The 264,707-nt window shown below is 36.1% G+C and overlaps 2 protein-coding genes across 6 annotated transcripts; one reads left to right on the forward strand and one right to left on the reverse strand.

The window, feature by feature from the left end:
• The first annotated feature begins 38,637 nt into the window (after positions 1 to 38,637).
• Eps8 (EGFR pathway substrate 8, signaling adaptor) lies at positions 38,638 to 200,579 on the forward strand. 5 transcript variants are annotated; one of them, XM_071610118.1, is made up of 22 exons: positions 38,638 to 38,815; positions 73,357 to 73,536; positions 140,260 to 140,339; positions 141,799 to 141,875; positions 151,111 to 151,178; positions 152,430 to 152,591; positions 152,719 to 152,868; positions 156,073 to 156,155; positions 156,713 to 156,849; positions 158,395 to 158,468; positions 159,864 to 159,990; positions 161,725 to 161,813; positions 162,155 to 162,229; positions 165,672 to 165,820; positions 168,495 to 168,678; positions 171,910 to 172,043; positions 177,050 to 177,158; positions 178,027 to 178,170; positions 188,234 to 188,456; positions 195,945 to 196,125; positions 197,067 to 197,196; positions 199,394 to 200,579. In XM_071610118.1, exons 3-22 carry the CDS (start codon positions 140,281 to 140,283, stop codon positions 199,505 to 199,507), a joined length of 2,469 nt encoding a protein of 822 aa, XP_071466219.1. In that variant the 5' UTR covers positions 38,638 to 38,815; positions 73,357 to 73,536; positions 140,260 to 140,280; the 3' UTR covers positions 199,508 to 200,579. The 5 variants fall into 5 exon arrangements, with proteins under 5 accessions (XP_071466219.1, XP_071466218.1, XP_027811733.1 ...); XM_071610117.1 differs by lacking the exon at positions 73,357 to 73,536 and adding an exon at positions 92,175 to 92,239; XM_027955932.2 differs by lacking the exon at positions 73,357 to 73,536.
• A 15,786-nt stretch (positions 200,580 to 216,365) lies between these two features.
• Positions 216,366 to 263,303, reverse strand: Ptpro (protein tyrosine phosphatase receptor type O). The gene is made up of 15 exons (XM_027955922.2): positions 263,136 to 263,303; positions 260,375 to 260,507; positions 258,122 to 258,242; positions 253,915 to 253,983; positions 251,159 to 251,242; positions 245,084 to 245,119; positions 242,238 to 242,319; positions 233,376 to 233,466; positions 231,147 to 231,223; positions 230,439 to 230,573; positions 230,095 to 230,217; positions 225,659 to 225,813; positions 223,476 to 223,611; positions 218,677 to 218,797; positions 216,366 to 217,685 (listed from the first exon to the last, which is right to left on the reverse strand). Exons 2-14 carry the CDS (start codon positions 260,376 to 260,378, stop codon positions 218,693 to 218,695), a joined length of 1,218 nt encoding a protein of 405 aa, XP_027811723.2. The 5' UTR covers positions 260,379 to 260,507; positions 263,136 to 263,303; the 3' UTR covers positions 216,366 to 217,685; positions 218,677 to 218,692.
• Between the last annotated feature and the right edge of the window lie 1,404 nt (positions 263,304 to 264,707).

Consider the following 264,707-nt stretch of genomic DNA (forward strand, 5'->3'; position numbering starts at 1 on the left):
GAAGAATGAGGAGGTGACAGAAGCCATATAAGGCTTATACTATATCCTCAAGTAAAAGAACATTATATAAAAATAAATAAATACTTTGTACTGTTCTCTGGATTCTGGTTGTGTTCATTATGGTAAACAAGTGTATCTGCATGCGGTTCCAGACAGTCTTGGGCACACTAACCAGTTAACCAGCATGCCACCATCTTGATGGTGATGAATATAATTAAGAAGTAGAAGATAGAAAGTTTGGGAGAAAATAGAACTGTAAGAGATTGTGGTTATATGGCCTCCATTAGCTCATAGATATGACCATGTATGTAAAAGAGTCTGTATGTAACATATGGTTTAGAGGTGGTTATGTTATTGTATGGGAAGATATGGATAATTACATATATTTGATGGGAATAACTAGCTCACAGTACTTTAGATCTAAGATACTATTGTGGTTTTCAAAAACTGAAAGTCCTTTCCTTACTCATTTAATAATGTCACATAGAAATATATGATCTGTGTGGGAAAGAAAAATGTTGAATAGACAAAGGAATTTGTCTGAGAAAGATACATAATATTTGAAAAAGACTTAAAATGTATGACTCAATGAGAGAAATGAATGGCATTGCTAATACAATGCTCTTGTCAGGTTACATTAGAGAACGTTTATATCACTGACAAGCCAAAAAAAGGAGGCATTCATATGTGTGACAGTTGGTACAATATGTGTGTGGAAATAAATCTAAGTGTGGGGAAAAAAAGAAAAAACTGGAAGAGAGAAAACTATATATAGAGAATAACAAATAGAAAAAATTAAATGTTTAGCTACATATAACAATTCTTAAAAATTATTGTGTTACATTCTCAAGGATGGGTATGTGCTGACATAGTGTCTAGGACTTCAGACCAAGTACATAGGTTCACTTTGGATTAAAATTGTTACCTAGACTTGAGCTAAGAGCTCACATCCATCATGACAACTCAGCTGTTAGCATCATAAAGCATACAGCATAAGTTGACCATACAGAAATCCTTCTGTTTTCAGAATACATGGCAAATTCTGAAGCCCATGTAGAGATAATGTTCTAGTGAGAATTGCAAATATTGGCTGAATAGATGGTTTGGACAGAGAGTTTGAAGCAAAGAACTCAACTAGGTACTATTGTGAATTAACTAAGGGAATTAAAAATTTCTTGAGAGGTTTGAGGATAGAATTAACTTTTATACTACCTCCTTTGGATGCCCAGTTTCTTAGGAAGTTGCCCCTCTTTTTGGAAAATGGGGTCTTGAATTTATTCAAGGTCTCTGCCTTGCCCGATGGGCTGAAGCTGACTGCCCTGACCAATGGTCTGTGATTGTACAGCTTGCAACAAAGTAGACTTTGGACCACTGGCAGGAGGAACTCCCTCCCAGAAAACAGAGAAATTCAAGAGGGATTGGAGAACTATGAGTCATGTTTGGCAAAGTGCTGGTAGGGAGGTGGCTTAAAAGGCCAGGAAATTAGGGAGATTAAGTAAAAGTCTACATGGTCCAATACTGGGGAATACTTTGACTAACACACACTGAGCTCAAGGAGGCTTTTAATAAATATGTGATTAATGATCTCATAGATGAAATCTTCATTAAGTATTTCATATCCTCATGAATGGTGAAGGTTAAAACTGGATTTGGTATGTTAATGTCCTTATTATTTATGTATTACAACACTGAACAGACAAGTAACTTACGTTGGTAAGACGAAAGCTTTTCCAAATGATGGGGGATAAAAAGAAACATCAGAAATAAGGTTGTTAAGGGCTCATGCCTTGGGGGACAAAATATAACCATAATGGAGAAATAATAATGCAAGTTGTGCCAGATGGGTTCTGAGCACAATTGTGTCCCTACTTCCTCCAGAGTCTTGAAAGGCTTTATTCCTCTCCTATCATCCCTTTACTATCCTTAATCCTAAGTGTTGGAAAACTTAGATAATGTGTAGGTACTCATTATAATTTAGTTTGAGAAACAAAGTGAAGACAGATTGCAAGGGAGAAGCAAACACAGGGAAAGGTAGGTTGCTGAGCCGCTTGCAGAAAATGTGGGGATCTGATAACTCTACAGAAGTGGGATGGATGTTATAGGAAGGAGGAAGAGCCAGAGCAGTCCAAGTTGGAAGAATGAATTTTTTAGGCCTGTTTTGCTGAAATGAGGAGGAAATACTGGAAAAGAAAAAAACTTTGCAGAGATGCAAGGTATGGCAGTTTAAAAAAGTCTTTTTCTAAGCAATTAAAGTCAATGCAAGTTTCTAATTAAAAGTCAAATTTCTACTAAGTTAAATTTAAGAATAATTCTGATTTTATGTATAGGATGAATTGATGTCATAAGGAAGAAGCAGACAGACTACACAATGACCCTATCAAGAGAGAAATTTAATAATCATCTTGTTCAATTTACTCCACTTCTGAGTGTGTGTGTGTGTGTGTCCATGTGCACACGCATTCCGGGTGAAGAATGACAAAGCTTGACATACAGATTTCCTGAGGTCATAGGTTATTTAATGGCAGGGGCATACTAGAACCCAGGACTCCAGTCTGTATTCATTGTATCACTGTTAGGAATCCATTACAGTTTCTCAGAGCTAACACATACAGACCTGAATCAGATTACTGTCATTTGAAATTGAGATGAAAAAAGCATTTGAAAGGTAGTATAAAACATGAATCAATGAAGATATGATTAGTGATTGGAATGGATCTTAGCTTCCTATTGCTACTCTCACAAATTACCACAAACCTGATGGCTTAGAACGGTGCACATGTATTTATTATCTTCTGTTGTGGAAGGTCAGAAGTCTAAAATGAGCTCCCTCCATCAGGTGAAAATCAAGGTATTGCCCATAGGTGCCTTCTTTGGGGAAGTTCTGGGGAAGGATCATTTTTCCAGCTTCTTCAGGCTGCACCACTCCTTGGTTCATGAATGTCTCCCTTCTTCATAGCCAGAACTATCTGGTTGAGTCTTTCTGAAGCCAAATCACTTTCACACAGACTCATTACTTTTTTTTCTTTTTCTTGGTAGTAAGGTGCCAGGGGCACTTGGCATTACAGGTGTGTACCACTGCTCCCAGTGATGACTCACTCTTTTGTATCTGTCTTCTGCACATGAAGGATCCTTGTGATTATGATTAACTCACCCATAAATCTAAAAATATTTTCTTATTTTAAGATCAGTTGATGGGCTGGGGATATAACTCAGTTGGTAGAGTGCTTGCCTCACATGCACAAGGCCCTGGGTTCAATCCCCAGCACCACTACCAACATCAAAAAAAAAAAAATCAGTTGATTAGCAACCATAATTTCCCTTGCCATGTAACACAGCATATTTATAGGTTCCAGGGATTAAGACATGGATGTCTTTGGGGTAGGGGATCATTACACTACGGTTAGAGTGTACAGAGTTAAAATAAATCAAGGATTGTGCCAACCTTTTGAAACTGAGCAACTATAAAGACAATGGTACAAATAACAGAAATAAGAAAGCTGAGAGGGGCAAATCATTTGACAAATGCTGAGCTTACTTACTCATGTGATATTCAAATGAAATTTCCCCTTAGACAATTCAAGTACTGAGGGGTAAAATCATTGTGATTTAGCTGATGCTAATTACTACTATGATAAGATCTTTTCAATGTTCTTAACTTTTCTATTTATATATTTAAATATATTCAGTAAGTTTTTGGAGTAACCCTTAAGAGTGGCTTTAGATGATTGCTATACATCATAGATATTCATATTATGATTAATATGTCTTTCTATTACAGAACTTTAATTTTGCCTTTAAAAATTTTCCCCCATGGTCACAATCATGAAAGACAGTGGAATAGAAGAATCCAGCACTCATCAGCTCCTCCATGTGATGGAACCAAAGCAACAGGTGTGTGGCTGCATATTGAGGTGAGTGACGACGGGAGAACTCTGGAACTCAACAGAAATACAGAAACCTGGTGACGTCAAGACACCTGGGAGAGCAACATAACAAGAGAAAGAAAATATCCGAGCACCAACTACCAGCCTCCACTGAGGCATAGGGAGTCTCCCTTCTTGGTGGGAAGGGGATAAGATAAAAGAGAATCCCAGCAAGCTCTATCAGCATGAAGCTGGCAATGTTTAGGCTTAATATAAGAAGCTTGGGGCTGTACAGTGGGTGGCCTTTGGAGAAGGAATTTACTATATTTCCCGGGGAACTTCCAGGATACTGTAGCTGGGATTCATCTTGAGAAGGGGCCTATTGTCTGAGTTAAGACTGTCCTGGGGGAGCAAAACTCTCTGTATGTCCCCATCTTTGGGACCCCCATATTCATTCCACTGCACTAATTCAGGGGGTAATAGCTTCATGAGACAGATTTGGTTTGGTGCATGCCTTGGACGCAGACCCTCTGAGAGTTCTGCATAGTGGGGACCGAGAGCTGTGATGCAGAGGGGAGTGGAAGGTTCCACTTTCTAAAACTGGGACTCTGTGCAACCACCCTCTGAGAGGAGGGCATGAGGGCACCGGGATGGAGGGCAGTTGTCCACACAGTTTCTGCTGTCTCTCCCCTCATGCAGAACTCTGTGGTTAGGTTACCCCCCAACATCCTGACCTGGCAGCCATCCTAAGGGAGTAAGAAGCAAGTTTCAGCAGCAGAATACAAAACTGACATACAATGATCAGCAGTTCTCCCATACACCAATAATAAATTTGCTGAGAAAGAAATCATGAAAGCAATCCCCCTCACAAATAGCCACAAAATAAATAAGTAAATAAAATACCTAGCAATAAAGTAGGGAAGTGAAAGACCTGCATAATTACAATCACAATATACTGAAGAAAAGAGACACTAAAAGATGGAAAGACTTCCCACGTTCATGGATTAGAAGAATAAATATTGTTAAAATGTCCATGCAAACCCAATTAATAGATCAATTACATTATTCACAGACTTAGAACAAACAATCTTAAAATTCACATGGAAGCAGAAAAGACCGCAAATAGCCGAAATAATCTTGAGTGAGAGAGAACAAAGATGAAAGCATCATTACCTGTTTTCAGACATATGACAGAGAAGTAGTAACCAACACATCATGGTATTGACATCAAAATAGACACAGATCAATAGAACAGAAAAGAGAACCCAGAGATAAATCCATGTGTCAAAGGTACCCAACACATACATTACAGAAAGGATAGCCTCTTTAACAAATGGTACTAGGAAAACTGGGTCACCAGATGCAGAAGATTGAAACTTGACTCTTATCTCTTACCATGTGCAAAATTCAACTCAGAATGGGTCAAGAACCTTAACATAAGACCAGAAACTATGAAACTACTAGAAGAAAACATAGGGAAATGCTTGGAGGGAGATATTGGTATAGGCAAGGATTTTCTAAAAACACAGGAAACAAAAGCAAAAATTAACAAATGAGGCTATATCAAAATGAAAAATCTCACAGCAAAGGAAACATTTAAGAGACAAGAGGCAACCTACAGAATGGGGAAAAGTATTTGCCAGCTATTCATCAGGCAGAGGGGTGATATCCAGAATGTATTTTAGAAAAGCAACAACAAAAATGAGTAAACCAGTTAAAAAATAGGCAAATGATATGAATAAACTATTCTCAAAAGAAGAAATGCACCCAACTGCTATGTACAACCATTAAACTGATAAAAAAAGAAGAAATACAAATGACTGATAAATATTTTAAAAGTTCACCATCTTTAGGCATTAGGGAAATGCAAATCAAAATTACAAGATTATATCTCACCCGCATTAGAATGGCTATTATTTTTTAAAAAATGCTGAAAAGTATGTGGGGGCGGGAAAGGTACCCAAATACAATATTGGTGGGGAAAAAAACATAAAATTAGAACTACCATATGGTCTAGCAGGACCGCTCCTGGGTATATATCCAAAGGAAATTAGGTCAACACACAAAAAAGATATCTTCAGGGCTGGGGTTGTAGCTCAGTGGAAGAGGACTTGCCTTGCACGCATGAGACCCTGGGTTCAATCCTCAGCAAAATAAACAAATAAAGATATTGTGTCCATCTTTAACTAAAAAAAGTATTTTAAAAAGATACTTCATGCCCATCTTTATTGAAGCACTTTTCATGATAGCTAAGATATGAAATCAGCCTATGTGGCCATCAACAGGTGAATGGATAAAGAAAATATACTATATGCAATGGAGTATTATTCAAACATAAAGAAGAATGAAATCCTGTCATTTGCCCCAAATTGGATGGAACTGGAGGATATCAAATAAGCCAGACACAGAAGACAAGTATGGAATGTTCTTTGTCATTTGTGGAAAGTAAAAAAGAAAAATAAATAAATAAAAAAGTAGACATGAAAGTAGAAGAGGGATGAGTAGGGACTAGGAAGGATACAGGGGTGAGTAGATGAAGGTAGAGAGTGAATGGACCTGCTCAATTCGTTCTGTTGGCACATATAGAAGTATCACAGTAAATCACATTAATCTGTGCAATAAAAATAGAAATTTATTTTCCCATTGACACACCAGTTCATATTATAATATAAAAAATGGGAGGGAGGGGAGTATAGAGGGATGGAACTATACGTGTTTCTCATAGTATCAGTATTTTTAAGGAGTTCTAGGCAACTTCTGATAAAACATCCTTCTACCTAGTAGATACAGTTAAGTTCAAAATCATTTTTTTTTGTAAACTAAAATCTTTGCAGTTGACTATGATTCAAAACATTTTAAGATAGTTGCACATTTCACTAACAGGTACCACTGTGAATGATCCCAAATAATGTTCCAGAGCCAATGCCAACATCTTATAATTTTGAGAAATTATTTTCTCAAGCACTCTGTTTCACAGGTTTATTCAATGATTGGTTGTAAGGTACAAAAAAATCACAAGATAGCAAGACTCATATGACCAAGCAATTAAAGCAGTATATTAGTGCAAGAAACGGCAAATAGACTAAGGGTAAAGGATAATGATTCCAGAAACAGACAAAAATCTATACAAGGAAATTTATAATATAATTGTTATCAATCATTAGGGAAAGTTTTCCGGGGCAAGTGACTATCTGAAGAAAAGGAGAAAAGAATTTCTCTATTTCACACAAAACAAAAATAAATTTCAGGAGAATTAAGAGCCTTACATGATAATTAAACCTTAAATGTTTATAAAAATATTACTGAGTATGTTCATGTCACAAAGAAACCACCGACCATTGAATTTAATGTTATAAAAATTTAAAGTCTGCATCTGACAAAGATGTTATTTTAAGACTTAAAATGCAAACCAAAATTAGAAAAGACATTTCAAATAAGTATAACTAGATTATCACTGGAATATATGAAGATTTCTTACAAAGGATAGGTGAGAAAATCTATAGAAAGAATACCCAAAGGCAATAAACATGATGAAATGCTCAATCTCACTTGAATTCAAGAAAACAAAGTTAAAATGTTATTAGATATTATTCTACTACCCTCAGACTGACAATTTGAAATGATGGTGATGGTCAGAGGAGTAGTGTTTTCAAACACTGCCATCAAGAACATAACTTGGCACTAATATTTTGGAAATAATTTTACACTTACTTAGATTGATCATAACCTCCAACCAAAAGACTTTCAATTTCATCTGTGTAGTTCCAGATAGATACTTGTAGATGTGCCCACCAAAACATGTGCAAGGAATTTTTTTCCCCAGTATTTTTGGTATCATTCAAAGCTTGGAAACAGCATCAATTTTCACCACTAAGCCAATAAGATATTCTGTTATTTTAACAGTGGAATACAACACATAATGTAAATAGATGAACTAAATCTGCATGTTTACATGGACACATTTAAAAATTTTTAAACACCAGGCAAAGTGTAAAATGTAAGCTATGAAAGCTATTTTTCATTTACCATTTATGTAAAAAAACATTCAAAATAGACTCATGTTTTGCTTAAAAATATACACATAAATAGTAAAAAAGAAAACTATGCATGAGAATGATGTGTACCAATTTCATACAGTGGTTATTTTTAGGCAAAGTGGGCAATGTGAAGATCAGAGGTTTCATTTTATTTTGTAATTTCTTGTTTCTTAAAAAAACTCATGAAAAATTGGCAAAATAACGTATTTTTAAAACTTAGAGATATTTTAATGGTGTCTGCTACATATTCTTTGTACAATATGTCAGGTTTCTAAATTTTTTTCTCATTTTAATTATTTTTTTGAGAGTTTATGGAAATACAGTTCATATACCATATAAATTTCCCAATTTAAAATTATAAAATTCAATAGGTTTTAATATATTTAGAATTGTGCATCTAGCTGGGTATGGTGGCACATGCCTGTTATCCCAGTGACTCCGGAAGCTAAGGCAGGAGGATCTTGAGCTCAAAGCCAGCCTCAGCAAAAATGAGGCTCTAAGCAACTCAGTGAGACCCTGTCTCTAAATAAAATACAAAATAGGGCTGGGGATGTGGCTCAGTGGTTGAGTGCCCCTGAGTTCAATCCCTGTTACATGCCCCTACCCCCAAAGAATTGTGCATCTACTACCACAATCAATTTAGAACATTTTAATTCCCCGCCCCCCCAAAACCACATACCCATTAACAGTCACACCCCAATTTCTCCCAACATTCCACAGCCCTAGGAAACTACTAATTTACTTTCTATGTCTATAAATTTGCCTTATGCTGGCTATTTCATATTAATGCAATTGTACCATTTGTGGTCTTGTGTGATGGCTTCTTTCATTTAATGAAATGTCTTCCAGGTTCAGCCATATTATAGCATGCATCTGTACTGCATACCTTTGTTATGGCCAAAGAATATCATACTCATTTGAGTATATCACATTTTCTTTATTCATTCATGTGTTCATGGATATTTGGATTGTTCTGATTTTGTAACCTGCTGCTATTGTCAGGGGAGAGGAGAAGTCTCTGGAGAAGGATCAGAGGAGTTCCCAGAGGAGAAGAGGAACTCAACTTAGGAGCAGCGGGGTTCTTGACATACAGGATGGAAAAGAATTTCAGCAAGAACAAGCCAAAGGCATAGACAGAGGTTTATTTAGGAAGGTAGATAAACATTTAAGGGAGAATGCAGGCTACCTCAAGAGAAAGAAGCCCCGACTTGGGCTTGAGGTCCAATGTTTATAGAAGGGCTGTAGGGGGTTGGACTGGAGCCAAGGTGGAGCTGCACGATTTTGTGTTAGTTTTCCCTGCACTGGTGTGTGTCCCCCCTCCCCCGGTTTTACAAGGGCATGGGCCAAGGGCATGTTGCTCAAGATTTACAATTGTGCTTTCTGCATCTCGATGACTTGTGGGCATTTCCTTTAGGATTCGGCATTCTCTTTTTCCTAAATTCCTATCTCACTATGAACAATTGTGTACAAGTTTGTAGGTGAACATATGTTTACATTGCCTAGGAGTGGAATAGCTAGATCATGTGGTAGAGTTATAGCTAGATCATGTGGTAACTGTGTGTATCATTTTGAGGCCCTGCCAAACTGTTTTCCAGGGCAGAAACATCATTTTAAATTCCCACAAGTAATATGGGAGGGGTCTACATTCTTCACATCCTCATCCACACACATTATTTTCTGTCTTTTTGATTACAGCCTTCCTATTGAGTAGGAAGTGATAATTCATTGTGGTTTTGAGTTTCATTTCTCTGATGACTAATGATGTGCATCTTTTCATGTGCTAATTGCCTCTGTGCCTATTAGAATGTATGGAATATTTTATAATTAAAAGAAAAAAGACTCGAAACAACCCTTGCAAATTCAATATTGGTATGGAGTCTGACGGCATAAAGAGTCTGTTAACATTGATGTGTATGAATGCTGAAAAAAAGAATAATGTTTGAAATTCCTTTTTTAGATACATATTTGGAACAAAGCTGCATAGAACATATAGAAAGAATATTTATTCAATTATTGGAAAAGAGAAAAACAGCATAAAAATATAAAACATCCATTTTGCAATTAGAAGGAACAGGCATTACAAGGTTGTAATGTCATTGATGAGTCACCCACAACCATTATTATGCACTGAAGTACTAGCAGAACAGTAGAATTGGAAACAGTGAGACAAAGAGGCGAGTGATGTTCTCTTTTGACAATTTGAAAATGGAGAGATTGTAAAATCTTGGACAGAACTTGTAAAAATGTTAAGTTTACAATGCAAATCTGATCTCTATTATAGACTGCTATAATTCAAATCTGTTTAAAAAGTTTGATGAAATTTTATTATTAGGTCAAGGATCAGATCAATATATTATTTTACTCCATGAATGGAATAACAGTGCCAGAAAATTACATGATTGTGAAAGGAGGTCACCGTTGGTATGAGTTGGAAGAATTAATAAAAGCTGTTTTTAAAGTACTTTCATTTCTTTCAAATACTATACTTTGTTTAAAGGGAAAGTATACATTTTTTTTGAGCATGAGCTCAGTAATAACTTTGATGAAAGTAACTAAAGAAGGAAAATAAAATATTATCAATTTTTTCTTCTTAAGTCCTTTTTGCCAGTTTCACTAGTTAGTCAGATTAATTTGCAAATTAATGGAAGAACAAACTTCTGGCCTATGGGCCTTCTCACAAAACAAAACAAAACATCAACAATAAAAACAACAAAAAACCCACAAGCAAATCTCTGAGGATCAGATCAGTTTCTTTTCATGGTGACCAAGAGGCTCACTGGTTCTTCACTCAAAACATACTATTACATTCGCCCAGGGAGCATATGATGTGGAAAGAAATTTAGTCACGAAAGCCTTTTTGGAAGAGGCAATTAAAAAAAATTTTTGTGTAACTGATGTGATTCTGCAATCTGTGTATGGGGTGAAGGTGGGAGTTCATAACCCACTTGAATCAAAGTGTGGAATATGATATGTCAAGAAATTTGTAATGTTTTGAACAACCAACAATAAAAAATTAAAAAAAAATTTTTTTTTAGTTATTAATAGACTTTTTTTTTTTTTTTTTTTTTACACATGGTGCTGAGATATGAACCCAGTGCCTCACATGTGCCAGGTGAGTGCACTACCTCTGAGCCACAGACCCAGCCCCTCTGGAAGAGGCACTTTTTGAGCCACATCTCAAAGAATGAGTTTCAAAGCCAGAGTCACATGAAGAGATTATTAATTACACACAGACAAAGCATTATGTATCCAAAAGCAAACAAGGACAAAAACAAATTTGGAAAAATTCTCATGAATTTTTGAACTTGATGACCTGTGTGTAGCAGCAGAGGTAACAGAGGACATTAGCTATGGGGCTTTTTCAGCCTTGTTGGTGATAGGCTAAAAAAATTTGAACTTCCTTTTGAAGACATCAGGGAGGTACTAAAGATCTTAGAGCACATTAATATGATTAATGTGATTTAGTGGTCTAAGTGCAACCACCTGGGATGAAAAATAAGATCATATTTACTCACAATGATCAACTTATACTGATCATAATGATGCATTTATAAGCCATTATTTATGTGGCAGCTGTGTTCTCATACATATCATTTTTTAATTTGCTGAATCTGATATTCTCTACTCTCTCTTCAGGGCTGCTGTGTTGTCACTGACTCTTGTGACACCTGCCTTGCTGGGCACAGTTGCCTTCCCTGATCACTCTGTTTACCACCTCTACTCTGCTTCCTCTTCTTTTGCTTTGCCTTAAGTTAGGCCACAGGTTTAGTTCCAATTTAACTCTTTACAATTCAGGTTAGATCAGTCTAGAACTTTCCCTGGGATCTCACTGAAATTTGCATAACTAGAGAAAGGGTTTACAACTCTGAGAATTAATAACAACTTCTCTAAAAATCCCTATTCTCATCCCCCTTCTTTGATCACGCAGACACCTGGACTAAATCTATGTGCCAGGGACAAGCTCATCAATTCCCACCAAAACTATGTTGTGTATGTCCTTTATTGGGCAACTACAACAACAATAACATTTTCCTAGTCCAAAACAGAGGAAATCCTCTCTCCTCTCTTCTCTACCTATTACCTGCTAACCAATTTTTAGTTGTGGACCTGAGGTTTATGTAGTGCTTTAATGATTGACCGCAGAAGCATATATTCCCTCCAGGGGAAATACTACTCCCAACTGTTGGTTTCATGATCCCAAGAGTATAAATACAAGAGTATAAATACAATATTTATTTCATCCAACTGCTACAGTTTTTATGGAGTTTATCTCCTATGTGATTTCTAATTTGTTATCACTAAGAAACTGGAGAAACAATGTCATACGTGAGTAAGGAATTGTCTATTTTTGTCTAACAAATAAAAGTTTGGCCTCCCAAGTCATGTTTTAAGGCCTGGTTCTGTCACTTAAAAAGATCTTGTAAATGACCTTGTGACCTTGCCAATTTAACTTAAAGAGCTCTTTTTAAGTCATAGATTCATCATCTATAAAATAGGACACATAACTATTCAAGGTTATTGTGAGGATTGAATGAAGTAAGATATACAGAGGTCCAGTACAGTGCTTGACATGTAATGAGCAATAAATAGTAGTGACTATTATTATTGTTATTATCACTATTATTATAATTTATAATTTTGGTTCTTCCTTTTCCACTGCATTATTTTATTTTCTTCACTTAGATCTGCATTATTACTCTACAAATATCAAAACTTTTATACAATTGCAAAATTTTTTTAGTCTCTTTTGCCTCTACAGTTGGTTGGAATACCAATTATTTTAGTTTGCCTTTTTCTGATGCATGTTTTCTGCAAATTTCTAGCTTTCATCATTACATAGGAAAGCAACTGATACTAATCATTAAAACCTGACTCTCTCTCTCTCTCTCTCTCTCTCTATATATATATATATATATATATATATATATATTACTGTGAATGGATTTCAAGTTGTTACTTCTAGAGGTTTGACGTTTAAGCCTTTTCTCTGTCAAAAAAATGCAATTCTTATTCTCTCAACATAACTCCAGAAATTAATAAGCATTTTGTATATAATGTCATAGGGTTTTAGATTTTCTTCCATTCATTTTACACAGCTTAGGCGGTAGGTTTTTGTGGAGGGTAACACAACTATAGGGTGCTAGTAGATAGGTCATTGCTTTTACTTTTAAAGGACTCATGCGTTTCTACAGAAGATACACATGCAAAAGATAATAGAAATACAGTCTCATAAGTACAATAACAAAAATTTTTGTTTTATTTAAGCACAATTTGTAGCATAATACAGGAGGTAATAAACCATCTGGCAGCAAAGGATTAAGGGTGAGAGAAAGCTTCAGAGAGTAGTTTATGTTTACCCTAGGTCTTGGCAAACTACCAGATGAAAGAGGGGAGGCATTTGACTTAGGTTTGTGTGTGTGTGTGTGTGTGTGTGTCAGGGTGGGGGATGGGGGGTGTGTGTACACGCGCGTTAGCGTGCACGCATAAAGCATCATTAAACAAAGTGTGGACTCTTTTAGGAACTCTTCAGAGCTGTAAGGAATCAATGGAGGAAGATGACAACAGAAAGGAAAGCACGAGTCATATCACGGACAGGCAGTTTATTATAGCTGATGATAAAGACTGGGTTCTGCAAGGTAAGCAATGAAGGGTAGTGTTTGTATTTTGGTTCATTGAGGCAGGCAGCAGTTTGACTTGGAGGTGATTTGACCCATCAGGAGACATTTGTAACAACCTTGGGAGAAAATTCAGAGGAGACCTGGATGAAACAAGTGTGGGTCAAGATGGAATTTAGGACCTAATGACTGGGAGCATTCATTAACCATTTAGGAAGAACAACAATTCTAATTTGGGATTGACTTTGTGGTTCCTGTAGGAGATGCAAACAGATCCTGTGGGACATGTAGGTAGTATGTTGAATCATAGGTATGGAACTCATAGAGAAATGTTTTTTGGTACCAGGGATTGAACCCAGGGAACCTTAACCACCAAGCCACAACCTCAGCCCTTTTTTATATTTTATTAGAGACAGGGTCTTGCTGAGTTGCTTAGGGCCTCGCTAAGTTGCTGAGACTGGCTTTGAACTCATGATTCTCCTGCCTTAGCCTCTAAGTGTGCACCACTGAGCCCAGCAGTAGATAAGTTTTGACTAGAGATACAAATATTGAGGACAATGATTAAAAAATATAGAATTATAACAGAAAAGGGACAAGAGCAACACTACAAAACACTAATACTCCCTGGTTAGAAAGAAGATATAAGAGTTTGAGAGACTGGGTAGAAAAAATAGAAGCCTAGGTGAAAAAAATTTTGCAGTGTCATCAAAACATTCAAGGAGGAAGTGGTCCTCTGACTGATAGCCCTGGCAACTCTGAATGGCTTATCCTTGGAAGGAAAGAGACCACCAGATGATCATTTTTAATTCTCTCACTCCATTGCCTTGACTGCTCATGCCTAGCTTTGCACATTGTTGCTGAACAATAACTGACAAACAATATTAATGATGCCTATAAAACTAGAGAACAAAGAGTTTTCTCACAAATCAAAGAAATAAACTGGTATCCTCATTTTCAGCAGCTTAATAGTAGAGGGAGAAAACACTATAAGATTTGTCATTTACTGTATCATGAAATCTTTCAGTTTCTATAAAGTCCAAGCACATCATCCTCATAAAAATAAAAGTTAATTGAAAACTACTTCAGTGTACCTCACATTGAGTTAGTACCAGTGTCTCACTATGTAATAAAATTTTTCATTTGTTTGTCGTCAGAAGTTACCTTGCTATGTTCCATTTAACTCTATAAAAAAGTTCTAACTTACTTTTAAATTGAATTATCGAAGTACAATTTAAGAATATGTAATAATTTCTGCTTTTTAAAGGGGAAAAAGTACCATAAGTCATGTGAATTAAGAATACAAAGAAATACAACAAGAAATACCTCTTAATTAGTCTTTGATACTGTATCAAACAGCACATCAGTATTGCTTCTTGGTGAAAATTTGTTTTGACCAGCATCTGGGTAGAAAAGTATTAGTTGGATACTAAACTTTAGTCCTGATTTTGTTACTAATATTTTAATAGTTTTGAAAATTTTTTTCAACATACCTAGGCTTCAATTTTTGTCTGTAAAAAATCATAAAAATATCTCTCGTGATGTATGTTATAAGGGTAAAATAACATCACATAAAAAGATTCAGAAAAAAAATTGGGGTTTTATAATTAGAGGTTACTATTAATCTTGGTTCCAAAGTACCAACATTTTCCACATAACTTTGAAATCAGTCAAGTTTTGACTTCCTAATACTTCAAACCCAAACTAAACAAATATGTAAAATAATATTCAACATTAGCACAATGCAACATTAGCATATAAAATATAAAGTATGCAATTTAATTTTAGAGAATACTGATGTCTCCAGTTAAGGCTTATAAGGTCCCCAAACTAGAGTAAAACCTATCATTAAACTCTGATATATTTTCATTATGATTTTTACTTACAAAATTGGTAATCTTTCAAGGCCAATATCATTCTAAATGGAGAAAATTGAAAGCATCTCATCTAAAAACTGGAACAAGACAGGGATGCCTTCTTTCACCACTTCTATTCAACATAGTTCTTGAAACTCTAGCAAGAGCAATTAGACACATAAAAGAAAATAAAGAGATACCCATAGGAAATAAGAACTCAAACTATCACTATTTGCCTATGAAATAATTCTATATCAAGAAGATTGAAAAAATTACACATGAAAACTACTAGAACTAATGAATTAATTCAGCAAAGTAGCAGGATATAAAATCAAAACCCATAAATCAAATGCATTTCTATACATGAGTGATGAATCCACTGCAAGAGAAATTAGGAAAACCACCCCATTCACAATCACCTAAAAAAAAATACTAACAAAAGAGGTGAAAGACCTCTATAATGAAAACTATAGAACACTAAAGAAAGAAATTGAAGAATATCTTAGAAGATGGAAAGATCTCCCATGTTCTTGGATAGAAAGAATTAATATAGTCAAAATGGCCATCTACCAAAACTGTTATACAGATTTAATGCAATTCCTATTAAAATCCCAATGACATTCTTCATAGAACTAGAAAAAGCAATCATGAAATTCATTTGGAAAAATAAGAGACCCAGAATAGCCAAAGCAGGGCTGGGGAGATATAACTGAATTGGCAGAACGTTTGCCTCACATGCACAAGGCCTTGGGTTCAATTCCCAACACCACACACACACACAAAAGAATAGCCAAAGCAATCCTCAGCTAGAAGAATGAAGCAGGAGGCATCACAACCCCAGACCTTAAACTATACTACAGAGCTATAGTAACAAAAGTGGCATTGTATTGGCACCAAAATAGACCATTGGCACCATTGTAGACCAATGGTACAGAATGGAAGACACAGAGACAAATCCACATAAATATGGTTATTTCATACTAGACAAAGGTGCCAAAAAACAAACATTGGAGAAAAGATAGCCTGTTCAACAAATGGTGCTGGGAAAACTGGAAATCCATACATAGCAAAATGAAATTAAACCTCTATCTCTCACCCTGCACAAAAATTAACTCAAAGTGGATCAAAACTTAGACACTAGAACAGAGACCCTGAGCTTAATAGAAGAAAAAGTAGGCCCAAATCTTCATCAAGTAGGCTTAGGACCTGACTTCCTTAGCAGGACTCCTAAAGTGCAAGAAGTAAAATTAAAAATCAATAAATGGGATGGATTCAAACTAAAAAGCTTCTTCTCAGAAAAGAAAACAATCAATAATGTGATGAGAGAGTCTACAGAATGTGAAAAAATCTTTACCACACACATCTCAGGCCACTAATCTCCAGGATATACAAAGAACTCAAAAAACTTAACACCAAAAAAACCAAACAACCCAATAAGTGGGCTAAGGAACTGAACAGACACTTCACAGAAGAAGAAATACAATTGATCAACAAACATACAAAACTTCTCTAAGATTTCATCTCACTTCAGTCAGAATGGCAATTATCAAGAATACAAACAATAATAAGTGTTGGTGACGATGTGGGGAAGAAGGTACACTCACACATTGCAGCTGGCATTGCAAATTGGTGTGACTACTATGGAGAGAAGAACGGAGATACCTCAGAAAACTTGGAATGGAACCACCATTTGACCCAGCTATCCCACTCCTTGGTCTGTACCCAAAGGATTTAAAATCAGCATACTACAGGTATGCAGCCACATTAATGTTAATAGCAGCTCAATTCACAATATCTAAACTATATCAGCCTAGAGGCCCTTCAATAGATGAATGGATACAGAGAATATGGTACACATACACAATGTAATATTACTCAGCCTTAAAGAAGAATGAAATTATGGCATTTGCAGGTAAATGGATGGAACCAGAGAATATCATTCTAAGTGAAAAAAGTGAATCCAAAAAACCAAAAGCTGAATGTTTTCTCTGATAAGCAGATGCTGATCCATAGTCCGGTAGGAAGGGTAGAGAAGAATGAAGGAATTTTGGTTTGTGTAGAGGGGAGTGAGGGCAGGGATGCGGCTCTGAGGATTGGAAGGACGGTAGAAAGAGACAGACATTATTACGCTATATACAAGTATGATTATATTACTGGAGTGACTCTGCACCATGTACAGCCTGAGGAATGAAAAGTTGTGCTCCATTTGTGTACAATATGTCAAAATGCATTCTACTGTAAATAATAATAATAATAATAATAATAATAATAATAATAAATCGGTAATCTTTGGGTTCAACTGTACTATATTATAAAGAATAAAGAATTTTCATGGGGATAACCTTGAAAATAGACTCAAGTATTTTTTCTATCTCTGGAGATTAAATATGGCCACAACTGGGGCTGGGATTGTGGCTTGGAGGTAGAGCGCTCGTCTCACACGGGCGGGACCTGGGTTCGATCCTCAGCACCACATAAAAATAAAGGTATTGTGTTGTGTCTATCTACACCTAAAAAATAAATATTAAAAAAAGATGGCCACAACTTTTTTTTTACACTACTCTCATACAAACTAGAAATGTATTTCTACTTTTTTTTTTTTTTTTTTTTTTGTCTAGGCAGGGTCTGCATGAGTGTTTAACTAATGAAATAAAACAGGATTGATTTTGTGACAGTGTCTGGGCCAAGCTTAAGAAACTTACAATTTCAACCTCCTGTTAGAATATTCACTTATGGAACCCAACTGTCATGCTGTGAGGAAGCCTGAGGAGCAGGGAGAAGCTCATGTGCAAAGGAACCAACTTCCCAGCCCATACCCTGGTAGAGTTTGCAGCATAGGTACTACAACTTGCTAGCTGCTACGGACTGAAACTTTTTGTCCCCTCCCTCAATTCCTTTGTGAAATTCTAATCACCAATATGATGGTGTTTGGGGACAGAGTCTTTGAAATATTAGGTCATGAGCATGGAGCCCTAATGATGGGGTCAGGGCCCTTATAAGAGAAAAGAATTTATTGTCTCTCTCTCTCCTACTCCCTTTCCTGTCCCTCTCCCTCCAGCATGTGAAGATATAAGAAAACAGTCATCTGTTAATTAGGAAGAGGGCCTTCATCAAGAACCCAATCATTCTGGCACACAGACCTCACCCAGTCTGTGATGTTTTCATCATAGTAGTCCCAAGTGAGTAAGACATTAGCTATGCAAGTGAACCATCTTGGAAGTGCATTCTGCCACAATCAGGCTACCTCAACTGATGCCATGGGAGATTTGCGGCTTTTCATCCCTACCAACCCCTGTCCAGATTTATGGAGGCATTTGGAAACTATTTCATTCCTAGATAAGAGAGACCATTGAAGAGAATAGCTCTTTTGAAGTTTTTGTGTAAATAATGGATTCTAGAAAAAGTGCTCTAGCCATCTTGTAATCACAAAACTGTTGTAGGGAAACAATTTCCCTGATGACATTGTTGAACACCTTCTCTTATTCTTGAAATGTCTGCCTCCAAACTTCTTTTTGAGTGAAATAACCATGTCTCAATAACCACATTTAATAATAACCATGTTTAAATAAGTAGTAATAGAGTATTTTGATATGTTCGAAAGCAATCTTACCTGATTTAATTATGCTATAAACTGCCTACCCAGTGCCTGAAAAATAGCATGTGTTTGATTATTATTCTTGGCAAAATATAAGGTAAAATATAAAAATTTGTATGTCAATATCACCACGGATCCCCCTACTTATTCACACTTCTCACTTGGGTATCTTCAGATATTTTTATCCTTTTTTTTTTGACAATAATCTCATATGCTTTAACTTTTAATCATTTGTGTACATGATTCATATTGTCTACTGGATTGTAATCTCTTTTTTGTACTGCAAATAGCCTTCTATTCTGTAGATAATAACAATTCATTGAATGAATTAATGATTAAGTCCATGTATTTAAATTACACAACTATACGAAATGCAGCCATAATCATTTCAAATCATTTAGCTTTGTAAATAAATACTTTACAGACTTCTACCTCTGTAAAATTTTCTAAATTACTTCTCTACTTCTCTGAGTTTCTGTTTTGTCAATTGTAACATGGAGAAAATAATTTCGCACAGATTTCTTGAGGAAAATTTCCAAGGAAGACTGTACCTTTGTGGTGTGTGTGAAAATACATTAACTAATTTGCTGGTAGTTTTATTACTTTTTTCACTTTTGGATCCTACCATCGAATACATTTCTGATTCTGATGTTAACACAGAAATTTATATAAGAAATTGAAAAAGGCCATTTGTGTATCTCAACTAAGATACCTCTTAGGAAATAGAATAGAGGCTGGTGTAGTGCAGGGAAGTCTGACTGGAGACAAATGATCAGGCTCCTGACAATATGCTGCCCTAAGTGTCTATTCAGCCCAATTTAAATTTGGGCCTTTAAATTTTTTTTTAATTGTAGTTGGACACAATACCTTTATTTTATTTATTTATTTTTATGTGGTGCTGAGGATCGAACACCGATGTTTTGCCCATAAAATTATGACCCGATAACTCTTTAAACTCTTCTAGCTATTCAAAGTTAGGGAAGAAAATCAGCTATAAAGCAAGTTTCCAAAGTCAAAAATTCAAATATTTTGAAGCAACAGGACATAATATTTGATGGAGGGAGAATAAGAACTTTTAAATATTTTTTGTAGTTGTAGATGGACAGCATAACTTTATTTTTTCATTTTTTTTAATGTGGTACTGAGGATGGAACCCAGTGTCTCACACATGCTGGGCAAGCACTCTGCCACTGAGTTATAGCCCCAGCTCCAAGAATAAGAATATGGTATAACTGAGGATAGCTTCAAATGAATCCTAGATGAGGGAGGTGGCCATAGTAGAAGCTTCTGGGGTTGGTTGGGATGGATAAGTCAAAGGGTGGGGCACCCAAAGTTAGGTTTTTGAGGGAGAAGGAGAAATTTAGCAAATATCAATTCTATTTCAAAGTTTCCCTTAGTCCTAGCCACAATAGAGAAAAATGAGAGAGAAAAGAGTTTGGGTGGCTCATGTTTATCTTTCATGTTACCCATTTATTTATCTTTGTAGATAAATAATTTACACACTTCTACTTGTGTACATTTGTGTAAATTACTTCTCTACCTCTCTGAGTTTCTGTTTTATCAGTTGTAAAATGGAAATAATAATACTGTATAATTTCTTGAGATTACATAAAATAAACATAAATATCTACCTATTTTATGTATACCGATACATTAGCTTAGCACAGTCTCTGGGGTATAACACCACCCTGCAAACAAATATTAGATTTATTCAAAAATGGATATTTGAATGCATACCAGTTTCTCTGCTTTAGACACTGTTAATACAAAGGTAAACATGATGTATCCTACATTCTAGGGGAAAAATGAAACAAGTGTGTTTATTAGAAAGGACAAACCAACTTTAGCATCTAAAACAACAGATTAACAGATTCTTAAAGTTTGGAAACTTATGTGAAATGAAAAAAGATACACAAAAGGTTGGCAAATATTTACAAGGGAAAAATACATCTGAACTTCAATACACAATAGGTTTGCTTTGTTCAGTTCAGAATTTCCTTTTCAAACATTTGCCTTTCTGGACCAGAGTGGATCTGGGAACATGATCTGCTAAACGACTCTGTAAAAAAATAAATAAAGAGGAAAAATTTGAGTAGATAACATGGGGTCAGGTATGTAGCTCAGTGGCAGAATACTTGTCTAGCATGTGCAAGGTCCTAGGTTCTGTCTTCAGCAAAAAGGAAAACAGAAAAATAAAATATAAATGAAACAAAAAACATAGGTTTTGATCTGAACGCGATTAGAATAAGTGCAATCCGTAGCTTTAGTGAGGCAGAAAAAAGAAATACTACGTTGTTTGGCAGTTGAACAAAATAAAAAAAAAAGAATTTCTAAATTATAAATAAACAATAACAAAAACAAAACAGCGACAAAAGCTAGCTGGGAATAGCTCTAATCAAAGCTAAAAATGCCAACATGAATGGAAAAAAATGTGTAATATACTTTTTGTGCTGTTTTGGAATCCTTAAAGAGGATCTAATATGGACTGGACATTCTTATATAGGTGTTTTTTTGTTTGTTTTTTTTTTTTAACTGGGGATTGAATCCAGCCCTTTTAATATTTTAGAGACAGGGTCTCCCTAAGTTGCTTAGGGTCTTGTTAAATTGCTGAGGCTGGCTTTGAACTCATGATCTTCTTGCCATAGCCTCCCGAGCCACTGGGATTACAGGTGTGTGCCACCATGCCAAGCTTGGGGGAATCATTTAATTTAAGCCACTGAAAAAGCTGGGCAGGGGCTGGGGATATAGCTCAGTTGGTAGAGTGCTTACTTCGCATGCACAAGGCCCTGGGTTCAATCCCCAGCACCATAAAAATAAATAAATAAATAGATAGATAGAAAAGAAAAAGAAAAAGCTGGGGAAATGACAAGGAGCATGAAGTGTCTACCGGTAGCAGTTATTTACATTGAGAAGATTGGGAATAATTTTCTACTCACACTATTATCCCACCCAAGAAACTATGTGTATACATGTCTGTATGCATATTTTAGAAAGAAAAACAACCTTCGGAATGGCATTAATTCAAGGCCATGTCTAAAATATTTAGATATTATGGACATGTTAAGATAAATAGTATTGTTTTTATTTATGTCACAGACTTACGTGTTTTCTTAGCAAATCAACTTTTGAGCCAGAGCAGATCAGAAAGGATTCAGTTGTTTAGAGCTTTCAAAACATCTGGAAAGTTATTCTGGCAAGTAGAACCCAATCCATTAGCAAAACAGATGTTTTCCACTGTGGCGGGAAAACATGTATTGCATATGGTCCAAATCCTTTTCAGAAATAACACTCCACCTCTTCACCGGCCTTGGGACCACAGTGCTCTTGGGGACTCTGCCAGTAAAAGCATGGCAGAGGCCATGAAGGTGTTTGAAAGTCAATATTTTATAATAATCTTTTTATCTTCTGTTTTATAAAGCAAGAAAGAAAAATTTTAAAAGTCTAGGTTGCCCTTACAAGCCCTCACTTAAAAAGTTGGAGTTGGATAAAACCAATCAGTAATCTTTGGCAAGATTCCTGAGAGCTAAGAGTGGGGAAGAACAGGAGGTCAGGAGTGGGTAGAGCAGCCTGAGAGTCTTTCTAGCTTTATTGTTCAGAATAAGTAAACGGAATATTCTTGCTCCTGATGATTTGGAAAGGGGCTCAGAAGGTCTAGGAAACAAGTCTTGTCAAAAAACTATTGTGCCCCAGGATTATAGAAAATAGAGCCATTCAAAATTCGTTTAGTGAAAAATTTCCTTTTACAGATGGATTATTCTCGAATGCAGACAAATTTAACTTTTAAATAGGAAAAATCACATATTTCAGAGTCTTTTTTGTCTCTGTAAAAACAGAGAAATTTTGTTGCTGCTATTAAGACAGGGTCTTGCTGTATAGCCCAGGCTGGTCTGGAACTCCTGGGCTCAGTGATCTTCCTGCAGTAGCTGGTACAATAGGCACACACTCCAGTGCCTGGCTTAAATACACAATTTTAAGAAATGAAAAGTGTTTACATTGGACATTTGTTAATTAATTTTTTTTTGGTACTAGTGATCGAACCCAGGGTACTTAACCACTGTCACATCCCAACCCCTTTCTTTTTTTTTTTTAAGACAGGGTCTCACTAAAGTTACTTAGCGCCTGCTAAGTTGCTGAGGCTGACTTTGAACTTGCGATCTTCCTACCTCAGCCTCCCAAGGCCCTCAGGTTACAGATGAGTGCCACCATGCCCAGCTTAATTGTTTTAATTTATAGTCTAAATTATCCCATATTTGACAGAACAAATTTCCTGGAAATTGGAAACTTTTCCAATGGAACATTTTCCTGGTTTAAAAATTAGAATTTCAGCATTTTTAAACCAAGAAAAAAAAATAGAAATAAGGGGGGGAAAAAACATGAGAATGGCTTTTTTAAAACAATTAACATAAAAATATTTTTTTTTTACCAAGAGTGTGAAATGGAGGGACACTTACTTGATTATGTTGATTAATTTGGTTTAGAATCATCAACGTTGTCAGTATTTGAGAATGTTGCTCAACTAAATAGAAAAGTAGTTAGGTTGTTCCAAATCACTGCTGAAAAATAGTTTACAGTTTCAGAAGCACAACCTGTAAAGATAAAGGGTGCAATCCTTATTTGGATTTAAAGATATTGAGACTTCTTCTATTTCTAGATAAGTGTTGCCTGCTGGCACATGATGTTTTAGTTCTCTTAATAATGAGGTGCTATCCTGGTATAGACTACAGCATTGACAGATTCTCTATTTGTGCTCTGTTCATCTCAGCTTGGTACATATGCCTGCCAAAATAACTACCAATATGAATCTGGGGTTTGGATTCACATGTGTCAGGGAAAATGTGAATAGAGTCAATTATTGATACTAAACAGATGATACATCTTATTTTCAACTTCTTATTAGCTTTATAACCTGATCCAATTATGATATCATTGCCACTTCTGTTTACTCTTATTCTTGTCTAAAACTAGCTCATCAGGAATTTTAGAGAGAATGCCTTTGAACCTGAAACACTTTAATTATCACCCTGCTCCAGGGAATTGTGAGAAAGAAAGATAGCATACTTTAGAGAGGAAAATAAAGATCTCTCTATGAAGATTATTTGCATTTGTCTAAGAGATAATGCTATTCATCCATTGCATGGAGAACTGCCCAGAATAGAAATGAGCAAGGAGCAAAGATTTGCTAAGTGGATAGCTTTCTAATTCCTTTTGAGACATGACTATAACTTTATTTTCAAGTGTTGTGAATTTCCAAAATTGGGTATATACCAGTTTTGGTAAGTATGAAAATAAATCCTCAACTCGGGAAAAAAAATGAATTCTACATTTTGCAGCCCATCTTGCCCCATTTTTCAGCCCTACTAAAGAATAGTGGCAAACTGACATTATGCAGATAGGAAAAGGAACAGCTGGAAATATAAAAGGGCAAAAGAATACCCCCAAAATAGGAATAGATGTAACTGAAGAAAGTGTGCTGGGAGAAAATTTTGTGTTGTGGTGTAGAGGTAAAACAAAGTCGTGGTATAATTTCTGGGACTGATATACATCCATTTCACATGCTTCCAGAAGGAAGAGGAAAGAAGTTTGGCATAACAAAAAGATTCCAGGTTGGAAGAAAAGCTAATGTATTTCAAGAGACAGTAGAGAGAGAATTGTAAGAAACACTAGTGATTATATTAGTGTAGGACACTTTGTGAGAGTTGAAACCTTATGGCTTTTCTTTTAATGTCTGTACTGCTTCTCTGACCCCTCCTTGAGGAAGGTGGAGCAGAGTACAAATGGGAAAAGACAATGGAGAAAAAGAATATAAGTCCAGATGCCTTCCTTCTTTACTGACTTTGGAAAGTAATTAGGCCAAATCTAAAGACATTAAACTTTAGATTTTTTTTGTTCTTTTGGTGATGCTGAGGATTGAAACCAGGGCCTTGTGCGAGTGAGGCAAGCACTCTACCAACTGAGTTATATCCCCAGCCCTAGATTTTAAAAAAAAAAATTTAAATTTATTTATTTATTCTAATTTGTTATACAGGACAGAAGAATGAATTTCAATTCATAGTACACATATACAGCACAATTTTTCACTTCTCTGGTTGTACACAAAGTAGAGTCACACCATTCGTGTCTTCATATACGTACTTAGGGTAATGATGTCCATCTCATTTCACCATCTTTCCTAGCCCCCATTTTGGAGCATCATGGCTGAACTTGGAGTCTTGCTTCTCTCATTGACTTCCTGGGTAACTGTGGAGGTGGGAGGAGCCGCCTCCTTTTCCCCTCCCTCCCCTTTGTCCTATCTAAAGTTCCTCCATTCCTCCCATGCTCCCCCCAACCTCCATTATGGATCATCATCCACTAATCAGAGAAAACATTCAGCCTTTGGTTTTTTGGGATTGGCTTACTTCACTTAGCATTCCAACTCTATCCATTTATCTGAAAATGCCATGATTTCATTCTCTTTTAATGCTGAGTAACATTCCATTGTGTATATATACCACAGTTTCTTTATCCATTCATCTACTGAAGGGCATTTAGGTTGGTTTCACAATTAACTATTGTGAATTGTGCTACTATAAACATTGATGTGATTGCGTCACTATAGTTTGCTATTTGCTGTTTTAAGTCCTTTGGGTATAAACCAGGGAGTGGGATAGCTGGGTCAAATGATGGTTCCATTCCAGGTTTTCCAAGGAATCTCTATACTGTTTTCCAGATTGGTTGCACCAGTTTGCAGTCCCACCAGCAAAAAAAGACCTTAGAATATGGAAAGATCTCCCTTGTTCTTGGATAGGCAGAATTAATATTGTCAGAATGACCAGACTAGATTTTTTTTTTTAAGGATTAAAAAATGCTGCCAGACGCAGTGGTGCATCTGTAATCCCAGCGGCTCAAGAGGTTGAGGCAGGAGGATTGTGAGTTCAAAGCCAGCCTCAGCAATGGTGAGGTGCTAAGCAACTCAGTGAGACCCTGTCTCTAAATAAAATACAAAGAATATAGGGCTGGGGATGTGGCTCAGTAGTCGAATGCCCCTGAGTTCAATTCCCAGTAACTTGCCCCCAAAATGCCACAAACAAAAATGGTAAATCATTAAAAGTTCATGAGCTATAGGAAATTAGAATCGATAGGCTCTTAGGTTTCTATTTAAATGCCTTTTTGAAAGTGTATTAAATAATTTTTTTCAACTCATTTTATCAGGCAAAATCTTCCATCTGGCTTCACTGAGAAAAAAATTCAAAGTTGTGGAATACTAGAATCAGAGCTGGAAGGAACCCACATGTCTTTTTATCCAACCCCCTCGTTTTTTCCTTAGCAATTCTAGAGTGTGATGTAAACAGAACCTATGAGTCCACATGCTCCAGACTTGCTCATTAGAAACACAAACGGCTTCTGTCACTGCTCTGCTCCCTTCCAGCTACTACTCCTTTCTTCTCTTCCAGCCACACTTTCTGTGTCTACAGCCTGCCTTGCGCCTCTGTACTTCCTTACCTTCCTTGTATCTTCCCAGGCCACAGAGCTGCCACTCCTGCCCATTACCCTCCCTGTAGTCCCTGGCAAAGTGGCTCTTCCTTCTGTGCACACATGGTTTGGGAACATCATGGCTGGACTTTGATTCTTGCTTCTCTCATTGACTTCCTGGGTAACTGTGGGCAAAATCCCTTTCTGTGCCTCATTTTGTCATTTTTAAAGTGAGAATGGTAATAAGCATCCCTACTTTACAGGGCTATTTTTTGAATTTAGTAAGTTAAGCCATGTAAACAGCTTCTAACAGTGTCTGATGTGTTATAATTCCCCAATAAAATACATTTTGAATTCTTAGCTATTATTATCTTTCTTGATGCGTTGTAGTATTACTGTTGACCACTTCCAACCTTTCTTCGATCCCTCTCTTTCCTTCTTCCCTTAGGTTTTGTCCCCAACCCCTGCAAAATTTGAGTCTCTACTACGAGCTATCAGGACACTGGTGTTACCATAGCAAGCAAGATAGCACAGACATGTTATCATGGGTTCTTACACTTTGTTTTCCTCTTATCAACCTTTCAGTTGATTCTCAGTTTTCCATGTAGACTCCTGCTGATAGTAGGCCCGCCCTGGCCCCTGGGGACTCAACCCCCAGTTCTTTGTTATGCATGTCAATGTGGCCAGCTCATAAGGCCATGACGCAGGCTTGCGGTTCCCTGTTTATCTGCCTCGCACATATGTGTCTCGGGAACATCTTGACCTGTTCGAGCCTCCTGATAGGGGACGGTGACGTGACGGTAACCCAAGGACACAGTTATTACTCTCCCCTCCTCACTTTTGAGTAATTTCCCGCAGCTGTTAAAAAGATATATAAGGGGAACAAATTTGGCAATAAAGCGCGCGCGCACATGCCCCCTCCTGGATGAAGAACCTTGGTGTCCTGTGTATTTTTTAACCCCGACGTCCCTCGCCGGACTCGGCTCCGTTAGCCGGACGCGGCAGACTCCTCTTCCTCTCTCTGCCTCTTGGTCTCTTAAATAGTTCTTATATTTTGTCTTCTTATTTTACCGTCTAATCCTGAAGATGAAGGCATCTGTGTGATTCTGGCAGTTCTGAGTTTTGTCTTGACTGTACTCCTAGGTCTATACTTCTGACTATCTATAAATTGTCTCCAGTTATTACAAACTTCCATCCCCAAATGTCCCACATGGGTAGATTATCTCCCCACTGCAGCCTCCAGTCACCAAACCTGATCTGACTCTGCAGTCCATGGCACTGCCATCCACCCAGGATCCCTGATCAGAATCTCTTCCCTCATCAACTGCTGCACATTCCACAATTGGCAATTCTGCTTCTTCTTTACAGGTGCTTTCTCTATTCCCACCTTCCCAGGTCATGCCTTGGTAGTTTTTCTCTTTATAGAAGACCAGCCTTCAAAGTTGTCTCCACTCTATCTTCCATTCCTTCAGTCTATCTTCATACACTTTCTCAAGAACAACCCTGATCATTAATTCAATCATTTCTTTCACTTGCTTATCTACTTAATAACACTTAATGTAAATCAGCCATGGGCCAGGCACAGATCATTTTATTTCTCTCTCTAAATTCCTTCCAAGGTACCTTGACTCCCTTTGATTATCCTGGTGCCTAGTTATCTTCTGTGTCCGTCCCTACCCACTCCCCACTCCTTTGACAAACTGCTACGTGTTTTTATAACTCAGCTCAAATTTCTACTCATTCATTACTTCTTTCATTCAATTCTGCTCAACAATGTAGATATAGCAATAAACAAAACTGAAAAATCCTTATTCTCACAGAAAACAGATAATAAATTATTAAACCAGATGTTCAGATTGTGATAAGTGTTGTGGGAAAAAAAGACAATGTGATATAATAGGGAGATAGAAAGGCAGAGAGTGGGGGAAGAGAGAGAGAGAGAGAGAGAGAGAGAGAGAGAGAGAGAGAATGTAGGTGGATGGAAATACAGTTTAAATAGGGCAGTTTGTCAGAGAAATCTTTTCAGATGATGTAGTGTTACATCTGAAATCTGAATGAAATGAGGGAATGAGCTCTAGCTCTCTGGAAGAGGAAGGGCAAACCAAGAAAGGGAGCTTCAGGTGCTAACGCTGTGCTGTAGAAGGTACCAGAGAACTCTAGAAACAGCATGGAAGTTGGAAGGCACTCAGTTGGAAGGTAGCAGAGTGAGTCCCTGTGAGGTCACTCCTGGTTTTGCACAGCAGAGTCGGGTACCTATTTCTTAGTGCTCAAATGGTGCCTGATGTTACACAGTACTGTTGCAACATGGTATATGGTTGCCATTGTTTATGTCTAATTGCGAAACTCAAGCCCTGAAGGGTGAGGATCATCTTGTTCTCTTTTTTGTATCCTTAAGGTCTATCCCTGCGCTTGGCAGGTGCCTGGACCTTTGCTGAATGGGTGAGTCAGAGGCCTTAAGATGCATAAGAAAATACTTGTGTCAACTGATTGGGTCACTGAGTTCTCACTGCTCTCAGAATTCCGGGTTAGGCCTTCCTTGTGTTGCACTCAGCACTGTGTATTCATGTTTTACCAGCTTTGGCTACTGCCATTGGATCAATGGACACACCTGTGCTGACTTCCCGTCCTGACTCTCTATTCCTTTCAGATTTCTTCCGTGTGGCACTGATCAATGTGACCTGTGTGAGCAGTGCCACCCAAGGGTGCTACATATTGGAGCTCTGGGAAGGTTCATGCTGAGAGCACAAATAAGTGGGGACAAATGCAAGTGTGGAGTCAGAACTTGCAGGTTGAGCAGAGAAGAAAAATATTGTCAATTGACCATGTGTGTTTACAAATGCCACCCTGAGATTGAACTTTTAAAGTTTTATAAATACTTCCTTATTGACGTAACCCCTTTTTGTGTAAGGATGAATAAACTTTAGATCTTAGTTTATTTTCATATGACCAAATGTCATATGTGCATATATTAAAACAACATGGCTTCAATTCCTTGAAATTAGCAGGCATTAGTAAAACAATGTATTTCTCTCTCTCTCTCTTTTAGAGCAGAAAGTTGGAGCTATTTTTTTCAAAGAATCTCAGAACTGTGAATACAGGCTAGAGTCATTAGCAAACAAACAGAAAGACTCTGAAGTTGTTGAATAATATATTATCATGAATGTGAGCAGAATTTACATAGCTTAACATATAAAACTTTGGGGCTCTTTATGTAAACCCTACATATTCTAACTTCATACATGATTATGATGATTTTGTCATCTCTTTTTTAAGCCACAGAAGATTAGAAGTAATAAGTTATCAGCGCAGAAAAGTTGATAAAGGAATTCTTGGCAACAAAATGGATGGAAGGGTTCCTGATGGCACCAAAGAAGCAGAAAGATTTCAAGAAGCAGATGTTGAACATTTTAAAAGTGACAGAGTTGAGGGCTTCTAGATCCAGGCAAACAATTAAATTGTCCACTTAGATTCTACTATGCAGCGTCATTTGACATTTTCTGCAATGTCAAATCAAAAGACTCATAAGTTTTTAAAATGTTATTGTTGTTTTGTTTGTTTACTTTCAAATTCCATCTGATGGCAAAACTAATTTCACTTGCACTAGTTTGTCAGCAAATCTGATCTGAACTGATGTGAGGCTGCCTGTGAACTTCATTCTAATTTGTGGGGATGTGTTTTGCTGTAGAAATAATGTGTTCATTACAGACCCTGCTGGAGATGTGATGAATATATGGTTTAAGCAACACATTGCCTTTACAAAATTAAAAAAATTGATTGGGAGCAGTTTGGATGGGAAGTCTGTGTACCTATGCAGTACAGTCATGAATGCCCCAAACATGAATGTGGTTAAGAAGATAAGTAAGTCTGGAAAATGCTTTAAAAGTGTTGCATTTTAAAAGTGCTTATTAAAGGGGCTGGAGTTGTGGCTCAGTGGTAGAACACTTGCCTGGCATGTGTGAGGCCCTGGGTTTGATCCTCAGTACCGCACATAAATAAATTAAATAAAAGATCCATTTACAACTAAAAAGAAAAAGTGCTCATTAAAGGGATGAGAAATGTTTAGTATATTTGGAAAGTCAACAAGTGTTTTCAGTATCCTTTGGAGATTTGGGGTGTCTGTGTGTATGATATATATGCTTTTGCCCTGCCAAAATTTAGGCTTCTACACTTTGATCAGGAAAATTACTGTTAAGGTTGTTGAAGCTACCTGAGTGAGGTAGCTACTCAAAGATTGAATTTACATTTTAAAATGTTCCAAATTTGTAATAGAAGTTTCATTTTGTTTTATTTCCTCCCCTTGAGGATTCTGCTGTCAAGAAGAAGAAAGTTTGGGTGCCAACTAAAGGAAGCAGAGTTTGTGTTTGCAATACCAATGCGTGTTACCCAAGGGGAATTGTTAAATAGCTTAAAAGTTACTCTAGCTTAGCAAACCTAAAGATACAAAAAAAAAAAAAACCCACAAAAAACAATTTTAGGTATTAGGAATATAAGTTTTAAGAATCTAGAAACCAGCAGGAGTAAAGAATGAAATACGCAGAATGCACAATGGTTAATAAAATATTACTATGCTAAATTTTCTCTGCTACAAAAAATTGTCGGTTATAGTTGCAAACTCAAATATTATAGAAATATATTAACTGAAATAATGAAAGTAGCTCCCAATTTACACTTGCATCCTTTCCCCACCAAAAAGTACTTCTAAAATGTTGGCTTATGTTTTTCTAGCTGTTACTCTTTTTAACATAAGTAATTTATGCCACACATGTTATTGCAACATGCCTATATTTTCCTCACTTCACAACTATATATCTTGCTCTTCATCCAAATAGGCAGTTAATGGTTCCATGTCATTCTTTTAAATCGTGAGGTAGATTTCCATTTTATGGTCATACTATCACTTAAAATACAAAAATGTTTTAAGTTCCTTTCTTCACTGTTACTATTATTATTTCATCTTGATGCTCACCTGCTTTCTTGCTCAGAGACAAGGTGGATCTAGATTTGATTAGAAAAAGATATAAATAATGAGATAAGTGCTGTTTTCAAGTGGTAACTTTGCAGTTCTGTGGATTAAGCAGCACCTTTATCTCAAAAAGATAAAACAGATGCTGTCTCTTTTGCATTTTAAAGAACATTCTGATATTGCTATTTTGTGAATCAATGACTCTTAGATTAAAAAATTAAATTTCCTTCAATTATACAGAAGCATTCAAATTTCCAGTGGAAATAAACCTTGTCATAAAAGTAAGCTTCCACATTTAGGTTAGAAACAGATTACCTGTGGTCCAGTTGAGAGAGCCTGGAGGATATATTTTATCTTATCAGTTATTCAAAGGTCACAGATAAGGCAAAGAGGCATTCTGATGACCCCAGTCCAGATAAATAAGAGGATATAATGGATCACTTTCACACAAATCAGAGCAGCAATTACCTGTCTGTGTTCTGTAATTTGTCTCATTTTTTCCATCCCTTCCCTAGCAAGTAGTTGTCTCCCTGCATTATGTTCCTCCCTACTGTATGCAATTTCACAACCTTTTCCTCTGCAGGAACAAGGATAGTAATTAAGATGAACACCCCACAAATAACTTCGACTCACCTTACACTATAACTACAAATTATACATGTTTGTCTCCTTATTCCACCCCTCTTTGCAACACAGAAGTAACCACTACTCTCAGTTTTATGATAAACATTCTTTTATTTACAAGCAAATTATTAACAAATATTCATGCTCCTAAATAACATGCCATTTAGTTTTGAGCTTTGTAAAAGGCATATCTGATTGTACATAATCTTCTGCGACTTTTCTCATATAAGAGTAATTTATGCAGACGAACAGAGTCGTTGCTACCTTGTGTTCACTGCAATAGAATATTTCATTATCTGAATATGCCAAAATATATTTCTCTTTCTTGAAATTCTAAGTATTATTTAAATTTTAATTATGTTTTATTTTTTGATTCATGATTTATTTGAAGGTCTTTGTAGATCCCTATTTAAATTAATCTTTAGAAATGTACTGTCATTTAAAATTTAAGCTAATTTTAAACTTAAACCTTTAAAAAATATTCTGCTATTGATTTCTAACTCTATTGCCTTGTAAACAGAGATGAGTCTAAATTAGAGGTCAGTGAACTACTTACTGCCTATGAACTGAACTCAGCCTACTACCTGGTTTTTCATAGCTGGCAAGCTAAGAATAGTTGGCACATTATAAATGGATGAAAAGCACAAAAGAAGTATAATACTTTTAGGTGTGTGGGAATTATGTAAAATTCAAATTTGCACATCTAAACAAAGTTTTATTGGACCACAGCCATGGTGTTTGCTTTTGCATTGTCTGTATGTGCTTTTGAGCTATAGAGTGACAGCATTGAAGGTTGCAATGGAGACCATTGACCTGCAAAGCTATTTACTATTTGGCCCTTTACAGAAGAAGTTTCTTAACCTCTGGTCCAGATGACATAAATTCTTTGAAATGTGTTAAAATATACTTATTTTATAAATATTTCTCATGGGTTTGATGAAAAATGTATATTCTATAATTGCTATATACCTTATCTTCACACATTAAATATACATACATACATACATACATACTTACATATACATGTGGAGACAGGGATATATATATATACTTATTTAGAGACAGGGTCTTGCTGAGTTGCTTAGGGCCTCACTGAGTTGCTGACATTGGCTTTGAACTCCTGTCTCAGCCTCCTGAGTCACTGGGATTATAGGTGTTCCCTACCATGCTGGCTCTACATTCTTTTATTAATAAATGTTGTATATTGTATTATGTTTGCATCTGAATGCTTTTCCCTTCAATTATTATTTTTAATCTTTTTATATGCCCCCCTCACATTTCTATACTTTTTTACTTTCTTTTTTCTGGTTGTTTTTATTTTTGCACAGGATGGAAAGAAGGATTGACTGTTTTTGCTTTTTTTTTTTTTAATAGTTTTTAAATTTTTTTTTTTAGTTGTTGAAGGAACTTTATTGTTTATTTATTTATTTGTGATGCTGAGAATGGAACCCAGTACATACGCTAGACAAGTACTTTACCATGAGCCACAACCCTGGCCCTGTTTTGCTTTTTTATTTTTTGGTGCTGGGTTTTGAACCCAGGACAGCACACACTCTACCACTGAGCTATACTTGTCAGTGTTTGTTCATTCATTTCTTCCTCCCTTTCCCTCCCTCTATAGTTTTGGAATTTCTATGTACTGTTTCTATTCTTTTAGAGTCTTTAGGATACTGTAGAGCATATTGGTCAAAATCATGGCCTTTGAAACCAAGCTTCTTCAAGTCACATCTCAATTTCATCATATTTTAGCTCCATGAGTTATGGTGTGCGTATGTGTGTACCTATGAGTGTTTTTTAACCTAAGAAGTGGAGTTTATTAAAATTATTTTGAGAATTTAAATGAGTTAATTAAGCATTTAGATACTGTAAGTACCTTATGGTTAGTTTTATTGTGACTGTTTTGCTTGAGGACATTTGAAATTAGTATCTTAGCCTCCTTAGAACAATAGAAGAGTCTCAGAAGTTTAACTCTGACCATCTTTCTCCTGATTTATATGTAAATTAAATTATGTGTATTATTTTTTATATGTAAATTACTTATATGTATTATTTATATGTAAATTTAAAAACTAAAATATGTATTTTAGTTGTGTCCTTTTTTAACTCCACAAAGTTCATATTATTTATTATTATTTTATACAGACTAAGTTTCTTTAGATTAACCCAAATGTTTATCAATTTTTTTGCACAAATTGCACAATTTGTTTGCACAATTTGTTTCTTGCCTTCCAGTATTTCCTACTGGGTCACTTTTCTGCCTTTGCAAATGTGCTTTTGAAGTTCATCTAGTGAAAGTGGTAAGAAGGACAGATTTGCTTATCTAAAAATGTCCTAATTCCGTTTTTGTTTTAGAAATACAACTTTCCTGAACATATTTTTTTTCCCCTAGGACTTTTATAGGCTAACAGTTACTTTCATTCAACATTGGTGGATATATTCCTTTGTCTTCTGGATGCCATTAGTATTGTTGAGAATTCCTCACATGGTTTTTCCTTTGTAGATAGTTTTATTTTCCTTTCTCAATGCTTTTAAAATTGCATTTCCTCTGGTGTTTGCTAGTTCCACTTATTGTATATTTGTTTGCTTTTGTTTTCACATGTCTTATGTGATATCTATGTTGTGCTTCCTCTATCTGGTTTTTCCAGGTATCCTATGTGATACAAGTATATACTAGTCCTTCCTCTTTGTAGAGGTCGTATCTTACATTAACCTTGGAACATTACTATCTGTTGTTTCTTCACCTCTGGCCTCTATTGCATTCTTTCTACTGTCTCATTTCAGGATTCTGAGTAGCTATATAACATATCTACCATATCTCTTAATCTTCATTTTTCATCTCTTTTTACCCACTTCATGCTGCATGCTGGAAAAAATTTTCATATCTAGCTTACATTGTTCTTTTTGACTATATTTAATGTACTTTAACTCATGCATCCTAACTCATTCATGGAGTGTCAGATTTCAACAATTATTACTTTTGCCTTCCAAAAGTTCTGCTGCATTCTTTTTCATGTATGCCTAGTCCATTTTTATCAGTCTTTTATTTATGCTTTTATTTTTTATTTCTTCTGGCAGCTAGATAAATGCTAATTAGGTTTTTTGTCTCATATATCTAATTATCTTTGTTTATTCTGCTGACACTCATGGTGACTAATTTTCTTATATATCTTGTGATCTTTGATTATGAAATACACTTGGTTGATGTTAATTCATGAGAAATTCTGGGATGTTAACTTGATCTTATCATTTTTCTCTAGAGAGGATTTGTGTATAGCATTGTTGGATTTTCATCTTTTTTTGTGGCAAATTAACTCTTTTTAAAAAAATATTTATGTTTTAGTTGTAGTTGGACACACTACCTTTGTTTTGTTTATTTATTTTTATGTGGGCTGAGGATTGAACCCAGGGCCTGCATGTGCTAGGCAAGTGCTCTACCACTGAGCCACAATCCCAGCCCTGCAAAATAACTCTTGATTATTAAAAAAAAAAGATAAATGCAAATGGTTTCATCCATTGTAAGCAGTTGTGTATATTCATTTATTTATTTTTAACTAGTAAAGTTTCTTGTAGGTGAAATAGAGGTTACCTATGGAAAAAAACTTTTTGTTAGTGGTATTTCACTTCCTATCATGCTTTGCAATTTCCACACATTTGTATTCATATGGTGTATAATAAAGCATTTTAAAGTTCTAGCTTTAAAGCATTTGAAGGCTAAACAAAACTGAGTTTATTAACCCAAATGAATGTAAAGAACCATAACAAAGGAGAAATATAAACATCAATTACAAAGTAGGAAGCAAGTCCAAGCACCTTATGAAGTGAGAGCATATGAAATAATCCAAGCAATTTGGTTTGTTCTTTCAAATGAGAAATAACAATGATGGTGGCAATCAAAGAGAAATTACTAGTCTACCAAGTTATATGTAGAATACTGAGATTGGTTTACAACAATTATAATATACTATACTACAGTATACCTTTTCTACACTTACCTATATGTCTGTTTTGCATTATATGGCTTTAAGACTGCAAGTCCTTAAATGACATTCATATATCTGATTGTAGGTGAGAGTAAAGAGGGATGTTTGAGAAATACATCCCTTTGGGTAGTATTTGGGGAGTTTCTAAACGCCACAAATATAATTCTGCCATTATAATTTATCCACATTTAAAAATTCTCTGCTTTTTATATTATTTCATTTTTTTATGTCTTTTAAAAATTTTCAGGGTGTCTGTGATGTTTGATACATGTATACAAAATGAAATAATCAAATCAGGGTATTTAACATATTTGTAATCTCATACACCTATCATTTCTTTGTGAGAAGATTCAAAATCCTTTCTTCTAGTTATTTTGAAATATTCAATACTATTTTCTGTGTGTAGCCTTTATATTCAGCTGTAGACTCTGTCCATTCCTGAGTTTTGCTACTTGAATCCACATTTTGGATGCCTTATTCTTTCCATGTCCCCCATCTATTCAATTCATTCTGTCCTACATCATTTTTGTCCCACATGTCAAAATTAACAAATGAGATTTTTGAAAGGGAAAAACTTGCATACTTGTATAATGGTGATGAAAAACTTGTATAATGATGATGCTGTAGATAGGTAAGCTTAACATGTATTTCTAGCAAAAGCATAAGCAAAATTGCAATGTTATTAAGAACTTTTTATAGTACTTAAATGGAGACAAAGATGGCATATTCATTAAACTGAAGTGATCACTAATATTTCTTTATCTGAAATGGTGTCTGAAAACAAATATGTTTAATAAGGATAAAAGGGGAAAGCTTTGAACATGCAGAATTTAGAAATATAGATGATGGAAAGTGAGAGATACAGCTTAATTTTAATTGGGTGTTCTATTTGACTCTAAGTAGTATGTTTGCTAACAGAAACACCCAAAACAGTTTAGGATGCTTTACTGGAAGGGCAGCTTGGATGAAAGGGGCCAGTGATCTCTTCCTGACTCAGTTATCTATTTGAAAGTAGTGTTCCAAAGCAGGGTAAGGATTGTAGTTAGGGCTCACTATGTCTCCTAAGGAAAGGGAAAGGAAAAGAATTTTGAAGAAAAGTGTTAGATGTTCTGGCTGTTAATTAATAGTTTTGTTCTACTATTTCATGGCTTGTAATGCCTAATGGAATAAAAATAATTTTGTATGAATTTTAAGGGTAGAACCAGGACTAGTGGTATTATTTAAGGAAAGTTGATTAGGGTTCATAAATCAAATGACACAGGATTTGGAATAAGCAGACCTAAATTTTAATTCTGATGTCAGAATTGGCTTTGGCCAAAAGAAAGAAATTTCTGCTCTTCATTTGCCTAATGTGCTAAATAGGTATAATAAGGCTTATTTTAAGGGTTAGAGTTAATGCATGTAAATTGCTTAGCTCCTGGCATAGGTAAATATTAAACAGATAATCATGGTTATGCATAATATTGGTAAAAATAGAGGGTTTTAACACTGGAAATGTTCAAGTGGATGGTGACCTAGTGGAATTATTGGAGGATTCACGACTAAGGTAGGAACAGGGGACCTGACAGTGCTTTTGCAACTTTCTTTACTTCCTTGGCCTGACATCTCAGTTCCCCCTGACTGTGCTTTCATATGCTTCACAAAGCAGGCAAGTTCAGGCTATTTTAACCAAGTTTAATTTAGAGTCTTTCGTTGACTATTGGAAGTCAATTGAGTTGGAAGTTAGAACACCAGGGTGTGTGGGGGCGTAGCTATGTCAACTAAGATGCTATAACAGTAAGAAAGCACAATGTTCACAAGACTTCTCATTTTGTGGATCTACCTCAGCGAGGAGGTGAAGTTTATGAAGGTTGGTTAAGGTACAAGAGACAAAAAGTAAAAAGTAAAAAAAAAAAAAAAAAAGTCTTCACTACTTCAAACTACATCAGGCTCTTGGCAAGAGCTACAATGAAAAATGGGATCGGAGGCAGCGCTGCGGGAGGCGGGTTTGGGCTTGTTGGATGAAGCACAGGACAGGCAGTTTGGAGATCTCAGGAACCCCTGGAGGACCCTGGGTACCACCGGTTTACTGCATAGGGAGACGAAAAACAGGAAAGCGACAAAAAGGGGGAAATAGGCCAGGGGTCCAGAGAAGGAAGACAAAAGGCTGTTTTGGTCACTGGGTGCGGCAGGTTTACTGCCACAGGAGAATGGCCACGATCTGTGCAGCAGGACCCGAGGCGCTGCAACTGAAGAGCTCCCTCTGCCCGGGCCATCTACTCTTGCCCAGGTCGAACCTCTCCACAAGCTCTACTGCCCATCCCGTGTCTTCCTACTGCTAGTCGGTCTCGCTGGGGCACTTCTGGAAACCCGCCAGCGGCTCGGAACCCCGGTCTGACTTTGATCGCGGCCTTGATAACTTGGCGCGGCGCCCCGCCTCCTTCCCTCCGGCCGCCCGGCCCCTTAGTCTCGGGCACTGGGGTGGACCGGAGACTCCGCACCTCGGCTGCAGTCAAGACCCGGAGAGCGGAGCCAGCTCCCGGCCACGCGCGCGCTCGCCCGCTCGTTCCTCGCGCGGGCACTGGGCATGCGCGGCGCGGCAGGCTCTGGCCGCGAGCGGGCGGGCAGCTCCAGACTTCACAGGCAGCGGCAAGCAAGGCGGTCTCGCCTGGCGCGAGGCGGGCGCGGTGCTCGCCCTGAGAGCCTTTCTTTTCAGCCGGGCGCGGAAGGCGACTCTGCGGCTCAAGAGGGATCGGGAGGGCGCTCTCCAGGTTAGGGTCTTTCTCCCGTCCGCCTCCCACCTCGTCTGGGTTCGTGGAGCCTCGGGAAGAGCCGTGGCTTCGAGGGCGGTTCCGAGGTAAGAGCCCCTCGGCAAAAGGCGCCCGCCCGGGGACTCGGCGGCTTTGACTTCCCGTTGACTTTAAAAACCCGCCTTTATGTGCTTGGATCTGAGCGGTGCCAGGCATCGTGTCCGCCCTCATTCACTTTGACTGCTTTCAACTGGTGTTGGCAGCCAGGTGTGCGCGGACGCTGCCGCTGGAGCGCGTCCGCGCGCCTCATCGTGGCGCGCCATGGAGTGGGTGCCCACCCGAGTCCCCCCACTCGCGGCTACCTGGTTTTGGGAAGGCAGGGAAGGGAAGATTCCGTGTAATACTCCTTGTAACGTGGGCTTCTGCAGATACACCTGCGCTTATCTGCTAGGTGGGTCAGCTACTGACTGAGTATTCCCATTAGGGCTTTCAAAACTACTCTCCCCCACCCCAAGTTGGGAGGGTCTTTTCAAAGCTATCCGTAGGGATAGGGTCGCACCCTTTCAAATTAAGATAGCTCATTGTTTTGGGATGGTTGTCAATTTCTGATTGTTGTTGACTTTCCTTTCTCAGCTTGTTCCACTTTACTTGCACCATTTTACTTTGGGGATGATGGCCTTCTGTTGTTGTCAGTTAAAGCTTTTGGGGTAGATTTCCCACCCATAAAGACCCTGCTCTCTCCTTTTTAATTTCAGTAGACCTGTATGGACAATCTTTGTACCAATTGTTTTCATGCTGTTTCTTAAATCCTACTCACACAGGATTGCCGGATTCTTCCTGGGGACAGGTCTCTTTGGTAGTAGGATTTGAATCGGTAGGTAGACATCTAGAATAGTAAAGCATATATTGGAATCCTTCTTTACTAAATATGTTTCAGTGAAATATGTGATTGTTTTTGTTTAAAAGGTTTCAGTTTTTACCTCTAATTATAATGGGAGTAGGTAAAATAGCTAATATCTTAGGATGAATTCAGATAAAACTTGGTTTCACATGTGTGTGAACAGTTTGATATTTGGCTTTGTCATCTCTGGAGGGCAGAATTGGGATTCCTGGAAGGCTTCCTTATGTTAAAAACAAAACAAACCCGGAAAGCTTGAAATATCTGTGTTGTGTATTGCTCCTACTTTATTGCCATTGGAAAGATGCCATTCTATAGCTCTAGTGAATTTTGGAAAGTGTGTACAAATGTAGATAACGTGGCAGTGAGTCTATTGAAGTTAAAATCATTTTCATTCTCTCTCGCCTAGTGTATATTTTCTTTTTGGAAGTGGAGCTTTCTGAACATGTTGCTGTAGTTCTTAAGTTGCTGGTGTGGAAATTTTTTTTTGTCACGGATTCACATTTAAAAATTGAAAGTTAAAACACTTTATAGACTTGCCAATATATCACAAATGTAATGTGTTCATAGAATGCTTATAGTGCAGAATACATAGATTAAGACTTAGTAAAATTCCAGAAATCATTAATTTCACAGGAGGGAAAAGAAAGAAAATTTGTGTTTAATTCTTACTCTGAGAAAACCATAGTTCACAATACTTGGTGCATTCACTCTATAATTTATTTTCACTTGCTAATATTACTGAGTGTCATTATATAGCAGTTTTAATGGGGAATTAATAGTGGAGAGTACTTTAAGTCAAATTATATTTAATATGTTTCTTTTGTTAATTTTGAACAATTTGTGACTAAAGACGTCATTTTTTTTTTGTCTCTAGCTTCTTCCTCGTTTCAAGTTTTTGACCTATGCTAATTCTTTGGAGGTATCTTTTCTGTCATGACATAGGCTTGCTACTCTCTCTGCTTCTACTGTTCTTATTTGATCCATTTCAAACCTAGTCTTTTTCTTATGTTATACTACACACCATCTCCCCCACTGCTTTTTATTTCCTCTTTTCTTCATTTATCTGTTTTCTGCAGCAACTCATTTCAATCAGGTTTAAAATAATAATAATAATAATAATAATAATAATAATAATAATAATAAAAAAAAAATAGTATCCAGAAGAGAAAATGATACTTTTTAAAAAGTTCTTTTTGCTTGCTTAAAGTTTTAGTGGAATGAGTATTTTAGCATTAATCTGATTTATTTAAAATTTAGGTTAGCTTTTCTGAGTCATATTAAACATATTTGGTAGGTATTTGGATCAGAACAAAACAACATAAGTTAATAATAGGTTACAAACTCTCAGACATCTGCAGAGGTGTGTAAGGGGAAAAGTGGAACTTTAAAGTACTCTGGCTATAGTACATCCCTGCTGGGAATTACTGCATGAAATTGTTTGCAGCTGTTAGTGATTGAAAATATTTTCTTTAGAAAAATTCTGTAGTGGGGCAGTATTAAACATTTTAAGTTAAATATATATAAGAAAGTGGAAAGTTCTTCAGTGCTGCAATAAAACCTCTTCAGTGTTTTCCAGACACATTCCTAAATGAGATCTAAAAAATGCATTTTTTAAAGAACAGTTTTATGGAAAAAGTACAGAAATAGTACAGTTAATTCCTATATAAGCCCATACCAGTTTCCCCTCTCATTAACAACTTATATTGATATTTGTTACAATTAACAAACTAGTATCAGTTTGTTATTACTAATTGCACTTCATACTTTATATTCTGTGTGTGTGTGTGTGTGTGTGTTGTGTGTTGTGTGTGTTAGAGATTAGACCCAGGGCCTCCTGCATGCTAGGCAGGTGCTCTACTGCTGAGTATACTCTCAACCCTCCTTAGTTTTTATCTAATGTCTTCTATTACAGGATCTTATTGTCCAGGATGTTACATTACATTTAGTAATCAAATGTTTTAGGTGCTTCTTGGTTTGGGTGGTTTCTCAGCCTTCTCTCTCTCTTTTTTTTTTAATTGATTTTATTTTTTTTAAATACACGACAGCGGAATGCATTACAATTCTTATTACACATATAGACCACAGTTTTTCATATCTTTGTATATAAAAAATGTTCACCCTAATTCATGTCTTTATACGTGTGCTTCTCTTGTTTTTGATGATGTTGACAGTTTTGAGGAGTACTGGTCAGGTATTTTGTAGAATTCCCCTCCTTTGGAATTTGTCTAATGTTTTTCTCACAATTAGACTGTGAGCATGGGTTTTGGGAAGGAATATGACAGAGGTAAATTGCCATTTTTATCACATCGTATTCAAGGGTACATATTGTCAGTGTGATTTATCATGGTTGATACTTATCTTGATCGCCTGACTGAGGCAGTATAAGGTTTATCCACTGTGAAATTCCTCATTTTTCCCCCTTTTTATCCTGTACTCTTGGAAGGAAGTCGCTGTGTACAGCTCATACTTAAGAACTAGAGAGTTATGCTCATGCCTTACCCCCAGCCTCATGGTTAGAGTATCTGTGTTCATTATTTGGAATTCTCCTTCATGGGGAATTTTCTTTTTTTCTCCACTTTATTTACTCATTGTTTACTCTTATTGGTCATCATTTACTTATGTTATCATGGATGTATGTTTTATACTTTGGGTTATAATCCAGTCTATTTTATTACCCCAATTCTTATAGTTTGGCCCTGGTGTCCCTTTGACATACCACCATCAATGTGAGTTTTTTTCTTTTTGGAAGCATTTTTCTTTACTTTCTGGTACTATAAGGTATTACATGCTCTTCTTGTATATAGATCCTGTACCAGTTTGAGAATTAGCCATTTATCCAAGGAATCTGGTTCCTTTTGTTTGGAAATTGTATTAGAAATCAAGGTTGGGTGCCAGGTGTACTTATTGCTACTGGGATATCACTGCTTCCAGGCTTTTTTCATGTGAAAAAGGCAGGGAGTATATGTATGTATGCAAACCTGTGTATAGGAACGTGACTATACATATTTGTACATATGTGTATATGTATGCATATATATTTCTGTGTGACTCTCTAGCTATATTAAGCTAAATATGAATTCATATATATCTTTAACTGTAATCTATTCACTATGTATCATTCTGGTCTTAACCCATTTATCTATAAATGTACTCCCAACAGTTGGAAGAAACCTGGCTCCTACCATCTGCCTAATTGTTCATTTCCATTATACAAAGATAGCAATATTGGAATTGCTAACCTGTGCTCTCATGGGAAACAACTTTATCAACTATAGTACAGTGCTTATGTGTAGTTCCTTTTGCATTTACTTATCTATTTATTTATTCTGGGGATTGAACCTTGGAGCACTTTATCACTGAGCTACATTCCCATTCTTTTTTAAAATTATTTTTGAGAAATTGAGGACTCAAAGTTGGGTTTCACTATTGTTGCTGAGGCTGGCCTCAAACTTGTGATCCTCTTGCCTCAGTCTCCTGAGTGTTTGGGATTTCGGGTGTGTGTGGTAGCACCTGGCTTCGTTTTGCATTTTAGTCTTTTTGTCTTCACTCATTTCCAGAGTTATCTAAACACTTTTTTTCTTGTGTGCACTTTAGTGAGATTGTTGCACACATTTATAATACAGTTAACTGTCTTTTTGTCACAATCTGCATTCTATCTTGGAATCCTTTGACCTCACAATGATTTTCTTACATTTGCATATGCTAAAGTTCACTCTTTGTCCTATAAAGTTCTATGTTTTGATATCTCTATCATCATAATGTCACAGTATCAGGAATAATTCCAACACATTAATATTCTCCGTGCTTCACCTATCACCCTCTACCCCAATGGTCACTGATCTTTTTGCTGTATCTGTAGGTTTGTCTTTTCCAGAATTCATACAATTAGAATCATGCAGCCTTACCACATTGGCTTCTTCTACTTAACAATATATATTTAAGGTTAATCCATGCCTTCTGAAGTTTAATAGCTCATTTCTTTTTATTGCTTAACAGTATCACATAGAATCTTGGTTGCTTCCAGGTTTTCGCAACTATGAATAAAGCTATTATGAGCCTTTATATGCAGGATTTTGTGTGGACACAAGTTTTGAAATAACTTGGATACATACCTAGGAGTATGATAACCAGATCATATGGTAAGATTATAGTTTGCTTTGTAAGACATTGCCAGACTGCTTTCCAAAATGACTACCATTTTACCTTCACACTAGCAATGCATGAGAGTCCCTATTGCTCTACATCCTTGGTAGCATTTAATTCTGTAAATTTGGGGGGTTTTATTTATTCTTATGGGTGCATAGTAATGTCTCATTGTTGCTTTAACTTGCCATTCCCTAATGACATAGGATGTTACATCTTTTGCTTGCTGTTTTCTATCCACATATGTTTTGTGGTGAGGTATGTGTTCAGGCTTTTTGCTTACTTTTTAATGGGGTTTGTTTTCTTACTGTTGAGTTTCAAAAATTACATGTTTTTTTCTTTTGTAATTCTGGAGATTGAACTTAGGGCCTTGTGCATACAAATAAAATGTGCTCTACCACTGAAGTTTACCCCCACCTCTCAGAATTTAAAAAAAAAATATATATGTATATGTATATATATCATATTTATATCTTTATACATATATATGTATATATATATATATACATATATATAGTATATAAGCATATTTTAAGATATGTGTTAAAAAAGACTGGCTTGTCTTTTTATTCTCTTATCAGTGTCATTGTCAGAGCAGATACTTTTAATTTTAATAAAGCCAATTTCATCATGGTTTGGTGTCATTTTAAGAACTCACTGCTAAGCCCAAGGCCACCTGTATTTTATACTGGTTTTTATTTTTGATTTTTTGATTTTTCAGTTAAGACAATAGAAGATATGATTCATTGTACACATAGCATACTCTGCCACTCTGAGAACAACTAGTCCAGAATGCCACAGGTCCAAGGCAAAGTGTTAACAGGGACTATTTTGACACGAGCAAGGTGGATGTCTCAGAGGTGGTCTTGATGATTGGATAGTCTAGATGTATTGAGAGACAAACTCTAGTCTGTAACATACAGTCCAACACTTGTGCCACTGTCCCCGGCCTCCAGCATTCTTTATTTCTGTTCTTCTGACCTCCATGATGCAGAAGCTAGAAGTTAACTAGAATTTCTCCTTTATTCTTTTGTGCTTTCACTTCTTTCTCCCCTTTCTTTGTCATGGTGCAGAGGTTTCTAAGAGAATGGTGCTAATGTCCAGAGCCATTTTTTCCCCCTTAAAGTTTAATAGTTTTGCATTTTACATTTAGGTCTGTAATCCATCTTGAGGCTTAAGATATGTGATTAACTTCTTTTTGCATATGAATGTTCAGTTGTACTAACACCAGTAAATGTGTTATTTAAGTCAATAGATTATAAATTAGATTTAGAATATACAGGAAACTTTTTATGTGTTCTGCAAAATTGCTTAATAGAAATAGTTGAGAAATGACTTGGAAAGTAATACCACGTATGCTCTGTGCTGAGATTGGTTCCTGGGCACTATACATGATTTATTTCTCTCTTCTTTACTCCAAGATTTGTTGTGAAAATGGTTTTCTTAGTACAGAGTAACATCTTTCTGCTCTTTTAGATCTTAACATAGAAAATAATTACTAAGTTTGATTTTTCCATGCAGAGAATCTGGAATAAGGGATTTGCAGAATATGTGTTGGGAAGAGGCAAATGATCTAGAAACCTGAGGCTTAACTACATTTTATGGGTCTTGAATATTAACCAAGACACCTTTTCCTATCACAAGTAGCTTTTTTTCAAGTACCTCTCTTTTGATAAACATTGTGTGTTATTGACATTGGAGCAGAAGTACTTATATTGTTACGTGAAAGTTAGAACCAATACCTTTCAAGATGCATCAAGAGAGACTGACACGAGTGGCTCTTTATAAGAGGTCTTTCTAGAAGGTCTTTATCTCCATATTATTATTATTATTATTTTTTTGTGGTGCTGGGGATTGAACCCAGGGGTCTTGAACATGCAAGGCAAGCACTCTACCAACTGAGCTATATCCCCATCCCCTCAATCTCCATATTATATAAATTAAGAATAGATTAAAAAAAAACAGGGACTTATGTCTGGTTCACATGGGGAGAATAGGACAGAGTTGGAATGGGAATCCTGATCTTCAAAACCCATGCTCTTTCCACTTGGCTATGCTGCCTCTCACAAAAGAAAAAGCAAGGGTAGTTGCAGAGTATCCTTGATTTTATTATCTTCTTTAATAATATATTCTACTTAAATGACCATTGAGCTAAGTGAGAATGGTTCAAGAGATTGTATATTTAAGATCCATAGAAATTGTTTAAACTGTTTTTTTTTCCTGTTGATTGATCTATATCTCAACAACCCAGAAGTGTGTAGTGTTGGAACAAATTTATGAAGAATGAGATTCTTTTATCTTTTAAAGAGGCAGTTGTGGGGATTAAGAAAAAATAAAACAAGTACAGGTAGCATTATCTAGCATTTACCCCTTTTCCCCACTGAATTTTAAGTTTCTTGAGGACAGTTATCTTTAAATTCCCTGTGGTATTTAAACACAACACATCACAAAGGGTACACACTCACAAAATACTTGTTGAGTGAAATTTGCACTTGTGATCATACTTTTTGCAGAATAAGAGTTTAGAAGGGGGACTGGGGCTGTAGCTCAGTGGTAGAGCACTTACCTAGCATGTGTGAGGCACGGGTCTGATCCTCAGCATGACATATAAATTAATAAAATAAATGTATTGTGTCCATCTACAGCTTAAACAAATTTAAAAGAAAGTTTAGAAGGGAATGAGTTTTTCCTCACAGAGGAAGTTGAACATTACTGAATTTCATTTGTTTATTCATTCCTCACTTGTTGAGCATTTGTTGAGTGTCTGCTCTGTGCCAGGCACGAGGAATACAAAGGTGGAGACAGGGTCTCTTCCATCTTCAGGAGACCCAGAGAACAGAGGCAGGTAGAGGACCATTTCAGTGCTGCAGAGCTGAAGGAAGTGTGTATTAAAAGACAGACAATGGACTCTGAAATCAGAGAAACCTTATCCACCTTAGTTTTCCTATTTAAGAAATTGAAAGAATAGTAGTACTCACTGGTCACAGTTGTAGGTGAAAGGGAGGTTAAATGAAGAAAAAAGAAGTGTATGTGAATGTGTGTGTGTGTGTAAATACACACAAATAAATACTTGTTTATATTCTAGAACATAGTAAAGGAGAGGCTCATTGTTGTTGAGGAAGCCAGAAAAGTATTGGGGGAATCTCAGGATGAATTTTTGAAGCTGAGAAGGAGAGAATGAGGTGAGACATGAAGGCATTCCAGGCAAGGAGATGGGTGTGTATGACAAGTGTGAAATGGATCCTCAGGATGGGAGTGGTGGGAAATCTGCACATTCCCACATTCAGAGCTCATGGAGAATTGAATAACCAGTAATTTTTCATTTTTATAAGTAACAGTACAGTATACTATTCGTTGCATAGTGATAGAATAAAGATACCAAACCTGAGAATTGTGTGAATTTCTGCTTGTAATCATATGGCTTTCTGAATATAGCCTTTTATGTGTTCTTTTTCAGTCCTGTCATACTCAAGTGATTATATACGACTTAAGAAAGGCGACTTGCATGTCTTTGGGTGAAATCAGAGGTCCTGTGTTAAACCATTCTTCTATTTTGTGGCATAGCAATTTACGAATGTAATATTCTTTGCAGACAGTCTGGTCCTGTTTGAGCTATCTACAATTCTAAGCCATAAACAGTTTCTAAACAGAACCTCAATCATAGAACTTAAGAATATGCTAAAATTGTTTGTTAAATAAATTTTGTGTTTGATAAGAGGAAAGTTGAAAACTCGTGTTCATAATATAGGGGAGATTAAAAAGAAAAGGGGAAAATAGTAAAAAAAAATCAATAGAAGAAGGGAAGTTTGTACTTAAAAATATTTTTAAAAGTCCATTATTGAAGGCTTTTGATTTCATTTTATTTGGAAAATCTTATATTAATATCATAAGATTATTACCTAAGTTAATCCTTATTCTCCAAGTTCATGTATGTTATTGGGATATTTACTAGTCACATGCTCTTTTCCTACTAATTATAATGTTCGTAATATAATTTTTAAGAATAATTTTCATTAGAAATTTAAAAGTTGAATAAAGTACAAGTGGCAAAATAAAGCATAAAGAAAAATAAGTATGAAATTCATCCTTTTTGAATATGTCAAATACTATTTATCTAATTTTCTACAATTTTGACAATTGAGATTAATGGTGATTTTAGACATGAATGAACAATGAGACAGTTTTTGGCATGCTGACTTTCAAAATATAAAGAAAGATATACTTGTGAGGGTAGAGAAGATTCACTAAACAGCTAGTGGAAGTCAGTCACATTTAAAAATCTTGCTTTGCTTTGTTTTTGAGGGGGCCTAGATTTCTTGAAATTCAGTCTGTAAGTAACTTAGAATATTAATGACTTGTTTTCTGTCAGAACATGCAAATTGCACTTGATCATTTCTTTGATATACAGAAGAAAATAGAATATTACTATGTCTATGTGGATTTTTTTCCTCTAACAAAATATTCTCAGCTTATTTGTATGTGTGTATAAGTAACCTCTAATTTCTCTTTCCAGTGTATTTTAAAAATTTTAACTGTTTTTTTGACAACATATATGTATTTGGGAGTTTAAAATATATTTTGTTAATCTAAGGACATTTATTTTGAAACCAGATCTTAGATTGAGTTTTGTTATTTTACTGCGTTTCTCTGTTATTAGAACTTCTCCCGTATAGCCTCTTTTTGGTACCAAAAATTACAGTGTTATATATATATTTTTTATACATCAAGATCCTTTTAGTCAAGAGAGAACATTTATTTTATTGGTAGTTCTTTCATTCAGCTCTTTTGTGGAGCCTTGTTGGATTTTGAATAATTTAAAAGCAATGGAATTCTTTCTGTGATAAAAATCTGGTCATTGGGCCAATTCTTGTAACATTATTGCCATCTTGTAACATGATACTCACCTATATAAAGGTGTGGGATTAATGTGTATGACCGAAAGAATATGTGTTAGATTGTTATAAAGGTGTGGGATTAATGTGTATGACCGAAAGAATATGTGTTAGATTGTTTTTAATAATTTAGAAAAAATAATTCCCTAATGACGTTAATGTGCATTAATTCATAGATTTAATTAAAGTATTATCACTTGAGTTTTAAAATGAATAGTCTGTGATGGCCAAACCTAAACAGTAATTTGTAAAGAGTAATAAAAAATCATTTTACTTAAATTTAGGAATAATTTTATATATTCGTGTATTTGTTATTTTTATAGAATTGCAGAATCAATTGTTTAAAGCATCAGCTTTTTGTTTTACTATTTTAATTTTCATATTTTTCTTTCTCAAACTGTTGCAACAAAAAGTCTTAGCACCAGTTACTACAGCATTCATGTGCTTGGCTACATTTCACATTTTTCAACTTTATCTTAAGACTTGCTACTTTCCATGGTTTCATGAAGAAAACAGTCCTATAAAGATCTTGAAGCAGATAAATGACCCTGTGGGTTTTTCCCTCACCGCCCCTTCTCCAATCTGCTTCCCTCCTCCCTGCTTTTCCCCATCCTTTAGCCCCAATATCTGGGAGCCTTTTTCAACCCTCATATGACATTAGTTAAAAAGTATACTTTTTTATAACTTTGATATCTTTCCATTTAGTATTCTAACTCACTGTCTGGTGAGAGCTCAGTCATGGAGAGGGAAGTCAGAATAAGAGAGACATTCACAGTGGTTAGGACAGTAAAGGTCCAGTTTAGGCGGCTAGAGGGTTTGAAACAAAGGAATGTTTGAAGCCCTCATCACCTTCCCACTTATTTGGGTAGTAAGTAAATTGTTTTGAAAATAGTAAAATTTCATTATGAAGAGACTGAAATATTGTCCAGATAAGATTAAATATGTTAACAGTGCTTTACTTTAGCCAGAATGCATCTTAATAATATTGAGTTTTTATACTAATTAGAAAGATAGTGTCCATGGGCTGGGATTGTGGCTCAGCGGTAGAGCTCTCGCCTAGGATGTGTGAAGCCCTAGGTTCGATCCACATAAAATAAAATAAGGATACTGTGCCCACCTACAACTAAAAAATAATAAATATTAAAAAAGAAAGATAGTTTCAATAGTTTTATTTATATATTAAAATACATATATGCTACTGATTTTCTTTTATATTTTGTAGAAGTCCCTTAGCAGTATAACTAATTTCAGAATTTGATTTAAACTATATCTCAAGTGAAGTTACATAAAAATTTTAATTTTTGTATAGGACATGCCATTGCATTTTCTTTTTCTTGTCTTTCTTTAAAAAAAAAAAATTGGTGGGGGGTACCAGGGATTGAATCCAGAGGCACTTAACCTCTGAGCCTCATCCCCAACCCTTTTTATTTTTTACTTTGAGACACAATCTCTTTAAGTTGTTTCAGACTTCACTGGCTTTGAACTCGTGATCCTCCTGTTTCACCCTGTAAGCCTCTGGGATTACAGGTGTGCACCACCATGCCCAGCCATGCCATAGCATTTAATGGGTCTTCAAACAGTAATAAAAGTCTTCCAGAGCTTTCCTCCTCCACCTATATGTATTAATTATACAGTATAGAAGACCAAAGGAGGCAAATTACATTTTGGGTAATATTTGTGGTTTTCAGAGGTGCTGGTATCATTAAGCTATTGTTATCTAGAAATATGAAAAATTTAAATGAGATTCTAAACTAATCAGTAAGTGCTTAAAATTATTGGGAAAGCAAGTGGTGGTAGAATTTGGTAGATGTAGAAATAGTTCGGTGGTAGTAAAAATGGAAACTAAAATTTCTCAAGAACCAATGAACCATTACTGACACTATGTTGTTCATGTGCATTGTCTAAGGCACTATGATTATATGTTGTTAAGAAACAATATATTATTTGATGTAAGAATATAATAAATATGTATTCACTAGGCTATGAGTTCCTAATGTGGGAATTCCTATTTTTGCAAGATTTAACAGCTAAGTGTTTCTTGATGACCTTGACTTTATTAGGCTAATGTGAACATTAACTGTATTTTGGGCATTAGGTGTGACAGGATCCTTGCTGATCTGTAGAGGGAACTACTTCTCTGTTAGTTCCTGAGAGAGAGAGTAGATGTGAATCTGGATTGTTTTTCAGATTAGGCAGCTAATCCAAGCCTGTCAGCTTTTTCTTTCTTCCAAAGAAGTTTAAGAATCTGTAGAGTTTTTCAGGGATTGATCTGAGAACATGGCTTAACTTTGACAGTCAGAGCAACTAATTCAGCCAGAAGTATGTTTTTCCCCAAAAAAGATTTTTTTAAAGCTTCTAGCTGTGATCATTTCAGCTTCCTCTTCCTCCTCCTTTACTCTCTCGCTGTTTTTGATTTCTTATTCATATATATATATATATATATATATATATATATATATATATATATATATATATATATATATATTAGCTGTAGATGAACACAATACCTTTATTTTATTTGTTTTTATTTTTATGTGGTGCTGGGTATTGAACCCAGTGCCTCACGCATGCTAGGCAAGCACTCTACCACTGAGCCACCTGGCCCTTACTCTTCCTGTTTTTATTACTTCTGTCAACTATAACAGTCGTTGGAGAGGGACAAAACTTTTGGGACACAAAAAGGACAAAACTTTATTTTAGAGGAAAAAGTGTAAAAGGTAATTATGTACACAAATGCATAATGAAAGGAGATTCACAGTGAGCATTCCTTTATGAAGCTGTTTTGTTTTTCTTGGTGTTAGATCTTGTTCGATCTGTTTCAGCTTTCTCCAGTGGTCCTTCTTGTTATGTGCTTAGATATGAGATAGTCATGCAAGATTAAGGTTTGGGTAAGTTATTAGTAGGCCCATTGGCTAATATAACCCAGTTTACTTTCTTGATCTTACAGTCCTGGACATGTGCAACTTTATTGAATAGGAAATAAATTTTTTTTTCAGATAGTGAAATTTATCTGTCAGTAAATAAATATTAAATTCTTATTAAGTGCTTGTTATGTTACTAAATAATGAAGATACTGTAATTGACAAGACAGACTTGATTCTTGTCCTTTCTGAGTGACAATTGTTAGATGTTTAAATTAAAAGAAGCAATAAAATTCTAGGTAAATGTTCAAAAATATGGAAAATAAAGGATAACCTTTGTGGCTTTTCTCTTTCTCTTGAATTGTTCCCATGTTTCTGTTCAAATATTTAAACTTTACACTTTCCTATTCAAATGTAGGAGATCACATTTCAGATTATGTTTTTATATGTAATGATATTGTGGGTTATAAAATAAGTCTATGTATAAATTACATATTATTTTACAATAATTCCACAGTGGAACATTTGTTATTTATGAGCTTTGGGGAAAATGACAGTATACCAGTACTCCCTTTGCAGGATTTTTAACTATTAAGGTCAATTTCAGATCAGATTAGACAAGTATGGTTTGTGTTATTTTATATGTACTATTCAATATTTTTTCCTTGGAAATTCTGGGAATGAAGAAACCATTATTCATAAAATGAAGTCATACCAAAGATTTCAGCCTTAAGTGTTAAACACTAGAGATAGGAAAAAAAAATCTATTATCTTGAACTTAATTGTTGGCAGCTTTAAGATCACCATATGAATTGCAAAGTTGTAAAATTGCTTCTGCATTTCACTTGAAAGAAAGAAAGATGTGGACTCCTCCTCCTTTAGTGGAGCCAAGTCTTTCTAACATACCTCTCAAATTACACATCATTGAACTGATCCTCACAATGTGTTTGGCTCATGTGTTTCTTGTTAGCTACTATGAATGAAAGATTCATAACTATCTGTTTCAAAAACTTCTTTATTTGCATTGCAGAGGGCTTAATTGGTAGCAGAATCAAAAATTTCTTTTAAATTCTGTCAATTTATATAGGTTGGACCATAATTGGTACTAAATTTAAAATAAATGATTTTTGTTTACAAAGAAAATTCTAGATAAATAGTCATAAAATCATTGATTATTTTGTTGGCTGTGGAAGGATTGAGGTACCTAAATTTGACCACAATCTAGGAGATTGGATGAAAATGTTTTTGTCTCTGTTATAGAAAGTGCTGCTAACCTTTTCCTTATCTTGCCTACTGGGCATTGTACCACAGGATCACAGGGAGGAGGAAGTCATACACACTTGCCAGACAGATGGTTGGAGTCCCTGTAGCAACCTCATGACCTAATTTTCCAAGCTTTGTCTACCTAACTGGAGAGTTATAATTGTACGCTGTTAGGTTCAGTAACATGAGATTTGTACGGAGTTGAGGGTGGAGTGGGGAGAAGAAGGAAGGGGTACATATATAAATCTATCTCTGCACTTTTGCCGAGTTCATAACATATGAGCACTTTTGTTCTGAAAGAAAACTTAATTATTTTCTCATTCCAGTTAGTCTTTCTGTTTGTGTCTCAAACAAATCATTACTAGAGGATCTTTTTCCATTTTTTTCCAAAAGTTGATAGTATACTAAAATGTTGTTATTTTTGAAGACTTTTTTAAAAAAAGAAATGCAGTGTTTGAATGTATTGGGAGGAGATGGTGGAATCATTTCTGTGCTTTTCTTCTATAGTAAATTATTTTGACAATTGTTCAACTATCCAAATAACATCTTTCATTTAATAAACATTCGTGAGTACATGCAATTGATTATTTTATTAAAGTCATGTAAGGTTTCCAGGCTTTGTTATAACTTTTATAAATGATAACTGCAAAAATAAAGTTGAATTATTGACATCAATATGAATTACTATCTTTGTTTGGTTAGATATTGACTTCTCCTAATTGCCTCCTTGACTCTCAATAGCCTGGTTAGAGATAGATAGGAATTTTTTTCTTCTTCCCATGTATATGGTTATGTCCTATGTTACATCAGAATAATATCATACTGAGATTATTTGCTGGAGTAATGAAATGGATGCAGACTCTGTCAAACTAATTTAAATCATATTGTCCTTAAGTACTTAGAGTACTTGTTTGCTTCTGTCACTTTGTGTCTCTCTTCCCATCATGTCTTTCTTATCCCTCTCCAGCATCTTTTGAAGGAGCTAGTAAACCCAGTTCTAAAATGTTTCATGTATTTCTCTTTAACAGGGAGCTGGTCGCATGCCTATCTTTAATACCAACTACATTCGGGTATCGCCATTCATTTTCCTCTTCCTCTAAGGGTAACTGAATTTTGTGACCTCAGGATTGCCTTCTAATTTTCAACTTGACTTAGACCCAAGGGTAGTAAGAGCATCATTAATAATTAAAATTAATAACGTTGGATTGTAATTTTAATAATTCAGGCCTCTGTCTATTGTAAAATGACAGTGGGTTTAAAATGTTGTTGTTCTCTGTCATATGTGTGTATTTAACTGCTTATGTTGTAGGTTCCTGGAGCTTAGATGTCTCTTGCTGTGATATCATGCACATCTGTAAAATATTCTCTTAACTGCCTCTTGTTGCTGCCTTATTTCTGTCTCTTCCCAGCTGAGATCCTTACAGAGAAGCTTGTACCTATTGTTCCCTCGTCTCACGATTAGTCAGCACATGGAGGTCTGGTGCCTGAGCTCAGTCTCTGGGTCATCTGCAATCTTCAAAGAGCCAAACCAAGAGGAACATGTTTAGTTTTTTTCTTACTTGAGTTTGCTCTAATTTTACCCATCACCTCTTCAAGGACATGCATTGTGTTTTGTTCACTGTGAATGTTTATCACCTGGAGTTTCTTGTGCTTCATTGATTTGTCTGTTTGCTGAGTGAATGTGTGTTTGTAATGGTCTTTTCCTTGATTCAAGAAGGCCCTCTTCCTTTGGCTGCCTTGGTGCTGTTGGTTGGTGGTGTGCACCTTCCTCTCCTCTGTTATCCGTCTGCACTTAGATGTTATTTCAGAAGCTCTACTCCTTGGATGGAATAGTAATCTAAAAGCTGTTTGAGGTATAAGGCTGCTCAAGTAAGTTCCAGACCAACAGATGATGGTAGTGAGACACCCCCTCACCCCCCGCCTCCCGTCTTTTTTTGGACTCAGTTCATAGTTTTGTTCATTATCTGAACACTCAAAAGTTGGAAAGTTTCTGAGTTTTCTGGAATTGTTTTCTCGGCCCTCATCTCATTTCGTGTTATAATCTTTGTCTCAGTACCCTTTAAGGTGACCTCAGTTGCTTACATTATTTTAGTTAGAACATGACTCTCAGTTCTTTTTCTTCAGCCCATGCCTTTCCCCTGAGCTCTGACCCTTCCTTCCTGACTGTACTAGAATGTCACACAGGCCTCTTAGACTTCTCATTTCCCCAAATAAATTTGTTGCCTTTTACCCAACCTCATTCTTTGCCCCTCTTTTCTTGTCCCACTAAGTCTCCATTTTTCTAGACTCTTCTCCTGTGCCATACTCATCCTTCTGCCCCACCTTTAAGTGAGCAGTCACTAAATCCTATTGATTTTTATTCAAAATGGCCCACAGAGTATCACGTTCTCCTAGTCTCACTGCTAATCTTTACCAACTTGCTTGACATTCTTTAGTGGTTTTCCATTTATGATATGCTCATTATAAAGTCCAGCTCCTCTTTATAACAGTTCCCCCAACACATAGTCCCTTATGTAACATGAGATTACTTTCAAGCCTTATTTTTCACTATTTATTCCACAAATGCCATCATAATTGCAATATATATTTTTTTCTACTGGGGATTGAACCCAGGGGCACATAACCACAGAGCCACACTCCCCTTTTTATATTTATTTAGAGACAGGGTCTTGCTAAATTGCTTCGGGCCTAGCTAAGTTGCTGAGGCTGGCCTTAAACTTGTGATCCTCTTGCCTCTGCTTCCCAAGCTGCTGGCATTGCGGGCATGGGCCACGACTTCTGGCATAATTGCAATTTCTTGAACATGCTTAGCTTCACTTCTTATTACTACACGTGCCGTTCCCTCTACCTTGAATTTTTTTCTTTGTCAATTTCATCATCTGATGTGCATGGAAAACTACTCATAATTGTTAGAATCTGCTTAAAGATCACTTTCCAAAGGGGGAAAATGCCATTTCTTTTTTTGTGCCCAAATGGTATCTCATTACTTACTTTTCATTAGTAACTATGCTCCAATTTATGGATTATTTGCTTATTTTTCTCTCTAATCAGTCTGTGAATAAGTGCCAGTGTCTGAATAATCTTTTGTCTCTGCTGTGCCTTAGCACAATGTTTCTGATGTACCATATGCATTCTGTTTTTGTTTGAATGTATGTTCAATGAATGAATGCTAAAAATGTTTTTTGAAGCTAGTGATTCTACTCCCTGCTTTTCATGTAAACAAAAATATGGAAGATAAGCTGAGCAGATGTCACTTGTTCCCCGTTTGACTATTTCACCTGCTTTCTTTCCTAGAATATCTGGAGGTGAGATTGTGAGGAGATAGAGTTTGTATACAGTGTCCTTCATTCCCCTATTTCTTGTCATCCATGGATTGAACTTTACTTTTGGGCAAAGCTTACTCTTACATTCAGTGCTTAATGCCTGGAGTTCAAAAGGCAAGTTATGATCAGATGACACTTGAGTTTCATGTTTCCTTTCTCACTTGGCTGATTTCCAGCCATGTTTTTGCCAACTCATTTTGAAAGGTAAAAACAAAATGGGGAAAAAAAAAAAAAGATAAAAGAGTGAAGGAAATGTGGGGTAATCTTTCTAGGTGTCTCATTTGAATTCAGGATTAGATTATACAGAATATTTTCCCCCTTTTTTATTTTGAAATTAGCTCTCAGTTTGCCCTCAAATAATCCCATTTAATTATGAGTTAGCTTTAGAATAATTCAGTTTTAAGGAAACTTTCTAGCCCATTAGGCTAATATATCTTTGACCCTTTTCTTTACCTGCTGCATTCAGTTGGCTGCCAAATCTGCTCCTTTCACCTTTGCCTCTTCTCAATTTTTCACTATTTTAGGGCCCTGTGACCATTTTCTTAAACTATTGTCCCCTTAAAGATCACTTTCTCACACTTATCTCTAGATCAGCTTCAGTCTGTTTCAATTAATTTTAATTCCTACTTTCAGGTCAGTTCTGCTAAAGTTAAGTTCAGATGGTGTCAGTCCTGAATCACTGTACACTTCTCCCTGTATACTTCATTTTTTCCATTTTTTTTTCCCTTAGAGTCTCTTTTGTCTTTACTTGGGACGTCTTTTTTACTTTATTAGCATATATAAATCTAATCTGTCATTTGAGGTCTGGATTATATGGCATTGCAGAATAATCTTCATCTTCTTTCATACCCAATATGAATCCTCAGGATATTGTAGGCACCTATTTCTTTATCATGTATTATAATTTATGTGTCTTACCTGCTGCTTAGCATCAAGCTTCTCCATGGTAGTTTCCACATATGATTTGTACTTTTAGAGAAATCACAAAGCATAGAGGGCTGCTTTGGTTGATGGTAGAAGCTCAACACTTCTGTTAAATGATGAAGTAAATGATATTTTGTCTCACGTATTCCATCATGAGATTTTTGCCAGGAACTCCCCAACTCTCAATCTGAAAAGGAAAACATAATTCTGAGCACAATTTTTACTGAGACTAAATTGATATACTTTGCAAAATCTTCATCCTGGTGACAGTCAGAATGCACTGTGATATTTAGAACACAACCTTCTGGCAAGCATGCCTGTTTTTCAAGTTCTCATTATTTTAAATGTGGGCTACGATTATTCTCTTGTGCATTTCACAGAGTTTATAAGTAAAGCATTGTTTTAAAGTGTGTTATAACTTATTCCTTGAAGAAACTGAACTCTTGATAAAAAGCCAACAAAGATGAAGTATTTCAGTCTCACACTTGCCTTTTCTGTTCATTCCTGTCATTAGAGGACAATTTTCAGGTGTGTATTTAAAACAAAACAAAAACTAAAATGGACAATGAGCCATTCTGATTCTCTCTTTAACCAACTCTTGTGACAAGGGCCTTAAAAGCCATGCTTTGGTACTTTATTTCTTACCAAGTTTCACTGTGATTATGAATAGTTTTAATAGTATGAATAATGTTATCTATTCTGTTCCCAGCTTTATGAAACCTATTTTGCACTATTTTCTTTGATAAAGTGACTTGAGTTCACCCTTATTTCCTTGAGAATTATTTATTAGGTAATTCTTAATCCTGGTTTTTATAATGAATAAAAATCAATTAAATATGAAAATTATAAGTAACTATGGCATTGGAACTATTTTGGGTATTATTCAGTTGCTAAAAATAAAATAAGCATAATGGCAAAGAACTGACAAATAGGGAAACATGTCTTTGGTCAGAAAGTCCAGGACATTTTTATACTGTGTTCAGTTTATTTTGCTCTGTAATCATATTCTTGGGGATGCTAGTATTAGACAATGGACTGAAAATGTGGTTACTATTTAGAGATGTTTATTGTTTGGGGAGAAATTCATTGGAATCTTGAGTATTCTCATGACATATGGAATAATTTTATAGCAATGATTATAAATCATAAATATATCTTACACTTTACTGTCTTAAAATATGTTTTGCTTTTTAGATATGATACTTGAAATATTTCTATGAAATGTTTTATCCTAACATATGCCAGTATCATTGTCTTATTCCATATTTGTGTAACCTTTTGAAAGTTAATTAATTATCCTAATGCTAGTTTGCTTATTTTACTTAAAACTCAAAAAAGATTCTTCTAAAAAGTCTCCTTAAATGCATTTTTTAATTTCTTTCTTTATTTTTCTTGTTATATTATTTATCAAATGTGGCATTTGTTTTAATGAGAATCTGTTGATAAAATTGACAGAAGTACTACTTTGTAGTAAGAATGGAGAAAAGACAACATTTGCCTGATTGTGTCGCTTTTTGTGTGTGCTTTTGGTTAAACACACATCAATTTATTTTGCCAAGATTATTCTATGGAAAGAGAACTCCTGTCCTTTCCTTTGGGGTTGATTTCATGCAATCTTGAGTAATAGAACAATAAAGTGAGATTGTATAGGTGGCTGGGAGAGAGATTAGGTTTGACTTGAAGGCACATGAAAAGGGAAGGGGAATATTTCTACGGAGAATTTAAATATTTTTTTAAGAGAACTGTTTGCCTATGCAATTATAAACAACTGTGGCTATGCATAATTTTTATTTTATATTTTACATGCCCATGTGATTTCAATTTCATTTATAAATTGTTGAAAGTAGAGTCTGATTAAAATAGTCTATGTTTAGGAAATGGTTTTGGATCTTTTAGTTTTTTTCTTTTCCTTTTCTGACTGAATCGAAAGATATGTAAACCTGGAAAATCTTGAGAGTGCCAGAACCTCTCCATTGACTTTTCACTCCCGTGTCACATTTTCCCTGATAACATTGTTAAGATGACTGCTGAGACAAATATCAGTAGGGCTTACCATTAGCTATCTGCCTGTATCAGCGAGGAATAAAAGGTTTTTCTATGCATAAGTTTGTAGATAGCCAAATCATTACTATAATGAAAAGAGATTTTATTTGCTAGATGTTAATATTGAAAAACTCATTTTTTCCTCCCTTTAGAAAAATGGTTTCTGGAAATATATGACAAAGTATTTTGAACTCAAATTTAAGGTGGTATTCTCAGTAATTAATAATTTGTAACTAATACATATCAAAATTTGTGAAACTTGTTAGGCAAGTCTCATTATTTCTGCTTTTAATGTTCTTAAATCTCAATTATCTTTGTCTTTTCCTAGGATTTTTATTCAGTAGTTAATTATATAATTCAAGATAGTTTTTTTTAATTGAATATCTTCAAAACTCTTTACAACTCCAGTAGTCTATAAGACCTTGATTTTCATTTAGGTCAGTCATCAGCTACAATGGAAGGGTAGCATGATTCTAATTTCTAAGGTAAAAATTACTATTTCTTTACATTGCCCTAAATTGAGTAGAAAATTTATTAGTAAAGTAGCAACCAAAAAAATACCTTGCTTTTGTTCTCTTTTTTTATAATAAAAAATTATTATAATTTTTTTCCCACATGAATTGTTTCTACTTTGGGAAATCCTAGTGTAAAAACATATTTCCGGATAGCTTAAAACTGAGAAATGAGTATTTTGACAGTTTCTCACGGAAGGAGAGCTGTGCCTACAACTATTTCAGTCTCCTTGTTGTAGCACCCACATGTACAGAGGAGGAGATATCACAGTTTGAAGCAAGTGCTTGGTGTTGGAGGAGGTGGATGACTATGAACCTTTTTAAATGTATTGGAAAATAGGGCATTTAGTTCACTATTATGGAGAACAGAATAACAGTGTTGGTAATAAAGTACTTTTTTATGGCTTGAGAGTGACCTGATACTGGGAACTTTTGTGTCTTTCATCCAGTAAGAATATTCCTAGAGGATTTCATTTTGTACCATTCTGTCATTTAATGTCTTTGTTCTGGTGCAAGTTATTGTGTCTTTAGAACAGAAAGCTTCAAAGTAAATTTTATAGCAGAAACAATATTTTTTGGGCATAAAATGAAATTGGTGAGCAGTATTCATCAGACTTCAGTAGAACTAGCCTATTGCTCTAAAATTTAATTTCTGAAAAAGGTAGGGGCTGAACTTTAAGGTTCTCCAATATCTGATTCTCCTCCCATTTTATGCATTTCTTGTTAGCATGAATTTATTTAAAAAATTCCTTAATTTCTCCATAGCCATATAAACAGTTATTTTTTGAATAGAATATTGGAAGAAATCATGCATCCTCCTGTTCTTCACCGTGTTTGTAAGGGCCGTTAGCTATGGTCATCATTTTTCTCCATTATCATCGTTGTTACCACCACCATTGCCATTATCATCAGTATGTGTTTAAGCTCCAGAGATGCTATACTGGTTTGTAGAATTTGTGAGAAATATACAACTGAGATTCTTAAAATGTTAGACCTGGTGTTTAAGGTGAACAAATGTTATACATAGTTATGGAATTTAAGACCGATTCCTTTTGGTAGTAATGACTGAATGATTTTGGTTCATTTCAGAGAATCAAGTCAGATGTTCAAATGATCCCATCTTACATGCTGAAGCTTGAATGAAAAGCAGTTTCATTTATTTAGCTTTATAAGGGGTGTGTGTGTGTGTGTGTGTGTGTATTTTATTTAGATCAGTCATCAGCTGATTATATATATAATTTTTTTTCTTGAGCTGTTTTTTAACACTGAAATAAATCACGGTGAAGAGTGTTCATTTCTCTATTAGAATTGTATCTAAAACCAAAATACTGTTGCCAAAATACTTCAACTTTCTACAGATGATTTGAAAATCATTCTTTGGTAATATCAATTTACTACCCAATTTACTTTTCTGAAGAAGGGTTTTTACAGTTTTCATTGGATTTTTGCTATCCTTCTCCTCCCAGTAATTTCATTGTCTCATACTTTTGTTCTAAAAATTAAAAACAGAACATCTTTTTTTTCCTTACTGAAAGCTCCAGAAGAGAGCAGTTTATTAATCCTTTCTTCTTTCTTTTTTTGGGGACTTTTGTTTTATTTTTACTTATTTATTTTTTTTTCTTATTGCACTTCACTCTATAACACTTCATAGATATGGCATTTTTTCCCAAATTGAAGGTCTGTGGCAATCATGTGTCATGCAAGCCTATAGGCATCATTTTTCCAACAGCTCAGATGATCCTTAGCATTTCTTCACAGTAATTTTTAAATTAAAGTATGTGCTTTTTTAAACACAATTTTATTACATGCTTAATAGAGTACAGTATAGCGTAAATATAAATTTTATGTCCACAGAAACAAAAAAATTCCTGTGACTCCTTTTATTGTGATACTTGCTTTATTGCAACCCTCTGGAACCAAAAACCCTCTATATCTCCAAGGTACGCATGTACTCAACTTTTATCACCTTTTGACAAAATGATGACGTCAAATATAAGTTGAAGAAGAAAATCAAACAGCAACATCCTTGAAGGCAGAGGGTGGACGACCCATTTTCAGGAACCTGAAAAATAAAATTTTCTTCTCCTCCACCATGCAGTTACCAGCCTGCACTAGGTTGCCAGATAAGGATCTTTTTTTAAAAAATTTTTTTAAATTTTTTTATTAGTTGCTCAAGACAATACAATGAACTTGACATATTATACATTTGATTCCAATAGGGGAAGGGAAGAAAAAAAAAAGAGAGAGAGATAAGTTTCCATTTTGTTTTTGTCCCCCTAGCAAGGGACTTCTTTTCAAATTCCTTTTAACGCCTGACTGCACTGAGATCTGTTTGAGCAGCATGTGAAGATCACCAGCTAATATGGGGTTGAGCGCAAGTGTGGAATCACCCACCCATGTCCCTTGATGTGTGTATGAATGAGGCTTTCACTTGTAGTTCTGTTTATTGTGTTCCAGTCACTTAGAATGAAGCAACACCTCACGAGGCATTAATCTTTGGGAGAAATGCTTGTTCTATTCATCAAGATGCTCTTTCCAGATTCTTCTGATAAAGAAAGTCTAGAACACAAAGTTTTAATTTGCGAGTTAAAAATGCTTCAGAATGCTAAATATTGGCTGTTTCTTTCTTTCTGATTTCTAAGTTGATTGTGACCCTATAACTTGAAGTGCTTGTAAGTTTAATTATAACCTGGTGGGTATCATTAAATGTAGCTTAACTTCAGTTTGTAGAAAAGGATGTTTCCTGACTTATGATATAATTTAGGGCTGGAGATGTAGAGTACTTGCCTAGCATGTGTGAGGCACTGGGGATTGAATTAAATAAAATATGATTTAATGAAAAATGATTAATGGTTTACTGTTTTTAGAGACTGACATCATACTTGATATCTGTGGTGCTTAATTATAATGGTTGTAGCTATTACTTGATTTTTATTGATTTGATTATGTTAGTACCTCATTTCTCCAGTAAATGTGAGATCTTATGTTCTTACCTCAAGATGAGAGCTTAAAGGAAGAAAAGGTCAGGTTTTTAGTCAGATTATCTAAACCGAACCCCTTCTTCCAGAATTTAGCTCCACATAAGCGCTGTCATCAAACACAGACTTGACTTAGGAGATAAATTGACAAAGTACAGTTTCTCACTTCTGAGGTTTGAGTATTGCTTTATCTCACTGAAGTTCTACCAACTCCAGGATTTATAGTTACAAATCCAGAGGGAAAAAGGTCTTAAGAGGACTGTTTAACAGTTTACATAAAATCAGTCTTTGGTTCTGATAGCTTGAATCTGATATTTTGCCCTCTCCTGTTGATCCTGGGCTATTTTTAAATTTGCTTTTGCCTGGATACTTTTGAACTGTAACAGATTGTCTCTTCTAACTTTTCTGATATAATATTTTTGTATTCCAGGTTTGTATAGGTATTGTGCTGAGCAGGCTATAAATAAAAAGTACATTATGGTTTTCACAGTAGCAAGAAATCTCCTTGGGAGATAATTATTTTTTGTAGATATTTATAAAAAGTTATGAGAGCAAAAATGAGTGGAAGAGGGATGGGATGGAATTTCCTGTGTACAAAGTGATTCCAGAATTTTTTACCTTGATCTCTAAACGAGAACACTGGCTTATAGTATAGAAGAGTTTCATGAAATTTTCATACCAGGTTGAAATGGGACAGAGAAAGGAAAGTAGCCATGTAGCATGTGCATACAGACCTGTGAGGTTTTTTTTTCCCCCCTAATTTATCATCTAGTTGAAGCAACCTCATTCCCTTTATAAATGCCATTTAAAGTTGAGAATCTCTGAGTCCTTTATTTCTAGGAATAGAAGCCCCTGTTGTGAAGCCAGCATAGTCACTGTGGTGCAGGACTCCGCTCTTCTCCTGCCCCAAAGATCTATGTTGGAAGACTGAGTAATGGTGAGACTATTTCTGCATTCTGTAGTCTCCATTTAGTTTGGAATTGACCTAGATGTATCATTCTTGACTATTATATTTCTTTGCTTTTTTTTTTTTTTGATGCCAACTTGGAAAGTTAAGTGTTTGAACCTAGTTAGATATCACTAATAATCATTAGCATTACATATATGCTTTCTCTTCTATTCAGGTTTGATTATGAACTGTCTTAGAAAAAAAGAAAAAACCCTTTTCTGTATCTATAGGTCTATATATGAGAGAGATGACTTTGCATGTATGTATGTATATGGTTTCTTTTCTTTTTTTTTTGTGGTGCTGGGAATCAAATCTGGGTCCTGGCCACTGAAATATTCTCCCATCCTTAACCAAAATTTTATAAAAAGACATATTTGGAAATCTGTTTTCTCACCTAAAATTTAAAGACGACTTTAATTATAGTTTTTAGTATATAAAAATTTAATTTGTAGATGCTGGTATCTTTATTAAGGGAAAGTATTAAACACAATAGAAGGAAATTGTAGAATATCTTTATTTTACAAAATAAGTTGTGTTGAATTAGATAAAAATTTATATAAACTTTATTTGACCAGAAGTAGTTCTGCTTCCCAGTGGAATTAACAGATGTTCCTTTTAAAATTAACCAGTTAATATGTGTTTATGAGACTTACATGTTTTATCCAAATTAAATAATTATTAGCATTTTCTCACATTTGTGTTTGTCCCCCCAATAAGCATGTATACGTTTCTTTTCCCCTCTCATCATTTGATAGTAAATTGCAGACAATAAGGTACTTCACTGATATATATATCTTGTAAGAACAAGGACATAAGCACTGTTAAACTTTCACACTTGAAAATTTTAACACTGTTCAATACTATCATCCATCATGTAGGCCATTTAATCATATGAAAACTTATAACTTTTTTTGTTTGAGCCAGAATCTAATCAAGGCGAATGCATTTGCATTTGATTATCATATCTCTTTAGGACAGGCATCCTTTAATCTGTACTAGGAAATGTGGTAGCCACCAGCCAAATCTGACTCTTTAATGGAAATATGATAAAACATTATTTTCAGCAGTCACATTAGCCACATTTCAAGTGCTCACTGGCCCTTTATGACTAATGGCTACTCTGTTGGATAGCACAAACATAATATTTCCATTATCACAGAAAATTATTATTTTCTTTTTTGGTACTGAGGATTGAACCCAGGGGTGCTCAACCACTGAGCCACATCCCCAGCCCTTTTAAATATTTTATTTAGAGACAGGGTCTTGCTGAGTTATTAAGTGCCTCGCTAAGTTGCAGAGGCTGGCTTTGAACTTGCAATCCTCCTGCCTCAGCCTCCTGAGCCACTGGGATTACAAGCGTGTGCCACTGTGCCTGGCTATCACAGAAAATTCTTTTGGACAGATCTAGAATATTTTCCACTTCTTTTTGTCTTTCCTGAAATTGATGTTTTGAAGAGTTCAGGCCAGTTGTCTTGTTGAATGTTCCTCATATAGATTTGTCTTGTTTTTTCATGATTAGATTCAGGTTGTGACAGATTGTTCTTCCAAAAGATAGCTGCATTAATGTATTTAGTTTATCTCACTTTCTTTTAAAAATGTGACTGGCACTTCCTCACCTAAAAGGAGAGGTCATTGTTCCCTCCTTCTGCATGTAGGCAAGGACTTATGAAAGATGACCAATGAAGTAAGGAGGTCATGTGATGTAATGTCATGTAATGGAACCTAGCCATTATGTAGTGAGGCAAGTTCAGTGATATAAAGATACTACCCAGCACCAGTGAGGGTCTCTGCTGCCAGGCAGACATGTAAGTGCTTCCAGTTTAGGCCTAAGATACAATATAACAGATTAATGGTACCTGGTGAGGGCTGTCTGAATTCCTGACACATGGAAACTAAGAGAGCTAATAAATTATTGTTCTTCTAAACTTGTAAATTTTGGGGAATTTGTTATGCAGCAGTAAATAATTATTAGACAGGTTAAATGCTTGTGGCAAGAGTGCTATGTAAGTGATGGTGTGCATTTTCCATTGTATCATGATAGGAGGTATGCAATGTCACTATAACTGTTATTGGTGAAATTTATATACTTGGTTAAGGTGGTGGCACCTGAAGGAATGTTTGATTTTGTATAGGACAATATTCTGCCAAGTTACTTGTCAACATTTCACTCCACACAATTAAAAAAATGTTTTGTTGTTTTTCATTGATATATAGTAACTGTACTTGTTTAAGGTGTATGGGTTGATATCTCAGTACATGTGTACTATGTGTAATGATTAGATCATATAATTGGCATATCTATCTCCTAGATTTCTTTGCATTGGGAACATTCAAAATATTCTTTCCTAGCTATTTTGATATATACAGTTAATTGTTGTCAACCATAGTTATCATACTGTGCTGCATTAGAGGTTATTTCGTTTACCCATCTGTGCCCCTGTACCTATTAACCATTCTCTCTCTATCCCTCCTCCCCATATCCTTCCCAGGCTTCTATATCATTGTCTTGAGTGAATTTAAAAATGGAAACAATCATAGAAATAATTTTATTAATCTCTTCATATTGTAGCCTGATTTAATAAACATTGCTAGTTTTCCATTATGGTTACTGCTTTGAAACTGGGAATATAGAAATACATAAGGGCACTGTCTTCAAGTTATTGATTGTTTCCTTTGCTGAGAAGAAGCTTTTTAGTTTGAATCTATCCCACTTATTGATTCTTGATTAATAAATAAAAATATATATACATATACGTGTGTATGTGTATGTATATATGTATGTATATGTATGTGTATGTATATTTATTTAATTATTTTTTTGCAGTACTGGGGACATTCTAGTTGTAGTTTATGGATGGAGACTGTTAATGTGACTAGAATTCAAAGGGGTTGATTGGGTCATATATAATTTGTGTTTCAACATGATTTTGCTGAGATCTGTATTTTCTAAATGTGCCTTTGAGGTTTATATTTTTTTCCATGGTAAATGTAGACTCTTGTCTTTCTAAGACTGATTAGCACTACTTTCTGAATTATGTTTTTATACAGAATTAAAAGATAAAGATATTTTTTAAAAGCATACTTCTGTGTTAGAAGTTCTATTGGTCCTGTGTTTTAGGGATTAAAATGTATCTTTTTTTGAGTATATAAATTTATATATTTTAAAATATACCTCTGCCAAGTCCAAAGTTTCTTTTTATATAAATAAGATATACTTTGAGCTAAATGAATGTTTATGAATTAAAGATTTTATGGATACCATTTGTTGATTTTTAAAAAAAGAATACAGGGTACATTTGATATAGACTATGTTGCACCTTATATAGTTAGCACCCTAAATAGTTGTTGATTGGGTAAGTTCTATAGCAATGTGCTTTATAATTCCTGTTACTTTATTAATAAGATGTATTAACTAGTGCTTTTAAAGTTTGTTCTTCCAATAAAAACCCATAGTTTTCTTCTTGTTTGTTTATTTGGTCTGGGATAAAAAAGTAAGGAAGCATTTGTTTGTTTGTTTTATTTTCATAGTGGAAAATTTACTTAGCCTTTTCTATACCAAATGGCAGATGTATATTCTAAGTTCTCGGTAAAATGTATAATTTAAAACAAACAAGAAGGAATTAGTCCCCTGCGTATTTATTTGTTTTCTCTTTGTGGTGAAACCCTGTTGGTTAGACCAATTTGCTAATGTTACCAGGCTCCTGATATTTAATTCCTTTGTGGGGTATACAGTTTCCCTTGTTACTTTCTCTCTGATTGAATATTTAGGAACACTTTCTTCCAAGTAAGTTGTTTATAGGAAGAATCTCAGGACAGAATGAATGGATCAATTAACAATTTAGTAAAACAAATCAGAATACAACTCTTGCTAAGTACAACAATGTTACATTTTTATACCTGGGAAGTATGTTCAGTACTGCTTCATAATTTTGGGAAGATAGAGGAGTAGAGCCCTGTAGCTGGGGAAAGCACAGACCAACTATAAGTGAGTTCTGGAAAGCGTCAGATTCTAAGAGGCATGTAGGAATAGGAAGACTTGTTTCACTCTGGGAGGGTGAGGTAAATGTGAAGGAATGTGGAACCACAGTCATCCATTCCCCTTGGTATCCGTGGGGGATTGCTGTAGGAGCCCCTGCAGATACCACAGTCCACAAAGGTCAGGTTTCTTATATAAAATGATATACACACAATCTTTGTATCTTTAAATCAATCTAGATTACTTATAATATCCACCCCCTCCATTATGGGTCAGCATCCACTGTATAAAAGTTGTTATGCTATATTGTTTAGGGAATAATGATAAGAAAAAATTCAGTAATGTTCAGTATACATACAGCATTTTCTCAAAATGTATCTATATATACATGCACATATATATTTGAGTACATACATGTACATACATATGTACACATATATGTGTGTATGTATATATAGGTATAGATGTATGTATATTCCTTTTTGTTATTTATTCTAATTAGTTATAAATGATAGAAAAATGCATTTTAATTCATTGTACACAAACAGAGCACAACTTTTCATTTCTCTAGTTGTACACGATGTAGGGTCACACGACATGTGCAGTCATACGTGTAACTATGATGTTCATCTGATTCTACCATCTTTCCTATCCCCATGCTCCTCCTCCCCCTTCCCTCCCCTCCTTCTCCTCCCTCCCCTTTGTTCAATCAAAGTTCCTCCATTCTCCCCAAGTGCGTCCCCCCCCTCCATTATGGGTCAGCACCCACTTATCAGAGAGAAACATTTGGCCTTTGGCTTTTTGGGATTGGCTAAATTCACTTAGCATGATATTCTCCAACTCCATCCATTTACCGGCAAATGCCATAATTTCATTCTTTTTTAAGGCGGAGTAATATTCCATTGTGTGTATATACCAAAGTTTCTTTATCCATTCATCTGTTGAAGGGCATCTTCTGTGAACATTGATATGGCTATGTCACTACAGTATGCTGATTTTAAGTTCTTTGGGTATAGACCCGAGAAGTGGGATAGCTGGGTCAAATGGTGGTTCCAGTCCAAGTTTCCTAAGGAATCTCCATACTGCTTCCCGTAGTGGTTGCACCAATTTGCCATGCCACCAGCAGTGTACCTTTTCTTCCACATCCTCGCCAACACTTATTATTGCATGATTCTTAATAATTGCCATTCTGACTGAAGTGAGATGAAATCTTAGAGTAGTTTTGATTTACATTTCTCTAATTACTAAACAAGTGGAACATTTTTTCATATATTTTTTGATCGATTGTATATCTTCTGAGAAGTGTGTGTTCAGTTCCTTAGCTCATTTATTGGCTGGGTTATTTATTTTTTTGGTGTTAAGTTTTTTGAGTTCCTTATAGATCCTGAAGATGAGTGCTCTATCTGATGAATGTGTAGTAAAGATGTTCTCCTACTCTATGGGTACTCTCTTCAAGTTATTATTTGTTTCCTTTGCTGAGAAGAAGCTTTTTAGTTTGAATCCATCCACTTATTAATTCTTGATTAATAAATAAATAAATAAATACACACACATATACATATATATACGTGTGTATGTATATATATGTATACATGTGTATATATATTTCTTTATTTTTTGCAGTACTGGGGATTTATCCCAGGAACGTTCTACCACTGAACTACATCTCCAGCCTGTTTTATTTTTTATTTCAAGACAGGATCTCGTTAAGTTACCCAAGGTTGGCCTTGAACTTTCCGTCCTCCTGCCTCAGCCTCCCAAATCGCTGGGATTACATGTTTGTGCTGTTGTTCCTGGCTTCCCCAAATATTTTTGATCTAAGTTTGGTTGAATCTGTACATGTGGAACCTGTGGATAAATAGGGCTGACTGCCTAAGAAATGGAATAACATTGCAGAGTAAAGAGTTGAGAGAGACAGGAAGGGATCAATGGGGAAGACATCAGTGCTGGCAGACAGGAAAGAAGGGGAGGAGAGTAGGTTTGTGTTATGGTTTAAAATCGAGGTGTATCCCAAAAGCTCATGCATGAGACAACACAAGAATCTTCAACACTGAAGTGATTGGATTATGGGAGGCGTAACATAATCAGTGGGTTAATTCACTGATGTGGATTGGTAGGTAGGGTGTGACTGGAGGAAGTAGGTTACCGGGGGTGTGCCTTTGAGGTTTATATTTTTTCCATGGTGAATAGAGCTCTCTCTGCTTCCTGGTTGCCATGTCCTGAGCTTCTTTCCTTTTCCACGCCCTTCTGCCATGATGTTCTGCCTCACCTCAGGCCCAGAGCTGTGGAGTCAGTGGACCACAGGCTGATCCTCTGAAATCATGAACCAAAATAAGCTTTTCTTCTCTTAAATTCTTCTTGTCAGGTCTTTTAGTCCCAGGAATATAGAGCTAATTAAAATAGCTTGTTAAATTTTGGAGTGGAGTTGTGGATTTGGATGCTTAGGAAAGAGAGACCAGTTTATGGATTTGCTGAGCAGGGAACCCAGCAGAATCAATGTCATTGCAGGTGGTTTCTAGATGACTACTGCCAAGTGTCAAGGAGGAAGGCCTGATTTCTCAGAAACCTGAAAACAAAAGAAATGGGCAGTTAGTCTCTGAAAATTCTCTGAAAGTGTGCATCCATGTGAATGTTATCAACTATATATACCTTTGATAAATGTAATTTTTTTTTTTCTTTTGAGACAGGATCTCACCAAATTGCCCAGGCTGGCCTTGAACTTGCAATTCTTCTCTCTCAGACTTTCAAGTAACTGGGATTCCAGGCTCATGCCAAAGTTCCCAGTGATGGATGTAATTTTGATACAGCTTCTCTCCTGACATTCTTCACAGAAGATCAAGTTGACCTGACCTCTGCATGGCTTTCTGAGTGTGGGTTCATCAGGCCAGGGTGATATTGTGGTGGAGAGTAGTGATAGGGAGGAACTGTAGTTCCAAGGGCTTAGTCTTCAGAGACGGAACATCATTCCTTCCCTTTGTGCCTTGAAGAGGTGGACGAGAATATACCCAAGTGGCAGAACCGCCCAGGGAGCTTTATGATCGCTTTGGCCTTGTCATATCACATCACATCACGTCACATCACATGTGACTCAACCAGCTTACAACCCTGTTTCCAACACTTCAGAAAAAAAAAAAAAAAAGCTAATATTGTTGGAATTTCTGGTTTCTTTCATTTATTTCACTTAACATTTTTAGCTAGATTGTGTAGGCAGTTTGCTTAGAAAACACAGAGTTGGGTGTTACGGGAAAGGAGAAAAAACTCCCATTACAGAAAAAGGGTTTGAGCTATTTGGATGTCTTTATGCTGGCAGTATATGTGACTATTAGTATTTTCCTAGGATCTAAGGATGAATGAATGTCTGTTCACTTACTCCTCATTTACTACCAAGCCATGTCAACTAGCATGTCCTTAGATCAGAGCTGAATAAAACCAGAGTATGTTATTATGTGACTCACCTTCTTGAGTTTCCCCCTGTATTTCAGATTTATAATGATGTGGTATGAAGAAATTCAGGATTTCCATCCCAGCTCTTCCCTTCCCTGCCAAGCTTCTGACTTCTGCCAACTTAATCTTTCCCTTCATCTGTCTACAGTTTGGGTTTAGCTCCTTGGGCTCTCTGGGAGTTTATAGAATAGGAGTCATTTAAACTCCTTTTTTTCCCAAATGGAACAAGTGTCTTAATTGAGGTCAGGCAAACACCTAGTGTGACAGAATCTTCCCCCTCATCCTCCCTGGCACAGAGAGAGCATTCACACAGTAGAAGAATGGTGTGAAACTGTGTACCCAAACAGTGTCCACAGGGATAAAGCTAATGTCCAGTTGGATGCACAAAACAGTGACTCATTTGCCAAGCTCTGTTCTTCGGTTTGGTTCCACGCCAGATGGCAACCTAGCAGGTGACCCTTGGCTCTAGCCTTTCTTCAGCCTCCTCAGGTCTAGGATAAAATGCCCAGCTGTCCCTTACCTTGCAGGAGTGAGCCTGTGGAAACAGTAATTGCCCTCACTGTTACTTAATATTTACATAGTTTTGTTTAAGTTTGTAGCTGTAGTACTATCAGTATGATTTTACTGGTATTATGAAGCTATAAGTTACTTGGTGAAATTCAGGAATGAAATCTATTTAACACCAACTCGTCAAGAGTAAGAGCTTCTGGACTGAACACAGAGAAGAAGTGGGAAGATTTGAATTAGACTGAACTAGTGTAGTCCATGTAGTGTATATATTTTGGTTGCTAAAGGACTTTCATTGAGATTTGCATGAATTAAATAGATTAGTACCTTTTACCTTTTGGCTACTTCTTGACATCTATAGAGACAGAAATGAACATCCAAGGTCTCCTTCAGGTGGAAGTATAGCCATTTGATGATTGTTGTGCTTTTGCACCTGGATTATACTATGATGTTAGGTATGCCTCATCTAAATAATGGTCATAGTATTTATAGTTGATGTGATTTGTTTCACAGTCTCAAATATAGCTGGAGATACATGAAGAAATCAAGGAGGAATTTGGAAAAGGAAAAAAAGACCTCGTCATTTCCTAGGGCTTCCTGTGGGCAGATCTATTTCAACACTGACTTTGCCGTCTATGATTATGATACATAATTATTAATTAATTAATTAATTACTCATACAATTGCATTTTATTTAATTTTGCTTAAACATTTTTTTTTTTTGGGTAAAGTAACAGGAAAAGACCAACAACTTTATTGAGAATGTTTCTGAAACACATAAATGTTTCTAAACAAAGCTAAATTACTTTGGCATTTTGAGGGGAAATCATATTTCTGGTATGGCCTAGACTGGGTCCTTGTATACCACTGGATTTGTAGCTCAAGGATGTATTCTGATTTCTTAAGGATCTAGTTTCTGCCTGAGTCATATATCTGCAAGATGTAGTGCTATAAATAAATGAGGTTTAGCATACAAATGCCTCTTTTTCCATAATGTAACTAAAATGATGCAACTAGTATTATGAATGTCATTGGAAAAATAATGATTGTTGTTTATGGCAGTGAAATGAGATGGTGGATTCAAAAGTATTTTAAAGGTGTTAAGTAATCAATAATTAGAAAGGGGCAATACAATTATAAATTTTAACAATTAACTTTCTTATTAATCACTATCAGCATCACCATTGTTAACATCCTCACTGTTGGAGTTTAACTTCTCAGACCTATCTCTTCTATCTTCTGACCACAAAAGAGAAAGAAAATTCAAAGGAAAATCATACTCAATGGTTTTTTTGGGGAGGGAGTGGGTATTGGGGATTGAACTCAGGGGGCACTTGACCACTGAGCCACATCCCTAGCTCTGTTTTGTATTTTATTTAGAGAAGGGTCTCACTGAGTTGGCTTAGCGCCTCACTTTTGCTGAGGCTGGCTTTGACTTCAGGATCCTCCTTGTCAGCCTCCTGTCATGCTGGGATTACAGGCATGCACCACAGCGCCTGGCCCCCAATGGTTGTTTTTAATTAGAGACTTTTTTTTTTCCCCCTCAGAGAATCTGTGGCCTCAGCATGATAGCATCTCTGACTGTGGGCTTCTGACTTTCTTTCAACTCATTGTTAGGAATACTTGACTCATACTAGAAGTTCAGACCTGCTGGAGGGGCCAGCTCTGCCTGTGGGGAAAATAAGAACCTTGATTAGGAGCTTCTGTCTTGATGCCAAGGACCATTACTGCTGATTCTGTATTAATTTTGTGTCCCCGTCTGGTGGACTGGGTGTCTGTTTTGCTTGTACAATGAAATCCTCAACTGTACTGTAGATCCAGATATTGATTTCTTGTGTTGACTCTGTCTTAGCCTTAAAAACCTGCCCAGAATCCCTTAAATCTCTTTGATTTCCTAAACTTTATTGGCCTCTTGCTTCTTCCTTTCCCCAGATTTCAGCCGTGCTTGAGTCTTGGGTTTTTCATCAGCAGTCAGCTTCATATCTCTGAGTTATCGGAAGTATGGTGTATGAAGAATTTGGTAAGGACTGACACTAAGGAGAAAGAAAAGTATGGAGGAGTTGTGGAGGAGAGAGGAAGTGACATGTGAAGCATAAAAATATAAAGGGACTGGTAGGTATCTTTATTCACAAGGAATCTTGTCCTACATAACTAGTGTGGGAAATGGTTCCTGCATTTAGCTTGTCTAGCAAATACCTGTCGAATGTGTGTTTGGGGACACAGTGAATTGACTAGTTTTACTGGAGATCACTTTAACTTGAGCTTTTAAAGACTGGGGTCATTGCAAACTCATTTTTTGCTGTAGTTTTGTATATATATATTTTTTTCTGAATAAATGAATAAGTTTTGGGATTAGTGGAATTGATGCTAGAGTGCTGAAATTGATAAAGTGAAATTTTCAGTGCTGAGGTGAGCATTGTCTTTCATTGTGACAAGGAGAGAAGCAAAGGTCTGTACCTTCTCATTTATTGTCAAATGAGAGTTTTGTACTCAGTGTACTCCCGTTTAAATTGAAGGATTCAGAGAGACTGTTATTTTGATACTAAAAAGGAAGGGAAATTTTTTGTATATAAGATGCTTTTAAAAAAATTGTTCTAATTAGTTATACATGATAGTAGAATGCATTTTGACACATTGTACACAGATGGAGCACAGCCTCTCATTCTTCTGGCTGTTTGTGGTGCAGAGTCACAGACTGGTCGTATAATCATAATGTATATAGGGTCATAATGTCCATCTCATTCCACCATCCCTCCCACCCCATCACTCTCTCCCCTCCCCTCACTCCCCTCTGCCCAATCCAAAGTACCTCATTCCGCCTCCCATTATGGATCTGCTTATCAGAGAAAACATTTGGCCTTTGTTTTTTTTTTTTTTTTCATTTGGCTTGTTTCTTTTAGCATGATATTCTCTTGTTTCTAAGAGTCTCCTTTTTGAGTTAAATTCAGCATCTAAATTGGTGGATATGTTTCTGAAACATTCTTTAAAAATTGCTTATGTTAGTCAACAAGTTTATATCAGCAACATCAGAAGAATTTTTTAAATTCAAAATCCCGTAAATAAAAGCTATGAACAAAGTGATAAAAGGCAACCACAGTTAAGCAATTAGTCACTGGAGTCAGTGTTTCTAGGTGTCAGATTCACTTCTTTATGTACTCATACCTCTGGACTTCAGGTGGTCCATTTTAGACCATAATGATATACACTTTTCAAACACGACTACTTTTGTCTAGAGTATAATCCAAATAATCAAATTTGGTGATGGTAGGGAGTAATCTTGATAGATACAAGTAAAGAAATTTTTTCATTAGTTTTTATCTTCATCGAGTACATTATGGTATCAAATCACCTCAAACTGCAGTAAACATTGTTTCATATGAAAATATAACATTTTTTGTGCATGTGCATATATGTCTGTCATAGGACAGAGTGTATAGCCAGTTTTGCCAATTAGGGACTTTGCTTCTGCTAGCTTTGAACTGTAACTGGAGTTAGAATTAGGGCAGGACCATGACAAATGCACACAGAGCACCGAAGTGGCAGGTGTATCCTCTACAGGGTGGGAGATCATTGTCACTCTCAGCTCCCTGCTTTCTCTTTATCTTCATCCAAATACCCTGCAGGTTCAGAAAGAGCCTACTTCTCAAAGCAGTTGTCCTGCATCAGGAAGAAATAGAGGAAAGTTATCTGAAATCTTAGACCTAGGGGACAAAAGACAGGAGGTTTGAGGTTTCCAAAAGGTAAATATCTTAAGGAAGGAGATTCACTATATTACTATAGTCTACTAGATTTTGTTTACAAAAGGAACTAAGTGGTTGTTTTTTTTAGCTCAAAACTAAGAAACTAACCCATATTGAAAAACAGAAAAGAAGAAAATAGTCATAATCTCAAGATGTAATCACTTAATAATTTGTTTGATTTTGAAGATGAACAATATGCTGTATATTGTTTTGATGAGATTAATTTATCTTCTTTACTCCTACCACTACCATCCTCATCATTATTGACATCATCAAATGTTTATTGAGTCCTTGCTATTAGCAAGGCACAATTCCAGGAAGTGTAAAGAAGATAAATAAGTGGAAGATGTGGTTTCTTCTTTTAAGAAGATTATTTTCTATTTAGGACTGAACATATGTCCTGGAAGAAATTATAGTAAATGATTTATTCATTCAACAAATGATTATTGAGCTCTATTATGTGCCAGGAACTATGCTCAACATTTCAGAAATAACACTGAACAAGATGTAGTTTTTGCTCTTGAAGTTCCTGCCCAGGGGAAGTGATAGACAAACAAATAAAAATTTCATTAAATTATAATGTGTGAATTGTCATTGAAATGCCACAAACAGTAAGTGCAGTAGGAAGATATTACATTAAAAATATATTGAAAAACATGTTGGATGTTGTTGGAACCCCAAACAAAAATACTCTTTTTAAGTACTCATTTCTTAAGTTGATCTTCAATGAGAGCCTAAGGCATAATCTTTTTTGTTGTTGTTGTGGTGGTGGTGGCTTTGCTGGGAATTGAACCCACAGCCTTGTGCAGGCAATACAAGCACTCTACCAACTGAGCTATATCTCCAGCCCCTAAGGTATAATCTTTAATAGTCAAGTAATCAATACATTCTGTGAGCAATGAAAGTAATATTGTTCAGTTATATTAAATTCAGTTCTTCTAAGAGAGAACACTGTTATAGATCTTGAAAAATTTACATGGGCCTTAGGATTTCTTTCTTTTTTTTTTTTTAATTAGTTGCTCAAAACATTACAATGATCTTGACATATCATACATTTGATTCAAATGGGGCATGAATTCTTATTTTTCCATGTGTACAGATTGCAGGATCACATTGGTTATACAGCCACGTTTATACTTACAACCATACTAGTGTCTGTTGTATTCTGCTGCCCTTCCTATCCCCTTCCTATCCCCCCTCCCCTCCCATCACCTCTCTCTACCCCATCTACCATAACTCATTTCTCTTTCTCTCTTTTTCCCTCTTTCCCCTCACATCCTCTTATATGTAATTTTGTATAACAATGAGGGTCTCCTTCCATCTTCCGTGCAATTCCCCTTCTCTCTCCCATTCCCTCCCACCTCTCGTCCTTGTCTAATGGTAATCTTCTTAGGTTTTCTTTCTTGCGTACTTTATCTGAAATGCCTGGGCCAGAAGTGTTTCAGATTTCAGAATTTTTAGACTTTGAAATATTTGCATAAACTTTACAGGTAAAGCATCCCAGTCTGAAAATCTGAATTCTAAAATGTACTCAAATCTGAAGCTGCTCTCATCTATCAACTGTCTTAGTATTTGCTTTTGTCAAGAGTTGAAACATAACAGTGCTATTGGAACTAATCTGCTCCTCATAAAATAATGTGTTTTGACATTTAAAAATAAGCTGAGCCTTTAGGAAATGGGGAATGAGGTTGTTAACATACTAAGATACTTATTTTGTATTTGTAAGTGCATGAGGTGCTGATCTTTTGTGGTATGGAAGGAAGAGAAGAACATATCTTTTCTGGATTAGCGCGTGTCAAGGTTAGCATTCCATTATGAAAACTGGGAAAACTGGATTAGGTTTTTTTTTGGTGGGGGGTGGGTGAGGCAATGGATGTTCTCACTTCTACAAGGAGGAAATGTAAATGAAAGAGAAAAAGCATAGGTCAACTGGATTAGGGAAAATTGGATTAGGTTTTTTTTTTTTGGTGGGGGGGTGGGTGAGGCAATTGATGCTCTCACTTCTACAAGGAGGAAATGTAAATGAAAGAGAAAAAGCATAGGTCATTTATTCCTTGGATATTTTGTTATTTTTTTCCCTGCCATAAAACTTGTTATAGAATTGTATATCTAGTGTTTTAACCCAAATGGGTGTGTGTGTATATATATATATATATATATATATATATATATATATATATATATATATATATAAATATATATATTTTACTTTTATCAGATGAAAGAAGTGAGAACTTACTTGTTTATTCCTTATTGGAATTGTTCAGTTCCAGAGTGAAAAATACTAAGGGATGGGTGGAATTTCTCTGCCTGGAGATCTTTAAGAAAAGGTGTTCAGACACTTAACTACCTGAAATTGTTTGTATAGAGCTTTGCATGTCCTACTTAAAAAAAAAAAGCAAGATGTATAGAAACCCAGATTTAGAAAATGGATGTTATTGAGGATAATTCTTCCCTGTTTAATCCTATTCACTTTAATCTTCCCACTAGGTGGATTTATTTGATAATAGACAATTACTTAACATTTTGTGACTTAGGAATATTTCCTACAGACTGTCTTAATTTATATTTTTGAAACATTTTGCAGTTTTCAAACACTTACATGTTGTTATATCATTTGATCCTTGCTGGTATTATGATAGCCTCCATTTTCCTGGTAAGGCATTTGATGATTAGAAGAAATGAGATTTGACTGTAACAATAAGTTATTAGGTGGTAGGATTTGGAACAGTCCCTTTGATAAAAATTTTGTGCTTTCTTTAGTTTGTATGAGACACTTTTTTTTTTTTTTTGTGGGAGGGTACTGGGGATTGAACTCAGGGGCACTTTACCACTGAGCCACATCCCCAGCCTTATTTTGTATTTTATTTAGAGATAGGGTCTCATTGAGTTGCTTAGCATCTCGCTTTTGCTGACGCTGGCTTTGAACTCACAGTCCTTCTGTATCAACCTCCCAAGTGGCTGGGATTACAGGCAAGCCCGGCATAAGACACTATTTTTGTTCTTAAATATAACTATTTGTCCTTCTTAATATCAAAGTTACTGCAGATTCTGGAGAGATGGATGTTATCTATATACTACTGATTTTTCTTCTTGTAAGCTGATTGACCTCTGGGGAGGAGGAAAATGTCTTGGGAGCTCCTCCTGAGTTCTTATTTCTTGCCACTTTCTTACTAATACAGCTTTGAAAATGTTGACTGGGGGGTTCTTAGAGCAGTTCACAAAAATAATTTAACATAAAATTACTGCATTGGTGCTATTGGAACTAATCTGCTCCTCATAAAATAATGTGTTTTGACATTTAAAAATAAGCTGAGCCTTTAGGAAATGGGGAATGAGGTTGTTAACATACTAAGATTAAGTACTTTTGCATAACCACATTAACTATATACAATATCCACTTCAATCAGGCATTAACAAATTAGACTGCACACTTCAGAGAACCAAAATAAAATCAGTCCATTAGCTACTGAGTTCTTACTTTGGAGCCACTGCTTACACAGGTTAAGCTTTAAAGTTAATGGGGCCAAATATGCATAGCAAATAAAATCTCTAGGAAGAAAGAGGATATGTTATTGAAGTTTACTAGGTTAGGCATTGTTTATTGAGATAAGTTTGCTTTGTAGTTCTCATTTGGGAAATTTCATTTTTTCCCCCCTGAATTGCATTCGATTATGGAGAGTTTGAAAATGCCAGAAAAGGATGAAGAAGACTTTCCCTTGTTTACTCTTCTGTTGGAGGACTTTTCAGTTAAGAGGGGTGGGTTAAATCATTTTAGAAGGAGGAATTAGTGAGACAAACAGTAGCTGAGAGTAGGAAAATATGCTTTGGGGGATGATTTTAGGTGACTTTCACTAGACAGATCTTGAAGGACCATGAATTCCAGATAGGAGACGTATTGTTCATTAAGTAGGAGATTCCCAGAGCTCTGGTAATGCAGGACTCTTGTTTTCCAGGAAGCTAAATTGAGTTGCTTAGATTTGTTAGGGGAGTAATTGGGCCTGGAATTCAGTAAGCTAATGCTGCTTCTGATTATGTGACCTCCTACGTTGCCATTATCGATTCCCAGAGAGGCAGCAAGGGAAAAGTTGGGCCTCAGAAAAAGAGGATTGGTTAGAAGTGGAAGTTATTTGAAGTAGGAAGATCTGATGTACTTATTTTAACAATCCAGGCATGAGGTGATGGGGAGTGAGATAAGGAGGAGGGGGAGGCAATGCTAGAATGACAAGGAGAAAGGAAGCCTCATGAGAAACTTTGAAGGGTCAACTTGTGGGGAAGATCAGGTTCTATTTGGAATAAACTAGAACATCAAAAAGAAATGTTTTTTTTAGGCAGATAGCAGCCTGGGTCTGACATTCTACTTGTTCACTTATACATGTGGTTGGGATAGACTAGAAGGAAAGCAAGCAGTAAAGGACCAATCCCTCCACCTGCTATTATTGAGGGCAGCTGAACTCCAGAGAATCTCTGCACAGCTGCTGCTTCAAGAAAGAATTAATTATTTATTATATGTGTCACCAAATGAGACATCTGGTTAAGAGACTGGTGTAGACAGGTTCACTTCAAAAAGACCTTTACTGACCCTATTGTATAACTGTGTGATGCTTCTTTTTCTCCAATAAAAAGTATTAGTTGAAGGTGAAACATCAGGTAAAACATATGTGTTACAGTAAATGGTGTCACCCTTGAGTCATTGCCACAGTGGCTTGGTGAGGCTTTATGGCATGACAGCATTTATTGCATGATGGTAATTCAACTTAATAATGAAACCAGTTTATGTATTTGCCCTGGTCATTCATCATTTGTTGTTTTAAACTTCTATGTATGGGGGAAACCAAATATAAAAGCTGTGGATGTTTCTATCAGAGGTGGAGAACCTAAGCTATTCTCTTTATGGTCTATGACAATTCAAAAATTGGGGACCGTGATGTTACTTACCCTCTCTTTGTGTATTTGTAAAAATTTGAAGGAGGATAATGAGAGCTTTGTATTTTGCTAGCTCACCTGATAGAAGTGATCTCTTTTTCTATGGGTTACAGGATCTTTTTGGGGGGTGAGATACATAGAGCTTTTCTAATGCAGAGGTAATACATGGTTTCCACGTCAAAGCCCACTTTATAAATTAGTAGTTGCTGTTTGGAGCACTGTTGAGGATTTCCACACTTGAGGTTCAGCATTAAAGAGTGTAACAATCAGTATTGATGTTCTTTATGGCTCTTGGAATGGGGAGTGGCCCTGCAAATGCCAGGTATTTGATGACCTGACCTGATCTATTCTGTCCTTTTGTTTCTCAGATGAGGAAACTGAAGTTTGTTGAATGATTAACTTAGCTTGTAATGAGCAGTGAGGTGGGTTTAAAGCTGTTCATTTAAAACCAGTTCTCTGAAACAGGAAGAGTTTTCCCTCTATAAATAATGTTGGAAACAGTGGATAGTTGAGTGTTCAGTTGAGTCCACAAAAGAATTTTTAAAATATTTACTTATACTCTCCATTACTGCCCAGTGTACTTATATGTGTGGTTGTTGACCTTCCCCTATCCTAAATATCTCTATTTACAAATGGAGTATGACAACAGCATTTGTCATACTGTTGTAATTATCTTCTCCAATTTGAAAACAGCCTTCATCACTGAGTAGCCATATGCGAATTAGCAAGTGGTTAAAATCCCCATGTTTCAATTTTCTCACCTCTAATATAAGATGGTATTATTATTAACCTCCAAGAATTTGTTGTAAGAACTAAATTATTAAGCATGTAAAACACTTAAAAAAAGAGCCTCTCATTTAAGAGTCTACCACTTAAAACGAGACAAGTGAACCCTTTTGAACATGCGAACCCTTTTGAACAGCATTCTAAGCAGCAAATATCTGCTACCAACTTGTCAAATATTAGCTGTTGTTGTTCTGGTCAGTTTTACTCACTAGTCTATTTCTGGTTTGTCATAGTATGCATGCACCTAGAACAGTGTCTGCACTCAATTGATTACTTTCAGGACTAGTTAAATGAGGAGGAAGCAGAAGAATTTATTTATTTATTTATTTTTATGTGGTGTTAAGGATCGAACCCGGTGCCTCACACATGCTATGCAAGCACTCTACCACATCCCCAGCTCCATCATCTTTTTTTTTTTTTTTAAACACAATACCTTTATTTATTTATTTTTTTTATGTGGTGCTGAGGATTGAACTCGGTGCCTCGTGCATACTAGGCGAGCACTCTACCACTGAGCCATAACTCCAGCCCCCCACACCATGTTAACTTTTCCTTTTTTGTTACCGGTCCACATTAATGTGTTTTACCTAATGCTTGTGGACAAAATGATGCACGAACTGTGAATCTTTTAATTTTCCTTCAGGGGAGGTATTATTATTTTTATTTTACAGACATGGAAATTGAAGTTCAGAATAGTTAATAAGTACCTTTCTTAAAGTCACGAAGTAATCTACAGAGCTGAGATTTAATGGGGAAAACCAATTTTATTCCTTAGCTCATCCTGTTTCCACCGGCATTAATGAAAATTTCAGTGTCATGACATCTGTGTTTTGGTAGCAGCTTTGTACTTCAGGAACTTCCCATTCAGTGTATTTAGCACGTGTACTTCTGTGTGTTCTGTAGTTTTTAAGCTTTCTATAAATTTTAGCCATAGGCTGTAGTCTTATCCTTTATGCAATAACATTGTGTATCTACCAGTTTGAAATTTTTCTGAGTCTTTGTTCATAAGTTTTTTAAACTGCTCAGGTTTCTTTCTTTGAGCATGATTTTCATCCTCAACTTTGTCTGTTGCCATATCAGAGTAACTTCTCTTAGTTACTGTTCTCTGTGTATCAGAGAACAGAAGAGGAAAAACTGATGAACTCCCATAAGGATACCAACATTACTTTTTAAAAGCTCATTAAAACATCTAAAGTGACCTCAAGGGACCTTTAAAGCCTTCTTTGAAAAGCTTTGTTTACTAGTAGCCTTCTATATTAGGGAAAGAGAGGGAGAGGTGGAGGGGGAGAGAACCAACAAGATGTACAGAGAAAGAGATAGATGAAAGGGAATTTATGTGGGGAATTGGTTCAAGAGATTATGGAGGCTGACCAGTCTCTATTTACAAATGGAGATCCAAAGTTCAGTCCAATCCAGAAACCTCAGGACCAGCGAAGCCAACAGTCTGAGGATAAAGGCCCAAGAGAAAGCAGCCTTGAGAGCTGCTGGTGCAAGGCCACTGGCCAAGAGCAAGAGAACCTGGAGTTCCGACATCCAAGGCAGGAGAAAATGGGTGTTGTGGCTCTGCAAGAGATAGCAAGAAATTTGCTTTTCCTCCATCTTTTTGTTCCATGTGGGTTCCCAGATGATTGGATGGTGCCCACCCACAGGCAGGGTAGGATTTCCTCATCCAGTCCACTAACTCACATACCTTTCTCTTCTGGAAATACCCTCACAGACACACCCAGAAATAGTGCTTTACTAACTCTCTAGATAGTCCCTAGGACAGTACAATTTGACACCTAGAATTAATAATGATACCTTCTGTTCAAGAGACTTGGTGATGGAGTGGACTCTACAGTCAGTCAGACCTGACTCAACTGCTGTTTTTTCTCTATGAATTGAGACTTTGAACATGTTTCATTACCTCCTTAAACCTCAGCATCTTCACTTGTAAAAAGGGAATAATGTATACTCACAGGTTATTGTAAAGATCACATGAACTAAGATATATAATGTGTTTAGTATAGTACCTGTCATGTAAAGTGCTCTCTGTAGTGTTAGCTATTGTCGATGGAAGGTTCTAGGCTTTGAAGAGTAATCCAGGGATATAGCCTGTGCTAAGTAAGAGTGATCTGCAGAAGATGTGTCTTATATGGAGTAAGGGAAAATGATAAGACCAAATTATAAGTCTCTTCAGATTTTAGTCCCAGATTTGTTAGAACTAGATCCATCACTGAGTGTTTAACTATGGAATACTTAATTTTGTATGACTCCATTTTCTAGTACTGTAACCAAGAACCTGAGGCTGGATACTTTATAAAATATACTGGTTTATTTATCTCATAATTTTGGAAGCTGAAATTTCAATACCAGGCAGCACTTAGAGTCAGCCTCTGGAGAGGGCCTCAAGGTAGATGATATCACAATGATGATAGTACCTGCATAAGTGATCATTTGATGAGACAGGAAACCTGAGATTCAGGGGACAAACTTATTCTTTTAGAACAGCTCAATTTCTTGAGAACAACCAACTCATTCCATGAACCCAGCGTTAATCCTCTAAGGGCGGTATCCCCAGTGACCTAATTACTTTTCAATGAACTCCACCTTTTAAAGGTACACCACTTCTCAGAACCATCACACTAGGGATCAAATTTCCAATACATGAACTTCTGTGGGACACACTCAAACCATGACCAAATAGCTGACTTGATTCAGAAGTCCTTGGAATAAAGGTGTATGCTCTACCTGGGTTCAGCAAAGTCCCACCATCTGCCACTTTGCAGGTGTTGATATTATTATTATTACTATTATTATTATTATTATTGTTAGAAAGAAAGAAAGAAAGGAAGGAAGGAAAGAAAAAAAGTCTTTCTCTTTTTGGAGTTTATATTCCAACTGTGAGACAAATATGTAAACAAATGACTGATACAACATGATAAATGCTTTAAGATACATACAAAATGCCCTTGAGCATCAGGTGAGTTGGAAGGAAGCCTCTGGAGAGGGCTCATGGTAGATGATATCACAATGATGATATCACTTTGGGTATTTAACTGAAAGAAGCTGAGTTTTAAATTTTTCTTATGGTATTTATCTGCAAGATTTACAACTTAGGTGAATAGGAGTTACAAGCAGAAACCTTGGTGATTATATAAACACTACTTGCTGAAATGCTCAGAAGGCCTTATTAACCATGAGAGTGGATGTGTTTCTGAATGACAATTTACATACTCAGGAAGTGTTGGCATTTGAGAAGCAAGTCTAATATTGGCAAGCATAAAAATAATGCTAACTACCAGAGCAATGATTGGATGTTGACAATGAGAACGTTTAATATTATGTACTAAACATTACCAGGAGCAATGTTGGGAAATATGTATTTATATACATATATATATATATAAACATTTATATATGTAATATATATAACTATAATTTATATAAAGGATTAAAACATGAAATTTACTGTTAATTATCCACATTTAAGTATTTACAACATTGGATGGAAGCAGTTATTTTCATTATTTTGCAGATGAGGAAGAAAAACTTTTCTTGAAATAATATTAAGTAATAAGTGGTAGAGTCAAAATTGAACTTCAGACCTTTGTTCTTTTTGCCCTTTTATGCTGTATTCAATTTTCTCACTTAGCAGGCTTCATAATGTAATAAATTATAAATGGCGTTTTCCAAACTTGAGGAATATAAGGTATAATTTACCATTTAACTCATCATAATGTGTTTTTGACGTTAGTAGCAATGAATAAAATACTTTGTAAGTTAAAAACAACCCTAAAGTCTAGCAATTTGCTAATAGTTTTAAACAGTACTTTTCAAACAAATTGCTGTTTTCACTGTACTAGCATTATTTAATAAAGAGATCTGCTATTACTTAAAAAATATAACAGTTTAGGTAAGCTACTGAGAAAAATAATCAAGTTGAAACTTTGGTTAGTATTATTATTTAGTTAAAATATTTTTTCCTTATGGGAACATGATGTTATATTTTAAATTGTTCTTTAAAAACATTTCTATTATAATACTTGAGGTACCATTTTTATGTTGTATCATATTTCTTAGTTTTTTAAAAAATTTATTATGTGGAAAATTTTACATATATAAAGTAAACAGAACCAGGTGTGGTGGTATACTCATGTAATCCCAGAAGCTCAGAAAGCTGAGGCAGGAAGATCATAAATTCAAAACCAGCCTCATCAACTTAGTGAGGCCCTAAGCAACTTAGTGAGACGCCATCTCTAAATAAAAAATAAAAAGGGCTGGAGATGTGGCTCAGTGGCTGAGCAGCTTGGGTTCAATTCTTAGTATATATTATGAATGAATAAGTAAGTAAGTAAATAAAGAAATCAGAAAAAAACCAATATAACAAATCTTTATGTAGCCATATCTAGCTTCAACAGATGTTAATTCTTGACTAAATTTTTTCATCATATTTCCCCATTTTCTTTCTTGTGAAGCCAAGCAAATCTCAGACATACTATTTCCTTATAATATATCAGTTTGTTATTCTAAAGATAAAAAATACTTTTAAAAGACTTAATTTCATTGTTATACCCCAAACTAAAAGTTAATAATTCTTTAATATTATTGAACATTTAGTAAATGTTCAGTTTGCCAGTAGTTTCATAAAAGTCTTCTTTTCACATTTTGTTTAAATCAAGGTCCAGAAAATACTCTTTATGATTCACTAATATGTTTTTTAATGACTCTTAACATATAAGTATTCCTCTTTAGTCAGCTTTTCACATATTTACAGTTACAACTTAGAGGAGGAAAGATTCATTTTGGCTCCTGGTTTCAGAGGATTTCATTCCTGGTAGGCTGGCCTTGCGGAAGACACATACATCATGGTGGAAGAGTATTGAAGAGGAAAGCTTCTCAGCTCATGGCAGCTGGACAGATATAGTCCCCAAGGCCAGACCCCCCAGGAGGCTGCATCCTTCAGGCATGCTCTATATGCCCACAGTGACCACCCTGTAGGCCATTCAAAGTATTAATCTATCAAATGAATTAATCCACTGATAATACTACAATTCTCAAGATCAAGTCATTTCCTGAAAGCCCCACCTCTGACCCTTGTGGCATTTGATGGCTGTGTTTTCAACATCTGAGCTTTGGGGGCATTCCACATCCAAACTGTAACACCTTTATATTCTTGAGGTTTATTTATTGAAGAAACTGGTTTGGCCTGTGGAATTTCCTACAGCAAGGTCATGCTGATCACCTCTGTAGTAATTTAACATGTCCTTCTGTCCTGTGTTTTGTGTGTATGTGTGTCTGTGTGTCTCTGTGTGTGTGTGTGTGTGTCTGTGTGTTTGAAACAAAGTTAGAAAGATGTAGAGGTGTAACCAAATTCGGGTACATCTTCTTCCTTTTTCTTTCTTCCCTCTCCCTGCCCCTTTCTTCCTCTTATTTCTTTTGTTTCATTCTTCGCTTCCCTTCTCCTTACTTCCTGCCACAGGGTGGTATTTCTTCTTCACAGAGGAGACATACAATATGTAGTTGTTTTTCTTTGTTTGATGCTAGTTGTTAAGCCTAGATACCTTCATTCATTAGGATTGCAAACTATGATATGTTGTTAATTTTATCTCTGGTTATTTTCTGAAATATTTTCATGAAAACCTACTTTCTTTTAATGTTTGTTTACAAAATTGTGTGGTTTGCAAAAGAGAAAATTGGGTGTCCTTGATTCTTTTGCAGATTCTGAGTTGTTGTTGTTGTTGTTCTTCTTCTTCTTCTTCATGTATGGGTGGAATGCATTACAATTCTTATTACACATCTAGAGCACAATTTTTTATATCTCTGGTTGTGTACAAAGTATATTCACAACAATTTGTGTCTTCATACATGTTCTTTGGGTAAAAATGACCATCACATTCCATCATCATTTCTAACCCTTTGCCCCCTCCCTTTCCCTCCAACCCCTCTGCCCTATCTAGAGTTAAATTCTGAGTTTTTAATGGCAGGAGACATTGGAAAATTTTTGATATATTTATGAAAAGTATTTGTAGACTATAGAGGAATTTTTATGGGGCCAAATCCTAAATATGAGTGAAATTTGAAAATAACTGGTTTTGAAGGAATAAGAAACATTTTAAATAATAGCTTAAAAATTATGTGATGTGCTTTGAGAAATACTATAAAGACAATGACATCATTAGTTATTTGGTTAATCCTTAGGAACAAGGATTAACTTACAAGTAAGTTAAGAACGTGAACTCTGGAGCCAAACTTCCTGTTTTTTTGTTTTGGTTTTCACTTACCATTGCCACTTTGGACAAGTTACTTAATATCTGTGTGCCTTAATTCTCTTATCTGTTATTATTTATTTATTTATATATGACAGGTATTAATGGAGGGTATTAATCAGGGTATTAATGGAGCCTGGTTTACAAGGTTGTTGGGATGGAGTGAGTTCACACATCAGGTACCTGGAGCAGAATCCTGCATAGTAAGCTCTCTGTGTTTGTTGACAGGGAAGCGGGTACCTCTGATGTTTATTTTCATCCATGTTACAGAGCTTTGCCTTTGTTATACATGTTATTGCTTCTGTTTCATATGTTCTTGCCTCCTTTAAAATTTTTTTAAATATATATTTTTAGTGGACCTTTATTTTATTTTTAGATGGACCTTTATTTTATTCAATTATTTATATGTGGTGCTGAGAATCAAACCCAGTGCCTCAGACATGCCAGGCAAACACTGTACCACTGAGCCACAACCCCAGTCCTATTTTGTATTTTATTTAGAGACAGGGTCTCACTGAGTTGCTTAGCACCTCACCATTGCTGAAGTTGGCTTTGAACTCAAGATCCTCCTGCCTCAGCCTCCTAAACCATTTTTCCAGCCTTCTTAATGTCACATTTTATAACTTCACTGAATTAAAGTATCTAGGCATTGTGTATCAATAGCTTGTAATGTAACGAGAGAGAGACAACCAAACATCTAATGTCTCTCACTGATTCCTCTGTTATAGAACAAAATGACATTAACATTTATTTTTGTATATAGTAGTGTTTTCTGTTAAGCTGCAAACTTTTGGAGGGAAGAGACTTACTTTATACTGTCATGTTTAATACTTTCTTGATATTAGTTGAGGGACCTAAGCCTTTAAAATTTTAGCTCCATTAACTACATTAGCTATATTAGTATTATGAACTGTCATAGTAAATTAAATAGAAATTAGCACTTACATGCAAAAAGTCTTTATAAACATGAAAATTTTGCAGGTTATTATAGTCTAGTTCCGCTGGGACAGGGCTGTCTTAGGTGTTGTTTCTTAATAAAGTGGTAAATACAAAGAAGAAGAAGAAGAAGAAGATGAGGAAGAGGGAGAAGCAGCAGCAGAAGAAAAAATCCAAATCAATTGTGTAATTTTGAAAGCATTGTTACTTTTAGAATTACACATTATTTACTAGAAAATATTTGAAGAGAATTTAATCTATGGATTTTTAAAAATGAGCTGTTAAAAACCTGCTTGCATAATTTTCAGTGCTTTTGCATTCCTAACTGTGGAAAAAAAAAAAACTGTTTCTGATTTTTCCCTTCTCTAGTGTTTGAGCCATTCATCTGGACACCTTAATGTATGTGGAATGATGCTTTAGTAAAATGGAAAGGATGCTGGGCATGGCAGTGCATGCCTATAATCCCAGTGATTTAGAAGGCTGAGTTGGGAGGATTTCAAGTCAAAACCTTGGCAATTTAGTAAGACCTTGTCACAAAGTAAGAAATAAAAAGGTCTGGGGATGTAGCTTAGTGGTAGAGTACCCCTGGGTTCAATTCCTAGTACAAACCAATCAACCTAAGAAACAAACAACATCAAAAACAAAAACAAAAGCAACAAACAAAACAAAAACCAAAACCATGAAATGGGTGTTGGGTATTTCTTCTATCTTCATCAATATTTTTGTTTGTTTGGTTTTCTTTTGAACTTCCTTTGTTTTTGTTATCGTATTCGTCTTCTATCCACCCACTAAGCAAATCTGTTTAGGCTGAGGTTTTTTTCATATATTCTCTTCTAAGGTGCCAGGATACTATTTAGTGAAAGGGATTCACCCATTGGACCCAATTATCCAATATATGAAAACTGTAGGAGGATGGAATATAATGGGTTAGTGTATTTTTCTCCAGTATCTGTGTTTTGGGAGTAAATACTGGTTAGCTGCTAGTGAAATTATCATTATGTACTATGCTATTTGGTTATCTTCAATTCTATATGGAAGTCATTACTTTGTAGCTAGATGGTTTGGTTATTTTTTTTTCTAATACTGCAGCTGCTATTTCTGTTTTTTAATCTGGAAGAGAATGTTACATTTTTCTTATATAGTTTACTTAGTGTTATTCTTAGTTGGGGTGGGGGGGGGGGCGGCGAGGTTGTGTTTAGACCTGTTAACAGTGACTGACAACATGTACTTTAATCTTTAGAACCAGATCAGCTGTTTTCATTTTGTGGCCACTTGAACTTCTAAATTGTTGCTTGGCTGCTTCATCTGATAACTTTTGTGTTCTTATATTGTTGCAAATTAGATACCTTTGTACCTTTAAGAAATGTTTTTTGGAAGTAATTTTTTTTTTGACTTCCTGAAAAAGCAACTCTATCAGCCCAGAAAGACAGTTCTAGGGAACATTCACCATTATTTTTATTTATTTATTTATTTAGTTAAATTTAGGTAGTATAGGAAGTAGGAGAAATGTTTGATTTTATAGTATTCATCATCTAATACTTGTGAAATTTTAGTCATGCACCTTTTTGAGCCTCCATCTTCATAGTTGTAAGATGGCATAGTGTTACTTATATATAAAATTGTTAGGCTTAAATGAGAAAGCAAGAGAAGTGCATCCTACAGAACCCAGTTCAAGTGCCCAGGGGATTATGTCATTGTTGAGCTCCCTCCCTTCTCATTATCATCATCCCCATGATTATGTGGGAAGGCCCTGAAGGGCGCTCTGTACAGATGGCCTGGATCAGAATGGATTCTGGTATTGATAAAGATCTCTTGTTACAGTAGATCAGCTTGAGAAGTTGTAGGTATTTATAGGTTCTATGATACTTCATTCATATTCATTAAGATGAGAAAGTCCAGGCCTAGAGATGTGTCAGTTCATCTGACTGAGATTACTATGGACTTAGAAATGGGTTAATTGGTTACTAATGAGCTGCATTTTGGGGAATAGTGTTAAAATATTATGAAATATATACAATTTAATTTTAGATTTACCTCCTGTCAGGAGCTGACAGTTATATTTAAACCATTTACCTTTGGGGAAAAAAAAGAGTAATTATCAAGTTAAAAGACAAAAATCTGTTCTTTCAGTTTGTGTTTCCTCTTTATTGGCAAGATAAAAATTTCCACCATAAAATCAGATTTTAAAAACCAGACATTGGGCTGAGGATGTTTCATGGTGGAACATTTTTCTTAGCATGTGTGATGCCTTGAGTTCAAACTCCAGCAACTCTAAAAAGCAAAACTAAAACAAAAAATTCATACATATATAGTAATTAATTATCCAACTTCCTTTTGCTTAAACACACACACACACACACACACACACACATTAATCTTCTTTCATTTCAGAGTATGAGTGTACAAGCCTAGGGTTAAATAATAGTACACAGAATAGCTTTTGCAGCCAGTTTGAGGGATAATTGAAATTCCTAATGCTTACATGAAAATTAAAAGAAATCTTTTAATGAAAGAATACTGAAAAATATACTTTATCTATTCAGAAAATATGTTACTCTTTGAATCTTTAGTATGGAATTCATGGGAAGTGAAAAATCCCTGTATCACTTAAGAACAGCATACTACAGGGACACAGCCACATCAATGTTTATAGCTGCACAATAGCTAAACTGTGGAACCAACCTAGATGCCCTTCAATAGATGAAGGGATTTAAAAAAATGTGGCATATATACACAATGGAATATTACTCAGCAATAAAAGAGAATAAAATCATGGCATTTGCAGGTAAATGGATGGAGTTAGAGAAGATAATGCTAAGTGAAATTAGCCAATCCCAAAAAACCAAATGCTGAATGTTTTCTTTGATATAAGGAGGCTGTTTCATAGTGGGGTTGGGAGGGAGAGCATGGCAGGAATAGATGAACTCTAAATAGGGCAGAGGGGTGGGAGGGGAATGGAGTGGGTGTGGGGTTAGAAATGATGGTGGAATGTGATGATCATTATTATCCAAAGTACATGTATGAAGACATGAATTGGTGTGAATATACTTTGTATACAACCAGAGATATGAAAAATTGCGCTCTAGATGTGTAATAAGAATTGTAAAGCATTCCACTGTTATATATAAATAAAAATTTAAAAAAAGAAAAGAAAAATCCCCATATTTGTGAAATGTTTTTAATGATGGAAAACTGAAAGTTTCACATCCCGAATTTAACTCTTTCAAATTCTTTGAAAAGAAAATAGTTATTTCAATTTAAAGGGTTCTGTTTTGGGGGTTTGGTTTATAAACACAGCTAAAAAGTCTGTGAAATAGTTTTCTGGAACATTTTGATTATTCTAGCCAAGATGGGTTAGTTTCCATGTCACATAAGGACAAGCCTTCACGTTCTTGTAATATATTTTGTTAATTTTATTTTTTGACTGAGATTCATTTCTGAAATGACTAAATGGAATATTTTAAGTGTCATAAGGAAGGATATTATTACTCAGTTCATTTTTTAAAGCAACATTCAATACCTAATAGATCTTTTGGTCTGTTGGAGATTTTCTTATTATATATAGATAAAGGAGGTCATGCAGTTTGTCTCCATTGTTTTAGGTATAGGGGAGGGGATAAAGCGGGGTATAAAGGATAAGCGAAACTGTATTATAGCTTGAATACATGGTTAATATGGGGAATATATTATGGAACTAACAAGAAATGAAGTATTAATGAGTAGCAGCCAGGAACCAGTGGGTGCTGATGTAAAGTTATATATAGTGTGTCTGATTGCCAAGTCTGTAATTCTCTTTAGTGACACAGGAAGCAAATATAGAGAAGAAGGAGTTGTAATATGCTAGAGCATAGGTAAGGTTCTTGCCTTCGAAGTATTCATAGTTTTGTTTACAAATTAGAATAGCATTATCGAATTTAAAGCCCTTCAGTTTTTAAGCTGCTCCAAGCTAGGAATCGTCTAATTTCAGTGTAACTTGTTGAATTTTTATTTTTCAAATTGTCTTAAAGTACCTAGCTCGTGCTTGTAATATATTCTGAAATACAGGTTAAATTAAACTGGTAGAATGGAATCAAGTGCCAAAAGAAAAAAACTGTTGCTTTTATTTTCCTCATAGGGTGAAGAGCAGAAATTTTAGAGTTACCAAGATCTGAATTTGAAAGTTAAGTTAGGCGACCTCAGGCAAGTGCTCAGGCTTTCTGAGCTTTTATTTCCTCAGTTTATTTATCTCATAAGGTTGTGAAATGGATAAATGACAATGTGTATGCATTATGAAAGTATTAAATGATAACTATTGTTAGTATGATTAACAATAGAAAACAACAGCCGAGATGACCAGAAAATCTTTAATTATCTCATGAATACACCACAATATTAAAGATGGGCTTTTACTTTAAAAATCTAACATATGTTAGCTTATGCATTCTTTTGTATTCAGAGTAAAGCCACAAAGCATAAACACTGGATGGAATGTAAATAGCAAAATAAAAATAACAGTGCCGGCTGGGGAGTGTGTTCCACAAATTGCTGTTGCTTTGTGAATAACACCCTCTAAGACTCTTTTGTAGTGAGAAGCAGATTGCACTTCAATGTATACCCAGTATGGATAAAGGGCACTGCTGTAGTTTCTTTAAGCTTCCTCTCTTGAATTGTTATGAGTTTGGCACAGGACACTGTGTAAATTATACACATGCATCCCCCACCCACCACTCACCCCCTGGTTTCAAGGTGTTATCTGTGAATTTGCCTGTATCTGTTTTGAGCGTTAATACCATGGTGATGAATAATAGTCTGCTTAGTTTAGGATTGGAGTGATTCTTCTGCCTCTAGTCACCTGTGTTTTCTTATTATCAGTTGACCATACTTTGGGCAACAGGTAAATTTCCATCCCTGAAAAGCAAATAGGTAGTATACAAACCTAGGGAATTTACTAGAATTAGCTACATCAATGCTTTTAATTTGTTTATTTTTTTCCTTTCAGTGTTAACTAGCAGGAGCTTAGTCATTTCATATGGCTTTAAACCTTTCCATTGCAATCAGAGCTGGTAGGGAATTACTATCCTATGCTACAGTTATAAATTTGTCATTATTTGTTAAAGAATTATGGGGGAGGCAGAAGCAAACTGACAAAAGCATCTTTATAAAGGAAATTAGACTTATCCATTCTTTATTTTAATGAGTCAGTACTTGAAATATTTTGCTTAATTGTATTTACATAAGCTGTAAGAATGGTGAGTTTCCTTAAAGTTAAATCTGCTAATATCTACAAACATTAAAAGAAATGTTAAAATGTTTCATTTGGGTTTAAAATTTAACACAAGAAAGAGCAAAGATGAACACAAGTAAAACTAAGAGTTTGCAGGAATAAAGTTGAGTTACTGACAGGGGTATGTAGATTCTTGTTGCCAGATGTTGAAACTGGATGTAGTGAGTGACCTACCATGTAGTCATTGCTCCTAAAGCAAATCTAGCTGAGTAAAATTCCTAGATCTTCGGGTAGATACAAGTCTGCTTGACAGTGAATTAGAACCCTAGGTGCCACAGGCATTGTGAGAAACTTAAAATAGTAAAACTACAGTACTTTGTGTGTAACTTATATTTTTTTTTATAAAATTAATAAGATTTCTTAGTGGAATGATGATTTAAGAGAACAAATTGTACACCCTGAAAAAAGTACTGCTGACTGAATTTCAATCATTCTTGTTTAACTGTAGCAATCAAATCTTAATTAGCCACACACAACAGAATTTGGTCCAGGTCTGGTTACCAGGACCAGGTTTGGTCCAGATCTTTGAAAGTGGTTTTCCAGTTTTAGGATGAATTATGGAGATTTCCCTGCCCCCCTCTTCTTTGCATCTTTGGTAAAACTGGAGCCATCATTTCTGCTTCTAGGATGACTGTATGATTTCAGTTATATGTAATAGTACACAGCACAGAGTGGGCTGTTATTAAATATTTCTTCATTTTTTTTTCTTCAGGAGGTGAAGAAGGTGGGTCTAATAACTAATTACCAATTCACATTAAATTAAAAAAAAAGATCAAAAGATCGTCACTTCAAAATTTGCCTCTTCACGCTATCGTATTTTGAGGAATGCCTACTAAATTTTGCTTGTATCTCTGGGAAGAAATCATTCTGTTTGTGTGCATGTTATATTTTCATTTGGTGTTGTTACCATGTAGACTCCTCGCCCCTCCCTTTTGACCAATTTTATTAACTCAACTTTTGTCTGAGTTCTTGTACTTGAACTTTGGCACATATTTGAACTCCACTGAGTCATTGCTACCTATTCCAGGCATTTGGTTTTTAGATTTTCTTCCTTGACAACTACGGGGACTGCATTTTGTAGCCACAGAGGATCCTCCGTACCCTCCCCAGATCCCATCACCTAGTCATTCTGGACAGTTGTCCCACTGGTTTATTGCTGTCTTCCTGCTTTATTCCTCAACCCACCCTTCATATGAAATAAGCTCCCAATCCTTCTTGCTTTATCAGCCTTTTAGTTTCTATTGTGAAATAATCCTCCGTTGTCAGCCCTCGACAAAGCCTTTTTGACCTACTGCCACAGAAGTGACATTTTGCTTCCTGAAACCTCCTGTGTATTCAGTTTTTATGACTGGCTGCTCACTGGCCTTCATATTAATATCTTTTGATTTTTCATTTACTCTTAAATATGATTTTATTAGATTTATGCTTTGTTCACTGTTTATGATGTTCAGAATATCTGTGCTACTTTCATGATTTTAATATGTGCATTTCAATCTGTATTTATAATACAGATTAACCTTTTAGTGAAGATTCTATATCTTATTTGTAAAGCAATCAACCTGCTAATATGAGACAAATTTTAACAAATGATTAAGACACACATACAGCATATAGATAATAAGTACTTATTTATTGACAGAGCTTGTGAATTTGAAAAATTCCCTTTTTCCCCTTAATCATTTATTTTTCCTCATGCATCTCTCTTTTGTTTGGTGGTGAATCAGGGCTGTTGTAATAAAATCTTTACAGGTCTGATGTCCAGAGTGGTACTGTAAGTGAATGAATCACCCACTGTATGACTAAGAGTCATTGCCTGACCTTCTTTTGTAACCTTTGATAAGGTAACAAAAGTATGAGAATTAAGAATAATGTAAGTCAGTATGCTGTATACACTACAAAATGTGTGCACACACAGTTTTCCTTGATAAATGTGAGAGTGGTTTCAGATAATGCAAAGTTCATGGTATGTGTATTTCAGTATAAAGTATAAAGTAATTCACTGCTAAAATTCCTGACAGTCTCCATAAGTGAGTAGAAGTTGGTTTAGATATCTGTTGACTTTTTGTAACTTATTGGCATGGATCCGTGGACTAAGGGTATCCTAATGGAATACATGATAATATTTTCTTAAAGTTAATTAAAAAAACAGTGTTTCTGAACAGAACACCTGGGAGTGAATAATCCTCCAAGGATGTTGAATTTTATTTCATTGTCAAATTAATCAAGATGACAGAAAGTGAATTGAAGACTCATTTTAATGCATTGTGTGCTATTTTAAACTTTTGAGGAAAAGTTTGAAGATTGATAGGTTTTTAAAAATAAAACATATCTATACTTGCAGATATTGAGATGTCTGTAAACATACCTCTTACAAAATGGATTATTGTCAGGAGAATTTGTGGGGGAGTTATGAATATGTATGTCTTTTTAAAAGACTCATGTAAAAAAATCTGCCAAAAATCCACACACAGTATCTGTTTAATAAATACTTATACTACAGCAGTCGGCAACCAAATTTTAAAATAGAAATGTAACCAATTTAAATTAATTTGTATACTATTATTTAAGATACAGAAAATTTAATATCAGTTTATTCATATTCTGAAACACTTATTCTTTATGAATCGAGGGGTTTTTGTTTTTATTTTTTTATCTAAGTCTTTAAAAAATTATTTTTTAGTTGTTGATGGACCTTTATTTTATTCATTTATTTATATGCAGTGCTGAGAATCAAACCCACTGCCTCACACATGTGAGGCAAGTGTTCTGCCCCTGAGCCCCAGCCCCAGCCCCTGATCTAAGTCTAATATTTACCTAACTAAGGAGATTTTTTGGGTGGATAGAATTTGAAATATACCATTTACATAACGTATACTGTTTATCTTGGTAGTCTGAGATGAAGAGTGAATATTGACATCAAACCATGTAATTTCATAGACCTTAGGATTGACTTACTGTCTCATTAGTGATATTTTTATATTGTCTTAATAAGCCATAGAACTTTTTACTTAAGCCAGAAGACCAGAATACTATAAGTTAATGAGAAATAAAGACATTAACAGGCATCCTTATAGAAATAAAGTATTGCTTTAGTATAGGTTATTTTAAAACTTAATTCTGGGGCTGGGATTGTGGCTCAGCGGTAGAGTGCTTGCCTACCATGTGTGAGGCACTGGGTTTGATCCTCGACATCACATAAAAATAAATAAAAAAAAATAAAGGTATTGTGTCCAACTACAACTAAAAAAAATATATTAAAAAGCCCCAAAAACTTAATTCTGTGTTTGCAGTAAAAATGAAGGTGTAACCTCTTTGGGATTGGAGTGATAGCATTAACTTAATGTGCAAAACTTCATTTCCTTATACATAAAATGATCTTAATTGGGAATTGATCAAAAAGGAAATTTCGTTTTGTATTTAACATAGTTAGAATAATCTGAGGAGATATATAGAAAAGATGGACCACTTAAACTGAATTTTTAAAAAGGTAAATAGATATAGTTTTAAATTTGGGTGTTTGATCTTGTTACTGAGTTTACAGAAGGATCTATCTATGCTTTTAAAAAATGTAGATGTAGAATAAGTTTATATTATATTTTTTAAGGTGAAACTTAACACTAAATACATAAATCCAAGATGTGTGTTTATTTTGGTCTAGAGGGAAAAAAAATTATGCCTTGGACATATATAATGAAAAGTCCATGCAGATAACTGATAGAATGTTTCCTGTAGATCCAACAGAAAAAGCAAAGGTGAAAAAAAGTTGGAAAGAAAGCATTGAAACAATTAGGGAAAATGGTTTTAAAGAGAGATTTAACAATCACAAATAAACCAAGAAATGTATACTTTCCCCACCCAGATTGGAAAAAAATATTTTAAATATTTTTTTTAGTTGTAGATGGACGCAATATCTTTATTTATTTATGTTTCTGTGGTGCTAAGATTCAAACCCAGTGCCTCACACATGCAAGGTAAGTGATCTACCACTGAGCTACAATCCCAGTCCCTGGAAAAGATTTTTAAAAGAAGTGATATCTAATGTTTGGGTCAGAGCGTAAGATAACAGAAATAAATCTCATAAACTAAGAGTGAAAATATGCTATGGTCTGAATATGACTACTCAAAATTTATAAGTTGGAATCTAGTCACCAATGTAATAGTATAAAGAGGTGGGGACTTTAAGAGGGGATTAAATAGGATTTGTGCTCTTAAAAAGAAGTTAAAGAGAGCTATTCATCTCTTTGGCCGTGATTGATACAGCTAGAGGACTCCATCCATCACTGAAGCAGAGAGCCCTTATCAGGCACCAAATCTGCCAGTGCTTCCATACTGTGGATAAAAAGTTTCTGTTGTTTATAAATTATTTTTGTTATAGCAGCCCAAATGGACTAAGACAGTGCAAGGTGGTATAACATCTTTGGAGGGCAATTTTGACTGTGTAGAAATAATTTCAGAGATGGACATATATATTCCTTCACATAGCATTTCCTTCTCTAGAATTCTATTCTAAGAAAACAAGCTTATGTATAAAGATTTTGGTGCAAGGATGATAGTTACAGATTTTCATGACAAAGAAATATACACTTTTTAAAAGTAACCTTTTAAATTAATACTAAGAAGACTTTAAAGAGAAATCATTCAATTCATGAATTTGAATTCATCATAGCAGTAAAAATTTGCTTTTTTAAATTTTGGGGAAAATCCTTTTATATTGATGCATATACAAATACAGCCCTCTCCCATTATTATGCATAAAAGGAAAGTTCCAAAAGTGGAAAACCAGTAGGCTAGTGTTTGAAGCATCATGCCTCAGACTAGAGAGACTGTTTTGGGTTTGTAGTTGAAATTTTATGTTCATTGGTTCACAGAACTGGCTGCTTCCAAGTAATTACTTTTTTGTTGAGCACCACAAACTTTGTTTTTTCTGTTGGGTTTTATATAGTTTTTAAAAATATTGGTTTGTTTCTATCTAGAAAAACAGTTTGGAGAAAACTGTTTTTTTGTCTAACTAGAAAAACTACTGGAGTTAAAAATTCATTTGGTTTTGTTAGTTAAAAATAATACCTGTTTGGTTTGTGGTGGGTTTAAATTGTGAGTGTGGGGAATAACAGACTGCTGTCTGATTGCAGATATGTAGTTGGGTGAGTTTTGTAAGGGAAGAATATGAGTTCTGCTCTGGCATATAAGTTGTATCATTTTCTTGCATTCTTCTCACTCTGAGTGAATATTGGTTCCCTTTACCTGCTGGAGCCAGCCATTGTGCCCAGTGCTGGGGTTATGTGGTAAATAACAAAGGCTAGTCCTCGCCCTCAAAAAGCACATGTCCTATTGGAAAACACAGGCCAAAACTAAGTAATGTACAGAATCACCAATTGCATTAAGTAATAGGAAGAAAATGAGAGTATCTTCCTATAGAGAATAATGCAGTGGGGTGGGTTAGGTAGGGGGATGGATAAGTGTGCATCCTTCTCTGAGCAAGTGATAAGCTGAAGCTTAGAGGATGAGAAGTACTAAGAGATGGATAGATTTACTTCTAGGCAAAGAGAGCATCTTGCCCAAGGAGGCCTAGGCTGGGCAAAGTAGGTGAGGGGGCAATGGAAAGACACAAATTTGGAAAATGTGACAGGCATCTGATTCTAATCTATCTATCTATTTTGTTTCTTTCTCTTTCTGCATTCAGACAGGATGGAAAGGTTCTAACTAGGTAAATGATATGATCAGATTTGCTTTAAGGAGTGGCCAATTTTAGGAGCATTATGAGTATGACTGTTGGTCACAATTTCTAGAATTTGACTGCCAATGTACAACTTTTACAATATAATCTGGTTATGTCATAGTATGACCAATATGTTCTCTGTCACCCTGGAGTAATGAAGCATTATAATTTATGTTACCTCATTTGAACCTACGCATCTCCTAGCAAGGAGAAAATATTTGAATTATTCAGAGGAGGAAACTCCGAGGAGTTGTTATGTTTTGAAATCTGCTGCTTGTTTTGTACAGTTACTCAGGCACGGCTGTGCCCTTTAGGTGCATTATTCCAATCAGTCTCTGTGAAAAAGACACTATTTCCATTTCACAGACCCAGAGTTAGTGAGATAATGTGGCCAAAGTCATATAGCTATAAATGACAGAGTTGGGATTTGATCTGTTTTGTGTCTGAGTCCAAGTTCTTACACCTGCTTTTTGCCTATTTTTATCATCTATTTAAAGTCATGTAACACTAAAATTGTTAGCCATGGGAAATAGTAAGGTTTAGATTTCAAATCCATGGCTTCTTTGACAATAACATGCGGCCTTTTGATAATGTTTGTTTTCTGTAGCTCCATGTCAGGAATAGGAGGGAATTAGGTACTGCAGTCTGAATTAGCATTACAAATCTCAAATCTGCAAACTAAACACAATTGGGAATTGGGTTGGAGAATCAACATTTTATCACCTGAAGATAAACTTGAAAGTAACCTTTTAGTATTTTACCCAACCAGGATAAACCTTCACTATGGTAAAAATTTTCAGCCAAAGGCAATAATTGAATTTTTTCTACCTTGGTAGACTATGGTCCAGTGATATTAACAGAAGTTAAAGCACTTTTAAAATGGTGTGTCTCCTGGCAGCTTAGTATCAGCACCTCAATGGCATCAGCCTCAGGACGTGTTTGAAGTGATGCTGTGGTGTTTTCTTTTATGTAACTCCTGTTCCATGTGCCACTTACAGGGCTTGTCTGATTTAAGCCCCCTCTGTTGTCCCTATTTATTGGTAACATACAAGCTTCAAGGATCATTTGATGTGCAAATTTAATTGCAGGTTTTATTTTCAAAGGATGACATAGGCTATATCATGCTAGCAAAGATTTATACAGCTTTTTCTAAACGGCTCTTCAGAAAGCCGACATTTCATTCTGTTTATTGTAATGCTTCCTGATTTAATTTTTCCAAGGCTGCTTGCTTGTTATTAGCTGGTGATACCTAACAGTATTTTGAGATTCAGAATCCAAGTTGGGCACTTCACCTGATTTTTTGCTTAGATGATATCTTATCAGCAGGTACAGTTCTTTTTTTCTATTTGCTGGTTGGCCTCTCCCTTTATTCTTCTCTCACTTCCTGTACAGTACTATAGCTCATGATTATGGATAGGAGAGGGTAAGCCTCATTATCTAGCCAATGTGATAACTTCCTGACTGTATTACAGAGTTGAGGTAAAAATACTCTAGGAAGGATTGATACTTCTGTATGAAATGCCATTTGCTTGCCAAATGGCACTTGAGAACTCCAGTGCACTCATGATTTTAATAAGCTGAAATAGTTCTATCATCATTATTATTGTTGTTCTTATTATTTGTATTTATATTTAGAGCTTAACTTTTTGTGGAAAGGACAGATTTAGAGGATGACATTAAAAGTTTCAAAATGCTACCTGATAAGGAACATTCTGCAAGTTCTTTTGATATGCATTCTCTACCATGTGGACCAGGTGAAATGAGGAAATTTTAAGAGACATCTTAATGATGGGAAATATTGGCACTACCTTCCTCTCAGAAATTCTTTGTATATATTGTGTTTCAGTACAGGCTATTTAAATGGGATTTTTAAAAAGCAGAAATGGGAGATTCTGCAAAAAGTGTTATTTGATCATTTGTCAAGAGAATTTACAGATATCCTCATAGCATCTCATTCATCTCTAGGTTTTCTGAATATTGGGTTATTTCAGTTTTCTGAAATTTATCATTGTAGGTTGAAAAGGCTAAAACTGCTACTTACTGTGTTTTAGCCAAAATCTAATTTAGCAAATATTTCTCCTTTTAAATTTGTATTAGGAAAATGTTCTAGCAATTAGATCTGAATGAGGCCTTACAAACTGGTCTCATTTTATAGGTGAGCAAGTGAAAGGTAAGAGGTTACCTTACTTATGAATGTTACAGAGCTCCTAAGTGGCATATATGGTACATAAACCTAAACCTGTGGTTTTTCTAGTGCTGAGGGCTTTATGTTTTATACCTTGTCTTTGGTTATAGGGATGAATGGGCATGAGAAATCACTTTTCCCCCTTTGGTTTTCACTTTTTTCCCCCCAAAAAATTTGTTGAAATTTTTAATTGACATTGCCAAATAAGATCTTGATTTATTGGAACTGTACAGTGATTTTCAGATTAAAGATATTTAAATCCTTAATCAGATAATTTTTATATGGTGTTGCCTTTAGTTTCTTTCTAAATTTAGCAAGTTTAAGGTAAAACTATCATTTTGTTCACTTACATACTCTTGTTACATGATTTTGTAGTTTGTCCTTTTCAAATCAGTATTTCACTAACTTAAAAAAGACTCATGCCATCTGTATACTTGAAGATTTAATCATGATTTCATTCTTCTAAATAGCTGATGGGAAGAAGGAATTATATTGGTGCTGCTGTTTGTATTTAGTTACCTAACCAAGTGTTTATTTATATATACTTTTCTGTTTTCTACCTTTAATCTAGGTTTTATGACCAAACAATAACTCCAAACCCATAGTGAACCATTTAGTCTTTTTTCTTTGTATGAATAAATTGGTTTTTCCTCTCACTTACATACTATGCATGTTTGTCCTTTTACCTGTGGTATGTTAGTAGTTAGATATGATTCTCTCCAAATGTAAATTACATTTCCTATACCTTCTTCAGATATATTGTTAAAGCATTTAAATGGTCATTCTACCCATAAGAATTTAGATAGCTTGTTTATAATTGAAATTTGAGGATGTATTTTAGACTTTTCCCTAGAAAAAAATCTCTTTTAGATTATATCATTATTAATACATTAGTTTCTTACTCTCTTCAAGAAAGTTAGAAGAAGAAGAAGTGTTGGTTTTGGGAAGACAAAGCATATTGTCTTAGGAGAGAAAGGAATGAAGGACAGATGATGAGCTGGGGCTAACCTATACAGGAACTGGGATTCTGCTTATACTTCCAAGATGAAAGGGGTTGTGACATTGTTGATCCATTCTGCTTGACTCTTCTAACCTGTATGTAAGTGACCCTTTATCATTTCAAGATGTGATGATCTTAGTTGACAGGTTATTGCTATTGCCTATCATGTCTGCCTCTATGTGTGGTTACAAGGTATGGGACGTTGGACAAGGTTACCAGTGAAGAGGTATATATGCAATTTCCAGCATCCTGAAAAAGCTATGGAAAAATGCATAGTAACCAATTTTGTCATATTTCAATATATGATATTTTATCTAATCCCTTCTGGTAAACTGCCTTATGCTAAGGGAATAAGCCATTACCCAAGGATTTGCATCCTTGTTTAGGTCCATGGGTAATGGCTTATTCCCTTAGGCATAGCATCCTAAGTGCACATATGCATGGATATAGATGATTTTATTTTTTTTGTTTTATTCTGGACAATGATTTGTCATACACCATCCTGTATTGGATTAGCCTTTCTTAAAACTTTATTAGCATCTTTACCAATGATTCAGAAGCAAAATGTACATCAAAATATTGTTACTTTATTAGCACTATTAACTTATTACTGGAAAACTCTTTCCAAGTGATAATGTTGTTTTTCTTGGGGAGGAGCCGGGGAGGGGGGGGGAAGGCGGCGGGGAACTTGTGGGTGTATGAGACATTATCTTAAGAATGACAGGGGTTAGAATTGGGACACCCTCTCAGATCTCTTTTAGATCTCAACTACAGGAATACCTTAAAATGTTAGTTTGGAATTTTATGATTGTATTGTTACTTTTGATTATATTATTCATTTTAAAGTCTCTCCTTTATGCTACATTTAATATTGATCTTCACACTGAAGAGATTGTTTGTGCTTTCTACTGTTCTCCCTATTGGTTTCAAGAAATCAGTATTCCTTTATTCTCATTCTCTTGAGTATCTGAACTCTGCCATTTTTTCCTGATGCCGTTCTGCCCAGTTTGGGTCCCCTAGGAAGCAGACTTTGAAATGGATATTATTAATATATCCATTGTGGATATACTAATAGTAGCAAGTGGCAAGTACACTAAAAAGTACTCTTGGCATCAAACCCTGTGGAAAGGAAGGAAAGAACTGGTATTGGGCAGAGTGATAATTTGGGCTGCTAATGCAGTCTCAGGAAGATCTGACCCATGGGGAACTCCAAAGCTGGAATGGCTTCTCACTGTCCTCCTCAGTTGGGGAGAGGGAACCAACTTTTTATATTCTACATGCCAACCAGTCTTTGGATGTCTGAAAAACCATCCTGGGAGGAAGGTATGATGTTGGGTGAGGAGCACAGGAGCAATTGGGGAATAACCCATCAGTTCTGAAGGGAGATCTGGGTGCACATTAGTTTTCACTTCACCTGGCTGCTGGAGATGGTAAAGAACAGCATGGGGATGGGTCAGAAATTCCAGGAATAAGGAAACGCAGAGCAGAGTGGTCAGGAGCTTAAGAGATGGCAGAAAACGAAAGTTGGAGAGAAATTGGTCCTGCTAGACTGTTGAATATCGGTGTTGACTTTTAAAAATAAATCTTAAACATTCTATCCGCAGTGCTGCTATTCCTTTTTCAAGTTATAAGAAATCTGGAGGAAAACCTGGGTGCTCTGTGTACAATATATTTGCATATATTTATATATGCATATATTTGAATTGGGTTTGGTAAAACCTACCTAATCTTTTGGTTTTCTATTCTATTTTTTTCTTTATTTACACTTTATTAAATTAAATATACTCTTTTTTGAGTCTTCATATTAAAAACTCAAAGGAGTTCTAAATTTTCTGTTTAGTATTTATGTTAACAATCATTGAATAATTTTCTCACATATTTTGCAATATAATTATAAATTCACTTTTAATGGCTATATTTTGTTTGGTTTGTTTTTTCTGTCTGCCAATGTTACCTTGTTTATGGAGTATTACTTTAAAGTGGTTTTATGTTTGCTTCTTCTAGATGCTCTAGGGGTATCACTGGCCCATGATTAAATTTCTTAGCTTGGATAGTCTCACACAAATAAGATTCAAACTTTAAGTTCGTTCGTCCCTTCCCTTCCCCCTTCCCTTTCCTTCTTCCTTTCTTCCTTCCTTTCCTTTTTTGATAGAGTCTCACCAAGTTGCTCAGGCACAACTTGAACTTGTGATCTTCCTGCCTCAGATCACAACTTGAACTTGTGATCTTCCTGCCTCAGCCTCCTAAATTGCTGGGATTACAGGTGTGAGGCATCATGCCTGGTAGGATTCTAAGTTTTTATTGCAATATTTTCCCTACCTTCTCCCCCATATTCTCAGAGACAAGCTCCCTTAAAATATTACTAAGGTAATGGATGAATTTCATCTGTGCCCCCAGCACTTTTTAACTGCAATGGCAGCACTTTGAAAATGGCTCTGGTTTTATGGAAGGGCCTTTCTACAACTTTATACCTTATGTACCCAAGACTTCTTCTGTCCAAATGTGGACATCAGGACTGCTATATAGAACTGTGCAGATTTTATTCTGTTTTGAGGAATAGTGGGGCTGAAATCTACCACAGTTCTGCTTTCTTGAGCAAATGCTTTTCCTCTGGTCTTGTCTGCTTAGGGGGACATGCTATCAATTTGAATCTAGACTGAAGCACTCAGGAGATTCCAGTGAGCATTCTTCAGGGCCTCCGCTTGCTGTATTTGTATTTGCGCTTGCCACTTTGGCCTCTGGATCTAGCTTTGGTTTGGCATCAGGGGATTTTCTTTATTGCGAGTAAAGCTATATATTTGATTTCATTCCGCTCATTTTTTGTCTTTTCAAGGCATTTTTAGTGATGTCTTCTCCATTAGTTCTTTGAAACATATTGCTGTGCCCACAATTCCCTGAAGTTATTTATTAACACTCTATTTCTCAGATTCTGCCTCTTCAGCATGTAAGTAATGAGTTATAGTAACTATCCTTATAGTGTTAATTTAGAGCACATAGTAAGTTCTCAATCAATGTTAGCCATTGTTTTTGACCATTTAACCACCCCCCCCCCCAACTTTTTTTTTACCACCTTAGGCAAGAATTGGAAGCTCTTAATAGTAACTGTGTTTACTCACTTAACAAGAAGAGGAAGTCTTAGTTAACGCCCTAGAGAAGCCAAAGGAGAAACTTTGTTCAGTCTGGTACAATACCGAAACTTAAGCTTGAAGTTCCACCCTTTCTGTGGATGTGCCAAAGGTCACTTGGCACATAAGTGAGCCGAGAGGAATGCCCTCTCAGTATTACCTTGAGGATTGCTTGGAGGAGTTTTGCCTGAATTGTGTGGGTAGGTAAGTTTGAGCTTGTGAATATTTTCTTTGCTAAGGAGGGCTCTCAAAGGCATAATTATTAGAGAAGGTGTTTGTGGACCTTGAAACTTGCAGTAATATTTTTAGTCCAAGTAAGCCATTTGACAATTTTTTAAATTCCCTTTTGATATTCTAAGTGGATTTTGAACTTGGTGAAATTGGTGTTACCCCAGGCTTTACAGAATCGTGCCTCCTGTCTTCTTGCTTACAGTGATGGGGATTTAAAGGACTTTCTTCCTTTGGGTCATGGTGGTTAAGAGAATAATTTCCCCCTCATTTTAGAGCTAAAAGAGATCTGTTGACAATTAACAATTGGAAATACACAGACACAAGACATCAATTTTTCTTAAAATTACTTTGAACTTATATACAAAACACTGTGATTATCCTATAAATATTAACTGCTTTGAATTGTTTATACAATGTTAGTTGTATTATGAGAATTTGCTTATTAACCAGGTTTAGCCTTCTTAGGTTGTTATTGGCTTTGAGTCCCACAGACTTGACCTTGCCAGATTTCTGGGTAAACATTTTCACTTGGGACCTAAAATGTAGTTGAATATGTGTATTTCAAGTTTTCTTTTAAAAAATCTATGTGTATTAATGGAACTTGTAAATGTTTAATTAATGGAATCTTTTAAAGAACATCTGTTTCAAAAATCCAAGTTTATAATTATGTGTTTTAAACATCAAATTTGAGTTTAGTTACAAACATGATTCTTAATATATAGAGGTCTCTAGATGTTTTATTTTCCAGGTTCTTATTGGTTTCTTACATTTAATCATATTCAGAAGCAACCTTTTTGTTATTGTTCTGTTACTAGTAACTACATTCAAGGCTAAGATTGATACTATTTAAAACCAATCAGGAACTGATAACATTGTGTCTGAACATATAGAAAACAAAAGTAAATAACTGGTTAAGTCACTGTTTTGGTGCTGGGAGATGTGTATTTTTCAGTTCAAATACCATGATTTATGGTTTATTGAACCTTTTTGAAATATATTCTCATATATGTTGATTTTCCTGTAATGTGTCTCTTATTTTTAAAGATTTTTCTATACCATAAGGGACATTATCAATGCACACAAAATTTACCCATATGAGTTATGCAGCTTTTAGTAGAATAGATAGTTGAGCGTCCTTGAGATGTTTATAGTTCAATTTATTCTTACCTTGCCAATAAAGTTTCAGTGAGCTTTACTGGTCAAATTCCAAGGCAAATGTCAGTATCATGTGGAATATAAACTTCATGTATTCTCTGGGAATTGTATGTAAAATAGTTTGTTCTTTGACCCAGCTGTCCCCACTTTAAGGGTGCCTTTGTATATACTGTACCTGGAATGGTTTAAAAGAGGTTTTGACTTCTCAACAGCTAGACTTGAAAACTTTTTTCAATTTAACTTAAGTAAATTGTATATAAGAAGAGACGACTAGAGAGAGGATACGTGTTTAGTCTTCTTTCTATATAAATAATTCTGAAATAAATTGTATAGAGAAGTCTGCTTTTTAGTTTGTTTTTCAGGGACATCATTTGCCATTAATTCACAAAAGTAGGTATGAAGTTTAATGGAAGGAACTGTCTGGAGTTTTAAGGTACATAGTTAGCTCATTGAATTTTAGGCTTAATAATTGTTAGTTGAAATCATAAAATTTTTGTGCAGAGGGGCTGGGGATGTGGCTCAAGCGGTAGCGTGCTCGCCTGGCAAAGAAAACTACAGACCAATATCTCTAATGAACCTAGATGCAAAAATCCTCAATAAAATTCTGGCGAATCGGATACAAAAACATATCAAAAAAATTGTGCACCATGATCAAGTAGGATTCATCCCTGGGATGCAAGGCTGGTTCAATATACGGAAATCAATAAATGTTATTCACCACATCAATAGACTTAAAAATAAGAACCATATGATCATCTCGATAGATGCGGAAAAAGCATTCGACAAAGTACAGCATCCCTTTATGTTCAAAACTCTAGAAAAACTAGGGATAACAGGAACATACCTCAATATTGTAAAAGCAATCTATGCTAAGCCTCAGGCTAGCATCATTCTGAATGGAGAAAAATTGAAGGCATTCCCTCTAAAATCTGGAACAAGACAGGGATGCCCTCTCTCACCACTTCTGTTCAACATAGTTCTTGAAACGCTGGCCAGAGCAATTAGACAGACGAAAGAAATTAAAGGCATCAAAATAGGAAAAGAAGAACTTAAATTATCACTATTTGCAGATGACATGATTCTATACCTAGCAGACCCAAAAGGGTCTACAAAGCAACTATTAGAGCTAATAAATGAATTCAGCAAAGTGGCAGGATATAAAATCAACACGCATAAATCAAAGGCATTCCTGTATATCAGCGACAAATCCTCTGAAATGGAAATGAGGACAACCACTCCATTCACAATATCTTCAAAAAAAATAAAATACTTGGGAATCAACCTAACAAAAGAGGTGAAAGACTTATACAATGAAAACTACAGAACCCTAAAGAGAGAAATAGAAGAAGATCTTAGAAGATGGAAAAATATACCCTGTTCATGGATAGGCAGAACTAACATCATCAAAATGGCGATATTACCAAAAGTTCTCTATAGGTTTAATGCAATGCCAATCAAAATCCCAACGGCATTTCTTGTAGAAATAGAGAAAGCAATCATGAAATTCATATGGAAAAATAAAAGACCCAGAATAGCAAAAACAATGCTAAGCAGGAAGTGTGAATCAGGCGGTATAGAGATACCAGACTTCAAACTATACTACAGAGCAATAGTAACAAAAACAGCATGGTACTGGTACCAAAATAGGCGGGTGGACCAATGGTACAGAATAGAGGACACAAACCAATCCACAAAACTACAACTACCTTATATTTGATAAAGGGGCTAAAAGCATGCAATGGAGGAAGGATAGCATCTTCAACAAATGGTGCTGGGAAAACTGGAAATCCATATGCAACAAAATGAAACTGAATCCCTTTCTCTCGCCATGCACAAAAGTGAATTCAAAATGGATCAAGGAGCTTGATATCAAATCAGAGACACGCCGTCTGATAGAAGAAAAAGTTGGCTGCGATCTACATACTGTGGGGTTGGGCTCCAAATTCCTCAGTAGGACACCCATAGCACAAAAGTTAATAACTAGAATCAACAAATGGGACTTACTCAAACTAAAAAGTTTTTTCTCAGCTAAAGAAACAATAAGAGAGGTAAATAGGGAGCCTACATCCTGGGAACAAATCTTTACTCCTCACACTTCAGATAGAGCCCTAATATCCAGAGTATACAAAGAACTCCAAAAATTAGACAATAAGATAACAAACAACCCAATCAACAAATGGGCCAAGGACCTGAACAGACACTTCTCAGAGGAGGACATACAATCAATCAACAAGTACATGAAAAAATGCTCACCATCTCTAGCAGTCAGAGAAATGCAAATCAAAACCACCCTAAGATACCATCTCACTCCAGTTAGATTGGCAGCCATTATGAAGTCAAACAACAACAAGTGCTGGCGAGGATGTGGGGAAAAGGGTACACTTGTACATTGCTGGTGGGACTGCAAATTGGTGCGGCCAATTTGGAAAGCAGTATGGAGATTCTTGGAAAGCTGGGAATGGAGCCACCATTTGACCCAGCTATTCCCCTTCTTGGTCTATTCCCTAAAGACCTAAAAAGAGCATGCTACAGGGACACTGCTACATCGATGTTCATAGCAGCTCAATTCACAATAGCAAGACTGTGGAACCAACCCAGATGCCCTTCAATAGACGAATGGATTAAAAAAATGTGGCATTTATACACAATGGAGTATTACGCTGCATTAAAAAATGACAAAATCATAGAATTTGCAGGGAAATGGATGGCATTAGAGCAGATTATGCTAAGTGAAGCTAGCCAATCCCTAAAAAACAAATGCCAAATGTCTTCTTTGATATAAGGAGAGTAACTAAGAACAGAGTAGGGATGAAGAGCATGAGAAGAAGATTAACATTAAACAGAGATGAGAGGTGGGAGGGAAAGGGAGAGAAAAGGGAAATTGCATGGAAATGGAAGGAGACCCTCAGGGTTATACAAAAGAACATACAAGAGGAAATGAGGGGAAAGGGAAAAATAATACAAGGGGGAGAAATGAATGACAGTAGAGGGGGTAGAGAGAGAAGAGGGGAGGGGAGGGGAGGGGAGGGGGGATAGTAGAGGATAGGAAAGGTAGCAGAACACAACAGACACTAGTATGGCAATATGTAAATCAATTGATGTGTAATTGATGTGATTCTGCAATCTGTATATGGGCTAAAAATGGGAGTTCATAACCCACTTGAAGCAAAGTGTGAAATATGATATATCAAGAACTATGTAATGTTTTGAACAACCAACAATAAAAAAATAAAATAAAATAAAAAATAATTTGACACGTAAATACTTAAAAATTGACTTGTCAATTATTTGAAGAACTTATAATTCTTATTTTGGCTAAAATTTGTAGCATTTGCATATAGGAACTTGTATTAACTAGATTTAAGAATTATATTAGAAGAAACTTTTATTCTTAATTATTAAATTATTTTCTCAAATGTTAAAACAATTTGTGAAGTAGTGTACTTGGTAATGTAAGATCCCAGCAAAGTGGTATGTGTTTCTTAAGCTTGCCTTGGATCACATATCACTCTTCTGCAGGAAGGCTTTGGTTTTAAGAACGTTGTTGTTTTCTCAGTTAAAAAATACATTGTGTCAGATATTTAGATATAATTCAGAATAGTACTATTTAACTTTGTTAAGTACATAATCCAAACCACCAGATTTAAAGCTCTGGTAACAATTTCCTACTCTTTTCTTCAATTTTTCTAAAAAAAAAAAAAAAAGCTTTTCCTCATTATGCAGGTAACTTTTCTTTAGTTTACCATTTCATACAATTTGCCAGACCAAATGACACAGTTAGTATCCATTAAATAGAGCCATGAATATCAATCTTGGACACAAAGCCCAGAATTGTGGTAGGGGAAAGCTGTCCTGCTGCTCTGGGCTGGCATTCCAAAGACTGTGAATAAATTCTCTTTACTTATTCAAAGCCTAGCCTCCTGAAAGCCAGCTCCCTTTTGCCCATTCTTAACCCATGCCACATTCTTCTGGCTAGAAGTTGTCAGTGTTCTTCTCATTTCCCATCATATAAAAACCATTGTCTAGTGTGTAATTTATCACCTGTAATCCTGTATTTTAGTTTACAGGCTAAGTTTCTGAATGTTCTATATATATTGTAGTTCCCATTTCCTCCCTATTTTTCTTTACTCATACTTTAACTGGAAAGCCTCTCTTTATAACTAAAATTTACCTCTCTCCTAAGGTTCACTGACCAGCGCCATTAAATTTCTCCTGGTCCTCTCTCCCAACCGTAAAAATAATGTTTTGTTTTCTGCATTTTCTTATGGTGCTTCACATTCTATCTTTTATTTCTTTTTATGTGCTGTGATATTTTAACTCTTCCTGTGATGTTGACTGAGTTTAAATGATTGACTAAGTCACTCTGAGCTTACAGTAATTTTGTCTAGTTTCTCCTGTGTTGTATTACATTCAGTAGATGCTCAGTACAAATATTTGAGGACTTAATAAATGGAATGACATGGCAGTGAATTCACCAGAAGGCATTTTACTCCTCTGTTAAAATGCACATTGAGGGACAAGTCTAAAGAAATAAGGCCTTATTTCTGAATTAGAGCTGTTTCTAGAAGGGAAAGCTGAAGAAATGATCAAAGTTGAAGTTTATAAACACTAGATCGTGTTGTGTGGTGGCTCGATACTGGTAGAGTTAGAACAACTCTTCCTAGGTAAAGATTGAGGCTGATAGGAAATGGAAGACAAACTGGCTTTGTAGATACTGACTACAGTTCTGTCTTAAGAGAATAAATAGTTTTGCTCTAATGCTGGTTTTGAAAATGGGAATTTGTTACTAAGTGGTTGACGTTAGGGAACAATTTGAGCACAATTAAAATTTCACATCCCTTATGCTTGATTGCATCTAAGAAATATTTTCTTTACCTTCCTTCATTGTCTCTTTAAAACAATGAGCTGCATGGAGACACTCAGAATGCAAATGTACACACCTTAGATACCCTGATACCTTACTTCACATGTATCATGAACCACACCCACACACATTTTATGTTATAACTTTCCGTCTGATTTCAGGTAACCCTTCTTTTACCACTTTCCAATCACAGGCTGCAGCCTTTGACAGCCAATTCCACACACTAGCTTCAGATCTTTTACAAGGTGAAGTGCCATATTATTGCAGTGTTGTTGTTTTTAAAATAACCATTTAACAAATGTAAGACTGTGGTATGGTCTTATGGTCTTCAGTAGATTCTTATGTTTTCTTTTTTAAAAAAAATGTTATTAAAAATGTTTTTGATATTTACCTCTAACTTTATTTTTCCCATAAGCTCTGTGGTTTTAATTAAGTGTCTTTGCATACATGCTTTTATGTATATAGATTTTACATTAAAACAGCACTTAACTGTGCTAATTGGCAACCTACAGAGTGTGAACTGATTCTTTTTTCCACGCCCCCGACCCCCCACAGTGGTGAAAGACACTAACTGGTCCCTGTAAGAAAGAAGACCATGCAACAGAGAAAGCCTGAGAACTTGTTTCACCAATATACTGTTTGAAAAGGCGGGAGGAGGCATAAACTTACTGGTGGGACTAAATGAATTGTCTTAAAAGTGAATAGGAACTCAAAAGTAAACATGCAATGCTGTGGCCCCCTGTAGTAAAAATATATTTTATCCTTAAGTAATAAGAATTATGTTCAACATTTTTAAGCCTCTATTATGTGCTAGCCTTACTGTGATCAGTGCTTGACACAGATTATGTCGTGTAATCTTCACAAAAACCTAGCAATAGCTATTATACTGTCTTCATTTTATAGACGAAGAAAATGAAGGCTTCCAAGGGTTAATTAACTTGCTTAAGGTCAATAACTCATAAATGGTAGAAATGAATTGAATTTGATTTCTGTGCTTTAGATCTCAGTGGTCCCTTAGAATACATTGTAGATTATAAACTAATAACTACCACATGTGTTATTTCCTTTGCACTTAATAACTGTCATTGGCATCACAGGCTGTTTTGATTCCTGTGATGGATGAAGAAACAAAGGTACTTAGGCTAAGAACGCACAGACCATCAGAGGCAGACAACAGCTGAAACTGATTCTGTCTTTCCTGGCACTTATACATAAAGAGTAGTGGGGAAAAAATAGAGAATAGGGATAAGATGGTGAGCTGAACTGTAAAAAAAAGTAAGAAATGATTGTGTTGGAAATTAGGTGGAGGGAGAAGGTGAGTTTGCAACAGTACCTTCACATGGAAAGGATAGAGCCAGGTGGAGGTGGAGCCGCAGGACCTCCAGTGCGTCCAAAGCCCAACTAGTTCTCACAGAGGGACTGACAGCACCAATTTCAATACAAGACTATGGCAAGAGAAATATAAGGGTCACAAGCATAAACTGTTTGTGCTATAAATGCTGATTATTAGTAGAAGCAGAAAAATCGGAGGTGGCACTAGAGGAAGCCCTCAAAAGGCTTTATTTGTGTAGTCAGGCTCTGCAAACAGGACAGTGGTCCCATGAAATGTAATGGAGCTGCGAAATGCCTCCTGTCTAGAACACCATGGTGTGGTGCTCTCTCACATGATGATGCTGGTCTAAACAAACCTGCTGTGCTGCCAGCCGAGTGGAAGTGTAGCGCCTATGATTGTGTATAACGCATAGTACTTGATAATAAATATGTTAACTGGTTTATGTATCTACTACACTATACCTTTTATCATCCTTTTAGAGTTTACGTGTGTGTGAAAGCCAGCTATAAAACAGCCTCGTAAGTCCCTCAGGAGTGGTTCCAGAAGGCACTGTGTCATAGGAAATGGTGGCTCCATGCATGTTACTGCCTTGGAGATCTGCCAGTGGGACAGGATGTGGAGATGGAAGATAGTGATGGTGACCTTTCTGACCCTGTGTGGGCCTAGGCTAATGTGTGCACTTGTGCTTCAGTTTTTAACAAAAAGTTTAAAAAGCGAAAACAATAAAATTATAAAGTGGAAAAAGGCTTATAATGAAAGAATGTTTTTATGCAACTCTACGATGTGTTAGTGTTTTAAGCTAAAGCTAAATATTATTAACAAGTCGGAAAGCTTTATAAAAAGCTTTAAGAATAGGCTAAGATTAATTTATTGAAGAAATGTGTGTGTGTGTGTGTATACACACACACACACATATATACATATATTTTTTAACAAATGTCGCGTAACCTGAGTATAGAGTTACTTAGTCAGTCAGGTGCAGTAATGTCCATTCCATACTCACTCACTGACTCACCCAGAGCCACTCCCACCCTGCATGCTGCCTTCGTGCTAAGTGTCCTTTCCAGGTGTACCCTTTGAATAATCTTTTATGTAAGATTTCATTGTATGATTTCTATGTTTAAATACACAAATACTATTTTGTTACAGTTGCCCATAGTGGTCAGTACAGTAACATGCTATCTAGGTTTGAACCCTGGAAGCAACAGGTTGTCAACCATACCATTCAGCTCAGGAGTGGTAAGTGTGTTCTGTGATCCCACAGTGACAAAATCGAGGTACCACATTTGTCAGAGCATACCCCTCTGCTTAGGCAATGCATGGCTGGACTTCTTTTGTAGTGTGTGAAATGTCTTTTTCCCCTTAGGTAGTGAGTTACCTCACAAGGCCTTTACATAAGACCAAGCATTTAATTACTGTTTGTCAAACTAGAAGTTCAATAGTGTTCAGCTGGGCATTGATCAAGATGAAGTCATAGGGTAAGCCAGGGTAGAAATAATGAGTATGTGTGAACTTAAAGCAAACTACAGCCAGAGGCCTGTTTTCTTTCTATGAGCCAAGGATAATGTTTACGTTTTTAGTAGGTTATTAAGTACAAAAACAAAAATGAAGAATATTGATAAAGATACAGTGTGACCTACAAAGCCTAAAATATTTTGAACCTGGGCTTTTTCAGAAAGTTTGTTGTCTGACCTGTTGTGTAGCTTGTGAAGCAAAAAGACTTTAGGCTTGTTCTTGTTAGGAAATCAGATTAGGTGTGTAAAGTGTTGTTATATTTTGTAAGGGGCTACATTTTTAAACATGTGACCCTTTTTCCAAATGTAGGAAAGAATTGATATTTATTTAGCATGATATTTTGCTGGGGGCTTTTTATCTTTTTTACTTTTCATATCCTTGAGAGATTTTATAACCATTTTACAAATGAAGAAACTAGATTCATGGAGTTTAAGAAAGCCTCAACTTTGACTTTTAACAAGTAGCAGGATTCCATGTGTATCTGGCTTGTTCCAGATAACAGAGTGGTAAAGAAAACTTGTAACAGTGAGCATAGACTTCATAATTCTGACTTGAAAATAAGTAGATATTAGGCTGGGGATGTGCTTTAGTGGTTGAACCCTTCTGGGTTCAATCCTTACTACCAAAAAAAAAAAAAAAAAAAAAAAAGAAAGAAAGAAAATAAGTAGATATCAAATATGGACATTGTAGTTAAGTTTAGCTAGTGACTCAAAAAACCCAAGGTGTGTAATCATAAAACAAGATAGGTTTGAGAATTGTCAAATTTATTATAAAATTTGTACATTAGGGAATATCTTTGGGTGCATTTATAAAGAGTTTTAAAGAAAGTCTAAAGGACAGAAAATTCAAGTTTCATACTTAAAAATAATAATATAGTATTCACCCAGAAGAAAGATGAAACTTAAATATTTTTAATATAAAGTACAAAATAGGAAAATGTGTTCTGCTTCAAAAGAAAGTGTAGAGGGTAGTAGTTTATTTTTGCAAAGCAGATATAAAACATATATCAGACACTCCATTCATGGTAAGTGTCCTTTCCAGCTGAACCCTTTTAGAAAAATCTGTTCATGTATGAGGCATCTGAGACAAATTGGTCAGTCATGGAATGACTTCCTGACAGGGCCCATTTTTAGGCAGAGTTGCAGGAGTTAGGCAAAAACAAAGAGGATAATTATTCCAGACAGAGTGTGTTAGGCAAGAAAGGGCTTGGCATACAGATCCAAGGAAGTATCAAAGAAGGCCATTGTATCTCCTAACAAGTCTGAGGACAGAAATTATACCTGTTTTGCATATATAGTACCTGCTGGCAGGTAGTATACCTTCAGCAAGATTTATTGAATGGATAAATAATAAATGGATATTTTGCTGGGAAATTACTGGTGTAATTGTGAGCCCAGGGATTGCTTGGTGAAGACCACTACCCTCCTCTCTGAAGTCAATCTGATTACTTGAAGATACTGAGGTTGTTAGTAATCCCAAAGGTTGCTTAGGCTACTACCTGCCCAGCTTTCTCAAATCTTAACTGCTGTTTGAGAGTCTGAATGGAACTTAACCTGAAGTCATGCTGCCCAGAAAAGAGGAAAAAAATGAATGTAGATTGCTCCAATTGGATCTGCATATGAGCATGAAAAGTAAGTTTGCATTATTAAAATGTCAAGAATGAATTTGAGATAGGATGCATGTAGCCTGTTTTCTAAAACAACCAATTGAGGAAGGATGTTCTGTACTAGAATCTGGAGAGGGAGGGGTTGAAGTGATCCCTAGCAACCAAATAACACATGATAATCATACTTAGGGATTTAATAAGGAAGTTAAATACTCAACTACTTCCTATTAATAGAACTTATTTCTTCATAAGCAAATTGGAATTCTTAATTGAGATACTCTCATTTATAGGTTTGAGTTTGCTGAGGAATTCATCAAGTAGAAAGAGAAAAAGGAGAGGGTTGCCCATTTCCTGAATATATGAGATAAAATTGCAGTAACCACGGCGGGGGGGGGGGGGGCTTTTTTTGTAAGATATTTGCCATAAAATGGAGATGAAATATGGATTTGCAGAATTAAAAAAAGAGAGAGGTAATCTTAGGTAAGAAGTTGAATGGGAACTGGAGACAGAAAATGTATTCATGGTTATTTGTGGATGTTAGACTTTTTGGTTAAAAAATAGCTATGGTAGTAACAGCATATTATGTTTCATTATACAAGATTTTAATGATACTTGTGTATATTTTATTTAAGTTTAAACTTCAGTGTAATGATATCAGACTGTTGGGGTTTAATGTGAAGTTTGAAGATGTTTTATTAGATATCATAAGTCTGTTTTCTTACAAAAAAATAATATTGGCTAGCAGATGTAGTAAGTGCTAAGAGTTGAAATTTTGTTTTGATCAGCAAGAAAAAAGATACCCATCTACCCAAATAGTGAGATAAGTTACTCATATTAATCATATTTCTAATTTTTCCTCCCCTTTGGTACTGGGATTGAACCCAGAGGTGCTTAACCAATGAGTCACATACCCAGCCCTTTTTATTTTTTTATTTTGAGGCAGGGTCTTACTAAGTTGTTTAGGGCCTTGCTAAATTGCTGAGGCTAGTGTCAAACTTGTCATATGATCCTCTTGCCTCTGCCTCCAGAGTTGCTGGGATTATGGTCGTGTGCCACCATGCCCAAATTCATATTTCTGATGTTTAAGAGAATAACTACAGGGCTATTTTCCAGTTTTGTTTTGTTTTGATACTGGGGATTGAACCCAGGGGCACTTTACCACTGAGCTACATTCCCAGGCCTCTTTATTTTTTATACTGAGACAGGGTCTAGCTAAGTTGCTGAGAGTCTCTAAATTGTCGAGGCTTCAGAAACATAAAATACTTGAGAATCAATCTAACAAAAGAGATAATAGACCTCTACAATAAAAACTATAGAACACTAAAGAGAGAAATTGAAGAAGACCTTAGAAGACCACCCATGTTCCTGGATTGGAAGAATCAGTATTGTGAAAATAGTCATACTACCAAAAGTGCTATACAGATTCAATGCAGTTCCCATCAAAATTCCAATGATGTTCTTCACAGAACTAGAGAATGCAGTTATGAAATTGATTTAAAAAAACAAGAGACCCAGAATAGCCAAATCAATCCTTAGTGAGGAAAGCAAAGCAGGAGGCGTCATAATACCAGACCTTAAATTGTATTACAGAGCCATATTAATAAAAAAAAGCCTGGTATAGGCACCAAAATAGGCATGAAGACCAATGGAATAGAATAGAAGACACAGAGATCAAACCACATAGATATGGTTATCTCAGACAAAGGTGCCAAAAACATACACTGGAGAAGAGCTAGACTTCATAACAAATGGTGTTGAGAAAACTGGAAATCCATATGTAGTAGAATGAAATTTAATCCTTATCTCTCACCCTGAACAATATTTACAGTGGATCAAAGACCTAGGAGTTAGATAGAAACACCTGCATCAGCTAGAAGAAAATGTAGGCCCAACACTCCAACATGTTGGCCCAGGAACTGACATCCTTAATAAGACGCCTAAAGTATGAGAAGTAAAATGAAAAATCAATAAATGAGATAGCCTCAAATTTAAAGCTTCTTCACAGCAAAGGAAACAATCAGAAGTGTGAAGAGAGAGCCTACAGAATGGGAGAAAATCTTTGTCCTCTGCTCCTCAGGGCATTAATATTTAGGATATGCAAAGAACTAAAAAAACTTAACACCAAATAATAATAACAACAACAACAACAACTACTACTACTACTCAATCCATAAATGGGCAAAAGAACTAAATATCAACTTCTCCAAAGAAGAAATACAAATGGTCAACAAATATATGAAAAAAGTTCATCATCTCTAGCAATTAGAGAAATGCAAATTAAAACTATACTGAGAGTTCATTTCACTCCACTCAGAATGGCAATTATCAAAAATACAAGTAACAATAAATGTTGGTGAGGAGTGGAGAAAGGGGTTCACTTATACATTGTTGGTGAGCTGAAAATTAGTGCAACCACTCTGGAAAGCAGTATGGAGATTTCTGAAAAAAATAGAAATGGAACTACCATTTGACCCAGTTATCTCACTCCTTAGCATATATCCAAAGAATTTAAAATCAGCTTACTACAGTGATGCAGCCACATCAATGTTTATAATAGCACAGTTCAAAATAGCTAAGCTGTGGAGCCAACCTAGATACCCTTAAACAGATGAATGGATAAAAAATGTGATATATATACACCATGGAATATTACTCAACCGTAAAGAAGAATGGCTTTATGGATTTGCTGGCAAATGGATGAAACTAGAGACTATCATGCTAAGTAAAATAAGCCAGTTCTAGGAAAAGGCTGAATCCTTTCTATGATATGTGGAAGCTAATCCAAAATAAGGGGGAGGGGTGATTAAAAAATAGAAGATCAGTGGAGTAGACAAAGGAGAATGAAGGGAAGGGAGGAGGAATGGGATAGGAAAAAGACAGCAGAATGAATCTGACTTAACTTTCCTGTGTAGTACAGTAGAGGAAAGAGAACAGGGACTGGAAGGAAGGGAGGGGAAGGGGAAGTACTGGGGACTGAATTAGAATAAATTATATTCTATGCTTTTAATTATGTCAAAATGAACCCTGTTGTCATGTGTAACTAAAAATAACCACCACTACCACCAACAAAAGATTAAATTATTTCATTTGAAAAAAAATTGCTGAGGCTGGCCTTCAACTTGATCCTCCCACCTTAGCCTCTGAGTTGCTATAATTACAGACATGTACCACCACACTCAACTTCTGAATAGAACTTTTAAAGTACCCCCTTTTGAGTACTAATGTATACTATTTTGTTCAATTGACATTTTCTTCAAAGTTTGCATGTTTTTAACATGGTTTAAAGTCTTAATTAAAAAGTGGAATGTAGAAACCTTAAAAAATTCTTCAACCATTTTATAAGTAATGATCTACATGTATAATAACACATCTATTTTAAATCATTGTCTACATTTAAAATAGCTTTGCATTTACATTATTTCATAACTTCTATATAGATTTGTGTGCAAGGGGGGCCCTACTCCATCTGACTAAAGTGAAAATTAAGGTTCAGGATCAGTGAGACAATTTGCATTTGTAAAAGGCACAGTGGGATAATCTTAGAGCAGAACCAGGAGTTGATCGAACTGGTCCAGTGGCCCCCCCTCCCCACTAAGACAGTTTAGTTTGTAGATCTCATAATTTAGAGATTTTTATTAAGGTGCTGTATAATGATAATATAGTTTGTTTAAATTAAAATCTATACATTCCTGTGCATTCTAAAATAGGATGAATATAATAGTTTCATATGTAACTAAAAACTCTAAAAAATATGGGCTGTGTTCTTTTAGCTTATTTAAGTACATTTTACATGAGTTAAAATATTTGTTTCTCTTTGAAGAACTATGGAATTTGAAGAAATTGTGGGAATGATATAAGCAAGTCTTAGTTTTTTTTTAAATACATAGAATGCAATTAAGGGTATTCTCATAGGAATGAAAGAAACGGACAAAATTATATCAAAATCAGTAAACTTTGCTTCCTGTTCTAGTCTGCCTTCTAAAGTTCCCCCGTAAGGGATGGGGATATAGCTAGTAGTGATATAGCATGTGCTTAATATGCATGAGGCTGGGTTCAATCTCCAGCACCAAAACTAAAACAAAACTAGAAAAATGCTGCATAGTTATATTCCTAAACACTGGTAGTATGATTAACATGAATAGCATATCTAACTATCCTGTGGAACTCATGTTCTTTTTTTTTGGTACTGGGGATTGAACCCGGGGTGCTTAACCACTGAGCCATATTCCACCCTCTCCACCTTTTTAATTTTTGATTTTGAGACAGCGTCTCGCTAAGTATCTTAGGGCCTTGCTAAAATGATGAATTGGCTTTGAACTTGCGATCCTCCTGCCTCAGCCTCCTGTGCATTAGGATTAAAGGCATGTGCTACCACACCCAGCTCATGCCTTTGGTATACCATGTTTTTTTTTTGGGGGGGGGTACTGGGGATTGAACTCAGAGGCACTCAATCACTGAGCCACATTCCCAGCCCTATTTTGTATTTTATTTAGAGATAGGGTCTCAGTGAATTGCTTAGAGGCTTGCCGTTGCTGAGGCTGGCTTTGAACTCGTGATCCTCCTGCCTCAGCCTCCAGAGAGACTGGGATTACAGGTGTGCATCACTATACCCATCTGCACCTTGTTTTGCATGTATCTGGGATGCCCTCTAACTCCCTATTCATATACAATTGATATATTCTCTTATCTTTCAACACCTGGTTCTATGGTCTCCTCCTACATAAAACCTACCAACAGTTGCCCTAGGTAGACGCTTTCATAGTACATTGTTCATACTATGATAATAGCATTTAGTAAAATGTATTCTAATGATCCATTTGCTTGTCTGCCTTGCTAATGAAGAGGCCCCAGATATCAACCACATTTATGCAAAGCACATCTTATAGGTAATAAATTTCCCCCAAATAATGAATTTGTTACATGCTTTTGCTCACCCTATAGGATGTTTGCCCCTAATAAATAATTATTCCATGCATAGGCTGGAATTCCCTTCACAATTTCAGTGATTATTAATATATTGGATGTAGGCATTGAATATAGGTGAATGTGTCAAGCAGGCAAATTTCTCCAGTAACTTGCTATTGCTCCAGTTCTATGCAGATTTCTTACATTTCTGGGTAAAGAATTTTATGACTCCATAGGCATTTTCACATCACTGAAAGTCCTCCTGTTGTAGGAGAAAAGTACCTGGAAATTCATTCATCAATGTTCATGGCATAACGAGTTTCTGCTTTCAGATGTGTTTATACTTTGAATGGTTCCTAGGGGGTGAAAATGGTTAACTCAAAGGAATAAATTAATTTCCAGTGGTGGATTTTCATTCACTGCATGACGTGGATAAATGGTATATTTTAAGGAAACAGCAAGGTTCTGTGGTCCTAGAACCTTTGGCATACAGGCCTCCAAGAGCACCTCCAATGGGAATATTCTGTTTCCTTAGGCTGTAGCTCTGAGGGCTATCCCTCCCTGGGATAAATCTGTGCTATTCCACTGCTCCCTTGTAATCTGCAGATCAGAGTGGTCTGGTTTATTTCAGAGTGCTTAGTCGGCCTCACTAGCTACGAAGGAATTTCTTTTTCACATGTTTAAAACTAGAAATGTGTAATCATTTAATATTCAAGTCAGTTCCCATGAACCAGTAATAGATACGAGTGAATTCTTATTAGCTTACTTGACATGCAAAAAGATGGTTTTCCTACTGAAAGCAAAATACTGCAGGAGTCAGATGTTTGAACTCTTTCCAGGCTAGATTACTCAAGAGGAAACAAACAGCCAGATTCCGTTTAATTGCTTGTTATTTTGAAGAAGGAAATGTTATATGTATTTTTCTCCCCTGAGGGCTGTGTTGAGGGCAGTATCATTTTGGTGTTTTTTAGAGGTCTGTGAGATACTTCCAGCGTTTTAGAAAACAAGTGAGACTTGACATAAATGTAGTGGGACAGTAGAATGATTCAAGCTTATCTAAGTGGTTGTTGTTCTAGAAGAAGACTTGCTATTAATTGTACCCAAATCCTATAAGTATCATATTTACATCAGAATTTGTAGATTAACGAAGGACAAGGACAATCCTGAATTTAGGCACAGATTATATAAATGTGACATGTTAATACATATCTGTGTATGTGGATTGTACGTGTGTTTATATATTAACAAATCTTCTGAAGCAGGGAGGGTTCACATCCATGACAGAGTGTAGAAACTGAGAGATTGGGCTTTTGCACTGGCCTCCAGTGTTGGAGGCTTTACCATGCACTCGCTGTGGGAGAGATGCTTTCTTGTCCGGTGCCTCAGTTTCCTCATCTGTAAGATATACCTGCTTCTTAGAGGAGTTTTGTTTGTCCATCAAATTAATGCAGGCAAAGAGTTTATAAAAATGTTTGGCACATATATGGACATAATAATTGTTTGTATAAATTATTCAACATTGACTACACAGTTAATTCAAGGAGGGGAAAAATTACCTTGAAAATAAAAGTGACTGAAGCTAAAGACAGTTAAATTTCATAGATTCAAATTAGGAAGTTGTTTATCATTAAGATATTATAGTATAAAGAGGAATATGCAAAGTTAGTGGCTGATCATCTATAATATACTTTGTATTATCAAATTTGACTATTTTTAAAGTCTTCCTCTTATGATCCCATATATTTATGGAAAGCTCTCTCATTTGAAACCTGGGTAACTTTGGAAAATGTTTCTTTTTGTCCATTTTGTGTTAAAGTTCAATTTTGCCTAATCAGTGTTCTAGAGAAATGGCATTTGTATGGACTTCCTTCCAAGAAAAATACTGGGTGTTTCAGGAAGTGGTCTTGGTGAGTCAGAGGATAATACTTTTTCCTCTGAGTCAGTTTGAACCTCCTTGATGTAAATAGGCAAACTTTACTGAAAGTTCTGCTTTCCAGCTCAGATGTTACAATCATGGTTGACAGATGACTGCACTAACAATAGCGCCTCATTAGTATTTCCACTCAGTTAATGTGGAGGGTTTTATATTATTGTGACTACAGAAAGTCTGATCTTTAATTTTCTTTATAAAAATTTAATTCTCTACTTCTAAATTAGTTTCATACCAGTTTTGCTTCTGACAGGAGTGGTGTTAGGTGGTCATTGGTGTAAATTTTAAAGGATTTTTTTCTTTTTTAAGCTTAGGGTCCCACTAAATTGCTGAGGCTGGCCTCAAACTTGTTATGCTCCTGCTTCAGCCTTCCGAATTGCTGGTATTACAGGTATACACCACTGTACTTGGCAAGCAATTTGTATTGGCAGTAATGCTCACCTTGGACACTAAGATTCTCTGACTCTTATTTTATATCCATATTATACTTCCTAACACAACTCTAGTACAGGGATTATTTTGCAAAAGTCTATACAAGTTTGCCCCACCAAGAGTTGTATAAGGAGATAGAAAAGAATAGAGTGCATCTTCATAGCCTCATTTGAAAATGTTAACATGATAAATAATTACTAAAAACTGTGTATCATTATTGTTGAGTCAGGAAAGACTTGAAAACAGGGATGGGAATTGAGGGATTGATAAATTGCTAGATGGGTGGTATAAGGGATTGGAAACTATATTTGGGGTAAGAGCAGGTACCTGAAAGTAATTTAGTGCAAACATATATTGAGGATAGAGCCTGGTGGTAGTGAGGGTTTATACATGGGAAAGAATAAGGATGACTGGAGAAGAAAGGCAAATTTTGATAGACTGTAAATGATTAGTGAAAGTTTTTTTTTTTCTTTTTTAGGTATAACTGCAACTGGTAACATTGTTTACTCTATCATATACTTTTTCCAAGTAGTATTTGCTTGAATCAACTGCTTTTTACTTCAGTGAATTTGATTTTAGAAGTAGTATTTAAAGGAAATGGCTTTATTTCTATTTCTCTCTAATGTTTAACTCTTCAAGAAAATAAAGGCATTGATAAGGTAGTTATTGAAATATATCTGAAGTGTTCTATGTATCCTTTTACATGTAGTCCTCACAACAAAGTATCCTCATTTTAAAGATGAGTAAATTGAGGCCCAGAGAGGATAATGACTTGTCTGAAGTTGTAGCAAGATATTTGAGTCAGGATTTACATTCAGGGATGAGGATCTTCATAGTATGTTCTTCTCACTCTAGCACAATGCCACAATGAAAACATTGGAATATATTCTGTAAGTGGATTTTTTTTTTTTCTTCCAGTAGTTCTGAAAAAGCAAACCGTAAGTATTGTCCTTATTTTCTGTTAGGAATAAGAAAGTGGGCTTTGAATGCAGGGGACTGCTGTGTGTGTGAGCTTGTTTCCTCTATGGGAGGAGCTTGCTCATTCCTCCTCTCAGGAAGCAACAGCAGGGCCATATTTGTCTTCTGAGAGTGAATTACTGTTATTTGAGCCTTTGCAGTTAGATAGGTTTGGGGGTTATTTACAGATACTGTCTATGTGACAGTTAGTCTGTCAAGGCAGGTGTGTCCTGTTCTTAACTCATTTCACTTATATTGTTAGATGATTAGTGGATTGATAGTTTGTCATTTTTTCTTGTGTTTTTTTAATTCTTCTTTTTAAATCTAAGTCATTTGGGCTTTGATAGGTTGGGATCATTGCTTTCTGTGTGGCTCACCGAGTTCTTACAAGAATATGCTGTTTTGTCTTATCCGATTTCCTTCATGGCAGGGAAGCAGCTGTGTGGCTTTTGGCAAAACTGGCCTTCCCTGACGTTCAGCAGTTGCAGCTGAGATTGAACACTGTTCTTGTAAACACTGATTCTTGTATCTCATGAAATTCAAACACTTGTTTCCTAAAAAATTTCTGTTTCATCATTGTGGAATGGAGCATCTCAGTTCTTAAGAGAGCAGGAAAGTCTTCCCACCTAGCTAGTTTGAGGGTGCTACTGTGTGCTGCTATGTGCCATTCCCAAAACTGCTTAGCAGGGGTGGGGGCTGGCAGGTGGTGGTGGGGGGCATGAGAGAGCAAAAATCAGTCCTCATGTTACACACTTTTCTTTGTAGGCAAGCTTGGAGTTCGTTGGGGGTAGAGAACAGTCATTTATATAATACCCCCATCCATACACAAGTAAGATAACAGCATATTCATTTTTTTCCCCTCTGCTTTGCTCTCTCAGGTGGTCTCTATAGGCAATTTCATATGCAAAAAGCAGGTTGCCAAGCTAAGGTGCTGGCTTTTGTCCCCGACATCACTGGACTAATGCACTGGATTTTGCAGCTGCAAAAATCACAAGTTTTCCAGCTTAATTCGTACCAATTGGGAATCTATGAGTTTAAGTGACACATCCAAGAGCACAGTGCTAGGAACAGTATTGGAAAACCAGATTGGTATTGGCTTTGGAATTCAGTGTTTTGTTTTTTTTCTAATCTCATTACGAACCTACATAAAATTGACATCTGAGATGTTCACCATGACAAGTTCAAAAATGGTATTTACTTCCACTCACAGAAAAATGGTTGGATTCTGGGAGGACCGATGCACATCATCAGAGAGTGGGCACAACTGAGGAGGCAAGAAGACTCAGATTTGCTTTTCCACTCCATTTGGAGAAAAGAAGGAAAACGGCAATAAAAATGATAGGGTTGGAGAGGCAGGAGGGCAGTGATGCCATTTACTGTGTGGATGAGGATGAGCTAGAGAAGGGGATGGGGAGCACAGTTGATAGCACTCATTGCTTGTGTGGTTTTTGTTAAGCTAGAGAGAGGCCAACTATTTTCTGTTTTTAGCTCAGCTAATTTAATATTTTCCACTATTCTTTTTTTTGTTTGTTTTTAGAACGTTGTTTCATTCCATCTTTTCTTACAAGAAGATTTGAAATAAACATCTTCATTCAGTTAAGTAGTGAGATATTCATAGGAATAATTTTTTTAAAAAGGCTTTTTGAAACTGCAAAGCTACACCATGTTGTCTCATTTATACAGTTTCATAAAGTTCTTAAAGCACATATTATTCATGATCATTCATGTGACCCCATGCTTTGTATAATGTGTTGCCTTAAAGGTGGGTATGAGTCAACTCTAGTTTTATTGATAGCTGTTATACAATTAGAAATATGTTCCTGTAGAGAAGTGTCTGTAATAGGCATGAACTTTGTTCAACAAGGCAATATGACACCATGTCCTTTTGAAACTCTGGGTCTGTTGTCTTTGCCCTGGTGCCACTTTAGCCTTTATCTTGATTGTTTCTAGTCATCCTGGATGTCTCTTGCCTTTACTTCATAAACTTCCAGAGTCCAGTTTTTTTTGTTTATTTGTTTATCAGTGAAGCTAGATCATCAGTTCTTTCTATGCAAATGTGTGGGCTATCATTTGCAATTAAAGTGTAGGAAAAGAGAAACATCCTTTTAGTTGATTCTAGATGTTATGTGACAATGTGCTTTTGTTAATCCAAAACAAGGTAAAATTATGTAGCAAAGTGGTTGAATTTTATTCTATATTTAATACTTATTATCAGCTCTCTGATATGGGATGTGTTGTTAAATTTTGTACCTGTCTTATCTCTGAAAGGGGAGATAACGATGCTCCTACTTCATGAGGTCATTGTGACAGATAGTCTGTCAAAGCAGGTAGCATTGTGCCTGGCTCAGCAGCCACCAATCCCCTTCTCAACTCCCACCACTTCCTCCAGCAGTAGTAGTCTAGTTCTCTTAATGCATCGATTTTATATACTCATTTGGCTTAAAATAGAGACCACAGTTATGCTAGTTAAATGATAACCAGATTATTTAACAAAGAGCTAGAGTTAATTTGGGGTGTTATTTGTAAAGTTAAAATAAACCTCTTTTTATGAGCATCACATTTTCATTAAATCAGATTTTGCTTCTCCCCAGGTTTTTCCTTTTTCAGTCTAAAGCCATTTATTTTACCAGTTGCTTAGAGATGGGAACTTTGGGAATAAAAAGAAAGAAATGCAAATGTGGCATTACCAGCCCTAGTGATAATTCCCTTTTCAAATTTCCTTTTCCTTTTGACCTCAAATAGCCCATTTTCCCAAACAAATTCATCTTAAATTCCAAAACAAAAATCCACAATATAATCCAGGAGCATGAAATTTTTGCTGATTTCCCTTCACCTGCAGATCCAAATGCTTTTTTCCCCCGACACTTATTAATCCACTCTAAACGGTTGTATTTTTGTTCTGTTTCAATTCCAGGTGCTCAATGTGTAATTCCTAGCAAACATTTTTGGGGGGTTTATAAATTGACACTGGCTCTTAAAAGGACATGTACTATAAAAAAAAGTCCCATTTCTGCCCAAGAGGAACAGTAGTTTAGTTGTTTTTCCCTGACTTCCCAGCTCAGCGGATTCAGGCTCTTAAAACTCAAAGTACCCAAAGTACTGTGAATGTTTTCTGCTTTTTTTTTTTTTTTTTTGTGCTGCTTCATTTCTTCAACTTTACTGTGGTGTTTATTTAGAATTTTAACCTGACGTACAATGACCAACAGCATTTTTGTTCACAATTAGTTTTGCATACATTTCCTTATCAAGAAAGTGCTGTTTCTGTGCACCAGCACTTTTAGCAAATGCATACATTTTTTATTTCAATGGTTTGCTAATTGTCCTGGATTTTATATGGGGAATCCTGAGATAGCATTTTCAGAATCAGTCAGTCAGTCCCATACATTTTAGAACTCATAGCTAGGTTTGGCACAGTCTGAGTTTATAGCCTTATGAATACAGTTTTTTCTATGTTTTTTTTTTCCTAAGCAATGAACACAATTTGTAATTTTCTTTGTGAGTTTACTTATCTCATGCTGCTCTCCCACTAGAGCTTAAGCTCTGTTAAGATAGGAACTGTGTTAGTGAGTTTTCCATCACTATAACAAAATACATGAGATAAACAAATTATCAGGTTTATAGATTCAGAGTTCAGTTCATGATTGGTTGGCTCCATTGCTTTTGGGCCTGTGGGAGCATGTGGCAGGGGAAACAGCTCACGTCATGGCAGCTAGGGGGCAAAGAGAGAGGAAGAGGTTGGGGTCCTGATTAACCCCAGTGACCTTTCTTTAACTAGGCTTTACCCCACCTAGAGGTTTTTCCACCTCCCACTAGTACCATAGGCTGGCAACCAAGCCTGTAATGTGGACCTTTGGGGACCACTTATCCAAATCATGACAGGAACTCTGCCTGTTTTTTGAACTGTGTATTCAATATCTTGAACTGTGCTGTCCAGGAGGGTAGTTGTTAGCCATATGTGACTACTTAGATTTAAATGTAAACTAATTTAAATTTAGCAAAATTTAAAATTCATTTTTTCCTTGACAATAGCCACATCTCAAGTGCCTGGCACTTGTGCTGAGCTGTGTTGAGCAGTGCTGATACAACACATTGATGTCATTGAAGTTGTACTAGACAGTGCTCCTGTAGAGTGCTGGTGGGCATATAGTGCTTAAGTGAGTGAGTGGATGACTGAGTTAGTACTCAGATTGGCTGGTGTCAATTGATGTTGAATCAATTTTGTTTGAATAATGATTTATAAAGGTCATTTTGACTTTGAATTTTTCACTGTTGACATTTCTTCAGTCAACATCAAAATACTGGATTTATCATTAGCAAAAAGAAAATATTTATATATAAGAGCATTTAAAAGCATGACTTGGGGTCAAGGCTTAGTCATGGTATATCTTAGCCATTGATGTCATGGCCACCTTTACCTTCACTTATAACTTTTGTAAGCCTCAGGTTCCTCATGAAAACAGAAATAAGAGGTTCCGGTTACCTCTTATAAGTGGTAAGAATTAAGTAAAATGAGCATTATTGTTTTTGTAATAGTGAAATGGTGAGATATGTGCACATTTTTTTTTTAAAGAACTTCCATTTTTATAATTAAGCAGAGATTCTTCAGAGGTAGTACTATCCACAATCAAAGTGTGTATTTACTGCCTTTTAAATCTGAATTTAGAGACCTTAGTTAATTTTTTCCCATTGAATTTAACTTTTTTTTCTTTAATTTTTTGACTACATAGAACTCAAGAAAAGAAATTTTCATGCTACCTTTTAGGCAGTGTGGATCTTCAGAGTAATATACAACTATTTTTGCCTTTCCTTGGGGGTAGATCAGAAAGAATTTGTTCCCACCTCTACTCATTTAATGGGCCTCTCTTTTTAAAAATCTGATTATAACTCAATAAAGCCATTTTAAAACTTTCTAAACAATAACAACAACAAACCTAAAAAACCACCTTCCCCCAACTCCAAACTATTTGTGCATTCAAAGCTATGATCTAATCCCTAGAAAAGCACTTAAGGCCTGAGTTTCTCATAAACAGCAATGCCTGGTTGGGTTGTGGATATTGCCTCGTTTTCATGCATTATCATGTCATTTCTTTTCTGGGATTCAGAATCAGCATTTGTTGTTATACTAACAAAAGGTAGTTAAGCATATACTACCAAAATATCAGCTGACTTTATCTAAAGTAAATTTTCCTCCTTTTGGTGTGTTATATTCACTCTGGCTAGTAGGGTACCTTTATTTTTAGTATAAACTTGGGCTCATATTTCATAGTTCACCTGAAGCTCTCAAGTTCATATTAGAGGTGGCTTGGATATTCCTTCTGATTGTTCATTAACAGGTAGTTATTAATGTTTAGACAATCAAAATATGTTACAGAAAAATGACAAACTAAGCATGTATGTATTTATTCCTAAAATAACAGTAAAGAATCTTAAAAACCCAGTGAGAAAAAGGGACTCTGGAAAGCCTATGGGTAACTGTGACTAACCTAGAAATCCCAGGAGGCTGAAACCCAAGCTGCTAGTGAGAGATACCAAGAAGCAACCCGATTCTCACTTTAGAACCTCCCAGAGGCTCAACAGTGAGGGTGAGGCTGAAATTAGAAGGGTTAAGTAGGAAGAGTTAGGTTTGAAGAACTGAGAGCCCAGCTGCCTCCCCACACCCAGTAAGAATGGCCCTTTACTTCCAGAAGAATGTGAACTGGAGAACTCAGCTGGGGATATCAAGGCACAGATGGAGGATGAAGTGACATACTGAGCAGTGTGACATCCCCCTCCCCTGCCCACTTCTTTCACTTACTGTTGAAAAATTTTCAGTCAGCTTTATAATCTCCAGGAGAGAAATTGGGAGGCATTTCTTTGAAGAATCTGATCAATCTGTGGGGAAGACTCATGGATACTTACAGTTGGGATCTCCCTGCAGGAGGCCTCTGCAGCCAAGACTACCTGATCACAAGCCTTACCCGTGGACACTGAGTTTTTTTTCAGCTTTTTAGGGCTCTAATTTTGATAAGAATAGTGACTGTTCAAAACCAGATACTTGAAACAATTCAGAAACTAAAAGAAGGGCTGGGGTTGTGGCTCAGTTGGTAGAGTGCTTGCCTAACACATGTGAGGTACTGGGTTTGAGTCTCAGCACCACATTAAAAAATTAATAAATAAAATAAAGGTATCATATCTATATATAACTAAAAATGTTAAACTAAAAGATACCTGGGAAAAAGAAGGAAATTGGCAAAAACTGAGACAGTGAAGGGAGAAGAAAACTTCAAAATATTATTATTGATGGGCAATATGCTACAATCATGAAATAGGAACAGGTATTAATAATAGAAGGAACATTTAGAGACTAAAAGTATATTCCCAGAAATTGAAGACTGACAGGAGAAATGAAAAACTTAAAATGTTTTTGAGGATAAAGTAAAGGAAGCCATCTAGAAAGTAGAACAAAAATACTAGGAAATGAAAAACCAAAGAGAAAAGACAAGAGAAATAGAGATAGTCTAGAAGTTCCTATTCTTTTTTTTTAATTTTAATTTACTTTTAGTAATTAAAAGTTATATATGCCAGTAGAATGTATTTTGACATATCATACATGCATGGAGTATAACTTTCCATTTTTGTGGTTGTACATGTTAGGGAGTTCCACTGGTCATGTATTCATATATGAACATAGAAAAGTTATGTCTGATTCATTCTACTGTCTTTCATATTCCCATTCTCCACCATTCCCTTCATTCTCCTTTATCTAACCCAGTGAATTTCTGTTTTTCCCCCACCCCCATACCCATGCTTATTGTGAGTTAGCATCTGTATATCAGAGAGAACATTTGTTTTTTGGGATTGGCTTATTTCACTTATCATGATCGTTTCAGTTCCATCCACTTACCAGCAAATGCCATAAAGCCATTCTTTATGGCTGAGTAATGTTCCATACATACATATATATGTGTACAATATTTATACAATTTTTTATCCATTCATCTGTTGAAGGGTACCTAGGTTGGTTGGTGTTTAGCTATTGTGAATTGAGCTGCTGTAAACATTGATGTGTCATTATAGTATACTGATTTTAAGTCCTTTGGGTATATGCTGAGGAGTGGGAAAACTGGGTCAGATGATAGTTCCATTCCAAGTTTTCTGAGGAATCTCCACACTGCTTTCTAGAGTGGTTGTACCAATTTGTAGTTCCACCAGCAATGTATGAGTGTGGGAGTTTCTATTCTGAACAACTGAAATTTTTAGATAAAGGGAAAAAAATTTAATGAGGAAGGTGTCAAAGAAATAAGGCAAGAAAATTTTCCATATTTTAAGGACAATGATTTTTAAGTTTGAAAAGACCTCACGAATTACCAATATATTGAAGTGTATATATTAAAAGAGCACCTGTACTGATCTGTATCACCATGAAATGTTAAGGATTTCAGGAGAAAAACAATAAAGTTCACAAAACTTCAGAAAGAAGAAGCTACCCTGTACAAAATTGAGAATCACAGCAGCACCTGACATTTAGCAGCAACACTGGCCACAGAAGAACACGGGCTTCAAAATTGTGTGGCAAAAATAATTTCCAGTCTACGGTTTGAAACCAAGCAAATTATTGATCATGTATAAAGGCAGAACAAACACATTTTTAGTCATGTAAAACTTCAGAAGTCTGCCATTCTTACATTCTTCCTCAGGAAGTTCTAGAAGTACTTGATATATCAAAATAAGAACAAGTACAGGCATGAACGAGGGAGACTTGAGATCCTGGAAGCAAGGGTTCAAGGCAGTGAAAGACAAGGGGATGATGGTGGGTCTGGATCCCTCAGCGAGAACTTGCAGGAGGCCTCAGAGCAGTCAGTTAAGCTGCAGCAGGAATGTGTGGGGGTCTGGGAGAGGTCTGCAGCAGCGAAAAAAATGATAGACCAGTGGTAGAACAGGTAGGGTGTGAGAGCATGAAAGGGGTCGTCCAGGTCTGGTGGAGAGTAAAAGTACAAAAGTAAGGGGACATAGAACTAGAGCTGGGGAGGACATGATCGATACAGACAGAAGGCTGTACATAGACGGAAAGGTATTCTTAGTGGGTTGTGAATGACATTTCCACATCATAAGTAAACTGAATTTTGGTGTAACAAAAGTTTGACATTAGGGAGCTGGGATTGTGGCTCAGTGGTAGAGTGCTAGCCTCCCATGCATGAGGCACTGGGTTCAATCCTCAGCACCACATAAATGTAAAATAAAGTTATTGTGTCTGCCTATAACTAAAAAATAAAAAAAGAAATTTAAAAAAGTTTGACTTTAGAATTTGCCCTCTGGTAAGGATTCTCACTTGGTCTCCGTCTTCATCACCCCTCCTTACTTCCCAGAGCTTCACGTGGTTCCTCAGTAACTCCACGCTGGGGGTGGGCTCCTTAACCTCCAGGCCCTGGCTTGCCTTTGCCCGTCTCCTTTCTCTACGGCCTCAGCTCTGGCCCCAGCCTGTAAAGGGAGGCTTTGGTGGCCAGGATGCCCTCCCTACCCATCCCGAGGTGCCACCTGGCACTCCGCCTTCTCCTTGCCTGCGCTGTAAGCGATCCCTCTCATACTGTATCTCTCCCCACTGTATCGTATTTTCTAAAAAGCTTCTTCTTGCCTTCTTCGGTTCAGTCATTTTTTGAGGGGGATTTTGTTTTCTCTAGTTCCACTCTTACTGCTTCCCTGGAGCTTTGTGTTCTGCTGTCCCTGCATTGCTTACAATGTGGTCTTTTCTTAAATGAGCTTCCTCTCCCCACCCCCCAAAAAAGTTTCTTCATAAGAGTAGGAAAATTTTCAAGGAAGGTTTTTCTTTGTCCTAGGTTCTTCTGTGAGTTGGATAAGGTACCAGAGATTTGTCTTCTTAATTGTGTTACCTATTGATAATCTGGATTATTTTTATATTCAGGTAATTAAAGGAATTGATTTCTTGTTTTGTCTTGTCTTTAACACATCACTTTCTAATAGCATATTAGAATTGCCTTGTTTCTTGAAGAGAAACAAAAAATTGTATTTTGAAAGGAGAGTATTTCTATGTTTCTATGGAACATGTTCTGTATTTATATGTGATTGAAATATTAAAAGGTACAGAGCAATATGAATAAGCAGTTAAGATTGATTTGGGTGTTTAACTTATCTACCCAATCATGAATGTCTCGTAGATTTATTTATTTATTTTTAAAAATATTTTCTTAGTCGTAGATGGACATAGTACTTTTGTTTTATTTATTTATTTTATGTGGTGCCAAGGATTGAACCTAGTGCCTTACACGTGCTAGGCAAGCATTCTGCTACTGAGCTATAGTCCTAACCCCTGTCCTATAGATTTATAAAGGCATACTTGTTGAACTTGATACACTCTTGATACTTAAAGAAGTACATAAAGCAAATACCTGTCCCCATATAACCATTATGCTGGTGATCGGATCCGTAAAGACTTGCAAAAATAGAACCAACAGATTGTAACAGTAAAAAATCCTTTGATGAGCTGTGAGGCTTCCTTGTTCTTCTACCAAAATAATCAATATTTGAGTAGTAGGGCAGGCAGAAAAGATGACATTGAGATACTAAATAGCATCTTTTTATACAGTATATGAGAGGTAATTTTGGGGACATATAAGCATCTACATTATAGTATACTAGGAAGCTCTATTTAACCTTTTAAAAACTAACAATCCATTACTTTAAAAAAAATCATCTGCAGTTAAATAGTTAAGTTAACCTTAGAGAGACGTTTGTATGATTTAGAAAAGTGAAAAAGAATCCAGTTACTTAAGGGTGACTCTTCCCACTTTCTAGATTGTAACCATTTCCAAACATGTTTATTTTGTAAAACATTGATCTTCTTAAGGACCTGTGCTGAAAACGCAAAGTAAATCACCTGTAGTATTTTGTTTATTGTTAATGTCCTTTGCTCTAAGTAATACAAGGGACATGATCATGTGGTAACAGGTGGTTAAATATTAAAATATCTCATCTGTGAGTGAGAACTCTTCCCACTGTACCTGTAATGTTTTATGATATACTATTTTTAGAGGCCATTTAATATATCACAATGAAAGTTGAATTCAGAAGTTTTAATCTCATTAAAGATAGTTATAGCATGTTTTTCTGTCTTCCCACCCAGCTGGGTAACATCAGGCCCTGGTAGCTCTTTATTTGTTTGCCTTGGTTGAGCAAATATGTTGAACTCTCCTAATTTAGCATATGGCACCACCATGTGAAAAGGATATCCAGCAATAAAATGTATCTCATGTGATCTTCATTTTTCCCCCAGTGGCTTTTGTTGTACACTGCTCAATGGCACAGAGTTTAATTTAGGAGACTTTTAAGGATCGTAGAATATCAGAGATTACTAGCACTTGAGGCCGATTTTTGAAAAGCAGAGACTTGAAAAATGTGAGTGGATGGATTTCTCTACTTCTCACTCCAAAGTGTTACTCCCTGAAATGTGGTCAACTAAAAATGGAATTGGAGGAAATGTTCTAGTTTTACTCTTTTCCTGGGAGAAAATGCCCACAGTGATAATTCTGCCTCTTCTGAGAATCCATACTCAACCACTTTGGACTTCTGAGAAGATCTGAACTTGTTAGATGATGTTCTAAATTTTGACACTCTTTGGGTAGTGTTAGCCAAAGGTTTTCATTAAGGTTGGGTCTCGCTCCTGTCCCCATTTCCCTTGCTGCTGATCCCGCCACCCCACCCCACCCCCCGAACTGAAATGTAGCTCAATTCTTTTCTGAATTACCTGAAATAGGAAATTTATAGAAAACACTTGAGAGTTGCTACTGGATACATCTAAACCCTTTTAATGCTTTCTCATCATTTCAGTTTAATTTTTAAAATGCAGAATAAATAAGTAAATGGGGGGAAACAGTCAGATTTCCTATACTGAAGAATTCCAAATAACTCTGTAGCACTCCCTCCTCAAGCAGCTAGAGTTCTTGGGCCCTGAAGTGTGGCTGTGGGGAGTGACTCCTGAAGAGTGCTGTGTGGGGGGAGTGAGGGGCCCCTGACAGTGGGAACACCAGACACCGCAGGCAGCACTGAGGTGAGCATGACCGGTGACAAGCCATGCTCAAAGTATGGAATCTTGGTAACTATGTGATGAGAGGGACACATGCCTCTGTGGTTCTCCTCCTTGGACTGAGTTGGACCCCTAATTCAGTGGCTATTGCCCTTAAAAGAGGACGGCAATTTGTACATAGACACACCCATGGCAGTAGGCCAAATGAAGATGGAGGCAGAGACGTCTACAAGCCAAGGGCTTTCAGACGTCTATCTTCCAGAGTGGCGAGAGAATAAATTTCTGTTGTTTTAAGCCAGCTTGTCATAAGTTGTTATGGCAGCCTAGGAAACTAATACAGTCACAAAAAGCAAGGTGAGTCTGAGAAATGCCCACAGCCTGGAGGAGCATAGTGAGATGTAAGGACTAAATATAATAGAGCCTTGTGGACCCTGGAACAGAAAAAGGCTTCAGGTTAAAAAAAAATAGAGTATCAACTGCAGTGAATAATACCATATTGATGTTGGTTCATTAGATGTCTCAAAACACTACTGATAAGATATATACAATAAGGAAATGGGGGATATAGGACCTCTCAGTGCTAGCATCATAAATTCTGTAAATCTAAAATTATTAAAAAATTTAAAAGTTTTGAAAATAAGAAAACAATTTAGCTAAACATTTAATTGGATCTCAAATGCATTTGATAGGCTAACAAAAACAGTGACGTCTTTATTGAAATTGCTTACAAAAGGTATTGAAAAGCACTTAATCTAAAACATTTGTAGGAGGTAGAATGTATAATGATTTTGGAAGTTTAAAGTGTTTTTTTTAAATGTATTAGGCAAAATTACTGGGAGATTATTTTACAAAGTTTTCTTAGAAATTAAGTTTCAGTGGTCTTTTAGCCAAAATCTAAATGCTAATAATCTCCCTTCTTAATTATAACTTCTTAGATTGAGACATAAACTGAAGTCTAGATATAGATACTTAAAGATACTCTGCCAAACCCAACAAGTCCATCAGTGAACAAAACAAGTCGATGGCATGTTCTGAGAGAACAGGCATTTGAAGGACAGCTTAGTATGCTGAGAGCTATGAGCTGTGTGGTAACAAGACTAGATAGGTATTCTCATTCATCAGTTTAAAAACTAATACCAGATGCAAGTAAGAATAAAGAAAAGGGAATCTAAAACTTCATTTATTTATATTTGGTAATCTTAGAACTTTCTGATACAAATTTAATTTGCTATTTAGCTTCATTTATTCTTCCAGTGATCTTTATATATTCTATTTACTTCTTTTTTTATTGCAGGGTTTAATATTTTTGGTGTTATTAATTTAGATCTTAAATTTTATCATTTTTTATTTTGGTAATTGCCAAAGAATGTTATTTTATGTGCAGAATAATAAAAATTATAGTAACTGTGACTTATAAAAAAGTATTTTCATAAGGAAGTTGAGACTCTAAATCAAATAGTTGGAAGTTTTTATGATGGTTTTAATATATCGTTTGAGTACAATCAGGTAGTACATTTGGTAAAATTAACTGCATTTGTGTGACTTTAGAGTGATAAAGTTTTTTACAACTAATATCTTACTAACAGTTTGCTTTTAAAATTGTATATATGGTCGATCTACCTGTAAGTTGGATGTATATATTAAAAGCCTACAGGAAAAAAAAGAAACATTTGTAATCATTTCCTTTGCAAGGTGTGCATTGTAACTTCTCTGTTTAAATATTTGCAAGCCACCATATTGCCACATAAGCAGCTGTGCCAAGTGAAACTATAATGAATGGCCCAATGAGATGTTTCTATATTTAAAATTCAATTTAGCAAATTGACATTTTCTATTCCCTTTTCCAATGTTCTCTATTCAGACAAATCACTATCTTAAAACAAAACACAAACCAGGCATTTATTTGACTGTCATGAAGAATTAAACACCAAAAAGAAGGGATGCTGTGGCTATCACTTTTCATTAAAACCAGCTGCCATGCTTTTAAAATGCAAACCAGATCAAAATCAGCACAAACCCCCAAGGGCTTAATTTGTATACTGAATGAACCAACTTGTTTTGAAAGAACTTTTCTTGTTCCTTTTTTTTTTTTTTTACTTTTGATCTTTACACTGGCCCTGTGAGCTAGGAAGATCAAGAATTATTTCTATTTTAGTGATAACAAAGTTGAGGCAGAAGGTTTAGCTGACTTGCAAAGGCCAGTAAGTGCCAAAGGTAGTGTTAGAATTCCAGGCTTCTAACTGAATGCCTGTGTCTTAACATATTAGCTCTAGATCCATAATGTTATTACAGGCCTCTGTCCTGGTACCAATTCCAGAATGTAGTAATGATGTGCTGTAGTTGGATCCTACAGTTTCTAACAGTCCACTATGAAATATGTTGGAATTTTCTAAGATGCTATAAACCATTGATAGCTTGAAATTGGCCATGGTGGGAATATTTATGCCATGAAAATAAGTAAATGTTTCTTCTTTTAAGAATCGGTTTACCACTGATTATTTCTAAGTATAAATCGAGGAAGGAAACAAACAACAACAAAAAAGAAAACAGTATTGTAAGCCACATGTAATTTTATGCATACTGCATATGTAGAGCAGAGGTCACTATTTCTTTGTTCTGTAGGAAGGACAGATCCCATCTACCCGATTCAGTTCTTACATGGGCTGTGTGACTGTGTCTAGGAACCCAACTAATGTAAGAGTGGATGAACAAGAGAAGAGCACAACAGTTTTATTAATTTAATCTACATAAGAATCTTCACAGAGTGAATCTGAAGAAATTACAAAAGCTATACCTTTTAGACAAGAGAACAGTAAATCTGTGGAGGAATGACAGGACAAATGAACATCTAATTCTAGGGATGTTACTAAGAGATATGGGGGAGTGTATAGAACCTGAGGGAAGATAAAGGTTACATCAGAGTTTCTTCAGATTAACTATAACCCCAGTTACCAGTCTGTCATGATCAAGCCTTATTTTCTAGTCTTGATATATGAAGAGCATCTCTCCCAAAAGATTCTTTGTGGCTTGCTGCATGTAGGAGAGTAAAGGTCAAATGACCCTTGACATATCTTGGAATGCTCAATATTCTAGTCCAGCATATTTTGAGATAGCATAGCTTTTAATATCTTGGGCCAGTTAACCAGAAATTTGCTTTTAAACACTGGATATATATGGAAACACTTCCAGGAAAGCTTGAATTAAACTAGAGTGTTTTGAGGCTCTTTACAAATCTTAACCATTCTTTATGAGCTCTTTAAAAAGTGAGGGCAATCTGCATGGCTTTTTTTCTTCTTTGAACCTCTGGTGGGTTTAATATAGAGGCCTATACATTGGGACTTAATTATTTACTATTTGTTTCTTATGAATTTATTTTGACTCCCTAGACTACAATATCCTCTTTGAAGAGAGGGACATCAACTTCTCTTTCTTCTTTCTTTGCATAAATATTTAATGAACACCTATTCTATGTAAACAAAAGTGCCTTCCCTTTCAGAGCTAATGGTCTAGTGAAGTCAGGAATTAATTTAAGCAAATGAAAAATTATACCTGTGGTAAATGCTTTGAAAAATTATTTATAGTGACTGACACTATTAACAATAAAGTGATCGACAGTGAAATTTCATTTATTCAGGAGGGTCAGTAAAAGCTTCTCTGAGAATATTGTGATTGAACTGAGATCTGAAGAATGAGAATTAACTTGGAGTTCCCAGGTCTTGAATATCATTTCTTTAATTCCCTTTCAATCTGGATCAAGCTTCCTTATTATATGCCTTTATATCACCCTGAAATTTTCCATCAAATAGTAACTACACTGTATAACTTCCCATTTGTTCCTTAGGTGTCTGTTTTTCCCACTAGCCTGTTGGCCATGTAGCTGGGAGGCACCTATTTTGCTCACCATAGTAGTCCTAGTTATCCGTCTTAGAACCTGCCACATGGCAGTCACTCAGTAATTGTTGTTTCCACCATTTTTGCCCTTGTCTGAAGGCAGGTGTTTTGCCTCTCAGTTATTGAGGACATATAATATATATGAAAAGACAGAAGTCAGAGAAGTAAGACAAGATCCAGATAGTTTAGTGACAGAATTGAGAGACGACCAAATACCTAAGAGTGCATTCACATAAGTCAGGTATAGCAATGCTGTCTAGATTAAAGAAAGGAAGGCCATTCTATTTGGTGATAAGAAAGTTTTACTTATTCTTACTCATTTGCCTTGTTTGAAGGAAATTTGTTCCATTTGTAAAATAGTTTTTCAAGATAAATATTTAATGTTAATTTTTAAAATATTTTCTTGTGAAAAGTGACAGGAATATATAAAGGAACACTTTCTTGAAAAAAAATGTTTCAAATTATGTATGTATAGGATATGTTGTCAAATGTGCTTTGAAGTAAGGAAGAGAGAAAAGAGAAATACAGGGAAAAAAGGAAGGCAATTGACAAGGATGTTAAATGACTATCTTTATTTGTATTTTATTTTTTAGCAGCAGAGATCAAACCCAGGGCCTCACACAGCCTAGTGTTTTCATGTTTATCTTTCTGCATGATATTTTTCCATTTTTTTTCCTATATTTTGCAAGTTTTTTAGTTTAATGAGTCTATATCATCCTTACAATGAAGTAATAAAATAACATCTTACAAAGTTGAGAATTTATTGTTTGGGCAGAATATAGCCTTATGCCTATGTACTTAGAAGGCTCAGGACTATATTTTAGATTTTTCTTTTCCCTGCTTAAATTTGTTGATAATGTTAGTATGTCAGTATTAAATGACAGTTGTATCTTAGTTTATGTCCATTTATTCCTCTGGAACCTGAGTTCCTTGAGGGTGGAGATCTTTATGTCTGCATTTCTAGCATCGTTCCTGGCAGTAACACATATTTGTTGAATGAGTAACTTTTGAAAACTGAGATGTACTGACCACTTTTATTGCTTCTAATTTATGTGCGCTTTTTTTTTTTTAAAGCACACGGAAGTGAGAGCCACCATGAATGGTCATATTTCTAATCATCCCAGTGGTTTTGGAATGTACCCATCTCAAATGAAGTAAGTTGAAAAGTCTATTTTTAATTTGTTTTGGGGGGAATTTGATTTTATGGTTTCAATATTTTTGTATTTTTAATGAAAGGATTAGTTGCATTTTTAATGCAGCTCATTCCTCATTGACATATGCTATCCCTTTATTACTAACAAATGTTGTCATTAAAATTTTATTTTCTCTATTGTGAATAAAACAGTTAATATCAGCCCCAATGATGGTCGGAAGGTGTTTCAGTCTAGTATTTTATATATTATTGCATTTAGAGATTCTAGTTCAGAGCTTCAAAAATCTTTGGAGCATTTTTTAAACGTTATTTATAAAATATTGGCATTTGAGGAGGATTAAATCTTGTTTAGTCCATGCTGGCAAGATATTTACCATTGTGTAAAACAAAACAAAATAAAACAGACGAAATAATCCCAGTGGCTCCAGGTATAACTTGAAATCATAACCCTGGCTTGAGTGGCTACATTGTGCATAGTTTTGTTATTTGATACTGGCCATTGTGAGACATATTTCACATGTCATTCTTCAGGATAGATAATATTTACCATATCTAGGGAATAACAATTTAATTCTTTAGCATGATGTAAAAAGCCCTCAATCTGGCTCACTTCCCAACCACTCATCCTTCCAGGCACATCACATTAAATCCCACTCCCCGTGTATGCCATGCTGTTTCTTGATTCAGCTCCATGAGCCTCTCTTCGCAATGTTACTCTCTCCCTACCCTTGGAGCTTCTTTTCATTCTTTTAGATTCTGCTTAAATGTCAACTTTTTGGATATCCTGATAAAGTTGATCTTTTCCTTGATCATACGTGTTATAGTTTCACCCTGATGTATTGTCCTATTGTAACTATTTTTGCTTGTATTATTGGCAGTACCCTCCCATTCTCCCTACTCTTCTAGATTGTAGAGCTTAATAAATTTTTTACTGAGTAAATGAATAAAATACTAATAGATCAGTATTTACTTCATATAACATATTGGTAATGAGGCCAGATATAGGGTTGAGCAGGTGAAATTTAGTGATAAAGAGTTATTTGTAGGTTAATTGTGTTTTGAGTATTTGAGAATAGCATCTATTTCATTATAGTTTAAGTCTCTGGGAACTTGTTATAACTGTACTACCACTCAGAACTTGATTAAATATGGCAAATTTATGCTCTTCCAAGATAGTCCCAACCTTGGAGAATCTCCAGGCTACAGTTTGACTTGGCACTTGAGAGGAGGCTGTGACTTGCACCCACTTCAGTCCTCATTGGGGTCATGTGGTTTGTATTGTACTTGTTCAACACTTACCAGATCAGGATCTTGCCTGTGTTGGCAAACAGTATAGGTTCAGTATGCCTTTTTTAAACACATGGTGATAATGGCACATTGGAATTTTTATTTTCTATTTCTGTATTTTTATGACCTACTTTGGACTTTAACCCAACACAGTGACCATTTTTTTATTACAGTGGCTATGGATCATCACCCCCCTTTTCCCAAATGGACAGAGATCACAGTTCAAAAACAAGTGCAAAGGCTCTATATGGTATGTTTGTTTATTCAATGGGGATATAATTTTGCTTCTAACCACTCTTTATAAATTTAAAATTTCTAAGTTGTAGATTGAATCCATACCCTGTTTCTGTTATTTGAAATGAAATATTGATGGCTACATAAGAATTATTTTAAAGAAGAGTTTTTACAAAAGCTGTTGAAGTTATAAACTGCGCTTGCTGTCATAAGATTTAGAACTATAAATTGAATGTATTGCAGCACTTTCAGAGTCTTTCACATGGCATCAGTGCCTGAAGTGGGCTTTCCCACTTGTTACTTGTAAAATGTTTGTTGATCTTTGTGATGGAGCCAGTTGTGATTGTGAGCTGACAGGTGACGGCTTTTTCATATAGCTCTTGAACTTTTTGAGGAGTAGGTTAGTATGATTAACAATCCTTTTATTTCTTTCTGCACTACAAAATAGTCGAACTTTCTTTCCAAATCTATAATTTCTGGTGCCCTCTCTAGTTTGTCTTAGATATACATATATTTTCTAAACTTTAAGTATAAAAAAAAGGTAAAAAGAAGAAAAGAAAAAATGCACATCTTGAAGTGCATTTAATTGTGTAGGGTCTGTATGACCTTTTATTAATGTATAACAGTAAAGAATCAGGATAGTATTATGGTTAAGAGCAGAGACTCTGGAATCATACTTCCTAGGTTCAAATTCAGTTCCACCATTCACCAGTGACCTTAGGCAAATTACTTTACCTGTCTGTACCTAACTTTATTTGTGTAGTGGTGATATGTGTTAGCATTGATAAGAGGATTAAGCAAGTTAGTAAATGTAAAATGCTTAGAACAGTGCCTGGCAAGCAGAGAATGCGTTATATATTTGCTATTGTCAATATTGTCATTGTTATTATGTACGATGGGAACCAACAGCATTTTCTGTTTTGGAATTCTTTTTATATCATCTAGATTTACAATTTTGTGTCTATGGTTTGAATGAACAATTCTGAAGTCTCATGATTCATTTCTGCCTATATTTTTAGTAAATTGGCTTTACAACTCAAACCATATATTCATGGAATGGATTTAATTCTCTATATATATACTTTTAAAAAAATGACCCTGTCAGTCTGATTGGTATTTATTTCCATTTTCTTAAGTGTCACACTGAGACTGTCTTAACATGACATAAATGGTTGTGCTTTGTAGATCTAGAGAATTTATTCAGCAAATTTCATAGTCAATATGTTTTCAGAACTGGACTAATAATATCTGATCCTCTGCTTTAAGGGGGGTGTAGTCTAGAGAGGGACTTGAGGAAAACTAAAAATGAAAAAAAAAATTTTGAGAGAATAAAATAATTCCTTTCCTTGTTTCTTTCTAGACATATTTATTAAGTGTGTCAGTATGCTAGGCTACGATCGTCATAGTCTATTTTCATTATCTTTATTTCAAAGATAAATAGGATATTGTCATTGCTTATTTGCCATTTTGGTGAGATAGACTAATAAATTCATTTTTATAATAAAGGGTTAAATGTGTTTTCATAGCTGTGTGTCCCATGTTCTTCTAAGTGGGGAATGGTGAGCAGGGATCTCTCAGGAGCCTTGAGCTGATCTCTGAGTGGTCAGCATTTAGTGGGCAAGATGATGCTGTAGACTGCAGCATGAAACTTTTCTACACTATACTCTTAGCTCTATGAAGGTGGCCCATACTTGTCTTCTTCACTTGAGGATACCCCATGCTTGTTAGCACAGAGTCTAATGTATAATTTATGCTCAGGATCTACTTGTAGAATGAATATGAAGAATTAATGAACCACAGAAGTTTGGTGCTACTTGGAGAGCACCAGGTAGTGAGTGCATGGGGTAATAATAAAACTGGAAAAATGCAAACAGATCATATTAGGAAGAATTCTACCAAAGAATTTGCACACTATTTGTAAATATTGAGCGGACTTTGATGTGTTTTTATCAGAGGATAATAAGAGAAATTTGTCTTGGGTCATTCTGTTAACAAAATTGAGAATGGATTTGATAAGTATGAATCAGAACAGGTGAATCAGATTTAAGTAATATAGATAAATTAGTCATCTAATAACCACCCTAAGACTTTTTTTAAAAATAGGAAAAGTATTCAATCCTCTCACATGTTACCACAGATCCAAAAGTCTGTTTTCAGAGTACTAAGAAAGGAATAATGATTAAAAAGTAGGACTCACCTGTAAATTTTAATGTTTATTTTGTGTTAGGACAGCTTTATAAAATCTTAGATCCAAGGATTGAAAGTCTTTAACTTTTAAACAGTAAATTTTATTTCCCCTCCTTTTACATATAAAGCAAACTGAAGATGATTTGTCAGATCACATAACTTTAAAAAACTTCACTATGAGAAAGCATGACAATTCTGTGCAGTGTGATGAAAATAAACAGGATGAAGGTAATTCAGAGAATATGGCTTGGGATAAAAAAGGGCAAATGCAGGAGGCATTATGAGGAAGAAAGATGACTTAGCCATGTAGGGGGCCTGGAATAAGACAGGCTTAAATTCCTTGAAGTTGCACATATTTTTTTCATTCTTATTTGTGTCTAATAATCACTACTTCCTCTGAACACATAGTGTACACACACACACACACACACACACACACATGCATACATGCATGCACACAATGCTTTCCCTCTTAGAGATTATAAATTCTCAGTAAATGTCAATGGAAAGAATAGCTAGAGAATGACATGGAGAAAGATATTCTTGTTTTGAACAAATCTTTGCAATAAACAAATTCTTATTAAAATCTTTTTAGTTATCTTTGGGAGTGTTTAGCCTCCCAATCTACATGCTTTTAACCTTTGTAAACTGAAAATTTGGTGATTTATAATATAGTTTATTTCCTTGAAATGTATGCATTTAAAAAATTTCTCCTTATACAATTATAAAACTAATTGAATAATCTTCCCAGGATTAATTACTCTTGTAATTAATACAGTATCCTTACATTGCATGAACTTTTGTGGAGCATGAGAGTACTTTTTAGTGCACTGGAATATGAGTTTTCACAGTGATAGACACTGTTTCTCACACACTGACCACAGGCTAGATACTGTATCAGAGGTTTCTTTTCTTCCTTGCTTTCTTTTTCCATCTTGTCTTTCTCATGAGCACACATTTCAGAACTGACACACAATGTCACTCAGATGGCTCCTGATAAATGTGCTCAGAAAGGCAGACTGGGTTAGAAAGCCAGGGGATCTCACTTCTACCAGTTGACTACTGTTTTGAGCAAATTATTTAACCTATTACTTCCAGTTTCTTCATCTATGAAATAGTAATGATAATAACATTGTAGCAGGTATTTTCAAGCCTGTGTTTCAGGCACTACTCTTGACAGCACTCTACAGAAATTTTTACATAAATCCCCTAAAATGTATTTTAAATCCCAAAAATGTGTTTTATGTAACTATACATCTCTTTATTGGTATGTGTTGATTGTTCTAGGAAAACAGTTAACATATGCTGCAATTTTAATAACTCCCTTTGCCATTTCTTCATTATGATACTAGAAAATTCCAAGTCAACATGTAAAAGGCTGTGCATCATTTATATCCCTGACAAAGTGTAACTCTTGCTTACCAAAAGTAATATCCATGTTTTTCTCCTTCACTTATTTCATGACAGTAACATTTCATTTAGCCACTGGTATTAGGGAATTAGAGATTTCACATATTTTTTTCCAGTTAACCTATTTGTCAGTTTTTTTTTCCTTAAGGAAAATGTTTGTAAAGTGTATTAAATACTCCCTTCCCTCCAGGTATGTGGCATCTTTGCTCCTTGGTGATTTGGAAGTTCACTTGAATGGCCATTGCTTGTCTCTGTGATGTTACCAGAGTCTCCATTTCTTACCTTTGCTCCAAATCATTCATTTATTTTCTCTTTTTGAATATTTGGGCTTGCTTTTCCCATGTTGCTGAATCCCAAGCCTGTGACTTGTTCCTGTTATCAACATACCTTCTTATGGCATTGCTTCTGATGTCTGTGGCCTGGGAAACTAGGTAGAAATTATGGTTAGTAAATAGGTTCTGAGTGGGAATTGAGATGCTTTTTCATTATGTTTATATGTTGCAGCATCTCCAGTGACAACTCAGAAGACTTTTTTTTTTGAGAGGGGTTTGCTGGGGATTGAATCCAGGGCCTTGTGTAAGTGAGGCAAACACTGTACCAGCTGAGCTATATCCCTAGGCAAAGAGGGCTTATTTAAGTATGGGTTTTCTGCTGTTCTTAAGAGCTAAACTTCCTAGAAAAATAACTTCCCTTTAAATTAGATATTGCAAAATTTGAAATGTAGCCATTTCTTGATTCTTATGCTTTTCTCCTGAGTCCCCTGCAGGCTATGAATTTTGGGTTTCCCTTATGTGAAATATGCTGGCTGAGAAATACAGTGGAAAATCATATGACACAGAAATAATTTTGAAATATGGGGGTGGGATGGCTCTGTAACCTTAGGGGCCCTGCTTCCACACTGAAAGAAGAGAGAGCAAGAATCCACATTTTCTTTATTTATACAGGGGGCTTCAAAAGGATTTTGATGGAATGTTCTTTTGCCAAATAAGGTAGGTAGTGGGCTGTCCAAGCCAAATGGGTAATGCCCAAATCCGGAGCTTTGAGAGCTATCTCATTGGTAGAGTGAGTGCAGAGATCTCATGCCTTGGGCAGTCTACACATAGAAATGCCAGGGATCATTCTCAAGGGGAGACCTAAGTCCCCATGGCTCAGTACCAAGTAAAAGACTACTTAAGTAGTATCATGGGTGGCGTACCACAGCTATTTACTATAAATAATCAACTGTTTAAAGCCATCTCATCTCCAGAAGAACTCAAGTTTCAAGGAATTACCAGTCAGTAATACTTTATTGTCATTTCATTGCCAACATTTACAGTCACTCTGAGATTCCTATTATCAGAAGTCCTAATAATATTGGATAAATATGATAGACGCACATTCTCTCAAGTCTCATTTTAGCTGTGAGTTAAAAATTTTGTGATATAACAAGTGAAAAAATACATTTGTGTTTTTCCTGGCTGGTAAGAATTGAGTGCAGGAAACCTGTAACCATGAATCACATAATTTCTGTGTAAATGAATTTATTGTAGACTTTCCTGAATTTCTCCACAGTGCTTGATCATTTTCTCCTGGCAGTGTTCCTGAATGTGCCACTTTTCTTAGCAAGTATCTGTCTCATATATTTTTCTTTTTGTACCTATCTTCCTTTCTTTTTCTGTTCCAGTCTCTCCTGATCTTGTTTTGAAGCTTGTCTCTCTAATTATAATAATGGAAACCAAAACGACCTCTTACATGTTCTAGTGGCCACTTAAAAGTTAAAACCCATTTCTTCTTTCCCCATCGTCTTTAGTGTGTATTTTACTAACAGAAAACATTTAAGACTTTTTTGAAACAGCAAAAGAAGGTTTTTTATTTATTTTTTAATTCTTAAGAAGTAAATGACTCACAATTACACAGCATGATGAAATCGGGCATTATTAGAGTCAAAACACAGCTTAGTAGAGTGTGCCAGAGCAGGTGACTCAAAAAGACAGTTTGGCAATTTTCCCAAATGATCTGAAAAATGTAAAGCTGATTTTCTCCTCGTGATGCAAGCCATTCTAATGATTTGTTGAACAGGCCAGTAAAGTTAATTCTTAAATAATGTAGGTTTGTGAAAATGAGCTTGTTTGTTTCCTAAAGTGGTCTCTTGCTTCAGATACTGATTTGTCAAACTGTGATTGTAGTTGCCTGATGGTGAAAGTTCCTAATTATTGCTCATTGCTTCTTACTGTTCCCACCAAGTGCCTCACGTCCATGGAAATTACACACTGTACACTGAACTATTGGGAAAGGAATTCTCCTTCACTATGGGTGAAACTTTTTCTGTGTAAAAAGTGATATGAGCTATAGTCCATTGCTTTTATTTAGAGCAAGAAATACTCAGCAGCTGCTTTCAAGTTACATTTTTCTTTTTAATGGTCAAAACCTTGGTTTCTAAGCAATATCATGGTTTTTAAAAAAATAAATATTTTCCAAATATTAACTGTATCTTTGACTATCCACTGTTTCAAATGTTTCAAATGTTGTTATGCACAAACAATAATGCAGTAAAACAAAGTTGAGTATAATTACTGAGTTCTGCATACTTGTTAGAGTTGCAGTTTTACTAATTGGAGAGTTAAATGAAGCTAAATATAATAATTCTGATCTGAGTATTGGCCGACAGCTTGTGTAATAGCATAACAACTCAGTAATGCTAAGATGACATATAAAGAATTGTTATGCTTGGTTACCAAATACATCTTAATTTGTTGAGATGGGTTTGCATATTCTGGCCTGTGATATAAAGTTGATAGAAAAGCAATGAAATAAAACCAGGGTTACTATAAGCAAATAAAGTTTTTTCCAAGCTCTAACTATTAAAGAAAGAGAGACAGAAGAGGGAAAGGTGGGGAGACACTGACTTGTTACTCTTACATTGAGAGCTGAGAAGCTTATAATGCAACAAACTCAAAACTCTACTATGAGATTTATTCATTTATTATTTGACATGCCCATTTGATCATAACTTACAGTTTTGATTTGGATAGGAAATTTTTCTGCTTAAAAGAGTTAGTTTATAGTACATGAATTGGCATTTATACAAATTGTTGGAGTAGTGGTTTTTCAACCATGGATGCACCTTAGATTCACATGGGGGAGCCTCTACAAATGAGTGCCCAGGGTGGGACCCACAAAGTGCTTTTCAAAGTTCATTTTCATGGGCAGCCAAGAATGAGAACCATTGTTAGAGAATGGTGAGCTTCATTAGAGGCTTTATCTTGAGTGGCACTGAAAGACTTCATTTAGGCTTTTTACACCATTTTAAGGCTTGGGTGAGATTTTTCAGCTTAGGAGCATTAATTACTCTCTGCAACTAGTAAGTACATATGATTCTCATAAAAAGGAAATATACTGCAATTGCCTTTTAGGGAACTTTTTTTCAAAATTGCCTATTAAAATGTTAACATTAGCCTTTATTAATTCATTGGCTTATCAGAACTACTAGTTTATTTGTAAATCCATTTTATGGCATTTATACATTTTTAGGATCTTTAAAAGCTAATTTCCTATAACATGCTACTTATTTATTATATAATATGGGAGAGAAAGCAAAGTGGGAAGCCCTAAAATGGGTCTTTGGAATATTAGAAATTACACTTACCCTCTGGGCAATCAGAGTGATCAGTCAATATCATACTGTTTACAAATTCTATCAAATCGTCTTTTGGTTTCTGTAAATTATGTTTCTGTGGGGTGAGAAAATGTATTAGGAAATCTGAGGGGATGAATTCTTACTACTTTGTATGAGAAAATCCAAGTGTGAATATTCAGTATTTTGGATCTTCAGCTATTTGGGTCTTCAGCTATGTTTGCCATTCACTATCTAAAAGACCCAGTCAACATTCGAACTTCTGGAGCCACCATATCATAACTGGATGCCATGGCAACCATTGCCATTTTTTCTGCTGTCCTCAGTCAAACTGAAGGAAGCAGAACCACACTCATGGTCTGAGTCTGTCATGGAGACTTGAATAAGAATATGATGAACCAGTGCTTTTGAATACTGATTATTCCTAGAAGTGCTTTTGTCAGATATATCCCTGAATTATATATTGTCTTTCAGAAATCCTAATGATCTTCCCAAGAATAACTCTCCATGTGTTAAAATCTCATGTTGACTAATCCTCCACTAATAATCAGAAAAGTTGTGGCTGTTTACTTTTTTTTCTTTCTTTTTTATTAATTTTTCTTTATGTATGACAGCATTACAATTCATATTACACATATAGAGCACAAATTTCTTATATCTCTGGTTGTAAAGACAGTAATGTAAGTGAATGTTTATGTTTTGTTATATTAGAATAGCAAATTCAAGGTGAAACCAGGTCTTTCTTTTTGACCACATTGTTTTGGTAGGACCAGATGGATCATACTTCTTCAGGTCGTCATCCAAACAGAAAAAGAAAGGTAGCAGAGGCTGAATTTTTAAGTGTGTCTGTTTTTATTGAGGAATTTTATGCTGCAAAATCAAAAATGAAGTATATTGAAATAATATCAGAGTAAAATCAATACAAGGAATATGGAGATTTTTGCTTACATTTAAAAACTAAAAATAAAGTAATATGATTACTTTCATGTGTTAAGAGACAAATATTGATCAAGTTTTTAAAGAATTCTGTGTTAACATTTTGAATCTGCAGTGTATATATGTTGGAATTTGAAGGCTTTAAGGGTCTTTTTTACCTTGTTTAATCTTTTTATTTTCCACTAAGGCTGCTGAGGCCCAGACCATTAAGCATCTTGCCCAAATTTAATTTCCTACTTAGTGACAGAGCCAAAACTAGAATTAGAATTTAAAAATCTTCTGATTTTCTTTTACAGTCCATTTTCATCTTAGCATTCTTCTTTACAAGGAATAGTACAGCTCTGAATTTGAGTGGTAAGATAGTGACAAATGACAAACACAGCCAATGAGTACTTCATATTTTAATTTTATTTTTTGGTTTTGCAGCATTTTAGAAAATAAAATTAAAGATTTATTTTGCTTTTTAAGTAGTTTGATGCAGTAATTCTCTACCTAAATCTCCTTTTTTCCTAACAGCTATTTCCACAATCCTGAGTATCACATTTTTGTGTTCTATTGATGTGGAAGTTATTAATGTTTAATGGCAGTGGATGTGATTGACTCATGTTTTGAATCTTCTTTAACATTGTCCAGTCTGGATGTTGTAAAAGGAGATGTTCCATATAGTGCCTATTATCTTAATAATTTAGTCTAACTCATATAATACAGTATCTATGACAACTTTTATAATTGTGTTTTTATCTTCCTACATCAACAGATGAAATTTACAAAATAGTTTTTATCTTTTTTGCTAAAAGTAGGTTCCTGATTAATAAAACCTTTGGATGGAATAACATTTTTTTTCCTTAGAAAATTATAATATTGTTAATGTTTGGAATTATGAAAATTTTTTTGGGTTAAAGAATTCTTGCTATCATTTATGCTTTTTTGTGGCTTTTGGATTTACTCTGAACAGTGAGTGTTTTCATATTACCACACAATGGTGACTTGTCAACTACTGTATTTATATGAGAGATAGACTAGTTTTAGAGATGTCATATGATACCAATACATGAACTTCAGCCTATTAGTGGGTAAATAATGGCTTTTAAAATTTATTTTTCAGAACAAAGGAAGAATTATGCAAGAGACAGTGTCAGCAGTGTGTCAGATATATCCCAGTACCGAGTTGAAGTAAGTTGCTTTGGTGTTTGCTAATATTTACAGTGACTCTTGAAGGACACTAGAAGTAAAATTGGAAGTAAAATCAGGATTCTGTTTTATTTCTTTCACACAATGTATTTTAGTGTAGATTTTTCCTGTATATTTTCATCAAATACATGTTACATATAAATGTCTTTTTGCTGGTCTATGTTCCCTTTTCATAACAATTAAAATCTTAACAGATATTTATTGATCAAAACAAATACATTCTTATGGTTTCCAGGCCCTATAATAAGACAAAGGCTTCTTCTATTTTGTACCCTAGAATCTTCTTGAAATTTGATACAGTTAGCATTTTGGTTTTATTTTTAGTTTTAACTAAGATCTTTATTGGTTCTATTTAAACAATGGTTTCTTTTTAGTTTTTTTCCCCCTTGTTATCTTTTAAGATATTTGCTTTTAATTGGAATCCAGGTGACCCCTACTTATCATGGGAAATATTTAAGCAAGGATCGATTTTTATATTGCTCTTATTTTCATTTTCTACTTTCTGAAGCATGCTTAATTAAATTTAAACCGTTTTGTTTCAGAAAGTGGTTTCAGTGGAATGAAAAGCTTGACAGTTGTTAGAGTAGAATTGCTTTGCTTCTCTGAGGTATCAGTGTCCAGAGTATTGTACTTGCAAAAATAAATTGTCTGCTATTGTGTGGCATTTAAATAACTATAATAGAGCAAAACTGGGAACATTTATTTAAGAGAATACTATTTAAACTGCGAAGTATTTTTTTTTTTTTTGAGTACTAGGAATTGAATTCCGAGGCACTGAACCACTGAGCCACACCCCCAACCCTATTTTGTATTTTATTTAGAGACAGGATCTCACTGAGTTCCTTAGTGCCTTGCCTTTGCTGAGGCTGGCTTTGAACTCGTGATCCTCCTGCCTCAGCCTCCAGAGCCACTTGGGATTACAGGCATGTGCCACTGTACCTGGCAAGAATTGGTTTCTATATCATGTTATTGTAGTTAAGCATGGCTCAGTATGAAACAGTTTTAGCTATCTTATAAATCAAGACATCATTTTCTGTATTCAGTGAAAACCCACTTGACTTCATTCTCTGAGATAACCTTGAAGTTATCAAGTGCTTTGTGTTTATCCTTCTCTTCTCTGCTAACTGGCCTCAATTACCATAAATCGACTTTTCTTTAAAAATATAACATTAAGAGTTTGTGTGTATGTATTATAAATATTTAACCTTTTTTTTTTTTTTTGTCAATCATAAGCACCTGACTACCTTTATTCTGGATCGGAAAGATGCTATGATAACCGTGGATGATGGAATAAGGAAGCTGAAATTGCTTGATGCTAAGGGCAAAGTATGGACTCAAGATATGATCCTTCAGGTGGATGACCGAGCTGTGAGCCTGATTGATTTAGAATCAAAGGCAAGTTTGTGAAATTTATATGATTTTGTTTTCAAGAAAGTGCCACAAATATTAATGTATGCTGTCACATCAGACTATTTGAAAATGGGTGGAAGTTTGAAAAACTAAAATGTTTACTGTATTTTAGAATGAATTGGAGAATTTTCCTTTGAACACCATCCAACACTGCCAAGCTGTCATGCATTCATGCAACTATGATTCGATTCTTGCCCTTGTATGCAAGGAACCAACTCAGAACAAGCCAGATCTTCATCTTTTTCAATGTGATGAGATTAAGGTAAAAGAATGATGAATTTTTTTCCCTTTCAAGTAGTGGGTTCTGGCAGCTTTTGAACTACCTGTTTCAATCATACAGATAGTAGGCACTAGAATTTTAGTGTCTGAGAATTTTGTAAGGAAAACAAACAAATTAGTATCTTTCTTAAGGTTTCCATGCCAAGTAAATGAAGAAGTTAAAATAATGTCAAAAATCAGATGATTCTTTTTATTTTGATTAAAAAGCATAGACAATATATTAAATTCTCATCAAAAACCTTGCACTTAAAATTAAAAATTAGATCTGCAAGAACCATGCTTCATAGACAATAAATAATCATGTGTCTGTCCCATTTTATTCTGCACTAATCACATAGCCTGGATTATTGTAGGGAAGCACTGAGACATTTTTCATGATATTGATTTACAGTTCACCATTTAATTATGTAACTTGAATAATTGCTCAGGATCTGTCATCCCTAAGTGATATGTGAGTGTAGTTGCCAGTAATAATAGGCTATCTCCTGAAATTTTATACTATAATTGTTTTTATACTGTAATTTTTGAATGAATATAATTTGTGATTCTTTATTAGACCTTAGAAGTTATCTTCAGCCTTGACTGTCTTTATTTAGTTGATTTCTCTAAAAGGGAAATAATTTTGTGTTGATTGGTACTTTGTTAAGGCAGGGATTTATTTTGATTATAAAATATACTTGTAACTTTTATAAAAAATCTGGAAGACTAGCATAAACACTTGATCTTTTCTGTGTTTCTTTGACATTAAAATGCTATGGCTAAATTAAGACTAAGTACAAACAGTAAACTTTACAATTTTTTTCTAATTTCAGTTTATGTCATAGATGACTGACTGAAAATCTTATTTGAAAGGAACTGTGTCATTTAGTTAATTTGAATTTTTTATGTTCATTAGATTTGTATATACTGTGGTGCATTTCAAAATTCACAAATTATATTAAGAATATGTTTATATTAAGAATTAAGAATATATTTTGTAAGGTTATAGTCTTTTAATGTTACCTTCCTGTGGACCATTTGGGTCCCTAGCTCCCAAGCAGCCTGCTCTTCTGACCTCTGTAGCTCCAGCCAGTCTTGCTAGGTTTGACCACACACTGACCCATCTCAGGGGCCTTTCTCTTGATTCTTCTTCCAGGAATGTTGACTGCTCTGTGCAGCAGGAGAATCATGCCATTCTCTGTCCCCTACCTTGCTTTATTTTACTCCACAGCATTATTATCATCTGCTTTTTATAGTCTACATTTACTTTTTAGTTATTCATTTATTTTTCTCCTGTGCTACAGTAAGAGCCCAATGTAGACAGGACATTTGTCTGTTTTGTTCATATCCTGGGATATAGAAATGTGATTTTATTTATTATTTTTATTTGACAAACACATATATAATAGCAGGTGCTAAATAAATACTTGTTGAATAAACAAAAAAGAACTTTGTAAGGTTAGATGTTTTTAAATCAATACATGTTAATGAATAGTTTGCTCTGAAAATGTAGTGAAATTTTTTTATTAGTTGCACATGACAATACAATGATCTTGACATATCATACATTTGAATCAAATGGGGTACAATTTCTCATATCTCTGTACAGTTTGCAGAATCACATTGGTTATACAGACACATATATACTTACAGCAATACTAGTGTCTATATTATTAATTCAGTGGTTTTAAGTGAAAAAGCACTTCAGATTTATTGTTTGCATCTGTGCTCTCCTTGGGGGCTGAGATATACTCTACTGAGGAAATTTCTGGATTTCAGTTTGAGAATAAAGGGCTTTCCTTCTTTGATATGGGATGAATAGTGATGGGTTCAAACAGGATTTTCCAAATACTATTTTATCTTAAATAAAGTTCACATACCACTAAGTGACTAAACATTCATTGGTGCTATTCTTCCTATGTGAGACATGTTTTTCTTTTGACTAATTTAAAAATAAATAAATAATAAATATATGTGTGTATACACACACCCGCAATATTTATAAATGGAAACAAGATGCAGTTTCTTTTATGTGGATCATATTGCAGTATGATTTTTATCTTGAATTTTAATGTTTATTATGGGACTTCATATAGTGGTCCTGTCCACCATAGTGGTAAATTTTTTCTTAGCAATATAATAGTCTTCCTATAGAAGGTCAGCATTTCTGGACATTATCAGTTTTTCTGTTCTGCACAGTAGCCAGCCTTTGACATGTTTATAATAATTTATTGGAATTGGACATTGTTGCAGATGTGACACTACCCTGGGAAGCACTGTATTCTCATTCCACTAATGGTATGACCTTGGACAGGCATGCCATGTAAGTGTTCCTGTATCATTAACTAGAAAAGAAGTAGAACAGATTAGATGATCTTAGGTGTCTGTTTAGTGCTAAAATTTTATGATTATTAGTGCTTACTCTAAAATAATATGCAATATACATATTTAAGAAAAACATACATAATTATGAAGAACAAGCAGGCATAAAAATAGGAGATGAATACATCAGCAGTAATCTTTTATACAGTAATAATCACTGGCTATAAATAAACTTCATAACCAGATTAAGTAAATTTTTTAGCTGCTTATCTCACATTGGTTTCTAAGAAAATGTACTTTCTGATTAATCTTTCTGGAAAGATGTTAGAAAGATTGCAGAAAGTTAACTTTTACCTGAAATGACAAAATAAGAATGGTTGTCAGAAAAGGTACAACCTAGTGTGGAGGTTCATTCCATGAGCACAGTGATATGTGAGTCAGCTAGCCACTATGACAAAATGCCTGAGATTATCAACTTATAAAGAGGAAAGAGGTTTCAGTCCATAGTTGCCTAACCGCTTGCCTTTCGGTCTATGGTAGCACAGTATCTCATGGCAGGGTGTTTGTGGTAGAGGAGCTGCTCTTCTTATGGCAGCCAGGAAGCAAAAACAGTGAGAAAGAAAAGGCTTGGGGTTCCAATATCTCCAGAGACCTGCTGTTTTTCCAGTAGGCCCCACCTCTTCAAGGTCCCACCACCTCCTACAGCACCACCATCAGGGGACCAAGCATGTAATATCAGGTTTTGGGGGGACAGTCAAGATCCAAACTGTAGCATCAAGACACATACCGATTCAGACAATGGATGTAATCGTGTATTCTGTTTTAATCTACATATGAAATCTAAGAAAAATCTACAGCCTTCCAGATGACTGGTCTCTCTTTGCAGGCGAATCTGATAAGTGAAGATATTGAAAGTGCAATCAGTGACAGCAAAGGAGGGAAACAGAAGAGGCGCCCCGAGGCCCTGAGGTAAAAGCATTAAAATGTATTAAGGAGTAGAATTGGCTTTTTATCTTTTTTTTTTTTTCCCCCTCTCCTAAAGGTTTCTAGGACTCATTTTCAGTGGAGGTTCCCTGTTCTCCCTTACAGATGACAGCCTGCGGTCCGACTCCTTTGCTCTCGCAGGCTGTCAGCATGTGTCTGCTCCTGTCTTTCTATCCCTGTGTCTGGCCTTCCTCTGACATGCTTCTCCTACTTGTGTGGGAGTCATGAGAGTCAGGACAGATGAGTGGTGTTTTCAGAAAAGATAGCCTAAGGCCATACAAACTGGACATGTTATTGGTCCTAGCCTTCCAAATCCCATGAGACCCAGGGGAAAAGGAAATTCAGCCTCGTTTTCAGCTGAATTTTAATTTTTCTGTATTTTTTCTATCTCATTCATATTTATAAATAGATCCAGTGTGAAGTGGTTAGGAAGTCCTCATTGCCCCTTGGCACAGTTCTTTTTGAAGGTGAAAAACTAACACTAATGGAGAGAATTGACCCATTATAGAAATAGGGTGAGAAGACAATTTCTTCTTTTTTAGGATGATTTCCAAAGCAGATCCTGGCATACCACCTCCACCTAGAGCTCCTGCACCTGTGCCACCAGGGACTGTCACCCAGGTGGATGTTAGAAGTCGAGTAGCAGCCTGGTCGGCATGGGCAGCTGACCAAGGGGACTGTGAGTATCTCTAGAATTAAGTCTCATTGAGCACTTATTTTGGATTTCAATGTAGTACTTGCTTTCAAATGTGGAGTTACACTAGTTGTATATTCATTATGAACATAGAGGAAAGTTATGTCTGATTCATTCTACAGTCTTTCCTATTTCCACCCCACCCCCAACTTCTCATTATATTTTTTTCTGAAGTATTCTCTACAGTGTCATCTGTTAAAATTTCAGTGAGGCAAGGTTTTCAGAACTTCCAGGCCAAGCAGAACATGACTCTTAGTGCATGTGGTTCTCTCTGGATCCAGGCCAGTTTTAGTTAGAACCCCCCAACCCTCAGCAGAGGAGAATTGTTCTGGTCTCTCTGAGACTGTGGCCAACACAGTCCATGAAGCTTCTTGGAACCCCTGAGGTAGAATTACCCTGACTTCCCAAAGTGACCTGTGAAGAATAGCAGCAGTGGTGCCTCAGAGCTGCCAGAGTCCTAAGATACCATACCTCCCACTTCTTCTGCCCTCTAGATGATATTTTGGGACCTCCCTGGGGTTCCTGCTTTCTGTAGCAGCTATAGCCAAGATAGCAGCTGTATGTAAAGCTGCAGCTAACTGGCAGGACTTCATACAGATAAATACTAATGATCTTAAAGTAGTTACAGCTACTAATTAAGTTTCATAAGGCTCAGCAAGTTTTTCCTTTATTTTTTGGGCCAGTATTCCACTTATGGGTTATGTTAACATAGAGGAGGCATAGAAATACAGAGTTTTCAATATTTGTTAGCAGCTCTCTGTATTGAACATCAGGAGTCATCATGCTGTTATATTTCCTTTCATTGTGATTTGCTGCTCTTGTTCTATCCATATATTTTTAAATTCAATCTACTATGAATATTTGTACAATGATCTGTGTCTGGTGGGAGTGCTAACTGACTCACACCAGGAAGGAGCTCATGATAGCCACCTCATGACTAACATCATGCTCCCATCAACTGAGCTGCCTTAGCATTTCAAATGCTCTTGAGACATTTATTCTTGAATTTGCAAATTCCTGAAGGTATTTCTGACTTAGGGAATATGGCTCAAAATTAATGAGCCCAACATTGTAGGTTTTAAGCTTAATTACAACAATAACTCCCAAAGTTTTATTGTAGCCGCAATGTTGGAATGCATAGAAATTAGTGGCTTTGCTATGTTAGAATTTAGTTGGCTGCTTTTTGAGAAATAGATGCTTAATTGCTAGCTTATATTTCTTCCTCATGTAGGAATTAAAGCATGCCAAGTTAGGATTGATTCCATAGGTTACTGACAGGGAGGAGGGAGAACAGAGGGGCATTACAGGGCAAATAAACATCATCCAGATGGGAAGGCCAGGACTCCACCTCTGCTCAAGTGCTTCTGATAGCTGTGGCAAGGAGGCCTTTTGGATCATGAGCACATTTGATTTGTGCATTCTGTGGATGTGGTCCCTTTGCACCTGGCATTATTTTCTATTCTGTTTTTATCAGCTGTATTGGTATTACCTTAGTAAAAGTTTACAGACTTGTGATTCTCCTTTCTTCAGTTGAGAGACCACGGCAGTATCACGAGCAGGAAGAAACACCAGAGATGACAGCGGCCCGAATTGACAGAGATGTGGTAAGTACACCATTCACCTTAGACCATTACTTTTTTTTAAAGAGGAAAAATAATACACTTCGATGAGGTGATTTAAATAAAGGTGTTTTATGGAAATTATGATTTATTTTTCCAGTGGTGGTTATGGTGTTTGAAATACTTTCTTTTTCCCTTTAGCTATTTTACTTTTCTTCTAGTACTTAGTAGTTGTGATAGAACTAGGATATTAACTAGTTTACAACGGAATTGAGACTCAATTATCAGCTATGAAGGATATTTCAGCTTTTCTTTTCTCATAGTTTATAAAACATACCTGAGATATCTTTTCAATATGTCTTGGGGTTTATTAAGACTTCATTTTAGAATACCACAATAGCAGTTTAGTGGCATTTTAAATGACAAATATGTAAATTTTAATGGGACCTCTATAAATATGTAAATGTTAATACATTGTAAAGGGTAGTGCTTTTTATTTCCCTGTAATAATTTACTTGCAGGGTGACAGTGTCCTGTGATATAGAATATAATATCACCATAATTACTTTTTGTACTATATACATGTTTCTGTTTATTTAGAAATAAATACTTAAAGGAATTTGAAGTTTGGAACTTAAGTTTTACATCACACAATTACATGTTAAGCATTTATCCAACCCCAAATTCTAGTCTGTAAGAAACATATAAACTGGAGAAAGTCAATGACTACAATATATAAGATATATAGATATACAATATATAAGTAATTAATTATCCAGTGATCCCTGAAAGTACATGTATTATTATCTCTATTTTATCATGTAGAAACTTTGGTTAATGCTTTTCTTTCTTTTATTTTCTTTCTTTCTCTTTATTTTTTCTTTGCTGGGCCTCATGTGGTGCATGCTAGGCAAGTTCTCTACCACTGATCTACACCACCAGCCCACAATGCCTGTTATCAGCTATTTGTTTGTTAGATTATCACAGTATTCCAAAAGCCTTTAATTCCATGAAATACTATTGTCAGTTCTTTATTAGGACATTTATTAGCAAAACAAAATGCTCAGTGCTGTTCTAAAAAACATTTCTTAGAATTTCCCCCCTCACTTTGTGTGGGAGAACACTATGAGAAAATTAGAGTAATTGAAAATAGTTAATAATCTGAGTAGATATTGTGAATGCTTTCCTGATGGTATTAAAAATACAACAAAATTAAATTAAAGAAAAATGCAGAGGTCAGACTTTAGCCACAGGTATATTCAATTCTTTTTCTTAGAATTAGTGATTAACTTAAAACCTGCCTTTAGGCATTGTTTATTACTTTTCTTTTCTTTCTTTCTTTTTTTTAAACTTTCTATTCTTCACTTACTAGCATTGTACAGCTAAAGCAAGAATTGTTTTGCATTGTTTTATATTTTATTTGGCAATTTCTAATTCCAGCAAATCTTAAATCATATTTTGGATGACATTGAATTTTTTATCACAAAACTCCAAAAAGCAGCTGAAGCATACTCTGAACTTTCTAAAAGGAAAAAAACTAAGAAAAGTAAAAAAAAAGGACCAGGAGGTAAGTTGGGTTTTCTTAATCTTCCAAAGAGCATTCAAAACTCCAGTTCTAAGTAGAATTTCTGCCCTTGGAACTGCTTAGCAAAACTCATTGACTGTGAACCAAGATGCCTTATCTAGTTTGGGGATAGCACCAGAGATTTAGGCAGTGATGTTGAGCCCAGAAAAGAGCTTATTTTGGTTCAGGCTGGCTATAGTGAAGAAAAATCTTAGGATGCACTGTATGAATCACAGAGATTCTATGATTCAGGTAGTGACCATGTATCTATAGTTTTCATTATAGTGATTTTAAAATTGGCATCTAGTAAGGAAATCTGTAGCTCTGTTCTTTTATGTGGATTAATTTTATTGTAAATATAGAACCTCATTATTTTTAAAATAAAAGTTGACTTCTCATTAAAATGCTTAAAAATGTTAATGGATTTGAATTTATCATCACAAAATTCCAAACGTGCACATTCAAAGTGACATACAATTTTGAAGTATGCTCCATTTCGGCTATTTCAAATGCCTCAAAATATGTAAATTATAAATATGAAAGTATTATTTATACTTCCTTTGGCAAGTGGTTTAACTTGAAATGTATAAAAGAATAGTAAATAAATGTCTCTTCCATTATGGATGACTTCCAGATCTTTGTCTACCAATATAATAGGCACTTGGCACTTAGTATTGCCTTTCAGATGTATATATCTGCCATATACCTCACCTCCACATATTTGGAAACTAAGTATTGTTCATGGTGCTCAACCAACCACTTCCTTCTGTATTCTTTATAAAGGACAAATTATCCTCTTGCCCCACCTGATTCAGAACCACAGATTCTTTCATGACTTTATTCTCTAGCTTGTTGCCAACATTGGTTTATTTTTTCAGTGTCTCTTGTATCCATTTTTTTCCCCCTTTTCCTTTTCATAAGTAGCATCCAGTTCAAATGATTATAGTTTCTTAACCCAGCTTTCTAAGCAATCTTTAGGCCTTTTATGCTGTGAGAACACTTTTCCTAAATCTCTGGTCAATCACTTTATCCTTCTGCTATAAAGCATGTTAGTTCCATGTTTTATTGATTTAATCAGATTCCTCACCCTGGCGGTCAAGATCATCCACAGCCTAACCTAATGTATCTGTCTGTTCTCATGTTTCTCTGGATTAATGTTTGTTATTGTGTGTACTTGCAAATTATTTCTCCATAAGCTATTTTCATCCAACCATGATGATTTCTACAAATTGCCCTAAAAAATTAAAAACAAAAAAAACTTTCAAATCTCATTTTAAAAGTTGCTATCCTCCAGAAACATTTTTTAGATCTACATTTCCAACTCCCAATCAGGTGTAGTTTCTTCTACAGTGTTTTAACACTGAGTTCTGATTCATGTCTCCCATTATATTTTAAGACCCTTCAGAACAGGGTTTATAACTTACTCATTTTTAATCTTTGCAATGAGCAGCACAGTGACTGGTGCATAGAGGCTTCAATACATCTATGTGGAATCAAATGAGTCCTTGGTAATGTGGAAGGTTAGAGGACTCCACTCAAACTTTGGATCATCTTAACTAGTTACAGTGATACTATGAGATATGGCAGAGTAGAAAGGTAGCATGATTGGTATTATAAAACTATGAAGACATGAATATGTTTTTTTTATTATTTAACTTATTCTTGGAACTTTGTTATTAACTTTATTATTAACTTTTTCTTGGAACTTTGTTCTCATTTTCCCCTTATGTTTTGTAGAGGGTGTTTTAACACTGAGGGCAAAACCTCCACCTCCTGATGAATTTGTGGACTGTTTCCAGAAGTTTAAACATGGATTTAACCTTCTGGTAAGTGCAAATTATTTATATATAATTTGAAGGAATAAATGAAAAAGATCAAATCTAGCCAGGAGGTTCCTAAAAATTAAGAGAATATCTAATCTGTTTTTTATATTTGTGTTTTGATTGACTGTAAAACAACAAATTATAAAACTTGTATATCTAAGAAACTTAGTAAAAAAAAAAATGACCCCTTATTTTTTAAATCGAATTTATTTTATTCTCATTCTCTCCAGGCTGGTAAATATACTAAAAGTAAGACCAATGAATCTACATCAGACCTCCTTAAGTGTCTATTTTTTGCTTGATTACATCTTAGTAATATATATGTTTATTTTCTTCTGTTGCAGGCCAAACTGAAGTCTCATATCCAGAACCCTAGTGCTGCTGATTTGGTTCATTTTTTGTTTACTCCATTAAATATGGTGAGATTTTATTAATTTAATAAATTAATCATTCTTAGTATGTTTTTCAGCTCCAAGAGTCAACACTATTTATCTAGTCAGTTTTTCTTCATTATCTTGCTGTTTCTCTTACCATTTCATTAAAAATTGAGAATGTGAGATTTGAGAGTTTAAAAGAACCTTAGAAATAAGCAATTCATGCACTTTATTTAGAGCTGTGGATGTAGGTCAGTGGTAGAGTGCTTGCCTAGAAGATACAAAGTTCTGGATTCAAATCTCCAGAACTACAAAAACAAAAACAAACAAAAAAACCTCCACCTTATTTTAGAAATTAAGAAACTGGCATTTTTAGGTAAGTGAAAAATAAATAAAAGTTTATTGGATACTGTTGTTTCAGAACCCACTGGTGTATATTATAGAGTAGCTTAAATGAGATAGACATTTTTTTTTCTTTTGTACCAGGAATTAAACCGAGGGGCATTTAACCATTGAGCCACATCCCCATGCCTTTTTTGTATTTTATTTAGAGACAGGGTCTCACCAAGTTGCATGAATCCTTAATAAGTTGCTGAAGCTGACTTTTAACTCCTAATCTTCCTGCCCCAGTGTCCCAAGCTGCTGGGCTTATAGACATGTGCCTCTGTTCCCAGTGATACAGGCATTTTTATCTCTCTCAAACTAGGCTAATCATGGGAAGTCAAGTGTTGGATGGATGGCTTTCCTCTATGAAGTTATATAGGACCCAAATTCTTCACATTAAAATGTTCATCCAACAAACATCAGTTGAGAGCCTCCTAGGTAATTGACAGGACAGTAGCTCATCAGGAACAGATGTACAAAAATTCTTACTCTCTTGAAACTTATATTGTAATGTTGGAGGGGCAACCAATATGGTAAATAAATGCACAAATAGTACAGTTTTCTAGAAATTAGATGTTTGTGAGAAAATAGGGCCAGGAATATCAGCAGGGAGTGCCATGGGTGGCTACATATGTGTTTGTGAGTGTGTCGTGGAATGTCACCCTTTATGAATAGGGTTGGTTAGGGAAACCTCACTAAGAAGATGCCACTGGAGTAACGGAAGTAAGGAATGAGTCATGTTGATTTCTGAAGGAAGACAATTTCAACCAAAGAAAGGCCTAGTGTGAATGCTCTGAGGTGGTAATATACAAAGCATGTTCTTAGAATACACAGGTATTGTAATTTTAACAAAATGAGGGGGAAAAAGATTATAAGGAGATAGAATTAGAAGGCAATAAGATAACCTGAGGATATATCTCATTGGTCCATACATGAATGGTGAGACCTTTGATTCATGGGCAGTTTTTAGCAGAATAGGACTGCTCTGGCTGCATTTTTAGAAATTTGAGTGAAGAATGGACCAGGGTGTCTGTTAACATAATCCAGATGGGAGATTAATGGTGCTTGGACCAGGTGGCATTGGAGGTGGCAAGGGGAAAACCAGTTATTAATTTTCTGGTGGATTGCACGTGCTATGCAAGATTTACCAATCCCTCCTTTGGCCTAAGACTGGCAGGATGGAGTGGTTATTGACTCAGAAGGGGAGGCTATGGGCAGAACAGATTTTTGGAGAAAGATTAGGGCTTCAGGTTTACACATGTCCAAATTGAGTTGTATCCAGATGGGGAAATTTGAATCAATAGTTGAATATATGGATTTGAAGTTCAATGGAGAAATCAGGCCTAGAGATGTACAATTGAGGATCATCTGTGTGTCAAGAGCATTGGATGATGTCAATAAGATTGTGTTTGTTAATAAAGATTGTATTTGTTAATAAAGAAGACCAACAAGGACTGGTTGAACCTGATGGTGCTCCATACAGAGTTTCAGATTTCTACTTATCTAGTTATAGTTCAGTAATTCTTGTCGTGTAACAAATACTAGCTTATTAGCAAAATTTGTATTCTTTGGCATACCTTTGATCCTATCTTATTTTGGGTTATTAGGAAGTATTATTTATAATGCAGTTTCTGTTCACCCTGTTTAACTATTCACAACTTGTAAATAGAAATCTAGTCATTGCAGAGTAGAACTATACAACAGTGAGACTGGTTTTCCTAATCTGTAGCTCATCTTTGTGATCAGGCTTAATTTCTAAGAACATTGGTTCATTTAATCTCTGCCTTTCTCAAAAATGACTCCTTATTAACAGTAGCTACTTTGTAGCTACATTAAATGTTCTTCCTGTGGGACCAGGCTTATTACCTGGACAGTTGGGAAAAGACCAACTGTGGTGGGAAGCTGTGTTGAGGGTTAAGCTGTGGTGTTAAGAAAGTCTTCCTAGGAGAGGCAGTGCCTGGGAGCATCTGAGTGGTGGAGGAAGGGCCTTCTGCGGTACAGAGAATAGCATGTGCAAATACAAAGAGGCATAGAACAGCAGAGTACACTCATAACTGGAGGCTGGAAGATAAATTGACTCTTGGTCTGAAGCCATTTGAAAAACAATCTTCTTTCTTCTTATACCACATCTTTTAGAGGTGAGATTTTTCTTTATAAAAGGGTTCTGATTTCTGCTTTAGGAGATAACTGCTCTTTAGCCAGGAAGTCGCTCTTGAGGAGCAAGTGCGGAGCAGTGTTTGGACTTCCATTTCTCTTCGTTCTGCTTATCAGAGCGTTGCACCTGTTTGTTTCTGCTGGTCATTAAATTATCCATATTAAATCAGGGAAATTTCCTGGAATTAAATTCTGGGGGAAATTCTGTAGATTAGAGTACCTGTTCTCAATTTTCTGTCACCTTTCTCCCAGATCCTTTTATTTTTATACATCTGAATAGGCACAGCCGTGGACTAATAATTCAAGATTGATTTCTCAACAGTTTTCATTTCTAGAACCGTATTTTTCAAGTATAGGGTAATAGATTTTCCAGTAGAAAAAAATATATTTAAAATAACAAAAAAACAAATATAGTGAAATCAAAGGATGAAGAATTTTCTGCATAGCCATTAATATTTACCAGGAAAAATACAGTCATATAGTCAATATGTGGATACTGTTCATGTTTAAACTGTTAACTTTCATTTTAGATTTTAAGGCACCATTGGACTGGACAAGTTGATTATTTATTTATTTATTTACTTTTGGTACCAGGGGTTGAACCCAGGCACTCTCAACCACTGAACCACATCCCAGCCCTGTTTATTTATTAATTTAGAGACAAGGTCTCACTTCATTGCTCAGGGCCTCGCTAAGATACTGAGGCTGGCTTTGAACTTGTGAACCTCCTGTTTCAGACTCCCAAGTCACTGGGATTCTAGTGCCACAATGGCCAGCAACAAGTTGGTTTAATAAGCTGTTTTTTATTCAGTAGTGTGTTGAACAAATTAAAAATTTAATGTGAATACATAAAAACAGTGCTTGTTTTTGACATGGGTTTTTGTCTACACAATTGGAAAATACAGAAATAATAGTCATCTTTTTGCTAAAATATACTTTATCATTCTAGGTAGTGCAGGCAACAGGGGGTCCTGAACTAGCCAGTTCAGTACTCAGCCCTCTCTTGACTAAGGACACAATTGATTTCTTAAATTATACTGTCAATACTGATGAACGGCAGCTGTGGATGTCACTGGGTGAAACTTGGATGAAAGCCAGGTGAGATATATGAATTTAGCATTAATACCTGTACTGCTGTAAGTATTGTTTTTCATTTATTGCATTCATCTGATGAGACATTTATCTAACTTTCTATGTATAAGGACTAGGTGTTATAGGATGGAAAAGCCTAAAACCTTAAAAAGCTTTAAGTCTAGTGAAGGAGGTTGAAGTATAAGCAGTGTAAGGCTTGGTGAGTGCCAGGAGCAAGGCGGAAGCAGAATGTGGTTGGTTGGCAAGATGGATCAGGACGAGGACTGAGAGAGGACGATAATTAGCTTTTGTGAAAAATCTGCCATTTCAAACAACAGATAATAATTCTAGTAGGTACAGGTATGTACACACAATATATACACACACATATGTGGTGTTCACACCCAGCGTGTTTGCTATGTTCTTCCACACACTTTACATGGAGGTTGTTATTATCTCTATTTTACAGATGAAGAAAGTGAGGACCAAAGATGTTAAGTGATTTGCCCAGAGTCACACTACTTGTGACAGAGCAAGGATGTGCACCTGTAGTCATTGTTTATGTTTCCTTTGCTAAACTGCCTTTCAGTAGGATAAGTAGGATCTCCCTGCCATGTAGCAGGGAAGGGCCTTCCCATTAGAAAGAAAGATACAAGGGAAAGCAGGAAGCAGGGAAGTCCAGAGCACGTGTGACGGGTTTATCTGGAGAGGGACGGTAGGTGGTGGATGACTGTGAAGAAGAGATGGAGGAGGAGGGTGTTAAGTTAGGCATTCAGAGGTAAGGTTTCCAAGGTCATGAGGGAACCTGGGTCTGGTTCTGAAGGCTGTGGAGAAACTAGTAACTGAACAGGAGTATGATGTGACTGCATCCCTGTTTCTAAAAGATCAGTGTGGTAGTTGTGTCCAGTGACTGGAGGCAGAGCGGCATCTTGGGAAATGCACACTGTGGTAGAGGTTCTGTAGCATCAGCGTCCTCCAGGGCCAGAACAGTTGCAGTGGAACTGTAAGGGAAGAGTGGATAATTTTCGAAATTGTGTGTTTTTCAGTAAAGTGATTGAGAAAGACAAATCATTAACAAGTGCAAGACTAATGCTTGCCAAGTAAACCAAGTTATTTCACATGTGAATAGTTTTTGCTTGCTCATTTATCTAAATCTCTTTATTCTGTTAGAGTAAGTCATTCAGTATAGTCACTTGGTTGCTTTGAACTTTGTCTTCTTAATGTTTTTGGGTGGGCTTAAAGGTATGGACCAATGAACACCTTATTTTCTTTTTTTTTTTAAAGTTGATTGAATTAATTTAATAAATCAGGTACAAGTTACTTTTAAAGCATTTTATTTTCATAAACTTGTTTTCGTTTTTCTTCTATTGAAACACATACAAACCTTTCCCACTTATTTTCTGAATTTTGGCTACTGCTTGTATTGGAGTATAACTTATATTTTGAATGATTTACAAAAGTGCTTTTATAGTGAAATTATTATTAGACTTATTTATGTATCTATATGTTATATATTTGCTTATCTATTACTCATGTATCAACATGTCATACTGTATACTCTATAATACAGTTTTTATGTCATACTATATAAAACTGCTTCAATAGATTTCTTACATCTGTTAACTATATGCAGGCTATAATTTTATATGAAGCCTTGGTGAGATTTAATTTTTTTTCCCCATAAAGCTTATTAAATTTATCAGTTCTCATACAATAAAAATAGTCCAGGCTTTTTAGTTATTTTGTTTTGGGTTCTACCTTAAAATGAGAAAATTAATGAATCTTTGAAAATCTACATCTAAAGGAAATATATTGTTAGTTCTTAACATGAGAAAAGGGTCATTTCAGATCCTGATTAAGAGTATTACAAAATGAATATGCCGATTTAAAAACTCATAAAAAGAAAAGAATCATGAAGGTACATAGTAATCTGAATAAAATGACTCATTTCATCATAGTAGAAATACAATGTGAAGAATTAAATCATTTATTAAAGATGAAGCAACATATTGTAGCAAAAGTGAAGCCGTAATCCTGTCCTGGTTCTTTTGTGGTTCATGAGTGATCAGGAGCTCGTAGGAATAAGTCTCTCTCATAGTCATTGGACGATGAATGGTTAGTGATTATAATTATAGATTAGTGGACTTTGCCGATTAAAACTGAGCTGATACATTTAATTTGTAAAATTGGTCATCTGTTCCATTTTAGTGAACTTTATAATTTAAAAAATCATGAACCTTAAAACAGGTTTGACTGTTTTTTCTCTTTTGAAAGATCTCTCTTATCATGTGTTTCATGGTGATGTAAGGGGAGCAAAGGGAAAGGTGAGAGTCAGAAACTACTTTAGATTAGGAGAAGTTTATGCTGTAAATACTTATCACACTTCTGGCTTCACACTCCTTCCCACACAGATTTTTTAAAACCTATATCCATGTTGAAAAGTTGAGTTTAATGAAGACTTTAGGCAAAGTAGTAAAAACACATCATGCCACAGAACTGAATCTTTCTCTCGTTTAATTGGTGTGAATATGAGAAACATATTTACTTTCCTTGTTGGGTGAATGGAGGCCAATGAGGAATGTGTTGTTTTTTTGAGTGTGCGTTATTTGTTTTGTTTTGTGGATAACTGTACTGAAGATCATTATCAACATGGATACATTTCTTAATTTTGTTGTTTATATGACTTAATGCCCTCCTCCAGAGCAGAGTGGCCGAAAGAACAATTTATTCCACCATATGTTCCACGGTTCCGCAATGGCTGGGAGCCCCCCATGCTGAACTTCATGGGGGCACCAATGGAACAAGATATGTACCACTTGGCTGAATCTGTGGCAAATGTAGCAGAACATCAGCGCAAGCAAGACATGAAAAGATTGTCCAATGAGGTAAACATTTTTAACCACGATCTTTTTGTAGATGGAGTAGCAATGATCTATGCATTGTGATCATAAGTTCTCATTCATGTGAAGATTGTTCTAGAATCAGTTACTGTTAGTTTCTCTGCCCCAGTCTGTCTGCTATTTGTACACAAAGTGCAATATTCTGTCCTGCTGCCACTGCTTCCCCAGCCCTGGTGAACCTGAGTCTTTCTTATCCCTCCCCTCCTGCTCTTTCCTCCCTCTCTCCTTCCCTCCCTCCCTCCCTTCCTTCATTTTTTCCTTGTTCTCTCCCTCTTTCCCTCCTGCCCTCCTGCCCTTCTTCCCTCCCTCCCTCCCTCCCTCCCTCCCTTCCTTCCTTCCTTCCTTCCTTCCTTCCTTCCGCTATGAAGGAACCCAGGGCCTTGCACATATTAAGCAAGCACTGTACCACTGAGTCACATCCCTAGCCCTTTCTTTTTGTCTGGTTCAAAACTTCTGGAGTCCTGTGGGCATGACTGGAGGACCAAATTCTTTTCTGGACTTCAGTTTTCAGGTTCAAATGATTACTTAAAACACAGTCATACCCTCAGGATATCATAAAATGTATTGTGTCTTTAATGTGTTTAGTAAGCTTTATATTATAACCTATTTGGGGAGCAAATTAAGGGAATAAAATAGCAAATGATAACTAGATGCTCCTGAAGTCCTATTTTCTTCCTTTATTTAATTCCTTAGGTTAATTTTCTCATACTACACAGGTATGTATAATATGGAAAACCTGATATGAGGAAATGAATTAGCAAATCATAGTAAATTAAAGCCTGTGGCCACTTAAGGAGAAACATGTATAAATTAGATTTCTTAAAATCATTCCCCCAGGGGACTATTCTTAGGCAATAATATTATAGAAAGTTGGTTAAACTCTTGGATTTTTTAAAATAAAGCAAACACAATACTCAATGTATTTTTTTCCCAATTGTTTTTTACCTCCGGCTGCATATGAGGAGAGTGCAGGCTCCATACCTGCCCTTCCCTCTAAATGCGTAATTGAGGAGATGACCTCGTTTCCCTGAACATTGGTTGGCAAGCATATGTCCCTGCCTATACTCTTTAATTCAGAGATCATCCCACTGTGAATTTTCTATTTAGAAAGGAGTCTTTGTAGAGAAAAAGAAGTAACCTAACATGAATGTATAATACACTTGCTGTTGCTATAGTTATAGTTGTTTTCAAATAAAAAATTTCTAGTTTATAGTATTCATATCTTAAATAAGAATATGCCCACTGTAAATGTATGCCTTAGAAATTCACTTTTGGGAATTCTTTTCAATTTGTGTATTTAAAGAGAGAGTCCTGTGTTCTGGGGTTCCAGTATATAAGTTTCTCTACTCTCTATGAGTAATTTTTAAAGAGAAATTATTGAGAACACTTCCTTGTGTGAGTTATTTTCCTGTTGTAAACTTTTTCCCATTTTATCACTTAAGTGGACATCCAGAGGTTTGAAAAAATGAAATGAAAAGTGCCTGCTGGCCATTCTAGGGGATTTTTTCCTTGAGATTTTGTTGAAAAAGCGGCCAAGTAATGGTGATTTAAAATGCATGAAAAATGTAATCATACATAGAAGGGAGACTTTATTATATTTTATTGCTACTATAATAAATACATTTACAACAAGCCTTGGGTAATACAGGATCTGGTGATGTTGTCTGGAATTGAAAGGCATAGGTGATGTGGAGGGACAGATGTGCAGTTCTCGCTTCCTGACTTCCACTGACCCAGCCGCAGCCCTCAACCACACTGTGTAGCCATCATAGTTTGTCATTTTCTGTCATTTCTCACCTCCTTTCCAGCACTCCCAAGCTCTCTCAGGACCCAGTGATTTCACACTAGCTAATTCCATACTCTCTAGTTTAGAACTAGGCAAAAGGTGGGGATGACTCAGTTTCTTGCCTCTCTGCAGCACAGTTTTAATAAAAACAAATTACTAATCAAATTTAGCATCTCTGTGTTTCCTAGGAAAATGATAAACTGAATTGATTGAGCTTATATGTTTAAATGGCTGAAAATCATCTGCTCTTTGTATGCAAAGTGCAATATATTACCTGATATAATATAACATGGGCATTTTGACATTAACACACCATGGATTAACTCAGCCCCATTTCTGCCAGCCTTTTCTTTAGGATTAGCTATAGTAACCATCTATTGAAAACTTTCCTGAAACATCCCCAGTTTTATATATCTCAAAAAATTTGTCCCTGTGAATCCATAAACAATCGAATATTGAGGAATTAAAATGTTTCAGCGTCTATCATTCTTTCCTAGTATTTCTTTGTACATAAGGAAACCATATGAAATCTTTAAATGGTAATATTGTTTGTTTTTCTCCCAGTCTCAGATGTATCCTCTGCAGCTTTAAAACCACAGTAATCACAGGGACCCATGGGCCTCAGCTTTCCCTCTTTGTAGCACCCACTAGTTTCATGTCTGAATTAACTGCAGAAAAGAAATAACTCCCACATTGTCTTTTCCCAGACTCTTGACTATCAAGATCAATATATTTGTGTCTTTCTGTGCTTCCTTATCAGTACATCTGATAATAGTACTGCCATTTGTAAAAAATAAAAAAAAAATAAATAAAATAAAAAATGGTGATCTGTGTACAATTTTAAAAACAAGTTGCTATTAATTTAAGAGTTCAGAGTGTTTTAATGCTACAATATTGGCTTTGCTAAAGTGGAGAGGGTTTATTTCTTAAACTCTGAGAGCAAAGGTTGAAAGAGATTTTTTCCCCCTACCAATTTTGTTTTATACAGGAGTTAAAATCTAATGTCATCTATTACTAAAATCTAATATCATCTATTACTAAAATTTAAGCCAACTCCTAATTGCCATGCAGATAGGTAACATTTAATGGGTACCATCTGGGGAGCTTTTATACCTGATTATTTTCGAAGTAAGATTGAGACTTTGTGGGCTGGGGATATAGCTCAGTTGGTAGAGTGCCTGCTTTGCATGCTGGGTTCAATCCCCAGCACCACCAATAAATAAATAAAATAAAATAATAATTAGCCTTTGAACTAATAACTTTTCTTATTCTAAGCAGATCTTTGACAAAAATATATCATCCCAATTTCATAACTTAATAACATAATGGATAATCACTTGAAAATAGAAACTGATCATAATATGGTGGATGTTAGTGGTCATTTGAATGGTATTTGATGATTCTTTAACTTATCCTGCTCTGTCTTTCAGCACTCCACTGTCTCTGAGTATCCTCCAGCTGATGGATATGCATTCCACAACAACATGTATACAAGAGGGCCCCATCTGGACCATGGGGAAGCTGCTGGTGCTTTTAAGCCAACTCCTAATCGCCATGCAGATAGGTAACATTTAATGGGCACCATCTGGGGAGCCATGAAATACTGTCTCTGATTTAGTGCTAACCAGTGACAGTGTCTCCATTGTCTACTTTTCATCTGCTAATGATTTGAAAAGTTTCAGGTGTTTCTTTATAGGACTGGCTTTGAGGTGCAGAAGATATCTGGACCTCCAGTCTGTAATTCTCACCTACTTCAAATACCTTTGGTTGGTTGATCTTCTCTTTTTGAAAAGATACTTCTGTCAAAAATCCATACATTAAGAAGAAAGAATTATCTTGAAGCTTTTCAATTAGTTTGTACCAGATGTTGTCTAAAAGACTTTCCGGCTCCATAACTTTTAAAGGGAAAAATTTCTACCTTTTCCTTCATGCAACAAATCTTCCTTTAGATGGAAATATTTAAACTAGGATATAACTAAATATTTAAGTCAGTGCCTTGCCATTTTTGCCATTTTGTGTAATCATATTTTATCTTTACTTTCCAGTTTTTTACATTTCATTTATTTTCCTATATTTTTACCATTAAAATATAATTAGAGGTGGAGAATTAAGATGAAAAAAATAAAGGAATAGGTTTGCTTTTTTTTTTTTCAATCTTGTTTTCTAGCAAGTGAGATTTACATAGAGATCATGCCTAAAAGGGAAAGATATGAGATAAAACTCTGGTAATAGAGGTATAGGAAGATGGTCATTCAGATGAAGGGGTAGAGAGCTGGTCCCAGTACTGTCCTATGTTGAAGCCTCTCTGGCCGTAAGTGTTGCATGCCTTTATTTTTAATATATCCTTTTCTTATAGAATCTGAAGAAGGTAAGAGTCACAATTTTTGTTCTTTGTCAGGGATGGTGACAGAAGTATTTCTTAAGTAATTGGCATAGAAATTATAGAGATATTGTTCTAAGGGTGCCAGTAACTTAAATTTTAAAAAGCCATTGATGAATAAAGTATTTTAAAAATGCCAGCATATGAATCTAAGTTTTAAATATTTAATTATTTTTTTAGTAGATAGAGGTGAAAGTTTTGAAGAATTTCATTGAGATTCTTGACTGAGACACTATTCAATCCTGTATTCCCTTTTTTCTTTCCTTTTGTCATAGACTATCTAGGAATTATTTCAGATTAGTGATTCTTACCTTTTCTTTTGTTGTGTCACTCTAATAAATCAGGATGGTTTTCCACAGCCAAGTATCCAGAAAACCACTTAAGTATATTTGTCATGTGAGTTCAACCTTATGATGAATATAGATAGTAGAAAACTTTTATCATGTTCCATTTTATGACCATCTCTAGCACATTGTGGACACTCAATAAGTATGTATTTATATGATTGATTGAATGACTGGATAATTACATGATATTATATCCAACATTTTAGTCACTACCTCCTTGACCTCCCCCTGCAGATCTACAAGGTTTGGTATCCCTGATAGAATAACCTCTACCATTCATTATGGGCAGCTGAATACAATGTCTTTAAAAACTTTATGATCTTTATGATTATTATAGAATATCAGGGAAGTATGTACCTTTGTATATTGACTTTTAATTTATTGATTTATTAACCTTGGTACATTATCAAATTCTAAAGTGGATTTAGGCAGTTCACATAAATTCAATGCAATTAATATTTTTAGTAAAACTTAAATAATGACATAAAATATAAAATTAAGAAATTTAGAGAGAGAGAGAATGATAATTAAAATCTATGTAGTCTAAGGGTTGACATTATGATTGAATTTCAAATTTGTCATTGAGATTCATGGTTATCAGAGAAAACAGAAAAATGTAATCATTCATTACCCTTAGAGGGAAAAAGTATATATTGGCTCATTAGGATAATCAATGCTCTTCCTATTACTAAATTTTCAAAATTATTTGTCTCATAGAATTTTATATGGGACAGGATAGCTGATGTAAAGGCCACTATTTTAAATATTTTTTTCTCTCATTCAAACAAGATTGTTTCGGATTCCATAAGGCGTCTTTATGTAACCTTTGGTCAATAGGAAATTTAAATAGGAAATTCTATAAAGGGATAATAGCTTTAACAGATTGAAAATGGGAAGCTAGAGGAAAAAATCTTAATTAATCTAGTCAGTGGTGGGTAAATTGTAGATGTCAGGTGTCCTTACAGATCACATACCCAGTGGAATAGTCCCAGTAGGAGCTGGGACAGTTGATAGATACTTGGATAATTGATATTCTTTGTTGCTAAGAAAAGTAGGCATTGCTGAAAAAGGTAAGTGAAAGTTATAGTATGACATGAAGTACAAAAGGTTTGGAATTTGTATTTATAATTGTTATTGTTGATTTTAGTTTCTATTACATGCCAGAAGTGCAGAAGGTAACAGGGATTAACCCAGTGTCTCATGCATGCTAGACAAGCGCTCTACCACTGAGCTACAACTCCAGCCCGAAGTTTTTACCTTATTTTAGTGAAATTATCATATCATTAGATAGATAATTTGATGAATTTAGAAACCTTACCTTTTTTTTATTTGGGCAATTTCTGTGCTTTAATTGATATATTTAGGCTATTCATATTTAAAGTGATCACTGATATAGTATTATTTATCATATTTAGTTTTTTTCCACAATTTACTCTGTAATTTTTTCCCTAGGTTATAGATTTTATTTTATTTTTTCCATATTTTTATTGGTGCATTACATTTGTTCATTTTGATGGAATTTATTGGTACATATCCATACATGCATAAAATGTAAAATATAATTTGACCATTATCACTCCCAGCACTTCTCTGCTCCCTCCCACCCCTTAGTCCCTTTCCTCTACTGATCGCTCTTTGATTTTTAGGACATCCATCCATTTTTTTTTTCTTTTTTCCTCTCTAGCTTCTGCATATGAGAAAAAACATGACCCTTAACCTTCTGAATTTGACTTATTTAGCTTAACATGATGGTTTCTAGTTCCATCCATTTTTCTGCAAATGCCATATTTTCATTTTTCTTTTCTTTTTTTTTTAAAGAGAGAGAGAGAGATTTTTAATATTTATTTTTTAGTTTTTGGCAGACACAACATCTTTGTATGTGGTGCTGAGGATCGAACCCGGGCCGCACGCATGCCAGGCGAGCGTGCTACCACTTGAGCCACATCCCCAGCCCCAATTTCATTTTTCTTTGTGGTTGAATAAAATTCCATTGTGTATATACAACATTTTCTTTATCCCATCTTTTATCTATTGATGGATACTTAGGCTGGTTTCATAGTATGTAGAACCCTTACCTTTGGGAGATTACATTTTATTGATATTCAGATGCAATTCATGTTTTGAAAATGTTCCCAAATTATTGCCTTCTCTACATCTACTCTACACCAAGTGGAATAGTTATTATTCCAAATCAGAAATGGAGGCAAAACATTTTGATACATTCTACATTTCTTAAGAAACTCTCTAGTACATTTAAAAATCACAAACTGTGATTTTTCAATCAATAACTATAATCACTATCATGTCTAGGTTTAATCTATAGAGGACAAAAAACTGTAAACCATGAAGATCTGTAAATTCTGTAGCAGTTAATAGGTACATTCTAGGTAAACACTTCTGAGGCATACGAGATAGCAGAGACTTCAAATACAACTGCCACAGATTTTTCTTTGTAATGTACCAATTCAGATACCCAGTGGCAGAGTTATTCTACTCTTTGTTATAATACAATCATTTCTCTATTGTCTACAGTGATTATTTTCTAGAACATATGAGAAAGAACACGGGGAGCAGAGACAGAGAACTGACATTTCTGTTTGACTAAATTTTGGAATCTCCTTTATTCCTCAGATGAGATCTTAATATAATATAATGTGAATATATAAAGTAGGTGAAAACAGAGCTATTCCCAAAGAGATAGGGATAGGGAATCTATGGAACACAGGTTTTTACTTATTAACAATATATAATAGTGGCTATAATTTCACTTTTTCCTCCAATCTATATTTTTAACATACCAAAAATAATAGGTTGTGCAGCTTATAGGTCATCATTTCTTCTTGTCCCAGTTGCCCTTCTCAAATGGAGTTCCCACCAAAGAGGTAGCAAATATATGTGATGACAGGATACCTTATATTATAGCTGTCCTCCTGAGACCTTGGTATTTAGCCTTCCAGAGTGGGTAGGTAGTAAGAAGAATGACCAGTTGGCAGGGCAAGAATGACTAAACATCTTATCGCTTTCTGTTTTCTCTCTTGAGGAGATGTGTGAGGAAATGTGGGAATATAAATGGAGGAGATTAGAGAGTAAATTAGTAAAGAGTTAAATTTTATTGAAATTTATGAAGAAAATATAGATATATCTTAATACATTAGGTTTTTATGTATAAAATAATTTTGCATTATATTTTTAATCTGTTAATGCTAATTAGAAGAGATATTTAGTTTTTGAAGAAAGTTTTTTTAAAATATTTGTTTTCTATGTTCTTAATGTTTATAAAAGATTAAAATATTTATTTCTTTAAAAATGTTAGTGATCCTGTGCCTAATGCATACCTTCCCTTGCAATTTAGATAACCTAACAAAACTTTCCTAAAAATTAACATCCAGTCAAAATTTTTAATATTTTTTAGTTGACTAAGAGATCTTGCTTGATTTAGCAAAATCAACATATAACTTATATTACCATTGTTATCTTTGGTCTCTTTTAATTTTATGAAAAATAAGTAATAGCATTTACTCTTATTTAGCTCTTTCATGGTAGAGATAATGACTAATAAAACAATATGCAATATGTGTATTTATTAAACTAAGAATTCATAGGTTTGGATTCTACAGTTGGCTCTGTACCATCTAGCCTTATGATTTTACATCACTTATTTTTGCCTTACCCATAGTTTGCTTTTATTCCCTGTATTCTGGAAAATATAATAAATAAACTGCCATCTAAATAATTTGTCAGAAAGCTTTCTGGTAAGATTTAGCTTGTCTTAATGTTTTGCTTTTGCTTTCGGCCTTTAAGAAGAGCTAGTAGAATGATAGTCTTTTATCTTCCTCTTTATAGAAATTATGACCCACTCAAAACACAACCGAAGAAATATGCCAAATCCAAGTATGACTTCGTAGCAAGGAACAACAGTGAGCTCTCAGTTCTGAAGGATGATATATTAGAGGTAACAGCATTTTACCTTTTTATGCTCTGAATAAAGTGGATTTATTACATTCCTCTTTTGGTGTGTTTTTAAGCCTTCCTGAAAGAAATGCCAAGGTCAAGAAATTATTCTTCATGTTATATGACTAAGGATACAGCATATGATAGATATTTATATCTATTTAGATGGGGTGGCTACTTTATCTATTATCTGACCCCATAATAATGTCATAGGTTCAAGTAGAAGCTATTTGGAATAAGGGTGGGGTGAAAGAGGATGAATGTCTTGACTTACATTATTTTCTTCCTTCTTCTGGACATTATTCATTTTGGAATCAAGGCAAGTTAACCTTCATATTTAGATGTGAACATTTTAATAGGGCTGCATTTTAATAAGAGAAAACATTCCCTTCTTTCTCTCCCAGTATCCTTGTGCAAGTGTACTCGGCAGTAGTACTGAGCAGTAGTACTGCCAACACCCAAATTTTTCCTAGGTTGTAACAGAGTTCATCTTCTTGAATATGTAAAATGAATGATCACAATAAATTTTGTCAAAAAATGGTTTTCATACTTTACCTTTCTATTCTACAAATGAAGACAATAGGACTTTCTAAGATGATCATTTTAGTGCTCTTGAAGTACCTCAAATAATGTAGATGCATTCTGGGGTGGTAATATAGATTTTGGATGGATTCACCATAGAAAATCCATACCTATTCTATACTATTACATGTAATTCTTGGAGTAATCCCTGAGAATCATTAAATCCACTGTAGATTAACCTGAGTTTGTTTATCAGAAGTGAAAAAAATTTGGTTTATGTCTAGGAATGAAATTTGAACTTCATTAATTTTTTTAATGGTAATTATGCCTTTCTTTCATGATGACAGATACTTGATGATAGGAAACAATGGTGGAAGGTTCGAAATGCAAGTGGAGATGCTGGGTTTGTGCCAAATAATATTCTGGATATTGTGAGACCTCCAGAATCTGGATTAGGACGTGCTGATCCACCGTACACACATACCATACAGGTAATTATGATTTTTTAACAAAATTAACAAAATTTCAAATTCATCATTTGGAAAGTATTTAAATACCTTTTGTGTAATACTCATTTTGAGATTTAATTGGCTTCACAGTTTTTTCAACAGCAATTAGTGGGCTAATGGTGAGGACATAGTGAAGAGGTACATATTTTTTTGATTTTTTCCCTAAGGAAATTGCTTAAAATGTTTAATAGTAAATGACTTTCTCTTCAATATGCTTTCCCCCAGCCAACCTACAGTTTTTCTGATATTGGAACAAAACAGTACTTATCTCTTTACCCAGAGTACTCACATCCACCAATGGCTTCCCTTTGATTGAGAGTTGCACAAAGACAGTGGCTAGAGTGTCCAGCAGTTCATTTTTAACAGCCTTTGCCTTTGGAGTCTTTTAAATATTCTGCTCTTGTCCAGCCTTGAATTTGCACTCATCTCACTTTAGACTAATACATGAATATTTTATTCAATTGGATTATAATATTTTTTCCTATTGATTTTAAAGTTAAAACATGTTTATGATATATAGGTTAGATAGGTTAGAATTTCTCATCTCAATCATTGAATTCTTCTTGAAGCCCATGGTTGGTTTTCAAGGTTTCAATAACCTTGATCATTTCATTCATTGTAACAGCTGAATTCACACCCTGTTAAACTCCTGAGATTTTAGTCCTCTGTTGGACTCTCTAGAGTGAAGTCTGCTAACAGAGCCAGAGTAGATGAACTCTCACATGCACATAATCTCTGAACCTAGGGTAGCTTCTCACCCCTTCCCTCCAGGAATAATTACTTTTAACATTCAGAGGCTTGAGAAAAGGATCATGTCTAACCCCATAATCATATCATGGATTCATGTTGAAGCTTCATAGATATTTCATAGGTTTATTTTTATCCCAGGAGCAGGCTTGATAAACTATGGATTATCCAGGCCTAGAATTGTGGTCATTGTCCTGCTGCCTTGATGAGTTACTTGCACATGTGGCTCCTCATGATGCTCAGGCCTAGTGCAGATCCTGAACTTGTCCAGAGGGACTGACTTTATTAGAGTCTCTGCATCAAGAAAAATTTAAAATAAAGAATTATTGCATTGTTTCTATAGCTCTATAACCTAAAGTGATGGCAGTTGGAAATTCTATTTCCTGTACTTAAGTTTTGCCTGGCCTAACATGCATATATATTATGTACTTAATTTATGTTCCTCGTTTGTCATTAGCTGTTGATGCCAAAGAAGGAGTTTGAGTTATTCAAGGTATGATCTGCTCCATTCCTGTGGATTTTTGAAGTGACTTAGTTTTTATGTGTTTCTTTTCTAAGTTTGTACTTTTCTTATTTTAAGTTGTGGTTACCTGGTATAATATAGGCTTCTGTCTGGTTTATGAATGTCAGCTTTTCATTTTCTTTCCTATAAAGGTTTTTGCCTTTTCTGTAACCCAGTTAAGTCTCAATATTTCCATTCTGTGAATATTTTCATGAAATTGACCCAGATGCTGTAAAATTGATTAGAAATCATAATCTAGAGCTTATATATATGATATTAATATTGTTATATTATGATTGTATTATAATGTAATTATTCTTACATAATTATACTACATATTACATGATTATATATTATTAAATACATTATTATATTTAGGTTCTTATAGGTGTTCCAAAAGTACTCTCAATGGGACAAAATGTGTTAAATAGTGATAGAAAGTATGCTTGAAATTAAGACTAGAATAGAGCACTGCTATTTATCCTTGAAATGTATGGGATTTTTCAAATATTTAACTCATGAGAAGCCATAAGAATGACTAGTGACAAAGGATATCCCTAATTCCATGTGTGAGAAGCCAAGACTTTATATTAGATGTTAAAAATGATTATTCAAGTTCATTTTTACTTTTGTGCAGGGTAGTTAGGAATAGGCAGACTTCAAAAAAGAAAAAAAAAAGGTATTTAATTTTGCAAATAATATAAATTCAAAGTATTTTCCCCAATTGAGATTTCCTAAGAAAGAGTCTAATGTCTATTGCCTTTTCCTGTTTGCTATCTATTCTTGTTTTGTTCTTTGGTTCTGATTCCTGGCTTGAGCCATAAGTTGACTTTTCTGTTTAAAGCTTGCTTCTGTCTAAAACCAAACCAAAATGGTTAGTACATATTATGGGTAGAGAGAGAGAGTACTTTTGGAAAACATAAAATCTATTCCTCTTTTCTTTAACAGAACCTCATCTTACATTTTTGTCAACTTTGGCACAACCAAGAATTTTTTTTAAGTGCTCACAAGTTTCAGGAGTGTGTTTTGCTACTTTGTGTAAATAGAAACTTGTGGTCCTTCTAGGGATTGACTGCTTTGACTATTTCCTGTAAAACTTCTCAACACTGTCTTGCTGTCTTCTGAATATTTCTGAATGCCATGAATACAGTGATATGTGTAGAAGCTCTGTGTGTGTGTGTAAGAATTGTTTATATTGGGGCCCTACTTTTAGAAACTATTAAAAATAATCTGCTTTTTAACACTTGCTGGAAATTTTGGGCTCAACAAAAGCACAAAGATCTTGTGTAAATTTTTAATAAGTAAGCTTGACAGTCTGCTATCTGGCACAAATCCTGCTCTGAAATGATTCCTATTCTAGAAGCATTTTATAACATATCTTAAAAAGTGAATAGAGTAAGATGGAAAAGAAAGCATTCTTAGAAATATATACTAGTCATTTTTATATCTTTTTTTTTAAAGAGAGAGAGAGAGAAGAGAGAGAATTTTAATATTTATTTTTCAGTTTTTGGCGGACACGACATCATTGTTTGTATGTGGTGCTGAGGATCGAACCCGGGCCGCACGCATGCCAGGCGAGCGCTCTACCGCTTGAGACACATCCCCAGCCCCATTTTTATATCTTTACAACAATGTTACAGATATACCTTTACTAAAATATCTAAAGAAAAATACTGCTGCTTATTTCAGAATGACAGTGAAGATATCATATTTATGTAGATTCCAGTAATGTTAATGCCTTCACTTTATAAACTAGATTACAGTTTATATCATGCTAACTTTTTCATTCATTATTTTCATAAATATTTATTGAGTGCCATCATCTTGCACTAGGTAGAAGGAATAATAGGAAGTCCAGCACTGAGTAGATCCTCCCTGCAAACCTGTTTTGTATGTCTTCAGGTCCTGGATCATATGTCAGGGCTCTTCCCTTTCCTTGGTGCTGCCATATTAGGAGCAGCAACCATTCCTCCCTCCTCACATATAGCCTGTACACTTTCCCCTTCCATCTGTCTCTTCCATCCAATGGTAGAAAAACTTTGAAGGAATGAAAAGATGTTTCCTCTAACAGAAACATTTAGATCCCATCCTGTACTGCAGCAGGACCTCTGTGACTCATTCCTGAAGCAGGCTTTTACACCCACAAGCAGCAATGGTGTTACACCCCAAGGAGATAATGCCAGTGGTCTGTGCTCATGCTGCACCAGACATTCTTTTAGCATTTCAAAAATATTAATTCATGTAATTCCCAAAATAGTCTTGTGAAGTCGGCACTTTTGACATGGGGAACTCAGTTACAGGAGGAACAACTTGCCCATGATTACACAGCTGCATGGAGAAAGGATGAGGACCCAGTCCCCAGGATTCAGACCCTATGCTCTGATGCACTCTGCTGTACCAGGGAATAGAGCTGCCATAAGGTTGTTATAATTTTTCACTGCATGAGTGCTTAAAGTGACATTTTCTCAGAAGAGCTTTACCATGCATTATACTGTGATTAATAGTTGATTTGATCAGTCATAATTCTTAGAATTAGATTTTTACCTTATGTATCTATTTCTTGGATTTTGCCCATTCTTTCACTTAAAAATTAGGAGCTGGGTGTAGTGGCACACGCCTGTAATCCTAGCAGCTCGGAAGGCCGAGACAGGAGAATGGGGAGTTCAAAGCCAGTCTCAGCAAAAGTGAGGCATTAAGCAACTCAGTGAAACCGTGTCTCTAAATAAAATACAAAATAGGGCTGGGCTTAACCAGAATGGAAATCAAAGAATGACTGAAGTGAGCACTATGGGGACAGTGATTACAAGCTACCGTTTTAAGAGGTTATACTGGGAACCACACCTGAGGGGTATTGTAATGGTAGCCAGTTAGGGTTCAGGAAATTGGTTTTATACCGGTGACTGAGCAATAAGGAAACTTACCGAAGTAACAGGATATGTTTTCACAGATGGAGAAAGGTGATGTACATATAGAATGCATTAGAATTGGAACTAATAGTGTGAATTCATGCCTTCCATGTGTGTGGATAAAGAAATAAATGTAGATGTAAATGCAAAAAAAAAAAAAAAACACAAAATAGGGCTGGGGATGTGGCTCAGTGGTCAAGTGCCCCTGAATTCAATCCTGGTACCCCCCCTTCCAAAAAAATTTAGAAAATAACCCAAATAGTATGATTCACTTAGAAAGTGGACATCTTGTGAGTGGTGGAAATAAGGGAATTAGATATAAACTATTTCCATGTAATGTCTGTATTTTTAAAATATACACAGTTATGTCTCTTATTTTCATCCATAATTTTACATTTCTGCTAAAGAAGAAGTGTATGTGGATTGCAGAACTTTTGGGGTAAAAGGCTAATTGTTCATGCACTTTCTGTCAGAAATTCTGTTCCGATGGCAGGATGTTCCTACCTGGCACTGGCAGTGAATAGGTGTTGAATTGTCACCTGAGTTCCCTGAGAGTCCAGGCTATTTAATATCCTCACATTTGGAGTGATCTTTTACAGCTCTCTGAAGACAGCCATTCCCACCTAATGTGTTTTCCCTGTGGCTTCAATGGTGTTAAAAATAAAGAGGAAGATAATAAAGAATTTACAAAAGATACAGGGAAATTTAAAAATTGAACAAAACCACAGGGAAGAGAAGTAAATGCTTTTGAGTAATTATGGAGAAATGATATGGCTTTTGATGTTTTTAAAGTTTGTTACAGCACACTCTAGGGTTTTGTGGTAGTTTGGCTGGGTAGCAGATGGACATCCTGGGTTCTTTCTCTCCACTTGGAATCTACCTACCATACAGTTTCCTAATATTTCTTCTGACTTGATTCCCAGAATTCTAGTGACTGTGCATCTACTAGAACTACCCTTTGTCATAGAGATTCTTGTGCTGTGTGTCAGGAGCAGAAATCACCTCCTCCCCTGCTCTTATTTCTAATACACCCAATGATAAAAAAAGTCTTTTATTAAGTATTTAGCCTTGTTATTACTATTACAGATATTCTTACTCTACTAACATTCAGCTAATTGTGAATGTCCAGTCTTTGTGGTCTTGTGAATTCAACACAGTTTCCCTTCTCCTCTCTTTCCTTGCTATTATGATACTGTGGGAAAAGTCCATATCTGTGTGTTAGTAGTTGAGGGTTCTGCTACGATGCAGCTATAGAACCTTAAAGATTGAGAATTTTATATTTCTGTGTTTCAGCTTGTTTGGTTGTAAAGTAGGAGTCATGTTATATGGTCTCTACAATCCAGTACGGATACAGAATTTGTTTTTCTTATGTGCGTGTTTAAATATCCCTAAACTAAGGGTGGAAATATTTTCTAAAGGGAATTAATGAGCAACCAACACTACTAATCAGCACATTGTACATGCTTTGTGTTTTAAAGTCAATACTGATAGTCAGAAAATATTGGACAGAGAGTGATCATTTTTTTAATGATGCCTTCATGTTCTTCCAGCCAGACCTATTTCCTGATAATACACAGTTCTTTAAAGTTTCTTTTTTAAAAAAATTCATCACAGAAGATTAAGCTCAGTAATTAGAGACAGGGTTTACTTTTTTGTTGGTTAAGCAAACTTTATTGTGTATATTTAAAGTATGCAACATAATGTTATAAGAGGAAAAATATATATGCAGTCGTACAGTATAGCAAAATAGTTATAGTAGTAAAACAAATTAATACATCCCTGATATCATATAGTTTCCCATTTCCTCCAAGAATAGCAATAGTCTACCCAGTCAGGAAAAATGCTGAATATGCTATGATTAATTAACTAGGGCCCTCACATTGCGCATTAGATCTTCCTACATGTTCATCCTTCATGTTCACCACTATGAAGCACATGTCCTGATCTCCCTAGTTCCTCCCTCCCCAGCCACCCTGGTAACCACTGTTTTATTCTCTATTTATATATATTTTACCTTAAGGATGGTTACTTTTTATTCTGCCTCATGTATTGACATTTCCCCATATATTTTTTTGTGACAGTTTGAATAATACCCACTCTAAAATATATAATTACTGTCCAACATACACATGCACACAATTATATGCTTTCAAGTTCAAAACTAAAATTATGCCATGATGTATATTTCCTTTTATAAAGTCAACTATTAGATAAGAATTTATCTTACATTTAATGTATTCTAATTGTATACTTTATAAGCTATTAGAATAAAATTAATATGTATTTTAATATTTAACAGATTAATGCACAAATAGTTGCTACTGAAATACTACTCTAAACTGTTTATCTTATGGTATAATTGATGTGATTAGTTTTACATGGCTAGATAAGAGTAATATAAATTTAAAACCTCCTTCATTGGTTGATTCGTGGGCAAGTAATTCTACTGTCAAAAACCAATTTGCTCCTGTTTTCTGATATTTTATGTAAATTATAATTGATATTATTTTAGTTTCATCTCCTGTGTTAATTTTCTCATTTAATGTGATTTGCTCCGTTTTCCTAATAGCAATTACTTGGCGAGCTCTCAGAGGTAACCCACACTCATTCCCTCCTGGCAATTCTTTTAATATAATTTTTTGGATTCAATCTCTGGACTTAACACCCTCCAAATGTTCCAGCTGTGCTTAGTTTTCATTGCAGAGTTCCAGAGAGACCAAGTTTAGAGAAAAATGTGTAATTCAGAGAAGGTTAAAATTTTAAAAACAGTTCAATTTTAATGGCTTTTTTGGGCTTGTTACTTGCATAATTTCCCTCCTGAAGCAGTGTCTTGCATGAATCAGGAGTTCATCTCTCAATAACTTTAACCCTTGAGAATTCTCACTCAGCTTTCATTGCTAAATCAAAGTGACTCATTCCAACTTAATTATGAATAAGAAAGTAAATTTCCTGAGGTCTAGTAATTCTAACTTCTTCCAGAGAAAGACAAAAGGAGAGATTTTTGTCTTGAACAGAACTCTATATTTGTGAGAAAAAATGGGTAAGAGTTAGGAAATGACCGTTCATGGTGCAAATATGGGTCCACCCCAGGCTGCCAAGCTGACAGCTTTGTCTGAAGCTGAGGGGTTTGTGGGAATGCGAGACTTTCAGTGCTAATTACTAAGAAAGTCCCAGGCAACTAGAAGGAGTTGGTCAAGACTTCATCTGTATTTGGAGCTCCAGAACCTTTGGCACAGAAGGAAACAGCTCAGAGTGCTTTTTCCCTCTAAGACTTTCCATTAGTTGACGGCGCATTGAAGTCATCAGTTCTGTAACCTTCAAGCAGAAATAGCCAAGAGGCAGAAATTGAACAGTAGGTAAAGTGAAAAAGATAGGGAGGGAAACAAAAGTGATGTCAGCAATCAATACTGATTCTGCTTCCTCTATGTCATGGCTTACCAACCAGTTCACAGATTGGCTGTCTTGGTTGCCTTCTTAGCACAAGGAAGACACTTTTTCTTGCTTTTCATGTCAGAAGTTGGAAGCATGGCAGGAGGAGAAAAAGGAAAATATGCAAGTAAATATGATATAAATCATGAAAAAATTTCACATGGGCTTGGATATTTTTATATTGGTTTTATTTTTTTAAAAATCTCTTGTTCTGTTAGATCATACCAATGAAGTTGTGTTATATAGCAGTGACAGATAATGACGTGAGGCACAGAACATTTGGTGAGCCTGTCTTTAGGCTCGATTGTGACAATAACATACAGTGTATTCAGTTTCTCATAGCATTATTTGATGGATAGCAAAACACTGGCTGTTCTTGTTTTTTATGAAAGCAGAAAATATGAATCATATCGTGCAATGCAGAACTATCGCTTTTTGGTTTATCTCAGCTTTATAAACAATAAACTCTGACACTTTTGAAGCATTAATGTGAGAATTCATTAACCCTTTATGAAACTACATGCAAAGAATATTCTGGTCAAGGGAACATTGAATATATTTTGGGGTGACTTTGGTGTGTGCTAAGTATTGAGTTTTGGTGATGTTTGCAGTATTTTGGTTGCTTTAAATATCTTATTGGCCCAAATATAGGAAGAATATTTTGTGGAGTATAGTAATAATAATAATAATGCATTCTAATATATTATTTCTATTTTAGAAATGCTTCAGGTCTTGAATGCTGGAATTAGCATTCTGTTTAATTAGCAATCTGTTTCTGTCCCATCTAACTTCAGGGCAGAATCTTGCCCCTCTTCGCTTTTTCTTCTTCCCTCGCTGCCTGTGTCCTCCCTGCCCTCTGTCTCCCCCAGTACTTGGCAGCATTATAATGCCCTCTTTCAGTTCTGCTTCCATCCTTGCCTTACTCCCTTCCCACCTTCCCCACCCTGCTGGTTGGCAAGTGTTGGCTTTTAAGAGATGGCTCAGGAGAACGCAGGCTCCTCCCCGCGCAGTTCCACAGGTGCTGTTCATTTGCTGTGAAGGCAGTCATGATGAAGGCCAGCATGTTGTTTTCTAAGTAATTTTAATTTTGAAATGTGGTGTGTGTGTTTGTTTTTTTATTTCTGTGGAAGTTGGGGAGGAGGAATCACTTGAAATCAATGTTACCTTATATTTGGGCCAATTTAAAATGTAGAAATAAATACTGTTCTAATCAAAGGACCAGATTGCCAAAAGGTCTTAATGCATTTTATATGTTAATCCTAAACTTTAGGATAATTAAATTGTACCACCTCGCAGTATTTAAATCATACCTCAATTACAAGGCATCACTCTCTTTGATTCTAAAAAGAAGATGTGCCTTTTGAGAATTTGGAGCCTCTTATAAGTGCAGTTATTTATTAGTTAAAATTATTTTGTTTAGATTTAAAATTTTAACTGTTGTGTTTTTTAGTAAGGAATATACATACTGTTTTATAATAGCCAATATTTATGGTTTAAAAATTATTGAGAAGCATTGTTTATTTTTAATCACATCTGCCTTTTTAAATACAAATCCCCACATACCTTTTTTTTTTATAGTTTGTGAGTTGCAGCCATCCACATTAACCAAAGACCATAACTTTTTTTTCCTCAGTATTTCTGTTTGGTACATTGTAGTTGTACATAATGGTGAAATTTATTGTCAAATAGTCATACATGCACACAATATAACAATATAGTTTGGAAATATATATTTTGTGTGTGTGGTGCTGTGGATCAAACCCTTGACCTTGAGTATCCCAGGCAAGAGCTTACCACTGAGCTGCACCCCAGCCCTGAAGACCATGTCTATATCCTCACACCATCCACCCTACAACATACCCATTTTAACAAGAAAAATTCTGATTTTAATAAATTAGCATGGAGATTGTGGCAGAAAGTGTTATATCTTGAAATAATTGAGATCAATGTTTTAAAAATTATTTATTTTAGAGCATAGTCCTTATGAGAACATTGCTCCTCTCCTTAATAAATTACTTATAGTATATATTTAAAATAAGGAGCAAGTGATGCTTAATGCTATTGACATTGATTTCCAGTGCCATTGAAATCACTAGTAATTATTTTCTGTAAAACCAGAAGTCATTTGATCTACCCTGGTCTTGTATGAGTCCAATACCAAATTTAGTTTTCTTGACATTTATTATTATAATACTGTTTGCTCTTGGTGTATCATTGCTACTTGTTACACTTACATGTTGACCTTGAACAAATATGTAGAATGTTTAAAAGATTATTTTTAATTATTATTCACTATATAGGATCAGAAGTGTATGTATGTATGATACACATATGCAAAATTATTATAGACTTGCAAATAAGCTTAAAATACATAGCAAATGATGTCCTGTCAATGTATAATTTATTTTCTAAATATAGGTACTTTTCAAAAATTTCAAGTTAATTATTTGTCATTTTATAGAAACAAAGGATGGAGTATGGTCCAAGACCAGCTGATACTCCTTCTGCCCCATCACCACCTCCAACGCCAGCTCCTGTTCCTGTCCCCCTTCCACCTTCTGTACCAGCACCTGTTCCTGTGTCAAAGGTCCCAGCAAATGTAACACGTCAGAACAGCAGCTCCAGTGACAGTGGTGGTAGCATTGTTCGGGACAGCCAGAGACACAAACAAGTGCCCGTGGACCGTAAGTTTCCAGGGAGGCAAAAAAGTTTCTTCTGTGAATTAAAAGCACTGTTAAGTAAAATATTGTTTATTCTTGATTACGTTGTTATTAGATATTATTAAATATGAACTATACTCCTTTATACTTGCATGGTCTTCATAGATTAAGGAGATTTTTCACCTCGTTTCTCATTGTTTAAAAACTCTGATTAGCAGGAAGTTCCCTCCATTCTCTCCTGTAAGTATTTCTACACATATTCCAATGTTGTGGCAGTTGAATGCTTGCTCAGGAGTTCCATATACTAGAATTTGTATACCAAAGCATCACTAACTGGCCCTGTGACCTTCAACAATTGAATAATCCTCTTTGTATTTTAGTGTCTGAACAGTGGGAACAAAAATAATGGTGTCTGCTTTCATAGAATGAGTGTGCAAATTCAGTGATAATGCATGTTCAGTGTTTAGTCCAGTGCTTCTCAGCCAGAGGTGACTTTACCTTTCTCTCCCTTCCCCTGCGGACATTTGATATCATCTGGGGCATGTTTACTGACATCAGTGGGCACAGGCCAGAGATGTTTAGCAGCATTCTGTAATGCACAGGACAGCTGCATTCAACAGGATTACTTGGTCCAAAATATCACCCATGCTGAGGTTGAAAGTCTGGTTGATTTGACCACCATGTGATATATTATAAGCAGTCAGTAGATATATTCTGCTGTCATCATTGTTTTCCTCTTTCTGCTTCTCATATCTGTTATTCTCAAATGCACAATCTCACTAGCTTACTATAATTGTCTGCCAAAACTGATCTCAGACATACCCTTCAAATTCAGATTTCATGTAATTTAGACTGCAGGTTTGGTTCATATTTTCATAAATGTAAATTTGATTTTTTATAGAATGGTTTCTATGAAAACCAATTTAAATAAACTGACAGAAAAGACACAAAAGACAATCTGGCCAACTTTGAATTATCTTTGTTAGTATTGGAAAGAACAGGAAGTTTTGAAAACTGAGGTAAACCTTAGGTAGTTTTTATTTTACTTTGTAGTATACCATTTTTTCTTTTTTAAAATATTTTTTATCCAAATTGTTTTTAAAGAATTGTAATATTACTTTGATTTACCTATACTTGTCATATACAACTCTTGGAAAACTAGAGGCCAGGAAGACATTTCATATAGAAAGATGAGTGTGTGCATGTGAGTGTGTGTGTGTAAAATGGATATATCCAGTTCTGTCAATTTGGGACTCTGAAGGTTTTGTATTCTTTTCTCCATATGAATATATAAATATACTTTTACTATAAATGCTCAATCTGTTTCCATTTTTTTAAATACTTTATGTTGTGGAAAAAGAACAATTCCCAGCTTATTCTTCAAACCAGATCTCATTTCTGACTTCCAGACACATGTATTCAAATATTAACTTTATTGCTGAGATCAGATACCTGATTCATATTAAAAACTAAAATCTCAAATCCTTTTCACCCTACTGTTTTTTTTTCATTTTAGTAAGTTTTAGCCATATCTATTTTGTTATGATTTTTTTTTTATACTGGGGATTGAATTCAGGGGTGCTTAATCTCTGAGCCACATCCCCAGCTTCATGCCTCCACCTTTTTTTTTTTTTTTTTTTTTGAGGCAGGGCCTCATTAAATTGCTGAGTGAGGCTGGCTTCAAATATGTAATCCATCAGCCTCAGCCTCCCGAGTTCCTAGGATTACAGGCGTGCACCACTGTGCCTGGCTCCGTTGTGATCATTCTTGATAGAAACAATTTAAAAAAGAACTAAAACTATTACTATTTAACTTCTGGAAATTCTGGTTAAGTACAATAAGCACAAGCCTACTTTTATATATTACTTTCTCTCCCAGGGTGTAGCTGATTTAAATACCTTCTTCTTCATATCTTAATCTTACCAGAAAACTAAAGGAAAAATGAAATTTTACAAAAGCATTTAGCTCTTTCTGTTCAGCAAAAACAACTGTGTGTATGACTATGTGTAAGTGTGAATAACCATAATAAAATATAATGTGCTACATGTAGATTTTTCAAAAAGATGGTTTTTACAGACACTAAAGTAATAATTTTAAGATGAAAAAGTTCTTATTTTTTAAAATATTTTTAGGGTTGCTTTGATTATTTTCTATTATTTTAGATCTTTATTATTTTCATTTATTTATTTATTTATTTATTCATTCATTCACTCATTCATTCATTCATTCATTTATTTATATGCAGTGCTGAGAATCGAACCCAGTGCCTCACACATGCCAGGCAGGTGCACTACCACAGAGCCACAGCCTGGGCCTTGAGATGAGAAAGTTCTATAAATATTTTATTGATTTCCCTAAGGAAAACTTTCCTCTTAAGGAAATGACTGTTCCTTTCTTCATTCTTCCCACAAGTTTGTGACATTTCCCTCCTTTGTTAGGTCAGCACAATAATCTTTGACACCATGGTCCTCTTTTTTCCAGGCCTACGGTCAGAGTTCATAAGCATCCAGTCCCCATTTGGAACAGTATGTGGATTGGAACAGTTTGTTCTTTGTCCAACTCTAAGAAGCTAAGAATAACCTAACGGGAAAGAGGCATAGTTAGAATATTTTAAAGATAGAGAACTCTCTTGATAATTGTAACTCATCATTTTCAAGTCTGTTTTTCATAAGTAAAAGGATGATATTGGCATATAAAATATAAACATCTCTCCCCAAATTAATACATACACTTATTTCCTTAAAATAATAAAATTTGTAATTACTTTTGTGAAGTTCTTTTTAAAAGTATCTCAAAGGTATAGTTTGACATTAAACAAAAGTAATTTTTTATAAAACTTATTTATTTATTAATATCACTCCTTCGAGGACATTTTTTTCTCTCAATGAATGTTAGAACTTGGTAACAATCATTTAGAATCAAACAGACATGTTTAATTGTGTATATATTGGAGAGCCAGATTTGTCTCAAAAATGCCCATTTATGTTATGTACATTCTCTGCTTTTTGCCTAAACCTCTCATAAAAATAAAATAGGAGGAACTAGAAAGTGAATACCCATAAAAATGTTATCGAATAGTCATGGTGGACAAGAACCATCATGCCTATTTTTAAAATACAATAAATGGCCACAGTTAATATCCCCTTTGCTGCTGTGTAACTGTGTGTTACCTATTTAGAGTAGCTGCTGGGAGCCATGTGTCATATAAACTGTTTGAATTGGTTTATCGCAGAATCCACAAAGATCCAACACTTATCACTATTGAAATGTTAGTCCTTCTATTTGAGTTTAATCTGTTGTAATCAGAACTGTTATTTTAGAAAGAGGTGTGAAGTTAGTCTGATTTGTTGTGTGCTTGAACATTGAAAATGGAAACCAAAAGCCAGGAGCATGTTAGAAAGAGGCTTTTTTATTTCCTGGTAGAAGACTATACCACTGACTGGTGATCCTCAGTGTGGTGGCTAAGTCAGTGTGTGAGAAAATAAATCCTTTGGTGTGGTGGTACTTTTTAAAAATTCCTTTGAGACAGACTCATACGCTGTATAATGTAGTAATTTAAGAATCGCTTAATGAAATGTAGGTGATGTGATACTTAAATACAATAATCAATAGTATTTTTTCTCACTTTATCTTGTACTTCTTCCTTTTTTTCTTTTTGCCTCTTCCCTCCCTCTTTTCTTCTTTTGACTTCTAAAAAAGGTTTCCTAAATACTCAAGGTATTAAAAAATTAGACTGAAATAATGCTATCTGATTATTTCACACTTTTCCCTTATTTTACAGGGATACCAAACACTTTCTAAAACATTTTACCTGAAAAGAAAAGAAAAAGGTGTAGAACAACAATGTAATAATGGTCACAAAAACCTCCCTGAGGGAGAAGATCATTGCCACTTCCCAAGTTGATTAGTTAATTGGATTACTGTATCAGTAATTTTGTTTTTAACATTTTGAAAACAATATACAGATTGTTTATTGTGACATTTTTGTTTTTAATTCTTGAAACAATATACACATAACTTAATGTACTGATGTATGTATACACACACTTTAAAAATGCACACGCAAACACATTATTCACATTCTTATACTTGCTTTTTTCCCTGGCTTCCTCAAAGTGGTAGTTCAACCATGCATCTTCCCCAGAAGCATAAATGGCTGGGGGAGAAGGACAATAGTGAAATTAATCAAAGGTAGTCTCAATGACTCGGACCATAAAACAGGCCTGAGCTGAAAGTCAGAACATGTAGTTCTAGCTAAATTCTATTTCTAATTAACAATGTGACTTGGACAGATCATTTCTCTGTTTGGCCTCCATTTTTTCATCTGGTTATTTAAGGGGTTTGTATATGATGATTTGCAAGGTCTCTCACAGTGAAAAATTCAGGAGAATGCCTCCTTCATTAATTTGTTCAGTAAGCATTTATGGAATCACTACATTTCCCAAGTACTGGGGATATAGAATTAAACAAAACAGGGGAAAATCTCTTTTTGTCCTCAGGCTTACATTTTAATGAAAGGAGATAGATATACAGTGACATATTAAGAGAATATTAGAGTGTTAGTTTGGAGAATAATATAAGCTCTGTAAATGGAGAATGCTGTTGGGGGAGGGAGTGACTATAGTTTAAATAGCTCAGGGGATATCTGAAGGAGAGGAAAGAGGAACCCTCTGGATATTTAGGGGACAACATTTCAGGCTAAGGAGGCTGGAATGGTCTTTAAATTTGAAAGCACCAGGGAAGCCATTGTGAACTAGAGTAGGGGATCCAGGAGAATTATTTGGATTTGGGAGATTATCCATCTTTCTTGTCTATCTAGATAGATACATTTATTTTTATTTTGGCAATACTAGAAATTGAACCCAGGGCCTAACACATACTAGACAAGTGTTCTGCCACTAAGCTACATCTCCATCACTAGATTTGAAGTGTGTGTGTGTTTAATTCTTTTTATTTGTTGATGGACCTTTATTTTATTTATTTATATGCGGTGCTGAGAACCAAACCCAGTGCCTCACACATGCTAGGCATGCGCTCTACCACAGAGCCACAGCCCCAGCTCTGGATTTAGAATATATTTTGATGTGGTACTAACAGGATATTCCTACCATTAAGTGAGATATGAGGGTGAGGATCAGGGAATGGAGTAGATTAGACTTGATTCTAATAGGCAGAGATTAGGATAGATTAGGTGTAGTGTAATTCCATGGTATTTTTAACTAGAGAAAAAATGGAAAGATAGAATTTACTGAGCTGGGAAGTCTAAAAATAAGTCCAGAATCTTAATAAAAGAAAACTTCAGGAAGAAAATTAAGAATTTAGGTATGAAAAGTTATATTTGAGGTATATTTCAGAGAGTTAATAGATATCCAATGAATATATTAAGTAGGCAAGTTAACATGTGAATCTAGACTTCTGAGTAGCAGTCAGGACTGGTGTTTTAGTCAGCTTTTTCACTACCATGGTCAAAAGAACTGACAAAAACAATTTTAGAGAAGGAAAAATTTATTTGGTGTTCTCAATGTCAGAGGTCTTAGTCCATAGATAGCCAACTCCATTGCTCTGGGCTCAAGGAGAGGCAGAAGATCATGGCAGAAGAGTGTGGAGGAGGAAGGTAGCTCAGGAAATGGAAAACATAAAGCAAAGAGAGAATGCTCTGCTCACCAGGGACAAAATATGAACCTCAAAGGCACTCCCCCAGTGACATACTGCCAGCCATACCCTACCTGTCTACAGTTAGCACCTAATTAATCCATATCAGTGGATTAATTCATTGATTAGATTAAGGCTCTCATAACAGTCATTTCACCTCTGAAAGTCCTTGCATTGTCTAACAAATGAGCTTTCGTGGGGGCTCATATTTAAACCATAACAACTGGAGCAATAGTTTGGTAGTCATCAGCTTTTAAATGAGATAAGGCACAGTGATCATTGATGGAGTGTGTATAGGCAGAGAAGAGGTGCACAGTTTTTTTCCTGGTGTACTTTAACATTACTAAGTTTCAGAGATGAGACCATTCAGAGGAAGATACTGAAAAGGAGTTACCAGGAAGGCAGGAGAAAATCAAGAAAATCAAGAGAGTGAGGAGTCCTGGAGACCCCAAGATGAAAGTGTTTCAAGGAGGAATCTCTGGCTTCAAACTTTGCTGACAGGTTAAATGAGATTATGGCTAGGAAGGAATTGGCCACGAGTTTAACAAAGTGTAGTAGAGAGAGGAATTGAATTGCAATGAATCTAAGAAAATGGAAAAATAGGAATGGATTCAGCTAAAGTAGGTGATGCTTCATGGAATTTTGCTTACAAGGGAGCAGAGAAACGGATGGCAGTTAGGAGGTGACCTAGTAAAGACTTATCTAAAGGTAAGAGAAATAATAGGTAAATTGTAGCATATTTAAATGAACTGATGATTTAGTAAAGAGGGAAATTGATGCCAAAGTATTTGAATAGGCAGAGAATTTGGTGCCTGGTGTACATAGATGGGCTGGCCTTGAAGCCTGGACACAGTTCATCTGTAATATAATGGGCAAAGGTATGTGGGGAGGAAGAAGAACCACTAGGGGAGCATGTGGATGTTCTCTTCTAACTCCATTATTTCATTCAGAAATTAGGATGTGAGCCAGGTATGGTGGTGCATGCCTGTAATTCCAGCAGCTTGGGAGGCTGAGGCAGGAGGATCTTGAGTTCAAAGCCAGCCTCAGCAAAAGTGAGGCGCTAAGCAACTCAGTGAGACCCTGTCTCTAAATAAAATACAAAATAGGGCTGAGGATGTGGCTCAGTGTCTGAGTGCCCCTGAGTTCAATCCCTGGTGTCTCCCCAGCACACCCCCCCACCCCCCCGTGCAAAAGAAATTAGGATGTGAGATCTTGAGGGTGAGGATTAGGGAATAGAGCTGGATGTTTACAGAGAAAGTAGAAGATATTAAGTAATTGGGTCAGATATTAATAATTGGGTCAGTGTGTAGCTATATGTGGTCTAGGTGAGGTTTCTCAACCTGGGCCCTGTGGTGGGAGGCTGCCTTATGCCCTGGAGGATGTTTTGCATACTGCAGTCCTCCAGCCACTGTGTGGCTGTGGCAGCCTTCCCTCTTTACTACCCTCGGCTGTGACAACCAAAAAATATTTCTAGGCATTGCCGAATGTCCCTGGCATTGAAACTGTCCCTAATTGAGAAGCTCTAAGGAAGTGTAGTGTCACTGTTAGGGATTTGAGCAGATCCTTCAGGGTCACCACTGTAATAGTGGTGAATTTAACATGGGACCATTTGACAGCTGTGCAGGCCTAGAGTATGCAGGATGGTGGATTCACTGGGGCTGAGGCTTTACCCAGACGAGTACAATGAAGAGAGGAGAGGAGCCAGGGAGTTATTTTGGTAATTGAGCTTATACTGGGAAGATGGTCGGAGCCCTAGATTGTGAACCTATTGGGGTCAAAGGATCATTGGGATTGGGGTCTAGAAAGAGGGACATAATGTAGGGGATTTTCAAACATGCCCTGCTTCCTATTGGTGTCTAGGAAGGAAGTCTCAGATGGAGGAAGTACAGGATGAGCTCATCCACAGGCTGACCATTGGTCGGAGTGCTGCTCAGAAGAAGTTCCACGTGCCACGGCAGAATGTGCCAGTTGTCAACATCACCTATGATTCCACACCCGAGGAGGTGAAGACATGGTTACAGTCAAAAGGGTTTAACCCTGTGTAAGTCTGTCTCTGGATCCTTTGTAGTTTTTTGTGTGAAGCATGCTTTATTTTCAATTGAGTCATTTACATTTCACAAATGGCTAAAAAATATAAAAGCCCAGACTGCATTCTTTGTTCCATACTCAGGAAGTGACTATACATAGCTAAAAAGGAAAAACCATGGGAGACACAGTAGAAATAACTATGAGTTGATGCCACCTTTTTCTTGTTGGTAGAATCTGTTCATCATTGGTCCCTTACACAGCTGTCAGCCCCTGGGAACTCTGGTAGTAGCTCTCTTTCTCTCTCATCGGGTTACACTAGGGTAGGACTGTGATCTTAAGGAGACTCCTCAGATCATGTAGACATGACATGTAGCATAGGTTTCCTCCTGCTGCAGGGTATAGTGTCTCAGGAAAATAATAAAGCTGTTGACTACCTGTCATCAATTAAAATCTTAATAGTGCTTTTCTTTTAGTTAAGCCCATAATAAAGGTCCTGTGTATCTAAAAATCTAAAAGTCTAAAGACCCTTTATGTCTATTTGATACAATGAAATCCTTGAATAATACATATTCTAAGAAGCCTGACATTTTATAAACTCATTCAGCACAACTGAAAGGTGCAATAATGGTTAGTCAATTGCCTCATAACTTGAAAATTGTCTATTCCTGCTATGAAACACCCAATTTTAAGGAATTTATATTAAACAATAGGAAAACTAAACCCAATTGGCTCCTTTTTGATGTTTCACAATCGGTCATCTTGTATAGCCTCTGGGTCTTGATCATGAAAGTCCCTTGTCATTGCCTTTAACCAAGCACTGAAGTGACATTTCATAAGAGTTTCCATGTATGAAACCCTTACGAAAACATTACTAGCAGAAACAGAAGATTTTGTCTCTTATTTCTATCTAGGCAATATTTTTAATGCTCTGATTTTAAAATTTTTGTATTTCAGGACTGTCAATAGTCTTGGAGTATTAAATGGTGCGCAACTTTTCTCTCTCAACAAAGATGAATTGAGAACAGTGTGCCCTGAAGGGGCCAGAGTCTTTAGCCAAATCACTGTACAAAAAGCTGCATTAGAGGTAAGACTTGACAATCCAAAGTGTGTGTGTGTGTGCGTGTGTGTGTGTGTGTGTTTTTTCCTGCATTAGTCAAAAGTATGGACTGCAAATTGAAAGCTCTGGAAATAACTATCCTGGTCCACATTGGCCAATTTTCCTTTCTTACAAAGCTGAGTTAAATTTGATTCAGCTTTTGTAAATTTTACAGGAGATCATCAATGACCATTTTTAAGCAGATTAGTTTATTATAAATATTCACATAACAAAGCTTGAGCATATACTTTTGGATATTGAACAAAAAGCATAATCTCATTTTATTGCATTAACTACTGCTATAGAAATTTTAATTTTGCCAAAATAAAAAAAAATCACATCTGAGTTCATAAATGCCTTAAGAGGCCAGAACTCTTTTGCCTGTTCTTAATATTTAGTTTGGAGGTCTTAGTAGGTTATAAAGTCTTAAAACCCTATCTGTGTGTCTTAAACCTGGTTTTACTTCTAAATAATTGGGGTAGGATATTAACTAGAGATCATTGAAAACAGTGAGCCCTGAGTAGTAATTATTTAGTCATAGTTGTCTGTATGAAAGGAGAGTACACGTTTTCTAGACTGGATTTACTTAAGATTCTCATATCCTCCTCTACTTAAAATAGGCTATGTAAAGGTACTGGTTTCCAATGGTTACATCTCATAGCTCTTACTACCTCATGAAAATTATGCTTGGACTCAAAGATATAGGCTTTGGCATAAAATTGATACAGAATTATTTCTAGCAGGTATATTATATAAATTCAGTAGTTAAGTGACTCAGTATACAATAGTTACATGCATATAATCCTATAAGTATTCTTAATCAAGAGCTATTATATGTCCCTTGGAAGTAAGACATTGATCTTGGGGTATCTTTATCAGGACATGATGATGGCTTTTTGTATGTTGAACACAAATAAGAATTATGTCTTTTCTCAAGCAATGTTGTCACTATACATTTTTTTTTTTTGTACCAGGGATTGAACTCAGGGGTGCTTAACCACTGAGTCACACACCTCCAGCCCTTTTTATTTTTTTATTTTGAGACGGGGTCTAGCTAAGTTGTTTAGTGCTTCACTGATTTGCTATGGCTGGCTTTGAACTTGAGATTCTCCTGCCTCAGCGTCCAGAGCCACTGGGATTACAGGTGTGCACTATTGTGCCTAGCTTACATTTTAATTTTTTAAAAAGAATGTATAAATTGCTTCTCAAGTATCCTTTTCTAATATATCTATTAGAAAAATCTGTGTGCCTGAGATTCTGAACTCCTGCATTCCAGAGCTGCCTGTCATTGTCGCTTGCCCTCCCGCCACTTCATTGTGTTCTCTTGCTGTCCCTTCCCCTGAGTGTGAATTGAGGCAGAGGCTGACCACTTGAGGTTTCTCGTGTTCCTCAACCACCATTTCACCTCACCCTTCTCCTGAATCTCATTCACCTTTTAGATTTCTCACCTGTGTTGGCAGAGACTTCTGTTTATGAGAAAATAAGGAGAGCAGGTAGGGCTTGGGGATGAGAAAAGTCAGCATTTTCCTAGAGGGTCAGAATGGTATAAAGGGAAACTTGGTGTGTTCTGGGCCCACTCTGGTCTGTTTTAAAATCCAGAGGAGCTGGGCACAGTGGTACATACCTGTAGTCCCAGCACCTCGGGAGGCTAAGGCAGGAGGATCCAAATTTGAGGCCAATTTCAGCAACTTAGCAAGACCCTGTCTCCAAAAATAAAAAAGACTGGGGATATAGCTCAGTGGTAAAGCTACCCTCAGTTCAGTTTCCAGTACTACAATAACAACAACAATAATGTCTCCTTAAAGGAAGATGCAACCATGTCTTGTTTAACTCAGAAAGGGTTCTTTGATAATTTACCCTGTTATTGTACTTATTATACACATATCTCCTCCCCTCCCCCCCCCCCCCCCCACCTATCTCTCAGAGTCAGAGCACTTGATGTGCACTATTGGTCCTTCTCTATCATGTTGAAATGAAACATGGGGACAGAATTCCATCGACAGGCAGTTTTAATGTGATATTGGTGGGCTCCAGAAGCTTCACCTATGTGCAGGGAAGCCTTTAGTTTTCCTGAAGAAACACTACAAGAAACCACAGTTGACTTTCACCCTGAGGCGCTTTGTTACATGCCCCACAGCTGAGACAAACCAGTAACGATCTTGTCTGAACCATGTTTGTTTTTCAGGATAGCAATGGCAGCTCTGAGTTGCAAGAAATCATGCGAAGACGACAGGAAAAGATCAGTGCTGCTGCTAGTGACTCGGGAGTGGAATCTTTTGATGAAGGAAGCAGTCACTAATTTGTTGTTTGTTTTTAAACTCCATCTTTCTTGGCATTACTACAACATGCTTTGTTTTAAGAAGCCTTGAAGGGAATGTCAGATCTGTTTTTCTAGGTATACATAATTTATTGCCATAAAAAACCATACCTGAGTAAGCAGAGGAATTGCTTTTGGGCCCATTATTTTTATTAAAACTGACACATTTTAGACTGAATTTTTTTTTTTACCTTTGGGAATATTTTTCCTACTTTAACAATTAATTATTTCACCCATCATATTGTATAAGTAGGAATTTATTGTCCATGATTCAAAATCTAAACAATTCATTTTTTTGTACATGTGGTGTCAGGCATGGTGTAGCTCCCTGAGGCTGGCTTCTGCATTCTTGGGTCTCTCCTCTGACATGCTCAAAGATAGAATATTTAGATTTATTTTAAGTTCTTAATGCCAACTGTTTAAAAATTAAAGCATCAAATGAACTGTATAGTCAGTCCTCAGATATGCAAATAACAACCTCTGGAGCATTCTCAAAACATTTTATTTGTCATGGCTCTGTTGATTGCAATTCCTTGCATAGCTTGTATTTTGATTTAGTTTATATTCTGCTTATTATGTATACTGTGTTCTTATATATAAGAAAGCACAAGTGGAAAGAGGTCATATACATTCAAAATCTATCACAGGAAGTAGCCTGCATTGGTGTGCATTACAGTATTTTGCCTAATGAAGGCCTCAGTTATGAATATTGATATAAGTAGTTCAAGGATATTGGGGCCATTTCATGTGATTGTCTGTGTCAAGTCTTTCTGGTGATAAGAAACATATAATTTACACATACTTTAATCTTGTGAAAGATTCTAGATAAAGAAAAGAAAGATACCTAACCTTCAACAAATGTTATTTTTGGAAACACGATTTTTGTCATTAAATGTTATATTATTTCACATATATAAAGCAGATGTTATGTAAGAATGTTGTATATTTTAACATAAATTCATTTAGAGAGATTATCTAGATTCATTAATTTTTCATAGTGCCTTTTTCACATGAGTCAGCTGGAAAGTCTACAATAAACAGTATTTGCTGTATGTTAACAAATGGCTTCTGTCTTACTGGCAAAAACGATCTTTGCTCTATAGACTGAGAATTAGATAGAATGGAACGGGAAAAAATACTGGTCACTTGAAAACCAACAACTAGGTTCTAGTCTATTTCTGAGTGGGTAGAAATTGCTCCAGAATATTTTCTTCCATTGTTTACCTTTCATCTTTACCTTTTACCATCTAGTCACAGTTGGTAACAGTGGTGAAAATTTATTTACACTGTTCTTACAATTGATAAATGCATCCACGTAAATTCTTGACTCAATATCTACAATAACCCTGTGAGTTGTATTTTTATAAATGAGAAGCTATAGCTTCTTAGAGGCTGAACTTCCCCAGGACATGAAGGACGTGGGGGTCTTTCATCTCCCATCTTTGCCTCTCTATCCTATTGACCATTATAGTAAGTAGAGCGAACATGAAGATGACAAAGTAAAAAGCTTAAGAAATACCTTAGGCTTATTGAATTTATCTGAAAACATGGGGATAAGACAGAAGATAATAAGATTAAAACATTAGGATAACTTGAGTGAAAAGTAGCATACTTGATAATAAAATAATTGGTGCAATGTATGCCTTTATGTTATAAAATACCAAAGGAGTACATCAAAGAGGTAATACTTGCAGGAAGCAGTTACCTCACTTAGAGTTGTGGGGACAAAGAGGAGACATTGATGGAATTTAAAAGTTTGGGGGAGAGGCACTGTATAGTTTGGATCCAGACATCTGAGGAATTTGATCACCAGTACTTGAAAAGTTTGGGTAAAGAGCCCACAAAGCTGGCAAAAAACAACAAAACAAAAAACCCCCAAAACATCAAAAACCTGAAAGGAGGCACAGCATAAATGCTCTTGCCTCAGGAATTCAAAAGTATTCCCACATTGAGGAAATAGTTTAGGAAATCCATGATTCGGGATGTGGACTTCTGAGGAGAGCATACCACCAGGCTTCTGCTTGGCTCTCTATTGAAGCTATTTCTGGAGCAGGGGGAAGACAAACTGGAAGCCTGAACCAACTACTGCTGCTGCAAATCATTTGCCACTTATTGAGTGAAGACCTAATGTGAAGGTGATGTTGGAAAAAAGAGGAATTAAAACAGGAATGAGAAGTCCCTTGTTCCCCTTCCTGCCTTCTCTCTCCCTGTAGCATATTCTTTGAGCAGAACATCAGGCATTCACCTGGTAAAGCCCCAAATCATGAAGATGATAATAAAGGTGTGGATTTGAAGCTGAGAGAATAAGTCAGTTCCAGCTCATTCCAACTTCTGGCCTCTTAGCCTCTGTAATTACTCTTCTATGTGTGTTTGAAGTTCCATACAACAACAATTAAGAAGTTTATGACTTTTTCTAATGAGATACAATCATCCTTTGTAATTTGAAAATATGTAACAGGGCATTTAATATGAAGAATTGTTTGAATAGGTAAAAACAGAACATAGAGATATCACAGAAGGCTTAAATAGGAAGCAGATCCCACTCCTAGGGATTGGGAGCAAAGGGAAGGGGTTATTTTTACCAGCATTTAGAAGAAGGGAGGCATGAGAAGAAGCTTAAACTTGGATCCATGAAGAGGAGGTGCTGTTTGGTAGGTGCTGGTATCTCAGGAGAATGGAGGAGAGCCTCCCTGTGCAGCTCAGAGAAACGTGTGAGGAGGGAATTCTGGCCGGTTGATGCTGGCTATCTCTGAGGGGTAATCATGCTGTTAGAACCCAAAATGTGGGAGTAAAAACCAAATCACCCATTGCTGGCAATAACTGTTGGTGCCAGAATAAATATCAGCAGGCTGATTTTCAACCATTTGATTATGGTATGCTGTTATGTCATTTTCTGCTTGTTCTTGGTTTCTTGGAACTGTGAGATTATAGTGTTTACTACATTTGGAAAATAATCAGCCATTATTTTTTTTCCTGTCCTTCCTGCTGCTTCTCAGGAGACTAGAATTTTGTATATTGTAGGGCATATGAAGTTTTCCCAAGCTCAATGACACTATTAATTTTTTATCCAGTTGTTCCCCTTCTGTGTTTCATTCCAGACAGTTTCTATTCACGAACCTTTTCAAGTTCACTAATCTTTTTTTCCTGCAACTTCTAATCTGATTTTATTACTTCCATTGTAATTTTTCATCTCAGATATTATAGTTTCTGTCTCTAAAAAATGTATATATAAAAAATCTTCCAGGTCTCTACTTAATTTGCTCAATATTTCTTTAACTTTATCAGCCATACAAATATAGTTAAAATATTAGTCACCAATTCTATACAGAACTAGAAAACATAGTCCTAAAATTTATTTGAAAGAATAAAAGACCCAGAATAGCCAAAGCAATTTTCAGTCAAAAAAGCAATGTTGGGAGGCATCACAATACATTACTTCAAATTATACTTCAGAGCTATAGCAACAAGAACTGGTTATCCATATGTAGAAGATTGAAACTAGAGCCTTATATCATCCTGCACAAAAAGCAACTCAAAATGGATTAAAGACCTCAGAATTATATCATAAACCATGAAACTCTAGAAGAAAACCTAGGCTCAACACTCCAGCTTTTATTTTATTTTTTTTAGTATTTGGCGGACACAACATCTTTGTCTGTATGTGGTGCTGAGGATCGAACCCGGGCCGCACGCATGCCAGGCGAGCATGCTACCGCTTGAGCCACATCCCCAGCCCAACACTCCAGCTTTTAGACATAGGCAATGACTTTCTCTATAGGACCCTTAAAGTTCAGGAAATAATGATGCCAAGAATTAATAAATTGGACAGTGTCAAATTAAAAGGCTTCTGTACAATAAAGGAATTACGAGTTTGAAGAGAAACCACAGAATGGGAGAAAATCTTTGCTCTCTCCTCTTCTGACAGAGGATTAATATCTAGAATATATGAGAGCTCAAAAATCTTTATGCTAAAAAATAACCCAATTAATAAATGGAAAACTAAGTAGACACTTGTCAAAAGAAGAAATACAAATGGCCAATAAATACATGAAAAAATATTCATCATCACTAGCAATTGGGGAAATGCAAATCAATACTACACTGAGGTTTCATCGCATACCCATCATAATGGCAGTCCTCAAGAATGTAAATAATAATAAATGCTGAAAAGATGGGGGAAAATACTCTTACACTCTTGGTGGGTCTGTAAATTAGTACAATCACTATGGAAATCAGTATGGAGTCTCCTCAAAAGACTAGGCATGAAACCATTTTATGACCCATCTATACCATTTCTCAGTATTTACCCTGAAGAATAAAGTCGTCATACTACAGTGATACATGCATGCCCATGTTTAGAGTGGAACAATTCACAATGGCCAAACTATGGAACCAGCCAAGGTGTCCATCAATGGATGAATAGATAAAGAAAATATGGGGCCTGGGGTTGTGGCTCAGTGGTAGAGCACTTGCCTAGCATGTGTGAGGCACTGGGTTTGATCCTCAGCACCACTTAAAAATAAATAAAATAAAGGTATTGTGTCCACATACAACTAAAAATCTATATATAAAAAGAAAATATGGTATATATACACAATGGCATTTTATTCAACCATAAAGAAAAATTAAATTATACCATTTACAGGAAAATGAATGGAACTACAGAGCATCACATTAAGTGAAATAAGTCAAACTCAGAAGAAAGTTAAGGACCGTATGTTTTCTCTCATATGTGGAAGCTGAGAGGAACAGGAAAACAAAGGTAGTGGTGGATCTCCTAAAAATCAAGAGAGATCAGTAGAGGAAAGGGACCAAGGGTGGAAGACAGGGAGGGAGGGGAGAAGTGTTGGGGAGTGATATTGGCCAAATTATATTGTTATATTGTATACATGCATGTATATATAACGATAAATCCCATCAATATGTACAACGTTGTGTGCCAATAAAAAATTTAGAATGTTTTCCAATCTGGCTGCTAGGAATAAGTACTATTACTAGTCATGTTTGGTCTCTGAGAATTAATAATTATATAAAAAGAAAATATGGTATTTTTCAGGTGGATCCTTTCTTGGCATTTCACACTTTTCTCATATCATACACTGATGAATACTCATTTGAAAACTCCATGGGGACCTTATGCAGATCTTTGCTCTTCACCGCAGTTTGTGAACTTTAGTTTTCTTGACCTTCTCATACTGTAAGCTTTATCATCTCAACACTGCAAGTTTCAGGAAGAAAGCTGAAGCAATTGTAGAGATAACCTCATTTGTTTTCCATCTTTCAGTAATCACTGTCATTCATTGTGTAGTGTCCAAATATCTTGAAAACTCTTGAATATATTTTATTTTATTATTTCAGGTTGGAGAATAAATTTAGTCCCTTTGACTTCTCCTTGGTCACAATTGGGAGTACAGTTTTATTTTGCTTTTAAAGTATGTTTCCACTGTTTATAAATTTCTAGGTTACCACTTACCATTCTACACTTTAGAAATGTCATTCCATTGATTTCTGGCTTCCATTGTTCCTTATGACAACTCGGCCACCATTCGTGTTTTCCCCTATTTTTCAAGATTCTTTTCTGTATCTTTCATTTTCAATAATTTTATTGTAGAGTTGACAGATGAATATGATGAATAGAGTTAACAGATGAATATTTACTTTGTATTTATCCCATTTGCAGGTTCATTGACTTTGTGAATCTAAAGTCAATATCTTCCCATCATTGAAGACCTTGCTCTTTCTATTATTTTTTCTTCTCCATTCTCTTTCCTTTCCTTACCTTATTCTTAAGCAACTTATCAGCTTCAAAATCCTTGAATTTCCATTAATTTAAAAAAGTCATTCCCCCTATTCTTCTTTTTTTCCCTGTAATCTTCTGTTTTTCAATTTTCTTTTAAGACAATCCATAGAAGTTTTGACTCAATTATTTTATCATTTCAAGAATTTGCACTTAGTTCTCTCCTATAGCTTCCATTACTTTGCTGAGATTTTCTATCTGCTCATTCATTAAAATACTATTTCCTTTACTTCTTTAAATGTACTTTATTTTATTTCTATAACACATAAAAGCAACTTTGCAGACTTCTGCTAAGTCCAATTTTGGGGCCTTCCATGCTCAGTTTTTTGTTGATTGTTTCCTATCACCATCCCATATGGGTCCTATTTTTTGTTTCTGTGAATTAGTCATAATTTTTATTCTATATTTGACATTGTAAAAGACATGCTTGAGATGCTCTAGAATATTTTATCTACCTTGGTGTATGTTTAGTCCTGTTCCAGTGGGTGGGTTTCATGCTGGTTGGTCACCTTGGTCTTGTTTAGGCTATTTGTGCTTTGTTAGACTAGAGCATGAGAAAACTTTTTTTTTTTTTTTTCATGATCCTCTAACTTATTGGGACTTGATCTAAAAACTCTCTTTCTTCTGCAAATCTTGTCAGACTTGGCTTTAGGCTTTGTTTGTACTTGAATCATTTTTTACTCTGCAGTGGGCTCCTGAGTTCTAAGGTGTGACCTTTCTTGGTGTTTTGTTTTAGATGATGCCCAGGATACTTGACATCTCAGCTAGATTCCCAGGTTGTTAAAAGGTGCCAAATAAGTCTCCTCTTTCTTTCTGGATTGGACCACAGTGTCCCCCAACACAGTGACTTCTGACAGCTCTATTCTATTCTTAATCCTGAAGCAGACACTCTCTGGTAAACTCTGGGCTATGTTTCCCTGTGTCAAGAATTCACGGTAGACTCACTTACCAATTTCTGCAACCACTCTTTGCCCAAATCCCTCCATTCTGATACACTTCCTTAGAAATTTCAGCTGCTTCTAGAATCCTGAACTCTGATCTTTGCCTCCTCAGCTCATTGGAACTAACTTGCTCTGCTTGGGTCTTAGCGTGCTGCACTGAAGTTGGGGAATTATCCCTGGGCAGAGAGCCAGTGAGTTTCTTACTCTAAAGATTATAATCTTGGTCTGCTTATAAAAAGTATATTTTATCTTTTTTCCTTCTTTTTTAATAGGCACTAGGTCATGGGAAACTAATGTGAGAGGTCCTCTAATTACTTAAAACCCCCTTTTTCATATTTTTCTCTAAGAAAAATTATAGGAAATTTTAAGATTCATTTTTAAAATTAAATGTATAGGGGCTATACTGAGGGTGGGTAGAAATCTCTCTAGGTTGGGTTTTCTCACCTGTTTCTCAATGCTTGCATAAGGAAACTGGAACAATATTAGAGAACTGTAGAAATTCAATAAAGGAGTTTATGTGAAGGCTTTTTTCTCAGCATAAGACAATGTTGATTCAGTAAACACTTAATGTCTACTTTAAGAATGAGGTATTAAAAAAATATACAATCTAAAGAACTGCTTTACAATTTATCCCTGCAGCTTATCTCATTGATCTCCTGGGGGGAAATTATATTCTAAAACTAGCAGTACTGATTTGTCAGAGACTGTAATTTTATGTTTAGTTTTTCCCAAAGGATACACCTTTAAGTTAATATCTAGCATGAAAGATCTTTGTAGGGTTATATAAATGCCCCCTTGGGATTAATTGAAAAGGGAAGATAGTCTTTCTCTTGGATAGTCTTTTCCTTATTTAAAACAAACCAAACAAAATGCTCATAAAGCTGTGTGGTTGGAGGAGATGCCCAGAGAAGGGTTTGTATTCAGTTCTGGGTCCCCCACAGGAATTCCATTTTAAACGTGTGTCTCTTTTTTTTTCTCTCACCCATTCTCTTTTCAATCTCTTGGTTCCCCAGTCCCTTCTTTTCTCTTACATTTTCAAGACCTGTTCCCACAGCACTTCACAACCTTCTTTATTTACTTCTTTGATCTTTCCATCCTCAGAGTTGAAGACAGGAAAAACACCAGTGCTCTGAGCTGGTCCTCAGTTTGGGGGGCACAGGTAGTGGGCATGCTTAGGAAAAGAAAATTATCTTGTAATATCTAAATGTCCAGGTTTTTCTCATCACATTTGTGAAAGAAATGTTCAAAATGGAAAAAAAAATGTGACTATGGGAAGAGGGTCCCCTCTAGCTTCTAGGGGGCAGGTGGTAAAGGACTGATTTATTTCACATAGCCAAGTTCTGATAAGATAAACAGAAATAACTATGCAATCAGATGATGAGCTAAATTGGGGAAGATGTGGCTATCAAGAGCTCTGAGATTTGAGGTCCTTGTGCTGGATTTCTGTGTATATTGAGACATTTGAACAGCTGATGCTCCTAAACAGCCTGAGGCACATTGCCTTTAGATGGGTGGTGGGAGAAGGCGGGCAATGCACCAGGACATCTGCCAGGCCCAGATGGTCCTGTTCAGGCTGATCCCATGGGCTCTTTCCTTCCTGAATGCATCCCCAGTCACTTGGCCCAGTACATGAACCTTTTCTGGGCTGTCTTGGGTGGAAAAGTCTTGAAACAATCTTTTTCACTCCAAAGATGTCTTTGGTGTGGAAAACAATTTCCTAAGCTTTGGTCATTCCTATTATCTCCAAAAAGTGAACAGATAGATTTTTTGATCTATGGAAAATCTGGGTATAATCCATATTGCACACAAATGTTCAGACACACACATATGCGTGAGAAATAAAAATCTATGGTTATTTCAGTGTGTCCTATTTTATAGTTTCTTACCTTGAGCTACTCATATGCTAAGGCTTTCTGCCCTCCCATTTATCCTTAAGGGAATAGTTGAATTCGTGTATGCTGCTAATTTAATAAATATCCTCAGTTTACAAATGAGGAAATTAAAGACTCAGATAAGTGGTTTGTAAAAAAGGTCACTCGGGAAGTGGAACAACTAAATTTGGACTCAATTTTCTTGGATTTTTAAATATCATGCAAATCTTCTTTTCTCCCAGATAGCATAGGTCAGTGTTTAAAAAATATTTAAGCAGAAATGATATTTTTTAAAAATGGAATTTTATGTAGCATACCACTGTATAACACAGGTAGAATCAGTTTCTCTGGATGAAGCTGAAAAGGAGACATTCTCTTTTGGAAATTGCTGATCCCATAAGTTCCCTCCTCCCTGAAGACCCTTACAGGGAATCGTGAAGGCTGACTATGTGCTTATTGTTCCTTGGCAACAGTCAGACCTGGAAATATAGCTCTTAGTCTCAACAGTCTTTTACATCTTGGGGGAATTTCAGGTAGCTGGACACCCTCTTATTGTTTAGATAGGAATATTTATTTTTGGAATCCTCTTTTAGTTCCACATTAATGTTTTGAAGTAGAAATTATTTAAGATACCAATAAATCAGGGCCAAAATTAGTTGATCTTAGCTTCCCTGGAATAGCCAGGCCAGAACTGGCAATATGTACACATTTAGTGCAAGTGACTATGGGGAAAGGGTCCCCTCTAGCTTCTAGGGGGCAGGTGGTAAAGGACTGATTTACTTCACACAAATGAATAGAAGCAGCAGAGTTATTGGGCCCCAGGCTCAGCCAACTGCCATAGGCTGTTTTCTGTCTCAAAAAGTACTGCCCTTTGCAAGGTGAGCAGGTTGGAGCATTGATATCTCGTAGCAAGCTCTTATTGTAGTCAATAAATGTGGACATATTTTACCTTAGGAAAATGGCAAAAGAAAGGGGTTTATTTCCTCATCTACAAAACCAGTCTTATTCTAGGGCAGAATTTAGATGTAAGGCATCCCAGTTCTTTTAGCATTTGTCCAGCTGGAGTTTCCTGTACCACTAGGGGACATATTATGTGCATATAAGTCCTCCGCCTCTTATGGGGCTCTCAACTCCAAGTGTAGCAGCATTTAGCAAGGAGGGTTATTACTGCTGTTGGAGGGAGCAAACCAACCGGACCAGAGTGCTCATAGTAAGTGTGCCCACGGGGAATGGAGAAACACAAGAGGCACACTCACCCTGTGCATGTCTTGGTGCTGGAAGGAGTAGGGTGGTTTGGTGGTCTCAATGTGCTGAGAGAAAGAGAGAGACTCATGGATTTAAAGAATCATATAGAATTTATTCAATGCTTATTCTGCCAGATCCTTGGCTAGTGCTTTACACAACCAATTCTTTAATTTAAAACAACTCCAAAAAGCAAACATTATGTGTGTGTGTGTGTGTATGTGAACACAGGCTCAGAGATAGTAGGTGACCTCTGGCTTCTGAAGGTCACCTGGCTTCTAAGCATCATAGTGCAGAGCTCTGTGACTCTAACCATACTTTTTTAATTATGCCACTCAGCATCGCCAAACCACCAGGCACCATGCCAAGGGCTTTACATTTAATCCTCAACAGAACCCTGTGGAGGAAGTGCTTGTTACTCCCATTAACAAACAAGGAAACTGGTTCACAGAGGGATTAAGTGACGTTCACCGTGTGGTTCCTCTTCCTCCCAGCCTCTGTTCTTAACTCGACATAGTCACAGGTCTGTGACTCTGAGTATAGGCATGATTGCACATTAAGGTTTGTACAAATCAGCTTCCTCTTAGAAGTAGTGAGATTTTTAGACATAGTTTGGGTACAGTGAATCTGCACAGATTGTCTTCAGAACTGCGATATCTTCACTGTGAATCCTGCCCCAGCATTGCTTTGTAAGGAACCCCTCCCATGTGGGTTGCATACACTGGACATAACACACACACACTGTTCATGCATTTGCTGCTAAAGAATGAAATTCAAAGCCAGGTCTGGCAATCCAGGATTCTCATCTGGAGGAGCAGCTCCTGCTTTGGTACCACATGTCTACAACATATTTATATTGCGAGGTCTGTGACTCTGAGTATAGGCGTCAAGGGGAAGGGAGTTTTGGTGTTACTCTGGGGAAACTGAGTCAGCCTGGCTCAGGTACCAGTTTCAGATGCTCTTATTAAACTTATCAAAGAATTCCAGGACTGGCATTGGAGACCATGGGAGGTTGGCATGTACTGAGTGGTCATATAATATACTAAGTTATTCCAGGTACTGTTTTTTTAAACATGCTATTTACCTTTTTGAAGCCCTGTTCAATGGACTGAAAGTGTCCTCCTAAAATTTGTATGTTAAAATCCTAACCCCAATTGTAATGGTATTAGGAGGTGGGACTTCGGGAAGTAATTGCCCTTGTGAATAGGATTAATGTCTTTATCAAAGGGACCCCAGACAGCTCTCTCACTCTTTCTGCCATGTGAACATAAAGTGAGAAATTAGCAGACTGGAAGCCAGAGGAGAGCCCTCAGCATGCCAATCATGTAGGCACCCTGATCTTAAATTTCCAGCCTCCAGAACTATGAGAAATGAATTTCTGCTTTTTAAGCCATCAACTCTATAGTACTTTGTTACAGTAGCCTGAACTAAGATGCTCTGAGAAAAGTACCAACACTGTTTCATTTCATAGATTACAGAGTGAAGTCACAGTTGGGAACAGGGTTTTAGCTCCAGTCTCTTTCCATTCACAGTTTCCTGTTCTAAACTGCTCTGCTCTGCTATACTGCTGGCCCTATTCTGTTACTGCTTCCCATGTTTGCTGGCTAAGGGACAATGTGACACAGTTTTGCTTAGGACATGAAGGATTCCTTCCAAGACAAATCTGTTTTGTATTTATAGTGAAGTTAATAGTTGCTCATAAATTTTCCTAGTTTAAAGAGCCCTTTGGATTGTTTGATGTTCTTCCATTTTATGTCAGCTGGCTTTGAACTTCAATCAACAACCCTGGAGCTCACCAGGACAGACACAGTGCAAGCCACTGGATTGCCTGGTGTTGCCCCATATGCCAAGCCTCAGGGCTCCCTGTGTGTTTGGCTTTTATTGGTGTGAAACTACTCCGAGGCCCATTGTTAGTAGGAATCGAGTCCTCGGATTCAGAACCAATAGACTCATGTAAAGCTTAACATTTTTATAGTAGGTTTCCTAAGCAATGGCTTTGTTACAGGATTTGGAAAGCAATTTTTTTTTTAGAAAAAGTAAACAAATAAAAACAAAAACCAAACAAACCAAAAACAAAAGATTAGGAGACATCTAATTTGGAGGAAAACCACTTCTGGGGAAGAATGTATTTATTTCCATTAAAAAGTTATTGACAGCACCCTCACTGCTTCTGTGGCCTTTCCCTGAACCCTTGTTTTGCATTGTGGGTTAACCTTGTACTAAACTATGTCATCTTTAACCTGTCTTATGAGAATTTTATTGGGAAGTCACACACCACTGTCCTGAAAAACTCCCATTTTGGCTGAGAAGAAACATAATTGTTAAGGCTATATCCTTGTGCTGCCACATAAATGAAGGGCAGGTTGACTACTCTGAAAATACCAGACTACCAGTGACCACAGGTAGAGAGCTCCTCCCTGATAACATCATGAGCCAAGAAAGGAAGGTATTCCTCATTCAAGGACCCAGGATCCTTCCATCTTTTGGTACTATCATGTCTGTCAAAGTGGATGCGTAGGGTAGGGAGAAAGAGAAAAAAGAGAGGGATGTTTCTCTTGGGCCAGAAAGCTCCCATCCCATTGGTTAGAACTCAGTCACATGGCTCCAACTGAACTGCAAAGCTCTGGAAAATGTAGTTCTAATGAGCTGTCTTACATGTGTATTAACAGTGCATCCACTGGATTCTCCTGAGTAATCTCTGAGCTGGAGCCATCTACGGAGTCCTAGAAAGAAAGTATCACTTTTACCAAGAAGTAAAGGTACAGAGGCAGGATTGGATGATTGGTCATCTATCTGGACCCGAGTGAGTGATATATAGTGGGAGTTTTAAGAATGTCTGCTGAATGTAGGAATGAATTATGTCATGAGTGTGGTTTAATGTGACAGTATATTCTTTTCTGACCCCCATCCCCTCCACCAAAAAAAAAAAAAAATCACCTATCTTTCCCTTGGGCTTGCATTGGAAGGCAGCAGCATGCTCACCACTATACCACCAATGTCCTCCTCCCTGGCTCCCAGACCTTCCTTGGATGTTTGATGTGTTTCTATCACAGTATCTGTAACACCTTGTTGCCCTTATTTTCACTTCTGACTTCCCATACCAGAACATTAGAATGTGAAATCCTTGAATGTGGGACCTTGCCAAATCCACCTTAGTCACAAGTCTCTTCCTCAGTGCCTGTGATGAGATGCTTTTCTTCAAGGATTAGAAAGTTACTATTTCTCAGACTGGGGATGTAGCTCAGTAAAGTGCTTGCCTAGCATACATAAACTCCTGTGTTTAATCCCTAGCAATACACACACACACACACAGTACCATTTTTCAAATTGACAGGTTAAGCCAGGCACAGTGGCACACACCTGTAATCCCAGTGGCTTGGGAGGCTGAGATAGGAGGGTTGCAAGTTCAAATTTAGTAAGGCCTTGAGCAACTCAGCGAGACCCTGTCTCTAAATAAAATATAAAAAAGGGCAGGGGATATGACTCAGTGGTTAAGCACCCTTGGGTTCAGCCCCTGGTACAAAAAAATTCCTTGACAGGTTACTTTTCATATTAAACATATAACCTGGAGATGAAGCAATTAATTCTATTCTGTTACACCTTATTAATGATAAGAATAATGAGAAGCAACATGAAGTAGTGTGGGGGGAAGGGTCTGGGGTTGGACAAAGCTTGGTCAGGAATCCTGCTTCTGTCACTATATGACCCAATAATTTTTGTAATTTAACTTAATTGGCTGGCTTGCCTTTTCCCTCCCTCCCTTCCTTTCTCCCTCCCTCCCTCCCTCCCTCCCTCCCTCCCTCCCTCCCTCCCTCCCTCGTGGTGCTGAAAATCAAACCCAGTGCCTTGCAAATGCTTGGCAAGCACTCTACCCCTGAGCTATACCCCCAGCCTCTTAACCTCTCTTGTTTACCTGTTGAGTGGGTATTCTTACCTCATAACTATATTCCAAAGTTAGGAGAATATGTATATGAAGAGCCAAGCACATTAAAAAGAAATTGCCATTACTTCCCTGAAAGGTGTCACCCCTTTTCTGCCAAGAAAGAAGCCATTCCTCTATTAAAAGCAGCCATGGGCAGTGTCACACATAGCACCTGCCTTTTTACTGAGATGAAGAAGTAGACTTGGGTTTCCAGTCTGTAATACCCATGAGAACCACGATTCATACATTCTTAATGCTGTAATGTCCTTGAATGTGTAAATAGAAGAAAGAAAATGGGTTTCTAAAAAAATGAAGGGATGGGCTGCTTGGTGAGGTAGTGATTCCCCATGCTGGGTGTGCTCAGTAGTCGAGATTTAGCCATCTGCCAGGGATATGTGAGGCTGAGAGTCCTGCTCTGAGTAGGAGAGTAGGACTACCTTTTTGATGCTGATCAAGAAAGATGGATCATGTCTGAGTCTCTGGTGGCTGAAAAGTAACAAGGGCAACAGGTACCATTGTTCTGTCATATAAGCCATTGAAAAGAAAGCATATGGGCATGTCCAGAAGATAAATTGACAACACTTTGGGAGATATAGGAAGAAAATGTTGGGAAAGACTTGACTAATGTTTTCTCTGTCCTTCCAACAACAGGGAAACTCTGATTCTTAATGTATTTTTAGAAGCCAGCATATGGCTCCATTTGTGCTCACCATAGTGCCTAACATATTGCAAGTGGTCAGGAAATCATTCATTAGCTGGTTGATTGACTCCTTCTACGTGATTAGATAAATGTTTGCTGAAGGAGTGATTGAATGAGCGAATGTCTCTTTACTCCAGTTTTACTAGTTCCAGTTTTCCCAGGATTTGTTACAGTGACCTCTTGTTCCCCCACATTTCTAAAGGTTCTGGTGATCCTGCCAGGACAACCTTCAGTCTGTTCATGTCTGTTACCACGCAGCTTTCAGAGCTAAACACTATACTCCATCTTTAATCAAGTGAACCATCAGGATAAGGGCTTATGATAAGCACCAACTGAGACTGAAAACAAAAACCCTACTGTTCTGCAAGGCCAGGGGTCAGAGATGCCATGGCGTTCTTTCAAATGCACCTAAGTGGGGCTATTGAGAACAAGGTGTAGAAATTTGCAGTTTTGCCTATCATGTTTTTGCTGCTTTCTAACCCTTTTGGCCAAAGCAAATGTCATACTCAGTTACAGGCATGGCTCCTGGACTCTATCCCCGTGCCAAGTGCCAGCCTAGAGATCTGTGTGCTAGGAAACCAGCCAGCTATTTGAAGTACATTGCATCAGGCATTTCCCGAGGTGTAAAGGAAGGCATCCTTGCTAGAAAGCAGGGAGAATTTTGGCTCTTAAGAGATTGGACTCAGTAACTTTAACTCCTTGGCTAACACCCAATTCTCCTGCAAGCAGCTATCATGTGGCCTGCAAAAAATTCAGACCCAAAGCCTCATTTTCATGTTGACATCAGAGCCTCCTTTGAGAGATATGTCACCCTCTGAGGACAGGGACACTTTAGGAAAGGAGAAACATTTAAAAGCCTGACATTAAAAATATCTTAGTACTCTTTTCACTTAAAATTTGCAGTGGGAAAATGTAGACCCTGTATTAGAAATCTGTACAAAAAAATTGCCATTCATTATAATTATTTTTTCAAGTTAAATAAAATTATGCAATGTACAGTGATGGATATATTGGTGTTAATTTTTAAATTTGTAAATTAGATCTCAATGGTAGTTTTTCAACTGCACAAATTGTCTTTTGCAGTCAAGGAATTTGATCTCAATAGCACTCAGAAGCAAATATTTTGTAATTTTAAACTCTATACCTCTTTCTTGGTGTTACACAGGCTATTATGAATTGCATATGCAAATTCCTCTGTGTTTTTTTTTTCCTACCAAGTATTACTCAAATGGTTAAAAAACAACGAATTTATTAAGAGACTCTGGAAGCCTCCCATCTGAATGTGAAAGTTGGGTCCTGGGGTGGGAACAGATGGTTGGAGTAGTGCTAGGGTACAGAAGAGAACAAGGTACAAAGCACCTTTGGATGAATTATCATATCCAATACTCATACCTACAAAACATAGAGCTAATATTAGATCATTCCACAGTTTGATAACTGAGACTAAGCATAGAAAAGTTCCAAAGTAATTATCAAGATTAAAGCCCAAGTCTTTTGCTAGATGGATCCTTTTCCCACATAAACTCTTGAAACTGAGGACCCCAGTGAAGAACAGAATGATGACTACATGAACCTCTGAAGGAATTAACCAAGTGCTTCCATGGGACCTTTCTATCTATAGTCTTGACTCTGAGTCTTAAATCTAAATGCTGTATTCCTCCTCTTTTCTTTTGGGAAAATTGATCTGGCATTATTTAATCCCTCAAGAAAAACATGAAATATTTATGAAATACTTTGTTCCATGGGAAGTCATGTTTCTGGCTACAAGGCTTCTGTAGGCTTCTCCTTGGCAATGTGGAGAATGCATTGTCATCTTATCCATCCATGGCATCTACCCTTCCCACACTCTTCCCCTGCTCTGTCCATGTGTGAGAATCTAAGAAGGTCACACTGGGCTCACTACCTTCCTTTAACCATGTCTCTTCCCAATATTACTAAAGTGTCCAAAGGGGAAATAAAGGTGTGGGGTGAGAAGAGGAGGAAATGGCAGCAGGGAAACAAGAAGTAGAGTGAAGTAGGTGAGTAACAATTGACAATCCCCCCAGAGCCCAAGCTGTTAACCCACTGTGTGTGGACCTCCTCTGCCAACCTCCCCGCAAGGTGAAACTTAGACTTGTTGGCTGGATCACGCAAGCACCTTTGCCAAGGTCTGCTGTGGCCAGGCTTTCTCAGTGACGAGAGTTGGTGGGGTGCAGAGCTGTTCATTTGGCATCCTTTACCATCGCTAAGGTCACTGATGAAATATTAAACTCAGACTCTATCCATGACTTCATGAAGATGATCCAGAATGGAGGGAAGCCAGGGGAAGGAGCAAAGATCAGATAAACAAAGAGGCAGGAAACCTCCTGGAAGAACACGCAGGAAGGCTCGGGAGGGCCACACTGCCACAGTGAAGCAGCCAGCTTGTATTTAATTGCAACTCAATATTTTCCTTAGTCCACACCTTTACCTCTTATTTCTCAGAAAGTGGCACAAAATAACAGGCTTCACAATGCCATCAATGTCCATTTTGACAGTATTCATGTCACGATACACAATCATGTACTGTAATTATACAAAATCCAAAGAATAGAATGTTACACGTTACACAGGTTAAAAAAATAAGACTGACAACCCAAAAGAAAACAAAACAAAATGAAATCTCTGCCAGAATCCACAGAGACGCCTGACAATATTACAAAAGAATGTAGCCAAATAATTGTCCTAGCATGCTGCAGTTCATTGCCATAATTTCGTTAAGTTCCCAGCTCTTTGGGGGGAAAGAAAGTGCACTTCCACTGCCTATACTTCTCAGAGGAAGAGCTCTCACATATGTGCAGGTCAACAGAAAAAGAAATGCAAACTCTAGGCACCAAGATTGCTCAGACAGCAATGGAGTTTATAATCAGAATTGAAACTCTTCTGAACCAGATCTGTTTTCTTGAAAAGGAACCTGGACAGTGACGCTAGTCCCGAAGGGCCAAGGAGGAAAACACCCAACTGTTAATAAGAAGAAAACCATCGAGAACTAGAACAATTAAGACAAATATTTTTCTACTCTACTTTGAAGTTGAAGTACAGTTTTTCGTATTTGGAATAGGAAATGATACATGGTTGATCTGTGGGTAGAACTCCTGCCTCTTCCCCATCCACCATCCCCATTCCTGATCTAGCAGTTTCAAGGTTGGAATACAGATATTGATGGTTCAATTTCTTTGAAGTAGAATAACCTTTTTTTTCTCCTGTGTGGCCATGCCTCTTTTAAAAAATGAGGTAAATTGAATGTTAATAATGTCTGTTCCTTCCTGGGCTATGGAGTTGATCAGTGGTGTGGGCGGAAAACAATTCAACTTTCTGATAAAATCACACGCATACAAAAATTATTGCACTTAAAAAAAAAAAAAAAGCAACTCAGCCCAACCAGCAAAGGGCCAACTAAACTCTTTGGAAGTATTGTACTTCCTGCCCTTTGCAGAGCATCTTGACCTTTCTGGTGTTCTGTTGAATTTGGTCCATTAAATGTCCAGAAGTGAAAGAGTCCAAAAGACACTGTAGGCTCTTTAAGGCTAAGTCTTCCCGGTGCTCCTATGAGATAAGTTATCTCCTTGGCCACATACTACAAAGTCGGGGCTCATTTTAGCAAAATGACTATCAGGGCCCCCCAAAAGTTTGGAAGCAAGGGAGGATGGGTGCACATCATGTCCTCTCCTGTGAATGAGAGAAAGACAAGTAAGCAGCCTGGATACCAGCAACCTCCCTCTGACTCTACCATAAGCTTTCATTATACTCAGCCCCACAGCCCATGTGGATGTGAATTTATCTGTGTGACTCTTTTCTATGTGTCTGAATGTCTCTTTCTCTTGCAATTTAGTCTGTCCTTCCTTATTCTTATCCTTCCTGCTTATTTATGCTGCCTCTGCATCTTCTTCGATGGATGTAGGGGTACAATGCTAATCCTATTCTGCCACGACTGACCTATATGCTTCCTATCCTTGCAATATTTCTCCCACAGTGCACTGACTCCTCTTCCCACTCTGTCATCCCCCAGCCCCAGCATATTTAAAATCATCTACAACCTGTTTACTGCTCTAAATAGTCAGCTTACTTGTTACCTCACCCCAAATTACACATCCAAAATATGATCTCCTAGGCAGTTTGTGTTCAGGAAATCGAATGTGTTACTAATGTTTTCACTGAGCTTTCAAGTACATACTCACAGAATGGGTGAGATCAAGGCTTTTTCAGACTCCTCTATCCTGAGACTCTATTTTCAATACTGTTTTTCTTGTTTCGAGTGTCTATTCCAGTTTAGGTAACTGTGTAATCCTTACCTGACCCTTGTAATCAATAAATATTGGAACAAGATATCTGAGTAGATAGAGTTGGATTGTAGTAACCCTCTATTGCAAGCATGTATCCAATATGAGAATGGTTTAAGGTTCTGGGCAGAGGGAATGGAGCTCAAATCATCATGGGTTGCAGAAGTTCCTGCTTGTTGCTACCCCCAAACTAAAGCTCAAAGATCTGCTATGGTATTTCTTTCTCCCTGTGTGCTAAGACTTGGAAACAAAGACTAGTGTTAATATAAAAGACTACTAATGCCAATACCAATGACTATTGCTACCTTATGACTTATGCCTTCCCCTCCCCTCCTACTGTTCTAAGACAGAGCACCTGTGATGGGCTCTTCTCTACTTACTGCTCCAGATTCAGAACTAGGACTTGCTAACATTCTCATATATGACATCACTGATGCAGAACTGCTGCTTCTTCTTCATCCACATCAGTTGAACACACTGATGGATAAAAATATACTGCTCCTGGAGCAAAAGACAAAAGTGCATTTCAAAGCAAGACATTTTCGTGCAGATATGTGCAAAGATAATGCATTTTATTACTATGTTAGTTTTAATGATCAGGATCTGATGTAAAAGGAAACCATTTTCATTATTGACAGAGATAAGTGTATAACTAGAAAATTTAAGACAATCACTTATAAGCAGTCTTTTAATTAATGATAGAGCTTAGGACAGCACTACTTTTTTTTTTCCCTGATTGGAATGTCTTTTCTTAGATTTGTTGAGGTATTATAAATAAAAAGTACATATAATAAGACATACAATGTGGTCATTTGACAGAATTCATGAAAGGATTATTACTTTCAAACAAATTAACACATTTGCATCACTTCACACAGGTACTTTTTTTTCCCCTCCTTTTTGGTGATGAGAACACTTAAAAATCTACTTTCTAAGCAAATTTCAAGTACATAATACATTATTATCAATTATAGTCACCAAGAATTATGTTAGCTCATCACTACATAATGCTAAAAGTGATTAATATGCAATCACTTAATCATGAGATTATTTTGAAAAAAAAATTGTTGCTATCTAAATTATATACTGAGATAAATTCCAACAAAATTAAGAAATAAAATGATAAAAATACAAAAGAAAGGTTATTATAGGTTAATTCCTCTATGATTATTCTAGGAATGATCAGAAGGAATTTCTAAAATTAAAAGCCATGAATAAATTACAAATAAAAATTCCAAACTGGGTGCGAAAAAATGGTAAAAGAATAAAATTAAAATCAAACTAGAAACTAGGAGATAAAAATGTTTTCCAAAATTATGACAAAATGTTTATAATTTTATTTTTGTTAAAAAGTCACATAGATCAATAATACATGCAAGTAGATAGGTAAGTATAGTTTATCAACCACTAGGCCAGATATTTATGGAAGGCAAGTACCATGTCTTTTTATTCTTAATTCCTAGCATTTAGTTTATGTCTATTAAATGATTTTTGAAGTAAACTGAGGAAATATTAAAACATAGACAAAAATGGCCAAGAAATAAAATATGAATTAAAATAGCTATTTTTTTCCCAACTGTTTTTTAAAGTGAGCAAAGCTAGGGAGGGAAAAGGGTAACAGTTCAATGATAATGAGTGTGCTGAAGCAGTCATTATTACTTATTGTCGGTGGAGGTAAGAATAATAAAGTGCTAATAAATTGTATAAATGCAGATCGTAGTGTTGATAATAATAAAAAGTAGAAAATATCCAATTCAATGTTTTATGTAAAGGAGAAAGCTCTAAGTAAGCAATGGGGTACCTATAATGAAACAGTATTTAAAATAAGATTTATAGAATTTTAGGCAATCCATGATATAATACATAGTCAAATGCTAAGTGAAAAATCTACAGAGTCAAACGCTAAGTGAAAGATCAGCAAATTATATGTGTGTGTGTATATATATATATATATATATATATATATATATATATGGCTGCGTGAAGTGGCACACACTTGTAATCCCAGAAATTTAGGAGGCTGAGACAGGAAGATTGCAAATTCAAAGTCAGCCTCAGCAACCTAGCAAGGCCCTCAGCAACTTAACAAGAACCTAAGCAACTTAGTGAGACTCTGTATCCACAATAATAAATAAAAAGGGCTTGGGATATGGCTCAGTAGTTAAGCACACCTAGGTTTAATCCCCAGTACCAAGTATACATATACACACACACACACACACACACACACTCATATGTGTATACATCTATATATAGAGATATATAAACAAAAATATGTATGTATATGGCAAAAAGTTACACTTGAATGAAAGCTGAGATGAAATCACCAAAATATAAGGTTAGTTGTCTTTGTGCCTTGAAATAAGGGTAATTTCTTAGTTTTCTCTTTCTTTATTTCCTGGAGTTTCTAAGTAGTCTCATTAGATATCTTACCCTCTACATAAGATCCAGTCAAGAGGTTCGCAGGGGCTGAAGAAGCCTCTGTGTAAATAGCTTTAGACAAAGGATAAAAGCAACACCTCAGACCTCACTGGTTTGGAACCTTGCCTGCTCCGTATGTCTCAGCAAGCTTGGGGGACACATTTTACCTCAGGTCTCACAGCAGTAACTGAGCTCCCCCTCGGAGGATCTCGCACATCACTCCAATTGTTTGTGGTGTTAAGTCAACATGGGAAGACAGAAGGCCAGAGACTTCCTGGACTCTCACTCTGTAACTACCCAGTGGCCAAACTTTGTGTTAAAAAAAAGAAAAGAAAAAACACTACAGGAAAAGCAAATAAAAACCTATTTATTTTCAGACACATCCTGAGAGTCTCTGGGAAATTCAAGCTGCCCATAGGGAGGACAGTCTGCTCAAAGCAACGCTCTAACTGACCTCCAGGGAGAGGCTATTAGAGGTAAATGAAACAAAATAAACACAATATTTGATAAAAGTAGAAGAGAGCCCAAGAGAGGAAATGCCCATCCACAGGCAGCCCTTTTCAGTTTCAAGGCACATCTAGATTCTGTCATTTTACCTAATGCATATTTTATAATAATTCATGAAAACTGTCATCCACATTTTAGAGCTGAGAAATGGAACTTTGAGAGTGGTGTGACTTGTGCAGTGGTACAGCTGAGGTCTTTTAAACTGTTCCCCTATCTGTGTGGAGAAGCCCCGAAGTGTACCTCGGGAGGTGAAAAAGAAGGCAGGCCAAAATTCAACAAAAACAGCATATAGGTGCCTGAGGATGTGGCTGATTTAATTAGTTGCTTCTACCATTTTGGGGTGGGTTGGAGTGGCAGAGTCAAGGTGATGCATGAAGAAAAGATTGGAAAATTGGAAACCATAAATGGGAAGAAACATGGTATTTGATTCCTGGGTTGATTGTGCACATAAAGACAGGTCGTGACTGGAGGGTGATTCTGTCCTCTTGCAAATCATTCCTGACTGATGGGAAAAGAATCATTTTTTGTTCTTGTTAGTAAATTAAAGGCAGCAGGATTTGAATGTGAATGTGCTAAAGGACAATGTTGGATAAATCAACCTATATTCAAAAATATGGTTTGAACCCTGAAGAGCAGAGGAATGAGGAAAAATAAAAGGTATGTGAACAAGATGTTCTAGATATAACTAGCAAAGCAGACACAAATAAATAACAGGAACTGGAAAGCATCCATTGCAAAATCCCAAGGGACCCAAGGGTACAGTTAGAACAGCTGGGAAAATGAGTAACTTGAAGAACCTCTGCCCTCTTTGCTGACTTTAAATTTCCCAAGGAAAGTTCAGGGAAGGTATATCATGCTTTAAAAAACTGCTTCTGTGGAGATGTCAACCTGAAATGCTGCCATAGACAAAGAAACCAGATATCTAAAACTTGGGGCAAGAAAGGGGGAAAACAAAATATTCTCTTGCCTTTGCAGAAAGCCCCATGTGGCTGCTCTAGTGTTGTGTGATTGTCGCACTGAAGAAAAATAATGGAGCTGAGACTGGGAAGAAGAGTCTGCTGTGTGAAGGTAGTTTTTAAAAAGAGATTAAGATTCTGTAGTTGGGAAAAATCAAAAGTAAACAGGCTATAATCAAAGTCTATAAAGTCCTAAGAGGTATAAATTAAGCAAATTGGGGCAGACAATCCATCAAATCCAAGATACTTAAAATAAGAAGTAGCCCTTTGAAGCTTGGGGATTAATATATATTAATGTATAACATTCTATATATGTATATAATAGGAATTTTTAATCACATATTAGGATATAAATTTATGGGTGTGAAAGCCCAAAATATGGATTGATTAATAAAGCACTATTTAATCACTAGGTAGGGGGCTTCTCTTGGAAACCAGACATTTAAAACCTGTGATAACAAGTTGATGTGTATGTCTCCACAACAAATTACAAGACAACAGGCCTGAGACTGACTGGGCTCACAATGAAACTTCTGAATGTGGTGCAATCCTGGTGCAACTGGGAAATAAATACATTGAAATATGTATGCCAAGCTTTGCTCAGATGAACTTGGGAGGGTAGGAGGAAAGAAAAGTACACAGTGTTGAAAAGGAGAAACACACAGAGCTAGAGACAGCCATTACTTGGGGCTTTTTGAATCATTCTGACACCTAGTGGTGTTGGGTGAGAAAAGCATGAGGAAGTCCTAAGCAGGGTTTAGTCCCTTTGTAAGAGGTCAGGCCAGGCTGCCTTCCATTCTGCAAGTCCTCCTCCCCCCAACACTCCTCCAGGAGAGGAACCATTGTCTGCCTGAAGCTAAGGAGTCGCTTGTGCAGCCAGGAGACTAGGCTTATGAACAAGCAATTGCACTTGGGTTTCTGCGCCCACGGGTGCTTATTGAACCACTCTAGCATTCAAATATGAATTAAATCACATCAGTTCTGTGGTCTCCATCAGACAGCTTTCCCCAGATTGCCTCTCACGAACTTGCATTCTGTTGGAAGAGGTTTTACTCTGTTGCAAACACATCCACATAAAGGGCATATGACGCCAGCAAAAGTGTAACCCCATACACTTTCCTAGGGGCTGATATCCATTTCTTTCATATCTTGAAGAAGTTTGAAACATATACAATAAGAAAATGAGAAAGACAGATGCAAAGAAAATCCAGACAATTGTTTTGAAATATGTAGGTGAAAATAGTAAGTTTTCAGACAAGGGAACATGAAAAAGTATATACTGATTGTTTTCCTACCTCTGTTTGTACCATAGACATCCTGTATGATCTCATTTCTGACACCAACCCTAAGATGTCCACAAATTCATGATCCCGAATGTGCTGCAAGAGCCTGTCCAGGGCAATGAACGTCCCTGTCCGCCCCACGCCAGCACTGTAAAAGAAGGTTCACACCATAAGTTACTCACACAGTGACTCCTTACTGTTGAAAATAAACTAGATATTTCTAAAAAGAAAAAAGAAAGTTTGCATCACTGTGAAAAAAGCAGACTAAACTTTTCCAGTTAACTGACTTTTGAGAATGCAGCTGTAGTTGCTCTTCCTGGTAATGTCACATTTATGACTATCATTGTTCCCTGCTTTAAGGAGATATGGGTTTGCACAGCCTTGGCTACCCCTCCCCTGGGCTGTTTCAGGAGAAAAGTAATTATTCCACGTTGATTGGTCCCTGCCTTCAGGAATGGAACACATTAACAATGTCCTATCTCATGAATAGCCTCAGAGTTGTATTCCTCATGCCTATCTCAAAAGTCCAGTTGAGATGTCCACACCCTGGCTGTAGGTCTGGGGTCATAGCGATTTGTGCACTTTCAACCCTGAATTCAATTCACCATCTCACTCCTTCCTTGCAGCACACATGCTCTTCTAGTGGGTCCTGGGCCTGCTTCAATCTCCCTCTCCCAGGGATCGTTTAAGTAATTGCCTTAAAATAAATACATAAAGTTAAATACTTGGGCCCAGTCTTGTCTGGTCCTCAGATCCCAGGGCTCAGAGTATGGATAGAACTAAACTGATATGTGCCAGTCAACTCACTGCCCACAACAGTGCCTAATTCTATAGGTTAAAGTCAGTTTTTTTTCCTGATCATTCATAGACAAAAGAGCCAAAAGGTTCTACATTCTGAATTATGATGAAATTTTGGTAAAACAGAAAGTTGAAACCATTGACATGTGGAATTTGCTAGGAGAAAAATCCAACACTAAAAGCCTTGAATTCGGAGCCCAATTTGCTTTCTCTACTAGACAACAACTCTTCCCACCTGGGACTTGTCAGATAAAATCTGCCACTGAATGGACACCTGTAAAGTCACATCCAGCACCGAATCTGCTAGCTGCTGTGAAACGAATTATTTGAGTTTGACCCCATGGTCATGCAGCTTTATTTTCTGCTCTTGGAAAGTACCATTTTGAGAAGAGATGATCTCATCTGCTAACACACAGCTTTTAAACTGTGAAAGCCAGAGGTGGATTGACAGCAATGATATCCTCCCTAAAGAGAAACTTAGTAGCTTATGAAGCATTTCCCCACCAAGGACACACACACACACACACACACACACACATACATACACACTAGCAGCCTATCCATTCTAATTCACAAAGACCAACATGCTGGGTCTGGGATTATAGATTTATCTGCTCACATTGGCCCAGCTGCCAATGTTTCCTTTAACACATTTATCCCTCTTCTACCTCTGATATGCAGTCAGAGGTAGAATCTTTAGAGGTTGCATAAAAATTTGACACCAATTCTGTGTCACAGAGATGGGTTTTGATGGAGCTTAGTTCACTTGGTGGGAAGGAAAGTTTAAATTCAAAGGTAACTGAATTAGTGAGAACCTTGATTTTTGACAACATAATGGATCATTTGTCCCCTTTCATGCTAGCTGTTTGGAAATTTAGAAACAAAATTGAAGAGCAAGCATAGCAAATATATTTATCTTAATATGACAAATAGTTTAATCTTTTCTTTCCCTCTTCTTGATTTTGTGTCTACTTATATTGTTTTGAACTGCTATAAGCTATTTATTATTTGACCTTATATTTATCCATGTTACAACCCCTCAGAATCTTTGTTGGGAATAATATCACATCTAGGCATGGTCTTTGGAAACCTGTGCACCTAGATTTGAATCCTAATCTCCTCCCCATTCTAGCTGAATAAACTTGTATATATCCCTTAATCACTGTATTCCTCAGTTTTTTTCTTCTGAAATGGTAATAATAATAATATCATAGGCTACAGATGAAAAGATACCCACAATATAAACAATTAATATATAGTAAGACATCAAGTAACCACAGACTAAAAAAATCACAATTCATGTATTATCAAATCTGATGCACGTTATGAAATGATGGGCTATTTCATTTACTTAAAAACCCCTGATATTGAATAGAAAATGCATCTGATGAGGTCACCTGCAGTGAATGATCATGGGGCCTTTGCTCTTGGTGGCTTGCTGTCGGACCATGTGTACAAACTGCAGGATACTTTCCGCAGCGTTTGCTGTGGGCACACCGTGATCAGGCCATGCAGTGTAATTAAAATGCATCACATCCTGCATCTCATCAGCCTTTAGGGAAAAAAGCCAAAAAACAAGCATTAATGTCTCAGCCACTGCCAGGATGGCCCAGGCCTCCACTGAAGATCCAGAATTCATGGCGCAAGAAGGTCGAACCACAGTCCACTCCTGGTCAGTGTATTTCCTTTTCCAGCTCCAAGCACTGTGTCTGGCACAAAGTAAGTCCTGAAAACAATATACTAGTTGTATAAAGCTTTCAATAGTAGGACAGGTAGGCAAATCCATGCTTTTATAGTTAAGGATAAGAGCTTAAGCAGATCAGGGCTCTGCCATTTAGAAGCTGCAGCAGCCTTGCCAAAGAATTAACACTGTGGAAGGTACTGCTGGTGCCCTACTTAGATCCTTCGGCCAGTCTGGTGCATCCCTTTCCAGTTGCTTTTAACGGCAGAGCTCTACCCTTCTCTTGATAGTGGTCCTTCACTACAGGGAGCTGCCTCATGGAAAAATGCCTAAGAGGTTGCATTCTCCTACTGAAAGCAGCCCACAGATAATGACTGACTGATGCCAGTGTTCAAAAATTCAGCATCAATATGGTGCCATTCATGTCCCAGCACAATCAATGGAATCGCAATCAATGGAATCGGACTGAGTGAGACTATAGGTGAACCCACAACAGGACGTGATTTCTTCCCTGCCCTATTCTGATTTACTGGACCCCTAACAGCTTTACCCAAGAATACACTGTCAAAAAATCACTTACATGAGAATCTCTGTCTTGAATTATGATACCAGAGACCTGACCCCAGACAAACTTGCCGAGTTTTGTTTTTTTTCTCTTACCTGAAAAGGGCCAATAACAAATCATTGTGCAGATGGTGTGATAATGTTTGTGAAGGATGGTTAGATGTGATTACCATTTCTACCACTACATAATTATCACCTGTTCAATCATTCATATGGTTAGTTTTGGGAATCTCTAGTGAGTCGATCTGTTTTGTTTATTACTCCTATTCATATTAACCTGCCCATCAAATATCTTGTTGTTCCCTCTGAATACATATTAACTAGGATGTGAGTCCTTCAAGATCCACTCTTTTTTGGTCCACACTCATTTGAAAGAATGATTTATTCTCCTCTTGTGTTCAACTATCAGAAGACTTCAAATCCAGGCTTTGTAAAAATCTGGTTCATATCTTACCCCTAAACTTGCTAGGAGCCTGGAATGCTGTCAGAGGGAGGAATAATACATTATAACCTGGCAGAGTTCAACTTGTATGTGGGTTTGGGAGCTAAAGTTTACATTTAGGTATATCAAAGAGAAATGAATTGCAAAGAGCAAAATTGAGAGGTCCTGAGCAGAACAAAATTTGTATCTGTATAAGCAAATGCATAAATAAAATGTACAATGTCATCAGTTTAACCACATTGTCCCCTTGGTACCTAAGGCCATACATTACAGTAGCATGCTATGCCTCCCTAGATATTTTCAAGGTCTTTGTTTTAGATACACACAGCATGAAGGCTACAAAAATGCTGGCTGCCCTCACTCTTGTCTCAAGAGAGTAAAGAAGGTAACTCATGCATAATGAATCACACAGAATAGCAAGCATTCAACACCATGAAGAATTAAATATACTCAGTCACTAGACAACTTGGGTTGCACAGAAATATTCACAAAAATGCTAGCCATGTTCAAGTACTCATGATAATTAGCTTATGACTTATACTATTATATCTCTCTATGTATATATGTGTTCAGCTAAAAAATGAAAGGTGATATAAAATCAGAAATCCATTAAATTGTCAGTAGTTCAACTTGTATGTGGGTTTGGGAGGGCAGGTGTTCTAGAATTGGCAGTAGCTCTATCATCTGCATAGCACACATACTCTGGACACCAATATGTATTTGCCAATCTTTAGTCTCTAACTCTTAGCTCATGCCAAATTTTTGTACTGAAAAGTGACAAGCAGTGTGTTGTGGCTGCTCTCTTACTTTCTTGTTAAATGAGAAAACCCTTCTGATATTATCTTAGCTACCCCAAATTTCTCATATTTTGATTTCTTCATTTATGTAATTTTATCTTGTTGTATTTAGAAAGTTTACTTATATCAATATGGGGAGGAGTAAAGAATAGCATAAACAATATATGAAACAAATAGAAAAATACATTCATTAGCACAGTACAATGTTCTTTGGTCAATTTAACCTTCATTGTGAAGCTTAAAATTTAGATTCTGCACGCTTATGGCCAAAAGGGGGCACTGTGGTACCAGATGCATGCATGCATCCACTGTAACTGCCTTATAAGAAAACCCTGTTATTCAACTTCATACCTGCTGTTCAAGCCTTTCATGTGGTAGCCATTGAAAGATAAGTCACTATTTAAGACCAAGGACAAGAAACAAATTATTGACCATGCAATGATCTATGTGACTCTTCCCTGTTAAGAGAACAGGCATGGGAACAAACCCCATTTTGTACTCTGCAGTTTATTCTCCCAGATGCAAACCTAAGGAAAGATCTGTTCTACATTCTCTAATGGTTTGCACTGGATTTCTGACTGAAATAGCCACTAAAGAAAGCTTCGTTGAAATGGCATTAAGATTGTGAAATGCTTTTCTGATAGAAAGTCTGTTGACATACATAGTGCTTTATTATTGTTGAAATAATTCATTCACTGACGGATTCATTACTCAAAAACGGAGTTCTTGTTTCTGAAACTCAACATCCCAGGGGAAGGAGATGTGAAGACAGGGAATTATAACCACACTGTGTTTCGATAGAGCAGTATGCGTGAGATGCTATAGCAGAGGAGGAAAGAACTGAAGGTCTCTGACTAGGGAAGGCTAGATAAGGATGATATTTGAGCTGACTGTGTTTGCGTACAGACGTGCTTGGGGAACAAGGAAGAGACAGGCAGTTCAAAGGAAGGGAACAGCATGAAACCCACTTTGTTCCTGGCAGACTGGGATTTGCCTACATTTTCACTGCAGTATAAGTAATAGTTAACTACCAGTGGTTAAGTGATTTATCTCTTGTAAATACCAATAAAATATAGTTAATAAATGCCCACCCAGCGATGAAACTCTGAGAACAGTTTCCATTATTCCATCTCTGAATCAAGACTAGGGGGTGGGGGGATGTTCAGATTTCTTTGTAAAGGACTGTGAAAAGAAATGTAGATAATAGTGCTATAGGTCATCTTTCTTGTGTTTAAGTTTCAGCTTCAGCAATCTTTGTTTCCATTATTTATATGAAGGGTTAGCAAACTTTTTCTGGAGTCAGATAGTAAATATTTGAGATTTTTCAGGTCAGGCAATCTCGGTTGCCACGCAAGCTTGATATACACAGAAGCAGTCACCGAAAATGCACAAACAAATATGGACTGTGTTCCCATACAACATTATCAATGGATACTGAAATTTGAATTTCACATCATTTATATATGATATTTCACATGCAATATTCTTTAGAAAAAGTTTCCCAACCATTTGGAAATGTAAAAACATTCTCCTCTTATAAGCTTCACAAAGCGGGCAATGGATTAATTTGGTCTGCAGGTTGCAGTTTGCCATTTCCTGGTCTAAACCACGAGGAAGGGCTGTTTCTATGCAGGGAAGAACATGCGGTGAGGATTTTCCTCTTAAATTTTGTCATCAACAAACAGCATGTTCAAATGAACAATGCAAGTGAAATATCTATATTCTAAGGACTGTTTATGGGTAGAAGGCAACAGGATGACTTCGGTTGATGTTAGCACCTGTGTCTGATACAGAAATATTCAGTTCGTGCTGAAAGACTTGTCATCAGAGAGAAAGCTGGCCCTGCAAGGCAAATAGACTTTTCTGACATTCTAACAATCAGAAATGGATAGCACTTAAGAGAGCTACGAACCATGATTAATAAGGTCTAGAAGTGCCATCTGAATGATGAAAAGCAAAATGAGGGAACAGAATGAGGGAAAATAGAACAAAATCCAAAAGAGTACACCCTGGTTTCACTGTAACTATATCCATTATTAATATTAAGTAATGAGGACATGTCCTTTCTCGATGGTGCTTGGTTAACTAAATCTTCTATTGTCCTGGGTTCCCTTGAAATGGACCAGTGAAGACTTTTTATTTCCACTTTATCTGTACCATCCTTTGTAAAGTGGAAAACAACTACATTAAAGGTGGATTTTTTTGAAGGAAGCAGTGTTGTGAAGCCTGAGGTGCTCTTTATCTTACATGACAGAGGTAGGTTGGTAGGTCTCTTGGCATTTACGGTGGGGGGAGATAGGGAAGGGGTCAACCTGGGGATATCACCTGTACTCCTGTTTGGAGACTTACATAATTGATCCGGAAGTGTCTACAGGCCCAGTCATCCTGCTCTTCCTCTGAGATCATCTCCACAGTGATGTCCCCATAAGCTATGGGATCTTCCGTGAATGGCCAGTAATGGTCACATTTCACCTGGAGCGAGAAGAACATAGTTTCTGAAAATAGGCTAGGTAAGAAATTAAGTCTGTGCTCATTTAGGGAAAGCAGAGGTACTTATTTCTGAAGAACCATATAGGATTATCATGAGGATGAAAACCAAAGCAAGCATGACAGTTTCTGCTACAGAGCAAGCTCTTCAGCAAGGACAGAGGCTGTTTTTCTGCAAAGCGGTAACAGCTGGGTTAGACACGCACCCTCCTTTTCTCATTGCACTGAGTGAGCATGACAATAATCTGAGACTTTTGTTGTAAGACCATCTTCCAGAAGTCATTTCTGGTTTCAGGCAGCGGCCCCTGGGTGGCGATATACTCCTGGGGCGAGTTGTATCCCTGAAAGAAAGTGACAAAGTTATCAATCAACCAGCACTGTCAACACCAGATGCCGTTCCACACCATGGGGAAAATGGAAAATTTACTGATGATAAAAGTGGCAAAGGATCACAGGCCTATGCAATGTTCTTCCTTCTCTCATCAAAGAGGCAATCAAAAAAACCCACTCCATAGGTCTGTGTAGTTTGAAGCATTGTTCTGTGGGAATCTATAAAATCCCAGCCACACCTTTTTATGACAACAAACACTATCTTTATAGGTATTCTAAAGCACAGGTGCTCAGATTGGGAGCCCTTTGAGTTTGGTTGCTGAAGCTGAAACTTAAACACAAGAAAGATGACCTATAACACAATTATCTACATTTCTTTTCACCGTCCTTTACAAAGAAATCTGAACATCCCCCCACCCCCTAGTCTTGATTCAGAGATGGAATAATGGAAACTGTTCTCAGAGATTCATCCCTGGGTGGGGAATGGCTCTTTTCAATAGTGTGACACATCCATACAGCCTTAGTTGGGCCATTGGTTGGGTCATAGTCTCCAGCACTTAGACGCCTGATTTTTTTCTACTTACAGGAATATAGTTGGCATTGATGTAGTCTGCACCTTCCTCTTCGTTCATGGAGACTAGTCTCACCCGGCTAAAGTCATCTACAAAGAAGGAGAAGAGAAAACAGTAAAAATCAGGATGGAAGGAAAATTTATTTGAATTTATTGCTTCTATTCTTTAATAGACCCTCTTTACCCTATATGAAGTCAAATCAGTCAGTGATGGAGTGCAAGGTAATTCACAGTAATCTGGTATTGTAGGCCTTCTTCAATCTGAATTTCCTGTTTAAATTAGTACATAAATATCTCCCAACTGCTGTTTTCTCTACATCAGCTCTTCTGTACTTGGAAGAATTATCTTCAGGTTTTGGGGAGCTCATGAAGAATATTTACAGGAAACAAAATATGAGGGAAATTTTATGGAAAGCTCCAAGTACATAGCCTAAATACATGATCTCCATTTCACCCAGGGACATCCACAGAGCTCAATACCTTTGGGAGATCTAGAGAAGAGAGAATCCATGGGCTTTTAAAAATATTTTAAATTTAAATTTAAGTTAAATTGATTTTGGGGGTGTGTAGGGGATTAAAGTCAAGACCTTGGACATACTAAGTACACACTGCTCCACTGAGCTACAGCCCAGCCCTGATTATGTATTTTTTTACTGTATACATATAAGGTATACAGCATGATGTTTGAGATTGCTATAGTTGAACAAATTAACACATCCATCATCTCACATATTTCCAAATTTAGCTGTCACTAAATATTTAATTATAGAGCCGTGTGTGTGTGTGTGTGTGTGTGAGAGAGAGATAAAAGTACCTTAAACTTGCTATTCTATCAAATTTTCAGTGTCATACAATATAATCCTTGAGATGTACATTAGACTTCTAGATTTGTTCATCCTATGCAACTGTGGCTTTGTACCCTTCGAGCTGCATCTTGCCATCCCCTAACAATAATTTTAATCTCTGTTTTATGTATTTGAATTTATTGCTTCTGTTCTTTTAATAGATTTGAGACATAAGTGAAATCACTCAACATTTTTCTTTCTGTGTCTCTCCAAAGACTATCCTTTCTATTGTAGCCTTTTTAAAAACACCATTAATTTCAGCTTATTATCTTTATTATTTTTCTTGAGTTCTACTTCTTACATTAGATGATTTGATCATTAAGTTTTAGTCTTTATTTTCTTCTGATATGAAGAGTTAAGGTGATAAATGTACCTATGAGGATTGCGTTGGTGCATACCAATTGTTTTAACAAGTAAGTTCCATTTTGAAGTGATTAAACATTTTCATGACAATTTCTTCTTTGACCCACAAGTTTATTTTAATTGTGTGTGCATGTTTACACACATGTATGTTTGAAAACTAATAATAAAATTTGTTAGTGCAAAGGAAGGACTGATAATTTATGTTTGGAAATTTTCACAATAAAAAGATTTTTTTAAAAAAATAAGCAAGTGTCTAGTTGCATTAGTTTTAAAGTATTTTTATTATTGATTTCTAATTTTATTAAATTTGGGTGAATGTGATCTATCAGTGCATGGGCTTTTTTGTAGATGGATTTTAAGTGGAAAAAGTAAATTCTGAACTGTGTAGAGACGTGGGGTGCTATTGTAGTAAGACTACTTAGTTTTATCAAGGATAAAGTTTTATCCAGGATAGAGTTTTCTTTCTATAGCTTTTTTAGTCTCCCTGCTTTCCATTTTTCCATTCTTTCCCAGTTCACCTACAGCATAGCAGAAAAGACTGTTAAATCTATATTTGAATGTGTTTAATTGTCCTGTAAGTCCTGACATTAGTTTTTTATTTGAATGTTGCTTTTTATTACACAATGTTATACAACTACTTAGCTTGCCAGAAGTTAGGAAGAGAAAGACTTTATAACACCTTGCACTCCCTTTCCAATTGCTTTCTTCCATTATCAGTGAATTCTCATAAAGTACTTCATGAGACCACAGATTATTTGATTTCTAATTTAGCAAAGTCTCCTTGATCTCCAAAGGGCCAAATGGTCTTTTTTTTTTTTGTTCAGGTACAATTCATTTAAAAGCATAGTAATGAAATCTTTACCGATAGGATCTAATGACATCAAAGCAATTGTGATATCAGTGTAATCACAGAAATGACCTTGAGGTTCAGATCACAACTAGTATGTATGGAGATTGGTGAAATGAATTAATCTGCAATAACAATCCTTTGACCTTTGAAAGATAAAATTATGATTGGCAGTTGATGGTCTTACATGGTAGGATGTTCGTGTAGCGGTTTTTACATCGGTTCAGTGGGAGATCTGCAGCAAAGTGTGGAATATCCAGTCCAATCAATTTCAACTCCTGTAAATGAGAGAGAATAGATTTGCGATTCCTGTACATAGTGTGGATTGGATGGGTTTGTTGTTCACACTGGTTTACTGTTCACATTGGATAATGATTTACTCCCAGTATGTAATAGAATTATCACCCGCCCTTGACCTTATGATGCTGCAGCAGCTCTGTTTGGAGGCAGTAGCTCTTCTCCACTCCACTGTTGTCAACTATTTTTGGCCAGTGGACTTAGAAAGAATTCATGTCCAATCAGAAGTTTTCAATGAATTTGCTCAGCTTTGTTTGCCCTTTTCTGCCATCTGCTGTGAAAAGTCATGCCCATGGAAGCTGCTAGTCCCAGGATGAGGAGACACATGGGACAGACCTGACTCTGATCCACAGTGGAACTGAAGCAGAACTGCCCCAGCTGAACCACATGCATAGGAGTGGGAAAAACAAATGTTGTAGGCCACTGAGATTTTGAGGTTGTTTCTTCTATTGCATGATTGCACTAAGAACTGTCTAACACAACACAAATACCTTGAGCAGTTTATTGATAATTTAGAAAAGCAATATCTATGTACATAACACATTGGTGTGGATAATTTGAAAACAGAAATGCTTTTCAGGTTTTCAGAGGAACAGGGTAACTAAAATTCATGAACTTACAAAAATATTTCCTAAAGCATAGAGAACAATCTCCATGTTACAAAGCTTAGGATTAGTAGTTACTAAATATATGGCTACAGCCTCTCAGAAGTAAAGATAAATCAGTGGTGTATAGGTGAACCTATCAGTGAAAGTAAAAATATCTAAATAACTGCATGTAACAGTACTCTTACAAATCCCATTTTCAGAGGATACACTGGTATGACAATTTTTATATAAACACACAACTGATTTCAAAAAGGTTATTTTACTGGAAAAGGGGGTTCTAGGTTGCTATGTCATGGGTATTATAGGAAATAAGGTGATTGTGTTCCAGGATTTCCTGGGGGTATGTTCACGCTGTGGTCTATATAAACTGAGCTTGCTGGAGTTGTGCAGTGCACAACAAATGCAGCAAATCTGGTTACATTATTCCATGAAGTTTACAGAAATATCAGCAAACAGCACAGATAACCACCTATATATGGGACTGCTTATAGAGTGTGCATCTTTCTATAAGATGATGAGTGAGGTAGTACAAGAAACCACTCTATAAATTTTATTTACATTTATAGGATATTAATATTGTTCATAAGTTTTACTCTTTAGAATTTCTCCCAATTATTGCTTTAAGGAGTCATAAGCTAGAGGCATACTTTTTGGAGAGAAGAATTTTGGAGTCTTCAAAAGGCTTTTGAAAAATTTTGGAGACATTTTATGACATTCTGAGAGACTATACATGTATATCTCTTTTGTGCCCTTTGTGTCTTGATCCAAGTGTTCTTTGAAAAACATGCTTTAAGAAATCAAGTTTTTGGTCTTCTGTTGCTTTCACATGGAAGAAGGACATTAACAACTTCCCTTGTGCTTCATGACATATTTTGAAGGGTTGCAGCTTGCAGTCAACATGGATATATCAACTAAAGGGCCTACATTTCTCTTTCCCTCTGATTCCTTATTGCTTTGGCTTTTCAAGATAACAAAATCTCAGACATTTTGGTGTAAGTTGATGTCATCTGTCTCTCTTTTATTTCCTTTCTTTCTTTCTTCCTTTCTTCCTTCCTCCCTCACACTCTCTTTCTTTCTTTCTGTGTGGTACTAGAGATTGAACTCAGGGATGCTTCATCATTGATCTAAACCCTCAGTCTTTTTTATTTTGAGACAGGGTCTCACTAAGCTTCTGAGGCTGGCCTCAAACTTGTGATCCTCTTCCCTCGGCCTCCCAAGTCACTGGGATTTCAGGCATGCACCAGTGCACCTGGCTTGAAATCATTCTTAAAGACAAACTGTCAAGTTTGATCTTCAACTCACAAAATTAGATTTTTTTTCTATGTCAGAGAAAACCCTTGCATGCCAATGACCTTAAGCAGAAACTTGTCACTGTTACTTTATAACTATTTTCCATTTTAAAGGGTTTCCAAAGGCTGACTATATTGTCCTGTAAGAAACTTTTTTTTTAGCAAACTTGAGCAGATCACTGTTATTTTTAGGTCACTTCCTTTTGGTTGCTGTAAGCTTATTCAAATGATGCTTTTATTGCTAAAAATATGTTTAAATATCTACCTTTTATAGAACGTGTCTTTACAGATAATTTGTCAGATAATCTCACTTATTTTGATGTACTATTATATACTGTGTGTTATTGGGGAAGTAGTTTTCATTGGCATCAGTTTAATTATCTGTAAATAAACTCTCTATACTTCACTGTTTTATAGTGGCTGTCAAATAGAATAAACTCAACCAATATTAATGCAGTGCTCTTGATAACGATTGTGAAATGCTTCTGCTATAGTCTTTGTTTGTTTTGCTTTGTCCAGTTCTATAATTTCTCCCTCCTTTGCCATTTGTGCTAACAGACCAACAACTCTCCCCCTCCTGTTCCTCTGCTTCGGGGACAGACTGATAAGCCACAGGAAAAGACTTCAGATACCAGAGAAACTGTGGAAACAGATTGAGGCTGAGAGTTGGCTCACATATGGAAGCTGACTAACTGATAGAACTTTAATTGTGTGTTGCCTCCTCCCTGTAAATGCCCTCAGTTGATAAGAGAGGCTTAATTGGCTGAACACTCAAAATGCAAATTGCCAAAGTTGTACTGCAGCAAAGCAGGAGCTGCATGTATAACGCAAATGCTTTGAGTCTTTGTAATTTAGCCTGTCACTAAGTGGAAAATCAAATACTAAGTTTCTGGTTCAGTAGCTTTGCAGTTATTTTCTTTCCAACCATATGGAAACACCAGGGACTTAAAGCTTCATAAAGGCCAAGTATGGAGGTATTGGCCTGAACCCAACATAAATCTTTTTGAATTTCTTTTTGCCAATTTTGTTTCTAATATAATCTATCATTTTTTTCTAGGCAATGTAGTTATCTGAATTGGGTTGAATGATGATTCCCCAAAATGTTATGTCCATATTCTAAACCTCAGAACCTGGGAATATGACATTATTTGGAGGAAGGGTCTTTGCTGGCGTAAGCCATTAAGAATCACTTGGTGAGACCATACAGGAGAAAAGAAGGCATGAAAACATGGAGGCAGATTGGAATGAGGCAGCCTCCAGCTGAGGCATTCCTGGAGCCACCGAAAGCCGGAAGAGGCAAAGAAATATTTCCATCTAGAGCCTTCAGAGGGAGTGTCATCCTACTGACACCTTGATTTCTGTCTTTGATAATTGTGAGAATCAATTTCCACTTATCTTAAGACAACACGATTGTGGTAATTTGCTATGGTAGCCCTAGAAACTAGGGAGTGCCAGAGACTGAGAAGTCCAAACCAAGGAGGCCAAGGTAGGTTTCACTCTAAGACGTCTTCTCTTGGCTTGTAGACAGCCACCAGGAGGGCTGCACCTTCCTGACCTCAACTAACCCTGAGGACCTCCAAAGGTCCCGTCTTCAAGTACTGTCACACTGGAGTTAGGGATTCAGCATATGAACTCTGGGAGAACACAGGCATTCAGCCCCATAACCTGCATTATGATTATCTGAGAAGAGAACAAACTGTCTTCTAGCCTTGGAGTTTGTAATAATGTCAGCAAGTGACAATACTTGGTGCTTACTTTGGGATAAGTTGGACATGAGAGTCAGATGAGCTAGATTAGTGGAACCACTTTTTCATAGGGAGAGAATAAGTATGGAGAAACAGAAGAGGTTCTGTCTATAGCAGTTAAAATGATCCAAAGTATTGGACAACATCTGGTTATTTTCAGGTAAATGTAAAGGAGAAGAAAGCATTTAGAGCAAGCTATCTAGTGAAGTATTGTATTAGTTCCTGGGCCTGCGTAACAAAGTTCCAAAAACTGGTTGGCTAACAACAAAAGAAATTTCTTGTGTTGAAGTTCTGGAGCACAGAAGTCTGAAACCAAGGTGTCGTGGGAACATATGCCCCCTGACACCTGTAGCGGGAATCCCTTCTTGCCCTTTTCCTGGCTCCTGGTGGTTTCTGGCAATCTTGGGTCTTCCTTGGCTTGCAGCTACACATTCCAGTCCCGGCCTTCGTCAAGGGATTTGCTCTGTCTCTGTGTCTTCCCATGGCTATCTTTCTATAGGGCTACCAGTCAAGGAGCTCCAGGGGCACAGCTGGTGAGCACAGTACTTATAAGGATACCAGTCATACTAGATTGAGAGCCCACCCTGTCTAGTACGAGCACATCTTAACAAAGTGCATGTGTAGCAATCTATTTCCAATAAGGTCACACTATTAGATACTGAGAGGTTAGGGCTTCAACATATCTTTAGTAGGGACACAGTTCAACTCCTAACAGGTATCCTAAAGACAGAGTAGGGTGTAGTTATGACGGGAATCTGAGATGGGTAATGGATGATGAGATAAGAAGGAATCAGTTTCAGGAGAGTCTAGAAATACTTAGCTGGTCTCTGGGCTCTTGTATATGATTTAGGGCTAGCATTTCAGTCAAAGCACATGTTACTAGTAGAGGCCCTTGGAAATAGACCAAAATTTAGGAAGGAAGGAGTAAGAGAGAGAGAAAAACTCAGGTCTAGAAGATCACTTGGAATAAGAATGTTGGAGAGGGCCTGCTGAGGTACCTTTTTATTTTTTTCTTTGTGGTGCTGGGGATGGAACCTAAGGCCTCATATATGCTAGGGCAAGTGCTTATCACAAAGCTAGACTGAAACACAAGCAAAAACAGTTGCAAATGAGGCTACTATCAGAAATCAAAGAGCATCTCTTGTGAATTGGCTGGCAATATGAAGCTTTATTTTTTATCTTTGCAGCCATATTTCAGAACAAAGGTGATGAAGACTTTTACTAGCATCCTGGTCAACCACAAAGCCCAGAAATTAGAGGCAGAACAAGCAACATGTGGTATGTGCTGAGGGCTCTCACACGTCAGGCTCTGAAGTCTGATTCTTCACAACCTTTCTCAAATGAAACAACCGAAATGAGGAGCTTGATTTTAATGCCTTGGTCCCAAGTCTCTTTAAGAAAAGATGTATATTTTTGTCAGAAAGATAATCAATCTTTTCAGTAGCTCCAAAATCAGATGCAGAGTGAAAAAGGGATTTATTCAGTGAACTCAAATTAGCAACATATACAGCTTCATGTATGACTTATAGCTGTATTGATAATATATGTAAATCCAGACATTAGTTTCAATTTGCATAATGCTTATAAATGATGCAATTTCCCAGTGAGAGGGTGATCCTTCAGTGTCAGGATCAAAGTGACTACAAGTAGTATAAGCATTCAGGTACACAGAACAAATAACTGTTCAACCACTAAATGGACCTGATTCAGCCATCTTAATACCCACTTGGGTCCCCAGTAAGGGCTGGAAACATTTTTTTTCCCCTTAAACCTCAATGGCTATTAGTGTATCTCAGGAAAATTTGAGGGTTTCCATGTAAAAGGTCTGGCGTACACCCAGAAATCAGTCATAGGAGCACAAGTCTTCTTTGAAACTAGCTGACACTGAACCTAAAGATGTGGTGGGTGGGGTGAAGTTGAAAGTTGGCAGTGCCTGGAGGCTGTCACCTCGACAAGGAAGTAAGACCAGTGGGCCACTACTTGAGCAAATGTTGGTCTAAAACATAGAGTCTAAGTCTGTGATTTAAAAGGCTCCTAGAGAGTGAATTGTATTTTCCCACTGGAACATGCATGCATGCACAGAATTGGCACCAAATAAGTTACATATATGATTGGTAATGTTCTAAGAATAAAGATAAATTTAAAATCTTCATAATAAATAAAAATCCTAAATACTTCTTCAAATAATGGATGATGGTTAATTCTATGTGTGAATTTGGCTTGACTACAGTACCCAGTTCTTTGGTCAAACACTGGTCTAGAAGTTGCTATGAAGGTATTTTTAAAATTTGATGAACATTTAAGTAAAGCAAATAAAAATAAATTGGCTGGGTCTTATCCAATCAGTTGAATACATGAAAAGAAAAGACAGGTCCCCTACAGAGGAGCAAATTCTAACTCTTTATAGCCGTCAGATTTAAGAGTGCAACTTCACCTCTTCTCTGGGTCTCTAACCCGATAGCTGGCTCTCCAGATTTCAGACTTGCTCAATTGTATAAGCCAGTTCCTTAAGACAAATCTCTTTCTTCATATACATTTCATTGGCTATTTATGCAACCTGTTGGATTCCTGGAGAACCCTGAGTAATACACGTGGGTTGTAAAGCTCGGTTGAATCCTTGTTCCACATTTAGTCCAACATTTCTCAGTGGAATACTGTTGGTCTGGAACAATTATTTGTTGTTGTACTCACTGAAGAACATTTAACATCCTTGTCCTTCTCCTCTTAAATACTATTAGTACCCTCTCCCAAGCCTCCATAAAGACCCAAACCAACTCCCATACATTCCCAAACTCTCTCTGGGGGGACCGACTGGTACTTGACTAGTTGAGAGCCATTGATCTAGTTCAACCTGCCCATTTTATAGGTGAAGAAACTGAGGTTTTGAGAAAGTGTGACTTTTTTTCAATAGTAATTACTGGCAAATGGTAGTGCGTTGGATTCCCATTTTACTACATTCCTAACATAGTGTAAACCCTAAATGTGTTATTTTACATATCAAATGTGTAAAAGCCCTTAGCATATGATAAATTGTACATTTAGCACATAAAATTTATGACACTTTACTTATTTAAAAATTTCTTTCATTGGTGTATTATATTTATACAGAATAGTGGGATTCATTGTTGACATATTTATATATGCACATGGTATGATAATATAATGTGGTCAATTTCATTCCCTGTGCTTTACATATTTTTATGGCATTAACTCTAGTTTGCAAATCACTTATTGTTTGTCTTCCCAGTGCCCTCTACTTAGGAACAATATCCTCCTTTCTTAGCTAATTCAGCTACATGAGCTCCTCCACTCAAAATTCCTTGGTTTTCCAGTAAGAGTTTATGGGATTCTGCCCTCCCTGGCTGCAGTTGGTCTGAGTGGGCACCATGATCCAGGAGGGTCCATAAAAATTCTTCTCTGTTAATTTGCAAACTAGAAATGAGAGGATCAATGGTTCTTTTGGGAAATTATGAAAACAAGAGGATGGTGATGCTCAGGTGTCATTATTTTCCACTATGAAAAAGAAGTTGGCTATCAGAAATGAGAATACAAATAGAAGGTTTACTGGGGCCCAGCCTGTGATTTCTGACATTGCTGGGACTGGAATGTTCCCATATACTCCTGTATGGTTTAGCTACTCAACCCTTCTTTTGATTATATGAAATACCATAATGACTTTTGAACAAATCCCCCTTTCCTTTGGTTAAATTATGTTTAAATTATGTTTTTGTCACTCACAACTAAAACAATATTTCCTTCTTACTAGAAAATGACTTCCTGCATTTAAAAAAATAACAATGCAATTCAGAAACACATTAATAGTTACATGTGGGTTTGATGTCATTAACTGTGAGTTCCCAGCAGAGGTAATGATATAAGTTTTGCCATCAACGAATTTAATCTCAAAGGAATTAGGAGAACATGAGAAGGTGGGAAGTGTAGCTACATCATCATTTTCCTTACCATTATCAGAAGTATCCAATTATTTCTTTTTGCAGCATTTCAGCTTCTTGTTTTCTTATAAAAATTCTTCTTTTATTGATAGATTTTTCTGAAATGCTGTCCTCACTTTAGGTCTCTGATTCAAATTGAATTTTAGTTCTTTGTGATTTAACATTTGGTATAGCATCTATAATTTGTTCAGCACCTGCAGGCGATGGATAACTGAGCAGGCTCTGTGTGGAATCTCTCACAACACAGGTGGCCATTAGGGGCTTATATTTGATAATACGTAAAATTCTTCTCATCCCCAAATTCCCTGTAAGAATATTTACATCAGGAATATTGCTGCTTTTTATAGACTAAAGCTATCCTTGACAAATGAAGGGAAAGAATAAATGAATACAAAGAATAAAGCAAAAGCAACTGCTTTTGCAGGAAAAGTACTTGGGCTTAAAAAAAAAGCTACTGAATTTAGAAATGTCACTTTATCTTTCCCTTCATCCTGAATAATTGACCACTTCAGACATGCTATGGAACCCTGAAGAATAATTGGCTGTTATGAGCTGTGAGATAATGTAGAAAGAATAAGTAAGGACCAACTATTCTTCCCACTTACTCATTTCCATCTATTCTGATACATAGTCTTATAGACTCAAAGAAATACATGTGCTTAAAAAAAGAGAAGAGGTATTGGTAATTTTTTCTTTTTTAAATGAATCGTGTTACTCTCTGTCCCCAATTTTTCCAAGGAAAGAAATTAAAATTGCACAAAGATGTATTAAGTAGCATGCCAGTAATCCTAGGGCTATGAGAGCCCACTCCAGTTTGTTACACAAATGAAGTTAGTTTCTTCCACCAGCCACCCTCACTGTGGCCCAAGCTGCATGAGAAGCACACTCAAAATTGCCTGGTTTTCAATGATCACTTCTCCTGTACCCGTATTTGCTCATCTTAGAACCTGCATCTATTCTCTCTTTCTCTTCAATTGTGCTGTTCAAGCTCTGGCCTATTGGTCAAGGGTTGACGACCTTTGACTGAGCCAGCAGCTGAGGCCAAGATCACCACAGGGCAGGCATTGCCCATTGAGCAGGGCAATGGCCCCAACACAAATCCCACACTTCCCAGTCCCACTCATTCTAGAAGGTCCAGAATGCTTTACCCAACTCACCTCGAATTGGAGAGAAAATTTATAGTCAGAGTCTTTGGCCATATCCTTGATGTAGGAATCAAAGTCATCCAACTGAACCGGGCTTTGTGAAACACAAAGAAATGTTTATAAGTATTAAATACTGTTTTAATACCACACTTGTTAAACATGCATACTCTCCTTGAAGAAAATAAAAGTTTTACTTCTCCAAAGTTAATACTCATTTGTATTTTAATTTTTGGTGCAAGTTAACAGTTTCTAATACATTATAATTCAGAAGAGAGGCATATGTATCAAACTTCCCTGAAATAGAAATTTCTAGATTTATACTTTGCTATTACTCTAGCAATAAAATATTTTATATATGCCTACTCATATATACCTGTCTACATGCACATGTGTTGTTTTTAGAAAGTTCTAGAATATGGGAAAGAACAAAGGATTAGATTTCAAAGACCTGTTTGAGTTATGGCTTACAGTTGTTTATTTCCCATGTGATCCTGGGAATTACCTAACTTTTCAGAGAAGCATCATTGTCATTGAATTGTCATTAAATACTATTGTCATACCTATCCCACAAGGTTGACATACAACATGTAAAGAAACTTATGAGTTTGAACAACTTTAATAACATAAGGAATTGTGTGTCTGGCTAGCTACAATATCCCCAGAGCAGAGGCTGGGTCAGCAGGATGAAGTTATCAGGGTCTCAACTGAGAGAGCCATACTTAGAAGCTTGCATACCTATGAAAGTACTGAACTGGCTCAGAGGTTCAGTCAAGTAATATATGCAAGCTTATGTTTCTACATCTATAGCAGAACTTCTCACCTCTCTGTGTGTGTATGTGTGAGAATAGGATTTGTTTTATTTTATGTAATTTTTTCTAGTTGCTTATCTATTTAGGAACCTACCTATACCAACCATGTGCTCCCAGTGAGAGAGCCAAGGGTGAGGGAAGGAAGGAAGTCAGTATCAGCAGGCCACTAAGTGGTGGAACTCTGGCTAGAACCACACAGCATGAGTCCTAGTTCAAAGCTTTTCCCACTTCAAACTTGTTATCTTTCCCAAAGAATGGCTACTGGTGGGACTCCTGTCCTGGAATGGATGCCATTGGGACTACAATATCTGGCTGCTGTTGTTGAGCAGGACATTGACCTTAAATTTAGATTTAACACTTCCAGTTTCATCTAGAAAATGGGAGCATGTATAGGGAAGGCAGACTCTGAGAACAGATTTCTAGGTTAGAAAAAGCAAAAAAAGGTAAAAACATATGGCAGAAGAGGAGAGAAAGAAAACTTGGAGGGAAACCAAGACCAGCAGGACAGTGTTAGAGAGAAAGGGGAGAAGAGGTAAAGGAAAAGAAGATGGAATGGAAGTAAGCAGAGATTAAAGAAAAAAAAAAGAGGTTCCAAGGGGGATATGGTGTGTGGTGGTGATGGGGCATTTGGAGTGAAACAGGAAAAGAAGAGAGAAGGCAAATGAAAGTAGAGAAACAGAGAAGGAGGGAGGGCAGGGGTACAATGAGAAGAGAGAGGGAGTTGGTTTGATGTGAGGTTCTGACTTGTGACCAGGTCCCACCACCTCTAAGCTCTTTTGCCCAGGTCTGGTTTTTCCTCTTGTCTGTACCTGGGTCTTGGGAGGAGCAAGCTCTGAAAGAGTCTCCCCCTTTTGTCCTGAGATCCTGTCCTTTGAATGCTGAGGTCTATGCTTCTCTAGCTTACTAACAACCAAACTAATAGTTGTGGACAACAAAGTCTTTCTGCTGTGGCAACTATTTCTTCCAGGTGACAGTGACTCTCATCTGTGGAGGCTGGCCTTGTGCCCCCTATGCCAGTTGGTGTATGTCAATGGAATGCATACAATTTTAAATAATAGGGAACTTATCCTGCATCTTTGTGCTGTAAATTATATGCCACTCAAGGCTAAATAACAATGTGTTTGCATCAAATTTTCTTTTGGATTATATCACAGATTATGCCATGAAAATCAGTGTGGATGTCAGTCTAGTCTTGTCAAGAGTGAACTCAGTTTATAAAAGTGTTCCTTTTTTTTTTTTTTTTTTTTTGGTACTGGGGATTGAACTCAGGGGCACTGGACCATTGAGCCACACCCTCAGCCCTATTTTGTATTTTATTTAGAGAATGGATCTCAGTTGCTTAGCGCCTTGCTTTTGCTGCGGCTGGCTTTGAACTTATGATCCTCTGCCTCAGCCTTTTGAGCTGCTGGGATTACAGGCGTGCACCACTGTGCCTGGCAAGTGTTCTACTCTTTATGTGTGGAATTTTAAGAAAAGGCCTGGTGGTGATAATCTAATAGGCTTTTGAAATCAACTGATGGCTAATTTTCACCCAACAGAATCATAACCTTAACAGTTTAGTGGATATGTAAGACCACAATCTAGCTAGAGGAATAATCTCTCCTATTTATTATAGAGGTTTTTCTGAGACAGAATTAGCAAAGTATTTATTATAACAACATAAAGTGAAAGCCTTTCCCTGAAACAAACACAGAATTTCAAAATACAAACTGGCAAGTGTTTTTTTTTATTACCTTTGATATTGCTAAACATTAGATTTTCATATGCTTAGAATTCCACACTTCCTTCTGCAAGACTTTTAATTCTTTTTTTTTCTTTTTACAATCCATTCTTCATCAGATTTCATGTGGTAAAAATGGTCTTTGTATCTGACAAGGTTTCCATGATAAACTTTCTTAGTGGAATCTCCAACTACATATTCATAATATGTACTTACCTCTTCCTTAAGCATCCCTTGCTTGAAATCAAGCAATTTATTTTTTAAGATTTGGGAGGTTAAGATCATAATTATAAAAATCTTTTTAAAGGAAATAGTAAAAAAAAACTTACTTAGTCAGTTTCCTCTTCTTTAAACCATTTTTACTCCTGAGAAATTAAAAAAAAAACAAATTTATCGGGGCAAATGAATTGATTAATATAATGATTAAACTTGAAGAGCTTTAAATAATTATACTGGCACCTCAATTTTATTTAATTTTCATTAAATATACCTCAGGTGTTGTTAAATTACTTTTCCTTACATGAAACTCTAACTATAATAATTTCAGATTCTATTTTAAAGATTCTTAGGTTGTAGGAACACACTTGCATTTCATAGTTCATATTTGCCAAAGAACTGAGTTCTGGAAATACTATTTTTAACTCCTGGTTGCTAAAGTATTTTGTAAATATATAGAAGTCTACTACCTCTCTTGCAGGTTCTGCAGGCAAGAGGGAAGAATTGGGGAATAAGAGGGGGAACTAATGATGAGAAGATATGTTGATTTCTTAATTAAAGACTAAAATAACCTTTTCTGACATTTTCATAGGGTACATGAATTCATGCTATCAAAGTGGACATGTAAATTTATACAATTCTCCTATAGCATTGCTTTTATTCTTTTGAATCAGGTTTTAAACATTTTGAAGAATTACATGTCTTATTAATTTGTTAATAATCTATAAACTCGAAGACAGGAAATGCTAATGCATGCTTTACTTATTTACTTTTGCTTTAGGGTACATAGGGTAATTGTTTTCATGCAACAGGTAAGATAATTAACCTAAGTTATGCTGAGGTAGTATCTATTGAAAAACCATTATTGTGTTTTATTGTCTTATATCAACAATGAATGTTAAAACATAATTGAGTGTATAATATAGTAGTAAATGTTTGTTATAAGAATTTTTAAAGGTCTTTAAATATTTTTAAAGGAAGCATATAAGGTTTCAGAAAACAAATGTCTGCAGTAAATAAGTGGCTGTGATAGAAGTACTTCCTGTAACAAACTATTGATATTAAAATTGTGAATGTTTGGATGCCTCTCTGCCTGAAGGCCTCAGACAGAATGCAGTAGTACTTTCATAGCACTTTGTAGATGGAGCAGTTCTCATTTTGTAAGATTGTAAGGTGCCTACAGGCCTCCTGCAGGACCAAAGTCCCCCAACACCTCACGGAGCACACAGTGGTTGGTCAATGAACGCTTATGCAATTGAACTGAATTGAAACACACATCTTTGCCATGTTATCCTCACAATTTCATTTAATGATTCAATTAAGATTTGGATAGTAGACCTGGTCTTGTGAGATCCTGTTTGAGACAAAGAGGCTTGTGGATGGAGAACTCATGCAGGTTAGAAATTTAGGGCAACATCTATAAAGGTAAGTGGTTTGGGGGGTAGTTTTTATTTCTTCCCATTTCTAAGTGAAGACAATCTGTTCAGTAGTTCCTTTCCTATTTTGCTTTCCTTATTTTCTTTGACTTCCATACTTGAAATTTAGAGGGAAATTTAAATTCCAGTTTTTACTCTATTTCTCCCTTATCCTTTCAAAAAGTCAATGTAATGTTGGGCATAGCTATATCATTTAGGCATTTGGGAACTTAAAGAAATACTGTTATGGCTTGGATGTGAGGTGTCCCCCAAAAGCTCATGTGTGAGACAATGCAAGAAGGTTTGGAGGAGAAATGATTGGGTTATAGCCTTAACCTGATTAGTGAATTAATCCCTGATGGGATCATCTGAGTGGTAACTGGAGGCAGGTGGGGTGTGGCTGGAGGAAGTGGTTCTTTGAGGATGTGGCTATGGGGTATATATTTTGTATTTGGAGCGTGGACTCTCTCTGCTTCCTGATCATCACATGAGTTGTTTCCCTGTGCCACACTCTTCTGCCATGATGTTCTGCCTCACCTCAAGCCCCTAGGAATGGAGCTGGCTTTTTATGGACTAAGACCCCTGAAACTGTGAGTCCTCAAATAAACTTTTCTTCCTCTACGATTGTTCTGGTCAGATCTTTTAGTCATAGCAGCAAATAAACTGACTAAAACAAATACCTATTGATGCTTTTTATTTTACTCTTGTGATAGTAATTACAAGAACCCCACATTTACTCTGTGTAGTAAGAGGCAGCTACTTTAGTACTTTATGAAAGAGTAATGTCAGGGTAGCTGCATACAGCTCTGGTAAAGGCATGAGGCTGCCAACATATATTGAGATTGGAAGTGAACAAAAAACACTTCCTATCCAAACATCTTGAAGGGAAACTAGGAGGAAAACAAATGTATGTGAGAGGGTGACACTGAATAAATTCAGTGCTGAAATATTAAGCTGCTACTATTCAATAGCTGTGTAGAAACTTGGTTAATGGAGGGAAGATACATTTTTTTTCTTTCAATCTTACTCATTACTGAGTGCACTTTCCACGTAATATAAAATTCTATATCACTTATTTCGCATGACATATTGCCACAGTTAAGTATATGTCTTTATGATTTGTGCACAATGTTCATTGTTCTGTTTAGATTTTGCTGATTCCAAAGTGTTCCCATATCTGAAGGCAGGAAAGAATGTGACAGGATTAAATTATGAGACTCCACAGAGGTATTGATAGAATTTTCCTACATTTTCAATTTCTGTGCTAATTTCAAGACTAAAACAAGGAAAAAATTCACTTGTAAACAAGTTAAGCCTGCACTAGCAATTTTAATTCAGCAACATTATGGAAAGAGCTAGTGTATGTAACTGCTGCAGTGAAAATTTTAGGTAATGTATGGGGTGTTACTTTTTTTTTTACCACAAAAGCTTTTCCTAATAACCAACAAATAACACCCATCAGAGACATAGGATCATGCACTTCTTTTAATTTTCTCTGTCACTTATATTAGACTTCAAGAAGCTAAGATACACTCTTCTTAATTCTTTATGGCTGTGGCAATCTTGGCCATGCGGGCATTCATTCCAAAGTAGAACATGAAGCAATAGCAAAGACATAGGATTTATTATGATTCAAACAAAACTCTAAAAGTCTCCAGTTTTATAAGTACCACTTACTCTTTCATGGGCTAAACAGAAACCATCTTAAAATTTGAAAAAGACCTTTAGGATGTGTCATTCTCCAAATTCAACAAGCAACAACCCTGAGTGAAGCCAAACACTTTAAACTTAATGTTGCTTTATGTTTAAAATGCCAACTGTTCAGGAGTCAGAACACGCAGATGAATACTTAAGAACAGCAGGGGGGTGCCTGTGGTAGTAACAAGAAAAAGGAATAACCTTGAAACTAGACAGAGCTGGTTCCAATGAGATGATTTCTTTTAATAGGAAACAAACTCCAAGATCTTTAAGTCAGAAATCCTTGCAAAATACAATCCTGAAACTAACCTAACCAGGCACAGTGCTGCACACTGCTTCTGCTACTGCTCAGGGTAAAGATTTGAGCAACACTGTCTCCTAATTTCCACACAAAACACTAGAATAAGGGAAGGGCTTAACAAAATCAACAGAAATGTGTTTTTCCAAGAAATCATCAGTTTCGAGAGGAAGCTGAACAGGGTGTTAGGAAGCATGTGGGGTGTGGCTCTGTTATCTGTGGCAGGTGTTAACAAGGTAGATGAAATATGAAGACAAATGTATCTTAAGGAGGATTCAAAAGGACTCATTAGCAATGAAAATATCCACAAGTCATGGGAGGAAGCCAAAGGCAGGGAATTTGAGTGGTTATGTGAATAATGAGTTCTACTTGAAGGGATAAGAATCATAAAGCTTTCTTTTGTATCTGTCAGCACAAGCTTAGGGCTGAGAACATAAATTATATTCAGTATACTTCCACTGGTTGATATGTATGGAATTTTGTATTTCATATACTCTGTTTTGCTATCTCTTCTCACCTGGAGACAACCATTTACAGTCTCAGGATGGTTCTTCTAAAAACTGAAGAGTTCCACCGCCCCCCTCCTGCCCCCCAAGTTTATTCTCATGCTGTTTGATCACAACTGTAAAGAACAGACTTTGGAAGGATGGATGAAATTAGAAGATGTGTTCACTGGTAGGACTGTAAGAAAGACATGCATATAAGCACAGGCCCACCTGATAGAAGCTAAGAACTGTGGAAAATGAGAAAGTCTGAGAAATAAAGGAAAATGAACATAAAATTATATCCAACTTTATTTTGTTTTAGTTTAAATCCATGGAGGATACTTCAAGGGTATTCATTACAAATGTTGTAATGATAAATCCTTGAGGACAATTGGTAGATGTTGAGTTGAAAGTCAAGTATAAGAACAGCAAGAGGGTGCCTGTGGTAGTAACAGGAGGTTACAATGGAATTTACACGCACTGCTCAAAACTGAAAACTATAGGATGCTAAATACTGAAAACAAATGATTGATTATAATGAGATTTACACTGACAACTGGAATAACAACAGATGACAGTGACTGGCCCTCCTCATAGAGCACATCATTTGACTTTATTATATATGCCTCATTGTCTACCTTGCTTCCAAAGCTCTCTTCTATTCATTTTATTTAAAGAAAATGCAAATTCTGGTATTAACATTCTTTGTTTTGATAGTTTGTTTTTATATTTTTATATATGAAGCATTGTGATTTGAAATCCTGCTCCCTATATTTGAAATTCTGCTCCCTATATTTATTCTGTGCTCAGAGAAGTAGAAGAACATTTGAGTAGTTGCCTTTTTGAATGAATACCTTTCATCTCTGTCCCACTCTCTATGAGCCATCTTTCTGATTCATGAGATATTTTTTATTGATTTCTTTTGAGTCCTTCTCAAGTTGCCCACATTTCTGGATCTGCCTTTATGTATCTTAGTACCTAAATACCATGTGTTAATGTTTAGGACGATGACTTTTGTCAGCTCCCTGGGAAACTGCTACCATTTCTCTTATAGCTTGGGAAAAGAAGTGACCCTTTTGGGTTCTTACAGTCTCTGAGTTCAAGGGTATTATTACATTATTATTTATTAGAAAAACAAAAAGGATATGTTTCAAGATTTGATTATAAAAATGAAGTCAAGAAAATAACAAAGGAAGTTGCTTCTTTTACAGAGAAAAGCACAAATTTGGGGGGTTAGATTTCTTTAACAATTTTATATTGGTATGTGATAATTACATAGAATACATAGAATAATTACATAGGTTTTATTGTGGCACATTTGTACATGCACATAATTTAATTTGATCAATTCCAATCCCCAGTACCTCCCCTGGACCTCCTCCTGCTATCCTACTGGTCTCCCTTCTACTTTCATAAGAATCCTTTTTTCTTCTTTTTTCTCCCTAGCTTCCGCATATGAGATAAAATATGACTCTTGACTTTCTGAGTCTGGCTTATTCAACTTAACGTGATACTCTGCTGTTCTATTCATTTTCTTGCAAATGACATAATTTCATTCTTTATAGCTGAGTAAAATCCATTTTGTATATATAGTACATTTCCTTTATCCAATTACCTGTTGATGGACACCCAGGCTGCTTCCATGATTTGGTGGTTGGGAATTGTGCTGCTATAAATGTGTGCATATATAATATGATGACCTTAATTCTTGTGGAAGAACCAAGATTTCTTATGTGGTAGTGTATGACATTAGGGCAATTACTCTCCTTAAATCTCTATTTTCACATCTCTAAAATGGGACTATAATACTCTATGTGGGATTATGGGGAAAAATAAGTAATTATACAAAGAGGCTTATACATAGTCAGTTATTTAATATTCAGTGAGTTCAGATTATTTTTTAAAAACAGGTCCCAAATGTAGACTGTAGACTTGTTTATCTACCATACCACATTCCTATCTCTCTAATAGATGGGGATTGGAAGGAAAATGGGAAGCATCATTTACACAGATGAGAGGACAATGAGTTGGCTCTATGAAGAAATAGATGGCAAGTAATAAAAGAAAGAAAACCCTGCCAAGAACATCACAAGAAGAAAATTTAAGTGGAGAAAGCATTATAGGCATCTTGGTATCATAACTGCTTTAATTCATTTTAATATATGAATAACTATTTTAGATGCTATCCAATAAATGAAATAATCAAAAAGAAAAATTTTCTTTTTGTTTACTTTTTGAAAGCCAGCTTTTAAAGACTTTGTGTTAGGTAAACAGTAAAAAAAAATCACTTACCAAGGATTAATATAAAATGCCAAAAGATAATCAGTCCAAAGACATGAAGGTAGCAGGGTTAAGAAAGCAAATATACTCCTACGCCTGTGAGCATTAATAGATAACAGATGTAAAGATGAAAAAGTGGCAAGAGTTAGTAATATAAACTGTGAACAGATATCAGTAAATTACCTACTGGGATCAATTAATATGACAAGCACCTTAATTACAATTAAATATTATTCCATTCTGTGAAATTTAAAAAAGTAAGGGCTTAAGTGCTACAATATTGACAAAATCAGTTTTTATTCACACAAGATCTTATTATAATCAGATAGATTTCCTTGAACTTACTTTGTGTCAATTAGTCTGCTATTAGGTGATTACATTTTGCATTCAGTTAAATGAGACTCTTAAATGGCTCATTAGTTATCATATGTCTTGTTCTTAGATATTAACTTTCCAATGCTGAAATCTATTTTAAGAAACTGTTATAACCTCATTTGATAACGAAATAGTAACTTCTGTGTGGAGGTATAAATGGACAAGTTACTTATAATGATTCTGATGAGACCAAGCTTTTGGGATACATTCTAAACTGCATGATTACATGCGACTTTCTATATTTTGAGTTTAAATTGCTACAGAATTTCTAAAAAATGTTCCTTAAAGCAGAGGAATGTTATGATACTCAGTTATCACTCATTCAACATCAACAGCGCACCAATAGCAGAATCTGAAAATCTCATTGATACTCAATTGAGTGGGAACAAAATTATTTAATTTACTTTACTTCTAATTCAGACTATTGATTTAAAATGCCTGGTTTGAGTCCAATTTCAGATATTCAAGCCACTTGTAAAATGGAACATCCATTCATGTAGATTTAAAAATATCCTGGGGCTGCAGCTCTAGTTATTCTCAGAATGGAGGGGAGATGCTGTCATCCTGTCACTTCGGTTACAAATCCCCACTGAGATATCCATTCTCAGTCAGCCAGAAAATGCTGCTGCCGGCAAAACTCTCCTTGCCAAGAGCAGTAGGAGAATTTACTTGATTTTATAGAAAGGTCCTGATGTGGATTCTCTTTTCCCTTGGTTCTCACCAAACTGGTCTCTCATAAGTTTTGCAAATTGTGAGTGGCTAAGAAGTTAGTTAATACCTAGCTCTCCTGAGTCACATGTGCAATTGGGTCAGTTCCTAGATGGTAATATCACCAGTCTTGGGATGAATCTTTCTATATTTTGGGATGAGGTCCTGTTTACTGGCCAGGTAAGAAACAGGCATCATTAAGTCAATCTCTTAATCTTGGGATGAGTGCTGATAAATTTGAACAAACCTACTAATGTTTCCTAAATTTCACCATCTAGGGATTATGAAATTTTCTTTCTTTATGGTTGGACAAAATAATAGCAAAATTCTCTTCACGTTAAAATTTTAAAATGGCAGGCCAGGTGTGGTGGTGCACACTTGTAATCCCAGTGGCTAGGGAGACTGAGATAAAAAGTTCCCAAGTTCAAAGCCAGCCTCAGCAATTGAGCAAGGCCCTAAGCAACTTAGCAAGACTCTGGGGATATGGCTGAGTGCCTCTGGGTTTAATGCCCAGTAACTGCACCCCCCTCCAAAAAAAAAAAAAAAAAAGCCAGCACAATGTATTGTCTTTGTTAAAAATGATCCTATTTTGGGGGCTGGGATTGTAGCTCAGTGGTAGAGCACATGCCTAGCATGTGTGAGGCATTAGGTTTGATTCTCAGCACCACGTATAAATAAATAAATGTCCATCAACAATTAAAAAAAAAGAAAGAATCCTATTTCAACCAGATTTACAACTAGAGTAGGAATCATCTATACTCAAGGAAGTAGAATTTATATTCTGAAAAATGTTCTCCCTCCCTTATTGATTCTGTAGGGTAAAATGTCTAGTCTTTCAATCTATTTCTTGTACCATTTTGGGGTTAGAAAATGGGGGGCAGCAGGGGGCGAATCACTTACCAAGGATTAATAGGAAATGTATGAACTTAAATATACTTTGTTTCTGTTGCAAGCAATCATGCAAACTAGGTCATATAAGGAAAGTGGCTTCATGTTCAATGTTTACTTAATTAGTGATTCTATGGGTGTAGTTGAACTAGATAGGACTGTTAATTCTCATTGTTAGGTATAATATCATTTTATTTAATCTCTTGAAAATGCTTTTCTAATTCCCCAACTACCTCCTCCCCATAGGACCTTAATACTCAAGCATAAAGAAAAATGAGGCCGTGTATTCTTGTGAGACATCTCTGGCTTTGATATTTATTAACCTGCAAGTATGAGATTGAGAGCCCTGGGCTGTACATTTCTACTTAATTTTTTAACAAAAGGGGTGGCTTATGTCCCCAGGCATTGGAATTTGAGTTTAAAATGGAGATGCTGCTCTGTCTTATCCTGCTTCAATGAAGTCTCCCCTCAGGCCCTTTAGCTACCACTTGTTCAGTGTGGCTCCTACATTTGCCTCCTTCCTCAGCATGATTATGGGCTCCTTGCATGAATGCATTAGTTCTTTGTTCAATATAGTAATACAGAATAGATTAGGGCATTTTCTCTACTTCAGTATTATATTAAGTTTGTAGAAACCAATATATCCTGTGGAAATCTAGCCATTGACGTCTACTGTTACTGAAATCATGAAAGAACAATCAGACAAAACTACTTATCCCTAAAGATGGTAAAATCAAGTGTAGAGCCCACACAACATAGATAAGCTATCTATAGGCTTGTTCCAAAATACTACTCACCAATTGTAGGGAAGTTTCCCATCCCTCTCCAAGGATGCAAAGTTGACAAATGTTCCTGCTCCACATTCCCTGTTTGAAAGGAACCACAAATCAATGTAACTGCTCGAGAGAGTACTCTTTACCTGACATAAAAATAAAGAGAGCCTTTTACAGGTTTATCATGACAGCATTAAATTTTTTTTAAGCTGATATAAGTTCTATGTGTTCCTTTGTTTCATACAATGCAAAAAAGAAAAACAAAACAAAATAAAACAGTCTCTTGTAAGACTCCTAATCAACTTATTTTGAGTCTGAAAGAATTCAGCTCATAATCTTTGTCAAAAGGCATTCATGATCCTAAAATAAATCTTTGCACTATTTGGAAATAATATTTTTTCAAAAAACCTTAATTAGTAAGGTATACAAACTTTCCTAGATAAACTGAAAGTCCCTTTGTAGTACTTTTTGGGTTAAGTTTTGTTTTATAGCACTCTGATTTCCTCCTTATAGTGATAGTGGACCAAGTTGAATTGCTTACTTCAATTTTTTTCTCTTATATTGTGGTATCCTTTTTATTTATCCCTTGAGATAAGGGTGATATGTATTGAAATAGGTTGGCTTCTGACATGACTCTAATCCAGAATGGTTTCAATTAATCTGTTAGTAAAAAAGACTATTTAGGTGTTTTTTTTTTTTAACTTTCTCAGAAAGGGAAAAGATCTGGATGCTGTGGCACACGCCTGTAATACTAGCAGCTTGGGAGGAGGAAAGCCAGCCTCAGTAACTTAGAGAAGCCTAAGCAACTTAGCAAGACCCTGTCTCTAAATAAAATATTTAAAAAGGGATGGGGATGTAGCTCAGTGGTTAATTGCCCCTGGGTTCAATTCACTGTACCAAACAAACTAAACAACAACAACAACAACAACAACAACAATTGGGCAAAAAGGTAAACATATACTCATGCCTTCTCCACCTTTTGACTAATATGCATTGAGAAGATAGCTCACTGGGCTGGCTCATGCCTCTCATTTTTTCTAAATGTAAAATTGATGGTCCAACTTTATATTATTTATTCAGCATTGAAGTTAATTACTTCAGTTATCTGCTCTTATTAGGATATTCTAAGAATAATTTTTTCTTTTGAAAAACATACTAATATCATTGTATCCCATTATGTGATAAAATTACATACTACCAATGTATTTTCCCATTTTGATTTCCTATATATGGATTTCTTACTTTCAAATTCAGAAGTTCTTAATATGGGGTCCAAAGATAGAATTTAGAGCTCTATGAACTTAAGTAGAAAAAAGGTAAATCTTCATTTTAACAAACTGTAACTGAAGTTTAAAAGTTTCTTGTATTAAAGTAGACAACAAACCACCACATCGGTACTTGTGATTTGCTAACAATAAAAATTACAGATACTTTTATATAATAGACTTGCTGCATATATCTTGAACTATTTATTATTCATCCAAATGAAATGATGAGTTAGATAGTAATTGTTTAATGTATTAATAAAAAGCAAAATATATTTGTTTTTAAAATATATGAGCATCGTGTTTCAATATGATTATATAATTCTATGTGTTTTATTTTATGCTCTTAGAAAGCATTATTCTTTAAAGAGATCCGTAAGTCTCACTAGACTGCCAAAGATCATGGCACAAAATATCTCGGTTTTAATGACCAGCTGAATGAATTAGATCTGTCCTTGCTAAATATCTTCTGTATGCATCACAAAAATTCTGTAGTATGCCCTCATAAATGCCATCATTTTTATTACTACATCTGTCACCACCCCTCGGCTGTCAGGATTATCCACCAACACTTACTGCATACTTCCCATGCTATTACCGCATTATTGCTCCTGATTATCCACTAACGAATGGGTTTTATCACCTCTTCTTGGTATAGGTTCTTTCTTGCCTTCTAGGCCACTACACTCTTAGTTTTCCTTCTACTCCACTGGCTGCCTCTTGCCCATCTCTTGCTGTCATCTTCTTTTCTTCCTGGAAGTCTTCATATTGTAATCCTCCAGTACTCTATCCAAGGCCCTCTTTTACTTACATTTACTCTCTGACTTTGGCCTAGTCTATAGCTTTAACACCATTTATTTGCTAACAACTCTCAAATTTATATCTCCAAAATCAAGACTACTTTCTGAACACCATATATTCCTGGGCAGCTGTCTACTCCAAACCTATACTTGCAATTCATCTCAAATGTAGTATTGCAAAAGCTGAATCTTGATGTTTCCTCTATTCTGAAACCTCTTACCTGGAGTCTCTCTCAATCGATTGCAACTTCATCCTTCCAGGGCCCAAACCCGTTGTCATCCCTGACTCCTTTATACATTTCCATTCCACACTCAATTTCTTATCAAATCCTATCACCACTATTTTCAAGATATATTCAGAATCTGGTCTTTTCTTCCTCCCCTTTGTTGTTGCTGCGGTGGACTGAACTACTACCATGTCTTGTCTGGATTACTGTCAGGACTCCTCCTGCTGATACACCTGTGTTTTTGATTGCCTCTGTACAGCCTGTTTTCTAAAAATGAAAACATTAACACAAATCAGATATTTTTAATCTTCTCCAAACTTTGCTATGGCTGCCCATTTTACTCAATGTAAAAGCCATTTTACTCAATGGATTATTAAACACTGTAGATCTGACATCACCTGTTATTCTTCCCTTTCCTTCCTCTTCCTTAGTCATACTGGCCTCTCTGCCAGTCATGGCAGAATATGAATATGCTAGTCATGCTCTGGCCCCAGGATCTTTGCAGTGCATGGGCTGCTTTTGCTACTGGGCACACTCTTCCTAGAGATAACACAAGGCTAACTCCATGCTTTTCAAGTTTTAGCTTAAAAATGTCCCTGTTTGAATGAAACTTACCCACCAAGAGAATCCTCTCCTGATTCTGGTACTACTAATCTCCCTTACTCTGCTCTATTATTTTCTCTTAACTCCTGCTAACACACTATGCAATTTTGTGCCTTATAGCTCTATTTTCTGTTCTCCATCCCCCTGATTAGAATACAAGCTCCACAAAGGTATGGATTTTTTGTCATTGTTATATACTTCCATTTCAAGAACCTATAGGAGTCTGAAACAGTAGGTATCAATTAATATTTGTTAAGTGAATAGAGTTTCAGTGGCCTGCATAAGTTCACACGGATCTCAGATCAGGACTGGACCTTAAAAAGTGGGGAGGGGAGAGGAGGGGGGATATAGGAAGGGGATAGGAAAGGCAGCAGAATACAACAGACACTAGTATGGCAGTATGTATAAACGTGGATGTATAACCAATGTGATTCTGCAATCTGTACACGTGGTTAAAAAATAAGAATTCATACCCCATTTGAATCAAATGTATGAAATATGACATGTCAAGATCATTGTAATGTTTTGAGCAACCAATAAAAAAAATGTAAGTTCAGAGCTCCACACTCCAGCCACAGTACAAAACCAACTCTTTCCTTATTGTACTAAGATTTATTCAAATTCCAGTCTTCATTCAGTTGATTTTCATATTCAGAAATGGCCATTGTTTTCCACTTTCATGGCATCCCATGTTTATCTGCTTTATTGTTTAGGTCAGCCATGCCTTTAAATACATTTTTAAATTTCCTCCTCTTCCTCTTTCTTCTTTTTCCCAGGGTTTGAACCCAGGGACACTTAATCACTGAGCCACATCCCCAGCCCTTTTTAAATTTTTTTGTTTTGATACAGGGTCTTGCTAAGTTGCTTAGGGCCTTACTAAGTTGCTGAGGCTGGCCTTGAATTTACAATCTTCCTGCCTTAGCTGTCTGAGCTGCTGGAATTACAGGCAAGTGCCATTATGCCCAGACTCCTGTTCTTCTTGTGGATTCCATTTAATTGAGTTGTTTCATTAATCATACCAAATAGGTATGGATCATTCTTTTACTCCATATATGTCTGAATGTACCCAAATATAACAGATCCCTATTTATGGGCTTCTTAAAATGTCAGGATTGATAGCAAGAAGGCTTGTAATTTGTAAACAGCAATCCACTGCTTTACCATTCCAATAGCAACATTTTCTAAAATATTAGCTTACTTAGAAAACACACAAAAGAGATATAGACACTACATCTGAAACAAAATTGTTACACAGTTTAGGTCTGCAAAAATTGTACATACATAAGTAAAAATATAATTCAAAGGTTGGATAAAATATTAACAAAACTTAACTTACCTAGCCATCTGCAGATGCTTTTTCCTAAGAATGATGAGGGTAACAAGAAGCAGTCCAATGAGAAGTGTGCTCAGGATGGCCAGCACAGAGATCACTACCACATTAGGATTCATCTCTGTAACTAAAGAGAAGCCAGGCATTGCAGTTATAGGCTCCATTATATGGAAACTGACAGGCCCATTCACTGCTTTTCATCTAATCTTAGGAGTAATTAACTTATGCTGATTATAATAGCAAAACATGAAACAACTTAAGCTAACAATGACCTTGCACTCAACTATGACTTAGCAGACTGACAAATGGTGTTCAGGTGGCTGGAAGAATCGAGCCTATTTCAAAAGCCTCCAACATGCAGGATGTTCTTTCTTATAAGGAGAACTATAAAATGAGAAGAATGCCATGGTTCAAATACATTTGAAAACTACAGATCTACAAGTCATTATCATGTATTATGATTGTTTAACATTTTCACAAGCTCAGAAGGTGGCAGGTTCTTATTTTATGCCCATGACTTTAAAGTCAGAAAGTGCAACTGAATACTTTGCTCACAACTAATAACGTATATGAAAAAGACACAAGTGAGCTACCATCTGCTGCAGCACTTAACACGTTACTGGAGCAGGCATTCTGATGATCTGTAGCCATATGCTCAAAGGTTTTTCATCTGCACAGCCCAAGAGATTAAACCTATTAATAAGTTAGAGGGTCCTTAAGAACAGGGGTTGTGCCCTTTTCATATACTTTATATAATGATGGGTCTATCTACTGTGGCACTTACACATTGGCTAGTTCTTTATATTGTATGAATGAGCAGGATATCAAAGGCAGGTAAATTTGTTGAATGGCTTTATAAAGCTCTTCAAAGTGGGCCAGAAGAGATTTGAACCATCCTTTGCAGGGATCATAAAATCAAGGAGCTGATCCCTAAGGCTCTGATATTTACGACTTCCCATTTGGACCAGCTGGGCTCTAGTTCATGGGTGGGGTGCTTGAGCAGAAAGAACAATAATCTCATGGTGGAAGAGGTTATTCAGGTGTGTTTGAGTGCTAACTGCTATTTGGGGAAGGAATACTTTCTACCCTCTGGATGTCATTTTTCTCACCTTTAGATAAGCTTAATCAAATCACCTGTTGCACTAGGTTTATGTGGAAATGTCAAGGAATAAGAGAAATTAAAGTACACCTAGAAAGATGTAATAGGACGTAGAAAGGAGACACATTAAACTATTTTTTTTTTCAGGTCAATTTTGTCCTGTCTAATGAAAAACCAAGAATTAAAAATAGAAAGCAAAAAAAATAAAAATAAAAATAAAAAAGCTTTATCCATTCATCTTTTGAAGGGCATCTAGGTTGGTTCCACAGTTATAGCTAGTGTGAATGAGCTGCTATAAACATTGATGTGGTTGCGTTACTGTACCTAATTAGAATAAATATATAAAATTTTTTAAAAAAACTTATTGCGTGAAGATAAACTCCTTTTTATAATAAAATAATATTTTAGAAAAAAAACTGCATTCTAGTCACCACTGAATATAGCAGCTAAATAGAGGACTAATATTATAGAAATGAGAGTGAACCCTGTGAAGGGATAATAGCAACAGCGGCTTTACTTCAGGAGGCTTCACAGAAGTTCTCAAATTGCAGAATAGGAATAACCAACCAGAGAGCAACATGTGTAGTACAACTCAGAAAAGACTAAGAAAACAAACAGGGCCCCAGACCCTTCATTAATTTCTAACTGGCCCATTTACACTTTGTTTCTAGATTAGACAATTTCTTGCTTTGAGTTTTCTGTTGTGGCTCTCTGATCAGTGACAACTGATGGCCAAGGCTGAGACAGATGAAGCTGAGTTGATGGGGGTCCTGTGCCACGATGGCACAAGAGGATGAAGATGGTGGCAGCAACCAGCATTCACACAGCATATGCTGGGGCTTTCTGTGTTTTATTTTTATGCTTCAAAATAATCTAAAAATGCATATATTATTTTTCTAATTTCACAGATAAATGGCAAAGGCACAGAGACAGTAATTATATTTTCTTAAATCAGGTATTTTAGTAAGTACTCTGAGATTGAAATTAAGGCCTTCCTGACCCCACAACTTGGATTCCCCCCCCCCCCCCCCCCCGCAAGGGAACATTGCTTCCATTAAAAGGACAGATGATACATATTTCAAAAGAAAAAGTAAGGAACATGTGGAACATGTGGCAAGGAGTAACTCCTAAAGACCAGATTCACTAATGTATGTAACTACCCATGGTTGAGACGGCTATAAAGGTGGGGACACTGGGACTGTCATGGCTGAAGCTGGTGACACTGCAGTTGTAGGCGGTGGCAGGGAGGAGGCTGGAGATGGTCACAACATGGGACGAAACAGCAACAGGCTCCTGGAGATGCAGAAAATAAAAAAATGCTCTATCAACTCTTCATCTATTTTGTCTTTAAAATTATTTTTTATAGTTGAGAATGTAATCTGTGGATATAGTAAAAATGTTTAAAGACACCCTTCTTTCTCCTTTCTCCTTCTACCTACTTCTCTTTCATGGGAGCAGCCATTGCTGCCAGGTATTTTTTTCTTCTAATATTCATTTTATGGATGTATAAACATATAAGACATAGTTAATCATAAATGATGTCACAGTTTCTACATTGTTTCACCTATTTTTTTTATCTAGTTATCAGCATATTTTGGCACTCTTTCCACGTCAATACAGATTAAACTGCTTTATTCTTTTTAAGGGATGCATAAAAGCACATTGCATGGTCATATTTTATTTTGCCAACGCCCTATTATTGATGAAAGTTTAAGTGATCTTTGACGTTTTGTGCTACTATACACAATGTTACAGTGAATATCATTTCATACATGTCAGAACATATGCATGTATAGACACACTTACTTATGTATGCATATGTGTGTACATAAAAACTATGTGAACATAAATAAATATAATACACTCATATATTTCTAGAACTTGGATTTCTAGGTCAAAAATTATACATTTTTAACGTTGAAAGCTACTGAAAATAGTCCTCCATAGACATTTTCCAAGTTACCCACCTGCCACCTACATGTGACAATGCCTATTCTCTACATTCTTTCCAACACAGTATATTGTATCTTAGTTTTGTTTTGCATTTCCTTATTACCATAAGTGAGACTGAGGAAATTTTTATATGTTCAAGAATGTTTTGTATTCATTTTTATATGAAACGTGTTTGGGGTTGTTGGCTTTTATGTTTTTGACTTGTAGCAGTTATTTATATCTTAAGGGCCTTACTCCTCTGTCTGCATTTTTAGCTTTTATATGGAATATGTTATAGTTTGGATATAAGGTATCCTCCAAAGCTCCCATATTAATGCAGGAGGTAAAACAAATGGATTGTGAGAGCTGTAACCTAATCAGTTTATCCTAGTTTTAATGGACTGACTGGGTGGTAACTGTAGGCAGAGGGGTTATGGTTGAAGGAGTCTGGGGGCTTTTCCTAGAAGGGTGCATCTTTCTTTTGTCCTCTTCCTCTCTCTTTCTCTCTGCTTCCTGACCCCATCATGAATTGAGCAGCTTTCTTCTCTGTTGGATCCTCCCGCCATAATATGCTGCCTCACCCTGGGCCCAGAGCAATGGATTTGGCCATCTGTGGGCTGAGATATCTGCCCCAAATAAACTTTACCTTCTCTGAGTTGTTCTCACTTGGTATTTTTGTCAGAGAGGTGCAAATGCTGACTAAACAGCACCCCTCAAAAACATAGCAACTTTGTGCACTAACTTGGTAGAACAATGGCCAGGTTAGTGACAAGCACTCTTTTTCAGAAGAGGATCCTGCCTAAAGAGATAATAGCCATCAGCACTAATTTACCGCTCTCATATCTTCCACTATTCTAGAAAAGTATAATTTCTGGGGAAGAAAAACTTGCTAAGAGAACTCAGTTGTAGTAAGTAGCTGATTGACCATTATGTTCTTGAAGGAAAACATCACTGTAGTTACAGAGAAGAAAATCCACTACTGGCAGAGCCTTTATTTTCAAAAAGGATTCTTAGACTAGAGCTCAGCACAGATCAAAAAGAGATAAATTTTGTAGAAAAGAATATCAAAGGGGTAAAGGAATCAAAGTTAATTATCTTGGCATTCAGCGTGAAAAGATTTGTACTCCCTGCATTCCCTCTCCCCCTCCATCTCATGAGCTTCACTGTTTAAAAAGCATCAATAAATGAGGGTCATAGTATCAGCCTGTACACTACAGGAGGCTGTGTCGCTCACCAACCTGCCATTCTCCTTCTACCTCTGGCTCTAAAATATTTTTTCTTATGGCTTTGCTACACTTAGAGCTGCTCTCTTGGCTTCCATTCATCCCAACCTGGTGAATAACACAGTGTTTTATTGTTTCTGCTATTTGTGATTCTAAAAATTATTCCATAACTGTCAAAAAATATACTTTTTTTTTCAACAAAATTGTCCTCCTTAATAACTAGATGTGCGTGTTTCTTTTAAAGTCTCTTAGAAGAATGACTTTCTTGTGGCACTTTTATTTTACTTATTTCTACACATATGTAATATCTACAATGATATGAAATTTTTTTGAAAGCAAGTATAGATTCTACCATTTGTTCTATACAATTGACAATTGGTTCATATTTGTTAAATTGTATTTTATATGGAAGCTTCTTTTTTTAAAAAATTGACAATTGGTTTATATTTGTTAAATTGTATTTTATACGGAAGCTTCTTCATCCTCTTGATCAATTTAATGACCAAGAAGAAAAATGAATCAATTCCTTTATTCCTTGGCATGTCCTGGAGGAACTAAGGATTAGGAATAGAAGATAAAAATACAAAGATCAAAAAAGGTTATTGTAACATGAGCTTGTTCTAAGCATACTATTAATTTCTATCACTGAAACACAAAAGAGCAAATTACTTTGTGTAGTTCAAAGAAATGGGTGACTTTTTTCCCCCTCAGATAATTAACCTTAATCAGAATTAACTCAGAAAAAGAAAGTCAAAACGTACAGTACCTGGAGTTTGGTTTCCTGACTAGAGCCAACTTGCTGACAGAAGACTTCGAAGAAATCAGCTACTCCTTCTTCTACCCACAGCAAAGTCACTGACGTCTGGGTTTTGTTTACTGCAAAGAGTGACTTGGGAGGAGCTGGTTCTGAGGAAAGAAAGTTTTTTAAATGATTTAATGTAATTTAATGTGTTCCTTCTTATTTTACTAACAAGAAGGTAAATATATATATTTTTAAAATCCATATACAGGCAGTTAAGAGCCCATAAACATTTTACATTGCTTTTGAAATATTCGGAAGGCAAGAGGTTTTGCCTCTTCCCCCCTCCCATTTTATAGTTCTCTTTTTGGAACACTTCTGTTTTCTACTTCAGCTTTATTATAGCCCTAATCTAGTAATATTTTTTTGACATCTGTCCTGGAGTTAGCATTGTCTTGATAATACAGAACTTTCTGGAAGAGATACAAAAATATGTACTTAACAAAGGTTGGGAAAATGAAAGTGGTGTGCTCCCTTCTAAAGAAAAGGTTCAGTTTGGTACTCAGCCAACAACTTGCCTTCCTTTCCCTGGAGGAAAGGGAGTTTAAAATACTTCAGTTAGAGGAAGGACTCGTGAAAATTTAGCCAAAATTAGGAAGGATTAAGCTAAACAGAAAAAATTATTTTTTTTAAGAGAAAAGGATTGATGGAAGGTGACTTGGATGATTCATACAATGTTAGAGATAAATTTTTTATCTTAGGAATTTTGTCTTAATCAGTTACCCCACTAGTCAAGGAAGCTGTGATTCCCTCATACTCATTCTCAGTATTTGAGTCACTGGCTTGGTTGCCTGAGGACCCTGCCTGTTCCTCATTTCTAATAAGTGCTCTGCTGTCTTGTCCCCCATTACTAAATCTCTCCTGGTCTTCTGCCTGTGACCTGTCCTTTAGATGATGCTTTTTCCTCTAGTTCCTCCAGTAGGTAAAGTGCTGAGCCTGAATAAATATCCAGGTATGAAGCGGGGGTCCCTGTTCCCTGCTGTCAGAACCCCGTGACATTACTTGCTTGGACATGGTGTATCTTACTGCCAGGTTCACATAGCCATATACTCTGCCCACCTGTATGTCCTTTTCAGATAACTAACCACTTTTGTAAGTGGTCCACTGCTTGTTACTCGATTTTGTTTCACTTCCTACCCCACTCTCCCAAGATTGGTCCCCAGTGCCTGGATTTTATCAGTGTTTGAAAAAGTCCTGTAAAGCTGTTCACCTCTTTGACAAGTATATATCTTTTGTGGGAAGATTTGGAGTTTCTTTCTAGAATATCATCATGGTAGCCCTGACCAGAAACAAGAAGTATGTCAAAGTCAGTTTTGATTTGATTTATTGCAGGTAACTTCAACTTGAGTCTAACTAAACAGAAGCATATCAGAGGCAACTTGACAAGGTTAGGCAGGAGAGCTGAAGGAAGAAAGAGATGCGTTAGTCTCTGGCAAGCAAAATTTGCAATTGATGTCAGGATCCCTTTTTCATTTGCAATGAATTATCCACTCTCCAGACATTGCATTGTCTCACTTCTCTTCTGGCAAAGAAAAACTA

The sequence above is a fragment of the Marmota flaviventris genome, chromosome 3, assembly GCF_047511675.1.
Source record: "Marmota flaviventris isolate mMarFla1 chromosome 3, mMarFla1.hap1, whole genome shotgun sequence".
NCBI lineage: Eukaryota > Metazoa > Chordata > Mammalia > Rodentia > Sciuridae > Marmota > Marmota flaviventris.

Coding starts and splice junctions, on each gene's coding strand:
- Ptpro (XM_027955922.2), bottom strand. Junction 230,574..231,146: donor TCAATGCCAACTATATTCCT/GTAAGTAGAAAA, acceptor ACTTTCTTTCAG/GGATACAACTCGCCCCAGGA. Junction 223,612..225,658: donor CCCATGATCATTCACTGCAG/GTGACCTCATCA, acceptor CTTCTTTTACAG/TGCTGGCGTGGGGCGGACAG.
- Eps8 (XM_071610118.1), top strand. CDS start 140,281: ATGAATGGTCATATTTCTAATCATCCCAGTGGTTTTGGAATGTACCCA. Junction 165,821..168,494: donor GAAACTTGGATGAAAGCCAG/GTGAGATATATG, acceptor GCCCTCCTCCAG/AGCAGAGTGGCCGAAAGAAC. Junction 178,171..188,233: donor CGTACACACATACCATACAG/GTAATTATGATT, acceptor GTCATTTTATAG/AAACAAAGGATGGAGTATGG.